Source organism: Pagrus pagrus (genome assembly GCF_965226575.1).
Source record: "Pagrus pagrus genome assembly, chromosome: 19".
Lineage (NCBI taxonomy): Eukaryota > Metazoa > Chordata > Actinopteri > Spariformes > Sparidae > Pagrus > Pagrus pagrus.
In genome coordinates, this window is record NC_140203.1 from 9,789,119 (window position 1) to 10,039,487 (window position 250,369).

The window sequence follows — 250,369 nt, forward strand, 5'->3', positions numbered from 1 at the left end:
CTGTGTATAATAAGGTGCTAGACAAATAAATGTGCCTTGCCTTTACTTAAAGTATATTAATAATTATTAAATAATCATAAAAAATAAATAAAAATATTTTATTTTGAAATTTTAGGTGGTTTTAATTCATCTGTTTTGAATTTCAAGGAGGTAGTTTCAAGTTTTTAAAACTTTCTTAATTCTTTTAAATTTTTGTATAGTAAAATTCTTTTATATTTTAATTTTTTCCTAAAATTCAGATAAAAAAATTCTCCAATGCCAAAAAACAGTATTTCTCAAGTTTCTCAATTGTTTTCAGATCTGAAAATAAAATAATCAAGTTTCACACATTGGATTTGTCTAATTTAGACATTTTTTTGTCTAATCTACAGCTTGTAGATCTTCACAGAAATTAACAAATATTTATAAAACAAGTTAATTTATATTGGCACCACGAAGATTGAAAAGTTGACACCCCACGTGTTGAAACAGGTTACAGCGGTATATTAATTTCACAGTACGATAACCATCCAGGTTCCGGTTCCACAGTATCGCAGTGTACAGTATTACACAATTCTTATCATTATTATCACTCATAATACATTTCAATTGGATGAAAAACAATAGAATTATAATTTCAATAAACACTATGTCCTGACAGAAACTTAAAATATTTTTTGATAACACTAATATTGTGGAATAATACCATAGATAAGCAAATATACACAGTATGATAATCATCATGTTACATACCACCTTGAAACCGGTATATTGCTGCAACCCTCATTGGAACAGACTCCAAAAAAACAAAACATTAACATTAACTAATTTACATTTTAATCTGAAGTCTTGTTCTCTAGACTCATTTATATTTCTGAGTGTCACAGGCGTTTGTAACCTTGGATGGATGGATGGCAGGTTAACCGACGGACAGGAAAACTCTCCCACTCACACCTATTGATAACCTCCAGCACACAGGAATGACCACGAGCTATATTTAAATCTTCAACCTCTCCGCTTGAAATGTTTAAACAAATGAGTTTTCACTATGTGTGCCTCACAGCACCTTTCTTATCTGTGCTATTGCTACAAAACAGCCTCCCCACTGTAGCGGTTTCCCCTTCTACTCGTGTAATTTTGCCCTTGTCCTCGGCTGAGGCTGCCTGCCTGCCTGCCTGCCTGCCCCAGTCCGATTTGTCACTCTCAAACCTGCAATTGTATTCAAGGCCAAATATAGGGGTGGGAATGCTAGGGTGGGCTGTCTATGTGTCACACAACAAAGCTTCGCACAAGGGTGTAGCCCTCTCCCTTACATCCTCCCACCTAACCGCCCGGCATGGCCAAGTTGTTTGCATGGAAACGCGTCTGTGTGTGTGTGTGTGTGTGCATGTGACTGTGTGTGTGTGTGTGTGTGTGTGTGCAGTCAGGTCCAAGCTCTCCCCACCCTCCTCTCCTCTGGTGAGGCAGAGATTACTCCCTCCTCCCTCCCCTCTTGCTGCTTTATTTGGAGTGTTTCTCAGAGATTCGTGTCCTGTCACTCCTCCTGTCTGCAGCACTGACCTTCATCGTCTCTGTCTTCATCTGTCCCTCTCTTCCTCTCCATTTCAGTTTCTCTTACCTTTCAAATCCACACCTTTCACTGACTTAACAAATCAAAATGTACAGACAGTTTTTTTTTTGTAGCCGCCAGGGCAAGTAAATAAACACCAGCGGGGAAGCGGCAGCATTTTGATGGCTATGTGATTTGTACAAAGTTACAAGCCGTTGTAAGACATGAATTGGAACTTCCCTTTTATTACATGGTAGAAAAATGAGTGGCCTTTAATGTCGAGAGATGGAAAGGGAGATGATTATGGTTTCTGTGCTAGGGCATCCCGATTATACGACCACAAAAACCCATGCTGAGTCACGTAGGTCAAGATAGGATGTGAATGGGAACAAACACACACAGACAAACACACACGGCTAGAGGGCAGAGCAAAACATTCCCACTGAGCATTTTATCACATGAATGTGCAATATTTTACTTATTATTCAGCTACATTCGACCTGTTAGCTACGAACAATGAAGGGGATTAGTCTGATTAACAATTTGTTAAATATTTGGTGACATTGTGGATTTGGGAATTGGGAACTTTTTGCTCAAAATAATTTTCAGGCATATTTGGTGATATTAAAAAGGCTCAGCAACCTAGTACATACATACATGACCCCAAGGATGTTGGCAAAGACAGTATTGTTTATTTCATTGCACATAAAATATATTGAACACATTTGTTTTTGCTTTCTTTTCAGTGTGTCTAAAAATATCGCAATAATTTTGCCGTTTGAGTTCTTTATACCGGGGTTAACCATTTTAAAACCATAAAGCAACTTCGTCTGGCAGTGCTGCACTATAATAATAATTATCAATATACTGACTTAAAACCCAGTTTTTTGCTCAAAACTATATACAAATCTGTATCCTCTGTGTTTTTGTGTTCTGTGTAGGCTACAGCTATTGCATGTCTGGCCATCCAGTGAGAGGGATCCCTCCTCCGTGGCTCCTCCTGAGGGTTTCTTCCATTTTTGTCCCTGCTAAAAGGCCACAGTGCACTGTACAGATAGTTAGGCCCACTGACATGCGTTACAAGAGAGGTGCACGTATCAGGCGCACCCTACCGTAGGAAGATAATGGTTTTGATTCCAAAGCGTTTCTAGCAATCAGTCTTTGTGTGATCGCCTTATGAGCCTTGTGTATGCATAACCACCCACACACCAACATGCATTACATACATGACATAGTTTCCCGAACATCCTCAAACATACTGTATGTAATTTAAAGTTTCCCCTAAACTCATCTGTCCTTTTACATGTTGCTTGCCTTCTTCAACTTCCTCCAAACACATTACTTCCTGATCACAAGCCCCCACAATCAACCATAAACCCCCATGATATTATTATATAACCAGACAAAATAAAACCATGAACAAAAATCCAATTAAATGGCACCATCGTCATGTCTTGAAGAAACATAATATGTGCGGCTTCAAAAGCTCCATATTGCATACTGCTGCTGCAACCTACAGCTTATTTTTAAATGCCTCCATGAAGACACCAGGACTCCAGTAGAGTCGACACATGGGCCTCAATAAATGGTGACTGTTCAAATGAGGTTTTGCACACTGCGATATGACAATCAGTCTTTTCTGTTAAAGGAGCAAAACTCTGGAACCGTCTGCCCACTGAATTGAAAATGTAACACAGCACAGCTCATAACACCAGCAACATTTGTCCCTTTATAGTCTGGTTTTGTATTTTTAGTCTCCTTTTTGTTTTTCTTTTCTTTTCTTCCATCAACTTGGACAGGTGTTGTAAATTATCATCTTGCAGTGCATCTGGTGCTTTTGCATGTTTATATGTTGCAGCACCAATGTCACTGCTATGTCCATGTCAAACTAAACTAAAAAGAAAACACACACATCAAATTGGCATCATTTTCACGTGGGTGTAAACATGGCTGCTGAACAATTGTCCGTCCCTCTTCTTTTAAAGCACAGTTGCAATTTCCTCTTTCTTTCTTTCTTTCTTTCTTTCTTTCTTTCCCACACGTGTCTTTCAACACAACCAACAGGTCTCACTTCTCTGCTTAATTCCAGTCCACACTCCCTGCTCCACACAATGAGACATCAGAATAATTTGTCTGACGAGCAGGGAGGCACATGGCGCGCCCCACGCTCAAGTGCCCCTCCGCCCCGTGATGATACTCCTGAAATATGCAGCGTGTGTGACAGCGGCTACACCTGTGACTCACCTGTGCACACCCCTGAGATATCCCTCACCCGTCACTCTCCCCCCCCCAACCCATCCCACACACACACAGGTCACCAACACCACTGAGGGGCAAGGGAGGGGGTTCAGTCTGGGTTGAGGTGCAAGACGCCGCCTGCGTGCTTTAATTTTCACCTCCCCCACCATGACCCTTCGCAACTGGTGACACGAGCGGCCTCCCACTGCTCGTCTCTCCTGTTTTTCCTCCTCTCCTGTCCGTCTCATCTCCAGCCATTCTTTACTTTTCACAGCTATAGATTTTCTCACAAAAGACAAGACACAACAAGTCCTCACTAAAGCAATATGACAAACGGTAAGCAAACATTCAGAGTATTACAAGACACAAAGAAGGGATCTTTGGCTCATGTCTTTCTCCGCCTCCTCCTTCCTCTCCTCCCAACTCATCCACTGGCGAGGTTACTGCTGCGAATATGCAGATAGTTGTATCATCATTTTTTAACATTCGTGTACACCTGCATGTACTCGTTCTTAATTCCCATCTCAAATGCATTTCATATTTACATGCACACATTTAAGCGTGCCTACACACATGCACCGTATAGTCGGGCGTGTGTTTTTGTGTCTCTCACAATACTCATACTATGAGGATCTTCAGCCCTGTGTGTGTGTGTGTGTGTGTGTGTGTGTGTCTCATCAGCTGATGAGGTGTTTACTAGGTTCTGTCTCTAGCCTGGAGGGAGCCCAAGCACACTCTAGTCCCAGCCACCACACACTAGAGTAATTGGCCTTTTCACACCGCATAAGCTTCATTACCTGCACCCTTATTTGCAATGCAGAATGTAGTGTGCCACCGAGTGTATGGCGTGAATACATAAACAGTTTTGGTTCAATTCACTTTTTTTGGGGGGGGGGGGGGCTCACAATGAATGATTTAAGGGGCCTCGCTGCTAACTGCTGCAAAAAATTTCCCTCCTGCGTTCGTCATTAGTTACTAATGGTTCGGTTTCAAATGTGTCAGTAGGTGTTTGCTATATTTCACTGTAACTGCCTCGACTATGTCTGTTGAGGCGGGTATTCAGTCAATTATTTATTCAGTTATTAAAGAGGTAACAGTGAGTTTTTCTTTGTCGGAGCTAAAACTGTCGCAGAAATGTTTAGCAAAATCTGCTATGCAAATTCAAAGTAAAACTGGTGAATGAAGCACAGAATGACACAATTTAAACCTGACATCTTCAACCCTCAGCCTAAAAAACAAAGCGCACTGCTTGCATGAGTGAAAGGAAAGATTTGATACAATCATTTTCCTTTTAATGCTTCCTTCCGCTCTCTCTGCTCTTTTTAACAACTAGGTTCTTATTTAGTTTGCTCTAAAATAAACTGCTGTTTTGCTACTGAGAGCACACAAACTATAAAACAGCAAGAGGTCAGAACCATATCAATTTTCAATCCATTTAAAAAACATTTTTTTCTATATTCATCTTTGTAGTGTCTGTTGTATATCACTCAAGAGATGTTTTCATACACTCTGTCATTTCCTGCATATTTTCCAACATAACACAACAGTCTGGGATATTGAAAACGTGTTGCCAAAATCAGTAAGACATTGGTGTCTCTCAGTGTTTATTTTTTAACATCTTAGATCTGACCTTTTTCAATCGATGTTGCCAGAGAAAATATACATCGAGTTGTGCATTAAACATAAATACAATTAAGAGATACTAATTACATTCGCAGATACTTGTACTCTGCTTGACAGTTACATTTTATGCTACCTTTTTACTTCTACTCCACTTCATTTATAGTAATATTATACAATATACAGTACATAATATACAGTATAGTAATATTATCATATTTCTGCCAAGTTGTTAACGGCTTTCCCTCTCAGCTGCTCAGATGTTTTAATTACTTTAAAACATTTAATTACTGTTTAATTCTCAGAAAGATAAAAACTCTCCAATATAAAAGATTTGAGAAGTCTTTTATAAAATGATAATATAATACAAAATTCAGTTTGTCTGACCAGCAGACTGAATTCTAACTGTATATTAAGCAGATACATTAGCTCCACCTCACTCAAACAAATTGCAGCTCATGCGTTGATTCATCATCATCCTATAATAACAGTAACGATATTATTATTGTTGTTTTTTTGTGTCTTCACTCCTCCTTCCTTTCCTCTCATGTTGCCTTATGCATAAAGTTGAAGGAGTTGACTTGACAATATAATAATATCACATTAACTAAAGTAACACTCCCAAACCTGTTGCTACCTTAAGTACATTTTATTGACAACACTTACTGTGTTTTAACTTCTCTGAAGGATCTGAAGACTTTTCCCATCGCGGTCTGTGTTGTATCACGTACCCTGCTCTGCCCCCATAAGACTACTCAAACGCTTAAACAACAATGCCAGTGCATCCCCTTCTTGATGCCAAAGATCTTTATCTCCTTTACAACATTTAACAAGCATTTCTTTGTCTCTTGGACTTTATTCTCAAAGGGTTTCCTGCTTCCTGTGGTCAGCTAGGTGTCCCAACACCTGGAGAATAACTCACTTTTTGCCAATTATTGAGCTTACACTCAGGAAATGTCGGACACTGTAGTCATATCCTTACATACAGAGACATATACAGAAATACTTAGCTGGAGACTTTCTATGTCAACACTTGCTTCTTGTGCCACCTCCTCCCATGTCATCCTGCTCTCCAGTTATGTCAAACATAATCCAGCATCCAGAATCAGAGGTGATCTCATTCTACTATGTCACTGCTGAAGATGTAAAAGATTTGCACCATTTTATGTGTTAAAACTAGTCTGTTTACTCAAGGACAATTTTTAGGTACTGTTTTTTTGCTACGTTATACTTCTACTCTTCTTCATTTCAGAGGGAAACATAATGTAGTACATTTTACCCCAATACATTTATCTGACAGCTGTTCCTTTTCAGGTTATGATTTTACATAAAAACAAATGAAAACATACTAAAATTGAATACGCTGTGAAAGATTAAACCCGAAACACAACAGCGTTGGTGTGACATGTCAGGCAGTGCTTTCTAATCAACCACATAAAATGACAATCACTTACCTTACATCACGGTTGATCTTATCCTCTGTAACAAGCTCCCCGACCTCACGCTGTCTTCCAAATTTGCATTTTTCGGTTGCTGTTCTCATTTTTTGAGTTAGCTGCTAACTGAATTTTCAAATTTCCTGCTTGTGAGTTGCACTCATAACACGTCGTCAAAATGTAACACCAACAACGTTGGGTTGCCAAAAAGGCAAAGATGAGAGAAAAGTCCTCTGTTTCTCCCCCAGTAATCATCTCAGATCCTGTCAAATTTGTCTTTTCGTCCTATGTAGGGGTGCCAGGCCTGGGGTTGGAACCACTTCAATTGACTACTTAAGTGTACATATACAAAGTTGTTAAAATTACCTCTACCTTGACCTGCTACAACTGAAAACTTAAATTGTCAAAAAAATGTAAAGTTAGCATGCTAACCAGCTAGCCTCGGCCTGTCCTGGTCCAACGCTCACATGCTAGTGGCCTAAACACAGAGACTCCTAGTCTGGACCGCTAGCTGCATGGTTAACTGAGCTAAGTAGCTAACGGCAGCTACAGTTAGCAGCAGTTAGTGGCTAGTGGCTAGTTATATGCCCGCCCCCCCTTTTCTTGTGAGTATGAATTCGACATGTGGCCAATACTTACATGTTGCATCTTTAATACAATCTAAAACAATCTAATCATTGCAAATATATTAATTTATCACTCACTGACTTGAAACAGAAAATAAATCCATGTGAGCAACATTGTACAAGAGAATTAATGTGCTTACCCAGAGAGAGTTCAGTGCCACCACATCTCTCTTTCCTCTTCCTGTTTGGCTTTCACTGAATACTTTTCGTAAAGCCTGTGCTGTACCATTAACACTCAACAACCATCCTCCTATAAAACAATGACAGGGACAGTGGTGAGGGCATATGTGACTGCTAATAGGCAGAGAGGATGTGAGGGTGAGTAGCCGATGCTATTTTAGTCTGAGCAGGGATAACTGGCTGGACTGTGAGACAGCCGGGAGGCGCAGTAATGGTCAGCGTCTCCTGGGGGTCTAAGGGTGAGGTCAACGCCACCGGGCTGAGCCTCTGCTTCTCAGGCGGGCAGGAAAGGCATCAGAAGGGGAGGGGTGGACAGCCGGGCGGAGGGATGAGGACATGGAAAGAGTGAAGGGAAACTGGTGAGAGTGTGTGAGAGTGCCGGTCGCTGCGCACACACTTGGATACACCTGCATGTGGACACACTGTAACACACGTGCGCACACACATATCAAGTGGCCTGCAGCGAAGTTTCACCCTACATGACACCATTTTAGTCGTCAGACTTTCTTAATCAATTACCCCATGCAGGCCTGTGTAATGTTCAGAGTGGTGGACAGTGGGTAGGACATGCTGTAGCAAACAAAATACTGAACATACACTGAAATTTGAATTATCCTCAGTTTTTGTAAGGAAATCTAAACTACAATGATACTGTACATGTCATGCAAGAAGAAGATAAAACCATTTTCTGACCTCCAATTTGAACTGTCATGAGTGTTATGTTTTTCAGTCAGCGTCATGGGTGAGATTGTATTGAATGCTGAGCTGAAGTCAATAAGCAGCATTATAATGTAGCTGTTCTTATTTTCAAGGTTTGTGAAGACTGAGTGGAGGGCAGTGGATATGGCATCATCTGTGGATTTCTTTTTGTTTGCTCAATTTCCGGTGTTGTCTCTAAATGTCCGGTTGCTTTTGCTGGCTAGAAAACATAGGCTCAAGTCTCTGTCCTTACTGGCTCATAGCCATTATTCATTTCTCAAAGATGGGAAAACACGTCCACATTTTACTAATCGGATTTTAAAGGTGATCATTTGGTGCCAACTGGCAAAGTTTGCTAACAACTGGCTCACAAATAGCTCAACAAGATTACTTTAGGATCGTAGCAGTAGCATGACATGCTTCTTTTTTCAGTGTGAAGATGATGATGATGCCGGTTATTGAAGTTTGTCCAAAAATGGAAATTCAGCCGACCCAACCTACAGTCCCAAAGCGTTCGTACTTTTCTTACAAATAGGACCTTATAAGTGCAAAAAAGATTGAATTTCAGTTTGACCTCAAAATTCATGATCAGAGAATCAAGATATAAGGAAAGTACGCATACACACAATGAATACTAGCTCTGTCCTAATCTAAAAGGGTCATCGTCATACACACATCGTTCTCATCTTTACCATCAGTGTGTGACTCAGACACGAAGTGGAAAGGCCGACCTAATGATGGCCTGACACGGCCTACCCGCAGTGCTAACCCAGAAACTCCAGTTGTTCTTCAGACGTCTACAAAAATCCAACAGATAACAAAACTCACTCGGTGTGTTCGATTGATCTGCTCAGAATTTTCATGAAAAAATCAAAGTCGTCAGGCGGTTATCGGACTTCTTGACGAAAGCTTCATCAGCAGGACAAAACGTACGACGTCTATCAGAACTTGTCTCTTTTCTCATTGTTTGAACAACGATAATCATGCCTTACATTGTTCAAGTTTAGACGAGGTAAAGAAAGAGTAAAAAAGAGCAAAACTGAAGCTTCAGAAGGAAGGAAGCCTCTCATATACAGCCCTTATGTGTTTGAGTCCTGGAGACCGCCATCAACAACACATCAAACTGACGTGACATATCTCTCCTCTCCAACAGCAACCATCCTTCTCAGAGGAGTGGATTTGGAGGATCAATGCAGTGCAGATAAGGAACTACATTTTCCTCCAGTTTCCACCATGCAGTTGTGTCTAACACAGACATGGTACTAACACTATATCGTAAAAATACTCTACTACAATTGAAAGCTTTGCTTAGTTAAGTAAAAGTGTGTATTATCAGGAAAATGTACTTACTCAATGAAAAAAGTAATATGAGATTACAATTAGTAGGAGCAAAGCAGGATTTTATTGTTGTAGTTGGTTAAAGTGGAGCTAATATTCTGTATAGTTCTGCAATTTACAAATTTTAATTATGGATTAATTTGCTGATTATTTTCTCTATTAATCAGAATGTTATTTCTACATTCTGAAAAAAAGTGCGAAATGCCATCACCAGAGCCAAAAGCAAAGGTAGAATGTAACTAAGTACATACACTGAAGTACTGTACAAACATACATCTCTATTTAACAAACAGCGTGACCTGACCTGTCAAAATAAATGCAAACCTCCCCCTCCACAATCTTAACCCAGCAGTGTTCTACCTCAAAATGTGTGTGTGAAGATGCTTGCATGCGTGTGAGAGCATGCATTCGTGTGTGTCAGTTGATGTGTTTGTGAGAGGCCAAGGAAGGATTGTGGTGGTCCCAGTGTGGCTTCTTGTGCCGTCGGCCAGAGGCTGATGCCCAAGGAAGTGATCTGATTAGAGTTTGTTACAGCAGCTACTGTATGACCAGAGCAGGCAAAGAGAAACTGTGTGCGTAAGTATGGAGTAACCAGGATACGGCATGTAAAATACACGCGAGTCAACACTGGGAGAACATTTTTAACCATAATCTAATGGTTATTTTTAGGAAACAGTCTTTAAGCCTTTTCAAATCCTGCGTATCGCAGTAGGAGCTTTCATTTCCAGGAGAACATGCTCATCAACTTCTTTGTTCTTGTCGTTTGATTTCACATTCATTTCTGACCAGCTGAAGAAGACCCTCTCACCTGTCACTCATTCAGTATACACTGGCTGAGTGGGTAGAAAATGGGGGAATGTAATCTTTTCTTAAAGCTACCTTTTGTGTGACATTTGTGTCATGATTAAACAAGCACAAGACACACAGGCATGTCGGTAACTTGAATAAAAAGCGAGTTACTGTATGTCAACATAAAGCTGCTAGTCCAAAATCCAGAAATAGAAGCAACAAAAGGCAGATGACAAAACCAAGAGCAAAAGCAAACAAAGTACAAAGCAAAAAGGCAAAATACGAAACAGAAATAACGCGAGGAGTCTACGTATATAAATCTCATGTGTAGGCTGTATAAGCAGCCCAGTATATAAGACTCATATAAACAGTAATAATTTCAGTGTCAAAGAAATAAAAGCTGTGTATTCCAAAACTGTACTTAAATAAAAGTACAGAAATATTATCAGCAAAATGTAATTAGAGCATCAAAAGTACTCAGAGCATGACTATAGTTAGTTTTTACTTCTGTGTAATGTCATATACAATGTCATGTCATGTCATGTCAAAATATTTCTCCTTCTCACGGCTGATGTAGATAATATATATGGATAATCAATTTCTTGATGAAGTTTTTAATCTTTAGTTTATGCACACATGAGGGCACGAAAGGTGATGTAGTAAGCAAACATGGCTGAATATTCCATATTTTTCTCCTCCTCCTCCTCCTCCTTCTTCTTCTTCTTGTCTTTATTTATTGATGGACTGCAACCCAACTTCTAAGGTGCAAACAGTCACTTACTGTATCAGAGTTTTTTAAATGCTGTGCTGGTTAAGTTAATGAAATCAACTTGGCTTTAGATTATTGCGTTTATTCATTGGCTAGAATTTCCTAGATACTGTTAAATAGAGGATAATTTATCGTTACGATATGTATTGTCCATCCCTTAAAAAAACACAACAACTTATGCATCTGCTGGTAACAAAACAAAAAACAAACACAAAATTTCACTAAATAACAAAAGAAAATAAAAGTCTTTTTTTATCTGTATCACTTTTGTGTTTAATATCTGAAGAATGAACTCAGTCTCGTGTGTATCATACATATATGTATTGTAATATCGGCTTATGGTTATGACTGCATTACTGTGTAAACTGCATTTTAATGTTATGGCTGGTTGTTATGGCAATTAAACCCTGCTGGCAAGTAATGAATCATATTTTATAAATATATCATATATTTTTAACTAAATGTGAAATCAAAGTTCTGTTTCCCTATAAATGTAATGTAGCTGAGGGAAAAATGGAAATATAACTACAAGCTCCGATGCTGTGACCGCTGTCCTTCAGGTGCTTCAACTTCCATTTCAGCTGATTTCAAATCACAACAGCCTCAGCGGTCCTGGTCCATGTTGCACTTGTTGTCTTTATTACGACAGAGTCGGACACTTCTGCTTCAGTTTTCCCATTAACTTGTTTCTGTTTGACTCATCAGCTGTTTACACTGGCCGCAGCTCTTTCCCATGAAGCCCCTTCCTTCCTTCCCTCTTTCCTTTGTCCTCCTGCTTATACATCAGTGCTTATTTTTCCTCACATCTTCAAAAAGCACCGATGCTTATTTGTGCGACTGAATGTTAATAACTTGTTTTTTGCTTTAATACTCCCTCTGAACAGTACACTCGGTTCCCAATTTATGAGCTACATCTAGTTAAAACTAATGCAGTCTAAAACTAAAAATGTAGTGGAAAACACATGGAACAAAGACCGTCACTGTCCTTTCTTCTATCTTGCACCCTAATCAGAGGAAATACTCTTTCATGCACAGTGAGCACGTATTGTCTAGGTCATTGCGATAATGACTCAAAGTCAAGGAAAGCGCATCATTGACCTCACTCTTTTTAAGTTTGTTATTCAAGATGTTGACACCTGATATGAATGACCTCAGGTCCTGTAGGGGAAGTACTAATTTATCTCTGAGACTTCATCAAAAATGTTAACAGATGATGGCTCACTTAGCGTGCAAAAAATATCAGTGTCAGCCTTTACGTAAATGAAGGAGAATAGAAAGGATGATAACTCTCTACCCTCTAAAGCAAATGGAGTCAAAGGTATAAATTTGTCTCTTGTAAATGATGAGCCGTCAAAATCAAAAATTGTACTTGCGTAAAAAAGATGAGGCCCTGAACCTCTTTATCCTTTAAATCCCAATCATTCCAATCGAATTATAGGGTTATTAAATAAATTACACATTGTTATAACAAGGCTGCTTTCCATTAGCGAGGGATTAAACGCACAGTTTGACATTTCTGCCACGAGGGGGCGCTCCATCAAAGCATGGGATCATGGGAGTAGCTGTCTTCATTGTCAAACAACCACCATGACCGATGAAAATCTATCTACGTGACACCGGCAGCTAGCTCACGGGCAAGAAAACATTTTAAAGCAGAGGTCACTAATATGTGTACCTGGAACCGATAAATTATGAAGAGTCATTATATTTTGATGGAGCGTTTCTATTTGAACTGCCGCAGCTTTTTTGCTAGCCGTTACGGCACTGGTTTAGGAAAAGCTAGAGCTCACTTCTCTCACTGAACAAGAGAAAGTGAGGGAACAGGATATAAGAAGGAAATAGATTGTTAAGACGAGAGTTACAAAAGAAAAAAGGAAACTCAAGATATACTTTTTTTTTTTTTTTCATTTTTCTCTTGGTTTGAACTTTGTTGGAAACATTTGGGTCAACAAATTATTATTTTTTTTTTTTAAAACATGTTAATGCAGAAATGTTACATACAGTATTACATCTTTAAAACATGTTTCACAAAATGTGCAGTAAAGTGGTATATAGCAAACACATTTCCTTGAACCCAAGTCTGAGAGAAGCAGTGAAAGCACCTGCTGATTCTCATCAGTCCCCTGTGACTTACGTGTCAGATTTCTGAGTATTTCTTATCTATGTGTACATCAAGAGCACCTCTGGGTCCAACGCCACCAAACTTACAGGAAAAAACTCTGAGCTGAGGGAGTTAACGTGCAGATGATGCAGTCTACATGGTGAAAATAATTTTTTTTTCTTGCCCTCTTCCAGATATAATCTCTTCAGACTCTACAGAGCAGCACCACTGAAGCTTCTTGAACTGCTTCGGCTGAAGGATCATCTCTACAAACACTGAGCCACCCTGCTGAGTGCGAGTTTTGTGATTAGCAAGAGTGAAATACCAGCACCATCTGTCGAACTGCCAAGCTACCTGTCAGCACATGACGTCTGTGATCGTGGGCCGACATCTACAGGCATCTCAGTCGAGCATGTTACTCGTGTATTTGAAACTTATGATTGTGTTTTCCTGCCTCGTGTCTGCTGCATGCTGGGAGAGGATCTAGCTCCTCGTGACCTCTGACAGGGAAAGATGGATGTTTGATCGTTTAGTTAACCTCTTTGGGGGTTGATGCAGTGCAGCTGAGGTTTCACTTCACTCTGCTTTGACAGAGCAACAAGCATGACTTTTCACTGCACTTACTCCATGTTGTTTTCACCTATATTCTACTGTAAATAAATATAAAGCACATTATTTGAGTTAAAACTGGGCTGACACACAAATTCGAATAGTGAAAAACATTAGCAAGTCAACTGATAATTACAGATTAAAAAGAAGTTATGTGTCTGATTAATTGGAAAATACGCAAAGTATTGTAGTTTGCAAATACAGTATTTACACAACCACAGTTTGCAGATAAAGTGCATTAGAGTAAACAATAGAAGTAATTACTTTATGCTTGAAGTGTTGCTGAAGCTCACTGATGACCTGGACCCGATGATGTCATTAAACCAGACTATCATTACCGTCCTTTATATCAAGAGCCATCTCATTTGGATGATGTGTGGGCAACACACTCGTACTTAATAAGCTGCTGAATGTTAAAACTGAATTCTAATGTGAAGCCCACCAGGTTAAATAATAACAAAACACTGCCTGATTCAAATGCAGAAATGTGCTTTTCAGACGCCGTCAATCGCGTTAACCATAAGGTTAAATATGATGTACACTAACAAGCCATAAGCTCGTGTCCTCTCGCTCACAAAAATCATCATGTAAAACTGATAACAAGCCCAGAAGGTGAGTAAACTGTTGAGTGTTCAAGAAACACAACAACCATCTGCGATGCAGTTTCCTTTCCACCTCCCCCAGTTCACACACGTCTTGCAACTTCCTTCTGTATATGTGAAAATGAGGGCGATCGATTGAGCTGGAGCCGAGTGCAGGGAGATGTTGATGCTGGGCCCTAAGCGAGTTGTTGATAGGTCGTCAGGTCACACACCCACCCACTCCTCATTTCCCATACTGCACTGCTGACACGGTAGAACTCAAACCAGTGGTAGGCGTTGCGTTTCAAGGTGAGGTTTGGGGTTAAGACTTATCTTTATTATCTGCAGCTTATTGGTTTCAGTTTTATATATACATATATGTGTACGTGCGTGTTGATGTACTTTTGCTGTTGCTGCTTCACATTTTGGCCACAGCAGCGGGTCCTTATCCAGACAGGTTTAGGGACAACGTTTATGTGGCTATACTGTATGTTCAAAGATAAATCCCTCTTTCATATCTCGCACACATCTCCTTGCAGTTCCTCTAACCTCTTTCTTTCACTGAATTACTGTTAGACGAACACACGCGAGGTGCAGTGAAAGGTTACGAATGACTTCAAAGCATCTCTGCAATGCCACACAGTTTATAAGCCACTGAATGAATAGTCCTATATTGCCCTGACATTCATTTAAGAAACACATCGTTTTTTTTAGCTTTAAATCATAAAATTCCTGTTCTTTCAATTAAATAATTCAAGGCCAAGGTAAATGAGAGAAAAATATGCATAGATGTGCGAGGCAGAACTTCTAGTCTACTTTCTAGTCTTTCTAAGTACATTTATCATCTCACAAAGCCTCATCTTTATCTTGTGACTGTAGGAGGGGGCCCGACCTCTAGGTTTGGAAGCACTGGACTAAACTACATTAACATACTACAAGGATTTAATCGATCAGTTTCATATTAATGCGTACACAAGCAAACAAGACCATCAGACCATTGGCTATTTCTATATAGGTATTTTATTCATTCTTAATGCCTGTCATCAGGTTACATTCCACCGTATCCAGGTCGGAAAGTCATAAAATTGTATTTTTTATGGCTTTTTATGGAGAGCTGAGGATGAACTGAGGAGTCTCACAACCTGATCCTCTGTTTTCTGGCCAGATCAAGCTCTTCTCTAAAGAGAGTGGTCATACTCATACCGCTTTTGTCCACAGGGGCTGCCAAAATAAACAAAAAAATGACTGTGGCTTTAACTGAGTACAAAGAAGTTGAAAGCAGCTCCACCTCAACCAGCTACAGCATGAAAATGCTGCTTACACATTGTTGCATTCATATTAATTATCAAATCATATCATATATAATAAAATTGGGAGCATTGTTGCCTGTTGATACCTTAAGTGCTGTTAATACTTCTAATATTTTACTTTTGAATGGAGTATTTTTTTTTTACTTTTACTTTTTGATGAGTCAAACACTGGACTTTCCTCCTTATTATATATCAGCTGAAACTTTACAGTGCAGTTCTGTCTTTGTTTTAAAAAATGCCTAACCCTTCTGCACCTACAGCACAAAATGTTCCTGTTTACCGAGTGCAAAACACAGAACCATTAGAAACCACGTAAACCTTTAATCCGCCTTGCTTTGTCTGCATGTGTGTGTTTGAGTGTGTGGATGTGTTGGTGTATCTGTGTGTTTGCAGGTTGAAGGGGAGTGAGGTCTATTTTTAAATGACGAAAATTGCTCTAAGGGCACACAACAAAATTGGCACCAACCACTATCACCACAATTGTTCTTGCCATATTCAAAAAGAGCCAATTTTATCAATTTTGTTTGGCAGCTTCAGGAGGACAGCCGCTCCTTCATGGACATTTATTATAAAGCTGCGGAAGCTGCGTCAGCAGATCGACTTCGGGGCGTCTCAGAGAAATGTACGAATTTGTTGCTTTCCTTCAGTAGATTTTTTAGGTTTCTGTACCTGAGTATTAATTTTCTTACTTTTTATTTTTACCCCCTACATTTTATCACACATATCTGTACTTTCTACTCTTCACAAAACAGGTTTGTTACTTTAGTTTCAAGGCATTTTCCCAACATCGCGAGACTGACTTTAACCTACAGCGCATATCACACACTGCAGATGTAGCGAGAGGAAACAACGTAAAACACATAACAAGACGGAAACATCCAGAGAGAGATTTGAATTGGGAGAAAAGGCGTGTTAGTGTCTCATATTTGCAGACCCTGCAGCCCTCTGCCTGAATTTTCTTATTTTCTCACTTTGTCGCTGTGCTTTACCACTAAAATGTCGGTATTGGACGTCCTGGGAATGAGACTCAACAATCAGCTATCTTTGCGTTTACGAACAGCTCAGACGAATCTAACTGATTCTACCTTTAAGTGTAATAGTCTCTGAATTACATCAACATGACAGGAGGTTCAGTTAGCTTTGCACAGAACTGGACAGTGGAAATCTCCTTCAGAGGGCTACTACAGAGCCTGTACTGTCTTACTATTGCTTGACTGAAGAAGTTGAATCAGTTCTTCTACTTTTACCACAAGTATCCGTGCTTCCACTTGAGTGAAGAAAGTGAGTACTTCTGCCACCTCTGCACGACTGTAAGAAAGTAGTTCCTCTTTTCGTCAATGAAAGGCTGATCACGATAACGCTATGCGACGTCTGGTTAATTAATCCCTGGTAAACAGAGCACAAACACTGAGTCGAGTATGCGCTGTTGTTGTGTGAGTCAACTCCTCTGTTCTTGTGGATGACTTTGTCTTTTTCATCGCTGAGTCATCTCTTCGTACTAATGGCTGATGGATTATTTATACAGTAATTGAATGAACACGAGAGTACTGCTAAATATGTATTCTTCTCTTCAAAATACTGCAACTCTTGACTCTTACTGAGACAGTGGATTCTGAATGTACACAAATGATTATTCGAAGTTAAGTCCGGTGCCAAACCTTTACTCCCTCCAACTCTATTCTGTGACCCCTCTCCATCTTCAGATCATCTCACGATCGAAGCAGACCCTCAAATTGTAGCTTCATGCATATGTGAAATAGTTCTTCCCACGCCGTGACCGTGTACGGGGATAGGTTGTGTCAAAAGTCCAAAAGTTTGAAATAGTAAGCAAAAGACTTGCCAGTGGTAAGAGATTGCATAAAAATGAACACAGCGAAAGAGGTGGGTAGAGGGTAGCAACTGAGAAAAATAGAGACAGATGGAGGGATGGAGAAGGAAATATTAGATGTAGAGAGGAGAGTAAATTAAGAAGAGATGGATGGATGGATAGATGGAGGGGTGAGGGAGGGAGGGAAGGAGGGAGGGAGCGATGGAGAGAAGCACAAAGAGAAAAAGAGAGAGGGATGAGGATGAAGTGTGAGTTTGGCTCAGTGAGAGCAGCTGTATAGAGGACACTGTGGGTGGAAGTGGTAGAGTCGTGGGTGAGCTCAGAGTTTAACTGCCAACCCTCCCTGGTTTCACAAACTGTCCGTCACACACATACACACACTCGCACACTCACACACACGCTTACTCGCACATACATACACACTCGTGTGCAGAGTTTTAGCTTGACAACCTGGAGAACTTTCCATTTCGCTTAGTATATGCGAGACACGAGAGGAATCTATCCCTGTAATGATGCTTTCTGTGTCACCCTGCTCGTACTGGCTGTTACATCGCCGGAGAAAAGTGCGTTGTAGCTACAGTTTTGGTAATGTTGGCGCATGAGAATGAGGGAATTGCTGTTGTGTGCTTGTTTGATGTTTTGAGCAGTTAGTAGACGGCGACGGCGGCGGCGGCGGCGGACATGGCTCGGGTGCGAGGGCGTGGGTAGGGTGGGGGTTCGCCCGGCTTTTGCTCAGTCAATTGTAGGTTGCTTCTTCTTGCCGAGACTCCGACGATGATAAATAATGAGAGCAGCAGATCCTGAAATAGAGTACTTCCCCCCCACCCCACCACCACCACCCTCCTCCCTTGTCCCTGTGGTCCGCTCTTGTGAAGCTCCCGTCCAGCCATGACTTTTCCAAGCGATCCCCTCCCTGCTGCCTCCTCCGTTATGGTTAGCATGCCGGCTAAATCTGTAGCCGTGCGTCTGTAATTAGGCTTCGCCTTTGCTGGATTGAGTGCTACACACTGGCAGCTGGCAGGCCAGGGCAATGCACAACACACACACACACACACACACACATGCACAGGGACATGCATGAACACATGCACGCAGGCAGACATTTTATCTCATGTGAAATAAGTGGATAGAGGGTACACCAGGACAGCGCTGTCTGGGAGTTAAAAGGGGGTGAAGTGCTGGGGTTAAAGAGCAAAAGAAGCTAATGTGGAACAAAAACATTCTCATCATCATCCATCTAACCTTCGCCTTCATCATCCTCTATCTCGTCCTCATCATCATAAAGCTCCTTAACTTATCAGTCCTCCTCTTTGGTAATTTCCCTCTAAGTGTCTTTCCTCTATTCCCCAACTCCCTCACTCGCTCTTCGACCACCTGCCCGCCATCATTCTTCCCTCCCCAAATTCTTTCTTTTATCATTCCCACCTCTCCTCCCTCACCTCTTCCCCTGCTCAACCCATCCCATCCCAGCGTTGTTGAGTGTAGAGTGGGCAGGTTGACCTGGCAACACTAAAAACCGCAGTAGTTATGAGAGCTTTTTACTTCCAGCTATATATATTATCGGGAAAAAAAAGAAAGAAAAGACAGAAACGTGTGATGTTACCTCAGCCCTGTTGCCGCCCAGTGAGGGGGCTCCAGTGCAAGGCAGCATGCACATGCAAACGCACGTGCTCACACACAGAAGCACAAACACCTGCAGGTGTGCACACTTAAAAAAAAAAACAGTCAAACAACATCGGTGCACAAAACAATCAGCTCTTTATCAATCGCTAGTCCTGTTAACTCAGCACTTAAACCAATCGTACAACAAACATTGGCATCCATTGTGAATGACAGACACTATGTGTCACATGCCGTGGAAAGTTTAGATGAAAAGAATTGTATATTCACAGGGACCCTATTTCTTAATTGAGTATTTTGCTTTTGAAACGTCAAGGGATGTCTTATACTTCAAGACATCTTATTCAGTGTAATTCAAGTCTTCACTGTAGCTGCTAAGCTAAAAGCATTAGGGTGAGTAGATAATCACTGAATTCTCATTTTTGGATGAACTTATCCTTGAAGCAACCTCATCTTTGGAGACATCATCAATCTGTAAGCAAGAAATCTAGGCCAAATTCACAATGTCAAACTACTTATTTTATTAACAGCCTTAATTCTCAGTACATCTAACTCGTCAATCGATCAATCAATCAGTCTACATTCTAAAAACCATCTGAAAAGGACTTTATTTCCCAAAGACTTATAACTGTTCACTTGTAATCATGAACCTTTATGTAAATGCAGGGTTCCCAAAAGTCATACTTGAGTAAAAGTAAAGATATTGCATTAAAATATGACTTTAGTAAAAGTGAAAGTCACCCATAGAAAGTAATTTAATTTTGATCTTAAGTACAGTGCTTGAATTCCTCTCAATCCCAGTAATCAAAGTTCGTTTGACATTACTGACATTTGTCACGTTGTAACAGATGAAACGTGTCTTTCCCGTTTCGGTTGCTTATTAGTCCCGTATTCTGTTTTTCTTTCAATGTGTCGCGACATTTTGAAAGTGTGCTTCCATTGTTTTTGTATTTTTTGTTTTTTGTGTCTTTATCTGATCGAACAGCTCAAAGAGTGACAGGAAATGTGACGAGGGAGGACAGCAGTGAGGACACTCTGTACAAAGGGCACACGCTCCACCAACTGAACTACTGTATAGCTGTATATCGCTGTATATTACAGTATAGCTATTTATAATAATTCAATTTTGGCTTCTCCTCTCTCCTGGACAGCCGCCTAAAATTAAAAGTCTTTTATCTTATATAACGTATGTGCACTAAACTGAATTAAACTAATAATTAAAATACAGCGAGTAGAATCCCAGTCCCATTTGACTGATGATAAAATAAGGCACTCCACTGTACTGCTCAGTAAAAGTCAAGTATCTTCCTCCATCAAACTACCGTGAAGATGTTTAAATAAAACATTTCCTGTCCTTTCAGCGCTGTGTGTTTTTCCTTCTCACTAGCATGGCTTGACACCCGTAACTTGTGCTTTTGTGGCCTATAACTGCCTGCTTGTTTCTGACCAGGGCCTCTGATTCCCTGTTGAGATGAAAGGCATCCAGGCCAGTCATTTGTGTCAGCGTGTGGTTTCATCGACCCTGCCAGGACGCTCTCGAGCTGCTCTGGTCCCTGTAGTCACATGCTCCACCAGTGGCATGGCTATTTTAGCTGCTCTGAACTGCAAAACCCACAATCCTCTACTGACCAGCGCCCTATCCTCTCTGCTGGCCATAATGATTATGTGGATATTGATAGACCAGGGGGATTATTATCATTCACTGAGTATACTTTTATATTGTCCCGCATGTGACTGGCTCAATCTGACAAACAGTAAATAAGTAATCATGAAGGACAGCTGTGTCTGTCTTTTAATCTCCGTTACATTCCCATGGGACCTGAACTTACCCTTCAGGAGTGTTTTAGATGAAGAATATCTAGTTCTTCTATAAAAGCATTCAAAACAAACACAAATTATCCAAATAATAGTGAAAAAAAATGAATTTATAGTCAGAAAACAGAGATAAATTTATGTAGAAACAAAGAAAAGTCATCCTTCTTTCCATTTGTTTTGCTCTCACTAACAAATTCATCTACGTTCATAAGATCAGCCACCCAAACCGACAGCTGCGTGGATCTGAGGTCAACACCCCGCACTTTTGTTTGAGAGCAAACCATCATATTTTGTAATCTAACTAAAACATTTTTGATACAGACACTGCTGACTTTAGTTGTGGGCCAGCAGTTAATTAGACGGCTGTGAGTTGGAGTCTGACCTCTAATGAACCAGCACTGTATGCTGCATTATATGAAAATATTCTGCAAGATGTTTCAATCTCATTAAGCTTCGATACTGAAACACATCTTTTAGTTGAGAGAGTTGGAAAAAAACACAAAGTGATTCTTTACGTGACGAAGTGAGATTTGGGAATTTACCAAAAAAAGGCTGAATTTTTTTGTGTCGTGAGATAGAAACACAACAAGTGCAACAATTGTGGCACAGATTAGCTCAGTTGGGAGAGCAGGCGCTCTGTGTACAGAGGCCTTGGCCTCGCTGCAGCGGCACCAGGTTAGAGTCTTGTCCAATAATTTGATTTATGAACAAATTACCTGCAAAAGGAGTCCGCCGTACTTCACTTTTAGTGGTAATACGCAAATGTTAGCAAGCATGCTAACATGCTAAACTGAGATGGTCGACATAATGAACTTTAAACCTGCAAAACATTAGCATGCAAAGGATCAGTTCACCAAAAAATGAAAATACAGTCATTATCTACTCACCCCCATGTCGATGGAGAGGGTGAAGTTTCTTAGTTCACAAAACATTTCTGGAGCTTCACAGCAAAACAGCTATCAGCATACAGTTAGTTATATTTATGGCCCCCAAAATCTAACTAACCGTATTCTTCTTCCAATGGGAAGAGAGCAGCATCGTGGAAATCAACTTTCCCCTCTTACTTTCATTCTCAGGAGTTATTATCTCATCTCCACCAGGGGGGTGTATCTGCTGAGACCCACAGATGAACACTGTTTCTGTTTAAGGCCCCTACTGAGAAAACCACAACAGACTGATGGCAGGTATCGAGACCTGCTGATAACAGACACCTTAACCTTTAAAGCTGTCTCTCTCTCTGTGTGTGGAGAGGAATGAATCCTGCACCACATCCTGTCAGCCCCACATCATCAGACTGCTGCAAAAAAACAGCACGCAATCAGCAGAGCAAAAAAATGTGGGCCAGGAGAAGGATCAAAACCTCAGAAAGATGCTTCGTGAAAGCCCACAATTTTTTTTTTTATTCATTGAAAACAAAGAGGATGAGCATGGATCGCATTTCTTACTGATTAAAGTCGTGTTTTCAGTGAAACAGCCACACTGCCTGTCCCTCAGTTATGGCGTTATTGCCCACCCAAAGCTCTCCCACCTCCTCTCTCAGTGGGTCAGCTGGGCCCAGGGTGTGTGGGATGTTGCTGTATGTTGAGGGAGAGGGAAACTGTGTGAAAACTGTGTAGGAGAGGCTAAGAAAAACATTACGGCCTGGCAGCAGTGTTGTAGGGAGTGGAGGACGAGGAGGAGATCAGGGGGAGCAAGGGAAGGGGGAGTGGAGTGCATGGGTATGGGTATGACAGAGGGGAAGGTAGGAGTGTATGTTTGTGTGCGTGCATGTGTGTGTAGGGGGTGGGGGTGGCTGCTGAGGTAATATCTCTGGGAGTGTGGTTAGATCATATTCCTCTCCCTGTCTTCTCATGCTGTGGGTGGGGCTTTGTGGTGGGGCTGGCTGGAAGAAAGGGAGGGGATGGAGCGACGGAGAAAGAAAGAGAGCAGAAAGAGGAAGAGAGGTGGGGGAAGTAGGAATGGATATGGCGAAAGACGGGTGGAGGGGGTTGAGAGACGGGCAGTGCCGACAGTTCTCACTAAAGCAGCACCAGCGCTACGCCCCTGAAGTGGCAGGACTGGTTCACACGAACTCTTCTCCACCTTTCCCCTCTCTCTCATTGTCTGTCTCTTTCTCTCTCCCACATGTTAACTAATTAGATGCTTTTTGTAGATTAACATAAGTTGGATAATTTACAGGCAAAAAAAATATATCTGACAATAACTAAATGAAAACTATCAAGCAGACAGGCACTTACAAGTTGACAGAGATCACTCACTAATTACTCAGGTACGTCAGTAGGCTTACATGCAGGGGCTTTTTGCAGATGACTAAACACATGTGGTAACTTTGTTTGAAGGTATTTTTAGCCATGCTATGCTAGCACTGTGGCTATATGTTGGTCATTTGGCCCACCAGTTTGGTCTCAACAACTATGAATGGATTGCCAAAATACTTGATACAGATATTTATGGCTCTCAAACAATGAATCCTGATTCATGACTCTGATCCTCTGACTACCTTGAAGTTGACTTTGGATGTTCAATGTGAAATGGTAGAGCAACTATTATATGGAGTACAATGAAATTTCATTTTCATTTCATTCATGTTCTCCTATGAGGACAGCCTAATAACTCTGGTGATCCCTTCAGTTTTCATCCAGCATCATCATGAGGTCAAAATCTTGTGTCCAGTACTTCAGTTTGGGACTAAATAACTGCAAAACTTTAAACATTAGCATCAGGTATACTTTTTGCTTGGAGCTAAATGTCAAATGTTAGCATGCTAATGGTGACCATGGTAAATATCACCTGTTAAATGCATGCTAATATGCTCATAATGACAACATGCTGTTGTTAGCATTTAGCTAAGTACAGCCCCATGGAACCATAGCTGATTGTAGACTCTTCAGCCTCATTCAAACTAGGTTCTGGGTCAGGCTGCAATCATCAGAAAAACGACCATATAGGTCGACTATGAAGCAGCTTATTACGATCCATTACGTTTGTCGTTAGGCAGCAACCTCCAATTTATTATGACAGCAAAGGAGGAAGTTAGGTGAAGTTGTATAAAGGCCGAAAAAGTCCACATAAGGAGGAGGTTGGGATAAACAAGCGGAGGACTTTAATTAAAGAGACCGCTGTTCATGTCCAACAGTTACGTACGTAACGTTGGTACAGTCATAACCGAATTTAGGTAAGTAACAGTTATTTCAATCCAAACCACAATGTTTTCCTAAACCTAACCAAAATGCGAAAGTATGATGAACGCAGGCTGCAAAGGTTATGTTGTTTTGGTAACAGCAATATATGTCATTTTGGGAGGCAGTCGCAATCAACCTATTCAGTCGTTAGGTATGAGCGTGTGTTGTTCCTGGTAAAGTACTGGAATAACCTTTAAGGCACTGTGAATTTCACTATTCAAACATGCATCTACCTGCTGGGGAAATATATGTGGTAATAAAACGCAATAAAAGAAAATGATGGGGCAAGGCCGGATGTACGTGCATGGGTTAGACATCTCTAGTTATTTTCAGGAACATGTTTTTCATGTTGCTCTTGCAATGCATTTCATATTATACAAGTTTGGGACAAGCACAAGTCATGGATTTAAATACGTCATTAGCAGAGTTTTGATTGGCTCGCTCGCTCAATTTGAAAGCGTCTTTTGTCAGATTGGCCTACCAGCATTTTCCCTAAAGTGTTATTAGGTCTTGAGGTGGGAAATTGGCAGTACAGATTCATATCGATCCCTGCTCCCAATCATAAATGACTAAATGCAGGAAGGACAGACTTTATGTGTGAAAAAGGGCTATCTTTTTTACACGCTGCTATATTTTTATTAAAAGGCCAAGACATTTCTAAAACGAGAACATTTTTGCCTGAGACGAGGGTGACTTATATAAATAAATGTCTAAGCTTCAACGTAAGCCTGCAGTAAATACTGCTGCATTTTGTTGTGAAATATATCTGCAGTTCTTACATTTGGTGTACTTGGCAGGATAGATGCAGTCAGTATGTGGAGGGTTGCCAGTGTAGTGTCAGATTTAATATGAAGGCCTTGGTACAGCAAATGGTAATCCACAGCGAAGATAAAGGAGGCCCACCACTCTCAGTCCATGAGCTGAAAGACAAGGAAGATATTTCACCGTCATTAATTTTGTTACGGACATGCTAATGTAATGTACACTGGCTTTGCTCTGAGGGTTGTTTGATTTTGTGTTACCCGATTGGAAATTGAACAAATAGAAGTGTTAAGAGACCAGATACAGTCCCTGTGATCTGAATAGTATCCATCACCAGGGTTTACAGGAATCTATATGACCTGATGGAGGTAAAGTCCCTTTTTATTTATCTTTTTTTACTGATACTGACTGATACTGATACTGATTACATTTGAGAACCTGATGCATGCCTGTAGGGTTGAAACTGAGTTTCACCTACCCTGTAGCTGTACAGTGCAGGGACAAAAGAAACTACCTGGACATCTTCTAATAAAGATTATTATCTCCCTGTCTTGGCCACCTACAACTCCATCCAGATTTCTGCCTACCTCACTGTTATGATCCCTCCAACTGGTTTAAAAGCTAACTGTAAAATGTTCCAGCAGTTGACATACAATGAGATTGTTTGTATTCAATGTTGAGCTAAATTCCCAAGAGTAGATGACAATCCTTTGGATGGTCGCAGACAAACCGACCTGAGGTCTTCAAAAAAAGTCCAGTCCAGCCATCCACAGGCTTGTGTAGACAACCAAGAGAGAGGAGGGAGGTCTCATTTTTCATGTCACCATGAACACCACACTGATATGATTATACAGTAGGTGTAGTGTAACAGGTATGTTCGGGCAGTAAAGTACTCCACAGTCTCCATGGTGACCTACCTGTATCCAGGAAAAGGTTCCAGTACTTCCTTTAAAACTGAATTTTCCTTGAACACGTGAGTTCCCGGAGTTAATGATGAGTTTATCTCAATTGTAGTTAATTCTGCTTTGAGGTCTGGAGACCCTAAATTCAGACTTGAAACTCAAAGTTTTGAATTGTGCCATTCTTGGCAGAGTTGGGGACCTTAGTCTCTGCCACATTGGCACATTGGCAAAATGTAAGACAAAGAATCTGTCCCACCTTCTACAACGTTCTGATGGTCTGAGTCAATCAGACCAATAAAGACTGTGTTGAGACGACGTTCCTCAGCTGAGGTCGTCACCTTTTTATTTTAAGGCAATGTTGGCATCCTCCCCATTTCTGTTTTGGTAAGTCATGTTAAACTGGTTTTATGATGATCATACTGGCTCATTTATGGTTGCACCTATGGGAAGATTTCTTGGAAACACGTTTTAGACCAACCTTTACCAACCTATACCTGCTTGAGCTAATCCCACCTTGTCACGCACACCCCTGGGTGTGCTCTCAGGTTTCACTGTGTGTCTACCATCTGGTTATACCAAAAATAGGTTAAGACTTGAATGGCAGGTCCTGGCCTAGTTTTAATATTTAGCACAGTGTCAAGCCCAAATATTAATCACACTAAAATTACACATGTGAAGGAAGTTCTGAGAAAGAAACTATTGACGATTGTTTGTTTTCCACACCTCCAAGAGGACGTGAAAGAGGACAAAGAGGTTATAAATATTTGTATCTCAGTTTGGGTGTCAGGCAGAGGTGGCCTGGTTTGAACCTCTGGAAGTGAAGAGAGCTGCTGATATGTTGGAGATGTTGTTGCAAACTGACACCACCCACACACACCTACACACCTCTGACCCATGCTGCTGCCTCTAGTTCTAGTTAGATTGATGGACCAAAATTTTACTGTTTACAGTAAAAGAGAGAAGGGAGGACGTATATTTGGCATTCAACAGATACGGACAAACCTAACAACAGACAGAGAATTTATCACAGAAAATAACTTTTTCATTCCACGGGACTTAAAATAATTAGTAGAATTAGTCAGTTTTTTGGTAGCTATGATCAGCTTGATTTGTTGTTTTGTATATTTTTGTATTGTTCAAATAACCATTGAATATATGCCCTCAATTAATCTGTGATTTATATGAAAAACCAGGATGAAGTGGGTAAACACAGGCAGGAACGCAGAAAATACAAGGCGCAAACACAGCGATAGGAGTGATACGAGGACCAAAACAGACGAACAAACAAGCAAGTGAAGGTCTTATGCTGCATTCAAGTGTCGAATGGTCCCGTTACCCAAGTTGGGAAGTCGTTCCTCTGACGTCGGTGTCTTCATGTGTGTCATGTCGCAATGTGAGAGGAACATGGGTGACGTTTTGCATTTTATCGCTTAGAGCGTTCAAACAACACATTGACAGTTATTTCCAGTATTTGAGTGACAAGAACGAGCCAAGGAAATGGATCATGTGAAATATATTTCACAAATATGCATTTTAGTATTTACTTTCATCCGCTGTGTTTCAGCGCCATATGACGTAAACTCAAATACATATCTTGTACAGTGACTAATAAACTAACGAAACACAGCTGAACAGTTAAAAAGGTGGGAAGATTCACCCTCATTATGGATAACATTATACAATTTGTGTCAGTTTCTTTGTTTCTCTGTGTTCTTTATCTATTTCTCTCCCTTTTGTTGACTTTTTCATCACCATATTTATACTTTCCTTCATCGCATCCAGCTGATCTCTGCACAACTCTGCAAATCATCTTGAAAGAGCTGTGACTTATGCTATTAAATATGATAAGCCTTCCGTTGGATGCCAGAAAAACTGACTATTTTATTACAAGAAAGGAAAAGGAAAGAAATTTCTCACCAGAAACCAGGACAGAACTTCACCTAGCTCCTTCTTGCACAATAAAAAAAGAATAATTATACCATTTGACTTGTCTCTTGCAAAGTACAGTCAGTACTAAATGACCACCAGTTAATGATTGTCTGTATAACTACATTTACTGTTCTTATCACTGTGTGGGAAGAGGAGAGGAGCCCACAGTATAAAATCTCACAGCACAACAAAAGCTATTCATAAAATAGATTCCATCACCCAAAACATGGCCTGTGAGCAGAAACAGGTCTATCTGACAGATTTGGTGGATGGGATGGTCACACCCACTCCACAGGTGGCAGGATGAAAGCAACAGCAGCATGTGGGTGTAACTTAGAGTTGTTGCTTTGTGTACTGCAAGCTGTTTTCTCTACAGCATTCAAAGAGGGGTAGTTCTATACCCCAGACCCCGGCTTCATGTACAGTACAACAACAAAAGAAACAGCAGGTTGGTAAACATGAGACGTAATAAAAAAAAAATCCTGATTCTAATCAGTGTTGGAGGTTATATGTATGCATGCCGGAGAGAGAGCTTGTTTATACAAAAACAGAATTTGCACAAAATTATACACTTTTAATTTAGTGAGAAATTCAGAATTCTCAAAACTCTGCCTTTGCTCTGCTGTTCTGCCCTTGATGTGTCTCCTCTTGCTTAGTTTTTTTTAAGAAGCCCCAGTAATTAACAGGGTGGTAAACCTTGCCAACGGATTAATGCTAATGATTGTGAATCACCCCCATCATGTGCTTCTAAGGAGGTCTGAGAAGAAGTTTTGGACAATCTCAAAGATTCAGGATTGGACTTTGTTTGAACTTCATATTGATTTAAACCTTGAGTGTTCAGGCCTTGAATTTGTGTGTTTCCCTAAGAGATCTTATAGATTATTCTCTCTGGGTTTCTGCAGTTTGCCAAAAAAAAAGAAGTAATTTTGGATAACAAAATAGACTTGTAGAATAGCATAGTAACTGTACAGCTGTGTTACTCGGTTCAAACAATATTTTGACTGAGCAAATATGCCCAAGTAAATAAAGCAGCGACATGAGAAGACACCGCATGAGACCGGGCACAAAATAATCAGACCTCTGCTGGGTGTGTATATCTGTAAACAAATGCGGTGTAGTTCAGGCTGGGAGCTGAGATCCCTGAAAGACAAATCTAGAAAAGATTATTCTACACTCACATTGGTATGTTCTAAGGCCTAAATTAAGCTCATTCAAACCCTAATCTATCTGCTCATTGCTTGGAAAACTTGGATTATCCGCAGACTCAAAGCTCAAGGTACTAGTACAAACCTGCCAAATGAATTCTTGTATTCATATCCTGCATTGTATCCAGTAATTTTTATGAAATTTTGGAAACCCCCATGGGATGTCTTGATGGCATGGTTTGCATAGGAAGGAATGCCACATCGCAACAGCCTATTGATATGCAATTTTTACCTCTCAGTAACAAACGTGTGATCCGGCTCCTTGTTCTACCCGTTGAGTCTTCTTCATCTCCCCGTGTTTGTGTTGATTTCCTCCAACAAGCCACTCACAAAGTTCACTGCAGACATTGTGACTTGTCAAGGCAGGAGAAGCACAGGTGTGACCAGTAACGCTAACGATGCCTCCATTCTATTTAGTATGCCAGTAAGTGAGTAAGTAAGTGAGTGAGCACCAGAGCCCTGGGACAAGCTCATCTAAATGGAATGCAGCCATCATTAATGTTATAAATTCCATCTGTGCTTGTTCTGCTTTGACAAATCAAATATCTGCCATGAGAAGGGTTTATAGATACCTGAAATGGTAACACTATCCAGTATTATAGGCTATAGCTAGTGGTTGAGACACCATTTTCACTGAAATTTCAACAATTGGATTGATTGATTGACGCCACTGAACTATTGAATGATTTGTCATTGAATCTGGTGCACATATTGAAGTTCTTTTCAGGATGAAGTGGATTATTGGCTTATTACTTTGGTGATTTTTAATCAAGCTAAATGTAACAAAATACTTGCAAAACTAACGGCATTCCCTTAGGCCTCAGCGGTACGTGGTGTTTAGTCAGAGACCTTCTGAGAGAGCAGACAAACCTCTTAATTAATTTTGAATAGAAAAGTCTGTAATGATGTTATTTTGAGGCAAAGTGGCTTATATCAGATTTGGCTGGTGAATCTATACATGTGGTTTCTTTGTCCTCCTCTTTGTGACCACTGAAAGTGAAGTTATGGCCTTCTGTCCATTCATTTAGATGGGGTCCCTGTCTTGTTAGCCCGAGAAAAACATATAACTTGGGATTGCTAAAATGGCTGCTGAGTGGCAAGACTTGCCTAAGAGGACTTTGGTTTAGTGCTGCTAATTAGCAAATGTTAGCATGCTAACGCACGACACTGCTGTGGCCTGAAATGCAGCTGTATGGATGAAAAATAAGCTAAAACTCACCCTAAAGCGTAGTAAAGTCGAGGGGAGCTGCAGATACAGGTGATTATCACCACAAACCCCTTTTACATTGTCACATTTGATACATTGTTATTATAAAAAAAAATTATCATAGCCACTTTCAATCAGTCGTTCAATTGTTTTTCACAAGCAGTACAAGTAATACAGTCGATATATTTACTATTATGTATTGTTACACAAGCCAAATCTCTCAAAATCTTTTCTCTGGAGCGTGTTTGAGAGTCATTAGACCCCGTGATGTCTGCTGCTCTTGTATCACCTAATAAGGCTTTCAGCAGGTTTACATCAGTGATTACACCCTCTTATTATATTCCCATTATGCTGCATTATGGGCTTCAGAGCAGCACAATGGTTCTTAGGTCTTGCCAGGTACGAGCTGGTACACTGAAGCACACACCCAAATACACTCAGATACTGTCACCGACTCTCTATCACACGACTCTTTTCATTTCTCCCCTGATATGTCTTTTGTTCAATACCTGATATGAACCCCTCTAGCTCCTGTTTGGCAAAGGCAAAGACCCACCCACTGGTTCAACCCTGCATTATTCTGCAACAACCTCTTCCCTCTACCCTGTTTGAAATCTCAGCGTAGTCGTCCAGCTGCACATCAGGCCTCAGTTTGGCTGTTTTATTACCAGCTTCAGTCTCAGTGCTTCGGTTTTCCAGCTCTCGCTCCTGGCTTGGCCTTTGCCCCAGATCTCCAGCCTCATCTCTGGCTCCAGACCTGCAGGCTTTGGTCTGCAGTCCACCACCTCTGTCCTCCAGCACCAAGGTTTAGCTCTGTCTATTCTCCAGTCATAACCATACCACCCAGTCCAAGCTCGCAAGCAGGTTTTTAGGCTTGGCCCAGTGAGTGTGAGTGTGTGTGTCACTCCCCTCCCCTAAGCACAGGTGGACTTGTAGGGGAACGCTGCCAAATACTTTTGGTTTAAGGGGAGGGAGGGGTGTTGGCTGAGGCTGGTGGGTGTAGCAGTTTTTGTTTTGTTGTGTTTCTTAGATAACCGTTTCGTGGAATGGTACCTTTTCACTCCTCCAAATCACTGACACACCTTCAAGAGCAAATTCAAGTCTCTATCTCGGCCGCTCTCACTTTCACAAGTCTGCCAGAGCTGAGACGCTGTGAGTTTCCTGACGGGGACGAGAGTGCAAGAGAGGGGAACTGAAATCAAAACTTCTCTTCTTTAAAGGTCAGTATCATCCAACTGTCTCTTTCACTCTCTTGTCTTTTCAGTTAAGTGTACTACCACTTTGCATATCCTAAAAAAGTCATAATGAGAGATTCATATTTTCTGTGTGTTGTGGCAAAATTTCAAGAGCTGTCGGCTACCCACTGAGCACCAGAATCAGAGTAAAGGATGGCTGACCTTTCGTAGAATAAGGTTCCTCAGTGTTCCCATTTTAAGTTGCAAATTTGCTCCATGTCTCTAACTTTTTGTAACAAATTGTACTGTAAAAAAAGGGATGTCCAGTTATTCTCAGTGCTTCCAGAAACTCTCTGTGACTTGCAACAGATGTGCACACAATGAAAGCCTCCCCCTTAACAACTACATAGTGAGGAGGAAGCAAGTGAAACCATGACAAAGCTAGAACAAACTGACAGACTGATATCCTTTTTACTTTTGTTATTTTAGCAGCAGCTTGTGTAACTTCATGATGATTAATTGTGCATGATTTAGATCTCTGTTGTTTGTCATACTCAAGAATCTGCCAAGAAGTCGTGACATCAAACATAAGACAGTCTGAGACTTCTCTTAATTGAGACGGCGGTAATAAACTAGTAATCTGACAAACAGGATGACATCTCTCCTCCTGGAATCTATTCTGAACGTCACATTCACTCACAGATGAGACGTTTATAATCAGATTGAGATCTATGTCAATACAGATGTGGGGGCAGAGGTGTGACATTTTCAAAATAATTTCACTCTTCCTGTGACCCCCACCTTCCCCTAACCCATCAAGACGCATGAGTAACTGTTAACCTTTAAGATATAAATATGCATTACAGGCTGATCTATCAGATATTGATATCACAGTATGTTTTTTCAAATCTGAGGCACTATAATTAGATGATTAGAAGAGTTATTGTCGTATTCTCAGAATTTGCTCTCCGTCAAGTTTCCTACATTTTCCTGTTTGTGAGATTGCCATCTGGGCTTTAGTGGTTAATTTCAAAGAAATGGTGATAAGTATATTTAACATTTTACATAAACTTGTTGCAGTAATTCACAAATATGTCTGCAAGTAATGACTATTACCTCCGCCAAGGGGGTTATGTTTCAACTTGTCAGTTTGTTGGTTGGTTGGTTTGTTACCAGGGTTACACAAAAACTACCAATCGGATTTCCGATTGGTGCAGATCCGGAAAAAGGGATGGACCCAGGACTTTTTTCTCACTTTCTTTGACATGCTGGATATGCCGTTTTTTTAGATTTTCGTTAAATTCTTAGGGAATAATGCATGGATCTTGATTTTAAAAAATCTGTCGTATTTAGTTGGCTGGTAACTATAAGTGTTAAAATTTGATGCCGATCCAAGATTTGGTGAGATCAGTTATGGGTGGCTCAGAATTAACAATGAAACACGGCTCACAATTTTGATTTTGGATTAGGCTTGATCGAATCAAAGGGGACTACTGGGCCTTCACAATTAAACATTTAGTCTATAAAGTGTCAGAAATTGGGAAAAAATTCTTCACAATTTCTTGCAGCCCAGAGTGACATCTATAAATTGACTCTTTTGTCCTTCCAACAGTCCAAAACCCAAAATCTCTTAATATCAGTTCAGCTCCCAGTCGTGGTTTAAAAACAGGTGAAAATGTAATTAATGCAGCTTCTCAGCAGGTGAACCGTATTACTAACAACTTGTTCATACAGGTGCACTGTTTGCTTCTTTTGTTTCCTCAAAGTGTAATAAAGCAGAAGGAAACTGATTGAAATCCTGCACTTAAGCTGGGTGACAAAAACAAGTTTCAGCGTGAAACATTTGTCAACCCTCATCATTAACAAGGAAATTACCAGCAGAACATATAGAGCGCTCTTCCTGCCACAGTGGGGGGTTAGACGGGGATAAAGTCTAGTACTGCCACACCTACTGTCGTCACACACCCTGACTACAGCCCTCCATCTGCCTGTATATCTCTCTCCTGGATTATGTGAATTGAATCTGATTCTTTTGGTCTTTTGTTACAAGCCCTCAGTGAGTTTAACAAATATTACCTGAGGCAGATTTCATTCATGTTTGCACCCTCTCACCTATAGCGTACTGTATATGATAAGCCAAGTAACTCTGTAAAGGAACTGAGCTTGTGTTTGTACAAAAAAATGTGTGTGTAAAAGTGTGTGAGAGCGCCAAAGTGCTACTTGATTGAGAGAAAGAGAGACTTGAGTGTCGCGGATGAATGTGTCAAGTGAATGAGGTCGGAGTTTCATAATTGCAAAACGATGCAATGTGTTCATTATGAGCCTGACAGAGTGAATGAGTCCGCACGCCTTCTTCCCACCTGACAGCGTGTGGGCATGCCCATGAAACAGCGTTTGCACAGGGATGCACAATCAGATTTTAACCTCCTGTGACACAGATGTCATCTTGTCGCAGTTGTCTAAACTCTGTTGAGGTGTTTTCAAATCCTAAAACTGATTGTTATCAGTGCCAAATTAGCCATCCTCAAAAACGTATTACAACTATTCAGGTTATTAAATGTCTCATGTATGTCCACAATGGCCCGAGTAGCCTTTTGTGTGTTCATGCGTGCGTGTCCGCCCTCCTCCGTAGGATCGAGCTCCAGGTTTTGTTTGTGTGTGTGTGTGTGTGTGTGTGTGTGTGGAGTTGGGCTGGGTGAGTAAGCCGCCCCTCACAGATGAATAGAGGATGGGAGGAGGCTTGAAGAGGCTGCCGTGGGTGGGAGGCCCGAGCCCTGCCAAAAAAGCTCCTTCTGTGGGATTTGTGTACTTTTGCGTTCCTCACGAAACGCAGCGCCTGGCTCGAACGACAAAGCAGCCAGGGAGGCAGGCACTCGCACTCCCAGAGGTCGGCTCGATCGCACCCTCGCTGCTTTTCAAGCTATATTCTTTCTTTCCGTTTACAATTTCTACATTTCCACCGTGCTCCTCTTTTTTTTTCCTTTTCCCTCTGTCCCTGCTGCTACTCGTTATCACTTTTCAGCATTTTTTTCCTGAATAATGTGGCTGATTAAGACACAAATATTGACACAAAGTACAGAATTATGAGAAAGTACAGCATGTATTTTGTACTGTTGGAATTTTTTGGGAGTTTTGAGGTATATTTGAGGAGTTTATTTCCAAAACCAGATTTCTTTCTTTCAGCTGCTGAGAATAACTTCTCCGTTTATCAAATATTTTTAGCTTTAATTAAATCTTTATTTTTTTATTTCCTTAAAGTGCTATAGTGTTATAGGCATAAATCACAGTGGAAATGTGTCTCTTGAAATGTGTTTTCTTGTCATTCCTTTTTTTTATTTTTGTCTGAAGTGGCTGCCGCAATTTGTAATGTGGTTGTGCAATGAAGCATTTTTCATACAAATTGTAGGTGTTTCCAGAATGTTACCTAGATAATAGAAAATGGGCCCCTGTAACCACTGGCTTCCCACGTGACAAGGGCAAAGACGTTATTCTCAGCTTGGCAATCAGGCAAAATTATCACCTAGCTAATGAGAAAAATTAAAGCTCTACTTTATATATAAAAAAGTAGAGATAAAAAACAGAGCTGCAAAGACGTTGCAGGAAACATCGAGTCGAATGTCATTCAGCATCAGGGAGTTAGGTGAAAAAAAAGAAGAAAGGGAGGGAAAAAAAAAAAACGAGCACGATTTCATAATGTCTAAAAGAAAGATCTGGGTTGAATAAGTGGGTCCACCCACCTGTGTGTGAGAGGCAGCGAGAGAGAGAAAGCAGGGCTGGATGGCAGTTTTAGAGACATGAGTGTGTGGGTTAGGCTAGCTGGCCTGCTTATGCTATCTAATCACTGGGAGAGAAAGGAGAGCAGCATGCCTTGATCCACCCACCCACCCCAGACAAACAGCAGTTAGCCTGCTAAGTACTATATGTGGTCGCCTGTGGCTCTGGGCCCGAACATGGGGGAACAGAGATAAAATGTGACAGAGTCTACAGGTAACAGATATTCTGCACAATTATGTCTCATTCTGTGCCGGGGAGAAAGAGAGATGTGTCAATCTGGAAGCTACTACGGGTCACGACTGCATGCGAGAGAGTGTGTGTGAGTGCGAGGCACGTTTGGTGAACACAATCCAGCAGGTTTCAGGTAGAAATAAAACTAATGAGAGTTAATATACTGATTTTCAAAAGCAAATTAGACAAATTTGTTTTAACCTAAGGCTAGCCACTGAAAACAAGTAATGGAATCACTCATGAAACCAGCATATACACAAAAACATTCACGTATGTTAAAATGTTCTTTGTCTTTAATTATGAGCAGCCTTGTTAGCATGATTTGTGTTGCCGCTGTGTTCTTCTCTTTCGGGTCACATACAGATTAGTTACCTGTGTGATACCTGAGTGGGTGGGATGAGATTGGTCCAAAAATAGCTGACCTATGCATCACATTCGTGTATTTGCGAGTGTGCATGCGGTTGAATGCGGTCCGACGCCTCGTGCATGTGTGTGTGTGTGCGTATGTATGTGTGTGTCATGACAGGCATCTGTCTCCCCTGCCCTGCAGCCTGACTGGTTTTAATTAGGAGGTGCCATAGTGCCCGAGGGCTCTCCTGCTGACACACACACACACACGCACACACACATGCGAGCACACACGCAAACACACATACACACACACTCGCACACACACTACCCGAGGGCAGACAGAGGCTGTCCCGCCAAGGCTGGCCTCCTTCTCGTTATCACCATAAGGAGTTGTCCTCATTCACCCCACGACCCTCCCAACACGCACACACAAAAATATTCACACCAAGCAAATCAAATGAGCACTGAAAAGCATTCAGATGCAGCAGCGTAGAGGTGGAAGTTGGAGGTTTGACTCCTTGTACATTTTGTTTGCGTTTACGGGTCCAGAATACATTTCCATATTTTAAAATAAAAGTGGCCTTCAACATAAAGAATAATCATATTTGTCTTCAACAAACACCAGTACAGACATTCAAGTTATCCTCACACACACAGCAGTGAGTTCATTGCGGCCACCTGTGAAACACTGTAACTCTGTCTCCGTCAGTGTTCGCAGTTCTAAATATGCAGCTTGTGTACTTTGCCTCCCTTCTGGCAAAGCGTCCAATACTGATTAGGATGTTTGAAAATAAGACAAAACAGGAGAAAGTAGAAAGCACAAACAGACGGATCAGCAGAAAGTAAACGCCCTCACCTCACTCACCCGAATGGCATGCTCCAAGGTGAGTCCTAATGACCTTAGTGCAATGACAGATAGGTGTGTGTCTCTGTGAGCATTTGTCTGTGATTGAGCGAGGCAGCGACCGCACAGTAGGTTTGCACACATGCCTGCATATTGCATCTTTGTGTGTGTATGTGTGTGTGTGAGAGTCTGTCCTTGGAGACAGGGGGTGTAGACCTGGGAGGCTGCTGCGATGCTATATCTCTAGGCTGTGGGGGGATGATTGCCTCCCTTTCCTGCTTCTCTCCCACACTAGGCCACACCTGGTGTCCAAGGCACCGGGGTAAAGGGCATAAGTCAGCCTGGTTGTCTTTGTCTGTCACTGTATTAATCCAGGGAAGGTCTGTTAAACACTTCCCTGAACTCCTTTTCCATGTTATTTTGCCTGGTTTCTATTGCCACATACTTCTAAACCTTGTGTGTACAGTTAGTCAGCGCTAGTTCACAGCAATTTGGGATTAAAGCTGCCAGTATGCTTTATCGTAAGTGTTTGTGGGATGGTCGAACTTCTTTCCAACATCAGAATTAAGAGGGCTGTGGTCAAGTTTGAACTGTAGGTCTCCTTTTTTCAGTGTTGACACTACTACTTCTGCCACTTTAAATGTGTCCAAATGAGTGGAACAATATGGATGCCTTCCAGGAGAGACTGTGTGGGCCCTTATCCCAACAAGTCCTCTGGATTAAACCTCAAAATACAATATTTGTCCTTTTGAAGGTTTGGTTTAGGCCATTGACTGTATATAGAGATGGACAATGAAACTCCATTGCCTCCCACAATCCCAACTCGTCAAAGATGCTTTGAGACGGTAGGTTAGGCCCTCGACCGACCCAAAGCATCAGTATTTGGGTTGACGTTATAATCACACATTCACTGTTAGTTTGAGCTGTTGCTTGTGTTTGAGTCAATTGTTTTATTGAGGCATCCATCCACCTCGACATCCTACAAATGCTGACTTTGCTTACATGGACAACTGACCTGACTTCCTCCTTTGCTCCTGATGGACGAGAGTCTAATTACTAACTACTATGGCCGCTAGAGGGCTTAGTCACTGGAACGTAAACATACTGTACGTAGTTTTAGGACACTTCCTGAAAAATCTGATCCTGTTGATATTTTTCGGAAGACAGTCTTGATCATCCCCATATTTACAACAATCTCCGCTCTTGGCCTGCTTTTCATTGCTCATTCGAGTGTTGCTGTTTGCGACAACATTAATCAGTCCAATGTGGTCAGAAGACACATCATACAACTATTGTTTGCTTTGTTTTTGTAGTACAGTACAGAGTAAAGGTCTGTTTTTTGTCAGAATAAACGGTGGCAGATCACAAGAAAATGAATGATTTTGAATTGGGGGTTCTGGTTTTGTGTGTGCGATAAGGTTGTAGAGTTTCATGGCCATCATGTAATAAAGCTTTCTAGAGTGAGTAGTAAAGGGGAACCTCTTTTTTTAATCGAAGATTTTCTTTTATGACTGATTATATTAACATCATTAAGTGATCAGAATCCAGGGGCTAGTAGCTCTTAACCTTCGAGCTCCTTAATTCATCATAGTGACAAGCCTTTAAGTGAGTGTGTCCTTTTGTTGTATCTGTTTTAGATTTAAGATATTTTTTCTCTCAGAAGTCTGTTTGCTGTGTTTGTGATACTGTACAGTAAGCCGAGTTGAGTACAGCATCAAAGCCTTCATGAGATCAACTTTATGTAATGATCTTCACACCCCATCCCCCCTCCAAAGTGCCAATCTGGTGCCCTGCTACGTGCATCTTGCAGGGCGCAGCAGGTGGCAGTAAACAGGTACGTTGAGACGCCAGACAGACAAAACAGGCAGAACAGATGACTCTTACTCAGCCCCTCGAATCCATCCTAGCACTCAGAGACTAACCACTTCATGGTGTAGCCTCCCGAAGGACGGAGGGGATCAATATTTTGCCTGATCATTACACTACAGAAATATAAAACACTGGACATAATTTTTCATGCTCTTTAGGCAATCCTATCATTGATTTCATGCTTGTATTACAATATAGAAAACTTTTCCAAGCATAATCACACTGTAAATCTGCCTTTTAGCCATGTTATACTGCAACCAGGCTCGTAAAAATGAGCTGCAGAGCAAATGAGTGCAGTTCCAACCCTTATTTTGCACCATTAGACCACTGGTTCGTGTCAATCACGACCTGTGACAATTGCAGTACAACTGCCTGCAGTTTCAGAACAAAGCAGTCCACACAGGTACCACTTACAGTGTGTTGCTATGACGGCAGTGGCGTGTTTAGAATAGATAGCCGATCTTATATGCTGGCAAATGTTGTTTTTCTGGCCGTCTGGCTGGCCTGCTTGCAGTTAGTGGCTAACCCTGTTTATATATACTAGATGCCAATGTGAGCTGGCCTCAGCACTCACCCCGCACAAAACAGTGTAAACCACCGGGGCATGGGCTGCGGTTTGCTTTGGTCCGTGTTTTCCCCAGGGGGAAGTGGGCAAAGCAGTCTGATGTACACTCTGATGTCTACTTGTTTGTGGAGGCACTCGACACAATTTGACTGCTTTCACAGTCTGATTGTCGGTTATGATTTATGCATGTTTGGAGATCTTTTAGTAGATTTGAAGGTCCAGTAACCACTAAGATAACAATGTCTCACTGCATTTTCTACCTTCATGAAAGTGTTAGGATTCTTTCTTAAGTGTTTGTGTGATTACTAGACCAACTGTTTGGGGAAAAAAGCAGTCCTCTTTGAGTGCACAATATATCAATCAGGCGGGAAAGTCTTCCTGTTGTCAGCGAAAAAATTAAGTATTACAAAGGGCGTGGTTTAATGATGTCATACAGGAAAGCCCAATGGTTGTTTCAGATCCTGTGAATGTGCTATGTCATAACACTTGGCCTGTCTGTGAAAGCAAAGGAAAGGAAACACTTTTTTCTACCTTTGTCTTTCCCTTTTTCTGTTTCTCACTGTCATAAAGAAACAATCTGAGGAAGCAGTATTGGAAGTCAATACAAAATTGCTTATTTCTACAGTTTTCTACATGAACTTCCTCCTCCCCACCACAAAATGAGGTGGTGGCGTGCTCATCAACAGTTATCTTGCTTTGGCGCTCTCTGACTCAAATCATGATTCTAACGTTGGTTTTCTGCTCTCCTCAGCCTGGTGTCTGAAACCTCGCGTTTCGACTCAAAGGAACGTCTGCACAAAGTTGCTTGTGGTGCTTTTCAGCGTTTGTGGTTGAATTGTGTCTCAGAAGTTCTTGGCTTTTAAGTAATATTTCCGTTAAAATTGACACCATTGGCTGAATCAGACAGTTTAAAGGATGTCAGTATTTTCCAGTAATTAGTCTCTTGTGACTATTTATGGGACCCTATATTAGTTTCATTATTGATAAGACAGAGTAAAAGGACTCCATTTTAAACAGGTGTAATACTGAAACTAACCGCTTTAATTTGCAGTTGTGTTTCTGCTTCTGCGTTTCTTCTTTTAGTCCTGTACATCCCAGCTTGAGACTAACCAACAGAGGTGCACAAAATAGTTTTCCAACTTTTCTCTCTCTTTCTCCTTTCCTTTTTTTACCCTCCCTCAGTCTCCCCAAACAACCCCTTCGAGTTTCTTTGCCCCGGTCCCTTTATACCAAAATCCACTCTAACACAACTAAAAATTCATTTTGTCTGACCTAAATCAGAGGGTGTCTGCGCCATGGGCTTATTACACAGTGCGCTTAAACTTGTGTTGTGGAGGAGGATGGGGTATTATTATCTTCCAGCTACCCACCCTGCTATAAAAACTAGTGGTGCGACATCTCCACAGCGCAGTGCTGCTGCCCTCCCTCCCTTCCTCTCACTCTCTCGCTCGTCCTACATGAGCCACACACAACAGTGAGCCTGACTCTTAACTCCACACCAGCCACTCTGCTACACAGACAGACCCAAGAATCACACTCTGCTCTCCTCTGTTGCGCTGCTTTTGCTTCTCTCCATTGGATATTCCACCCTGGGTGTTTCTTTTTTTTCTCCTTTTTGTGAATGGGCATCCGTGGCCGGTGTGGGGAGCTTGTGAATGGACTGACTGCCTGGCTGACTGATTGACAGACTGGCAAAGAGAGAGGCAGCTGTGTTTCAATTAAAAAGGGCAATGCTGAGAGGTCAAGCAAGGAGCAACGGAGCCTCTTCGTAGTCTGGAAATACAAAGACACGTGAGGCGAATCCTGAAACTGAAGGTACGGTAGGTGATGGGTGCTGAAAGCTGTGGAATGCTGGGGGACGTATCAAGACATGTGTGAATTTATGTGGATGCCAGAGTTTCGAAGCATGCACATGGGTGTGTGTCTGAGCGTATGTGTCCATAATAATTCGTCACATTGATCAGAGTGTGTGCATGTGTGTGAACAAGCTTGCACTTGTGCGTTGTGTTACAGGGCGCACACGTGCATCACTTTGCGTTCCTATTTGCAGAGTGTTTATATGAGCCTACTGCTTTGGATCATAAAGGCCTGACAAGGTGCAAACAGGTCAATAAAGTCACTTAATGAGTTGTGTAATTATTCAGGCTGTAGTGTAAATATTGTGCTATAAGATTCTGGAAATAGCACGGGCGTTTATAGCATCACAGCACGTCGAACATGGTAGTTTTAGTGGACTTAAGTATGTGTTTTGTTTCCAACGGTAATTACACATTCCTATTTTAGATATTCCATATCTATACGACTTTCTCCTTACCATCCAAAATAAATACTCAGGTAATTCATAAAGTTAAAGGGGATGTTTGTGAGCGAGGACAAAATAAAAACATGTTATGGATTTGAGGCTGAGCTGTAAATTACTATTTACAACAGGCTTGTTGTCAGCTGGCTTATCTCTTACCTCACGTAGTTACAAAATGCCATGACTAGTAAAACCATTAAATTTGCTTACGAGCTGTTGTTTTTCATGCACGTATAAAGATTTGTTTGTCTGTATTGAAACCATGTGCATAAAAAAAAAAATTTAAATAGAAAAATGTCTGACAAAATCGGTGTAATTTGGAAATAAATACAGAAAATCACATATAAAAATGTAAAATAAGGATATACTTCAAGTTTAATCGTGTCACTGGTCACTTTAAAAGAGTACCTGTAGGTAAACACCTACTCGACAGGCTCAAACTGTGACAGGAAAGGTTATACAGATCGTCAAACCAATGGCATGTTTGCTTAATCACATAATGTAAATCTGAATCTCATTAGCTGCAGCCAGTTTTTAACCTACACATGCGAATGTGTAATAAAGGTTTTGGGCTTCAGTTCTTTAATATTTTTTATTTTAAATTTCAGTAAGTTACAGTAATGTTTGTAAAGCTGACATATTTTTCAGGGACCTATTTTTTGAATATCAGAAACAATACAAATAAAGACGCTAAATGCTAAAATATAAAAGTAGACATTTTATTTTATATTTTACCGGTCTCGCTTCGGTACTCACCCTTCCTCTGTTGATTTGGGGGTCTTTATTCTGGCCAAACAACGAAGTAGTGAAACATTAGGTGATGTAGAATAAGAAATAATCTGTCCTTCGTTTCAAGGAAGCTACTTCTTAATCACTGAGCCGATATTCAGCAGTGAAACCATAAACTTTTGTTTACTTTGGGGCCGAGAGAGATAATGGTGTGTAGCTGTGAGCCCCCCTGAAGGCTTGAGAGATGACACTTAGTGCACACAGGCTCTTTATGGTGCAGAGCGAGTTGATGTTGGCCTCCTGATCTCTTGAGACCAAATCCAGTGTTTACTTCAAATTATCCCATTTTATAATTCTTCTAATACATAGGAATTAAGTATTAATTAAAGGCATAAATTGTTGATTATTTGCTGGAATGACTGTAGTGAACAATGAAATATAATTAATTGGTCCATCTGTTGAAACTTTTTAATTAGAATCTCTGTTGTTTGGTGAGGTTTATGCTGCTAGATTTTAGGAAATGTGTAGAACCCGCAGGCCGATTTTCTGCTTAAATGTAATATTAAATAAATCAGTCTATACTTACATTAATAATGTGTAAAGCAGCAGAATAATCTTCTTAAAGCCAACTTGTTTTGTAACAGTAATGTACACCGAACTCCACATAAACAAGCGACTTTTCAACTTTTAAGCAAAACTTGTGCTGCTTAAATGCTCAAATTTGACCCCAAAATTTCATCATTATTGTAAAGACGAATACCCGTGTTTTGTAACTGGCATTATATACAGGTCACCTGGTCAAACTGACAGCAATTAAGACACAATTTAAAAACTCTCCCCTGTGCGGCCTATAGGCTCCAGACAATTGTCATTTAAAACACGGCCCAAGGAAGTGTGTCCTCGAGGAACAGGTGCACTGCTTTTTTACCGGTGATAATGGACTACCTTACACAGTAGGTCAAATGAATGTCTCCTCCTAATAAGGGGGTGACTTTTGGCTGTCAATACTATAAATTATTGGCTGTGCAATTGTCCGTCTGTGACAGTTGTTTAGCAGGTGTTTGCTATGGGCAGTTGGTGACAGGGGTAAACTTTGGCTGCTGGTGATTTAGCATGTGGGTCAGGTGGATGCACCGGCCTGACAGGGATAAACTAGGCTTTGGGTGTTGTAGCTTACAGGCCAAATGAGTGTCTGCCCGTGACAAGGGTTGAGATGGACATTAGCTGCTGATTTGTGGCCTGAGCGGTCAGGGCTGGGGACAAGTTAGCCGCTCTACTCTGGGCATAATGATGATACAGCTGCAATAGGGAAAGAGGGAGGAGGAGGAGGAGGAGGAGGAGGAGAGGAGGAAGAGGAGGATGATTAGGAAGAGGAGGAGGTGGTGGTGGTGGTGGTCAGAGCCCGGAAAGCAGATGAAGTTCTTGGGAGAAAGACGACACTGAATGGAGGTGACACATAATTTGGGGTGGGAGTGCTGAGTTGAAAGTGTTAGTGACTAAGTGAGGCATGAGAGGAGACGTGGCCGGTACAGGCCGGCGGAAAGAGAGACAGACAGAAAGGCAAGTCTGTCCACTGGAGGTCAGCTTAATAAACAAGATGAGCACGATATGAATAGTTTTCAAAAATTCCTGTTAAGTAAATTAATTCAGTGTTGTGTGTGGGATAAAGAGAAATCAGAGCCACAGCCGATGATAGCAACAAAAAATGACTTTCACTAATTATTCATTCAGAAATGGTGTCACCTAATAGCAGGTTGTTTTATTCAACCATTAAAAGTTGGGTTGTCCTTCCATGACTCTGCTAGAAGAGTCAGACAGATCAAGAGCCAAATGACTTAAACAGTAATTATCAGAGGCCTTTCACAAGGCGTCCCCACCCTGGCTGCTCTGACGGGTGGAGGGGTGTGTGCGTAAAGGGTTAAGGATGTTTGGCTGATGTCGCTCCAGGACCTTGTGGTGGGAAAGCTGTGCCCTCCTCCCCTCCCTGTCTATGTGGCACATCCTCCTTAGATCCTCTCCACATTGTAATTAGGGGCCGGCCGCTAAGAGCTAGCGCTAGCTAGTGGCAGGCAAACAGTGGGAACCGAGGGGAGTGGTGCTCGCTGGGGCACCAGGCGAACAAACAGCAACAGCAGCACGTGTCCCATAGTTCCAGGAGTGGGTGGGATGGGTCGAGAGCAAACGAATGACAGTGGGTTCGTCGAGCCCTCCCAGTCAGACTCTTTTTCTCTCCCTCTTATCCACTCGCTGTTGTTCCAAGCTCCGCACTATTGTTTGCCTTGGCAGGCTGTTACAGGGAGGGGCCCCTCCGCTGGTGTTTGTGCAACCTGTTAGGGAACTTTTAGGGCCATCTGATCTCTCCCTCGCTCACTCACTGGAGATTCTCTCACCTTTTACCCAGGCTATTACTTTTATGGACGTTGGACATGATAAAGGAACGATTAATCTAAATAACAGAATCAGCAAAAGAAGTTTTAATGCGGTGTGTGTTACCAGAGCTTACTGCACTGTTCATTATTTTTTAAATTTTGAATTTCATCAGCTGGCCCGGCCTCTGCAAGTTTCTCCCACAGTCTTTTGTTCCAGTTTTCCCATCGAGTTAGTTCTCTGTAGTAGGCCTGTGGGTGTATATCCTATACCACCACCTCCTCTATAGACATTTTAATTATGTCCACACTCTATCAATGGCATGAACATCGCAACAGTAACCTAGCAACAAGATCGACAAGAATAAAGTACATGTATGATTGGTTTCCAAGTTGTATACTGTACCCGCAGGTGAGCTCAGGGATTTTCTGAAACTGTTTTTTTTATTTTTTTTCCTCCCATGGTGAGATCGGCTTTGGCACAAAAGAGAAAGCAGGACTCTCATGAGTGTGTGTGCGTGTGTGTGTGTGTGTGTGTGTGTGTGTGTGCCTGTGTGGCTTCAGCCCTGGCCCATTTAGAGCCAGTCAACAATGCAGCTGCGGTAAGCGGCCCGCTTCAAAGTATTTATCTACACATGCCTCCGGTGACCACCAAGTGTGGACGGCTAAGTTTAAGCTCTATTCATAGATGTGAATGAATGAGCAAGATGCCAGAGGAGGTTGTTTTTTTTATCACCGTAACTGTAAACAACAGCAGTGAATCAACAGGTAGGAACTCAGGCAGCTGTGGAATGAAGGTTTTAAGAAAATTGAATGGAGATTTAACTCCGTGCATCGAGGCAATATCTGCCAAATCAAGCTTTTAGTCACTGCACTGTACATCAAGTGAGTGCGCAGAGGACAGGCTGCAAAGCAAGCATTTTGACAGGATACAGTATCTAGAGTGCAATCTGACCTCTTTTGTCGTTCTCTATATTTCTCACCACATCCCAATCACACACTTTATTGTTCAAATAAGGGTGTCAGCTTGCTTCGTCGTGCTCATATCTGGCAGAGACAGGCGACGAGGATGGACATCACGCACATTTCCCCACAGAAACTCTTGCGCACTCATCATCAAACCTCATTGCATGTTTAAGTGTCAAACAGGAAAAGAGTAACGTTGAATATCTTATCAAGATGATGGGCTTCCCTAACTTGCTCAGTTGCAACACGTTTCCTACAAGAAATCGTAATAGCACAGTCGAGAATAAATATTACCCGATGAGATGTTTGCTCAAAATGAGACATGCTGTATTTACCACTTGTTGCCTTTGCTGCACAGATGGCACACAAACAAGCATTGCCTACAGTATATTTTAATAAAATGAGACTGTCACTCATTGTATTCACAGTAACGAGAGTCTATTCAAATATCAAATGCTTTTTGAAAAATCGGATGCTCCTTCGCATCAGATACACTCTATTTTCAAACTGAGGTGCAGGTGTGAGTTTAGCTGTGAACCGCTAACTTTGCACTCTTTAAATCAGTGTTTTAGATCCTCTTTCCTTATCTACTTTAACATGCCCTTATCACCTTCCTGTTGGCACGTCCTCCGCAGGAGAGGTCCCTGCTGCAAAATCAAGTGCTGCTTCATCTCAGTGATAACTAAAATGTTTAAGATGCTGACATTTGTTGGCAAAAAGAACAAGGTACTAACAACGTAGATCTAAGAGAATATTAGCTCATTTATTTGTGTCATTTTGACACAATGTAATGCCAACAGGTAATCAAAGAGAACATCTTCTAATTAATCACTATATTGATAGTCCCCAGGAATTTGTACTTTTCTCAAAGAATCTTTGATCCGCGTGGAACAAAAGAAAATTCTGTCAGCTGCAAATTCAGACATATTTTTTACTTTTCTTATCCAAACTGAGATGGTACCCTTGTGTCATATCTCCTTGTTAATTAGTTTGTTATTTTAATTAGTTTGTCCCGTATTTATACAGGAACTCTCATCGAAATCAAAATCCCTTTTGCAAGAAAGACCTGAGAATAAATTGTACAAAATGAACACCAATAATTAAAAGTTTAATTATCGAGTATTATCTAAATTGTTATTTTTCATTATTTTATTTTCTTGTATAATAATGCTGCCATTTTTTTTGTATTGTACAAAATTAGCAAGGAGATAGGACACTCTCATCTTTATTTGTATTCTGAAATATTAGGAGTTGCAACTGAAATGTGTTAAAACGTTTTATATCGTGTGGCAGACTGAATATTCTTGAAGGATTTTTAAAATACCCTCAACAATGTTTTATATGTTAAAGTTCCTTACCAGGGGTTTATCTTTCAGAACAACGGATACTTAGCTCTCTGACTCGAACATAATGACATTACTTGAAGGCACAACACAAGAGACAAGAGTAAAAATAAAATTTGCAAATTTGCAATCCACAGAATAATGCCTTTTTTCAGTTTGAACTTCTTGTTTGAGTGTCACTAAACAGCTTGTTGTTACTGCCTTCTTTTTAGATATTCAGCAGAGACAGAGAAGAGAATGGTTCATCACAGAGAAGAGGATCTGATCGGGATCCCCTTCCCAAATCACAGCAGCGATGTCCTCTGCAGTCTCAACGAGCAGCGCCGTGATGGGCTGCTCTGCGATGTCATTCTCATCGTCCGTGACCAGGAATACCGAACCCATCGCTCCGTTCTGGCCGCCTGTAGCCAGTACTTCAAAAAGCTCTTCACAGTTGCCACCACTGATGGCGGGGACCACCATCACGCAGCGGCCATTTATGAAATTGACTTTGTGGCTCCGGAGTCTCTCACAGCCATCCTGGAGTTTGCTTACACTTCAACTCTGACAGTGACGGCGTCCAACGTCAAAGAGATCCTGAATGCAGCTCAGATGCTGGAGATTCCCTGCATCATCAATGTTTGCCTGGAGATCATGGACAGCGGGGGTGGAGGCGGCGGAGGAGGAGGGAGAGCGGAGGAGGGAGAAGAGGACGAAGAGGAAGAGGAGGATGCAGAGGAAGACGAGGAGGAGGAAGAAGAGGAGGAGGACGAAGAGGAGGATGTTAGGTCGAGGAAGGACGAGCAAGAGGAGGACGAGGACAATGTGAGCGAAAGGTCGCTGCAGTCGTCGGAGAGCAGGGGGGTGCAGACGCCGCCGGGGACAGAGGACTCGCCGCCTCCCAGCACCTCCACGTACCACCAGCAGTTTGACCTGTCATCCCAGTCGCAGTCGCCAGACACCATGAGAGGAAAACAGGTAGAGTTCTGTTACTATTCCTGTATTTTCAAAGCCAAAAATAAGACTTTAAATGTCTACTCCCAAGCTCAAAAGAATGATAACATTGTCTTGTGTTGCAGGAGAGTATGGAGAGTCGGGCTTTGAAGGATTTCTCAATCGAGTCTCTCCTCCAGGAGGGGCTGTACCCTCGTATGTCATCACTGGACAGGAGGGCCAACTTCTCCCCTCTCCTCCCAGGCTTCTACCCCTCCATGTGGGCTGCTGAGTTCCCGGCCTTCCCCAAGCAGCTCCTAGACCCAAACCACCACCAGCATCCCCACACAGGAGCCTCACCACAAACCAGGCTCCCCCATGCCTTCCCCACCTCCGCACCACTTGAGGCCTCCAGGCCACTCGATCTAGCTGTGAAAAGAGAGATCATAAAGGAGGAGATGAAGGAGGAGGTCCCGCTCAGTCTGCTCCAGGGCAACTTCCTGAAAGATTTTGTCAGCTCAGGCCTGGGCAGCACTATGAATTCCGGGTCAGGGCCATCAGAAAGTCACACACTGGGTCAGATAAAGGATGAAGGCGACTTCCGATCGTACCTGAGCTTCCTGAGCTCCGCATCCCACCTGGGGGCGCTGTTCCCTCCCTGGCAGCTGGAGGAGGAGAGGAAGATGAAGCCCAAAGCTTCGCAACAGTGTCCAATCTGCAACAAGGTCATCCAAGGAGCAGGGAAGCTGCCACGACACATGAGGACGCATACGGGAGAGAAACCGTATATGTGCACTATCTGTGAAGTGCGATTCACCAGGTATGTAAAGCAGAACTTCGATTTGATGTTGCCATATAGGTGTTGTTCCTACAATATTACAATTGGTGCTCCAGGACCATCATTGTAACTGACCAAACATGTTTTTGTAATGTCATAGTTTCGTGACTCTGTAAAAAGGCCGGTTAACCTTCCTAGCACGTAGTTAACTTGAGAAAGGGTCAATTTTAACCAAAACCATGAACATTTCCGAAACCTAACCAAGTAGTTTCGTTGTCCAAACCAAACCAAACTCCGACAGAGAACTGAAAAAAACAATGAAGTCTAAAAATCATAAATGATAACAATATAACAATATGTTCCAAACAGGACATAAATCCCGATCCGCTAGGCGAAAGTCCTGTCCTATTCAACCACCACAACCTGCTCCTTATGCAGACTTTGTCACATTTGGATCAGTTGCAATGCTGCCCTGGAGCAACCTTAATAAATGATGTTAAAGGAACAACACCAACACGGTGATATCAGATAAATGTTGTCACATCGTCATTACTTCAGGGTAGAAGTTTCATATTCACATGCCATACACAGATCATCTTGAGACCTTCATGTTCCTTTGCGCTTTGACTACAAAGCACCTGGTTATGTAAAACTGCTGGGTTAGTGGAAAAGTACCCCATGCTCTTTTGACTGAGGTTAATCTGTTTGCACCTATCTGAATATCAAAGAGCTTGAAGTGGAAAGCCCCCTCCGCTGGTTTCTTTGCATTAGTGATATCTTCCTCACCTACATCCTCCTGCTTTGGCATATTTTCCACCTGCATTTTAGAGCAAACCTTTAATGTTGTCAGTGAAGACAAATCATTTTTACTGGCTTTTAAACGTTTACTAGACCAGATGTAAAAGGCAAAAGAATTGCAGTGTAGTAATTCATGGTTAAACCTTTCAGCCCACGACATACTGTCTGAAAACATGTGGTTTTGTTCTTTTCTCAGACAAGACAAACTCAAGATCCACATGAGGAAGCACACAGGTGAGCGCCCCTACATCTGCCTCCACTGCAACTCCAAGTTTGTCCACAACTATGACCTGAAGAACCACCTGCGTATCCACACGGGCGTCCGTCCATACCAGTGCGAGCACTGCTACAAAAGTTTCACACGGTCCGACCACCTACATCGACACATCAAGAGGCAGAGCTGCCGCATCTCCCGCCCTCGGCGAGGAAGAAAACCAGCTGCTTGGCGGTCCACACCCACCAGCAACTTCCTGTGCCCCCCCACTGCTGCCACCAACCGGTTTGAGGAGAACGGGTTAAGCTCCGCATACCAGGGAGTCAAGAATCACGGACTTGGGGAGATGCTCGGCCTCGGCAACAGAGGTCTGGGATTTAAGAGCGGGGACGGTGCGGGCAGGGAGAGCAGGGAGGAACGGCGAGCAGAGGGGAAGCACGTCGCAGAGGAGGAGAAGGCAGCAGCAGGGAGGCAGAGGGGAGTGTTTGCCTTTGCCCTCGCTGGAGAAGAAGTACTTACCCACTCTCCATTTTATGCTTCGACCTCTGACCCCTGGACCATGAGACTGGAGCGTGCTCCACCCATCTCTGAGCCAGCCAAATGAACTGTGGTCGTCAGAAAAAAAAAAGACAAGAAAGGAAGGCTCTTCAAACTCTGTGTCTGTTCTGCTCCTGGAAAGCTAAAGCACCTTTTTAAAAAGTGAAAGAGTGAGACCGATGAACCTTTTGAAGCCTGCTGATGTGGCTGTATAAAACAAACTTTTTTTTTTTTTTTGAAAACACAGTCTAACTAAATAATTTCACAGATGTCATGTTGAATAATTGTTTCAGCCCTGTGAATGTTTACAAATACTTTGATAGCATTTAAGAAGAGGCAAACAGTTTGACACTGCTAATGAGGAAAACATATCGGAATGCTGTTATATATATTATTTGCATTATTTATCTACAAGGTTGTCTAAAAGGCTATTACTTAAAAAACTACATAACTCTACAGTATCCTCTAAAACAAGATGAGGTAAGGCTTATATACTGGAAAGTATTCATATGCAAGAAAATATAAATGGACACCCAGAGCAGGTCCTATTCAAATCGTTATGTTGAATTAGTGACTATGATGAATGTAAAAGTAATGATTACATGTACAAAAACAATCAAACTTTTTTTGTAGAAAAAGGTTATTATAGATAACATAGGTAGACCGAAATAATTTAAATAAAATTTAAATAAATAAGCCTTCATCCAAACAAATCACAGTGCTTTTTATTTTAGACTATTGTGTTTAAGTGTTAAAAAAGGACCAGTGCTTTCAAAAAAACAAACCAAAAGCCATTTAAAATGGTTTATTACAGCAGGGCCATTGTCTGGCACATGTCCTGCAAGTACGTTTGATTCAAACATGGTTATTTAATGATATTACGAAACAAAGGGAACCCACTTGAAGTCTATTAAATCAGGATGTTTGATAATGTGTTATTATCCTTCCACTGCCTTGTTCTCATTTTAGCTCCTTGTCTGCACTATTGTACATAAACAAAAACTTTTTGGCCATGGTGGTGTTAATTACGGTCCCGTTGCTGATGATGTAAAATAATAAATATATATATTGCTCTTAAAAGACTTTGAGGCATCCATCCAAAGATGTGTACTTTGATATTTCACACACTTGAATAAGACTTTGTTTTAATGTTTATGAGTATGTGTCTTAAGAGGATGTATATTTCTGACTAATCAACTGCCGCTTCAGCTATACAGTATGCTTGTGTTTTTTTCTGCTGCAGCGAACCAAGAGGGTTTCAGTCCCTTTTTTCATATGATGTTCATCTCTGATTTGTGTATAAAGAAGTTAAAAAATGATTTGAATTGAAATGGGAAAGTATTTTCTTGCTATTTATGCGTATTTAAATGAATGAGCCTTGGCTATATTTTGCAAATCTGTTTTATAAAGACACTAAATGTTGAACTTTGCACTTGTTTGGGAGTATTATTTTCATAAAATCATCAAGTTGCGTGTGTGTGCGTGCGTGTGTGTGTGCATGCTTGCTTTTGCACTTATCTCTTTTTATCTTCTTCATATCTCTGTGAGGACCAACTTGAGAGTAAGACCTTGATAGTGGCGATATTTTTGGAAAGTGTGGACATTTTGGCCGCGCTACCCTTCCTTAAGCCGTCAAGGTGAAGACTTGGTTTTAAGGTTAAGGTTAGGGTTACGGTTGGGGTTGGGGTTAGGTAAGTGCTTGTGATGGTTATGGTTAGGAGCAAAAGAATACATTGTCATTGAGGATGAAACTGTTTGCACATGAAGTTTAGACGTGCTACACGGAGCTTTTAACTGGTTATGAAACGGTCTTAATTTAATAGTGATGCCTCTGTATGACCTAGATGAGAAAACAAGACCATCAGCTCTTTCTGAATAGTTATTATAGTTATTCTTAATGCCTGTCACCGGGTTTGATTCTAACTCTTCCAGGTTGGATAAGTCATAAATTAAACAGGGCACTTCGGCACTAAAACAAAGCTTACTGTAAACTATACCATATCTTATTTGGGGTCAATAACCCAATAACATAATAAAAGTAACGCCAACACAAGGTCAAAACGACCAATTTTCTTTGTATTAATTGGTGACTAAATGGTTTTCTCCCAATTGGTACTGGGTGAAGTTAACCCAGAACTGAGTCAGTGCTTTATTGAACCAAAATGGGTCAATTTTTATGGACGTGATTTTCACGTCATTATTTCATTATTTTTCATAAATGTCTGGAATTAAAACTATGCATCTTCTGCAAAGTGATTCCGTTGTGAATTAACTGGTAAGAAATAGTATTTTCTGTATTTTCTTGAGACATAGTTGGTCATAGGTCACATCAATCTGAGCGTCATTAAAATGAATTTATTTATTTAATGTTTATTTTTATAGGGACAAGCACATAGCGTAGAACAGTAGCACATACCACAGCATTTTTACAAGCTAGTTTGCAAATGGGTGTTTAAAATCAACAAAACTCACAAGAAAATAACAAACCAGCACAAAACAGACACAATTACACAATATAATTACAACAAGCACCAGATTCATTCATGACTACATGACTGATCCCTCTTTCCAAAGTAAGTTTAAAATGAAAAAATCCATTTTGATCTGTGGGTCAGAAGTTCCACATATTAATCCCCTGGTTATATTGCCGTATATGGATGAGTTTAATATTAGAAAATGAGGTTAAATTAACATATTGAGAATATTAAGAACATGGCAGTAACAGAGTCTTATTGTCTTCCAGTTTTAATTTTTAATTCGATGATTATTTATCATTTGAAGAGGTTTAAATGTCTATTTTACCATAATAGAAGGAATAAAATTAGCTGCATACAGTAAATCAAGAGTAGGTTTGTTAAAGTGGGTACTCCTCACTATACTTCCTGTCTGAAATGAACCTGTATATTGTTCACATACGCGCGCGCACACACACACACGCACAGGCATGACAAGGGGAGCCAGCTCCTTAGCTGGAGGCTAATATCTAGGTGGCATTTACTGTGATGTTAGGTCCCCGCTGAGGTAAATTACACATTTGCATCATAAAAATACACATTTGTCATCAATAACTAATTAATGAGAATGTAGAAAGACTGCAGAGGACAGACAGGAAGATAACAGGAAGTTGTGATGGGTGGGACAACTCTGATAAATGTGTCAGAGAATCAAATAAAATACAACCAATAATAATCAAAAATGAATCTTAAAAGCAAATGTGCATATTGGAGTATTCCAGCAATATATCTGAACTATGTATGTCGGATTTCAGTGACAAAATGGTCTAAAGAAGACTAATACAATTAAGTTATTCACAATAAAGCTGAAGGATAGAAGACTTAGTGTAAAATATGCTCATCAAATCATGCATCACATACATAATACTCTTTAAATGTGTTTTACAGAGGTGGATTAATGGATCAATAAATAATTCAACTAAACTGATAATCATGCTTCTGAGACTCGTTCAGTCCTGTCTGATTTTACTGACCCTGTGATTATAATGTTTTATTTAAATCACATTTTTATAGTCAGATCATTCAGTGGTGCAGGTGTGTTATTAACTGAGAGTTTGTCTTTCAATTGCACCACAAATCAAGTTGAAAAAGCTTTTGTCCTCTCAGCATTTGGTTACAACACTCAACTTGTTTCTCACAAAAGCCTTTTCATGACTTTAAAAGTGCTAATTTCATTGGCTGTGCTTCAGTACTCGTCTGTATCTCTGCACTGACCTCTAGTGGAAAATAAATGGTACTGGAATGAATCCTGCCTATGTTTCCTAATATTAAAATAACTTCCAAGATTATATATTTGTCTGGCATTGAATAACTTAAAAGAATGAATAAGACTGATGTTTACCCAAATACATGTGAGAATGCAAGAGTGGACAAATAAAAACAACTGTTCATGACTCTTTAACTGTTTTAAATGACTTTCCCCCCCAGTGGCTCATTAAAGGAACAAAATCTCATTGGCTGTTTGAGACGTCTCTTCCATCTTGTTACGGCTCTATCCCTCTGGAGGGCGCTAAAGATTTAAATTTGACTCCTGCAGAATGGCAAGTCAAACATTAATTTGATTTTGGACCCTCAAAGTACAATACAGTGGAAGTTTATTCAAAGATGTAGAAAAATGTTTAAAAAGTGTCAAAAAAATATGACTTTCAGCTTCGTTCTGTCCTTTTTTTTTTAAATATTCTGGTAAAGTAATAGAAAGAAGAAGGAGACATAAAAGAAAGAGAGTGAGGTCAAAGCTTTTTCAGGACACACTTTCACCACAAACCACATCCTTTCATGTGGGGTAGAGACGGTCTGCAGCAGCCGCTTCCTGATGGTTTCATTTATTTCTTTGCACAAGGTTTATTGATGTTAAGAATGGTTGTGATAAACTGTGCACCTCCAGTAATGGACTAAGCAGTGACTCACTCAAATGTTAGGGGAAGTAGAAGCTTACATTTGAAATGAGATTAAACTCTTGCAGCAGAGTTTAATTCTGCGATAAGTTGTTAGGCTGTTTACATTTAAGTATCAGTAAACTGGGCTGAAGGCATAAGATCGGATGGAACAATTTGAAAGCGACTTTATGCAATTTGATCTGATTTAATCAAGTGACCTTTCACTTAAACGTGAACTGTAAATGCTTCAATAAACTACCTACATGAAAACAAATTCAAAAGCACTGATTTGTGGTTCAGGTGGGCATGAGATGCTCAACAGATGGTTTAGGTAAATATTTTTAGTAGTGGATACGTGTGTACATCTATTAATATTTCTAATAAGATGTGGTACAAGAGGAATGATATTTGGCGCAAATGTACTCTTACCTGTATTGAAGGTTTAGATGATGACACTGATATTGAACCTGTTTGGAGCAATTGTAGTGTGTTTTTGTTTGCTTTTGTTTTATTTTATTTTTGGCTTGGCCTTTATTGTTTTGTTTTCTTCTCGTCAAGCCAATAGGATATGCAGAATAAGAAAGAGTAATATGAAAGTATTTACTTTGTTTCAACAAAAAAAAAAAAGCTATTAATAACAGCTTGGATGCAGGTGATTTTTTCTTAATGCAGCTGTATTATCTAGGAAAATATTAGTTAGGGCTAAGTATTGGATCGGGACTCGGTATCGGCAGATACTAAATATTAAATGACTCGGATCGGGATCAGGGTAAAAAAAACCTGATCGGGACATCCCTAGTAAAAATGTCTTATCAAAAACACATGTGAACAGAAAAATATTAAGATAACAACTGAAGCAAAGTCAGGTCATACTCAGCCTTATTTGTCTAGTCTCTACACCTCACTGTGATTAAAGAAAGAATTAAAAAATGTCTCTCTATGAATTGTGTCTGGCGGTCTTAGTCATGTGTAACTGAAGTGTGAGTCAAGGACAGACAGTTAGCTTTGGAAAGGTTTACACCCTCAAGACAAAGTATAAAACGTCTGTCTGTGTGTACATGACTTCCTCAATCGCAACCCTCCTGAGGTGTGAATTCCTGACCCATTAACCTGCAGTCCTTTCTGGGTTCCTCTCTCTGTTATTACAAAGTCACCACCCTGACAATCCTCTAAGGCCCGTGTTGGTACACACAGCGGCTCGACTGTGTCTTGTTGTGTGTGTGTGTTATGCTTGCATGCACAAAGCATTTCTAATGGGACATCCTCTGAGGAAGTTGTGTGACAATGCAGCTACACAATGCAGCTACAAGTTAGACCACAGGGACTGTTGAAGGTAACACGGTCTGATGTTCTCTGTGGGGTTTCTGGGGGGGCCAACGAGGAAACACCTTCAAAACAAAGGACCTTGAAAAAGCAACAGTTTGGCCTGTGACTAGATCTAAAACACAAGCAACAATACATATGACATAATCACAAAGCGGCTCGCTGACATCCACTGCGGTTGCTCCAAATACTTCAGTGTTGATGATCTAATAATTATTATATTAAAAAAGTTATTTGTAATGAACTGTACAGTGGTTATACAGTATAAAAATAGGTCATGGATTCCCTTGGGAGTGTACACTGACTTCATTTCAAATTAGGGGTCGATCGATATGGCTTTTTCAGGGCCGATACTGATGCAGATTATTAGAAATCAAGGAGACTGAAAACCAATATTTGAGACTGAGAACTACTGAGTTCAGTGAGCGGTTGACCTGAATTAAAATACATAAACACACACCCTGGGTGCGCACCATTGCTTGCTAGTTTATGGCTAATGTATAACAAAGTAATCTGGATTTTTTTGGGAGGCGAATTAATACTCGAACGTGTAACAACAATAAACACAATGATCCTGTGGTCAAACTGGTGAATACACCATTAAACAAAAAAAAAAAAATCTATCTGATGTGATTCAGACACAAGTGTTCACAGACAAGGTAATGTTTTAAAGTTTTATTAACGTTGCGCCCACCAAATGAAACACATTGTTATTTTGACTAAAATATACTGTTCAGAAGGTTATATAAAAGGTCGGTCATAGATTTATATGATTAAATTTGTGCTCTTTCAAAGATAGTGCATTGAAGGGCTGACTAAACAGCTCTATCTATTTTTTAATATTTTTCAAAAAAAAAATAAACAACAACAAAAAGCATCAGTAATCTGCATCTGCAATCGTATTGGCTAATGACCAAATTGTTATTTTAAACATTGGTATTGGCCCAGAATTTCACAAGTGGTGCATCCATTTGACACCACACAGGAAGTATTCATAGAGGTTAGTTTTGACTGGTCAAAAACAAGCCATAACTTTGTTTTCACATATTTAATAACTATTAAAAACACTGATAGGAAAGTGAAGTAGCTTAATTGTTTAATAACTGTTGACTATGAGATTATTGTTGGAATTACATACTACTACTACATCAGCAGTTGTCTGTAAGTTTAAATGAAATACGCTCTTGCAACAGAGAGCAGTAACATGTCAAGTTCTCACAAATGAATTCTGTTTAAACTTCCTGTCTCTTGTGGCTTTTTGACTTCACAGTACCATCCTACGCTACTTTAACAGACATTACAGTTTACTTGTGCTCTGTGTAAGACCATCCCTCCCTTAACATATCGAAAACATTATGAGAGTCTCACTTCAGGAACAGCATTTTCTTTCGTTCGTCGGCACCAGACAATCACGCTGACTCTGAGACAATCCTTCTACAGTCGCCAGTGTCCGACTGAACTAAAGTGTGTGTGTGTATGTGTGGGTGTGTGTGTGTGTGTGTGTGTGTGTGTGCGCTCGTGCTCTGAGAGGGCCAGGGTCAGCAAGGCACCAGCCAGAGAGCCTCTAATGAAATATGTATACAGTTTAGGAGAATAGCTGGAAGGTTTAACTACACAAATCATTTTCACCTGTAAAGTCAAATCCCCATTAAACTCAGGACATCAACTACAATATGTAGACATCTACAAAAAAAATATCACAATGAAGTGCATGTGTCCACAAGGACTGAGTCTGCTTTTATTGTATATTAACATCTATTTTTAACAATGAAGTGATGGAGCAACAATAAGTGACCATACTGTGTGAGGTATTGTACTGTATATCAAGGCCAGCATTTTAAACCTCCTTCTGATCTACCTCTTCCTGGAAACAACACACACTCACAAACCACTGAAAGCAAACTAAAGACCTCCGAGAAACACCTGACTGTCAGTTAAGAGAGTTTATTGTGGTCTAAATACGTGTTCACAAGGCCTCTCCTTGAGTCAAAACATGCAAGCTGCACTAACATACTCTCACTTGTTTTCCAACCTATTGGCCTGCAGCTAACACTTACAATAACACAGATTTCTATTTGAAATACGTCTGCATGTAATGAGCTGAGCTAAAACATGAGCAATAACTATTTTTTTATGAACTTTTTTAATTTTTTAAGAAATAGCAGTTAGGTTCGCTTAAGAGCATTTGATAATTGTGCTGTAATGTGGACTCTTGTGGTACATAGTCAATGTGTTAGTAATGTCACAAATAACTTTACACAGCTGGGTCGATGCACTGTTGAAAAAAGCTAATCTTGAAAAAGTAATTTCCACAAATAGGCTCTCCAGATTAGTATAGTCTCGCATAGCTAGACCATTGTCTTAGGCTGTGCAAAGCCCAGGAACAAAACAAAAGAAAAGGTAGCAACTGCTAGCTTGTTTAGGCTGGTACTGTTAGAGACCAGGTTAGTCTTCGGGTAACTTGCCATTTCCACCGTGTGGGTTGCTTGCTCCGAGTTTGATGTTGTTGTTTCTTGTAAATTGGTATTTTTGAAAAGGTAGCACGCAGATGCTACTACCTGAAATATGGCAACCAATGAGTAGCTTATGCCAATAGCCTGCATTTGTTGAGTCAGACTAATATATGTATAACTCAGTGTGGTTGCCCTTCTTAGCAACTTCGACAACAACAACATGGAATAATAGCTACAGTAAGGCAGCTCACTGGTTGTTTGTATGAGGGACAAACTACTGATGTTCTGTCTTATTTACCTTTGTCAATAAAGAAGAGAAGAACCATACCGTAAGAATATATATACTTTTTATCAAGGCTAAGCAAATTTTCATAATTTTTTTCTTTAACTGGAGCTTCTATACACCTGCTTCACTGATGTACAAAAGTTAAAGCCTTAATTGTGTATGTATGTAATTCTTTTGTACACTTTGTGCCAACTTTGAGCATCAGGAGCTCTGTGCTTTGTTTCAGATCTTTGTCACATCCATGTAGCGCTTTCCTGTAAAAAGGCTTTCATCTGTCAGGAGCAACTATAGAGCTCAACTCACTGCTCAACTCAGCTGCTGTAAAATCGGCGGATGTGAGGTCACATACTGGCATGAATGCTGTGCATCCATCACCTGGCTACACAGGAGTTCGTAGTAAAGCCTAATGTGCACCTACATTTAATCATGCATGCTATAATGGTTTCCTGTACACTTACTATGCATCATGGCAATTTCCTAGAGAGCAGTTTTATTGATTTTGAACAACAGGAAGCAAGAAAGAGGCAACGAAGAGTCAGCCCTTTGATTTCAAATGAAACACATGTTTCATGCTGAGTTTAACTGCGTCCCTGTGAGACGTGAACAAAGACTGAAACATGAAAATAAAAAAGTTGCATAATATTTGTACAGCAACACCTACCGTGCTGTTACAACACCTCTGTGTCCAGTGGATGTAAATGGAAATACGGCACATTGATCCAACAGAACATCTACTTTAGATAATCTTATTATATAAAACTAATGGTGCCTGACTTGTGCAGATAAGCAACATGAACAAGTTAACGGAGGCTTCTGATGGTATATTTTAGACATAACTGCATTTAAATATGCTCTTACGGTTATGAAATGAATGAAAAATGAACAGCAGTGATGACATAACATTGATTTGTGATGCATTTAAAGCTAAGTAAACAATTTCATGTGGCTCCCACCTGCAGCGTGAGAGCTAAACTCTTTAAATATTGGTCTTGGTTGGTTTCATAAGTAGTTAATGATTCATAAGCTTTTGTTATCTATAATAAGGAACTGCTTAAAGGTTTTATTTTGGTTTATGTTTACTGGTTTTGAGCACAGTTTCTGAAGCTATTTTGTGGCGATGACACCCACAGACAACATTAGCTTTTTAGTGGGTCAAAATAACAATAGAGTTTTTCTGTGTCAGCAGAGACTGCAGAGGAGTTGAGTTGAAAGTGCAGGTGTAGGTTTACCACCTACTGCCACCAATTTAGATTACTGGCTGCTTAAATCACTGCCAAAACTATAAAAAACAGAACCCAGGTTTAAAAGAATTGCATTTTTTTTTTACATTTTGTTATTATAGTCAGTGCTTCATCTATTTCTGTATTATAAATCAGATTATCTTTGGTTTGAGCGACGCAATAAGGAAAAGGATGAGAAGAGTTGTCGGGAATAAGACCAAAGTGAAAGATCAATAAATATAATGCAAGTAAGAACTTAATATTTGAGGTTTTATATGAACACAGACTCCAGGCTCCTCTCTATGTTGACGACAATGGAATAGCCATCCATTGAGCAGTAACGGGGAATGACCAATGACTGCTGGACATCGATACAACAAGCTCTCAGTACTGTAGACCTAATGGGACTGAGAGAGAAAAGCCTTGCCTGACCTCGTGATAAATGGACTATCGCTGTAGACTCACATTAACTGTCTGGAAGGCTGATGCACTTGCACTCAACAAAAAGGAAAGAAAATGGCTCGCTACCTGGCGCAGATGCAGCGTGTAGCCTGGATTAACAATTTAAATATAAGCCAAAATATAGTCTCAACATAAGGTCAAGACAAGACAGTGTTAGATAAATACCCAGAACTGCATTTACAATATGAAGCACTCATAAGAAAAGTAGTTTTAGAAAAGTCTGACACCAAGGGACTAAACACACTTCCCCTTTTTGTACAATACATAGAAAGCTTACGCATGTCGCACTTCAGTCTTTCTGAGAACTGATCATTTCCCTATTAACTCAAGATAATAATAGGATTTTGATACAAGGGGGATTTTCAAAAAAAAAGTGAAGTGGCCTTTGAACACACACTGCTCACAAACCTCAGATCAGACTGTCAAACTGGGCAGTACTGATCAAACATGAATCAATACTTTGTTACTAAATTGACGAGCCTGACTGATACTGGATTTTTGGGGCTGATGCTGATTCCATTTTTTCCGATGATCCCTCGAATGTGGTTTTCAAAAACTTGCGACAAAGACAGGTAATAGAGGCATGATATGGCAGAAAATCATGTTCATATGGGAACATATACCAAACGCCAATGAAAATATATCTGTGATAGGCCAATATCAGCCAATAATATCTGGCGAACGATATATCGGCCGATTTCTCACCTCAAATGTCTTCAGAAAGAAGTGTAATGTTTAGCTGTAAAAAAAAAACCCAAAAAGCATGTTTCTTACCGGCTGCCATGTTGAAAAGGCACACAGGGATGAGAAGACAGGGACTCACATGCACTAACATGCACGATCACATGCACTAACATGCACACACGGCCAGCTCAGCTGCCTAAACAGAGAACAGAAAAGCTCAGTTTACACACTGAGGGAATGTGACTTCATTCTCTCCGAGCACTACAGCAAAAAAATTAACCACTTTCAAACAAGTCATACATAAACAAGTCAAACTGTTTATATAGGTTTTAAGCTTTAACTAAAGGCTTCAGTAATGATTAATAAACATAAACACGTAACATTTGCACGTACGTACGTGGAGGTGAGGAGAATATACTGTGTGCTCACATGCAGCAGTAACCTCGTCTTGAACCATGCAATTATCACGGAAATTCTCAAAATGAGTCGACTACAGAAAAACTGTGGCTTCAGGGTTATTTTCCCTGTTCGGTGTTAAGTGATTTCAGTCCATTAAAGTTAAGCTTGTATTATAACGACAGCCAGTTTGACACTAGATAGTCTGTTGAGGAGCAACTGAAGGACCCATTGGCAGAACCTCAATAAAACAATCCGATTAATCTCTCAGCTGGAAGCGAGTGAAACGGAAAATTAAAAGCGGGGCACTTAATGGGTGAAAGAAGTTAAGGTAAGAGTGCTAAATATCCCTGCAGAGAAAGGAAGTGACAGAACTAAAAGACTTATTTCTGTTTGTGTGGGCCTCTGAAGTTGGCAGATCCCAGACTAAACTGTGCCACGGCTGAAATTATGCCTCAGCAACGACTGCCGAGGCCTCGTTCTGTTAAGTTGCATGCGAGAGACCGCCGTGCCTCGAAATACTGCCGCCACAGAAGCCACAGGGCAGGAGGGGGACTGTCCGCCTCAGATTTGTAGCCCAGACTCACGGGGTGTGTTTTTGCCTCAAAATGGCGAGGGTGAAATTAAAGGCACGGTTGTCATGTAATTGCACATGGATGTGCCCACTGCCCACGGCTCTGACCCCAGCTCCTGCACTCTAATGAAGGGTTGAGAGCTCGAACAGGGCAAACCCCGGCACAGTAATGGCTGCAGTGATGCCGGCCAAATAGATTTTGTAATGTGCTTATGGTACTAAAACACAGGGCCCTTATCTTTATGCTATCCGGCCATTCTCATTTAACCATTAGTTCTCTGCTTTGAACGAGAGCCTTTTATGTTACCAGTCACATAAACTGCTTTATAATAAATTATGAATGTCCTGAGAATACTTAATATGTGTAGGAATTGTGAGTGTGCACTACTTTTATATTGCATTATGATTAATAATGGATGACCTCATATGTTAATGCCCTGAATCAAGAGTTTAGTTAAATGCTTCAAATGTAAATCTACAGACAGGAAACAGATCGAGTACACGTCTCTTTAAATTAGAAAAAAAAGGTATATTTCTACACATAATATCTTTAATATCTATTGTATTATTTTTATTTTTCATTGTCAAACAGCTGCAAGAGTTTAAATGTGACTAAGTACATTTTTATGTGCTGTACTTAAATACAACTTTGAGGTACTTATACTTAAAATACATTTTAGTGTTTTACTACACTACATTTACTCTACAGCTGTAAATATTATGATCATCCGATAAAATGTGACACATTGTTATCGAATAAAATATCAAACTGTACATAAAGAAGCTCCACCTTGTTCGGCTGCAGCATTAAACTGCCGCTCATATGTTAATGTAAAAGTAATAACTAGCGTCCCCAAAAGTTTATGTCGGCGGCAGCAGAACTGGCTCATAGCGTGAAATTTTAAATTGGCCTTGTTCAGCCTATATCTTGCTGTTGACATAACATTATAAATAAATTACAGTTACTGTAACAAGCAACAGAAGCTGTTAGCTGCAGGTGTACGAAGGCTAACGTTACTAAAACTAGTTTAAATTGTTTCATTGTCATATTACAGTTATTAATCTTACACAGCCACAAAAAGATACATGACCTCATTGCTAGCATCTTGCAAACAGCTGTGTTCGAAAAAGAAAAGTATTAAATTTGTTGCATCTTTCTTTTATTTGCTTCCAAAATAAATGCGCGAACAAGCCGGATCAAAATCTTTCTCACACGAGGCGGTAAAGTGGAGCTTGTATCGCTTTTCTCCACAGGGGGCGCCAGAATAAACAAAAAAATTAAAGTTCCTTGTAGCGGCTTTAAATCGTGTAATATATAATAATATACCACCTCGGGGGACATTCTGATGCATGACTTTTAACTTTGTTTGTAAAATTTGCAGAAACTTCTGTAGTTTTACTGAAGCAGAATGTAAACGCAGGTCACTTTTTTACTGCAGTTTTACAGTGTGGCATTAACTTAAATTGAGGATGTGAACACTTCTAGCCTCTCGCAGTGTCACACATCCTGCATAACTGAACTGTATAAGGTCCACAGTGGAAACTTTCCCTGAGGAATGGTTTTACCAGCTGTGAGGCCAGATACTCTGGAGGGAAGGAAGGTTATATAGTGCAGTACTTTCAAATGAAGGGGTTGAAGGTTTATACTCAAATGATATAGCTTTATAATAGCAGGAAATCACACATATGGTGTATTGATGATATCAGGGGGGGAAATGCAGCTCCTGGTGCTGGAAAATGGCAGCTATAGAGAACTTTAATTACTGTCCCGCTGTCAGAGATGACAGGAAAATTCAGTCTCACTTTAAACCATAGAAGTGGCTGCCAACAAAGTAGTGAGGGTGGTCCTGCAAAAAGTGAAAAACCCTCCACCCATGCTCCTCTTCAGTAGTCTATGAATACACATAGACATAGACTCACTCTAACCACATATTATGGGTTTGTACTTGCTGATGGTTTCATATTTGGCTCAGAGTTTATGTAAATGCAGATGTGCGCCCAACATCACTGCAGTTTGCTGAAAAACCCAAGGATTTTCCAACCATGTTCCCGGTCTGTTAATCCAGCTGCCTTTACGTAGACCCGCTCTGTGATTGGTCCCAGATTTGCTGCGGGTCCAGAGAGTAACTATTTGGCTTTTTCCCCCCTGAGATTTTCCCCCATTGCTCCTGGCACAGTGCGACCTGCAGGAAATGACTGAGAATTGTGACTGTAACAATGCTAATGGACCGATGCCAGACCACAGCTGTTTATTCGACCACACAAAACATTCCTCTGGGTTAATAACCACAGACACTGGAAGAGATCTACTATTTAATGATTTGGTCTGTGACAAAGTACAGTATGTGCTTCGTTTGGGGAAAATTGCAAGCAGCTTACATGTCTGGCAACGTGTAAAGTAACTTTCTCCGCATTTGAGTCATACTCACATCGTGCACAAATCCACAGCACGAAGCTCATGACTTGTCTGTTCATGGTGTAATTTCTGGATTTAGTTTGGACATAAAGTTTATTGTTTCAGTCACATTCTGGTCCTTTTGTGTTTAGTCTTAGTCAGGAAAGTCTTCAGATTCCCACTTCACCGCATCGTCATCATCTGTCTTTCTGCCTCCCAGACTCCTTTCTGCCAGCCCTGCCCATCCTTCCTGGATATGAGGTCACAACAGAAGGACTAGAACAAAGGATGGGCTGCAGTCATCTTAACTTAAACGCTTACAGCATGTTATATCCTCACCCTTTCTCTTTTTTGTTCATGTCGAGCAGAAACACACCAGGGAAAATCAGACACTACCACACTTTGGTATTTTTGTAAAGTGAGAGACAAATCTTTTGTTGCATTGTATAAATATACGTAACCTTTGTACATTGCTGTGCACTCAACACAATATAGTCCTCAAAGTTGTTGTTATTCATGATTTTTTTTTATTGTATTTTTTTTCTTACCTACCTAATTTGTTTGTGTAACCTGCCTGCTGCAATACTACAATTTCCTAATAGGATTGATAAAGTAGTCAGATTTATCTATCTACTGTATCTATTTCATCTGTCTAGTCTAGCCAGCTACAATAATTTAAGCGAACCAGCAATCTTAAATTATTTAGCTAGCTATGTAAAATTAATTTGAGCTTTTTAAGAGCTATTAAACATTAAAGCAAGCCAGTCTGCTTGAATGTATGGACCTTTTGTCTCCCATTTGTGGTAGAAACTCCTCTCTTCAGGTCTAGAAATTTGAAAAAGGCCGCTCCAAGTGTCACCACAGACAGATTATTTACTTTATTTAAGATAAACCCTGATAAACTGATTATTCTGGAGGGTAAAATCCATGAATTTTTTAATGATTTAGCCAGCTAGCTTCAGCTGATATAGTTGACTATTTCACATTAATTAGGCTACATTCAAGCAAGATTAAATAGCCAGTTACATTAAATTGATATAGCTAGCCTACTATTTTACATCAATTAGCTAGCCTTTACTTTCAAATAATCTAGCTCGCTATCTTATATTGCTTAGCTAGCTATCTAAAAAGAGTGTTAACTGATTTTACATTAATGTGGCTTCACATTTAAGCCAGCTAGCAATCAATTTGAGCTATTTTTACATCAGCAAGCCAGTCATCCATCTTAAATAATTTAGCTTGCTAGCTAGCTTCAGTTAAGATAGCTTGGCGCTTCCTTGAACGCTGGCTAGCTATCTTATATTGTTTAGCCAAAGTAAGATTGCTAACTATTTTTACATTGATGTGGCTTAACATTCAAGCAAGCTAGCAATCATGTTATTACATCAGCAAGCCAGTCAGCCATCTTAAATTACTGTAGCTAACTTTAGCTGACATTTAGCTGTTTAGGCTAAACATTCAATAGCCATTTTAAATGAAGGCTATCCTCAGTAACCAATTTCTGACTTATAAAGGGCAAATGTGAGGATATACATTGGTAATATACCTAAATATGATAATAAATGTTTGACCAGGCTTGTGTATTATTTCCACAAAACAAAGTTAACCATGTTACTGAAGGGTATGTGACTTTTCCCCCCCACACACACGTACCTCCTGGCTCTGACATGCTTCACGGATGAACTGACCTCCTCAGCCTGTCCCAGCCTCTCCGCGCTGCTCTCCCTGCCCGGGCTGCAGGAGGGGAGGAGGGGGGAGGTGTGACTTCCAGCCAACCGTCGACAAACTCCGGAGTTGAGAGAGCGGCGAAAGATGAGGAGCTGCCTCTCTTCCACCGAGCCAGAGGAGAAGGGATTAAAGTTGGACTTTAAATCGAGGAAACAGCCGAGAAAACTACAACTGAAAGCAATGAAATGTTTCTCTCTCGGCGCGCGTTTGACTTTCAACTGAAGCCAGGCTGCGGGCATCCCCACGGTGAGTTGTGTTAAAACTTGACTTCAGTCGACACAAGAAGACCCAACAACTGTTACTGTTACTGTGAGGTTAAATCAAGGCGTGATTGTGGTTAGAAATAAAGCTAAGTAAATGATTAGAGATGATGATTCAATTAGTTTCGTTTTTTTAAATGAGCCCATGATTGTTTGGGCAGTGGTCCAAGAGTCCTGTAAACAAACAAACAAACAAACAAACAAACAAACAGCGTCATCATATATCTGAAGGTGTATTTCCTATAATAATAATAATGTTGTCTGTGGGTGTTTGTTTGTGTTGAAGCTCATTATCTTAACAGAAAGCTGGATTATTCAGCCCGGTGTTGTGTGTCTGCAGTTGAACACGGTGGATCTGCTGACACTGGACTCCTCGCACTCTCCTGACATCCGGTGTCAGCAGCTGAAGATGATCAACCCTCAGATATACCTCCACTACAACTACACGGGCAAGCTGGACCACCGGCCCAGCATCGGCACCAGCTCCGGCACCGTGGACGCCAAGACCATCGTGTTCCTGGTCGTGTGCAGCTTCATCGTCCTGGAGAACCTCACCGTGCTGGTGGCCATATGGAGGAACCACCGGTTCCACAACCGCATGTACTACTTCATCGGCAACCTGGCGCTGTGCGACATGCTGGCCGGGGTCGCCTACCTGGTGAACCTGCTCCTGTCTGGAGAGAAGACCCTGCAGCTCTCGCCGGCTCTGTGGTTCGTCAGAGAGGGGAGCATGTTCGTTGCCCTCGGTGCCTCCATCTTCAGTCTCCTGGCTATCGCGATTGAGAGACACCTGACTATGATCAAGATGAGGCCTTACGATGCCAACAAGAACTACAGAGTGTTCCTGCTCATAGGAACCTGCTGGCTGATCGCCATATCTCTTGGAGCTTTGCCCATCCTAGGCTGGAACTGCCTGGAGAACCTCCCCGATTGCTCCACAGTCCTCCCTCTCTACACCAAGAAGTATGTAGCTTTCTGCATCATAGTCTTCATGATCTTGCTCTTGGCCATATCGGTCCTCTACGCCCGCATCTACATCCTGGTGAAGTCCAGCAGCCGGAAGGTGAGCAAGCACAGAAACTCTGAGCACGCCATGTCGCTGCTGCGCACCGTCATCATCGTGGTCGGGGTCTTCATCGCCTGCTGGACGCCCATCTTCGTCCTGCTCCTGCTGGACGTGGCCTGCGAGCAGCGCTGCCCCATCCTCTACAAGGCCGACTGGTTCATCGCCGTGGCCGTGCTCAACTCGGCCATGAACCCGGTCATCTACACTCTGGCCAGCCGGGAGATGAGACGGGCCTTCCTGGGTCTGGTGTGTGTCTGCTGCTACAGGGGCAAGACCTCCGTCAACGGCAGCGGGCACAAGCAGGCCCTGGAGCCCAGCCGCAGCAGGAGCAAGTCGTGGAGCAGCCAGAACAACCCCAACCAGAGCCAGAGGAGCTCCAAGCAGGCGGAGCAGGAGAAGGAGAGGGGGCAGGAGGCGGACACGGCCCCTGGAGAGGTGTCGGTGGTGGCAGGAGGGGCCACGCAGGCCGTCCTTGAGAAGATATAGAAGCAGGAAGTGGAGGGGTGGTCCACAGAAACTCATCGAGATGTGACTGATTAAGAATGAAGGATGTGAACTTTTTGGCAGAAGCTGCAGGGCAGCGGTTTCTCTTCAGTGCTTCATATTGCTACGTCTGCATCACCCATTATGTGAGAAGCTTAAAAATGTCCACAGTTGGCATCAGACTGGTTAGTTTACAAGGTCGATGTGCTCAATTACGCAATCAATTTCACTTCTTTTGCCAAGTGCAGGTCATATTTTATCCCCAGCGAGTGACACGAAGCTCCAAGTTTGGTTATTTTTGCAGAAAATTGCGATTCTGGAGAAAAGATAGCCGATGTTTGAGTTTCACTCCCAGGTCGTGAAGCCGTCCACCAACCCACATCTGACACATCTTACATATTGCACTTTTAACTAAGAAAGCCCTGTTTATTATTATTTGAAGGTGGTTTCTTGCAGGTGCTCCTTAAGGTGCTCTTAACCCTCGTCAGATAAAAAAAAACAATTACCTCTGTGGTTCCAGATTGGACCATCTGACACAAATAAGAAGTGAAAAGTCACCTGCAAATGAATTAAAGTGCAATTATAGCTCTGCAAAGTAATGTAATGAAGAATGATTGTAGACAAACCATTAGTGTAACTGCAAAAAAAGAAAAATGGAAGTTATTTATTATTCAATGCCGTCCAGTCTGTAATTTCTGTATTTACTCAGTAATACTACAGTATACGGTGCAGTTTCTGTAATGAAAACTGCAGTATTAATTGTGTATGTGATGTAAGAATGACATGCTGGAGAGTCAAACATGTGACCTTTTTTCATTATAGCTCATCAGCAGCATCATGTTCAAACTGCATTAAGTGTTGTAGCTGATGTAGTTCAGTAGTTTTCAGTGATGCTGCGGCTCCATCTGCTGGCTCATAATCATTTCTAATATCCTCAGTGCTGAAACGTCAAGCTGCATGTTGAGCAGAGACAGGATCTTGGTAACACTTGATATGAATCGTCCGTCTGCAGAGTTCAGAGTCTTTGTAACATATTTTTTAACAGATTATCTACCAGTGACAGTAAGATAACTGTTTTTTTTTTTTTTACATTTTTCAATTTGAATAGTTCCTGTCCTGTTAATGCACAAAGCAAATGCATTATATTATAATAAACCCTCCACATTTGGCTCGCTAGTCGTCTTCTTCTTTGTGTTTATTGGCAGATCACAAACAAACTCGGTGGCTTACAACCACCTGCTGTATCAGAGTGTACCGAGGATGTGCTTCAGATTATCGGCTCTATTTAATCACATGGTCTTTATCTGATAACATACATTTTTCCCACTATGGAGCCGTTATATACAGTGTTTCTAACACACCTGTAAGCTCGCGCTGGCCAAGTAAACGTTTTCATGTGAATGTCGTCAAATATTCTCATAAGTCTTAACAAGTTGATCTTATCATTCAAAACTGTTTACACTGGTCAGTGTTGTGAAAAAGTCCCCAACAGTCGTACTTGAATAAAAGTAATATATCATGTTAAAATATTACTTTGGTAAAAGGGACCCGTATGAATAGTACCTGAGTAGAAGTGAGTTTTGGCAATACACACTGTAGGTATAAAAGTACAAGTAAAATAATACATATATTTACATTATGGCCCATTATTAGATCAGATATTCAGCATTTTTCTGACTATATGTTAATTTAAAAATGTGCTACTTTGACTCTGATGCCACATGCAATCTGCAAATTAACTAGTAAAGCTGTAAGATAAATGTAATGAAGCAAAAAGTACAATATTTGTGGAGTGGAAGTACAAAGTAGCAGAAAAAGGAAATTAATTGCTTTTAACTCGTTATACCAACCACAGGTGGACTGTTGCCTCGTCCATACAGCTCATCAGCTTTACCCGATTTGTTGATCACTTGCGCAGGCGGACTTTTCAAATGATGTGTTACCAAAAATCTCCTCGATTCTTTTCTCATTTTATACTGAATCAAACTAGTTGCAAGTTTCTTTTTGTCTGTTATCTGATTGTTCCAGAAGTGTTTTTGTATCAACTTACTGTAACAAAAAAAAAGCATGAAGCCGATCAACTGAAGGAAGAGGAACGTGTATGCAGCATGTGAAATGTGCAGCTATTTAGTATATGATGCAAAAATATTAGCTTTGACACAATAAAGAGTGAACGTGCTGTTTAAGGATGCTTCACCTGGTGTAGTCCTACGTTACTTTGAGAAAAATGAACTTACAAAAAAAGAAAAACTGATATTTTCTTGTTTATTTGTTGTGTATGCAGCCATGCAGATAGCTTTGATTTGGTTTGTCGAGGTTTAGAGATGTGAGGTCTCTGTAGACAGCACAATGCAGTTTTTGTTTGTTGAGATCATTCATCATCAACAGCATCATGTATATCTTTTTTTATATATAAAACAGCTTCCCTATTATTCTGGATTATCTAAAAATCTCACTTTGAACCCATTTATTGTGAATTTCTCCACCTTTCGTGTACAAAAGAGGTCCCTACTAAAACTTTCTGCTGTGTGTTTTATGGATAATCAAGAATAACAACAACAAATCTCAAAATCGAGGCTAAAACAAAGAAAAACTGAAACATGTTACTGATTATTACAGCAGGGATAACAAGAGAGATTCTACACATTCACGGTTTTATTGCCAACAGTCATACAGAATAATGATAAACCCAGACAACCAAAAGATTAAGTTTGTAAACATCATTTGGACTTCTTTGTTTTTATTTCCTTTTTTTTTTTCTTTTTTTTTTAACTATACCTGTTCCAAAATAGTGAGTTTTCTGTGTGATTCCCTCCGACAAATATTTATATTTAGAATCTGGAAATGATACATTTATAATATATAATAGAGAGGGAGGGAGGGGGGGAGACAGATAAGAGAGAGAGAAAACAGTAGTCTCAAGCAGCAACACGCAGCAGGGCAAAACACAACCTCTAGTGAACAGGCATGCCCCATTGAAGATCAGCTATTGCACTTTGAAGAGAGAGAGAGAACGAGAAATAAAAATACCATTTGTACAAATAAAAGGCACATTTTCATCAACAGAAATCTGGAAAGAAGCCATGTTTCTTTTTGTGTCCCAGCGTGTTTTGGTTTGTTTTAATTTCATTATGCCACACAGCTAATTGTTATCAGAGAGATTCAAGTATGGAGTTGTACCTGCTGTATATGCTTTGTCCAACACTTTTTTTCCCCAGGTGGTTACTACAAATTTTGCTCTTCAGAAATAAAGACTAATCCCAAAAGAATTGAACATTAGCATAGTGCTTTTTTTATTATTATTATTATTAGAAATTTAGCGCATTATTCCTTCTCCCAAGATACTAGATGTACGGAAGCCCTGAGGGACAAGTGAGAAAAAAGTCTGATCCTCATGTGTTTATGACTTAAGAACAGGAGAAAACAAAGGTTTGGCCAAGATAATCTTACATGATTTTTTTAATCTGTGAAAAGACAGATTTAATTTAATTTAATTCAATTTATTTATTTTTGCCAGGATAATTTTTCTAAGTCACTGTTTTTTAATCTGTGAAAGCATTTTTGTCAGAAGTCAGGATCATTTTTCTTAGTGTTTGTTGTTGTAATACTCCGTTCAGCCACAAGAGGGTGAAGTGCACTCACTGGTTTTCTGGCTTTCTCTCACTCCGATTATCTTAACCTTGACACTCTTACTCTAACCATGACAAAGCTCACTTCCCAGAGCCTAAATATAATTAGTAAGCATGAAAACACTGGATATTTATAAGGAGAACTTGGAACAATTTCCAGGCGTGTTTGTGGTGACCAAAAAAACCCCAATATTTTTTGACAGGAATGCCAAAACATGATCTTTTCCTCAACCTGACCAAGTGGTTTTTGTGCCTAAACCTAACCAAAGTACAATGTTGTCACAAGATAAAAGTAAAGTTTCTACATATCTCATTTCTGCAGGAAAATAAATTGCCAAAAGTTATTCTGTCAATTGGGAAAAATGATCCTGGCAAAACTTCCTTTTTTTACCTGTCAAAAAATGTTTTCTATCTGTTTCTCAGATTAAATAAAATGTCTGAGGAACTTAGAAAGATTATCATGGCAAACCTCTTTATTTCACTTGTTCTTAAGTCATAAACACAGGAGAGAAAATTAAATTTAGATCAGACTTTTCGTCAGAAAATTCATCACCACAAATTGTTCTTCTCGTTTGCCTCCCAGGGCTTCCGTATAGATTTGATGAAATTATGTCACAAAGAATTGGATTAAGGAAAAGTTAATGTCCAAAAAAAAGAAAACCTTAAATGATTCTTCGTGCCCCTTTTTTCCTCACACTTTTGTCAAAAATCCACATATCTTCCTTTCAAAAAGGGACACAAGGAGTCAAGGAAGCCTGAACCAAAATAATCTGGTGCTGGATAATTATCTAATGATCCCGATACTGCTCTTCTTTTGCTAAAATATGTGTTGTTGTGAGATGCATGTACTGTACACTCCCTTCTTGCAGCAAAATACAGGCACGTTATATTACATTGCATCTGTCTTGTCAAACTCATTGAACACATGCTGATTTTGGTTCAATTGAAGTGGTCCAGTGCATATCAAATACAATGCCCCATTCATTTGGTTTCCATCAGAGTACTGACAATAGTAAGGATGAGAGCATTTTTAAAAAGTCTGTTGCAATAACTGCTGTGAGCTATTTCTAGAAGCTGTTTTTATTTATTTTTTCATTTTGATTCCCACTCTACAAAAACAGTCCGTTCAAACCTAAAGACAGCAAACTGTTCTGAGGAGCGATTGTGTACAGTGGACTGCAAAATGCAAATTAACTCTGACCTGTAGAGTTGAATTTTCCCCTGTAAAGCAAAAACACAGCCGGCATCCTTTGCTACTTACAAGTGATAACACAAGAGAGTCGAAGTGAGTGTGACTGACAGTAAACAAGCATTTCTGTGATGACATCTAGTGGCAATAAAGCAGTCTTGCCATGAGATATCCACACACGTTAATAAGTGAATGTGATCTAACATCAACCGTTCTGCATTGAGTGCTCAACATTTTGTCTAATTCGTAAGTAAAAATGTGTAAAGTACGTCTCAACACATCAATAATTCGTCTTGGTACAACTGACACAGAGGATCTAACTGATCTAACTCTCTGATTGTGCTATTCGTTTGTGATCATTCCAATGATAACGACAACTTTTACGGAAGAAAAGAAAAAGCCGAAAATGTCAGTCAAGAATGTGAGAATATCCATTGCGTGACTCAAGCCCCGAAAACTAATCATCGACTACACACCTAAAAGAAGAATCCAGAGGAAACCAATTCAGAAATAATCACTGGTTGAAAAGCATAAATATTTTACAGTGTCAGCATACACAAGCACCTCTTTCAAATAAAGGGGTATCAAGGTCTACGAACAATGTCCACAAGAACAGTTGATTTTAAGTCATGCGACTGCAGTGACACGAGAAAATACTTCATAAAAAAGGTTGATCTTTAAAGCCATTGACAGCACTATGAAGGATGTCTGTTTGCACCCCGACACTTTGTGACTACTGCAAAGCAAAAACACATTCAGTTCTAATCCCCAATAAAAGCAGATTTCATATAGTGACTAATTGAGTGAGCTGTCACGCTATTGGTGGAGATTAAAGGACATTTATCTAAAGTAATTCATTACAAACAGCATTTTTTGTCCGAACTGTTTTGTTTCCTCGACCTCTCAGCCAACGGTTCCTGTAGAAATGTGGTTGTGCTTGACAGACAAAACTAAAATTTCAGGTTTCTTTATTCTAAAATACTCTTGTTAACACCTCTCTGAGGTTCGATTTGCACTTCATCTAAACTACAAGAACAATTGTCTCTGTTTTTTTTTTTTATCTTTTTAAACACCAAATCAAGATATTATGTCCAAATGCACCTATGTCTTCTCAAAAATATAGCATTTCAGTCATCACAACAAAATAATAACAGTTCTATAAATAATTTTTTTGATCTTAAACAAATCTTGCGTCTTTCAGTGCCTCCACAAAAGTAACCACGGGCCAGTTTCCCCAAAACACTGTCAGCGCCTTGACCCTTTAAGCATCTTCTCTTCGTGTTTCGTCTTCAAGTTTCAGGATGGTAGGAGAGACTGTCCAGAGCTTCCTATTTCCCATCAGGCATTGCAAGCATCACTGTTTCCTTCCAACGGGCTGTAGGAGACACAGTTCGCTCCCAGCTGACACAATCGGCAGATTGTTGTCACGGTGATGGCCAATTAGATGGCTAATGCTGTCAAATATGTGATCTTTTGTCCGTACCTTTGAAAAGAGAAAGAAATGTTAAATGTCTGTTGTGGACAAATAAGTCATAACTATCTACAGTATCTCCCACAAACACACATTTCTTCTTACCGTGCCCTCAGGGTCCACCAACAGCAGGTGTTTGGCAAGTCCATTGTGCATGCCCGTCAGTACGTAGGACCCTGGGTTGGTAGTGCTCTTACGAACCAGGAAGTCCCCGTCGTCTTTCAGCAGTTTTTCAGCGTCACGGCGACTCATTTTGCCGTGGTACCACGTCTGGCCCTCCAGCTCTTCCTGTGCCCGGAAGGCCAGCGAGCGCACGAGAAGAGGGCTCGAGTTGTCCACGGACGCTGCCTTGTGGAGAGCAGAAGTCTGGGACTGGGGCTGCCCCTGGGACGACGGATGGGACTGCGACTGAATGGCGTCCTCGAAGGGCTCTGGTATAGATGAGGGCAGTGCCAAAGTGAAAAATTAAGAGAGGAAGGATACTTGTGGCAGAATTTTTAACTTGACCTCCTGCAGGTACAGCTCAACTATACTAATCCATGAAATCAGCTTCAGAAAATGGTATTACTGAGGCATCTTCTTGTAAAAAAGATGTTTTAACGCTGTGCAGCGGACAACATGTACACCAATATCCATATATCTATAATATATCTGTGATAGGCCAATGTACCAGTCGGGTTCTACAAGACATACACTTAAATCTCATACCAACACTGTGAATTTTAAAAGTTGACTTTTCTTTATAAAAGTCAAGAAACTGTCAACCTCAGAACTACCAAGTAAAGTAGACTGTTACATTTCCTGTAAGTCTTACAAGCTAAACAAGTTTGAACCACTTAAAATGATTAGTCTACTAATTGGTTTCCTTGTTACTTTTGTCAGATTTTACAGTGTACGGACAATTTAGAGTTACCAATTAACTTGACGGGCATTTATTTGGATCGTGAGAGGACCTGGACGGAGTGAAAAAAGACGACTGTACACAGAAAGGAGCAGGACATTTTATATATTCTGTAATGCTGATGATACATAAAAATGTTATTCTAAAATATCCAGTTATTGTATCATTTTTGACACAATAGCATTATGTTGGGGATCCTTTGCAAATCCTAACTTTTATGTCTGACTAGCACAAGTCAATTAACATTTCAGCACTATATAATGATCAATTATACTGTATAGTACTGCATTAATTACTTTACTTAAGTTTCCATCAAGCAAGTGCTGGAGGAAGTAAAATGCAGAACTACAGAAAGTGGATGATGACGCTTGAGTTTAAAACTCATATAAGAACAGTTCACAGTATAGTTCACTGCTCACATGTAATTTGTGTCATGGATTCTTCATACTTAGTTACACACATCCTTATGTAACTGATCTGCCATGTATGATAATAGCAAGGCAAAGGAAAGAATAGAGCTGAGCGCTGACATTAACACTGTTGTCCTATTGTCTTCACTCTGATGAGGTGTTATTATAATGCCACGCTGAAGTCACGGGGAAACAAAAGGGAGGAAACCCCTATAATTAAGATCCGTAATTAGAAAGTCATCTTACAATTTTATTATGAATGCAGGGCAGAGATGCTGCTCAGAGACTGTGACAGGTGAGTCTTAACGAGCACTTCCAAATCCACTGTTCAAATCACGTGACCAGAAACCGAAACTACCTGCCCACCGACACTTACTCATGTCAAACAGGTCCTTCTGCGGGCTCTCTTTGGCTGCTGCTGCCATACCCTTTGTCACATTTTCCGCCTCTGCCTGGAGTGCTGCGAGCACCTGGGCGTCGATCTGCTGGGTGTTCACATATGCGGGCATCTCTGCTGTTTTTGGTGCCTGACCTTTGCTCTCAGGCAGACTGCTGATATCAAATGATCCTACATGAAGACATCCAGACAGACAATCACAGCCACGGTGTTGAATTCATTAAATTCTGCAAAATTAAACATGTCTTATGTGTTGAAATATGGATTTTCTTACCCTGTTGTATGAATATGGGCTTTCTTTCATCTCCCCAGTTTTCTCCACAGTGCCGCCCCTGGTAATATGTCTGATCTACCGAACCTGGGCCCATCTGGTGACATACAGACACACAGTGCTCAGTTAGGACACATTATTCAATTAAAAAATGGAGGGTTGATATTCAAAAAAAGACTCAAAGTTAATTGTGCTACTCTGATTATGTCACATGAGAACAAAAGTTCAAATAAATCCACATAAATTAAGTGGTACATGTACCTGGCATCCATCCGCTGCATTCTGATTGGTCAGCCGGGCGTCGATGAAGCCTCCAGGAGGTGGCATCTTACCAGGAATGTTGTTATAGTAGGGATGTTCTGCTGACTCCTCCTCCTCCTCTGTCCATGGTAACTCCTCCATGTTTAATACCCTGAAGGAAAAACACATTTTGAGGGTGAACTCAATACTGTCTGTGAGTGTGCTTGTGTTGTGACACGCACTACAGGATAGTTGGGCAGACTTTGAGTCATATTCGTCCCTGCTGACAACTGTGGGATCGGGGCTACTGTCGTGTCGTCCTGTGGGACATTAACAACTTCCAGTTTAAGGCCCGCCCAATCCAAATACAGATATAGACACAGATTATTTAGCTGGTTGAATAGATGCAGATAGAGATAATGGTGTACTCACTCACCCCTGGTGAATATGCACTTTTGTGAGTGTTACGTGAACACCTCACCTGTCGTGTGTGGAGGACAGTTTGCTCGAGGGACACTGCAGGTACTGCTGGAAGCGAAGGTCAAAGGCCTGGCCGATGGTGCTGATGACGTCCTGGGCCAGACCGTCAGAGCACTCCAGGATGTGACACGCTGACGAGGGTCAGAGAAACAACTTCTTATAAGCAAGTTGCATGTTAGATATCAGACACTTTATAAAGTATTAAAGGAATTAACACCTACCTCTTCTGTTAACAGGGTCCTTTGCTACATAGGCAACATAATCTGTCGTTTCCTGAAAAAAACACATTGTTGTAAAATTTCCAACTACAGTATAAAATATTTGACAACCTTTATTTTCTGACTAAGTCACTTTAACCCTGATGAAAATTTGAAAACGTATTAATAATGCAAAATCATTATTATTATTTTGTTGATGCCATGTTTAAAGAGGGATAAACACCTTTTTTAACAGGTTTTTCATAAAAATATACAGCATCAGTCAATCAATGAATCATGTTTTATGCAACATTCAGTTACATAAAACCCCTAAAATTTTGTAGGTACAGTATGCCAGTTAATCTAATAGATTGAATATAATAATTGGAGAAAAGGTTTTATTTGATCACAAGACACAGGCCCTCGAGTTACTTACAGGGTCTCCACCTGATGCAAAGGAGATGGACTGCATGTGATGGTTGGCTATGATCTGTCAAGAGCAAAATCAGACAGTAATTAGAAGTTAGTGAATGCCTCTTTATGCACACAGATACAGTCAGAATTTGGTTAATTTTATTTGCCTTGATCCGCTAATTTAACGACAAAAAACTGTCTGGTATCAAACACAATGTGAGGCAGCCATATTGGAAGTATTCAGCTCAGTGGCCTTTAAAGAAAAAGTGCTTTTTTTTCCTTGCCAAGAGGCAGGTGAGAAGATTGATATCAATGACTGCCTGTTAAATATGGTGCTGGAACCAATTTTCTTATTATTGCATATAATTAACTTTCAGTTTAGGTGTTTTTTACAGGCTCTAATCCAGCAAAAGTATAGTATTTAGTCAGCTAATCATCACTGCCTGGTTGAAAACACATCTAATAGGCAGCTACAGTGGGAGGTTGCATGTTTACTTCCTGCTGCCTCATTAGAAACTTGTTGAATTAACATTTCTTGAGCTACAACCTGGAGATGTGGACCAGAGAGAGAAGGCGTTGGGCGATTTAGGGTAAGTCCCCAGATGTGGTGCTTTCTCATTGGGAGAACTGTTTGTCTGTCTTGACTGATTTATGTGTGGGATTGTAACTTTTTTTTTTTACTTTGGCACCATCTGCTGGCAGTATCGAGAAGGACACAGTGATAAAAGTGAAACCACTGACCACCACTACCACAAAGAAAACTATTTTATTAGCCATATAACTGGCTAAATATAGTGATGTGCATTCTGAAAGCCAAGTTGCCAACCTCCTGTGGTAATTCTAGAAACATCTGGAGGGTCACGTGCTCTTTCTTTCCTCCTCTATTCCCTCTAATGCTGATAAAAATGTCAACTGATCACAGTTCTCATCTTTTTAAATGAAAGGTGAAGATTCATTCTTGACCTTAGGGACACATATTGTATGTGTAGTAAATGTAAGGTCCGCTTACTTAGCTATTCACTGAGCCATCAAGCATATCTCATGGCCTTCTTCAGTGAAATCTTTTCGGCATTTTTTTTTCTGACCAAGAATTAAGGAGGTTTATCCAGATCCTTTTCTTAGACGTGCTTACGTGGCTCACAGCATCCTATAACTGTTTACAAAGGCTGCACACTTACCTGTTTGCCATCAGGGGTCATCAGGTTGAGGCTACTGGTGGAGATATTTAGGTTGATGGACATGCCAGCAAACTGCAGGTTGCTCTTCCCCAGGATACTGGACAGAGCTTTGGACGGTGGCTGAAAGGATCAAAAAGGGACACAGACAGACACAAACACACAAATTACAGCAACAACGTCTATGATTATTGAGCTTTAGATGCACTGGGTAAACAGTACCTCTGGACAGAGCCAGGAGCCCTGTATCCAGTCTTTATGCTAAGCTAAGTAAGCCAGGTGCTAGCTGTAGCCTCATATCTAGTAAGTCTCAGCATATAAATCACTAAATATACCTCCCAAAGATAGCCCACATCTCAAATTTCATTTTATAATAACAATAAGAATATTAATAATAATAATAATCCCCAGTATCGATGATGTCACCCAGTCAAAATAAGATTATCTTATATCTTACATGTATTCTGAGAGAGAAACTAGCCTGCACTGATTTTGTGTTATATACTCTTCCCTGACATTTGAACAAGCTCTAGAGAGCAGAGTAATGCTTCATTTCACACCCCACATTCAGACAGTCTCCTCACACATTGTGGACACACCATGTACATGCACGCACACATGGAAGACATGAGCACACACACACACACACACACACACACACACACACACACACACACCCAAGCTCAGCCTCCTGATCACAGATATTGTGCACTACATGAGTCACTAAGCACTGTGCGCGGTGTGCAATGCATCGTGGGCTGGAGCTACGCCCACGCACATACAGTGCCATACCTCTTCATCTCTCTTCTCTCTCCTCAGCCTCTCTCTTCTCTAAGTACAATCTCTCTCTCTCTCATTCTCATCGTTTCTTCCTTCCTCTATCTGTCTCCGTTTTCCCTCTCTTTTTACATGAAGGAAGGAAAAGAGAAGAGGAACTTACAGAGGCGATTCTATATATAGAAACGTGGAAGGGTAAATGAATATCTAATGCTGTTTCCTCTTATTCTCTCTACTGTATTTTTCACCAACATTGCAGTTTCTCATCACTACGTCTCCCTCCCTTCCTCCCTCCCTCTTCTCTCTCTGTCCATCCATGTACCTTTCTCTTCCGCAGAGCTCCTTTGGTCCCTGGAACAGCCTCACACACCAGGCTGATGGCTTCCCTGGAGGGAGGGCGAGAGGAGGATGAAGCCAAGATGGTGACCACAGACACCCACAGAATCACAGTTATTTTGACATGGAGTTAGACTGTATTTACAGTTAAGATTCATGCCAAGAAAACAAAATGAATATTCTGTCATCTTGGAAGGAACAAGAGTGAGCTCAGGAGCTCTGCGAGGCTGTACGTAGTAGGGCTGAAACTAAAGATTATTTTCATTGTCAATCTGACATTTTTCACCGTTTTCAGACATTTTAGAGACCGATCAACTAATCAATTAAAAAGGGGGAAGAAAATCTACAATCAGTGCTTCCCAAAGCTTAAGTAGATGTCTTCAAATGTCTTGTTTTGTCCACAACCTAAATATATTCAGTCAGCTGTCATAGAGGAGTAAAGACGACAGAAAATATTCACTTTTAAGTAAATCCAGAGAATTTTAACTTTTTTTCTTGAAAAATTACTCAAATGAATTAATCAATTCTCAAAATAGTTGCCAATTAATTTAATAGTTAGACACCTTATTGATTAATCGTTGTATCTTTGGTAGACAGGCCCAGCAGTGCTCTAAGCTAAATGCTAACGTCATCATGCTAACACGCTCTCATTGACAATGCGAACATGATGTTACTACATTTAGTATTCTAACATTAGTTAATCAGCACTAAATACAAATTACAGCTGACTTTGATGGGAATATCATTACTTTTCTCGTTATTTAGTCACAAACCAAAGTACTGAACACATTTTTTTATCTAAGAGTTGGGAAATAAAATGTTGCCTCGATGTACAGGAAGTGCAACTGCCTTCTTATTTTATCTTATTTCCTTTTTTCCCCTTTTTTTTAATATCATTATTGTCTTAATTCTGTATTAATTACAATAGATAAATGTAGAAAAACAGTAGCTAAAAACACTAAAAGAAAAAGATTGTATTTATAGTCTCTCTGAACTCTACAGGTTGTTACACATAAAATGAAATCACCTTGGCCACAGGAGACCTGAGTCAAGATTCAATATGCAGTGTAGAGTGTTTTATATTGAGCCATAGGGAATATTGTAAATGCACTGCACCTCCTGAAACCACGCAACTGTATCTGTTGTACAGTGCTACACATCACAGAGTGAAATCTAAAACTGTCTTTAAGATGTGAAGTGAACCGTTTCATCTGCAGCGGCCATCACCGTGCTGTCATATTTATGTAAAAGACAACAATGTTTGAATTGAATAGCGCCTAAAGATAGAGCCGCTTTGAAGCAGAAAAAGTCAAATTCCCCTCTGAGATGAAGGGAATATTGGTTTCATGACAGAAACAGAGACGTTAATTTCTGTATCCTTTCTACCTGGATAATTCACGCACAGCAGTAGGTTCTTTTAGAAAAGGAGAAATCTAATAATAGCAGTGGCATGAGACATAGCTTTATCTCTCTGTTTGTCTATCTCTCTTTATTAGAGGGAAACAGAAACACACACACACACACACAGTGAGAGAGCCCACTGCTGTGTGGCCTTGCAAGCTAACGTTAGTCTGGACTGACTTCAGGAAGTCAAGCATAAAAGTGGACATGACACAAACCGATTCACTGTTGGCCTTTGCCTCACTGCACATTGGTCAGTGATTTCAAAGATACACATGGACTCACAGAAGACTCCATGCAAACAAATTGTGATAACAGGAAATGTACTCCAAATACATACGATATCGAAGTCTTGTTACATTTTAAACACCCCACAAGAGTGGGATCGCAGATATAAACGTATGACTTCTGAGGACCGATGTTCTACTTGTAATTATATGTTTATATCTGATAAGGCATGAGGACTAGTATTACCTGGGGACCTCTACTTATTTGGAAATTTGCAAAACGTAATTTTTGAACAAAACAACTGTAAACTATCATATTAATGTGGCTTTTGAAGAACAAGATCAAAAATGTCACCAGTCTTGCACGTGTGTTGTTTGGGGTTGTCTGGGATTTGTTTCATAGGAAATCTTAGTGAATCCTGAAAAGTCAGAAAACCAGGTGTGGACGTACCTCGTAATCTGTGATCTTGTGGTGAAATCCAGTGATCTCATCGATCGAAGGACTTCTATACAGCCCAGATACTGGAAATCAAAAAACATAAAATAGCATGTAAAATGCAGCACATTCAATAAGATGTCAAAAGTAGCATTCAGACGTTCAGGACTAGGACATTGTCGTGTGCAGAAAAATACAACTGATTTGTTTATGCTACCAATCTGAACTCACTAAATCCACATAAGTACAGTCTTTCAATGTTTACCGAATCACTGCAACATTAACTTAACATTCAGAAACATTTCCAGAAAGAAAAAAACATGAAGAACTGAACTTATTGTTTAACATCCATCTTGAGGTAGTTGTAAAATCTTGCTAACATTGTTTGTTGTTTCAAATGAGAACAACTGGTGGAGTGGATCTTTTGGAGAGTGGCTTTACATTACATCTAATATTATCTCTATAAGCTTCGGTTACACAACAATTTTAACTTTACTAAAATACTTAAATACAGCAATATAATTTATTGTACTTTAAATTCAAAATTAGTTGCCTAAAATTCTTTGCAATGACTTAACTTGGCACCAGAGGTTAAGATCAATCCAACCTGCCTTAAAGCAGGTTGGTGCCAGGACTTCAGTTGCCATAGTAACAGATACTGATTTTTAGTTTTTTGAAACAGAAGCAGAAGTTTTTTGAAACAGAAGCAACAAAAACATCTCAGATTTAAAAGATATCTGGTGGATTTGTTGACCACTGGTAGCGCTATGGAGCAGTGTTTTTTGTTTCCATTGACACACATACAGGCCCAAGCACAATTCCTAAGCACGGCGGCACAATTCACTTTCCTGCCGCTAGTTTCAGGCTAATCCACTGATCTACAAAGACACTTGTGATGAGAAAGGGTGGTAAATAAAAACACTGTAAATACCTTTTACAAAAATTGGCTTTGCAAATGTTTTATGAGGAGGAAAATACCTACATTGTTTCTTCACTGCTGCGATTAGGCCTCATTGACACATTCAATGCATTTTTATAAGAAACACATTTTACACACAACGCATTTCACAAGAAAAGGAACTTAAACAGCTACCATTTAGCTGCGAAAGAAAGGCCGAAGATATCATTGCTTTTAACAACGACTTTGCATGCACATTCTTGCTGCGTCGTGCATCCTGCATCCATTTGGAGCATCGGCTGTGCACATCCTCAGAAATTAACACTACACAACATGCAATGTGCACATTAACAGTAGAGGCAGTGTAGGGCCAGTACTGAAATGGGACAGGGTCAACAATGGGACTACAAGCTAACGTGTGCATGTAAATAAGGGTTGCAAGCAGACCTACACCTGTACTACGTTTGGTATCATGTTTGTCTACTTTCCAGTTGAAAATGGAAACATCCAACACAAAGTTAGAATAAAACATAAAGTCAATGCTTTTTAGATTGATTTGAAAAACTGTTACTACAGTGTGCCTCATAGGGTGACAGCAGTCATCCCATCCCATAAAACCATCTTCAGCAGCAGCAGCAGCCACCTACTCACATTACAACACCTCTTCTGATAAATATTGCACAGACCGGGAACATTTTGTGCTGACGAGTTCCTATCGTTATTACAATCACATTCATAATCTGGCTGTAAACAAAGCAGACATCCAGACACACTAACGTTTCTATTTCCACTCCTTCTCGCAGAGTTATTAGAATCGTAACTTTCACATTATGAGACCCCTTCTCTCCGGTGAGTGTTTTTGCAAGTACCAGCAAACAAATAACATTTTGTCAACATGACGTTTGCACATTTTTTTAATGTTACCTATTTTTAGAAGCGTGTGTTTGAAGTGCACTATTCAGCAGGTCCAAAAATAAATCAAACACTTCTAAAATTGGTAGAAAACTATTCTGAGCACATCATGAAGACATTTCTCTGCCACGATGAACAATAAACAAGTGCATCGTTTATACAGTCATAACTGAACTTCACATTAATTATGAAAATCAATGGGAAGCCACAAATGATCTCAGTGAACCACAGAACTGCTAAGTGATCATGGGGAACATGCACTCACACAACTACAGATACAGTACTGGCTTTACTACAGGTATAAATTAAGTCATATATCATACTGACTATAGCTGTTGCTAACTGGGGTTTGGATGTGCTTATAAATTTTAACATTATTTGTTTCCAAATATAAAAAGTAGCTTTAATATAATTTAGTTGCATCCAGGTTACAGATGTCACACAACTTGCTAAACCATGATGTTAATTTTGAGATGTTACGCATACACAGGTAGTCTTGTAAATATCTCTTTCCTCATGATCATTTTTGCATCGTTTCAAAAATAATCTACGTTCACACAACACAATGGAAACGCATATCTCATGGCCATTCATATACACTGGGCATGTGCACAGAAAATACAATGAACAAGGCAGGGAAATGCTCTTGACAGAATCTTCTTGAATAATTTGTGAGCAAAACATTGTAATCAGTTGTTTCGGTCTCTCTTTTCCATCATTGTATTATCAATGTCCATTTGTGTCTTTCAAAATAAAACATTAAACAGTGTAGCTACATCTATTCCGTAACTGTACAAACTCATATTCCAATATCATAGCACATACTCTGAGTTTACATTTGCATATAAAGATGTGTGTCTGCGTCGTTTCCAAAAAATCGCAGTTTCCGCCCATCCAGACTTAAACACTGACAACAAAGCTCTGTTTTCAGTGACGTAAAACATTGTTGATGTGTATACCAAAGGCGAAAATGCACAGAAAAGGCTTTGTTTTGAGAAATTTCTGTGTACATGTGGACAGGGCCTCTGATCTGATTGGTTACGCGTCACAAGTAACAGCCAATCAACACTGAATAATCTGAATCTGATAACTAGAAACTAAAGTTATCAGATAAATGTATTCGATAGGATGTATGAAGTGGCAGAAAATGGACATACTCAAGTAAAGTACCTCAAAATTGTACTTAAAGGGTAACTCCACCAACTTTACACATGAAAGTGTGTTTGCAGGTCTTGGGGAGTACTACTGAATATATGAAAAAAGTGGTATCAAGCCTTCTGTGGTTCCAGAGGAAGCTGCATGTAATCTGATAAATTTCCTCCAGTGATGCCACTCATTTGCTACACTGCATTGTGGGTAATGTAGATGCCAGGTTTTAAAAAGGAAGACAAATGTTGGAATAAATGCTGTATTGATTTTGATCATTTGCATTCCAACTGTCCATCATGAGTCCAAGAGTGTTATAGGTGTGCAATCTTAGCCAGTGGACTCATTTTCAAAACCTCGTGCCTACATTACCCAAAATGCAATTAAGCCACAGAGTGAAATCACTGAAGGCAATTTATTAGATTACATGCAGCTTCCTCTGGAGCCAAAAAAAAGCTTTAAACTACTTTTACACATACGCAGTCGTACTGCCCGAGAACTGTAAACACACTTTAATGTGTAAAACTGGTGGGATTACCATTTACGTAGAGTATTTGAGCAAATTGTATTTAGTTAGATTTCATCAACGGTTATTCTAAATTTTGACAACAAGATTTTTATTACTGTAATTGTTCATCTGTTCCAAAAAGTGGTTATTGGTCTACTTGATTAATCTGCATTGTGAGCAGTTAATAATTACAACATCAATGCAATAACCAATGCAAAAAGGGTGGTGATCTCTATAATTAAATAATGAGGAACATGACAAACAGTCATGTGATCACATGACTGTTTGTCATGTTCCTAATTATTTAATTAGGGGTGGCTCTGCAGTTCCCCTCATCTCTTCTGAACTTCATTGTTGTGGTTTTTAAGTTAATTTTTGCTCTTCTTTCTAGGACAAAATCCAGACTGAATGTGACAAACACATAGCTACCATGGGCTAAAAGTGTGAGTGTAAACAGTGTCACTGTCAATCAATGTCCCTTTAGAGTAATGGTGCATGATGGGCGAGGAGTGACCGCATGACGTTAATTAAAAGTGCTGTGAGCATAACACCACGTTGAACTCAATACACACAGGACTCAAACCACAGGAAAAGCAGAGGGTGGGGGGCGGGCGGAGGGGAGCACAGACCGGACCCATTCCCCCTCTCACAGTGTGGATGCTTTCAGCAGCATTGACTGGACAAACAAGCGCTCCCCGTCCTTAATGCAGTTAATGGAATGCCACGCTGGTCACAGACACTGTAGGCTTTGTTCAGACAAGTTGGAGTAGGTGTCATATGATGGCAATCGCACTGTGTAACTTCATTTGGGATATTACACTTTTGCACTTATGCTCAAAAAATAAATGATGCTTTCAGGCAACTGCACACTTCACTGTGAGGTTTCAATGAAAATGGTTTGCTCCGTTTTTTCCATTCACTTGATACCTTGTCGAGCCAGGGCTCAGCATCATCACTCCTCATGCTAGTGACTCATTGCCGGCATGATGACATTCACAGCTCTCGTAGTTGTGCGCCAACTTGTGCTCCTCTAAATGATGTATGATGGCTGAGCGACGGTTGATTAACGTGAGATATGATGAGACAAACATGCGCTGCGTGTCTGTTTTTTTTTTTTCCTGCTCCACCATTTCACTATCTGTGAGCTAAAACAGCCATACAGCTCATAGGGACGCACAATGTACAGAAATAACACATCACCATGGTTACAAAAGCAAAACGCTGCGGCTCCACATACACAAGACGGACAAAAATACTGTATTGATTGAAATGTTTACAGCACTGATTAATGCTGTTTTTGTTTTCCCATCACTGTACTTTTCCATAATGTTGACCTTCTCCATTTCCTGAATTATTCAATGTCTTTTTTCTGGTCGCTGCTCCTTCACTCAGCCTTCTGCTGTAGCCAACCTACATACACCCACTCAAGGGCATGTTGTGATGTGCCATTGAAACTATATTATCTCCTGTACCCCCCCTCCCTCCCTCCACAAGCTTGAGTCATTGAAAGAAAAGCGAGAATGGTGTAAAGAGGAAGAGGGAGAAAAAAACAGAAAAGAGACAAACCTTCACAATGTATGTCACTCCTGGACCGGAGATCTTCTCGCTCGAGTGTAGCCATCCTCTGGAGGGTTTGCTCACCAGTCCACCACCTCCTCCACCTGGATTCCAGTCCACTCTGCCGGGCTGGAGCTCATCCAGCCTGCTCTTCTTGCTCATGCTGACGGCTGGCTCCAGCTGCGAGCAGGGGGTTGAATGGGAGGCCGAGCTGCACAGAGAGCCGCCCACACCAGAGGCTGCTGCTGCCGCCGCTGCTGCTGTCGCTGCACCAGGGCTCGGGCCACTGGAGCTGCCTGAGCCCGATCCCCCACCCACCTGCAGCTTAGACACAGCCAGGTCCTTGACGGCCGAGGGCAGACCCTTGATGCCCAGCAAGCTGCCTGAGTTGCTGAATTTCAGGCTGGACACCTTGTTGATGAGGGTACAGAGGGTGGTGCCTCCATCTTCCAGGTGGTCAGAGCCGTGGCTGGTGGGGGTGCTGGAAGCAGTGGTGGTGGAGGAGGATTGTACCTCAGTCGGGGGTGTGTAAGATGTCTCGGCTGCAGACTGGGGGGTGGCCGAGACCTTGGGGTTCATGGACAGGCCGTGGAGAAGCTCATCGACGGATGTTACTGACTCATTCCTGAAGCGGTTGTATTTGGTACGGTGAAGCATACCCTTCTCTCTCTTGCTCTCTCCCCTCTCTCCACCAACCGACACGCACAGCCTGCCTCTTTCACAAGTGTGCTGGCAGACGTGGCTGAGCCGTGCTGATTACCCTCTCCTGTAACATAGCAGCAGCGGTACAGGCAGCAAACGCCTTTTAGCAATCACAGGCCACCTGACTGTAATTTTCTCTATTGAGGTTACAGTGGTGGTTGTGTTGGGCTGCTGCTGCTGCTGCTGCTGCTGCTGTCGCCAAAGTCCAATCTGCTCTCAATGAAATCCAGAGCTGCAATCCAATCCGTCAGAGAGAAATATACAGACACAATCCATGGAAACGCAGCATTGAGGCAGAGGAAGATGAGGATGGAGAGAAAAGGTCTCTCAAAGGCTGCCAGTGTTGTGGTGCAGCTTGTTTGGTTTCCAGCGGTGATGCTGCTGCTGCTGATGATGATTTCTAGCTTCAAAAATCCAAAAAGTAAGAGAACAGAGAAAGGTCTATGTTGTCGATGATCACGGATACTGCGAAGGAAGAGCAAATACTCTCTACTGACTGCTGCCTGCCTGCCTGCCGGCTCAGAGCTAAAGCATGACTCACTGATCTGAGAAAACCTTCTCAACAAAAGGCTTGCTGAACACTGCAAATCACTTCCTGTCGGAGGGAGAAAAAAAAACCTCCCACTTACAGCACACTAGAACCAATCAATTTTTAAATTCCCCAGTCTGATATTTAGTCCCTGTAATTCTTTCTGTCTTATTTGTTTTTTCCGAGAAAGGGAAATGAAAAAGAGAGGAACCTTGATTACTTAACTTAGTAACATAATTATCGGTAATAATTTGCTTGAATTCATGTTAAACACAATTAATATCTTACAAAATGGATGGTACCAGTGGACACACACAATAAACTAACCAAAGAAATTATAATAAATGAAATATGTAATGAAAACTCGCATCTAGTTTGACAGATACAATCAGAGAGCCTGCCAAAACAAAAACGTCTGTGATTCAAGAGTAAAAAATCTAAATGTTCCCTAAAGACGTCATTTTTTTTAAAGGATGTAAAAGAAAGATCTATAAATCATTGAAAGATACGCTACAGTATGCAAGAATATGCAACATCATTAATATATTGTCAGTGTTAATTTATAACAGCTGCAGAATATGGGCAGACATCCCTCCTGATTCTCAGTTATGTACTTTCAAAAGCCTGACTGGTTAATTCACTTGTTTCTGCGCAAAAATATTTATAATCAGATATTAATAAAGCTATTCCTTTCATAAAATTCTTTTGAGAACATTTGTCTAATGTGCAGCACTAAATCTCCATCATCATTCTGCAACTAAGGATTAAAACATTAAGTTCACAGATAGGAAGCAGAGAAAATCTTAAACAGCTTGTCTAAAATCTCCAGCAATCAGTCCAGGTTGAACAACATGAATGATACTCAAACAAACACAATATGAATGGCATGTTTCTCAGGCAGATGAGTCAATGAAACGACCAAAAGGATAACAGAGAGAAAAAAAAGCCCATGAGTCTCCTTAAAACCAGCAGCAATGAAGCATCTTTGTCTCCCCGGTAGCGGAAAGCACACAGCCAGACACCATTCATGTAAAATGTCCACAGGAGCATCTAGCAAAGCCGAAAGACTGACACTCATTCATAAGCAGCTTCCGCTCTCACTCTGCTGCAGATTTCGCACTGCAGTCCCTCCCAACATCTCTCTTTCCTGCCTGGCAAATATAGAAAAAAAAAAAAAAAAAAAAAAAAAGACAGCACGTCTGCCTCCTCTCCTCAGAAAAAAAAGGGCAAACACAAAAGCAGGGAAGAAAAGGCAGCCCCTCGCAAATCAAAAGAGGTGGCAAAAAGACAAAGGAGAATAAGAGCGGAGGACAAAAAAGCATGCAATATTTAGTCTTTTATGTGAATGAAATAGCAGGCTGGCATACCAATGTTTCTGTGAATGGAAGCAAGGCCTTTCTGCCTCTGCAAGGCAATCCCTTGGGATGGCATGGTCTTATCCAATGAGGAGCCAGCTGGATGACTCATTCAGGGGAGGCTTGCAGAATAGTGGAAGAGACCATTCTAGACGCAGGTGTACATTTTGTTTTCTCTCGACTGCCCTTTAAAAATAATACGAACATCATCGGATATGAAACGTTTGCATAATTTATGAAGACAATGGTCTGTTAGCAAATGAAGAAATAAGAAAAACATCCAGGCAAGAAATAGGAATAAAAAATGTCACCCCCCTGATTTTGATTGTCACCATTATCAGCTTTTTTTTTTTCTACATTCATGTGAACAGTTACCACCTACACATTTAATTAGTAATTTACTGATAATATGTATGAGTGCAGATAGTACAAATACACTAGAACAACAAATGAATTATGGGTTCACAGATGTGGTTATTTATATATTAGGACAACATTTGTCTTTTGAAAATAGATAATTAGCATCTTATTGATTTTACCATTAGAGAGACATCCTGTATGCTAATATTTTATATTTTTGTTGGGAATTTAATCATATATTATATTGTCCTAAATGTCACCCTTTTAAATTATATTACCCTTTGCAATTTTAGTACTGATCATTAATGTTCATATCTCTTCATCCTTTGTTTTTCCCTGCTAGCGTACAGCTGACTGGTGTCATGTGCTTGTATTTCATATTAGTCTCACCTTGCTAGTAGACCGACTGAAAATTACTTAAACAATGAAAGACTTTGTCAAATGTGTATTTGCTGCTGGGTTAAAGGTTTGCTATTGTACAAAAAATTGTAAAACCATCAATATCTTCCATTTTTATGCTCTTGTCTTGCAGTTCTTCATCATTTCAACTAAAATATGAGCCACAATCTGGCGTTCAGCGTTAAAAAAACAGAAATAATGCATGACTGCATGAAAAGCCGTGATGAGAGCAAGCTGAGTCAGTGCTGTATGGAAGCTCAGGGATGTTAATATTAAAATGAAATAATTTAATTAAATTTAACTTTAATTTGCTTGTATTCATTTTCACTTTCAATTTTTGGAAGTATCAATGGTACCAAAAATAAAATTAGAGATACTAATTACACTGTTTCCTAATTTTCAGGGCTTTATAACCCTGACATATTTATAATCTTTTAATTTCAAATGCAAACTAGCCTTTTTCATTTGAAGTTGACTGATTTATGATGACGATTTTAAAAATGTGAAATTATAGTACCTTTATGGGAGCAGTCCATACCCGTTTTTTGACGTTAAATGGCGGTTGGCAACCAGGGTTAAGGTGCATTATGACAATGCGAGACTGAAAAGAAACAAAAATAATTAGGGAGCAATGGATTACTTTAGACGATAATATCAAATGTGTATCATTAACATGATATCAATATTTCACCTTAAAATATTTCAATTATAGCGTCCAAATATTCACATAACCTTTTTTTGGAGGACTGTATCCATGGGAACAGAGGTGCGAAAAAGTTCTACTCACCTCATTGTCATGTTGTGTACGCAGGCGTCCAATAAAGCTGAGATCCTGAGGCACTGAAGGCCCACCCACCATTTCTCTTCCTCTGTGGAGGGAACCAAAAGGTGACAGAGTTAAAAAGAAAAAGGCGGGAATATCTGGAACATCAACCACAGCTGTTGGTTGGTCACTGTGGGCATTTCCTGCTTATTGACTGGTGCCGTGAAGAGACCCAGTCAGCCTCTCAGCAGGTGTTGGTGGTGCAGCAGGGTGCATAGGCCCCAGCCTGGAGCTTCCTGTATGATGAAGTCCATCTGTGGACAGTTAACAAAGCGTCTCATAAATAATAAATAAGATGGCACAAACATTAATAGGAGTCTGACCTGTCTGCACTATCTTGGTGTTGTCTTTCAAAATAAGAGTGCGCTGACAACATAAACATAAATGTGTCTTTCACCAAATCCAGAAACAAAATATATAGGGTTAGTCTTCACCCAAAGTTCATAGCATTTAATAGATACTACTTGTGGTGAGTAAGAACATATGTTCTATTGTAAGTAAACATGATTTAATCTAAATTTTGATCTCATTTTTCAGACATACATTAAGAGCGAATGAAAAAGAAGAGACAGAGGAAAAGAGCATCCATTGGCAAGGAAAGCAGCAGACACTTCTCCACTTGACTACTGTTGCCAGGTTACCAAAAACATTCAAAAAAGCAAGAGTTATTTTCAGACGAGCTAGAAGCAAAATAACCAACGTTAGAGAAAGGGCAGACACAGGCAACTGGTAAAATGTGACCAGTTTTTTTGTTATCATTTTTGGGAAAAGTGCATTATTTACAAACATCATCGAAAGCTCCGGAGATGAAGCTCCTGACTTAATGTTTGAAGAGACGTTTAGCATTCGCATTAACACATGAAGATAAAGGAGGTCGGTCAAGATTTCACTTCTACAACTGCAGCAGCATTTTTACCACCAGAACTCAAAAATCACCAGCGCCAAACAACAACTGGAAGACTGTTGAGCACAAGTCTTCATTTCACTGGGTTGCTGCCATGAAAAAACAAACAACCACCTCTTGGCACAGGTTACGGTGAATACATACCTGCCTTCACAAGGTCTAGCCCTACACTGCCCCTACAGTTCATGTGCGTACTGCATCTTGAGGATGTGTAGCGTTAATTTCTGAGGACGCGCACACGCGACGCTCCAACCGAACCCAGGATACAAACATGTTGTTAAAAGCAAGTATCCTCTATATTAAATGTCAGGCTATCACCGAAGTGACTACAATTAATCCTGAGATACATGAATGACCACATTTGATTGCAATCCAGCACTTTATATTATATTTCACAAAAAAGCTGTGAATCTCACTGTGGTGCTAGAGGAAAAGTCAAGTGATCATGAAAATCTTACGGATTCATCCTTGGAGGAGCACAAATATCTGTATTAAATTTCATGTTTCATATCCAAAGGTTTTTGACAAATTTTTAGCCTGGACTTAAGTGGTGGACCAACCCACTGACTGACACTGACAACCTTTGAGTCATGCCAATAGTACAGGTGGAAATCCAACGTTAGGTACCAAATATACGGAAGATATTAAAGTTTTATTAAAATACAATTGTGTTTATTGGCTAACACATTCAAAGTGACTTGTTTGTAATGAGTTAAAAAGCTAAAAAAAAAAGTGCACGCTCAGTTTTGATGAAATAATACATGGGGGCAAAATACTGTACGTCTGTTGCTCCTGTTAGCCGCCACTCATTTTCTCCGTTGCTGCAACAACGACATGATCTCAGACAACCATCTACTTCCTTCACTCTGGGAGACTACAATTTTATTGCAAGTTATGGAATGATGGCAACAAATCGTTGACCTACATATATCATTTACGTCATGTGGACCAGACGGACCTCTAGATTGGATGAAAATATAAATAAAAGTTACACAACACCATTACGTTCACACTGAATGGAATTTCTAGTCAGTGTAATTTTCCTGTCCTACATTCATGACCTAATATTAGTCGGTGTGTGACCACATTTCAATAGCGTTATTGCCTGCGGTTATACAATCGTGCATCATGTTTCTTAAAAGCTCAATGAAACACAATCAAATGAATGGCGAAGGTGGAACAATATTGATAGCCTACTTGAAGAGAGCGGAGTGATGTAAGAACTTCCTGTGTGGACAGTAATATCCGCAGCCTCATGTCTGGGGCATCATTTGAGCTTTCTGTGAATGGTTCATTAAAAAGGTAGCAGAAGCAGCGGAGGCACAAGAGGATCATGCAGTATATGCATGAGTGTATGTGTGTGTGTGTGTGTGTGTGTGTGTGTAGCCTGTGACACACAGTGACCTTATTCTGTATACGCCATTTATGTAAACCCGCTAGCCAAATGCTTATGTATATATGTATGTATGTAGGTATGTATATATTAGGTAGTGTAATTAATAATATATTATTAAAAACACTAATATTGTCTATGTAAGGAAGCCCTAAAGGGCCATGCATTCATACATTTTATTTCCTCCGTTTTCCTGTGATAACTAGTTAATTTCATTTGTTTTCTCGAGATCTCGAGTTATTATCTCGAAATAACAACTGCCGTTTTCCTGAGATAATGATATAATTAATTTGAGATCTCGAGATAATGACTGTGATATGATAGGCCTGAGATTATGGAGACGCCCAGGACCTTGTAGCTGGTCAGCTATGTAGTTAACGACGACATCAGGCTCACTTAGACTGCGCCGCCGAAATAGCTGAAGCCTTGCTAACCGTCTTTTTAGATTACGCACACTAATGTGTATATTACCTGTAATAGCAAGACATAATGCTATTTCAGCCTGTGTCAGGCCTTGATTGAAAAGATATGTGACAGGGTGATCGATATGCTCCTGCTCCTCTGACATTGCTACACTGAATGTTTCCTGCAATGAATTAATATACTACACTATCATTTTGTTTTCTTAAGATCTCAAATTAATTATATCGTTATCTCAAGAAAACAAAGTTTCGTTATCTCGAGATCTCGAGAAAATTATCCCATTATCTCGGGAAAACAGAGGAAATGAAATGTTTGAATCTGTGGCCGTTTAGTACGGAAGCCCTAAAGTAAATCATATCACAGTCATTATCTCGAGATCTCGAATTAATTATATCGTTATCTCAGGAAAACAAAGTTTCGTTATCTCGAGATAACTCAAGATCTCGAGAAAACAAATGAAATTAACTCGTTATCACGGGAAAACGGAGGAAATAAGCATTTCATTTACGTCTCCATAATCTCAGGCCTATCATATCACAGTCATTATCTCGAGATCTCAAATTAATTATACCGTTATCTCGGAAAAACAAAGTTTCGTTATCTTGAGATCTCGAGAAAATTATCCTGTTATCTTGGGAAAACGGAGGAAATAAAATGTATGAATCCGTGGCCCTTTAGGGCTTCCGTACCACATTACTTCTGTACTTTCACACTAAAACCTGAGGAAATACATATTTCACAAATGAGATTAACATGACATGACATGGTGAAACGAGACCATTGTTAACATGATCACTCACCTGTGATTTTATGCCTGGAGGGTAAAACAACATGAGCTGCTGTCACTTTAAAGACATTAGTCTGTTGTAAACGTTTTCAGAATAACTGGAGTTTATGTGAAAATATGTCTCATAACCATATAAACTATTCGGACAGGTAGAACGACGACAACTATGATTACAGGTGAAGAAATAGCTAATAAAGTCTAGCTAATATGCTTAAGGCAATGATGGAAGCTAGCTAACAGTCATCCTGTTTGAGTTTTGCTGTCGTTTTCGTCCTTTTCTTTTGCAAAACAGAAAAATACTCTTTTGAAAAGACTTCAGATTAAGTAAAAATCTCACCTTAGTTTCGTTGGTCAATGTTTGTTGAGGTACTTGTAGTTAATTTTAGAGGAAAATCACCCAACAGACAGTGACGTACAGTCAGTTGGTGCTCCCCGCCTCTGGACAGCAGGGGGCAGTGATGAGCCATTAACGGGCTGAAGCGACACAATCACACGAAGTAAAAGTCTCACACGGTAATGTTTCCGACAAGCGACAGCAAGATCACATTTATCTTTCATCAGAAGTGATTTCAAACATAATGTTTCGGTTTTCCCAGAGAAAAGACTTTAATGCTGACGGCTAGCTGATTGTTGCTAACCGCCCCACGCTGGACTCGAACCCGTGGCAAGAACCATGAGTCCACATCTTGAAGATAAAAAAGATTTAAAGCAGTGACCAGTGATTGAAGGTAACAAAGTATGTTTACTCAAGTTAAAATTTGAGTTATTGAGCACCTATTCTTTGCCAAGACAATCCATCCACCTGACAGGTGTGGGATTTCAAGATATTGATTAAGCAGCATCACCAATAACAATGGATAATCTTTTATTTATTTATCTAATTCATTTATCTGATCTATTATTTATTTATTAAACCGCCAGACATGTTGATCCAGGTACAGTCTGTTGTATTAACTCTCACTGGGGTCCATTAAAAACACATTAACATCAGGATGCTCACTTGCCCTCAAAATGCAAAATGCACTGCTCATTTGTACTTAAAGCCTCATTGTGCCAAAATTAAGAAATGATGCCCATGTTCCTAAACGAGGCGATGGAGTAATTTGTATTGCATTGCATTGTCCTCTCTTCAGAAGACCTCTACTGAAGCATTGACACAATCCGAGTGTCATCAGCTGTATTTTCTCTGCCAGAGCTCAATTTATATGAAGATTTGTCTGCACTGCATGTGCCGTTGTCAAACACGACTACATCCAATGTGCCTGAAATCAATCAATGGGATATTTCTGTTACTAATCTATGTTTAACCAATATGTAACAAGGGTTTGCGTAAGTTTGACTTCACCACACACATTTCAAAGTTGTGTGACTTCATGCCAAATTCAGCAACTTGAGCTGATGCTCTGGATGATGTCTTGTGTTTATTGTTACTGTGTGGGGAAAGACTTTCAAATAAGTATCAGAGAATGAAAACTGAAAAAAATGCTTGATTTATGTCACAGTGTTTAGATGACTTTGTTGCTGTGGCACCTGAGTCATGTTTTCTTCCTGTTTTTCGCTTGTGATCCCTTACTGGGTCACAAGAGGGTGCTATCGCTCCAGTTGTGGTAGATGCACCATGAATAATATGAAAGCATTTCAGTGGAGAGTTGATGTTTTTTCTTCAGTTGCTACACATTAAATGTCTAATCCTTTTCTCCTAGATATGTTGTTATCAAATGCCCATCTGTCTGAATCTGTGAGGTGTAAGTATTCTCAACATTTGGTCTACAACCTTAAGAAAACAGCATTCAGTCAAGGATATTGACGTATCCTCTGAAAATGTCAGAACTGGCTTCTGAGGAGAAATGCACGGTGAAGGTCGGTTAATAATTCAGATGGTAGAAAGTGTTCCTGTGGAAAAAAGGCTGACATGTCACCGAGGCACTGTAGTAGTTCGATTCTGCAGGAGTGAGAAACTGCTTATATATATGGGTCAATCATCTGATATCAAAAGTGACAAACATGTTTAATTCAAACATTGCAGAAAAACAAAGTGATGCATTGAAGTGTGAGCAACAGATAAAACAAGCTCCATTTATTTCTGCTACAAAGGCAAATATGTCGTCACAGGTTTTATGTGAACACAAATGAACAATGATCTAACCTGAGCCATCTTTGGCATTTTGAATGCTGGGGTTTTTATTTAAATCTCACTTTTAGCGATTAAATCTTGCTTAATGTCAGGCCTAAGAGGTATACTGTGGCTGAAAAGAATCCTACTTCCCAGAGAAACATACTCCATTGAAAAAGCGTTGGGATTTGACTCTCTAGAAGGAAAAAAATAAACATTAAAGACGCTGTAATCTCAAGTGAAAATGTCAAACTGCAAGATAGCTTTGAGGGACTGTACTGAGGCTTTGGAAAAGGCACTGAGGGTGCAAATAAACCAAACTATAAACAGGCCTGAGCTGCCGCAGATTCTCCATCCCTTACAAAAACTAAACAGTGCTCCTCATATACCATCAGTTTTATTGTTCCATACAAGCACTGCTCTCAGGACGTTCATTCTCATCAGTAAAAATAGAAACGAGCTTCATCTCCTCGCCGGTTCTGGAAGGAGTCCCAACACCGTCGTCACAACCAGGTGAGCCCCTGCAGAAGGCAGGTGTTGTGAATTCTTGGCTGCATGGTCCATCAAACTCCTGTGAGAAGAAGTAACGCTGCCACATTGTATCCCATCTGTCTATGATTCAGTTTCAGTGCCAAAGGTGCGCTCCACCTGGGCTGAGGACCATGTTCACAACCAGACTCAGTCGCCACAATGAAGCTCATGACATCTTCACAGAGCTCAGTGGCCGTCACAGCTTTCCTGTGGAGGGAAATGTAGAGTTGTACTGTGCAAGTAGAGGAGGACGTTCAGGGAAATGCTAATGCTTTAAACGTTAATAATAGAGATTAAACCACTGTGATAAAACTAAAAACTAATGATAAACTACTAAAGTTGAGCTAGTTAAAAGGTGCAAAGCTCCTGTGCTGGTGGTCTTAACACCAACACTCCCTGCAAGCTGCACGGCTAACTGGGCTAACAGTCGCTACAGTCGTGGATGTATAAAAACAATAGAGCTAGCAGCAGTTAGCAATTACTCTAGGGGTGATATGCTGCCCCCTACTTGTTGTGGATTTAAATTCAAGGTGTCTAGTTAAGTATTGCACCTTTAACCATTTGGAAACTGTTTTGCAGTAAGGAGGCTCGCGTGTTTTTCTTGGCAAATATTGCATACAGGTAATAAATATGCATTCAAGCTGAAGAAAGAGACTTTGTCTTAGCTTTTATGTAACTTTTATTCAAACTTAGGCCACAGGTAGATGATCCTTTAATGATGGAGTCCCCTTCAGTGTTACTGCTGGGAAAAAGGCCTCCATAAAAGCAGACGTAACTAGTGAACAGGATAATATGCCGACTCACAAAATGATCAGACGGCCGCATTTGGCTCACCGACTGTCATTTGCGCATGGGTCTGATTTAAAGTGTTTCGTTATCTGCAACACCATCAGCTGAATGTGGTTAATAGTTCATGTGGAACAGAAAATGAAGTTAAATGTAATGAAGTTAAATGTGAGGGCTAAAATTAGTTTAAAAAGCTGCAGGAGCAGATGGTAATTTAGTTAAATAAACCAAAATTAGATATTTGGATTAAACTACAACTGTTTATTTCATGGAACATCAATCAGCTAGTTCAGCTTTCTGTCCCCGATTGTTTCTCATTGCCCCAATAAATCTGGACTTTGCACTTCTTTACAGCTCCTCAGAAGAAAAAACCCAAACCAGCAGAGTTCAAACCACTCACCTAAAGCCAAACATGCAGATCAGGTTCAAACGGGTGCACATGATGCGAGTCCACCCTGGCTACTGCACAGCACCTTTAATTGGACAACATACACTCGCATGCAAGAACACAGACCTACCCAGGCCTTTTCCCATCTTTTGAGCAGCTGCTCATGCTCTGTGAGCGCACCTCTCCATTGGTTCAAATCCCTGGATGGAATGCTCTCCTCATCTGTCAAATAACAACAGCTTTTATGGATAGAAAGCACCACCAAGGCTCATCTCTGGACTAATAAAGTGATGGCAGTGTCAGTCCCTAACCAGCCCAACAACGCCGGGTCCTAGTACCTCCGATAGTGAGGCGGACGTCCACCTCAGACATGTCATTTCCCGTGCTGGCCTCAGCGACACAGTGGTAACGGGCGTCCTTGATCAGAGGCCCCTCTTTGAGCCAGCTGCTCACTAGTACCTCCCTCTGACCCAGCGGCCGGCGGTACTCCATTATGGGGGTGTCCAGAGTGTGCCCGTTTATTAGCCAGTGAATGTGGACATCACTGGGACCTGAGGGACAGAATTCAGGTTTGACCTCGGACGGTCAACACACGGACACGCCACACGGACACGCCACACAGACACACTGGACATGAAATGGGCTATTTGACTACAAAAATGTGTTAAGTAATCTGAATACTTTCGATTACATCACAGTCACACTGAAAATATTGCACCTTATGTTAAACACATGCACAAAAATGTGAGTTTCTTCTCTTTAAACACCTCAAATAAAAGCATTTTGCATGCAAGTTCATTTACTTAAGTACTAAAGTACAATTTTATTGTTCCATTCCACAACAATTTGGAGGCAAATGTTGTACTTTTACTCCATTACTTTAGTTACTCATTACTCTGAAGATTGCAGGCTGTGTCAGACCCGAAGTAACACATTTTAAAATCCATTTATTTTATTGACAGTCAGATAAAACAATGATTCTGATAATCATTAAAATGCTAATATCAGATCCAGCACTCGGTGAACCTTTAGTATACAGTATATTCATACATGTAAATACATATACTGTATATGACCTACTTTTTCTTGTACTTTAATATAGATTTCCAGACAATTATTTTTGATACTTTATTATATTTAATATAACATGCTTTAGACTTTAACCCAAGTGTCAGTGAAATTGTTGTTTTAAGTAATATCTTTTGAGAGCCGTGAGAGCCTTACTTTTTACTCAAGTATGACTTTGGGGTACTTTTTACAACACTGCATTTGGTTAAATCAAATCAAATCATAAACAGTAATAGCAACAAATACAGGTGTACTGTGTGTATTCCTAAACATGTGGGATGATGTGACAAAAAAGTTGCCGTATTTTTAAGACAACAGGAACCTCATCTGTCAACCACATACGGTAGTTTTCTGTTGCACTATTTGCCCATTAGCCTCACTCATGAGTCGACATTGTTGGAAAATACAAGAGTAAAAAAACTTAAGAAAACAAACCAGTGTTGAAAACATTTGAACAAGATTTATTTAGCCTCCCTACCAAGAGCAGTAGTCCCAAAACTTCCCCCTAGATTTATGTACATCTTCAAAAGGTCTTCTTCCAGTTATATACAAATATATTTACACTTGTTTACAGGCACAAAAAAGATCCAGATAACGTGTTGAGATGTAAGACGTGAGCATACTATAATTTGTTCTAAGGAGAGATTCTCAACACCCTGGATGAAAAAAAGGATCCACTTCTACATTTTTACATGTTTCACATCGGACTGCTGTTACACAATAATATACACAGAGCTGTACCTTTCATTGACACAGAATTGAGAGCTGTGAAAGATCACCGACAGTTTTTTTTCTTTTTAAACATTCACTCTTTCATTCTGCGAGTATCTTACGAGACACCTAAGAATGGAGATGAGCAGTTATCCACGAGTCAGACACCTTAAAGCAAAGGGCAGGCTTGTTTTAAACAAATCCAGAAGTACACGCGCACACTCCTGGTTAGTTCATGTTTAGGGAACGGTAACATGCAAGACAGGCGAGAGAATGAGGAGGGTTAAAAAAAAAAAGGAGAGGAATAAGATGGCCAAGCCAAGCAAGAGGAAAGGTTTGGTTCAGAGGGGCGTGAGCTGATTCAATGTCACAGGCACCACTCACCCAAGGCCAGGCAGAAGAGCAGGAAGGCCTCCTGGGCGTGAACCCCCCAGGCCTGGTCCTTCAGGAGAGGAGGCAGCAGTCTAACCTCTGCCTCCCGGTTCTCCACATTGTGGGGCTTGGTGGAAGTGGAAGAGGAGGTGGAAGAAGAGGAGGAAGAGGAAGAGGAGGAAGGGAAAGCAGAGGGAGTGCTACTTCCAGAGGAGGACAGGGAAGATGAAGTGTCGACAGGAGAGGAGGCTGTGAGGGAGAGGGAGTGATGAGAAAGAGAGAGTATTGAGGAAAACATGAAGTCTAACCCAGGGGTTGACATGCAGAAGAGAGTAAATGAGTGAGAGTTTGGATCTTAAAAAAAAAAATCAGCTGCAATAAATAAAATAAAAAGAAATGAAGATCAAAACTACTTACACCATCGACAAAATGATAATACCACAGATGTGACTCGTTTTAAATAATAACTCTAAAACTGAAGGTTTAATTAAAAATAATTACTAAAAAAAACAAAACTTCAGATTGTTTCCAGGGCTCAAGTGATGATTGATATCAAGCATCATGTCATACTGAACACATTTAAGTTATTAACAGACTAGTAGAGGTTAATACACAGGACCGTGTAGGAATGTCGACTTCACAGGGAGCAAAAAACATAAAATACAGACAAACTCAACACTGTCACTCGTGACGACGCTTCACAAGACGGTGGTTTGAATTAATCCAGCATTTTTCTAACACACAAGTCGTCTCTTGTCCACTTGTTTTTCTTTTTTTTTCCCGACCTTCAAACCCTGGGTGAGATTAAAGGCCCACATACCAGGCGCTGCAGATGGCAACGCTGTACAACAAAGCCAGGCTATGATGCACAGAGCAAATCTTCCCTGAGAAATTACTGAATAACGTTGAAGCATTTACCCAAGTCCGACAATAGCCTACACATCGCTTCGAGAGAGAGGAAAAAAAAAAAAAGAGAAAAGGAAAAAGCTTCAGGAGATTATTTCTCATCCAGTCTGTACAAAAACATGACTCCAATTTGGAAAACATCACGGTAACTTACCAATTTGGTAAACTATGTTTCCAATTTGGAATTTAAGACATAGCTTTTCTTGCTGGAGGGTGCAGCTTCCATGAATACAGTTTTTGCTTAATCACAAGTCCTAAATCAGACAGGAGTCAGATCTTAACAGGCCAGCGGGGCGCCTGACTTAAGCCTCATTATCATTAAACTTCATGTGATGCTGTACAGGAAAATACTTCGACTTGTCAGGAAGATGCAGCAAGAGCGTGATCCCCTAAAAAAAAAAAACAGTCTCTATGCTCAAGAACAGAAGCTTCTGGCTAGCAGTAAGGTTCATCTGCATCAGCAAACTGGATGGACTGAGAGTCGCAGTCCACATCGAAGGGTTTCTCCTTGGAGGGGCTGTCGTCTCCAAAGCTGTGCGACGGGATCTGACCGTTGCCGCACTCCGGCTCGGTCTCGTACCCCGTGTCACGGAGCGCCCGCAGGTTCTGAGTGGTTTGGCTGCCGTTCTGCGTGGGTTGCTCAGTCATGTTTATTTTATCGGTTGCAGATGCTTCCATCAGACCTGCCTCACAGGCCCGGTACTCAGGCTGATGGGTGCTCTTGTGACTGCCAACCAGAGCAGCTCGCAGCCTCAGGCAGGGTGCCGGGAGATACTGCATGTAGCAGTTGTACGCCAGCGCAGCCAGAAAGAGGAGGAAAAACAGGAGGAAGAGGAAGAGGAGGGCGATGCTGTTGTTGTGCTGTAAATACTCGGCCGCTGGGTCCCGGCTGTCCGGGTGGGGAGCTTTGGAGCTGGAGGGGAGCTGCTTTGGCTGGAACTTGACTGTGCTGCTGGGGGGCAGGGTTAGTGATGAGTCAGTCTGGGGTGGGGAGGTGAGTTGGACTGTGGCTGTGAAGCTGGGAGGGGCCAGGGCCGAAGTTAGTGGGGCTCTGTCTGTCTTACCATTACCTTCAACTGCGTTTGTGCTAGATGTGTCCTGGCTGCCGAGGGTGGCGGTGGTCACGTGTCCTGCCTGCTGCGGGGGTCTGGGCGGGAGATCCAGAGTCAGGATGTAAGCAGCCAGCAAGCGGGTGAAGTTCTTCCCAGCGGCAGGGGCCCATTCCACTGACCAGCACTCGTAGTGACCTTGATCCTCCGGAGCCACGCTGTAAATCAGGAGACCACTTTCTCCGATGAGGTGGAAGCGGGAGGCCTCGGTGAGAACCGAGCCGTTGGATTTCCACATCACCTGGGCGAGGTTGGAGTGAACCAGGCATGGCAGCTCAGCAGAGCTCCCTGGTTTCACTGTCACACTCTGGTAGTCTTTCAGAGAGCGGGCTGACACTGAGAGGCAAGACAGAGAGAGAATAATGACTTTTGGGCAGTTTTCAAATAATAATTGAAATAATTGAAATAATCATTGAATTTGAAATATTGTAATAGTTAGTTTGGTTTTCTTCGATATGTTTTTCATTGTTTTTGCCTTGTTTTACCGGCACCATTATAAAATAGCGTTATTATTACCAGGCTCCGGTAAAACGTGTGTAGCACAGTCTTTTCCACATGAGGTCAGTAAAAGCCTGTGCTGCTATATGCTACAGTAGATCATCAAATATTGCAATGAATGTCGAATGGTTCCCAGAGTCAATTAAATAGGATTTTTGCTTGAAATGCCGTTCCTTATTACAGTGTAGCATCTCTGTATCATCCAGCTCAATTCACCATTTCTGTTATAATGTTGGGATGATTTATTACAGGTGAACAAAAAATGTAATTTCCAGTAGTGCTGCAGCAATGAAAATGAAATGAATGGAAATAATCGTTGGTTGCAGCCCTTATCTCCAGACAGTCAGAAAGAGAGTAAACACTTTTTACTCTCACTACCTTTGCTCAGGCTGTGTGCGAGCATGTTTCACCCTACCTGAAGGACACTTGTCTGCGTCACCATTCAGGCTCTGGATCAGCCTCCTGAAAAAACAACAACGAGTTATTTTCACGAGGATCTAAAATACACGCACACTGTGTAGTGAAGAAATATACCATCTGAGACAGTAAAGCAGGTCAGACTGGATGGACTATCAGTAAAAATGTCTCTAGATATCTTTTGTTAATCAGTGTAATAATGCATGACCGGAGTACCGGTATGTAGAATAAAGATTAGAGGGATAGAGCGTGAACAGCGTGATGGTAAGTTACCTGTGTCGCTGACTGGGGACATCAAAGATATTGACACAGGCCGCGGCGTGAGGGTCCCAGGCGCAGTACGGGTCTCGAGCCAAGACACAGTCATCACAGGACAGATACCTGCCACAGAAGGCTGTGGGTGACTGGACCACACCCGAGTCTGAACCAGCGTACAGGGATCGAGTCTGGAAGCACAAAGAAAGACAAACTTTTACATAAACATATCACTATCACTTTGGGATTTTACCAGGTTCAAAAGTCACAAAGATGAACCCTCAACTACAAACCGGAAAAGTCTGCAAATCACAATACAGCAACATTTGCTGCCTGCAAAAGTTGTAAGTGTATGACTGCAGACAAACACAAACACACACCACAGTAAAGATGAACGTGCAGCCTCTTCCGATTCAGAGAAGCGGTGGTTTTGCTGTGTGTACCATCTTCTTGGCAACTTCCTTTTGTGAGCTTTTCACAGCACTTCAGAGAAACGTGCAAACACGCACACAATACTGGCAAGTTTTTCGGTTTCACACAGCTGTATAAACAGAAAATGAGTGTAGTATAACAGTCACTGACCTCAGAGGACAACAGCAGGTTCTTGATGGACTCAGAGTTCTTCAGGAGCTGAATCTCCTCCACAATGTGCACATCTCCTTCAAACACCACTGACTTGTGCAGGACTCCCTTATCTAAAGGCAAGAAAACATCAACCATTCAGTCAAAGAAGAAGCCAGATATTAAACTTTTTTTTTCTTCACTTTAATAGTCATTTTTTTATCGATCGGCTTTTCCTTGTTACAATATTTTACAGATTGTCAACTTTCATAATTTCTTAAAATAAAATGAAACGCATTATATAATAGTTTTAATGCAGGAAGCTTCATCCTAATGCAGAGCTATTGAATGAAATATATATCAATAAATACTGGACAAAACTTAAGATTAGCATCAGGAGCTAATAAACTTGATAAAAACATCCTTATAAGAACGGTTTCAACTGCTCTCTTAAGATCTTGCCTGTTCCAGTGAAGATGACGTCGTAAATGTTCTTATCGAGCGCTCTGACCCTCTCCACAACAATTTGAGTGTAGTTGACGTCTTTGGTGATGAGGCGAGGCCCGTTGCCGATGGGCAGGACGGGATCTTCCAGCAGGGGGTGATCCTTGACAAACTGTAGGGTCTTGTCTGGCAGGTGGAGAGAGCTGCTGATGTTCTGCTTTCGCATCTGGTTGTTGATACACTGGTGGAGGAAAAAGACAAGAAATACTGTTGTTTAGTATGTTCACTTCCACTGTATGTGCAGTGTAACATAAACATATTATTCTAATTACCAAAAAATGATTTCCAAACTCAGTCTTGATGATTCGAGCCATGTTAAAGGTACTTACTGCTCCAGGACGTGGAGAAGGAGTGATGCCGTTGTAGCGGACCCACTTGGTGTGGGACTGCTCCACTGTGGCCTTCTGCATGTACTTCCCCTTGGAGAACACCTCTTCCACAGCAGTCATGTTGTAGGCACACACTGCTGACAAACCCACATTGCCCCTGGGAGACGAGGATGATGAAGGAGTTGGGAGGGAAGAGAAGTCAATTTAAGGACCTGTATTATATCACAATATTCCACTTATTTCCCCCCATTACTCAAAATCTTCAAACACTGACCACTGGGAGGTGAAGACCCCGTAGATGACCGTGTCCCTCCAGTCTACCCCCTTCAGGATAAAGACATCATGAACTACATTGAAGACGAAGTTGAGCTCGGGCATGGAGCAGACCAGCTTGGCTTTCAGGAAGGACGTCCATTTCTTCTGCAGAGTGCGCTGCCCACCGAGATCACCCTGCGGAGGAGAGGTTCATCCGTGTGTTAGGTGGTGGCATGAGGAGAGGCAGAGGCTCAGGTTAATGTTCTTATCAGTCTTACTGTCCCGTCTCAATGGACAGTTGTTGACAAAAATAGTTGATACACTCATCTAAACCAACTTCCATTTCCATTGGCCTCAAAGCAATAAGCTTTTGGTGCCACACGTGTTTACTGCCCTGAGTTTCGCTTCTCAGGCTACATAAAGGAGGCACTACCTTATTGGTGAAGGCTGCTGGGAGTGTATGCAGCCTGAGGGAATAACTGCAATTTATGCAAGCTGCAATTTTTTAATAAAGTTAAAATATGTGAGAAACCAGTATTTTAATAGATTAGTGTTCTCGCTTTGCCGGGCACATATAAATTGTATCGCAGGTTATTACAGAGCTATTTATATGTTTCTAGGAGTTCACAACAGTCTTGCTTGTGCGGGATGGACAGATTTGCATATTTCTCAACAGCTGCTCACTAAAACAAGTTTAAGATCTTTAACTGGGACATTTTACATAGAATAAATAGTAAGGCGAAATCTTTCTCTAGTACTTTATTTCTAAAAACTGGTGGCAGTTATGTTTTGGTACACTACTAATATAAAAAAGTAGACTAGATGCTTTGTTTGTTATGCAATTTAAGTGAGACTAAGGAAATCCGTTTAATCCATTTTAATGTTTTAATGTTAATTACGTAACGAATCAAAGGCTTACTTTACTTTAAATGTCACTTCGCTTCCTGTTCTGTTGAAGCATGATAAAAAAAAGTCCTGGTTATGTTTTGAGTAGCGTTTCATTTCTAAACCTCGGGACAGGACACAAGTTCTTCATTTGACAAATGTTTCAGTGTTGGAGCATAACTGACAAACTGTAGTTGATTTGTACCGTGATATGAGGCTCGGGTTAGAACAAGAAAAGAGATACAAGTACATGGAAGGAGGGATTTACACTGAGAAAGACTCACAGACAACAGGAACATAAGGGCTAAAGAGGGATGCTGCTGGTATGTGCAGATGGTATGTGACGTGTACTGACCTTACAGACGCGCGCCACCCTGGGGATGAGCAGCTTGCCAAAGAATTCGTACTCCACTGACACCTCAGTGAAGAAGTAGTAGATTTTATCGTCCTCACCGTCGACTCTGTTCGTCCCTTCTCTAATCACGTCGGCAAAGACAAAACTGGGCTCTGCAAGGACAGAAGAGAAAAGGCTAAGAGACCAGATCTGCAAAAATCTCTCCTGACAATTTAACAACCTTTAAATTACTGCTAGATCACACGTGACATGTCGTTTTAACTCACCATTGAGCCATGACGTGGAGTACTCTGTCCTCAGCAGGGACTGGGATGGAGAGTATCTGGAAATAATCGGTTCACTGCCTAAGAAGTTATAAGCCGTCCCTGAGTACAGCTCTCCATCTGATAGAAGAGAGGGGAATAAAAATATAAAGCAATTTATTGTCCAGCGCTTGCCTCCAAAAAAATCTGAGATTATTGGGGATTATTAAGCATTTTACTGCAGGGCGGACAACCAAAAGAGCTCTTTGGGAAATTGCATTAAACTGGCCTCCACTCACCAACCATGACGGTAGTAAAGCTTTGCGAAGGGTCAAAGGAGCACTTTCCTCTGCCGTCCTCAGGCTGACCTACAAATGAGAAGTCCGCAAGGTTCTGAAAGAGGAGGTCAAGATTCAGTTTCAGTTAAAGCACATGTCTATTTGTGCAATGTGATGTTAAGCTAAGAAGCGGTTGAGCATTAACCTACCAAGTAGTTACACTGAGGTTGAAAGGCGTGTGTGCCGCATACATACAGCCGCTCATCGTCTACGACTTGCAGCACTCGAATGTAGTTTAAACAGTCTTTCTGGAAAGCAAAATTCGATTGAGTAATTTTCTTTCACTGAAGAGAAATTCTGACAGGATATAAGTGGAGACAAATAAAACATTAGCCTACTGTATGAATTAGTGAACTAACCTCTTTTGATTTTCCTTTTAATGCACACATCATCATGGGGTTCTCTGCAACTGTCCACTGAACCTTAAAATGGTTTAAAAAAATATCATCATGATTGAAATGTTACATATTTTTATGGTATTTTCATCGCATCTTTTTCTGCAGTTGTCAAGAATCTTATCCGTATTTTCTTACCTTGTTGTTTTTGACCGTCACATTCTTCCTGCTCAGCTCAAAGATGGCCTCCCTGGCTCCCACATACAGTGCATCCTTCTTCTCACTCAACAACAACGTGGTGTAGTTGAAGATGTCAGGCTCCGAAAACTCCATCAGATCTAAATCTGAGCACAAAACAATTGGATCCCATTAACTATAAGTTTTACTAATCAACATGTACTGAACAGTAGTGAGAATTCAGCAACAACATTATGTAGAAATTGGCATTTTGTGCAGTTGGGCCGAGTAGATGTTTGAGAAACCTTTCTGCCTCTCTACATGAGACACATTAGTATTGTGTTGAGTTTCTCTCTCGTTCATGTGCTGTGCTGTGATTGATGGCGAACCTAGTGTAGAGTTCATGTCTGGCTGGCTTTGGTCGTGCCAGGTGCAATTGGGTTCGGGTTGCAGGTGCCTGGACATAAACACCACAATGATGAAAGCAAACACCCTCACTGATTGACTGAACCAGTGACTGTGCTGCAGCAAGTGGAGAAAGTTGACTTTGTTAAAGGGTGAGCAGTGCCGGTTCTCACAGTGAAACTGGGTTACTGGATTTATGTAAATGGCAGTATGCAAACAGAACTTCCGCTGTGGTGAGAAAGAGAGATGCTCCACCAGATACATGAAGAAAAGGTGACAGTGAACTACATGTTGAGAAGCTTGAGTGTGATAAAAATCTACCTATACAGCATGAAGTCTTAGTGTGTGAAGTCTTAGCTTCTGATGCAATGCTCGTGGAGCAACTGAACTTTTGAACTGAAGATTGTGTAAGTACATTTTTACCAACTCATACCAAGAAGTATTACTTCCCAAATTGAGTACTTTTAGACTCTGTGTTTCATGACTCAAGCAAAGTTTCAATTTAAATCAGCAGAGGAGTTTCAGAAGTGAATTCACCTGAAAAGGTGTAGATTTCTGAGGATGTGAAATGTTGAAGCGATGCTGCTAACAAAAACCTTTATTGACAACTATTGTATGTTGCTGTTTATAGTTTATTTTTATTTACAGTTAAAATGCTTAAAATTCTGGTTAAACATTTGAGTTTTCGTATCTGTGTTCAGTTTTGATGCCCTTGTTTTTATCTGCATTTCAATAAGGGTTTTGACGTTATATCAAAGACGTCTATGTATTGTGTTGAAAAGATATCTATTTAGCAAGTTAGCATGCTAACCAGCTAGCTAGGGCCTGAAAACCTCTTTAACTCAGCTGTCCAAAGTTCCTGTGTTAGTGGTGTAAACAAAAACACTCCACTGTAGTCCAGCTAGTTGCTGGGCTAACTAAGCTAACAAGCCAACAGTGGCTAAAGTCATGGATGTCTGAAAACAATGCCTAACTGAGCTAACAGTAGCTACATTCATGGGTGTATAAAAAGAATACCTGGTAGTCCGGCTAGCTGTATGGCTAACTGAGCTAAAAAGCTAACAGTAGCAACACTCATGAATGTATAAAAAGAATGCCTTGTAGTCCGGCTCACTGTGCGGCTAATTAAGCTAACAGTGGCTACAGTCATGGCTGTATAAAGATAATATCGATAGCCTGGCTAGCTGTATTATATATTGCTCTTGGAGCTGTGTGTACGTAAATTCAGAGCAATGAAAAGCCAGAGTCACATTTTATTGTATGCGTTTACAACGATTGTAATTATAATATATTAAATATTTGATTTGAGTCCATAAATTTGTAAATTGATTTGAGAAGCAGAAAAATAGCGGCAATTTAAAAGTTACCAAAGACATAAAGCTTTTCTTTGTGTATTATATGTTTAGTATGGCAACGCTTGATATAACCATTAATAATAAATGGTAAATTTATGGTTAATTAATTAAACTATAACTAATAGCTTTTTCACAAACAACCTACACGGTTCATAAAGATAACAGTGAAAAGTTTGAATAACTACATTTAATTTAGGTGAACTTTTTCTGGTTGAATTATCATTAAATGTTTAGTATTTTTATCTAACGGAAGATAACTTTACCAAAGGAATGATTAGTTATTAAAACTGCAACAATTTTCTTGGCACCCAATCAATTAATCACATATTAAACTTATATGATGTCTCATAAACTCAGCCTTACCTTGGTGTCTCCAGGAGGTCCGAGGCACAGCGTGGGGTCCATGGGTGGAGACCTCCAGGAGCAGCCCCAGAAAAACTCCCAGCACGCCAAATCCCATATTAGACTCTGATAACTTCGGAACGGTGAAGTTTCCTCTGCAAGAAAAAAGTAAAGCAATACACTATAAAAAAAGTATTAACGCGGATGTAGAAATGAACAAGTTCCTCAGAGGCTGATCTTATCATGCAGCACAGACGCCAACAGGGGACAGGCATCAAATCCACTTCCCTCATACTGAGAGCTGGCAGGACTGATTCATCCTCTTTTGTATCGCTTAGGAGGTTAGAGCAGCACGTCACATGCATTTAAATAAAATCAATGAAAGAAGACCCATTCTGGACAGAAATAACAATTTAATACACCACCTCTCTAACTAAAAACCACATGGGTGAAATTCATGTTCTCGCATGTAAAATACAAGCATTTCTTTTGTTTTGTTAAGACCTCTTATTACATCAATGTGAAAGAAACAAGTAAAAACAGCTTAAAGTTTATATTTCTTATTAAAAAGGTGGTGTCTTCAGTCTGTAATGACTATAACTATATATCATTTAAGCACTTTAGTTATTATGACAAGCAATTAAATATTTTTGGTTTTTTTTACTTTTCACTGACACAAATTCCTGACATTCGATGGACGAGATTTTAAACTAAGTTAAAAGATAAATGAAACGATTACTAGAGAGAATAAGCTGTCGATCAATTGATAATGTAAAAAATGCTACTTGCAGCCCTTTGTCACACTTAGAATACTGTTTTGAAATATCAGAAAACCCTGTGTAGACACATCTGTTGTCCAGTCGTAAAAAAATTAGCATTTCCTATTTTTAAGCAAATGGGGTACTCATTAGTCAGTTCGGTTCTGTGAATGTCAGCTTTAAATCAGGAACTAAAGCCTCTCATGTCCGTTTAATCTATTGTTCATGAATCAGAAGACACATTGTTCACAACACCGTGAAAACAAAGGAAGTAAACTCTCGCTGCTGTTCGAAGACAACTCTCAATTGCAAATTTCCTTCTTCCGTGTCATCATCTAAAGGCTCTCTTTTGACAAGGAACCATTTCAGATATGAGAGGTTGAACATCAAAGAAGGCACACAGACGGATGTGGAGAGACGGAGGGGGTGCAGCACATGATGAGGACCTGAACTAACATCGTTGACAGTGGCAGAAAAAAAAAAAAAACACCCGTTCTTGTTTGTAATAAACACAAGAGCCAGCCACACACACACACACACACACACAGCTGACACTCATAACAAACTGCGTGTTTCACCGCTATTAGTGACGTTAAAGTGTCTTATGACCCCAGTATGACACTTTAGTTTATTGTTGGTGTGTGTGTTATGTAACAACTGAGCACCTCAGGCTCAAGAACATCCCTCTTTTATTGAAAACATGTCACTCTGCAGATAGGTGTGTCCGTTTGCCCGGGATGATGATGACGGCAATGGCCACGATGATGGCAGCGCTTCTGGAAGCTATTGGCTCTTATCAGATGCGCGTGTTGTTTTTCCACTCGCCAGTTTGTCGAGCATTGTGATCTGTCTGCCTTTTAACAGCTCGCTCTCTCACGGGATGTGCTTGATAAGGACTCCATTAGGCTGCTTAGAGTTTAAACTTATTGAGCCTCGATGATGTCAACTTATTCACTTAAACCTCGCCATATGTAATGCATGTTGTTAACTTCTTTACGCAAGAAAAAGTAAAAGTACAGGCTCTGAAATGTACTTAAAGTATAAAAGTATTCCTCTGAAGGACATTTCTGTGCAAAGCTACATGAACCTCTCGTCATTAATATAATTCAAAGACTATTAAACTTAAAGGTAGAGTCATTAGGATTAGTCCGAGCAAATAAATGAGATTAAATTACTATAACTAAGGACATTTTTGTGCTCTCAGTACTCATTTTTCTCTAAAACTGATAATATCTTCTGGTTGAACTGGTCGCCTGTTTTAGGTCAGCAGAAAAGCTGCGGGGGGAGTAAAAAGAAAGCTCATGCTTTAAAGCTTAAGTAAAATATTAAAATAAATCTCTAAATCTGTTCTCAATCCTGCTTGTAAAACATGCAATGTTTGCCAAATTTACTGCAATGCAGGGCACATGCAAATTATCTTGGAGGTCAATTTTCATGAGTGTCAACCAAATTTATTCAGACATGGATGGAAGATTGATTACCTTCTTTTACTCTGTAAATATTATTATCTGTGAAATGAAAGTGATTAACGGACATAATTCAATTGTAAGGCTCAAGCGCTTCCTCTCTCTTGGTCCAGTCATGTGAAAGGAGCAGTGTTCGGCGTGTCAGCTCTGCACCCTGGCTTTTCTCTTGTTAACACAGACGAAGCTGGCTTTTACTATACTGAAGATTACTCTGGATGGCTGATGGAGTTGTCGCAGTAGGCAGAAGGCAGGTGGGTCAGGGTGGAAGGTAAGGTGATCTGGTGGAAAGCAGGTTTTTCTGGTTATTCTCCACAACGCCCTCTAAAGAAGCTGAAGTACCCGTAGCACACCTCCGCAAAATGGGCGGGAGCGTCACGCCAGGATGGGGATAAGAGGTTATCGGATGTCGTGTAAGACGAAGATTAAGATAACAGGTTTTCTATCACAGGGATTCAGAAGCAGTCTCACCAGGTCCCAGTATAAGGTGGACTGTTGGTCGGACAAAAGCTATTTGAAAATGTAAGTATGGGCTCTGGGAGTGGTATTTATCACTATGTTTTTGGACATTTTATAGACTTTCATTGGCTTACTTGTAAAGGGTGTTTTCACACCAACAGAGCACCGCTTACTTTATCTAAAAAGCTGCAAAATGTACGACTCAAAGTGAGCAAATCAACTCTAAACATCATTAATGTGGCTTCGGCTGAACAGACGCTTTGCTTCTGAACGTTGATGTTACACGGAGCTTTGATATCAAATCCAGGAGATGTCAGTAAATACAAGTAAAATACAGACTTTGCTTATCCGTGCAAATGCGCCACATGAAACACAAACATGAGGAGGTAATTTCTAAACCACATTAGTTCCCCTTATAATATTAATCCTGTGTGAATAGGGCTTTACAAGGAAAATGTGAAGTGTCTTTACTATTTTTGTAGGTCATTTATCCTCATTTTAGATTTTTTTAACCAAAATTACAGAACAGCTGATAAGGTCATGGGACAAATAAATCATTGTTAACCATGTTTTAATGACCTAGTAGCACCATTGTGGCTCAGTCCACTCAAATATAGGTTAGTCATCTGTTACCCAGCCATGGGGGGAGATAGATCATGTGGCACAGCACGTATAGAGGATCAATGAGGGCCACCACAGCTAGAGAAAAAGGGAGAGAATGATAATTGTTTATTGATGTGGTTGTAAACAAGATTGAACGGTCCCAGAGGTATAACCCTCCTAATACTGGGATCGTTGTGGGGGTTTCTAGGAGGGTTTCCACCGACTAAATCTGGCAAAGATGGAATTCCATCCCGGCTTCAGCCCGAGCCATGGACTCCACTCTGCTAGAGAGGGGGTCAAATACACAAGGACCTATTGTTTACTGAAGATGAGGGTAGCCTCCACTCCACTCCACTCCACCCCCATCACATCCACATCATCACTGCAGAGTGTTCAACAATGAACAGAGCGAGAGAGGGAGAGAGAGAAGGGGGGAGAGAGAGAAGGAGGGAGAGAAAGCATCACTTCTCCCTCTCTTTCAGTTCTTTTACAGTCTTGCCAATTTAAATGCCAGGACAGCTTAACCCTGAGCCAAGCCAGTGTTTCAAAGATCACACAGGCCCATGAGATCTGGATCTGGGAGCATCCCGTAAAAGATGCTCCATAAACTGATGACGGCGGCAGAAATGAGAGAGAAAGAGAGTGACGTGAGCACAGTGTGAATGGATGAGATAAAAATACTGAAAACCCCTCAAGGACAAAATTTATCTATGTTTTTGGCCTTTGAAAAACCCTCTATGCATAAATTAAAGCCTCAAACTAGACTCATCCCTCTATCTGTTCACTCCTGACGCCCTCCATCAATCTTTCCACTCTGAACCCCGTTAAGGGCAAAGCTTAAAAACAGCTTTGAACCCCTTTGAGTCGTTGTTACAGTAGCAGAAAGAGGCACACTGGCAGCTACCCTCTGCTGCTGAGAGATTTAGAGGAGTGGCCACACTGGCCTGGGATATTTAAGACGGTTACCATGCTGGCAGGTCTCTTTGAGCCCTTTGTGTTCCCCTCTCAGCTCCTTTGGCTGGGCAGGGAGGTTGACACCTGCTTGGGGCCTTGGGGTTCCCAGCACTGTGCTGTTAACTGGGCACACATATTGGCAGGCTGCCCACTGAGGACAGAGGACAGAGAGGGGGAAACTGGAGCTCGGCCTATCTTAAAACAACCATTTTATTTTGACTGAAGTCGGTCATCATAATAAATCACGGTAAAACGAGATTTAGCTGCAGCTATGTACTTTTTGATTGCTGTTTATCCCTTTGGCACACGCTGTTAGCTAATTAGCCATGACCACAATGACTGGGGCAGCTTACTGTAACCACACTCTTCCTTATTTGACCAGTTTCAGCGCAAAAAAAGGAAGTTTGTTTCCTCTTTTTACTCAAAAGGAAAGGACAAAATGATAACAGATACAGAGTGGCATTTTCACAGGAAACAATCTTTGATTAAAGGCCAACAGGTGTGCAAGACAGATCCGGAGGATTGAAAACCGAAAGACAAACCACTTCCCTCTGGAGGGTGGAGATAAAATGCTAAACCAAATTTAGAGGCAACATGAAATGTCAACAGACTACAGTGCACGATGCAGATTTCTACCAGCAATAACTGTAGTGAAGAAACAAATTCACTCCATGAATGTTATGTCAGTGTCGATACACCATCTGTTTAACAATCTTCAGCGTATACTCGACAGACGGTTGGTGCGTGTTGACACAGAAAACATCTAAACTACTAATCGGTAAACTCATCTACTGTCTATTTGTGTCCAATACATTTTTAAGAATGAAGCGTTAGAAAATGTTGCATTGCGTCACTCCTGTAGGTACCTGGATTACACATCAGGGCAACAACAGCTACGAATACACCATGTGGTGATCACAAGAACTGTACCAACTCATAGTTGTATGCCTCCACACATCGATATCACCACTTCCTCATCTTATCCAGTTAGACATTTGTGTTAAATGTTGTTGTCATCATATGAATTGTTGGCTGACGACCAAAACAGTGTTTTGTGAGGTCACAGTGACCTTTGACCACAAAAATCGAATCAGCTCATACTTGACTCCAAGTGGACATAAGCAATACTCTGCGTTTCCGAGACATCGCATTCACAAGACGGACACAGCTACTGCTGCCGTGGAGGTGTTACTCTTCAGTAACACACATCTAACATCTAATTATTCCAGCCTCCGCTCTCTATCAGAGTGAATTAAATCTAAACGCAGTGACATGTATGCATGCATTCAGTGTTGCTACTGGGGATTCAGATCGAAAGTTATCACAGCGACAAGCATATTTTCTTTTGTCACACCCAGTGCGAGGTAAACAGTAGAATACAATGCTCACATTGTAAAGAAATCCACCAGGAATGTACGCTTGCATGTATTCGTTTGGCTGAGGTAACACCTTACAGGTGCCGTCGCACTGCTGCAAAAGTTGAGCCTGGTTCAACGTTTCAGCCTGGATTCATTCAAATAAATGTCATTTGATTTTGTTTGTGGCGATGGGCTTCTATTAAGAAATGCGTTAAAATTGACTGAAGCTGTATTGACTAAACCAACTGCATCCGAGTAAAAGAGCATTTAATTCCCTGATGAAATGGGAATGACTCGTCACGTAGGACTGCATGGTGTCCACTTCAGCTCCAATGCAGAGAGAAAAGCAGCTTCACATCCTGTGAGCAGAGAGTATGTGAGGATACAGAGTGTGATGGAGGCTGATGTGAGGGAGTTGGACATTCAGTGCCTGCCAACAACTCCAACCCCTCACTTCTCTGCCCTCACTGGCTCCCTTTTCCATGTACTCACTCATCATCAGCATCAATGCACAGAGATGCTCTTCTTCCTTTTGCTACCGCTCGCCAAGAGGCTGCTTCTCATTTCTTTTCCTGCTCCATCTGTTGCTATTATACCAATGAGCCTAGCCGCGCACAAACACACACTGTAATGGGAAATGTGTTTTAAGTTGCTCATTTTATGGAAAGAATGTCTCCTCTGGCAGTTCAGTGTATTTCCATGCTGTACTGCACACTAAGTTGTTCCTCTCACTGAAAATTACTCCTGCTGGTGTCCATTTGCTGCTTTACATGTAAAATCTATTTTCTATTTTCAAATAAAGACTACAGCTGCTTTTTAGACAGCAGACCAATCTGTAACCATCACGTATGCCCTCTTTCCTCTGTCTGTCTCTTCTGTTGCACAGTGTTGTTCATATGATTCATTCATTTATATCGGGTGTCACAACTGATCAACTCGTTACAGGCCAACACATCCCTAGGAGCAATGACAAAACATAACTCAGTTGCTAGTTTATTAGATACACTTCAATCTGTGATTTAGCCTCTGGCGACACCGTCAATGTTTGAGGGCTTCCTGTATAGCCGGTAGACAAGGATAATACATTTAGACCAAGACTTCTTCCTTGTGCAAGTCTATTTTTAGGGGCCCAGTCACACCAAACTGAGGTCAAAGACCTAGTGGTGATGAACGCAGACTGTTGTGTCTCCTCACATCGCCTGTGTCTCATCAAAAACACTGCACACAACCGCAGACACTACAGCCAACGGCCAGCTAACTTGCACATTCTGCTCCTGCGTGAGAGGAAATACCTCTCCATACCACGAGGTGGCTGTAATATATCTAATATAGCCACTTCTAATCGCGAATATGTCTGAAAAAAAGTTGCAATTGTCACTGCCTAAAAATAAGGAGAGACCACACTAAATGGGCAATGTCAATTCCCTTTTTTAAATTTCTCTTGTCATGCACTGATTCGCTTAGCTGAGCTGCCAATCCGAGTTATTTCTCTCACCAACGGGCTCCACTGCCGAGTCTACTTGCTCAATTGCCCCAGAAGCCGCTGTCAAGAGCAAGAATGTGGAACACACTGCAGAAACTAGGGCCATGGACGCTGACTGTCGGCCCTGACATCGGGCACCTGTTGGCCTGGTGTGTCAGCAACTTGAGAGTTGGAGTTGAGAGCTGATATCTACGACCACGTTGTTTCACAAGTAGCCAGTTCACAAAATAGTCTCTTTTGCCAACGGCCACTCAAATGTGATTGGCCAAAACTACTTGGACAACAAACAACTACAGTGACAGAAAGGCGAATGCTTTTGATACCAAAGAGGTGCTGGTTCATCTTTTAAGATCATTTTGGAGGAGCGCCACAAAGTTTATCCTCCAAAATAGCCGTACAGAATCTGAATGATTTCAACAAAAGCTGAGCATTATGACCTTAATGAAAGAAAGGACAGATAGGATTAGACTGCATTAGTTTACGTTAAGTGCAGACTACCTAATGAACTGGGAAATGGGAGCACAAACTGCATTTTCTTAGTAGTATGACTGCTGACTTAATCCTCCGGACCATCTGTATGGTACCCACCCAGCTGTGGGAGTGGTGATAACACAGCACTGGCAGTTTATGCTAATAAGGGTGCTTTGCTGAAGGTTTTTTTGAATAAACCTATCATATAGCCTGACATCATATCTGCTTTTAATGTAATGATTGCATTACTGTTGGAGGATATTGCTGCATAATTTAATCGAGAGCTGGGTGAAACCACATGATTGAGTTTGCACTGTTGCTGTCAAACAAAACAAAACATTTTAAACATCTGTGTGAGTTTAGGGAACTTGTGAGGGGCATTTTGTTCTGATTATATTCTACTGACCGAATGATTAATCAACTGAGAAAAAAAACTGTATATAAGTTGTAGATAAAATTAAAAAAAAACTCTAGCAAATGGCCTTGGTGCTTCTTTCTCCAACAGCCCTACAGTTTGCTCGCATGGTCTCCAGGGGTATTGTGGGTTATTTGGAGCCTGGCCCGTTTGACAAAGTTAGTGAGCGAGGGAGCCGTCACTGGAAACAAAATACTGGGACCACAGAGGATGACACACTGATGGGGACAGATGTCTGCTCCAATGTCATTTGCAGATTAATGGAGTTTGGCTATAGATGTGGCAACTACATGACGATGCCAACTGTGGGCATCAAATTCCTCTTATAAGACCAGACAGGGACCAAGAGCACATCTTTAAATACTGCCAGCTGCATCAGAGTTTTGGGTTGCGTTTCCCCACAGGCTGATGAACTGTTTTTGACATTTCGAGTGTAGACAACCGAGGCTTTACAGTCTCCCAGCATGGGAGAAGCAACTAGTATGACATCTCCAGCTGACTATTACACTTCCATCTGATAAACAAGGCTACAGTCTCATGGGCGACATCTCAAAAGAGTATTCAGATTACACCGATTGAGCAATGCACTATCAGGCCAAAAAATGATACAACGATGCTTTTAATCGCAATCAGGACCCAAAATCTAAACCGCATTCTTTTCTCTTGGCATGATTTTTCTCGCAAAATTGAAGGTTGCATTATGTTTCCCCTTACCTTTGGGATTTGAGATGGTTCAAAACAATCATTTTTCCAACTAGATCAGTAACTAACAAAACCTGCCAACTTATTAATACAACCGATGTTTTACTCTGTCTTTTTATAGCATTGAGATCAGGGTTTCTAGGTCAATTGGGATTCTTACAGTTGTTTTTTTGGTTTGGAGAGTAGCCAGGCTGTGAGCAGTAGCCATGAGTGGCAACAGTAATACCACAGGGAAATACTACAAGGGGGGATTTGAAAAGTTGTCCGTTTCTGCTTTAAAACATAATTTCACACTAAAGATAGCTCTTTTTTGGCACAGTCTCCTGATCGCCATGAAGCGTGATGTATTTTTTGATGTATCAAGTGTGGAAACAGAAGAGGACATTTAATACTGTGAGCAGATTGTGGATGATCAAGATCAATTACGAACTAAAAATCAGATCGCCCACCTCTCCGATCTTGTAACATTGTCGGACTCATGATGCACAAAATACTAACACGGCTGCAGAAGAACCAGCGACATCGTCTGTTTATTACACATAGTCTTCCTCGGAAAGAACTGGTCGCCTACATTACCCACAATGCTGCACAAGTGCAGACAGTTCTGTTGGACATTCTGAAGTGTAGCGGCTAGCAGTCTGGTAACCAGCCACTCATTTACAAACTTGTAGCCTTCAGCCCAACCCAACGCTGAGTCAAGTGACATCACTTGAGGCAATTTATCAGAAGTGCATGCAGTTCCTGTAAAGACACCAAAGGCTTTATTTACCGGTACTTCCCAAAACCTGTAAACAGAAACTGTGGACTGTGCCAGGAACAATGAGTCGATTGTTGAAATTATCTCGATGAATCAACACACAATAGTTCAACCTACAGCTTTGGCCTGTATCCACACTGTGTGGAATTTACTGGAGATAGATATCTGCCTTCACTTGTGAAGTGCAAAGCCACCGTGTCATGCTGACATACAATCATCTGAAAGCCAGTGAACAGCTGTGGGACATCCACCGCACAGCTGACTATTGCTCATATGGAGAAAATCATCCAAAAACTGCAACAGATGAGGCAGCAGTCATCGTACATTATCCACTGGAGCTCAGCGGATGACAGATGGGAGGAAAACTTCAACTTTTAAAAAGCCAGATTAGGGATTAACAGCATGATCTGCTGCATTCACAGCGTTAATTCACATTTAAGGCTGCGTGATGACAAGGAGCACGTGATGCTCATTTCTGATGCGTAACAGGCTTTTGAAAACTGGTGCAGAAAATGAAGTTGGTAAAATTAAAATGTAGGTAAACCATCAATGACAACCCAAATGTCTAAATTGAGGAAAACAGCTTGTGTGAAGCCAACACTATACAGGGGATGTTAAATGGAAACCCTCCTATATAATTACTGGTTGTCGGGCCCCTGCTGAGCTAGCATGTCGACCTAAAGTGGCCACAGCAAAGGCAAATGAGGGGTCAGGTCCAGTAAAGGGTATATTTAGTCTGCCGATGGCGAGCTTTTTAAAAACAACACGCCCTTTTCTGAGTCACATGGCTCTGAAGGATCTGAAAAACTTCTCTATAAAACATACAGGCAAGTGCAGCAAGCTAACTAGAGGAACAAGGACTGATGTGTGGTGTTCCCCGTCTAAGTACCGAATGTGCCTCTGTAGTCTAACATGAAAACATAATCACCATGCGCTTTTTCTTTTAATTAAAAGGGGAGAATAAGTGGAGGAGTTTTACTATTGACATCTGCAATGGCAAAAATAACAATGAAGGGACTTTTGAGGATCATTTATGAAAGAAACTTTGGCATTTACACATCCCAAAATGGACTTTTTGTTGTTTTCAGACAGCAATGAAGTTTCCTGAAGTCAATTAAGGCCTTGCACCTGCACAAAACACTTTTCTTATACTGACAACAGGAATAATGCACAGATAATAGTAAATAATTATTAAATTAATTGAAAAAAAGAGCCATTTCCGGGAAGAAGAAAATCTAAATTTCCAAAACTAAGCTGAGCTGCTGTAAGGAGAATACATAGGTGATACTTCTCTTCAATGTGGCATTAAAAATCCTTCGAAAAACTTCACTTCCTGGGGTCACAGTAGAGTCATAAACCTCTCACTTGATGTAATTTCCTTGAGGCTACTGTGATGCCAGCCAGGCCTTGGGGCGTATAATGTGGGACTATTTTGGGAAGCTGCGAAAGCCCAGCTGAAGGCCTTGTGGTCCCCAGCTGAAGGCCTCGCGGTCCCGAGTCGGTGAATGGTAGTCACATTGGTGGTGGCTTTTTCAAACGGCAATATCCAAGGGCAGGTGACTTCAGCTCCCAGAGTGGAATGAATCTCAAGGTCTGGGTTGTGAATCAACTCAAGTGGAACAAAAAGATCTAAATATGATTACCCTTAGCTGCATCGCAAACATTTTACAGATGTTTTGGAGCAGTGATGAATAATAATAAAAAAGAAAGAACAAACTATCCTTCAAATTACAGTTACCAGGCTTTCCCACCAGTCTGGGGACATTTGAAGGGGCTGCTATATTTTCTACTCTCCTTTCTGTCTTTAGGAAGGACTCTTTTCTCTTCTGCTTTTCTCTCGGGGCAGTTTTCAGCAGGCACCGATTTCATGGTGGTAATTTTGGCCGACAGAGACAAAAACCTCCTTTGGAGTGCTGTGTGAAAACTCACCCCATCACCCACAGGCTACCACAACACTAACAGTGTGTCCTCCTGAACTTGGCATACCAGGAGATAAAACGCTAATTTCACCGTTTCCTTCACAGCACAGAGGGAGATAAACAACACAAAGCCAAGCCCCAAGCTTTAAACTCTTAGCACACACACATTTCTCGTGACCTGACGGGTACATTTAGGGCACACTTCCGTCATCGTGGAAATGAAAATAATTGAAGGCATTTAAGAAAATTAGATCAAGCAGCTGAATAAGCAAAAATAACTTAAAAATATAAATCCCATCATAGAAGTAAGTTAAGAAAAATGCACTTGTTAAAGTACTGCTCCCTGGGAAACAGATGTTGGCATCAGTCGACCCTTCGTTAAGCCTCCGCCCACAGTTAGCCCTGTATAGCACTTGTACAGTTTAAAACTACAATGGCACTCAGTAGAGCGCATACCTCAGCCAAGAACTCAGAATACTAGCCACCTAAATTCGACTTTTTTCATCCAGATCCATGCATTATTCCCTGAGAAATGAACGAGAATGTTGAAAAAAAGGCCTAAAGAACTCCTGGATTCGCACCAAAAGTTAATGGTGACTATTCTGGGCTGAGACTCGTCCTCCTCCATCCAAGTTTCATAGAAATCTGTTCAGGAGTTTTTGTGTAATCCTGCTGACAAACCAACACTTGAACCAGTGCTTTGGAAGGTCATCTCTGCGATTATGGCCAATATCTCCACTTTGAGAGATGAGATGTTTCTTTACTGATCGTCTGTAGGGAAAATTCAATTTGGCACCCTCCAAACTGCGTTTAGAGCCTTATTTACACTGCTTCAGCATTTGGAAAAAATTCAAAGAGTGACAGGCCTGCCGTGCCTTGTTACAGTTGCTAAGCTACGATTGGACAATCCCTGTTTGGAGGAGGGGTTCGGCAAATTGAAGAGCAAATGTGCAAAGCTGGCTGTCCAAAAGACCACTAGAAGCAAGCAGCTGCATATGTGAACACCATGTAGGTCACTTTAAACATCATTCGACGTAAAAAAAGACAACATAGACCATCAGCTCGTTTCCAAGCAGATACGAAACAAGAGAATCATAACTTAAAGATGAAAGGAAAACAAAATCATAAGGTGAAGGCAAATGACAAAATGATTGGGTCAATAAGGAAAGTATCGTTGCAAAAAGACTCAAAGTGTGCACCAAAGCCAAGCGGGATCAAATCAAAGCTGGATTGCCCAGGTGTGGACATGCAGGGGGGATAAAAACAGGAGCAAAGCCCTGAGGTGGTAACAAAAGGGGGGGTTGGAGAAGCATGCAGCGTTCATGTTGAAGCATGCAGGCCTGTGCGCAGCTCAGTGACGGCCTGCACAGCAACAAAAGGGGGGAGGGAGGGAGAGGAGTAGAGTTTCTGACCTGTGGCTCCTTAAAAGATGCGACGCTCTTCGTCCGGAGAGAATTATAAAATCCTCAAGCTAGGGAGGGGGAGAAGACAGAAAGATCAGACAAGACAGTTATGGAGCGTGTGTGTGTGCGTGTGTGTGCCTGTGTGTGTGTGTGCGTGTGTGTGTGTGTCTCTACATGAGGGAAGAAGCAGTTTCTGTGTGCATGTTGAACATGTATTTGTGGTTAGTTGTCTAGACCATGGTCAGACGTTTATGATGATGAATCAATTACACAACACATGTTGCACAATACACTGGTGTTAAATGACATTTACATAAAGTAACAGACAAATATCACCTATTTAAACAAACAGACACACACAGACACACACATACATACACAAGTGAGGTAGAAAAGCATTCTGAGAAGGACAAAACAATTACACAGTGACTTAAATATCCTCTGACCACTAAGCCGGTGATATCATATGATGTCTGTGTTAACTTTTTATAACCAAGGACAAATGAATGGTGAGCAGCCAAATGATAAACATTATCTTGTGTGAATACCATGACAGGAACCTGACGTCTGTGACTGCTATATTCATTTCCTCTTCTTTATCTACTACAGAGGTCTGGCTGTCAGCTGTGAGCTGTGACAAATGTAACGCTGTGGATCAACCAGATGTAAATAAAGTGAAAGCCCCCCCCTCCCCTTCAACACTGTTGATTTATAACTGCTCTATGTGGGCTAATCCCAAGAGAGGTCAGCCAAGGCCAAGCCTCAAATCTGCACAACTTCATTCTCAGAAAAGGTTGCACAATTTATAAGATGATCCAGTGCTGCGGACTGACTTTTTTCACACTGTTTGCACATAATTTCGGTGCACCCAAAAGTACTTATGTTGATGATTTTTAAACAGGAATAAAAGGTGCAAATACATGTTTTAACCTCAACTGTTTCAAATTATTAGCTACATTTCAGGCGTTTAGTCTGAAGTTTTGTCTCACCCGACAGATTTTTGGGTGCATGTGCGAACAAAATAGTCGCACGTAGGAGCTCTGTGATCAATTTGAGAGAGGTGTTGCATTGTGCATCGGCTAAAATACAGTTAATTTCACACTTAGTTTTTTACTTTTTTTACATGAGCTTTAATGGTTTTAATATTTTTCTCTCCAAAATGTTGCATACCTTTCCCCCCCCATTTCAGGTGGGGTCCTCTATGATGGTAAACTGACATTTCAGGAGACCATCTTTGGTTTTGAGACACTCTGATCTACATTTTTCACCATTTTCAAGCAAATGTTTGACATTCCTGCTTAAATATTACTGAGGATTATCAAAATAGTTGAATGTAATTTTTTTTAATGTTGATCTGAGCTTTCACTGCAGCTCCAAAATTCCTGGCCTGACGATTGCACCAGAATTATATCATCATAGTCATTACTATTCATCCAGAGGGAAACGTGAATGTGTGCACCAATTAGCTGTCGAGACATTTAACCCAAAACCCTCAATTATAATATCACAAGAGGAAAAGCCGGTAGATCATCAGAGTCATTAGTGTCTGGGAACCATGAACGTCTGCACCAAATGTTGTGCCAATTGATCCCTGTAGTACACGGTGAGATATTTCACTGGATGAGTGAAAACTTTAATCTTGATGAGATGTCAGGGGATCACCAAATCTGACAAACTGACCGTCTGACCTCAACAGAGCATTTACAACTATCCTGGCTTAAAACATCTCTAGAAATGTTGCGATTACAGAAGTCTCGTGCTGTGCCTTCATTTGAGATGAAGGATGAGATCCTTCATATGGAGAAGCTTGAGATTCAGGATTACATAAGGATGAGAGTGTTTAATAAGGCATGGAGACTAATGTTGCAACATTTAAGAGGTCTGAGGGAGCCTGAAAGCTTGGAATAAATGATAAAAACATGTTAACTTATTTTTTTGAAAACTTTTTTCATGATTTGTTTTGTTTTACCCACTCAATGTGTATAAAATCTGCCAAATAATAGTTGTACATTCTTTGACGTCGCTACAATGTTGTCTAGAGCTGCAATGAGTGATCGATTAAAAGATAAATTAGTTGCCAACTAGTTTGGTAATCGATTAAAGGTGCAATATGTATGAATGGTGATATGCTGCCCCTTATTGTTTTGAGTATGAATGTGACAGGTGGCCAATACTTATGTTCCTTTAATTACTTGAGTCATTTTTTCCCTACATAAAATGTCAAACATTTTCTTGTTCCAGCTACTTAAATGTGAGGATTTTTGCTTTTCTTTGTCATTTCTTTGGGTTTTGGACTGTTGGATGGACAAAGTACGTAATTAAAAGACGTCACTTTAGGCTCTGGGAAATGGTAATGAGCATTTTTCAAATTTTTTTGACGTTTTATCGACCAAACAATTAATCATGAATATAATTTAGATTCATCTGTAGTAAAAATAATCATTAGTTGCAGCCTTAAAGGAAAAACAGGAGTCCTTTTATCGTCCAATGTCGACTGTTCCCAACAATAACCTGCCATAAAAAGTTCTTAAAGCCAATCCCGAGCTATCATTTAGCTAGCGAGTTTTTAACACTAAAAAAACTCATCTAATCTGCTTCATCAGGACTGCATGGGTGTGGTTTAATTACATTAGACTGACAGCGCTGAAAACATAAGCAAACAACCCAACAACCGTCATCAGATTGTGATTCAAAATTAGTTTAGTAAATCCTGGTTGGTGTTCTATGAATTAAAACAACAAAAACTGCTTTATTTTATTATTTTCTGTCTCCATGTAAGACCACAAAGAATATGGTTGAGAAAATAGTTTTCTTCAGGGCCTCAATTTTTTTACAGCGTCAGCACCGGAGTCGTGCATCGCTAATGAATCAAAACGAGAACAAAGACTTGAGGGAATAATCTGCATCAGCAGTAACAGAACAGTCAGCTGGAAAAATTCTTCTGCTTCTCTTTTCAGTGCTTGAAAACAAGATTTCATAAGTCACAGGGAGAGAAAGTAGAAATCTTCTTATTGCCGTCGTGACAGATGGTTGGGCCTCCATTCACGACACTTTCCAGTCTGTTCCCTTAGACTGCTTCCCTGAGCAAAATGAAAACCTTTACAACAAAGCTGAATACATTCTCCCTGCACAAGCTCACCAGCTTTATTCCCACAGTCCACTACAATCCAGCTCTGTCTGAGTGGAAAACATGGACTTACATATTTACTTTGGCTTGACTGTGGTTCAGCTTATGTTTTCTACTAGCACTATTTAACAGAGAATCAATGGCTAATTATCTCTACTTCCTGAAAAACATTTGATTTATTTTTAAACAAATAAAAGATAAACAAAAAGTCAGTTAAATCCCAAGATAACAGACGAAGGCTGTCAGAATGGATGGGAAAAGCAACAGATTGTTCTGTCCCAGAGCAAGGAGACAAATCTTCCAGACAACTGAATTCAGGTCACCCAAATCAGCCCAAATATGCAGATTCATTAGCATTTGCTTGGTGGGGTAAGCTACTGTAATGCACGCCCCCTGCTACTGTATAAAAGAATAATCAGATTATGTTAAGCAGAGATGATACACACCAGACTACAACTGTAGGCAGGTCACTTACAACGGATCATATTCAGACAAAAAAAGCTTCGGATGAGCATGAACATTAACTGTCCGTCCTCGGGTGTCACGTTAATAAACTGTGACCATAGTATCCCGTAATGTGCTGGCTGTGGTGGAGAATATTTATCCATGTAAGGACATCTTATTCCTTATTAATTCCCTTTTACCCACAGCAATTCATGCACTTCACTTGTACTGCACTGTAACTTATTTTTGGCAGCACTAAAACACTTTGTACGTAGAGCTCGACCGATACTGGATTTTTGGGGCCAATGATGATACCAATATTAGCGAGTAAAAGAATTCTGATATAGATATATCGGCTGATATATTTATCAGTCCGTCTAATATTGATGCTTTGGATTGGTGTCCAACCCGATGAGCCAAACCAAAGCATCAGTATTCGACAGACTGGGGATGAAACTCAACTATCAACCATCTCTCTCCAAGAGGTTACATTTTGTTGCTTTGAGTATTTTCCAAACTTCCAGACTTAGAACGAAGCATTTCTGTTTCAATTCAGTACAGATTTTAGCTGACCCTGAATAATAGCACATTACTTTAGATCAGTTTCATGGTTGGATTCGTGCTGATCAAGGTCAAGAGCAATGCTCGACAGCTGCAGTGTACAGTGATCTTAAGACAGTGCAAAGCTTCAATATGCACATGTATCACCTTGTGTTCTGTCTCTTTCCTCCAGACTTTCCAACTCTTGGGTCACTTCTTCACTCAGACACAGAAATAAACAAAGAAAACAAGCACGTATGGAAGTGAGCACAAATACACGATGCAACGGGTCCCTGCATCTCACTCTCCTCTGACAGCATCAATGGACCGTTGGGAGAAGATGACAGTTGCGTAAGATTGATGAGCCGAAGGTCAAAGGGTACATCCCCCTCGACATCCTTAGGAAGCACTTTGACTTGGCTTCCCTCGGCTCCCACAAAACCCCATGACAGCTGATACAGAGTTTTTACCATACACCCACGAATCCCAATGACACCAATGACATTGCGCCTTCACATGTCTCAATTCAGAATTGTCCTGAGTGGGTGTCGGGCCCAGCAGTGCCCCAGACCCCGCCCTTGGTGACACCGTGGACTGGAGAGGGCACAGAGAGGAAGTGAAGTGTCACGGGTCTGGGTTTTTTTAATTGATGAGTGGACTTGAATGACGACTGGGCAAAGCTGGCCTTTTGAAGACTCTTCAAGCCAGAACAAATTTATTAATAGGCCCTACTTCAGAAATCCAGCCTATGGTAAACATACTGACAGGATGGGCTACTGAGTTCACTCCACTGTGACACCTGATTTTCCCCCGGGCTGACAAAAGGCCCCAGCTCAAGCTTCGGTCGGTATCTCATGACGACCACAACTCCATTTCTTCATTTTTCTCTCAGCACCCTGTATGTCTTACAGCAGACATCAGCTTAGATTCAGATCAGATTTGTAAGATCTTTATTTTACCCCAAACTAACAAAGAAAACAGCTTTTCTTTCAGCACAGTGTTCCAGTCATTGTCAACATTTGGCTTTTTTGTTTACTCTTGCCTCAGGAATGGGCTAAATGTCTACGCGCGGCTAATCGATCTTGCTTAACTTGAACTTCTGCATCCCGTTTGCGCTCACTTACTTGACATGTTCCTGCCCTACTAGCCAACAGCCATGGTAGCAGCTCTAAGAGGCTGGACTCAGGAACAGTAGCACTTCACGCTAATTGCTGCCAACAGCATGGTGATATTTCACAATGATAATGCTAACATGCTGTTGTTTAGCACCGTGTTCATCATCTTAGTTTAGCTTGATAGCATGCTAACATTTGCTGGTTAGAACTAAACACAAAGTACAGTTGAGGTTGATGGGAATGCTATTAGTTGTGCAGGTATTGGGTCATAAACCAAACAAAATTTAGATAACTCAGTCCAAACCAGAAGTGGTGGACCAACCAATATTGTCATCCCAACAAAATCCCTAAAAATCAGCTTTGTGCATTATTGTAGCATGGCTATGCATCAACAACACAAACAATATTTAAAAAAAACAGCTGCATCCAGGCGCTTAATGGGAAGTAATGAAAATGCAATCATGAATTTATAAATATACTGTGAGAGAAGTGAGAAAAGAGAAAGATATTTCAATCTGAACCAGAAGTGGTGGACCAACCAACATTGTCAACACTGGAAAATCCCTAAAAATCAGTGCTGTGGAGTTATTGTTGAATGGTGATGCAGTTGAGAGCATTTAAAAAAAAACAGTTTTGTTCAGGTGCTTGGTAGAAAGTAGTGAAAATGCAATCAATTACTTATAAAACGGATTGCAGAAGAAAGTCTGTTAAACATTCAAAACAAATCTCTCTTCAGACTTCAAATGTCTTTTGAACTTCCAATCAAACATTCAGGAGTTCAGCAGGTTTCTAACTACATGTTGCAGTTTTGTGCAAGTGACAGTTAGAGACGCTCTTAAATCAGCTTCTGGTTGGATCCTTCCTCCCCTGAGGCTGACATGAATACACACACAGACACACACACACACACACACACACACACACACACACACACGTGGGACTGACTGATACAGATACACAAAGCAAACAGATACACAGTAGGCTGGGAAAGGCCTCTCATCTCTATGACAGTGTGGTCATTCCAGTAAAAGCCCCCAACCAAACCCTGCCCCACCACACACACACATCTGTGCAGCCACCCTTACTGTCCATCTATAAACATCCCAAGTCTCTGACAGAGCTGTCAGCGTGCACCACCACAGGTGGGGGAGGGACGGAAAACGAGAGGGACAGAGGAAGAGAGAGAAAACAGGGTTTGCTATGAGAGAGGATATTCGAGCGTGCAAATTCATACAGCGGTTGAAGAGAGAGGACAAAGAAGAACGAGGAGAAATGAGTAGGAGGAGGATGGAACCATTGAAACATGAACGTATGGTTTGAGGGCTGCTGGAAAAATGTATTCTTGCATCTCGCTTTTGTGTTTTTCCCCCCAAAGACTGGAGGGACAATTCAGAGATTAGATTTTTACACTCAGACATGTGTTTAAGGCAAAATAACATTATTTTTCTTGGCAAGTGTCATAACTTAATACGACTACATTCGCTCCGCTCATTTGGGGCTTTGTCTTCCTGTCCTACTTTCACACATGATGCAATACAGTGAACCCTGGTGCTAATCATTCTGAAAGAAAAACAACAGAACAAGTAGGTGAAATTCCTGCTCATTCAAATCCTCATTGGAGCGCGCATGGACTCTGTACTTTTGCACACAAACACGCACGCATGTACACACACACACACACACTACACAAAGCAGCGCGTTGAAGAGGATTATGCAGGCTTGAATTTCAACAGAAGGAATCCCAGTCTACGAGCACTACGGAGCAAATCTGGCTTTAGAAACTTTCCTCATCCCAGAGCATCCTGGTACAAAAGGAGGCCGAACTTAAAACTCCTGCAATTGAAACATGTTCATTTTTGAGGAGGCAGGAGCACATCTGCTGGTGGATAATCAGCTCTGGCATCGAAGGCATGGAAAACAGATGCAAAGCTCATATACCATACAAATGTGAAGATTGCATAAGATCCTTAAGTGCACAATTTGTTGGAAAATGTCAGAAAACGACATGTCTGCGGGCTAGCGTGAGTCTGGGAATGCACATATCTGGAGGAACGTCCACTGATATCCCGCTATGTGTAAATGTTTGCTCATGTGCGAGCTAGAAAAAAAAAAGGGGGGTGTTTGTGAGTGTGTGTGTGTGTGTTAGAGAGAAATTAAGTGGCCGTCTTCTTCTGCCTTTGTATGAATCTTAAGTAGTCCCATGTCGAGGGAGGCTTTGTTCGCCATCACTGTCGGGGGGCACGTCCTCCAACTTCTCCCCTCACTTCCTTTCGGCGTAACATTCATCATTCTTCCCCGACGACGAACAATCATCCTACAACATGGACTAGCATCCAGTGCACAATAAACTTACCGCCCTCCCCCCTTTTTCGCCCCTTTTCTGGTTGCTCGGATACCTTTCATCCGACGGGACAGCTTGTCAACAACATCATCACTTACTTAGAAACTCCCCAACCTTCACTTGACTTTGCTTTCATTTGGACCAGCAGAGCCTTATTAAAAAATACCGCTGCAGCTTGTTTTTCAAAATAAAAGGCTTCTAAGAGCATCTTTTTCTTGTTTTCCTTTTATTTTGCTTCCAAACACACTTGCATGTCTGGCTCTGCGAAAGAAGTGGTGCAACCTTCTAATTTGCAAGAGAAATTCCCCTTTGGGTAAATATAGCATTATTCGGCTCTACTAACCAATTAGATGCACGATATATTTTATGCTGACATTATAGCGTACTGGTGTTATCCAGAGGAGCTGCCCTGGGGGACCGTTTCATAGAAAGACTAAATGACTAAGACCTCCCTCTTTCTCGCTCTCTCTCTCTCAAAGGGTTCAACAGGTGCATTAGTAATACTGAATCAGATCAACCTCATTTCATCCACCAGCACTACCTTGGAAACCTCTGCCTGCTAAAGAATCCATCCAGAACCATTCATCTTTCTGAAAACAACCTGTTTCTTCTGAACTTTTTTTAACTGCCCCTTTAATTTTCTGTAACTCAAGCACATAATAGGCCCGGCCTTGTTTGGCCTTCACCCTGTTTTGCGCCTATCCCTTTCAGCTGACTGGCCTGTACCACTTATTCCGCTTATTATGAACGCTGACAGCAGATTATTTTGCTTACTGCACCCAAATTCTCCATCGTCTATAGATAAAATCCAACCAACACCGGACTGGGAGACAAAGGCAAAGTTGACAAAAGAGACAAAAAGAGAAAAGAGATAGGGAGTATAGAGAACGGGTCCAAAATGAAAAGGGGGAAGGGAAATGATAAAGAAGGAGGAACAGCAAAGAAAAAGGGGCAGAATACAGACGGTAGTATGGCAAAGGCTCAAAACCCTTTAAATGACTGTGTTTTGTCAGGGAAATAAAGCCCAACTAACAGCAGCGGCAACATACCAGCACAGTGAGCGAGAATGCAAATCAGCCCTGATGCAAATGACACACGTCTTCAGGGGCAAAACAGACTGTCTTTATGCCCACCCCCCCTAACACAACACACTTCTCTCTGTGCCATCAGAGCCCCCCGACCCTCCTCCAATCCTGTACTGAAACACACTCACACAAACACTTCCAGGAGACCATCTTGTGCAGAGCAAGAGAAGTGTAATCACAAGAGACAACATCATCTTCTTACTTCACACTAAACAAAAGGCCAGAGTACAGTGGGCTCTTTACACAAACACACACAAACACACTTTTGAAAAAAAAGATAATCCACTTACTTGTCGGTCATGGCGTCGGCTAGCGAATACTGATTCATTAAAACTTCTTTTCACTCGTCTTCACACAGTTGGAAATGGTTGAGGGAGAGGCCCAGGGGTGAATGTCACAACTCCGAACTACAAGAGAGAGAAACAGCAGCGTGAAGGGCAATGTACTGTGAGTCATACCGTATCTTGAGTTACACTGTGATACCCACCTCTAGTAACCAATAATAATAATACCATATGGAAAAGGGCTTCATTGTAACTTAAGGCAACAACTGACAACCATTTGTATCGTCAATTAATTGTCTTGTCTTTAAAATGTCAGAAAATAATGACAAATGTCTGTCACAGCCTAAGGGGATGTATTCAAAGAGCATGTTTTATTCGACCAACAGTCTAAAATCTGAAGATGTTCAGTTTACTAATCTAAATGACAAAGAAAAAAACAATATAATCCCCAAATCTGAGATACAGAAGGGGAATGTTTGGCCTGAAAAAGGAATTGAATAACAAACTGATTATTAAAACAGCGTAGTTTCACTTCCAAATTATCGATGAATTATAAACATCTGGATACTGGACACAAAGATGGCACCTATTAAGTCCAATCCAAGTTCAAACACTCCATAAGAACACACACACACTACATAAGAATATAGAAAGTACGCTGATAAATACTGGTAATTAATGCACAAAATAATATGCCCAATATCATCAAAAAGCATTTGAAATGGGGATCTAGTCCCAAAAAAGCCTTTCTTATTATTAATAATGTCCATTATTTTTGTCCTATATGTATGGTTCAGTGCTCTCTAATAGGAAACAAATACTTCTGGTCAGAGCAGATCACCTCTATTGTGACGGCTACTGAGTCATGTCAATCAGGGTGTACAAAGAAATGCACTGTGCAGGCCATCGTCCAGGCTGAGACTACACAGCTAACTTTGCAGACATGCTTCACTTGCTCACAATTAGCCTAGCAAAGCCCTGCTCTCTCCAACTTTCTGGGGGATACTGTCACCATAGTTACCAAGGCAGCCAACCAGCCAGCCAGCATAAATAGAGAAATCCTCTGGGTAGCAAGCAGACAGAATCCAATCACAGATGAAGATTGCATTGTGTGACTAAGACACAATGATGACAATTCTGGATGAGAGCGGCTGGTTATTGTCCAGCATCACATTTGCATATAAAAGATCATAAATATTCCTAATTATCAACCGGGTGTGACAAATTTGTACAAACACGCACACCTCTGCTAATGATGCATATTTGGGGATGCACATAAATCAGCAGATGTTCCCTGCCAGCATTCTGATTTTGAAATTTTAATGAGGCGATGAGACGTGGCACATCATGTGTCCTGCTGCCTGATGAGCAACCTCTAAACCTGGCATTAGCTCTTCAGCTCATCTGCCTTTAAAAGATTACGATAGCAGCACATTAGATCCATAGATTATACCGGGTTATGCGTTAACACACAGTCGTCAGGCAGATTGTGACCTGCCAGAGTGGGATTTAGGATCTATAAGCAGATAAAGGTTAGATACCAATTCACAAAGTATACATAACAGACCCAAAGCAGAAAGGGAAAGCTTTTAAAAATCATATGTTTTACCCAAAAAATAACCTAAGACTGATTAACCAAAGAAGACTTAATGGTTTTATTGCCGTCAGGGAGAAAGAGCAGTGGAGGTAGGGTCTCGACCCCACCCAATCGTATCAGCCCCAAACCCAGACAGACAGACAGCTGCCTCAGAGCCAGCCAGCGGCAGTCCGTCTGTGTGGTGACGGTGGCTCAGCAGGCTGACGTGCCTCATTTTCCCTGTTCCCTTTTACCTATTCCACATGACATCACCCCCGACTCCTTAACTGATGTTCAAGTGCATTTTATACCTGTGGGTCGGTCTCTATTTTCCCGTCTAATAGCACCTCATTGAACTTCTGTCCATGTGTGTCTGTCAGCAGGCATTAGCTGTATACACCCATGTAATCTGCAGTAATCAATTTAGTTCCATTTCCTCTCGTCTATCAGCTGCTGTGTTTATGGGAAATATTCTCAAAAGGAGGAGATACTCAAGCAGTTACCAGCAGAGAAATTTTAATGATTCGGAGACACGCATTTGAATGAATCATGTACAAAGACACAAGAAGCACCATAAATTAAACCAAACCAAATTGTTTAAATAAGCCAGAGTCTATGCTTTTGCACAATGTGGCAATCCACCCAAGTATGAGAGCTTCATATGAAAAATGCCTCATGCTCGCTGTAGTGATGATGTATGTAGTGTTTTCCTCCAAAGCGAGGAGTTCCTTCCCCAAAACCCTAAATTAAACTCCTGCCTTCTCACGCAAACAATCATACAGTGCCTGGATGGTGGCCTTCAATGCAATACCCAATGCAGCAAGCAATAAAGAGCAGTCGAACTGTGCTTCAAGAAATTTGCAGCTGGGGGTTTAAAAGAGGTCATGTGAATGACAACAGATGGGGGTTTTCTACCAGTGCGCGGCAGAAATGGAGACCTACTCATGGCCTCAAGACCAGTGCTCTTTGAAGTGGAGCGATAGCACTTGAACAGACATGTTAGCCTGCTTTGATCTACCTGAGGGCCAACGCTCAACAATAATCAAACCAAGCATCTTTTTCAGATTGTTTAAATGTACAGTTAAGGAGAGCAACTTGACAACAGCCAGCCAGGGCTGACATTGTGTGATTGTATTGATCTTGTATTTGTTTCTGCACAGCAAGACATTGTTGTAGGCAAGACCATGACTAGAGAGGTTGAGACCAACTCAAGACAAAGGCAGGGCAAGACAGAGTCAAGACTAAGACCAGGGTGTATCAAGACCAAGACAAGACCAAGGCGGGACTAGGCCAAGGCAGGACAAGACCAAGTCATGACCAAGACCAGAGTGTATCGACACCAAGACAAGACCAAGACTTTAAGACGTTGAGACCAAGTCAAACCAAGACCAAGCATCAGGTTTTCTGGCTCTTTTTCTTGACTGGGCTTGAAATATATTGCAGAGTGCTCTTTGTCTGAGACCAAACAAGACCAATTAAAAATGCTGTTGATTCCAAGACCAAGAACTTCAAAAAGTGGTTGAGACCAGTCTTGAGATCAAGACCGATCTTAAGTACTACAGCACCAAAGCCAGAACCTGCAACTCTTACGCTTGCATCTTACGGATCAATTGACCAGCCTTGACGTGGCTGATGACACTAGATGCAAGCACTGAATCTCTGTTTGGTGATGCGTAGTAGCGATTCCAATAAAGTTTATTAAAACAAGATGGCTGCGTCCTCAATGTTGACAAAAGACAGAGAGCGTTGCTTTGTGCAAAAAGAAAAATGAGGAGTTGCAGATGTCTGGAAGATGCAGACAGTCTGATCCATCTGTTCTGCAGCCAAGTTCAGTTTTATATAACAGCAGTCTCAAGACACAGTTTCATATGTAAAATAAACACTTCAGAGCTATTATCACGGCTTCCATGAAAGAAATCGGACCATGGAAGTGCTCAAACTGCAAGATTTGAGCAAAATATTCAATATGCCTAAAATCAATTTGCTCGTCCGTAAACCGGATTGTTGATTCAATTAATCAGGCGTCGTCAGCCTCATCACACTGCCCCTCCAAACACCAATTGATAAGGCAAAAATGATATGGGGGGCAAATTGGCTGAATCCATACAGTGTCTGCCTGGCTTTACCAAAAACAATACAGACAATAATGAAATGTAACAATTTTAAAAAATGCTCTTTTCTCCTCTTTAAACATTTCAAATCTTTGTTTATGCAGCCAAAGTCAAGCAAAAAGCAGCTAATCTAAGTGAGGGTGTTTCCTCAAATACAGACACAGCAGAGTCCCACTCACTGCATCATGAAAACACTGAATTATTTACCTCCCAGATGAGATTTAGGTAAAAATAGCATGCACCATACTGGACACTTCTCTCCACTGCACTAAGTAAACATGAACACATATCTGATTGCCACTGCAGAGGAAAAAAGGTGTTGACATTGTCAGATGCCAGCAGTCAACACGCTCTGCACAAGCTGTTTTGCGACGTGGATCTTACCATAATCTGTGTGAGTGGGAAGATCCTGCAGGTTGAGTGAGAGAAACGCTGAAAGAGACGCTCTTCCAACCCAGCTCAGTCACACTGTTATTACTGGGAAAGTCACCACAGGTTTGCATGACAGATGAAAAAGAAAATAGAGTATGATCATCCAGCACGACTAGTCTGTCACCTCCTCCCTCTTCTGCTCCCCTGTCATGCTCCTTCTCTCTCACTCTCCCTCCTTCAGTCTCTCTCTACCTTGCACGATAAACACTAAGAAAAAAAAAGCACAAGAGCCGCAAAGGGTGGAGAGACAGTGCCTGCGCTAAAGGCTCGCTTTACTTGAACGCATGTCAGCGTGCAGACTGTCTCAATCTGAGTGTCTAACAAAACGGCCGGGGTTGCCTTTCCCCCTGTCGCAGCAGTGAAACGCCGCTCGCCAGTGGGGAGCGACAGCGCGGAGATCGCGCCTCTGGAAAGCGTCAATGTACACAATTGCTGAGGAGGGGGAGGGGGAATTTGGGGTGGCTGGTGAGGGGGAGGGGGTTGAGGTTAGGGTAGTGTGTATGTGCATCTGTGGGAGTGTGTCTATTGTTGTGGGGACCTTTTTTTTTCTATCCTTTAAGGAGTGAAAGGGGACTGCAGGTCCAGCTGCTGCCCTCTCTCAGCACTGTATTTAGCCCTCAGTGATGGACACCCAGTTGCCAGTTCATTAGGTACACCTAGCTAAAACCAACACAGTCTAATGCAAGAGTCCTGCAGTAAATCCTACCTTCAAAGAAATTTGTGAGACTAAGTTTTTGTTGAAACTGTTTTTGAGTGGTGTATTAATAACTGAATGGTTATTTTGGGGGCTGTAGTTTGTGGTTATGCCGCATCAGACTGAGAGACGTTTAAAATATTATGTCTAAACCATTTATATCAATGAATAAATAATAGATCCCCTATCAGCACGTCTCTTAAAGAGTATCAAGTAAAATGGAACATTATAATCTTCATAAAGGCATGATTTATTGCAGGACTGTCGCAATAGACTGCATTAGTTTTATCTATCTGTGCCCACAGGGTTCGAGCGTCCCGTCGCTCTGGAGACGATAAATGTGTTCGGGTCAAACAGAAATCTTCCCCTGGGACACTTTCCAAATGAAAAGGGTTTCTATATGTATATGTAACTATTGCTTAGCAAATGACAACCTGAACAGAGCAGAGCTAAAACGGAGCGTGTGTTCTTGAGCTTGTTAACATAATTACTATTACAGAAAATATGATAAGTTAAAATCCAAAAGGACACAATGAACTAACTGTCAACAAGGACGCACTGTATTTTTTCCCTGATGCTGCATTCAAATCCATGTTGAAATCGGCAGGAGGAGAGCTTGTTAGCCTTTTCCAGCCGTTATTTATTTTGGCTTAGGGAGCTAACAGAGCTAATAAAACTAACAAAGGTTGTAGAGTTATAGTTATAGAGTATCTGTTCAAAGAAACATGAAGTGTTAAACAGTGAACTTCAGTTTAAGGTGACAAAACAACAAGTTTACAGTAAATAAATGAGTACAGTGTGGAGGTAAACGTACTTTGAATGCTAACACTTTTAACAGTTTACATTCACTTTGGGATGGTTAAAACTGTTATCCAGGAGCTCTGTGTACCTAATAAACTGGCAACACAAACACACAGTCTAACTATAAAGACAGTTTGCCTCCTCAGGCAATGGTTTGTTGATGTTGGGACCGTTTCTCCCTATGCAAACACCAGACAAAGTAAGCGACAACAAGCTGATAAGAGACATTTGATTAATATCTGCTGACTGCAAATTAAGTTTCTGTCATGCAACATTCTCCATCTTCTCTATGCAAAACTTTCACCTATAAACAAATTATACTGAGCATTTAACCGACGAGCGGCTTCATTACAGATAAAAGTTGCACAAAGACAGAGAGCACCTTCTCCATTCAGCTGTGTCACACACAGATATCCTCCACAGTAACAGAATGTACTGTATGTAGGCTAGCTTCCCGCTCCATTCCCTTCCAGCTCCCTGCTCTCAGCCACACAACGCCTGGGAACCTTTTCAAAACATCAAGTAGGCTGTCAATAACTCTGCAGCGATGCATCAGCAAGCTTGCTGCACTCTCAGCAAAAATCACTCAGGGCTATGGGTGCAGCATCTTGGGATTTCCTGTACAGTTTCTAGTTATACAATTCCCTGCATCAAACAAATAAAAGGCTTCTTTCCTGTCGACGCTAAGACTATAACTACCTTTTTGCCAATGAGAAGCATTTCAGCGACTGAACTATGCAGGGTGTGGACTGTTCTTCACCTTTGTTGTTACCTAACATACCAAACAACAAACTGGAAACCGAGCTTAACATCCAGTATTTATTGATTCCGAACCTCCGTTCAAACATAAGACAATTTTGCAGAGCCATCTCTGGAATGCGGCCCTGCATTATGCATGGCCAGTAACACACAAGCACACATAAAGTGCCTGCACACATGCCACTGTCTGCTGCTGATATAGAGCCAGATGCTTCTTTCATTGCCAATAGGAAATTATTCCAGCCTGAGGGGTGTTGGGGTACTTGGGTGTGGCAGGGAGGGGAGGTTTGCGTCTGTGTTTCAAAAGGAGGTTGGGGGTTGCCCCAGATGTCTGGTCCACAGAGCCAGCCCAGCACACCTCAACATCAGAGCGCCACAGACTGGCCCCTGACCTCTACCCTTTAACTCCTGCAGGACCACAACAATGAGGCTGCTGCAGGTCATTCATCAACCTTGCCTACATCGTTTCCTCAAACCACGACGTCCGATAAGTTCCTACGAAAGGTCTTGGGCTCATCTTTAAGCATGCGGTACGTATGATTTTAAAGTAAGAGTCTTGTTTGCTGACTCAGCTGCCTGGAACATCCTGATGATTGGGTTGCTAATGAGCAAGAGGGAACAATGAGGGGTCGTACGTGTCAAAGACATAGCACCTTTTACAGTGACCTCCACAGCAGGAGGCGGAGTGCTACAGCTCGGACCATTTGCAGGTATTCCAGCCCTTTTCTACCAGAGGAGCTGGCTGACGGCCGAACCCAACAGAGGGGATGAGAAGAAAGCCTCTGAAGGCTCATGAATGGTCGCCCTCAAACCCATTAAGAGTTCATTCAATTACCTGACAGTCGCTCTCTGTAGGCATGTGAAGGAACGTGACGTCTCCTAAAGCGGGGGGTCTCCTTTGAGGTGGAGGAATCATTGCATTCGAATTTAAAGACTGACACACAAACGCGGCATGCCAGCTCCTATATGCAACCCTGGATACGCTCCAGTAGGAACCAATTTCCAACTTTTTTACAAGCGAGGAATTTGACAACCGGCCAAGGTTTGTGCGGAAACCTAAACAAGGCATCCAAGTAAATAACCCCCGTCATCCAAAACAAGTGCCATTTCTGCACAAAGTTCAAGTTTCAAACAAAGCTCTCTTTCAGCCTCACTAAATTCCTCATTTTCCACCCATTTTAAATTGATTATCGATAAAAAAGGACTCGAAAACGGGCTTGCGTGCTTGTGTGTAGTTGTCATTGACAAGCAAGAGCGTTCTGCGTAATTTAATTTAGCACATGTGAATCCTGTGCTTCCAATGAATGTGGGAAAAGGAGCAACTTAAAAGATAGCCCTGTGCCTCTAATAAAATTTGAACTAATCAAATACAGATAAACATGTCAAAAATAGACTAATTTGCTTTCCTAAAATGGGAACGGCGTCATGTGTGCCAAGAGTTCCTCTAGGGCTACAACTAATGTTTATTTCCAAATTTAACAGACTAATCATTTAGTCCATAAAATTTCCGAAAAACTGGGCTTATCGAAAATTTCCAAGAGCACAAGAGTCGTCTTTGAATTGCTTGTTTAGTCCAACCAACAGTCCAAAAAACCCCATGACATAGAATGACATAGTAAAAACAGCAAAACCCTTTAATCTAGGTAGCTGAATCCAGCAAGTGTTGGACATTTTTGCTTAAAAAAATGATTTATCAATTATCAAAATAGTCAGCTACTAACTTTATTTTGATCAACTAATCGTGGCAGTTGTAATTCCCTCCATAAAAAAACAGGTAGTGGAAAGTAAGATGCGCAAACTTAACGTTTAGAACAGCTGAGAAAAGAGATGAATAAACAAAAACTTATCACTGCTTCCCATCTACTTTGACACAAAATAACAAATCGAACCATATTACCCTCGTTTCCAATGTCATTTCAAAAACCTACAAGAACGAGCGACAACCTTACAAGTCACACACGCAACATGTAACCTGAGGCAAAGTCAGACTGACAAACAGAAAAAATGCCTGAACCTCTCAGCAGCAAGCAGCCACTGGTTTAATGATTTGTCTGCTGCTGGTGAATGATCACACTGCAATATCCTGTTCTGGCCAGTTCTCCGGGCCCCCCTGAGGGGTCTGGCTGACATGATTCTGGCTTGCCCGGTTTGCCACTGAAGCGCCAGCCAGCCTATCATATTGACAAGATCCGGGCGGCCGCCCTCATGCCTGAAATGACCCAGCAGAGGACCTGTGGAATCAGAGTCGATGAGGCAGAAGAATTACTTATTGAGGCCGCGAGGGAAGGGATGTCACAGCTAATGCATTTTGGTGAGATGCTGGGAGGAGGCGGGGAGGGTAATGTCACTAACGAAGCTGCGGAAAACAGATTTAGAAAACACAACAGCTGTATTTAGGGACGGACTAAATGGCTGGCATGGTCTAAAATTCCACCGAGCCTGTGCAATGTAAACCAAGCCTGCAAATAACATGAGGGGCGTTTCTTCACAGACTTTCATTCATTCATTCATTCATTCATGCACTTCATATGAGCCTGTGGGAAAGACGAATGCCGCAATTTCACAAATTCCTATGTTTATCCGGTATACAACTGCAACTAACGACATCTTTTATTCAGTGTTGCTTAATCGGTTGATTATTGTCGTGATTAATCAGTTAGTTGTTGGTCTTTAAATGCAAGAAAATGGTGAAAAATGCCTCAGGCTTTACAAAATCATAATGGCCATATTTCTCTGTTATCTGACATTTTATAGACCGAATGCTTCATTGACTGGCAGATTCATGAAAATAATTGTTGGTTGCAGCCCAACTTTAGTTTATCATAATGAAACATAAGTAAAAGCAGCTGACCAACAGTCCAAAAGCCCAAAATATTCAGTTAGACAAGGAAAAGCAGCAAATCTTCACATTTGAGAAGCTGAAACCATCCGACATCTGGTGTTTATTGCTTGCACAAATATGCACAGATTATTATTTTTATTGATCAACTAATTAATAATTTCAGATCCAATCTGAAGCAATCCTCAGGAGAATCAGGACTTGTGATGGCATCTCTCTACTTGATGTTAGGGTTGAAGTAGGCCAAGAGTAAGGTCACTGTGATGATGGCGTAGTTTGAATTATACTGCAAAAGAGCCAAGAGAGTCACTCAGAGACACGGGACTTCAGTTAGCCAAAGCCAGAGGGCAAATAGTGGGACAGAGAACAGCTCTATAACTTCTTATTACTCCCTCCGGTGCACACATCTCCACACCGGCTAAGACTAGACATGCATGCAGGTGAAAGGTTTATGAGCATCCACTGATGAGCCCCAGCTGCACAGGACCGCCTGCCCTCCTCCTGACTGGGCACAAGCACTACAACAAACACATCTTGAGAGGCAGAGCTGTGACTTGTGCAGGTATTTCTCTGCTGGATGCTCCAACCACTCTCTCTTGGATATGTGCTCCTGTGCTGCCCAATAAAAAAGGCTTTTGTTGCTGCAGAGAAAAGAGCACCCTTTATTTATGCATGCCAAGGGGTAGAAACCCCCGGATGACCTCTGGGTTTGCCAGAATGGCATTTTGAAAGTGCAAGGGGAGTTTAATCTTTAAAAAGATTTGTGTGTGTGTGTGTGTGAGAGCTCGGCTGCTGGACACGTAATATTATATTCAGCAGTTATTTTGCGCTTCAAGGACAGTTGACTGCGACAAGTCCTCTCTACTAGCATCTTTACGCATTTCTTTACGCATTTCGCTTTCTGAAACATCGCGGGGGAAGTCGTTTTATACGTTTAATACGACGTCAAAACATAACAGAGCTCCAAAAAAAGTTGATTTACAACGGTTTTCCTCTTTTGTGTCTCAGTTGGGGGTTTCGGCTACAGTGCAACAAGTGCAGCTGAGCTTGAAAGTCCGCGACAGCACGCATGAATACGACCAGCAGGCTGAAAATAACGATAAAGAAACGTCCCGGCGTTTCACTTTTTTAAAAGGCTTTAACTCTGCACAAGAAGTGAAAGCGTCTAATGCAACTCACCGTGGGGAAGTGTTTCCTCTTTGTGTGTACGGAGATGAGTCTGGGTGCAGCAGCAGCAGCAGCAAACGTGACAAAGTGAAGTGTGTCGCTCCGTCTCTCTCAGCTCAGCATGGCGGCCGACTGGATTCAAACCTCTCCGGGCTGCGATATCAACAGACAGGGGGGAGGGTGCACGGTGGAGGGGGAGGAGGTGGTGGTGGTGCTGCTGGTGGTGGGAAACTGTGGGTGGAAGAAGTACAACAAATTAAAAACCCAAACATTCAGAAAGTTATCAGCAGAATGTGAAGAAAACACAGTGTTGAAGTTACCTCAGAGACCTCTATGTGTCCTGTTACAGAGATGTCAACTGAAGTTAGCATGCTAACCGGCTAGCCCCAGGCCTGGAAAATCGTTGGAGATTAATTTGATAGTTGACAACTAATCAATTAGGCTTAATGGTAACAGAGGTATTAATTAGTAGATTATTTCCTTGATAAGTCAATGAGCTGTTTGACCTATGAATATTTTAAAAAATCAAAAAAATTCCTGGAGAACAAGGTGACGTCTTCAATACGTTTTTTTCTCTGACCGAAAGTACAAAACCACAAAATATTCAGTTTACTGTAACATAAGTCACATTAGCCTTATAAATTAATTAAATAACTAATTGATACAGAGTTGAAACAATAAATCAATTACCGGGACCTTAATTAAAAGTAGTGTAAACGCCAACACTCTCCTAGTAGTTGGGCTAGCTGCATGGCTAATTAAGCTAACGAGCTAACAGTAACTACAGTCAGGGATGTCAGGGGATAGCTGTCTCTATTTCGTCGGAGTTTAAATTAAAGGGGACTAATTCTTATGTATCGCACCTTTAAAAAATAATTTAAGATGTTTTATTAAATTAAGTTATCGACATATCTCAAATGCGAGTAGCCATTTTTTATAGGCCCGCTGAAACCCAGACAAGTAAAGTATTTACCAAAATATTACCATCCCCAGCTACAGAATTACAATTTCTTTTATTTTCTTTCATTTTGAATGCAAGACTTTCACTTGTAATGGACTATTTTTACTTGTAATGGAGTACTGCTACTTTAATTTAAGTAAACAAGCTGAATACTTCTGCCACCGCTGCTCATTCAATAATAGATAACTGCTAAAGGGCTACAGCAATACATACACTTGCTATATTGCAGTATGGTGCTTTATTAGTATTTTTTTTAGTGATCTGTCTTTGTATGACTCTGTGAAAATGTCTGGGTATTTTAAAAAAAGGCGAACCCACATCTTGGACACATTTATTTAAGCCCGGAAGTGAAACGCACTGGATGTAATCAAACATGCTAACATTAGCTAAGGGATTATCAAATATGTTGTTTCACCTTGAAATGTGGCCTGATTTCCCTCCAGATTTTCACTATCCATTGTCTTATTTGTTGCTAATCAATCAGGAAGTAGTGAAATTGTTGCTAATCAATCAGGAAGTAGTGAAATGATAATTTGTGAGATTTCCCACGTTTATACGAGAGCAGTATAACATTCTTGCATTTGAGCTTCCTGGCCTGAGGGGAAAATGGCTGCCGTGTGACTATTGATTATTGATTTAGTCTGGTGAAGAAAACAAAATCCTTTTTATTTTATTTTCTTATTCAGTAATTTTAGTTTTAACAAATATCCAATCAGCATCAAACTCCCTGTAATATCATAAAACCGTACAGATTTCCAAAAATATGACCGACAACGTGACCTCCATGTCCTCTGTGGCAGCTATAGCTACGACCCTGGTGAAGAGTCAGTTACCTTAAACCTTTGGCAGAGGGGGACTCTGTAGGTCGGGCCAGAGGGTTTAAAAGGTCACTGTTGGAGGTCAAAGTTTACACAACATTTTCCTAAAGGAGGAGTGAATCAAAAACACAGTGGAGGAAAGACAGGCTGACCCTTGTCTCATTGTGCAGGGCAGAGGAGGAGGGAGAGGGGCTTTCCATGGCACTGCAGGGCCGAATACAATACCATCTTTGAGTAAAGACAGATTGCTGCTGGTAGTAGATAGAACGGCGTCGCAGTCTACCTCTGTGGCTGCTTTGTGGGTTGACTGAATAATAAATGTTGAGAGTTTTACCTGTTGAGCTGCAGTAAATCTATAACGTCCTTTTGCTTCAACAAGGAGGAATTAGGGCTGCATCCGTAAATATGCTAACACTCCCAGGCATCATCAGCTATACTACAAATTGTTTATTTTCATATCAGTCCCTGGTGATTTGAGAGCTTAGAGTTGAAGGCTGGCTGGAGTTAAAAGGGGACGGTAAGTGCTGCCTGAAATGAATACAGAAAAGCAGCTGGGTTTATCTTCACTCGCTTCGTGACATGTGCTGCTAAGAGAAAACAGGTGACCGAGGAATGTGTGCTGAAACCCAAACGTAATACTGGAGCTCAAATGATTTGTTGCCACTTAGGCAGATCTGCATTTTTAAAGACATATTTTCTGTTCTTATCTAATTTTTTAAACTATAGGTCTTTCCTGTTTGTCTGTGGACACATCAGTGGTTCATTTACTTTCACTCGGCATAAGAATGACATTTTTAAGCTTTAATTGTGGTTGTTAGAAGAAGAGGAACAGACTGACAGAAAGAAACCAGACAGGGGAGCTCATTTGAATGCTGCTCTAGATAAAAATATCCGATAAACGCCCAGCATGTAAATGCGACAGACATGCACACACACACACACAATAGATGAGAAAGTAAAAGAGTTAGGTGTAGATTTCCAGTGTAAGTATATGATCTTCATGCCTGAGCCCTTCAGACACACCAGTTGGATATATTTAGAGTCCCTAGCTGGTGTATCCATGCTACAAGGCAGACCACAATCATTCACAACACTGGAAGGGGCCAGCGCTGGTCTGAGATCAGTCAAGAGGGGAGTGTGCATGGTGTGTGTGTCGACTGGTACGGGACAGGATTGACACCACGAGACTCAGAGGTCAGGGCCACTCAATACAAAAGTACTCGACTGAGGGGTTTTAAATAGAAGATTACTCTGTGTTTTTACTTTTAATACAAGAGTCTTGATGCACAGTTGACTGTTATGGATGATAATTTAAAAATACTTTCAATAGCCTGCATATATACACACTCAGATTCAGATGAATACAAAAACACAACTTACGTTCAACAACAATAAACAAGTAAATGATGATTTATTATAGATTAAGTTGGTCTGCCTTTGTTACAACCAGCTCCACCTTTACAAGCTGCAACTTTAAAGTGATTTACATGTTATAAATGCATCTGAAATGGTTTTTTTCTCCATAATGAGTACTTTTTTGGTATTGTGAGTATATTTAGATGTAATTACACCTATACTTAAATACTACTTAAAATGAAATTTTGAATTCAGGGATTTACTTGTACCGGAGTATTTCTAAAAGATCTGAGTAGGTCTTCCCTCCACCACTGCTTGCATTATGTTATTTGCTCTCCAACTTTCCTTGTATGCATAACATATTTTTTATATTCAAGCTTAATTATTAACCTACAAAAATGGTGCTGTGTTTACACTCTTGTCAGGCTGGTTATTTCATTTCTTTCACATCATTATTGTGCAGGAGAGCTTTACAGGTTGAGAAACACCTGTGTTGCACAGTATCACCATCTAGTGGCACAATACTGAACCTGCCATCCTCAGGCCTATTTTCAAAGAACCATTACCCTGCTTCCTGCGCATGTGCAGACCACACAGGTGTTACTTGTTGCGCAGTTTCTGCTTGCAACATGTATTTATATTGTTCTGCCAAGGACTATGAAAGGAGGTATTATATTTCAGAGATTGTGCATGAGGGGACTTTGGGCCCGCCTCACATCTCTTATCAATCAGTGAATTGCGCCCCCTGGCGACGAGTTAGAGCATAATTCTTACAATTGCGTGTGTATTACAGTGTACAATGTTTGCGAATCGACTGTGAGGACATTATCAGTGTGATGTAATGCCCTTCAGTGCCATCAGAGTGGTTTTAAAATAGCCTACCTGACTTGCACCACAAAGTCAACATGAGGTCTCCTGCTGCAACAGAATTGTGAAGCTGTTTTTCTTAGACAGATAAATGGTCTTTGACTTGCTCAGTTGATTTGGCTGTAATAAGTTCAAAGTGGTGTGCATTATCTTAAAATAATAAATAAATAAAATACAAACACATCCAGTTCATCTGAGCAAAAGTTCTCAGTTCATATCAATATGGTTTTCATTATTTTGCTTCACTTCACAAAAATTTGTTTTAAGTTATGGAGTACAGTTGCAAAATAAGTGTCACGTTGTCAACAGTATCAGTAACATCAGTGCATTAATACGATAAAGGTAGTACTTCTGGACAGGTCCAGGCAGGGCCGTAGCCAGGATTTTAGAGAAACTGAGCGTCCTCAATGGTAGCTTCGGCCCTAGGTCCAGATCAAGAGTAGCAGTGACCCAGTGGTGTCCAGTCAGATCATGTGTCCTGACACCTGAATTATTTTTGTCTTATACGAAAAAAAGTATAGAAATGTACTGCATCAATATAATACAGGACATTTATACAATGAAAATGTCCTCTGGCAGTCTCAGTCATTTTAATTCAAATATAAGCTAAGGTTGTTATTTCTACGGAAGCCCTAAAGGGTCATGCATTCATACATTTTATTTCCTCGGTTTTCCCGTGATAACGAGTTAATTTCATTTGTTTTCTCGAGATCTCGAGTTATTATCTCGAAATAACAACTGCTGTTTTCCAGAGATAACGGGATAATTTTCTCGAGATCTCGAGATGACGCAACTTTGTTTTCCAGAGATAACGATATATATTTGGTGATTTAAGGGATAAAGCAGAAGAAAGATATTTGAAGAACCTCATGGGTAAAGCATGCATATTTGAAGCCACAAAGAAAACACAATTAACCATCGCATGTTATAAAATGTTGATGAAACATCAGCGGCTTCTTGAGGAGGATGTAAGCAGAATTTCATTTTTGAACGTGGATGGGACAATTTGAGTTACGATGAGGGCTGGAATCAGAATTGATCATTTGAGGTTGAGAAGGTCGAATGGATGTAAACAGTTATTTTGTTTGTGATACTCTTCCTTTTATTTGTTTAAATCAATATCCATATATATATAATTGTACAAGGTAGATGTAGGGTTGTGTAGATTTATGCATTTATTCATTTGGATATGTGAGTACATGCAGTTTGGGTATGTGTTGGTGTATGTGATAAGTATGACCTAATAGGTATGTTTGTTTCCTCTTTCCTAAAATGTACTGTATTCATTTTCTGTAGATATTTATGTAATAGATAAACAATAATAAAAGAGAGCATTTTTACAGTGTGTATTAGTACTTTTACTTTAGTATCTGAGTACTTCCTCCAGCAGTACTAGGCTGTACTCCTATCAGCTCCATGGCTTTAGCATTAAAGTAATAACTGAACATCTCGACCTGAACGCCCCCTTCCTGCGGGGCGGGCAAAGAGCGTGTCCTCCAATCAGATTCCCCCGCTGCTGTCACGTGCCTCTCACCAGCCAATAGCGAGCCACGGATTAACAACTTTGCCGCACCCAAGTGAGATGATGGCGGAGGGGCGGAGCGACGGAGGGACGACAAGCGCAGAGAGATAAACCCACTCTGAAATCACCAGGGTCGGGGATAAAAATAGTGAAACCCGCCGTCCCGCTTTCACCGAGCACTGTTTATATCTCATCACTTCATCAAAGAGAGGGTAAGCTCGGAAATAATCGACGTGTTTTGCTTTTCAGCGGGAGTGTTTGTCCGGTGACCCATGTGTGTTTTTTGTTAATGTTTGTAGTCTCGTTGTTTCAGTGTGGCGAGCTCTCACTGTTTTGGCTAATGTGTTGGTCGGTGTAGTCTGCAGAGAGGTGGCGGTGCACGTTTTACACTGTGAAACGTGTATTTCTACAGTTTATTGTGATTTAGTTAATTCGTCTGCTCTGCACACGGCTTCCTGTATTGAACAATAACAGCCCAGGGCCACACACACTTTCCCCGGGTGGGTTTTTAACCCCAGTGTGGTTAGCATACAGTCCGAGCAGGCCCGTGCTTGTATTATTCTGCATTTCACATGCGCACAGGTTTGCTGTTGCTCTTTTAATATGGACTCTGGTGCTGCTCAGGTCGATGTTTCTTGTTGTGTAGGATTGTTTTGTAGTCTGGGCGTGTTGTGAAGCAGAGGATATTGAGCTACATCCACTGATGGAGCAGTTTCCTGTTGATCAGATGGCACAATGTCCTGTGCTAATTCATGTCTTTCAATCAAAAGCACATCACTTCTCATCCTGTCCTTTCTCAGTGTAGGGGGAGACCTTGTGCCACACTGCACCAGAAAAATGTCCTCATTAATCCCAATGGGACATTTTTTTTTTTTTTTACACAAACTTAAGAATTTCCCCAAATCTAAAGGGACGTCTTCCAGTTGCTTCATTTGTACAACCAATAGTCCAAAATCCAAAAAGTCTTTATTTACTTTAATAAATGACAAAGAAAAGCCTCAGATCCTCACATTTCAGAAGCTAGAACCTGCAAATGTTTGACATTTTTGCTTGCAAGATGACTGAAACGATTAATTAGTTGTCAAAATAGTGGACTACTCATCACAGCTCTTCTTATAAGTGAAATGCAACGAACAAAACATATAATAGAAACCAAGAACTACAACAAAAGATGGATGTAAAACTTGAACCAACTCAGTATACAACACACTATATTAGAATTGGAAAAATACAAAAAATGCAAAACAGATGCATCATGATTAGAGCTGCAATGATTAATCGATCAACTATTAAATAAATCACCAACTATTTTGATAATCGATTATTTGGTTTGAGTAATTTTTTAAAGAAAAATACTAAAGATTCAGATTCCAGCTTCCTCAATGTAAATATTTTCTGCTTTCTTTAGTCCTTCTATGACAGTAAACAGAATATCTTTGGCTTGAGAAAAAAACAAGACATTTGAGGATGTTCTCTGGGGCTTTTGGAAACACTGATCAACTTTTTCCACCATTTTCTGCTATTTTATAGACCAAACAGCTGATCACTGAAGCAAGAAAATAATTGACTGACTAATCGGCAATGAAATTAACCGTTTAGTTGCTGACCTTATCACGATGATACTATTATTATTATTATTATTATTATTATTATATTAACAATTCATCATCATTCAGCAAGTAATTTTCCACATATATGTGGCTTCAAACTTCCCAGATGTGAGAATTTGCTGCCTTTCTCTATTTTATATGATTGTTAATTGATTGCCTTCAAGTTCTGGGCTTTTGGTCAGACTACAAGTATCTGAAATATAACAAACTATTTTCTCACATTTTAGAGGCCGAAAGGTTAGTAGAGTCATTTAGGACATAAATAGAATGGCGCTCAGTAGAGTGCATACCTCCGCCAAGGCCCAACAGTCCCCTTTATCCGCATCAAATTGTTTTCACTCATAGATACCAGCCACCTAAATACTCCGGATCCAACCAACCATCAAATTGACCCGGGTGAAAACATAACCTCCTTGGCGGAGGTAATTAACAGATTAATAAACAATAAAAACAATTGTTAGCCCTAAATGTCCAACTCTAATAAGAGTGTCAGTAGGAGGATGTAGAGGTGATAATAATCTGATAGTTTGTTTTTAGGCCCAAAACGAGACCACTAAGTCGTTGCTGTGTCTGGCTTCTTTCTGAAGTCCACTGTGAAGTCCCTTCCCCCTCGTACAGTATGAGGATTAGCAGAGCCAAACTGCCAAGATAAATTGTCTGCGAGTGTGTGTGTTAAGGGACGGTAACTCCCTGGATTTGGTAATTCTGTTAGAATGAGTGAAATTCCCAATGGAGGGAGGAAGCTTAGCTCTGTCAGTCTGGCTCCATGTTGCCACCCTCCACACTCACACACACACACACTACACTACTGCACACTGACATACACACTCACTCTAGATACAGAGTGTTTGTTTTACTCCCACTCCCCACGCCCACACCCTTGACTGCAGTGCAGCTGAAAATGTGTTCTTCATTTCTAGTCTGTTCTCTCTATTTCACTCTTTCCTTCCTTCCTCCCCATATGTGGTCACTTAGCAGGGCTTTGTTTAAGCTAGAGATGTGAAAACCACCATTCTTGAACTTTCATTCACACCACAGAGGTCACTAAAAGATCTTGTCAATCTACGTAGCTGTGTTTGGGTCAAATATTTATCCAGCAGAATGCTGCACAGATGCACACATGATAAAGGTCTGAGTGTGAGGCTATAGGGAAACTGTCCAGGGAGGGGTGTTTTGTTACAGAGAGCAATCTTCCACCACTCGGTCCCATATGACGTGCAACAGCCAGATAAACCCCCAGCCACTGTACTTATATGCTAGCACAACACAGCGTCTGGACTGGCCTTGGTAGTCGGCAACAGATAATACCTTTCCAATGCTGCTTGTCTCACTGATGGTGAAGTTTACATACAGAACATTTCAAAAATGCATGTTGTAGGCTGTGTCTGCATAGCTATTTTTCTTGTCTCTCATTTGAGATATATTTTATATATATTTTCTGATATTTAGTAATTCAAACAATGAATCACTTACCTTTTAATAATCCTCACTTTGATTAGGGCTCGGCAATATGGTCGTAAAACAACATCCAGACATTTTTATTCCACATTGTGCCACATGATATTTATCTATCTATCCATCTAAAAGTCAAACATCACATTATTTTTGACCAAACACCTTGATATCGACCTTATTTAATGTAATGACCAATTGGGTAACGGCAGCACTTAAGACAAGGTAAAGACAACACTTCCAATAACATTATTAGGGTTGGAAAGATTATCGGCCTGGCTGATTATTGGGTCTGAGATTCAGCATTTTTCTGATAATCAGTATTGGTGCTTATAGGTCCGATTGCTGTGAAATAAATACATTAAAAAATGTTATACTTTGGCACTGATGCAGGATCCTCCCTCTCGCTGTAGTGACCACTCTGTGGTCTCATTCAATGTCCTGCCCACAACACTCTCATCTCATTGTTTACAGGTCACCAGTAACACAGAATAATCTGAATCTGCAAAGTAACTAGTAACTTAAGTTGTCAAATAAATGTCATGAAGAGGAAATATAAAGTGGCAGAAAATGGAAATAGTCAATTAAATGCAATTTTAAAGTACTTTACTTGAGTAAATTGTAGCTATCTACATCCCATCTCTGGTTATTCTAAATGTACGTCAGTTCTAAATATCTATCGATCTCCTTGATCACTAATAATCAGTATAGGCCATAAAAAAACACATTTGTTAATCCCAGATAATAATATCCAAAATATAAGACGATAGGTGTCATATTAAGATATCTATGTCTCGCCTTTTTTCCTTAATTGTTGTAGTGTGAGCAGTGAGGTCAGTAAATACGCATTTGCTGTTGCCTCCTCATTTTCTTCAACGCTGTATTTAAGTTACTGCGCTGTTAGCTCATGTTGTGAAGAACAGCACGACTTCTGTGTGTCAATTACTGTCTGCTGTACAAGACCATACACTGGGCAGTGCTAAAATGTCACCTAATGCATTCCTACCAGTCATAGTAGTTAGGTGTGTGTAACACACACACACACACACACACACACACACACACACACACACACACACACACACACACTAAAGAGCAGTTGCTAGTGGAGTCTTCGTCCCCAGTAATGACAGTAATGACTGGCATCCAGCTCAGAGATATAAAGAGCCACGCCTGAGTGCTTCTCTCAAATGTCTGAAAACTGCTTGAAACGCCAACTGTACACAGACGCACACACAAATACACACACAGCCGTTACATAAAGAGAGTTTGAGGCCATTTTTTTAAACACCATAATGATCTTTTCACTGGCGATTGTTTGATTGGCATATTTTTGGAACAAACTTAATGGATCCTTTTTCAGAGTGCTTTCCTTTCTCAGAGAGCTTAGTCACGCTGAAAAGAAGTCTTTAGTGCAAGCTTCCGCCTCTCAAAGGAGCGCTACGGTAAAAATCGAAATATGTATAATGAACGCCACCGTGGGAGAGTGGGCAGCCGGGTGCTCCTCTTCATATAGCATCTCTGTTTTTCTCTTCCCACTGTTGGGTCACAGCAGCCTCTTTGGAGAGTGGAAACATCTGCATTCAGTGGTGTCAAGTTCAAAACATCAGTTTGCGTCAGTCATCTAAAGGAAATTCGATCGCATGTTTAACGCAACGGCATCCTGTTCATTTCCCCATCAAGTGTGCAGATGTACGTTGTCCAAACACGTAACCAAGAGGGGCTGTTTGCCGTCTGAGCAGTTTGATGATATATACTGCAAAATACTAATTTGTGCCTAACGACCCTTCTGGAGTATAGGTTGTAGAAAAGGGACATCCAGAGTTCTTGGTCATTAGCTTTCCTTTTATCTGATACCAGATGCGTCTCTTGATCTGCCTGTTGTTGCTGTTGCCAGGTGTTCTTTGGCTTGCCTCTTTTTCCATTTCCCATGTCAAAGCTTGTCTGGTGTTGACACTGGTTTTTCGTAGTAATCCTCTAGTACTTGTTGTCTCCTTGTCCGCAGATTGTTATTGCTGATCTTATCTGGCCAGTGGATATGGAAATTTAATTAGGATTGCTTTGGATTTGTATGATTATTGCATCACTACCTTTTTATTTCGGATATTTAAGAAAATGTACTTCATTATAAAATGTACATTGATATTACAATGCATATCCCTACTTTCTAGTATGAATCTGAATATTTCATAGACAGTGGGCCTGCATGGTATGAGTAAAACCTGTGATGTAACTCTTTTCAATATCAGAATGACAATCTGGCCTGCGGTAAAGAAACAAATATTAAGTGCCTTAAGTGTAGCTCTTCTGTCCTTCCTCAGGCATTGTGCTAGCTCACCTCGTAGTCACCGCCAAATTTACACCATTTAATCTGAGGGTAGCTGATGGCTAGCTGGGGTTTCATTTGATTGGCCAAATAATGTGAATGCTTGGACTATGTATCCAGGGCTCCATCTGATCCAGGTCAAATTTGATCATCTTTGTTCATATCGCAATGACAATGAAAATACAAATTATCATTTAGCACTAATAGATGGGTGAAATGGCTTTAAGACCCCACCAGAAGTCTTGTTCATGATGTTAGTGCAGAGATGGTTTTACAAATGAAAAGGATAAAAAAGATGCACACAGTCAGCTCAGTGAAAGCGATTTATTTGAAGCTAGTGGTTTCTTGTAAATGCAACCTTTGGACTAAATAAAGAGATTTAACCAGCTGTCTGTGACCACCAAATTAACAACAATCAGCATGTATAGTAGGGTCCAATGTTTCCATACTTAGGCTGCTGTTTCCTTTGCTAACTTCTGTGCCAGCAAGTCAGAAAGCCTTGATTATTGCACTGACAAATCACATCGTCTTTCACTTCTCCCTCAATAGTAGGTGGCATATACTCAACTGTATGAATGTGATGCTTGATTCATCATCACAACATGTTCCTGTTGCTTAGAGACAAGAAACCCCTTGGATGCATACAGTCAAGAGGTTTTCCACATCCACAATAAAATGGAGGCAGAAGTAGCAGCTTTTGGTGTGCATAAGATGTTAAATGCTATGTTTTGGTCGCCCTCGGCAAATAACAGAATATAAGGGAGAGTCCGACACTTGCCTTTAGTCTGGGATGGCCCAAAGCAGGTTTGTCTGACTGGTTTTGCTGTATGCCTAAGTGTCAGTGTTGTGTCTCTTTCTTCCAGACCTGCTGAACTCTGAGAGGTGGTCAGGCTACAGTCTATAGACGTAGGACCAGATACTGTCAGTCAGGGGCTGCTATAAATTCTCCAACATCTGCAGGGTGGTGCATGAGTTGCAGCTTTAGACACACCCCTGGTTCCACTCAATAAGGGCAGGGTGCTTTCCGATACACATCATTGAATGGGTGCGGTTATGGAAACCAGGGTGAACCTGCCCTCAGGGACCCAGGTCATCACAAGATGTTCGATTTCTACCATTACTACATATCTTTAATGTTCAGTCTGATTGTGTCTCTACTAAAGAAGGTTCAAGTTGAAGAGTTGATTTTCTGGTTGTCAATCTAAAACAAATGTGCTGTTTTTAATTCGGTTTATTTTAATTTCTAGAAGTGCACACAAACCTCTGAACTTGTCAAGCCTTTCAGTCAAATGTAACACGAGTAACACATTAGTTTGAATGTGTGCGCCTTGTGACACAGACTGGCTTGCAGCGTGATGTTGGCCTACAGCTGTTCTTGCATAACAGTAATCTTTAAAGGCTGTCCCGTGTTTCCATGGTAATGTATTTGGTTTCCATAGCGATTGCACTCTCAACAGGAGTGGAGGCTAGCCGAGCCCCCTGCACCTACATATCCGAGGAGAGATGAGATGTAAGGGGTTCTGGTGAGGCGGGGGCGCCTGTGGTTGTGAGGTGACAACATTCAGCACAGATGGAGACAGTTCCTGCATCTATGGCCAATGTTGTTGCTACATTATCCACGAAAAAAACAACAACTTTGAGATGTGGACATTTGTTTTAGCGTAGTTTTAAAAACATGCTCTTGAGATGTTAGTGCTGGATGTTGCACAGCTGGAGTGATTCAGTTAACATTTGTGGCAAGCCAAAGTGCAGCAGGAAATGAGTTTACTCAAGCAAATGCTCCTTGAAATGTAGGTGGCCTAATTTAACTCCATTACTAACATTTGTTAATGCACAATACAGCATAATGTTTTCCCTTTTAACCTCCTTGTTTTGTTTACTCTGATACTGAGGTGATTATACTGACAGAGAGCAGAAAATGCTGCACCACCACTGTCTGCAAATCTTCCGATACAGTCCTCCTCCCTCCTGCTGCTCCTCTTTTATTTTTCTCCTTCCTGCAGCTTTAACAAATACTTATGGTCCATTCGAGCTGTATTTGCAGATGTTAGCAGATTTTTTTGGTGGCGTGCACTGCAGTGTTGGACTCTGTCTGAACTGACAGCAGCCTTGAGACACACAAAGGATCCTGTTACACAATCCCTGCAGTGCTTTAATGCATAGAGATGAGGGTCATTGTGAGCGAGTTAGCATTAATATCAAGTTCTTATTTCTGGTTTGTGGGGAGCTATTTTTTTTGTCAATATTGTGAGGGGCATTTTTTCTCTCGTATTTCATGACTAGTGCCATTAATCAGCACAGGTGAACTGTGTTACAGTATTTATAATTGCTTCCATTTACTTAACAAGTGCAGTATCTGCATACTCCGACGAGTAGGTGGCAGTATGCAACTGTCAGTTTGCAATCTTATTATTTTAATCAGAGTTATGGAATATTAAATCCTCTTTGCTCACTACATCTTAGCCTTTTATCCTCTGGTGTGCATAAACCACAGGTCATGAACTTCATTTTAAAATATTAAAATTTAAAGTCGTTTATCGTTATCTGCTGAAAACAATAAACACCATAGTCTACTACATGCCTATAAATCTTGTTTGTTTGGTACAGACAACACAAACAAATGTGACATCAGTTTTCGCCTCTCCGGTGGATTTCCAAACAAGTATATTCTCCTCTCCGAACTAAAAAGGTCACCCTGAAGAATATCATGAATGTTTTATCCTTTAGGCTCTGGTCACTTTTTCAGGCGTCCTGTTTGTCAGCAGCAGACATGTTAGATGTGCCTCGTTGCCACTCGCAGTCAACATCAACATGAACAACAGGCAGCAAACGCAGCAGACCAGAGGGAATGAGGTCAGACCAGCAGTCTAGAAGCATTAAGACCGTCTTCCTGTTAACCAGGCTGACACAGGCCGGTCTTGGAAGGGGATGCAGAGACTTCAGCGTTGTCATGTACCTTTCTTTAAAGCGTTAGACATGCCAGCCCTGTCTGTCTCTATCAGAATAAACCTATGTATTTGTTTGCAAGTTATTTTGAAGTGTTTATAAGGCAGGTTTTTATGCGTATCCCACTGTTGCTCATTTTCTAGCCGCAAACCAGTCTGAGCTGTTTTTTCGCAGTGCATTGAGATTCATTTGCATTAATAACAGGCCAGAGACACACTCTTTCTCCCTAATGAGAGTATTTGGCAGCAGGGCTAATTGCTGATGTCCTTATTCTTCTGTCAATAACTGATGTCCTAATCACACCAGTCAGACAGAACAACAGAGTTTTCCTTGTTGAACGTTTGCAGAGACAGTAAGCCGCTTGTTTTCTTTCTCATATTCTTTATTTTGTAACTGCAATTTAAGGCCGTATTTATGATTTAAGATAAAACAGCATAGAGGAGATACAAAAGAGACAAATGTGAGAGGAATTGGTTTTAGGACGTCAGGGGCAGATGTTGGTAAAAAGCCATGGGTCTCAACCCCAGCTACCGCTACCTCATCTGTGGACCGAGTTTGGAGTTTCTTCACACGTGGAAGGCGTAGGAATTTAAGAAAGAGTTTTTTATTATAATATTTATCTCAATAAATTTAGTCCAGGATAACCCTTTAAAACGCTATACAAAATCCAGACAGGATGCTGCAAATATATTATATAAAATAGGGCTTGAAATATTTGGCGTCCTCTCATCCCGGATGTCTCGGCCGTGAAAGGGATTTTTGTGTATGTCAATGTACAGTTTATCTATTGCTTAGCAAATGTAAACTGAACCGAGCACCTACTACTTGTCCATCTGTTGCTGTTTGCCCATTCAGCCTGAAAACTTTAAACTGTTATTTTTTTCTCAACGTCTCAGTCCTTTCTGCCTTGCCATGTTTTGATAATTTATTTTCCCTTCATTCAATTTAATGGACAAAACATTGTTGACGGATCGCATTAAAACACACAAAAAGGCCTTGATTGGAGCAGGTGACCTGAGATTTTGTGAAAATGTTGGGTTTGATTTTCGTGGAAAATCTCAGAACAGCGATCAAAGCGGACAGAAACAGAAAGAGGCTCTGTCAGCGCTCAGTGTGATACTGGATGCTTTGGGTTTGGTCTGCAGTTGTCATGGTAGTTTTGGCTGAACATTTGTATTGATGTGGACTAATGGGCTGCATCACTTTCTGCCAGATCACCCCCTCTATTACCCGTACATGCTTGCACACACACATTTCCCTATGCTCAAAAGTGTGTCTGTGTCCTTCAGAGTCAGGGCTTGAGCTGTCTGTACTGTGACAGACAGGCAGAGCCCATTTATCCTCACATACACCCAGCCAGCAGATTGACATGGATCAATAGGAAATCTGTCACTCTCTTCTCTTCATGTCTCTAAATCCTCCCTGTTGTCAGTTGAAGGAGACACATGATAATGTTTGAGCTAAATGTTGACTATTGATCCCTGATATTACAATGACCATAACATACATTAGAAATTCCTGCGTGCTGATTAAGACTTTTAGCTCTTATGTTTTTCAGGCTGAATGTCAGAAACCTTTGGCTCCATTTCCAGTTTTTGTTTTACTTTCCTTTGCCCAGCCTTGACAGCTGAGTGCTGTTGTGATTCCAGGAAACACATTGTGGAAATCAATGAAAGCCCATTTGGGCTGGGAAGAGTGGTCACATGATTTGGAAGCAGAAGGCAGTGTGGTCTGTGATTGGCTATCTGGTCTAATGACTTGCACAGCTCATTTCCTTATTTCAAACACCTCTGTGTTTCTCTGTCAGCATCTTATTGTCTCAGACTTGATCATTGTTACTTATTTAAAATTAATTCAAGAAATATTTAGACATCTGTGTCCATCCAGCCATTATTATCCAACCACACAGCCATTTAGTTTTGATTATTATCAACCGTTACATTGTGGGACTGTTCAGGTAAAATATTTTAAGTTAACTTGTGAGAAAGGTTGATCAAAAGGCTTTTTCTGACCCTGTCATCTATAATACCTTGCACCAATGGTTGAAAAGTGTGATTGTGACAAATTCTGTGCCATAGACTTAAACTTCGATATAACACGCAGATCTGGGGACAAATTTAGAAACGGGTGTCTGAGCAAACAATGTTTGTCATCAATTTCTACAGGAGGCCAGCCCAGGATGAACGGCGATTCAGGTGCCGGGGTGGTGACGGCCCCACCTCCCACCACAGCCCCCCACAAGGAGCGGTACTTCGACCGGGTGGACGAGAGCAGTCCAGAGTACCAGAGAGAGAGAAACATGGCACCCGACCTGCGGCAGGACTTTAACATGATGGAGCAGAGGAAGAGGGTCTCCATGATACTACAGAGCCCGGTCAGTGGAACAGACGCATTAAATCATTCATATTCACATTCAGTTTCATACATTTGCTGTATGTTAACTCACAGAATACTGAGGTCACAGTTGATAAATGCACGCTGCCATAACCAGCATATTAAATCGTGAATAGGCTCTTATAGTATAAAGGCAGCAGCCTTGCCAACATCACATGATGGATCCAGTTTATTCCTGATCAACAGTGTGTCTGTGAGCAGCTGAATACCAGAGAGCAGTACTGTTTAAAGGCCTATTGTATGTATGAAAAGCACTGATGTATTCGGTTCCTGAAAAGGAGGTGGTGCTTATATGATGTTTTTGAGTTCAGATCATTGCTGAGAGACATCAAGCTGGTAACTGTGTCCAAGCCTGTCGTGATAATTACATTATTGACTTATCGATAAATGTACATGACCTGAACTTTTTTGGCTGACCTCGATATTGCCTGTTGTGTTTACATGCACGTTTGTTGAGAATGTCACCAACAATTAAGCCAATATGGCTTGAATAACCCATGCGATGGTTACTGACATTAATAAAAGCAAGTTTCTTCAAGTTAATTTTATGCATATTGTAAGAAATTTTAAGCAGTGACTGACTGAAGGGTCAGTAAACACTGCAGCATGCTGTCAAAGAATTGTGAGTTTGTTGTAAATAGGGGAAAATATGCAAAAAACTATGGTATGTTCATTCAGAGCGTGTAAACATGGTGTCAGTATATTTAAATTCCTCAATATGAAGTTTGTCCTAAAATCGCCCTTACCTGTCAATCTTCTTTTAAAGTCTTTTACCTGTTTGTGCCCTATTCTGCTTTGTTTTTGGGTCATTCTGTCTTTATATGTTTTTCTTCCTTGGCCCTTACATTTTTCTGTGTTTCTGTCTGCGTTGATGACCGGCAGGCATTCTGCGATGAGCTGGAAACAATGATCCAGGATCAGCTGAAGAAGGGCAAGACGCCCACGAGCCTGTTGGCTCTGCAGCAGATCGCAGACTTCATGACCACCAGCATGCCCTCCATGTATCCCGCGGCACCACAAGGAGGCATGGCGGCGCTCAACATGAGTAAGCAGAGAGCAGAATGAGTGTGTGTGTGTGTCTGTGTGTGACTTTTTGACCTCAACTCTACGATGTCTGTGCTCACAGTGAGTAATGCACCGTATGTCAAAGTTAATTTCTGGACAAAGAGTCTTGTTGGAGTGGATGGGTCTTATTTTATTCCATACAGAGCACTGGATGTTTCCATTTCTGCCCACTTAGTGTCTCGTTCTGCTCACTATTATTTGTCAACTTCTTTCATATAAGTAAACCTTGTCTGACCCTGTCTCTCTCTCTCAGGTTTGGGTATGGTGACTCCAGTGAATGATCTGCGTGGCTCAGACTCCATTTCCTATGACAAAGGCGAGAAGCTGCTTCGCTGCAAGCTGGCTGCCTTTTATCGACTTGCTGACTTGTTTGGCTGGTCGGAGCTCATCTACAACCACCTCACAGTAAGATTGGCTTCGTTCTTGATAATACAGCGGCCGTGTTGACTGAATTTGTCATCCAGCAGTTCAGTGAGGATATGATTCACAGTGAGGCTTTTAGTATAACCATTAATAGCGGAGCTGGAGAGACAGGAGCTTGCAGGTTTCAAAACAACAGGAAGTTAATAATTGTAGTCTGACCGGCTGATTTGGTCCGCTCACCAACATCGTCAACAGCAGCAGTTGCTGTGACACACAGCTCATTGAAGAGCTGTGCCTGATGGCCACAATCTGTGTCACACATGATGCACATAATTTCAGATTTAGTGTGACTTACACTTTCTAAGGAGTCCTCAGAATAACCAACCATGAATCTGGTTACAAATCAGAGAAGACAGGCACTCTGTATAACTCCAGAACTTGACTGAGAATTATCACCTTCTTCATTATCAAACTAATGCAGTGATAGTTGTCTTTAAATCTGTGGCTACACTGCAAACAAGAACTGGTAATGGATAATACGGCACACTTTTTTAATAGTGCTAGTTTGCCAAAATATAAGCAAATATACGCTTAAAAACAGGGCTCAAGTTGTAGCCTTCAAGTGACTCCATGGCAATATTATTCCTCCTGTTTACATCACTCAAAGCAAGAAAGGTTTTTGCAGAGGGCGTAGTTGTCTACATTTTGTCTTAATTGAAGATCACAGTGCCAAATTCGGGATGTTCAAATTTCCCTGGTGTTTAAAGGGACATTAAAACTTAAGACTAGTTGAATAGTCTAAAAATCAGACAGTGTGAAAAAATTAAATCTTTGATTGCTGATGTTAAAACTAGTAAAATATGCTAATTATTTTGAAAGTGTCAGTACAATAAACATAACAATGTGTCTTTAATAAAAATAAGGTGTTATGTGGGTAGATATCTGATTTTGAAGGTTACAGAATAGTTTAAGAAGATATGTTTTGTTGTATGTAAAATGAATAATTTTGTTCACTGATGCCTTCACTGTTTTTAGTTTTTTAGTTCATAAATTCCTGGGTAATTCTTTATGTACTTAAAAGAAATGCTACTGTGTCGGCCAACGGCCTTTTCGTTATCAATTACTTCAATTATAGTTGGAGCCAATTGCACTATATATATACTATACACTATATACTATATATAGATTATACACTATAATCTAATGTGACTGTTCTCTTGTCTTCTAGGTCAGGGTGAACTCAGACGATGAACGCTTCCTAATTGTCCCTTTTGGGCTCCTGTACAGTGAAGTCACTGCCTCCAGTCTGGTGAGAATCTTCTTGATCTCTAATAGAGCTGCATGTCTTCTCTTTTGTTTTCACTGACTCAAACAATTAGCTCACTTCTCATCCATTAAAATACGTTGAAACAAGACAGTTCTTGACAAATATGAATAGCTTGTTGTCTGAATGAGTTTCATAGCTAAAGTCATTTAACTTACTTCTTGTTATATGCCCTGCTCTTCAGGTGAAGATAAACCTTCAAGGGGAGATAGTGGACCGGGGCAGCACTAATCTCGGGGTCAACCAGGCCGGCTTCACCCTCCACGCTGCCATCTATGCTGCACGGCCCGACGTCAAGTGTATCGTACATGTACACACAGCTGCAGGTGCTGCGGTAAGGGGACGCTGTATGCATAGTAATTGTACTAAACACAGACAATGAGACATTATATTCTTATGTCATATGTTGTTTGTATGGTTGCAGGTGTCAGCCATGAAATGCGGCCTGTTGCCCATCTCACCTGAGGCGCTGTCTCTGGGTGAGGTGGCCTATCATGACTACCACGGCATTCTGGTGGATGAGGAAGAAAGCACTCTCATACAGAGGAACCTCGGGCCTAACAGCAAGGTAACAGCTGAGTTTCATTATAAATCCTGCTTAACTTAAATTCACGTCGAAAGCACAGGAGAGAAATGTGCTTTTTTATGTGGTTAAGTTTTTATTTATTTCCTCTGTCGCAGGTGCTCATCCTGAGAAATCATGGCTTGGTGACTGTTGGCGAAACAGTGGAGGAAGCTTTCTATTACATCCACAATCTGGTCACTGCCTGTGAGATCCAGGTAGGACACACACTGAGCTCTGTACAGAAGACATTAATGTCATGTCAGATAATCTTAAGGATGATCAGTTTGCTATCGTTGTGCTGATATAAAGAACCATGTATTTTCATTTGGCTTGTTATATTGGCACCATGTGTTTGTCTGCATTTTTCATAACAATTGTCTTTGTCCCTTGTCTCTCCACATTTTTATATCCTCCTTCATGTTGATGTCTGTTTTTGTGTCTGTCCTCATGTCCACATTTTATTTTCCTTCTCTATTCTGGATCCTGTCTCTGGTTTGTTTGTTTGTCTGTCTGTCTCCATGTTCCCCCCACGCCACACCCTGATTTCTTTCAGGTGCGAACACTGGCCAGCGCTGGAGGGCCAGATAATCTGGTGATGCTGGACCCGGGGAAATACAAGGCACGCCCACGGGTCCCGGAGCCAGCCGGCGACGGGTCCTCTACACACCCCAAGTGGCAAGTCGGGGAGCAGGAGTTTGAGGCTCTCATGAGAATGCTCGACAACTTGGTGAGTTCAAAAGAAAGACGGTGAAGTTGAAGTTTTGCTGGGGAGTGGGAGTGTACACAATGGATCAGAAAACACAAATAATTTCAAGCTTTCAAACACGGTCATATCATACATATAGTCTGGCTTTAAACAACAATTTGCTAATCCCTGTTGTTGCTTGTCTTCCTGTGTCCCAGGGCTACAGGACGGGCTACCCTTACCGCTGCCCGTCATTGCGAGACAAAGCTAAAAAGTACAGTGATGCGGAGATCTCTTCCTCCGCCCACGGTGGTTATTCATACGGCGAGGACAGTGACTCAGGTGCTCGCTCCCCGCTGAAACACAGCTTCCAGCGCGGCCAGCGCGACAAGACCCGCTGGGTCAATGCCGGTGGCCGGCCCGACGAGCCCTATGAGGACGGGCCCGACGGCAGCAGCCCCAAGTCGAAGCCTAAGGTGTGGACGAACATAACACACGATCACGTCAAACCCTTGCTGCAGTCTCTCTCGTCTGGTGTCTGCGTGCCAAGCTGTATAACCAACTGCTTGGTCTGTGCCTACCTTATTGTTCATAGTATAGATTTTACAGCTACCTTGTTGGTGGAAACGGGTAGGTGGTCGGCATCCTGAGGCTCTGGGGACAGTTAGGAGTAAAAGTATAGCACAAAGGTCCAGATCATCTTTTTTATGTAACTTCAAGCCTAAAAACCTGAGTATGTATAATCTTGCTTCTCACTACTTTTAGGCTTTTTTTGGTGCACTAACACTGTAATTTCAGATGTCCTATTAACCCACCTTTCAAATGCAGTTACCTCTGCTCTATTAATTACCTTGTAGCACAGCTGTGATTATCCCTTGACCCTCTTCTGCTGTTTTTTCCCTTCTGGTCTCCTAACGCTTCACGATGCCAGGCCAACTGCCCCCAGCATGCCCCACTGCATGAGTAGTAGTGAAATGCATTGTTGATGTTTTTCCCAGAGGAGCGAGCAGCAGGGGTGTGGCATGAGTCCTCGAGTGGGCAGGAGAATGTGGCGAGACACGGTGACCACCGCCCCGTAGTACAGGCTCTTAGTTTTTTTTTGTTTTTTTTTGCATCTTGAAATTAGCTTAGTTGCTCAAACATGATTAGTAATAAGGATAAAGAAAGTACAGTAAGGTTTGAGGGTATAGCAATGAAAATCTAAGGGTGAGTTTGCTTTAAGGCCTGCTCACAAAGCCTATTTATGAGATTGCCTGCATAAATGAGGGAGGTGGCATGTCTCCGAGTCCAGAATAATGCCAGGTATATTATAAAAATAACTATTTTTATACAGCAAAGCAAATTTCCTTGGCAAAAGAGTTATGCAGCCTGCTTTTCTAATTCTTACTTTTCTAAAAGCACAACTTCTATGTTTCTGTTTCCTCTATTATTTTATTCTCTCTAGTTTCGTTTCAGTTTATTCTGAAAGCTCAGAGCCTGCATGAGTGAATTTGTTTGGAAACAAAAAACAGAAAAAAAGAGGAATGGAATTTGATCTGACTTTTAAATCAATTATCTCCTGTTGGGAAAGTAGGAAATGTTGTGTTGTGAGACTCTTTCTCAGTGAGTATATCGTGTTTACATGTTCATCTCATACTCAACCAACCCAACCCAGCTACTTCCATCCAGAAAAAACCCTTCCTCATCGAGCTAGCCCTCCTGGTTTGGCAGCTAACCAGCCAAGCTTAAAGTAAACGCAGGAATGAAGTCATGAGCTTACGCTTTCCACTGCGGATTACATGCCTAGTTTAAAACGGTCAAACAGAATATTTTGCATGAAAAGCTGAAGATTTGATTTGTATATTCACCCGCTGCTCATTCAGTTTGGTGCAAGAAGTGGGTATTTTTTCCTTCAATCATGCTGAGCATTACCAGGTTTACAAAAACACAGTGAAAAGTAAATGGGGTACTTTTTTAAAGAGGAAAATGGCAGCTAACAAGACAATAAAAGGTTTCATCCCCTGCAGGAAAGATACACTCTTGTCTTAGTTTGTTGCGTTGTGACTCTTTTTGTCCCAACGTGGGCGAGTGTCTTCGGGTGTGTTTCTCTCTTATCTCTGTCGTCCTTGTTGTCGTGTATCAGCCTGGGAAATGACTTTGGTGATGCCAGCTCACCCCTCACTGCCACTCTCGCTTCGTAAGCCAGACTCATCATCTCAGTCACCAACCCAGCCATCCCTCACACCCCCTCACCTCCTGCCACCACCCCACCCCTCACTTCTCCCTCCCTCCTTTACCCCGTCACCTTTTTTCTCATCCTGTGATGTTTTCAGTTGATCTCCAGTGTGCTCCTTCTGTCTCTTTGTATTCTTATAGTACATCAATGATGATGACAAATGGATTTCAGTAGTGCAGATACACTGTTAGCATTTAGTTGTCGTCATGGATGATGTCTTTTCATCAGTTTCCGACTGAGCATCACCAACACCGATCTCCTCAGAAGTATTGAGCCAAAAACGATGTAAACCGCGTGAAGGATTATAAAACACAGTGTTTCCTCTCTGTGTGCTCCCAAAACAGTCAGACAAGCTTTACTTCTAAGCAGCTTAAAAAATCATGAACTCCTCGTATCCAATATGCTCATGAAACATTTTGCAGCTCCTTTGCACAAAAAATATCCTAAAAATGCCAGATGGCATTAAGAAGCACACATTTTAAACATCTGTTTCTGTTTAACTTCCACCAGCCTTGTCCAGGTTTGTGTGGGAGCTTCTAGGTTTTTAGCCTACGTTGGGCGATATAACAGTATATACCTTGCAAGGGTAGAAATGTGTCCCTCAGTAGAGCTTTAGCAATACATGTCTTGAGTGAGAGCTCTGCCTTATAGTCTCTGCGATGTATTCGGGGCATAATGCAGTGTTAAAACACCACTTTACTGTAATGCAGCCTTAAAAACCAGGAAAAGACATCACTTCTGCCTTTACATGATATAACAATATCCAAAATCTAAGATGATGTGTTATCTCATATTATGATAATGATATTACATTGATATAGTGACATTCGGTGGCGGTAATGCACCTCTAAACTGGTTTGCCAACCGCAGCAGAAGGAGATAAGAAAACGGGGAGGAGGAGAGTGAAACTGTAAACACCGGGTAGGAGGTATTTAAGCTTACTTAGAGCGCCCATTCTGTGTTTTGTTGATTTTAAGTGTTGTCTCATGTGAAGCAGTATGTATGTTCTTAAAAAAAGAAGAAGAAAATAATCAAATGTAATGAAGCACAGTATGATGTGCTAGTTTTAAACCATTTCTTAAAGGGGAATTCCTCCAAACTAAACACACTAGACTGAGTTAGGTGATAGCATCCCACATATAATGGGGAAATCTAATATCATGGGTTGATAAGTAAGCATCAGATAGGTAATGATGTAGGACAGCCCTCAACCAAATTTATATAAAATATCAATGAATCTTGCACATATTTTCCTAGTTGTGCCTCATCATCATTGGTTCACTTTCTACATTCAAACCTTTTTACAGCCATCCAACTTTGTCCTTTTCAGTTCAGCATGACTCTTGTATTGTGAAGCCTGCATTTGTCTAATTTCTATTTTTGTGCTTGGGTTATCATGTCATTCACCATATCTGGCTTTAGTTGTTTTTTTAACACTTCATGTGGTGTTTACAGTGGACAAAGGAAGAGGGACTCCGCCAGGCTGCCGTAGCCAATCAGTTCATCCCGATGAACACCAACCCAAAAGACGTCCTGGAAATGAGGAATAAGGTATCACGTTTTTATCCTTTTACTGCCTACAAAGACTATCTGCGGTTTATTATTCTTTAATGACTTGAAATGTTGTTGTTTGTAGATCCGGGAGCAGAACCTTCAGGACATAAAGACAGCAGGGCCCCAGTCTCAGGTTCTGTGTGCCAGTACCGTGGAACGCTCCTTTAACCAGGTCAGTCTGTGAACTTGGCACATAAAAACCTCGCTGCCTCAGCTATCCTGACCTGGAGATGAATATGTCTCATGCTGATGAAACACTTGAGAGTTTGGTTTTTAATTCAGTTTAAATACAACCAAAAACGTAAAAACAATCATAATATATTCTGTCCAGGTCTGGAGTCAAACCAAAATGCTGCAAAGTGTTAATATTGTTCCCCAAGTTGTCCTGGACAAAACCATTGATTATAATCTGATCTGACATCAGTTTCTGAAGTAGTACCTTCACCACTAATAATAACAGCGAGCTAAACATGTCCTCCATGTTGTGTCCCAGAGCAGTGGAGTGACTTTGTAACTGTCACATTATTCTTTAACTACAGAGATTGTCAATCTGGCAGGTGAGTAGTGTTTGGGAGAGGTAACCTCACTCTGCTCTCCAAACCTGCCAGCTCCGGTTGTGTCCATATTCATACATTGTTCTTTTTTATTCATTTCTTTGTGGTTTATATTTATTTGGCCTTCTCTTATTGGTCATTCAGAGTTGAGGATTTTAAAATGTCTCAGCACTTGCAGGCTGGTCATTTTGGACTCTTGCAATGTTTAACAAAATCCCCAATACAGTCTCATATACTTGACATCTTGTGCATGCGCTCAAATCCAAAAAAGCAAAACTGCCGCTGCAGTTTGCATGGTTTTCCCTCCTTTCGCTTGGCTCAGTCTTTCCACTTCCTGGACATTTAACCCAAACATGATGAGGAGCAAAACAGAGCTGAGTTAACCAAGTTTAGGAGTACCTATAACTTGACCCAGCATGTTGTAATAATCCCAGAGGAGTCCCTGATGTGCTTTTATATTGTCAAGACTCAGCTCATACTGTATAGCACCCCCCTGTGTGGATAGTTTGTCTCTACAAAGCATGATCCTGGCTGTATGTTGCATCACTGCTAAGCTTTTCACAGCAACACATCTCCTTCTGGGACCATCTCTCTTTGCATGCGTTTCCAATGTTCGTGTATGTCTGTATGGTGTATGTGTGTGTGTTTGTGTGTGTGTGTGTTTGTGTGTATGCAGAGGTGGAAAGTAACTAATCTGAGACACAAAATCACATTTAACCCTGCTTTTACCAAGATCTCGCACAGCTTTTTAACAGAGAAAAGAATACAACTACTAAGGCAGGACTATGGATGAAACCTGTAGTTGTGTTCTTCTTTCATAACCAGAAGGACTTCCCCACTTCAAGCCTCCTTTCTGAAAGGCAATATCTTAAAATGTTACTCTCCAGACATTGGACTGACCTGATTTTTTTAAATTTGAAATATATATTCTTATTGAAATAGTTATGGTCAGGTGACCATAAATATCTGTTACCCAGAGCAGCTATTTGAGAAGTTTTCAACACAAGTAGCCTCATGTCCACTTGAGGATTACATAGATAATAGCACTTGTACCTGTGTGAGATATCGTAGTATTTTTTTCCACCTTTGTGTGTATGTGAGAGGTGATTTGCTCCTGAGTGATTGAACACATTCATGCTGATTTGAATGTGCTGGTGTTTTAAGAGCTGGGTTGTGCCCTTCCCCCCCTCACTGGGTTTACTATTGCAGGACGCCCCTCTGTCTGACTGTACAGACACTATTGATGGCCTCGATGTGTCCGAGGGTTCCTATAGTCCTGCTAAATCAATTAGAAAGGTACTTACAGCTCCAGTCACAAATATATTCACCTTTACTTCACATCATCCTCTGAGCCTGCAGATAGGCATTACGTCTGGGCCTGATAAGTAAATAATGCTAGAATGAGGCAATTTTTTTTTCTTGTTAAATTTGTTTGGGGGCATGTTCAGACTTTTTCCCCCCCACTTTAAGCTGTTGTGGTGATACAGTGGTAATGTCTAAGCCTGGTATTACAGCCATTGATGAAGTAATCTGTGTGTGTGAAGTAGTCTGCTAGGTTTGTTGTAGGAAGTGAGTCTCTCCCAGTGTGCGACCAGGATAGTGTCGCAGCCACAGAAAACTTCATGCCATTAGGGATAGATCAGTTCGTGTAGTCAGCTGTAAAGTGTCAAGATAAGCTGAGGTTGCAGCATAATAGTTAGTGCCAGGCTATGTGTTGTGTTCACTGCCACAGAAGAGAAAATAAAGTCCCTGTTGACTGTCAAAAGCTAGTTACCAGCTATGAGCCGGGCTGAAGTAAAGTAAAATAGCCTAAAACCAGAGGTCTACCAACTACGGTTTAGACACACAGGTCATGTTAATCATGGCATCAGGCTTCACGGGAAGTGTAACAGAAATGTTGTGCAGCAACAACAATCACACATGGGTCATTCCATGCAAACTTGCAAACCAGATGTAAAAACAGGCTCAATAGGTATCGCACTGATAGAAAACCTTGAAGTCAACACAGTTCAAATATCTACCAATGAAGTTAAACCACTGAATGTAATATTACAGTTAGTGCAAAACTATTTTTTTAGATCTATGTAATGGATATCAACACTTTCACATATGTTTCAAGGAAATTAAAATAATCCTTGTTGGAGAAAATCTACCATCAATTTAACCCAAAAATGAAAGTTTCTTTGTTCGGGTAAAGAATGACTTCCTGATATTAATTTGATTACTGTTAACACTCAGCAACTGACTATTAAAATGAATACATGTCGCCAAGTTTCCGTAGGGTCTCTTGAATGTTCAGGACAAATTTCAACCCAATCCAGTGAAAAATAAGCGATAAGTGAGGCTTATAATACACATGCACAGAATCACAGAAATGCTGAAATTTAGCTCAGAGGGCCAAACTTAAAAAAATCATAACTTAATCGTATTCAGAGCACAGCTATAGATTTTTACAAGATCTCATGAATTTAATTGAAGTTTCAACATGAAAGTTGTCAATAAAATCCATGACGTGGACTGGGAGGCCCATGGTGAGTTGGTATGGAATGACCCATATGTATTGATGAAGTGGATCAGATGATCGATAGCAGAATAGTATTTTGCTTGCAACAGAAACACTGGAACTGTTTCCTGCAGCTGCAGGCTTTCGTAGCGATGAATCCCCAAAACAGCCCAAACTCAGCTGGGGCATGCCGGGTCTCCTTGTGACATGACATTAAACATCACCTATGTTTTCTGTACCCCCAATGCTTAACACAAGGACACAGTTAAATGAATGTTTTTAATTGATCCTTGAGGTGAAAGATTGATATCATGAGTTTGTCTGTAGGAGAGATTTTCACCATTGTTTCAAAACTTCTTGTTGCAAGTTGAAGTGGGCAGTAAAAGGGGCAGGTTGTTAGTTCCAGTGATGGTGCTGTAGTCAAAAGTGAAGTTGAACTAATGAAAGAACTATTGCTGTTTATGTTAGTCAGCTTTTTTTTTGCTTCAGCTTGACTACATCCTGTGCGCCTGGTGATATACTGTTGGCTTTCTCACATCTGTCAGTGCTTGGCTGAATGTAGCAATATTGTATGGAATTAATAAAAGGACAAATTTTGCTTTTAGCTCTTGAAACGAGTGCTTCCTGGATTTTAAAATGGCCTGTTAGCTACAACTGATGCTCCTAAAGATATATTATAATTCATCTATGGCTGAACTTCTGCTCATGCTGCATAATAGTCGTGTGTAGAATGCCTTTGAGCTGAGAGCCTTCAAGTTTTAAAACAGTACAATATTTTATGACACTGCTACTATTTTTCAACATATTAAATCCTTCAATGCTTAACCTTTTTAGTAACTTTTTACTGAGACGTCTCATCTCTTTCTGCCTTCCTTCTGTGTGTCCTGAAGGGGGAGCTAGTGACCGCGTCCAAGGCCATCATCGAGAAGGAGTACCAGCCCAAGGTCATCGTCAGCAAGCAGGGTCCCAACCCCTTCACCAAACTCACCGACCAGGAGCTGGAGGAATACCGCAAGGAGGTGGAGCAGAAACAGAAAGGGCCTGAAGGTAAAAGATGACGTTAACCTCATCATGATGTGAAAAGAAGAACATACTTTACACACTGTTTACTTCTTCACTTTACTTCGTTTTTGTCTTTTTTTTACCACAATCCTACTTTATCAAATTGGCAGATAAAGCTTATTTTCTCTTGGCCATTGGTTGTGATTATTTTCCACTCAGATTTGATAATGATACGTCTACATAATGATGAGCGTAGGCAGCATTTAAATCATTGCAAATGAGGGTTTAATCTCTTAAGTGTTTCAGTCCTTCTCAGGGTAAAGTTGCTTTGCATATACGACAGGGAACTATGTTGTGTGAGTCACAGCTCGCTCCTTCTGTAATCACTCTCCCTTGACCTCCTGCAAGACAGAAAATTACACTTGTTAATGGTACTTAGATAAGTCTACAGTTGGCATAGATACAGGTTAATATTGAGCAGCGATCACTTGAGCTCATATAGTATAACATCAAAATAAGCATGGTGTTTTAGTTAAGTAATTTGCAGCTGTTTTAAACATACACCTTTTATAAAATTTGAAAAATAAGACCTTCCTGCAGGGTTTTGCTAAAACCTAATGGACTCTCTACACACACACTCACACACACATGAATCCACAGTGCAGGAACGAGATGATGGTAGGGAGGGATCGGCCTCCGGCGTACCCTGTCCCGAGCCTGAAACGCCACTGAGGTGTCAGGCCTCAGTCTCCACACCTCTACAGTCTACAGCTGACTCACCCAGCTTAGAGAGAGCCCCAGCTCCAGCTGCCACACCCGCCACGCCAGCGTCCGAGCAGGACCCTCCTTCCATCGGCCCCTCGAGTGGCGGGCCTGAACCTCCTCAGAGCCTCGAAGAAGCTGCAGAGGCGATTGTAGATGACGTTTTTTCTACCGTGCAGGAGATTCTTTCAGCTCCAGATTCCCCTCACAAGGAGTTCCACTGCGCCGTGCTGCGAGCCCTCAGCAAGGAGCCGTTAGTGACGGAGGTGGCAAAGGCAGATCAGGCTCCAGGTACACCAGATGAAGCGGAGTCCTGCCTAAAATCCAGCCTTCCGCTTCCCTCCCCCCCTGCTCAGCCTTGGCCCATCTCACTCCATACCGCTGCACTGGGAATTGTGGGGAACCCCTGCCTGCTGTGTCCTCTCCTTTCTCTGGGGGCTCGGAGTCCGCTGCCATTGTTTTACCTCCCTACCCACAATCTTCAGAGCCTTTTGCTTGATTATTTTTCCCCCCTCATCCCTTCTCTCTGATGTCTTGTGCCAAGGCATCAGAGTTGTGGCAGATCAGATTATCTCTCTGCAGTTTGATTGGACGAGGAGCTGAGCAGAGAGGATGTGAGGAGTGAGAGCGAGCTCATTTGTAAAAGCACCCTCTCGCTTTGAGGGTTCTCGCTCCTCAAGTCTAAAAGTGCTTTTTGCAGTGGAGTGCTGTGCTAACGTTTGAGGGAGCTGTGTCTGAGCTCAGTCATCCAATCAGAACATCCCATGTGTGGACATGAATAATGGTGTCCTCCTTCTTTTCCTTCTAACCTGTCCTGGATATATCTTTGTTGGTGTCCACTCTCCCTATTGTGCCTCTGACTGGTTTCCAATAAAACTAATGATAGTTTAGGTGCGTTTGGGATATTCTAAGGTTGATTTTTGTGGGATTTGTTTGAAAGCTTTTGCAGTGTTCTCCTGATTTAGGCTTCTTCCCCAGTTTGGTTCTTTGTGTTTTCCTCCTTGTTTGTTTGGCGATGTTGTTGGTGTTGATCTCTTCAGATTCTTAAAAAAAAAGTCAATCAAACTTCTAGCCCAAAATTAATATTTTTATCAGTGATTTCTTGATGTATATTCCTTATTTTAAACCCTTTCTAATCATTTAATTTCTGCTGATTTTCATTCAGACACAGCAGAGCTTGTAGAGCCTGAGGAGGAGCCCAAAGGCCAGAAACCCACCTCCACGCCACCCAGCACCCCGGTCATAGTAGACGAAGGTAGGTTGTGCCTGAAGTACTTGACATACCCGGCTCGCCTGGCTCAGCATGGGTTTCTCCAGTCCTCTGGCTGGGTTTTTGAGGCTTTTCTAGGGTCTACAGAGGGAATGCAGCGGCTCCTGCCCGTCCACCTGCCTGTCTGTCTTGGGGTCTGTTCATGTCGTGGTCTTTAATACTACTACTACTAAGGGTGCTGTGCTGTGTTTTCTGTAATAAGAGGCCAAGAGGTTTTCATCATCTAATCAGGTTTATACTATGATAGATGGGGAATAGGCTTCAATACACAGTCACCAGATGTAATATCAGGAAATAGTCTATATTTGAATAAAAAAATATTTTTAGCATTGACTTATGGACCCCAGTGCAGACATCTCAGCCTATTTTTGTTCTTTTATTTTTATTTTTCTCCCTCTTGGTCTTTATTACTATTGGATTACACCTATATGAACAGTATCATCCATGATGATACCAGACCTGACCCTAAAAATACCAGGAAGTTGTAATCTTAGTTACTTTAATTTGGCATTATTCCAATTATATCTTATTGTAGTCACTTAACAGTTATAGTCAGTGTAAGGGAGGAAGGGATAAGTAGCTTTGATCGCAGGTGTAATCTAATAACAATGAAATGTTGTTATATAACATATGTCTCTGTGTACAGTATCTCCTTTACCCCTTCACTTTCATTCTCATCTTTTTGGGGTTACTAAGAATGGTTCCCACCATTCTTTTTAAATTTTTCCTCTGGTGTTTTTTTTGTTTTTATCTATTTCACTTTTTAATTTCTTTTTAATTTAACACGGTGCCTGTGGTTTGATCTGCATAGACATTTGTTTCTACTTGTGCTTTTTCTTCTTTGTGGCTGCGATTACAATCAGGAGATGGAAATACAAAAGAGTACCTGTTGCCATAGTAAGTACGTACTGTTCCACCTCCTCGCCACCCTCCTAATTACCCTCCACCCTCCATGCCTTGTGTTTGTTCATATACCCTTTTTCTTTGCATGGCTTCACTAGTAGAGCTGTTCTTGGTTTGAACTAACCCGTTATCTGGGGTTTGAGACTGTTCTGCCGGCTTTAACTCGGTTCTCTGAGCTCCTCTGAATCTCTTTCTTGGAGTAGATGGGGGTTATTTCAGAGAGCTCCTCCCTCTCTTGTCATTTGCCATGATTCACTGTCTCTGTTTTTAAAAAAGATTAAATGAATAGTTAAATAACTTGTTCGCACACATTTTAAAGTTATGTTTCTGGGGCATCAGAAAATGGTTTGAATTCAATAATGTTACTGTAATGTATTTCTGGTGTGATCCTTCGATCTGTAATATTCATTAAAGTCCCATTTACCCAGCTGACAGTGAACTGGTCTGAACAAAAGTGGAGGATGTTCCTGAAGTAACCCTCACAGCCCACCAAACCTTTATGTTAGATAATCTCTCTTTTCTTCCTGCCAATGATCCACTATCAAAATAACCAAACCTCTCTTGCACATGTGCACATTCTATCAATGTTTATGACACTGTCTTTGTTTCATGAAAAAATTCAGGTAATGTTTTGAAAATGTGTTGAATGTTGTTTGTCTTACAGACGAGTTCTTTACCAGGTACACCAGTTCTTTATTTGAGTGTGGCTTTTGAACCAAACTTGCTGCTGTTGGGCTTTGCTGAGACTCACTGTTGGTTTAGCTTGAAAGATGGTTGAGGTCCAGCGCTTGGCTGTGTGGTGGTGTTGGTCTCCCATTTTTATCTGTCTGTGTGTTCGGCCTCATCTCTGTTCTGACGGATATTAAAGATGTAAGACTGGTTTTCTCGGGCCTTGGCAAAGGGTTTTTTTCCTGCAAGTCTCTGTAGCATGTGGGCAATATTAAAAATGAACAAAGCTGTGGTTTTGCATCTGACTGCACTGTGTGAGCTTCTACCAGAGCTTGAAGGCTAGTTGTTTGGATGCTGTTTGGGACTGATCCACCTTCTGGATCCAGCACCAGCACTTGTCTTTGCTGTTCTTGCTGAGAGTATTTTTTAAGGATGACATGGTCAGATAGTTAAAAGAAAAGCCTTACTGAATGAACTGAAGCAGCCAGCTTCTGCAGTTTCACTGTACTTAAAGCTTTTTTATTTACTGATGCAAAAAAGAAAAAAAAAATGCTGTCATAGTGGTGGGGATTTTCTAAATATTTGGTGTATGATTTCAGGCAGAATCGGTCAAAAGCAGCGTCTGGTTATCAGCTTAGCGACCACTATGTTTGCAGCTGAAATGGTAACTGCTGCTCGCAGATTTCAGCAGTTCTACTGAGCTAGCTAGCTTTTATTGCTGGCCTTGTGAATTGGTTTAAAATTTCATCTCTGTCTGACTTTTTGATATCTCAAGTTGACTCCAGTTAAAATGATTGAAAATCTGCAAACAGGTCCTCTCAATATAAATTGTGCTAAGGGTAAAATGCTCCAGGTGTTAGCCTTGAAATGACAAAATAGTGCAATAAGGAAAATATAACATCAGCACTTTGATTCTGACATAAGCTCTCTTCAGATGTTTACTGCAACACACAAACACAAAGACTAGATTAATGCTTTATGGTTCATAATTTAAAAAATGATGTGTCACTTTAAGGACAGACTTTGAGATCGATCGACTTGGAGAATATATGTGTTCGACAAACCTAGCTATTACGTTTTTTAGGCGGTGCCCCCGATCCAATAAAGAGCAGAGCCACAAAATACTGCAGCTTTAATTAGCTCATGATATGCTAACTCTTAGCCATGGAACTGATTGCTAGTGTTACTAGTTTGTAAATTAGCCACGTATGCTAACATTTGTAGCTTACCTAGCTAGAGCAGATAAACATGCTGGTAAAAAAAAAAAAAAGAGACAAAGTGTGAGAAATATATTGAAAGTGGTTTATTTATAGAACAAAATATAGATTAAAAACTGTCATTATTAAGCCCAGAGGGAACATCTCTAACTCGTGTCTGCACTCCCAGCAACTGGATTCAGTGGATATCAGATATAATACTGCACTCACACTTTCTAACTCTCGTTAATAATTCAAGGCCTAATTTTAACATATTATCCTTGCGAGCTTTGCCAGTTTTGATTTGATTTAACGTGTTATGTAACCTCACTTATGCGGATATGTTATCTGAATCCTTGAACACATTACAATACCTTTTGTGTTGCAGACAGTCACTGTTTCTTTGTTTGTACACAGGGTGCAAATGAGCCAGGGAACTGCACTCATTAAGATTTCCCTGTTGAAATGAAGGTAAAATGAAAGCGCTGTGAACCAGCTTGGGCATGTCAAAATAAGATCAAATACAAGGAGTCGGAGAGATTAATCAGAGCAAAGTCATTTTTAAAGGTAATAAGTAAACAAAGGGAGTCCTGGATAGATGCTTTTCTGTTATGTAACGTGAGCAAGACGACGCATCTTGGTTTGGCTTTTTGTTCTTTGTCAGGTGAATTATTTAATTAGAGTATTTGTTAAGTGCTCTTTTGGCTTTCAGTGGGAATGTTGCCTGTGGGAAGTGTAAGACTTTTGTGCTTCAAGGCTGTTAAACTGTTCTTTAACTATTTATCTTTATTTTGTCACAATAAATTGGTCTGATTTTAAATACATAGATCTTCTAGATGACATTAACTACAGAGGCCTAGCCATGTGAACTCGAGCAGTGAGTGGGTGCTATTTTAAGTATGAGTGTTGATTTAGCGGCTTATCCAGAGGTCGATTTGTAGTCTCCTGGTGTGGAAGCTCAGCCGCGCAGATCCATCAGTCTGTCGTCTGCGATCAATAACTCTCTCCCTTCTCCTCCCACCAGAATCCTTGCCAGAACAAACCTATAAGGATGAGAGCGATGCAGCCACCCTGAGACAGACCCTTCCCGATTTAACGCCCGATGACCCCTCCGACGCCCCAGCACTTCCTGCCGAAGACACCGCCCCTGCCCCTGCCCCTGCTGCTGCCGCCGCTGCCACCGCGGACGCAGATGCAGCCGAGGGGGAGGAAGCCGCTGACGCTGGCGACCAGGAGGGTGACGAGTCTCCCAGCAAATCGCCCTCCAAAAAGAAAAAGAAGTTCCGCACTCCTTCCTTCCTGAAGAAAAACAAAAAAAAGACAGATTCCTAGATTGGAGAATGTCGGATCGGTCCTCAAGGCTGGCCTCTGCCTCTTTTCATTACCGCTTTTTGTCTGCTGTCATTGCACCCTTCGAGCAAGCCACAGTTACACACAGTTATGCTTTTTGTTGTTTTGATATCATTTGTCGCTGGCTTATTAACCTATTTTTCCTTGTTAGTGTGTGCCAATTTTGTATACAGTGTAAAAATGATTGATTGCATAAAGGTTTTTAATTATTAGAGGCTTTTAGTTGTGGGTGAGTGATGCATTCTGTCTTGTCCACTCCATCTGGCCTTTAATGCATGTCTATTACTACAGGCCCACACGCTCAATGTGAGGTTTTAGGGTTTCATCGCCCGCATTTTTTTAAAGCAAAATAGTATTACTAAACTGTTGTAACCACTAGAATGTATTGGGATTGTATCAAAAAATATGTCCACGTGTCTTTTAAAAACAGTGAATGCAGAAAGAAAAAGCTAATCTCTCATTTGGCTGGTGGTAAATTTTGACTTGAGAATTATAAATTCGCACAGTGCTAATTTTACCTCGAAAGCCGCACTGATGTGATTACGTTAGTGGGCCAGGAAAATGCAGTCAAACAAAGTCCATGTTAATGTTTCCGTAACTGAAATCATCCAGAAGAAGCTCAATGACATCTGGGTGTTGGTTGACTTTTTTTTAATATATATATAAAACCTCAAAATCTTCATTTGTCACAGCCTTAACTTACAGGTATGTTGTATAGTGCTTCAGATCTTTAAATGATGTGGACGTTTGGTTTAATATTACTCAAACTGGATTAATCTGCAGATGAACATGATCGAGTCATCCCAGAAAGTGTCGGCGAGCATCGTCTTGATGGGTTGATGATGAATTTGTTCTTGAGTATGAAGGAACGTGTTTGAACAATTTCTCAGTTTATGTTTTTCATTTATTCTAATTACATGAGCTTTGTTTTGCATTTGCCCCTGGGTTTCTCTCTGTCTCTGAGAGTCAGAAACAGGCAGAAGAGCTCTATATTTTCTGAGTTTACATATTGCATTTTGTTCTCGATTATGTCATTTTTCTTTTTTTTTTTTAATCTTCTTGCGCTTTTTCTTGCAAAGTAGATTGAGCCATGATTGCTTGCTGTGAGAGAGCACTGTGAACCTCCTCTTTTATAAACCACTGTCTGGGAACTCATACCACACACTGCTTTTTAGGTAGTCTATCATAATGAATACAGTTGTTACAGAACATGTAAATGACGACGTCACTGTTAAGAAGCTGCATGATCAATCATATTTCCCATCTTGGACTTTTCCCTGTGTGAAACTCCCCTCTGAGCAGACCGACTTTGCCACTGAATACTTGTGTGTTTCCAGCTGCAGTAAAGACACAATGTACACTGGAGAAGCAATTCTTTTATTTTTCTCTCATGTCACTGATGTGTAATCATCGGTGTGATTGCGAATGAGCTGTGCTTAAGGTTGCAGGGCAAAACTACCAAGGCCGTCTCCTCGCATTGCTTCCTAACTCCTGTTTATTCATCCAGTTTTAGTCTCATGGTGAATGGAAAGGCAACGCTAACAGGAAACTAATCTGAGATGCTGGTGTATCTACATCTTTACATACGAGCACAGAATGTCTAACTCATGAAGGACTGCATGTGAAGAGTGCTTAGAGTGTGTACTGTCCTTTGAATGACTAACTACCCCTTTTTATTTGAATTATATTTTATTTTAGCTTTAGCGTGCTGATAACAGTACTAGAGTCCTTGTAACCATGGTTATCATTTGAGTCAACCAGAGATTTTTTTTTTTTTTTTTTTTAAATCTCACAGCTATGCTGATTTGTATTCTCTGTCTGATCTACTTCCAATTTAAATTGTCTCATCATTATACCATCTACAGACTTAATACTTCCACCTATCTTTTCTCATGGTTCTGCCTCTTTCACAGCCATGAATAAAAACACTACCATGAAAGTCAGTATTGTGTGATTGTAGTCATTTTAACAGGGCTGCACTGCAAATAACGTTGAATTATAATGTAAACTGGATTGCACATGCAGTGAATCACATCGCCTCATTGGGCTTCACAATTTGTACGGTGAAAGACCTCCTCTGTCCTTAGACTGTCGATTTGAGTGAGGAAAAACTTGCCATGTTGGATATTGCAGCAGTGAAATAACATGCAAGTTTAATCTGGAATATCTGGGGAAAAGGTTTACAAATATGGTGCTGAAATTCATAGAACTGGATGTGCATAATTCATCATGAAATTCATAACGGAGTATATGGGGAGTATCTTTGTACACATTGCTTTATAAAATAAAGACAAGTGCAAAACGCACATAAGGCAGAGGCATGACTTTACTAAGTCATATGTCAAAATACAGTACAATTAGACAGTCGAGATAAAAAAACAACTTATCTGAAAGCCAGGCAAAAGGACAGAATCAGAGACTTATAATAAAACCACCAAACCTACAGACAGACTCAGAGATGATCACTCATAAGCCACAACCTGGCAAACAATGACTGATAACATACAGGTATGGAAAATTTAAAACTAGCTGGGAGTTGATAGCCAGAAACGGACAATTGATGATTTGGGCTGGATGTACTACATGTGGACACTCAGGTAGAGGAAAAAACAAGGACATAAATGAGTAATGAGCAAAAACTGGGAAATAAAAACAGATATGTTGTGAAATTATAATTTGCTGAATTAAAATGTTTCAAATGTTTTTTAATGGGATTTTATAAATCTGAAAAATGGGATTTTTTAATTATTTAAGCATCAAATTTATTTTAAAAATGCTCCAGTGAGAAAGAAAGTATGGCGGCCCCCTTGATGTGACCGGCCATGTTGTTGTGAGCTTCTCTTCCAGCCGCTAGAGGCGCTGTGAGGGAGAAACCAAACCGGAAGTTGTGAACTTTGACCTCCGTCTGCGCCTCTGTGCATGCTGGACATGGAAACAACGTGGAAAGCAAAAGATTAAAGTATTATTCGTTAAATTTAGCGTTGGCAGAGAGTTAGTGTCACATGTTTTCTTCCGCCTGGATTTAATAACTCGACTCCCAAACGCGGCTAAAAGGTAAACTCTTCTTCTGTGGTGATTTTAGTTTGTTTACAAACTGTTGACGGCTCGTAGAGAAGCTAGTTAGCTTCCCTTCTTACATGCATGGCTATAAAGTAGCTCACTTTTTACTCTAATAATCATCGTTTTTATTACATTTGATATATTAGCTTTGATAGGTACACTGGAGTCAACGCATACATGCGAGTGTCGACTTAAAACTGCCCTAAATGCTACCTGTTAGCTTATGTTAGCCACCTGAGAGAGTAGTATTCAAAATCAATTTTCTTACTATAGCAAGTCAAACCAATCACAAGAACAGAGATAGTTTTCAGTACACATTGATCTGTGTAATCCAGCCTTATTTGCAAGTCTTTCTGTAACGTCGGTGTTAGCTCATCAGTCCACTGCTCTGCTTCAGATGGGGAAGGTGCCGAAGAAGAGGAGCCTTGCTGACAAGGTCCGCAAATCCAAGACCTCTACTGAGATCAAAAACAACCCCTTTGAGGTGAAAATCAACAGGAAGAAATTTGATATTCTGGGGAGGAAAAGTAAGCACGATGTGGGTCTGCCTGGTGTGTCTCGATCCAAAGCCATAATTAAGGTAAGACAGCATCACATGTTACCCCTCACCTTCACCATACCAACTGTATGTATGCATGTAAGAGAATAATATGAATTTTAACCCTCACGTTGGACTTGCAGGCTATCTAAATTAGATAAATAGATTTCACTTACACATATTTTATAGTGTATTAGATAAACTACAGATTTCATACATACCCTAAAGTAAAATATTGATTTGTTTATAGACTCTGTAGCTGTTTTCAGCATCAAACACCATCTGCACGTTGCCAACGTGAAAACTTCCAGTTGACATAACAAATCTTCATCTTTTGATTATATGATTATCTACAAATATCACCAGTTTTGGTGGCAAATTTAATTTAATGTGGGCACAAGGTTTTGAAAATCAGTCAATCAGTCCAGCATTACAGTCCAAGAACAATGTCGGTCACATTATGGACAATTTAAAAGCCACTGATCAAAATCGATACAGCAGAATCAGAGATATAACTTTTTTTTTTTTATTCCACGCATTCTTCTTTCTTTTCAAAACCTGGTGTCTACATCATCCACAATGCAACTTAGCAACTGAGTGACATCACTGTAGGCTATTTATCAGATTACATGCAGCTTCCTCTGGAGCAACAAAAGACTTCATACTACTTTTTCACATATGCAGTAGTACTCCCCAATACCTGTAAACACACTTTAACATGTAAAATGAACACCCCGGGAACTACAGCTGCAACAAGAAGTGTAAAATGTCAGCGTGAAACAAATCTGGTTAAAATAAAGAAAAGGAAGCCACACACTCTTCTTCTGATTCTTCTGTCAGATGAAATAAAAGTAAAGTAAAAGACAGTTTTACAGTAGCACTGTATCTGGCAGCCATTGGTCACAGCTCATCATCCATTTAACACTATCTGTGCTGTGAAGCCTCACAGTAACACGCTGGGAGAGGGGGTTTCTGCAGGATAGTGCATGAAGAGAACTGAGCTAAAGTTGAAATGAGGATAAAAGTTGAATCTGCAAACTAAAATGTATTTCTAATTTGTGGTCTTGTATGTTCTGTATGTGTATAATGTGTGTTTTTTTCTGCTTATCAGATCAGATTGATTGATCATTGAGTTAGCTTTGACTTAAGTTGTTGTTAAATTAAAAGGGAACATATTGGTGACTCTAATAAAGAATCAGGGTTTTTGTATTGTGTTGGAGCTTCATGTGTGTGTGTGTGTGTGTGTGTGTGTGTGTGTGTTTGCGTGAGAGGAAGTGGACAGAAATCAAATGCATTTCTCATTTTATTATATATTTTAATCTGCAGAGAAAAGAAACCCTCCTGAAGGAATACAAACAGAAGAACAAGTCCAACAAATTAATAGACAGACGTATTGGCGAGTATGACACCAAGATGGCACCAGAAGACAAAATCCTGCAGAGGTATGCGATGGAGAGACAGGTCAGTGTTGTAATCATTTGTTTTACCTGCAAACAAAGCGCTTATAAAAGTATTTGAAACTAAATTCTCAGCCAGACTTTGCTTTATCTCTCAGCGTGTCCACGATAAGAAGGATGTGTACAACCTGAACGAGGACGAGGAGCTGACTCATTATGGCCAGTCGCTGGCTGAGATGGAGAAATTCAATGACCTCATGAACAGCGACGATGAATCGGAAGAGAAGGGTCTTCTGTCAGGTGAGTGTTTCAGTATTTGCTTTTTGTGTGTGTATGAAAATTATAATCAGATTTCTCAAAATGCAAAAGCCATGAACTTTTTTATTTGGGTGTTTAACATTCAAAACCCACAGCTTGATTTGAGAAGTCATGTTAAAGATGTCTGAGCGGATATATTATAGTGTTATCTTTCTCATCCAGCCGAGCTGACCGCCTCCCACTTCGGAGGAGGAGGGGGCCTCCTGAAGAAGAAGACACCTGGGGATCAAGAACAGGAAGAAGGAAGCCACAGAGCCAAGTCCAGACAGGAGCTTATTGAAGAGCTCATCCAGAAGTCCAAGCAGGAGAAGGTGAGCAAGTAACACGATCCTGTTGATTGATTTGTTTCCACACAGACCTGTTTACTTTGTGGTCCAGATGATTAACCATCTTGATTTTTTTCCTGCTATTTCAGCGGGAGCGACAGGTGCAGAAAGAGGAGGCGCAGGAGCTGACGGAGCAGCTGGATAAAGAGTGGAAGAACATCCAGGCTCTGATGGTGAAGAAGACACCCAAAGCTGAAAGTGATGACAAACCGGAGGAGAAACCCAAGGTAGGGTCGCACTGATCCTTCAACACAGTCTGCTTTCATCGATCTGTGGCAGAGCCTGATATTTCTCTGTGTTCCAGCTGGAACAGTATGACATGATGGTCAGAGAGCTCGGCTTTGAGATGAAGGCTCAGCCCTCAGAGAAGATGAAAACCCCGGAGGAGCTTGCACGGGAGGCGAAGGAGAAGCTGCAGAAACTGGAGGTATGCTCATAGCGCAGGGTGGTGTTAGCGTCATTACCATATAAAGTTTTTGTCTTCAGACGTTGAAATGCTCTGTGCTTTCTTCAGACTGACCGTCTGAGGAGGATGATGGGAGATGAAGTCGGGGACAGCGCACAGAGTCAGGTCCACATGTCTGCCGATGACCTCAATGATGGCTTCATCCTGGACAAGGACGACAAGAAGACCCTGTCTTACCAGGTACGAGAGAACTCGTTTATTTCTGGAATATTCTCACTTGTATATGTGAAGCAGAGTGTGTTTAACTCTTTTGTCTTTCCAGGATGGAAAATGGAACATTGGAGAGGCGTCTGAGGAAGATGAGGGTGAGGACGAAGACGAGGGAGAGAGTGGTGAGGAGGAGGAATCAGAGGCAGAGGATGGAGATGAAGAAGAAGAAGAAGAAGAGGAGGAGGGGGAGGAGGAGGAGGAGGAAGAAGAAGAGGAGGAAGACGGTCATTCAGACCTGGAATCGGAGCAAGAAAGCGAGGATGAGGAGAGTAAACAGGAGGATGAAGATGCCAGTGCCAAACCGAACAAGACTCTCAGCCTAGAGGAGTTGAAGGCCCAGCAGGAGGCGGCTAAAGCTGAGCTCCCGTACACATTCACTGGTAACGGCAAACTCATGACACGTCATTAAAATCAGACCTTAATCTGACTCAGAGCCTGATTTTAGAAAAGAAAGCTGCTTTAACTTTTAATCAGTTTCACTTCTCCTCCTTGTTTCCGTCTCTCGCAGCTCCAGAGAGCTACAACGACCTGAAGGATTTGCTCCATGGCCACACTCCGGACAACCAGCGCATCATCATCGCCAGGACTCAGAAATGCAACCATCCCAGTCTAGCTGCGGGCAATAAGCTCAAACTGCAGGTACAACATGAAGTATAGTGGTGTAAATTAGTTTGGTACTTCTGTCGCTGTAGACAGTTTTAGGTTGTGTCCAATGTTGTACGAACTCAGAATGACCACTTTTACAGTCAGATTTATATTCCACTATTTTTCCAATTGTGATATTTTCCTACAAAACAATGTTGCAGGAGATGATATTCGAGTTTTAGGAGCTTGTATACAGCACATTCAGTTTGTGTTGATGCCGTAGGTTGCGATGCACGTCCTCGCCAACAGTTTGGAAGGCTGGGTAGAGATGCGTGCCCAAAGGAAAATAACACATTTGTGGTCCAAAGGAGAAACACGACTACTTTTAAACATTGTGAAAGACTTCAACAGGTTTTTAAAATATGCACAAATATTGCAACGCCGACCTTTTCAAGAAAGCGGATAGACGAATGAAAGAGCTGTTTGTTAATAGGAGTTTGCATGGCTGCATTTTAACAGAAATATTAGTGGAAATTTTATTTTCATCAGCCATATAAACAGCTTCATAGGAATATTGTCTTTTTTTGTCTCTGTTTCTCTCAGAAAATGTTTGGCTTTCTGTTGGAGTACATCGGAGAAGTGGCCACCAGGAGTCCACCTGAACTCACCACCGTAGATAAGCTCATACCGTGAGTTAAAAAAGTGGCTTCAATTCTCAATTTTACCTCCTGATTCAAATATTTAACCCTCAAAACTAAACTTCCTGCTCTGATTTGTATTTTTTCCTCTCGGCAGAGAGTTGTACACCTTGTGCCAGATGTTTCCAGATGCAGCCTGTAAGGTCATGCAGAGCATCCTTGGAGACGCTGGTCATAGCATGGAGGAGGTGCTTGAGGACAAAGGACACGTTGCTTTCCCAGCACTAGACATGGTATGGGATTATTTTCTCTGATAGACATAAACATGTTGAACATTCACCAGGGTTGATAGAGACTTTAGGATTTAGAGTCACCCTCCTGTCAAAATGTGATTTTCTTCTTCTTCTACTTTTAAGTGTTTATGAAACAGTCTTGTTTCTTTTGTCTTTTGCTAGCTTTACACTATTCAACTAGTTTAAAAGTAAGAAACCCCTAGAAAGGTAGGGCAACCTGTATGTATGCCTTTGTTTTTGGTATTAAATAAGAATATTTTCTGTTTATGATATACAGCCACAGCATGTTTGTTTTTGTGTTTCAAGCTCGTCTACCTGAAGGTGACGGCCCTGCTGTTCCCCACCTCCGACTTCAGACACCCTGTTACCACTCCAGCGCTGCTTTACATCAGCCAGGCTCTCACCAAGGTACACACAGTGTGTTTGTTATCGTCTGTGTTGCTGGAGCTGTCTCGACTGTTCTTGCCCTCTATCGGGATTTCGCCATCTCTCATTCTGTTTGAACCCCGCACTCGTTCTCTCATTAGTCATCCTGTTTTTCTTGTGCGTATTCTCTGGATAAGAAGAAGCTTTTTTATGCGTGCGCCTCAAACATTTTCACTTATTCATCGAAAGTTTTCAGATCACAACAACTGTATGAAGTTACACGGCTGTTTTCTTCCCCAAGCTGCAACTGAAACATTCATTGTTAACACGGCAGTTATGTTCAACATTTCATCATACCCGTGTTTTTCTGTCTGATTTGTGCGTCCTCAGTGTCCAGTGAGGTCATTACAGGACGTGACATCAGGTTTAGTGCTGTGCTGTCTGGCAGTGGAGTACGTCTCTTTCTCAAAGCGCTTTCTGCCCGAGCTCGTCAACTTCCTGGCTGGAACGCTGCATCTGGCCGTGCAGGACAAGACATCGCTAGGTAGCTGCTCACTCGTGATTCACAACACATTTTCACAAGTCTGTCGTGCATGTTATCGGTGCCGGCATTTGGAAGGTGAAACCAAGCAGATAGACCTTGCAGGGTTCCTACAAAGTTTGGAAAAGGCTGTTTAAAAAAGAATAGGAATATACTTATTGAAAAATGCTTGATTTTTCAACATAGTCTGGTGTTTCATCCACACAATCATTCACATAATCGAATATCTTTTGATATTTAAATGAAACAATCTCATTGTCATTTTCTTTTGTGTGTCCTGCTTTTAGAGTCTAGAAATTGTTGGTTTCATCTTCTTAAAAGTGCTTGAATTCTACTTTTAAAAAGCTTTACAAAACCCCAGCTTTGGCTTTGTGTTGCAGGTTACGCTGTGGTGCCGCCCTTCAGGCAGGCAGGGAAGTGCAGCGATCTGCTGGTTTTGTCGAACTCGGAGTCCTGCAAGAACTGGAGCAAGAAAAGCCTTCCACTGTCGTCTACGCAACAGCTGGACCTCAAAAATGACCTCGACAGGGATCACCACAGGTAGGAAGGGAGAGGGAGGAGCATGATATCTTCACAGGGTTGCAAGTCTATCTTACGTTTTACTCGACCTTCACTGTGATACTTGTTATTTTCTGTTCGAATATTATTTCAAATTTTAAGCCACAACCCTCCACATCTGTCCCCAGACATACTTTGTTTACTCCTCTGTATATTCAGCTGCCCTTCCAGAGACTTTCAGAAACAACAGATAACAGATAAAAACGCCTTAATTGGACGTTGAGAACTGAGTCAGTAACAATACCATGTATTAACAGCAGTGAACACTTGCCTGGTGAAAATTATAGGCACTTAGTAGGAAGAGAGGAAGTGTGAGAAAACCATTTGTCTTCTCACAGCTTCTCATGTTCGGTTTGGACCGATGGGACCACCAAAAAGAAATGAAATGGCAACACAGGATGAGATGAAGTGAGGCTGATTAATTACCTTTTTATAGAAAAAACGATTTGTTCTTTTGCCAAAAAAATAACTGAAGACCAACTGGAAGCACACAAACACGCACTCATAGAGATCTCTCCTCTAACCAGTTGCTTCACGGCATTTCATTTAAACGACAAAGGCTGAATGCATTAATAATGAATATGAAAGACAAGACATCAGACTGTGTTTACCTGTACAGACTGTGTGGCTCTGAGCTGATACATCCACTCGTGTGATTCTGATGAGTCGCCAGCGTGGTTTCGCACAGCAGCTGGTGTGTGGGCACGCAGCAAAGCTTGCAAACAGGCTGCGACGGACCGTGATTGTGCACAGTTTGTGAGAGTATACATTTTTATTTGCGCTCAACTAAAAATTGATACTCACAACACGCCATGAAAGACTCTGACTCAGACTCTGTGATGTTGGAGAGAATTTGATTGAATTTATTGGCGAAAGGAAAATTACGTAAACTCCACTTGATCATTTCTGTATCTAATATCAGTGGCTTCGACTGATGCCTGCTGTAACCCTGATCAGTAAATAATCTTTATAATACCTTGCCCGGAGGTCTGATCCAGCCCAGTCGCCTCCACCGCTAAGAACAACAGCGCTGACTCCTGCTCATCACACCCTGGTGCCTGGTCGTATTCTAATTTCTGCATCCCTTCAGGCCTCACAGTGACACATGGACACCAGCAGCTGTGTGTGAAGAGTCTAGTTGCTCTGGTAATTACTGTCAGGATGATATTATTGGTAGAGGATAGAGTGAGTGTACGCAGCGTGACACCCTGTGTCTAAATGTGTAGAGAATACATGTATTTGCGTACATAAAGACGACCTTTGTTCTCCCACAAAGTGGTCGAGTCCCCCGAGGTCTGTACAACAAAAAGACGAAGGTACAAAATCACACGATGTCAACAAAACGGGATCAGAAAACAGTGAACCTACTCCACAGTATGTTTGACTGTTATGGCAGAAAGGATTAAACTCTCGCCAAAATGCCAAATTATTTACCTCCATACTTGGTGCATATTGTCATTATTAGTCAAATGAGAGACGAGGACAGGAGGGGAGACATCAGCCACTGTCCGCGTCTTAAAAGTCTCAAGTCAACCTGACCTCTTTTTGCGTGTAGTCGACACAACATCTCCTCGCTCTGAATACTGATCAGGATGTTGATTACCATGGCAACGGTTCAAAGCTTAAAATCATTTTGGGTTAGCCCTAAATTGTAGATATGTTTATGTATCCCTCTGCAGGTTGGCGTGTCTGTCTACTTGCCTGGACCTGGTGAAGAGATGCTGCCTGCTCTACAAAGACCTCGTGTCCTTCGCGTGCATCTTCCAGCCAATCAGAACGCTGCTTTCCAAGCATCTCCCGGCCCAAACATTACCAGAGCTGTTCCAGGTTGGTGCCAAAGAGGATTTGGATACAGTGAGGTTCCTCCTCTTATTTTCAGTTTCTCCTTCATGATGTTTGTTTTGTTGCAGGAGCTTCACGGTGAGATCCTGGAGACCATCAGCAGCGCGCCTGTGTCTCACAGTCGGCTGGTGTTGGACAAGAAGAAACCCATTCCTCTGAAGCTGCTCACACCCAAGATCGTTGAAGTGTAAGTAAAAAGATTGAAAATGTGAGGTGAAGCGTGCAGGTGTGCAGGTACGGCGTCTGTTAAAAATCTCGTATTTCCTCGTGTAATCAGGTTGGACTATGGAAAGAAGCGCGGCAGCACCAGAGAGGAGAGAGAGAAGGAGCGACTGCAGCACAAGTACAAGAAGGAGTTCAAGGGCGCTCTGAGGGAGATCAGGAAGGACTCGCGCTTCCTGGCCAGAGAGAAGCTCAACGAGGTCATGAACAGGTGTGGATGGCATACAGCGTCAAACTACAATAAGAAACAAAAAGGTTTCTGGGAAAAGCCTCTAATGTTTTACTCGTTCTGTTTTTCAGAGATGCCGAGAGAAAGAGGAAGGTGAGGGAACTCTTTGGCAGTTTGGCCACTCAGGAGGGAGAGTGGAAAGCCCTGAAGAAGAGGAAGAGGAAGGGGAAGTGAGTCAGAATCTCCGTCTTCGTCGAATGGACACGTCAGATAACAACCTGCACGAGGTTGAAATTTGTGGAACTGCGAACGTCGTGGATTATTATTTTTTTTATCACGAGGATGAATTCAAATTCCTCGTCTCAACACACGTTTTGAGAGAACAGACATGCGAGTTGTCAAATATTCTGATGTAGGCGTCTGATGTGGCGATCAGATCTGTTGTTGGAGGTGTCAGTCAACACATCGGTGAATTTTTTTTCCACCAGGAACCATCACTATAACCTACTGAAATATGAAAAAGTATCTGTCGGTTCTCTCATTTTCCATCAGCAGTAAATGTTTTTCCACTCAGCTCGGGAACATAAAGTCAGATTTCTGTCTGTACATCCATGAGGTTTCATTAAACAGTCATTTCTACATGTATGTGTGATCGTCGGCTCTATTACATAAAACATATGTATTGTTGAGTGGGAGTCTTTAGAGGGAGTGAAACCACAGACACACATCTTGTTGAAAGATGGCAGGGAAGATTAGTGAGGGTCAGCTTCAACATTTTGTGGGAGAGAAAGTTTAAACCTGCCTTAAACAAAGAATGATGGTTGTAGATTCACATATTTTCAAGGGAGTACAACTGAGTGGGTGTAGTCAGGCAGGAGACAGTGAATCGAGACGAGGCTTTAAGAGTTGGAGTGATGTAGTGTGTCGTGATCACACCGACAGAGATGAATTGGTATCATATTTTATTATATATTTTTTCAACTCGATATCCTTCTGCTTCCATAACTTGTTTGTTGGCTCTTAGTGAGGTTATTATAGATTATTTAAGATAAAAAACTAACTCTAGGTTTAAAAAAGACACCTGCTCTACTGAAATAAAAACAAAAAGTAGACCTAAGAAAAAAACTATTGCATGTTTACTGAGACTGCGCTGACAAAGAGAAAGCCTAAAATTTAAACTAATAAAAACAAAACAAAAACATAACATTTTGCTATGTTCTCATAACAAAATATCTTAAAGTGTTTACGTTCCTGATCAGATCCTACTGTAAGATTTCAGGTCAGAGGCTTCACCACATGACAGAGAAACATTCAAAGCTTCCAGGGTGGTAAGTTCACGTTCGACTAGTCCGTCAGGAAGAGCTGGTTAATGTTTGGTTGATTGGGTCTGACGGATCTGTGGTTCCCTACTGATGAAACAGAAACATAGCAATAAACTCTGTTGATGTCTTATTGTAAGATCCCAAGGCTTCACTCAGCACTTAAGTCGTGTTTGGATTTAAAGGTCTCTGCAGCCTGAAGTGACGTAAAGACAGCTGCTTTAACACAAGATGACGTGCGGGCTGCTATTAAATGTTGGCTGTCTCGGCTCAGCAGTTTTCTTTTAACACATCTCATCTGTTAGAGGCTCGATGGTTGATGTGCTCACCTCATCCGTGTGGGTCGTTTTCATGTCCTGCTGCTGCTCTAATGCCACGTTGCAAGCTCTCTGACATCATAGTGATTTTGCAGGTTAGTCACATGGTTTTACTCGGGGCTGAACACATTTTCCCACATCTTATTGTATCCTCATCTTCTCTCAGGATCATCTCCGCTGTCTCTTGAGATGCTAAGTAAAGCAAAGTGGAAAGTTTAAAGGGGCACTATGTAGTTTTGGAGAAGAAATCCTGATAATTTCATCTATTTATGAGCCACTTTTGCCTTCATGCTCTACGATGGGGGAAAACTGAATCGGTAAATAAGCAAATATACAAAACATCAACATGTTGTTGTCTCAGTACCTGAGTCTCTGCACAGAGCGGTGATGAACAACAACAACAAAGAGTCATCGCCTCCCTCGAGTCTGCAGAGATCGTTGAGGAAGCAGCCGTTGACAGGTGTACGGATAATAACAAGTGAGGAAGTCCAAGGCTTCTCTGCTGGATTCATTATTGAGAAAGGGAAGGGAAGAGTGGTGGATGACTCACTGTTGTAGTAATCTTTATGTAAACTGTGATTCAAGCTTCACTAAGGCCATGTTTACATCCTCAACAGACTTTTCAAATGGGCTTTTTTTCTTTAAACCCTTGAAAACCATTTTATTTCTTCATCATCTCAATCTTTCTTCCTCAACACACATAACAGAGTCTGCAGCTGGACAGATGTTTACAGCATGTTGTCAAGGCCGACGTGCTTCATTGTAATGACACACTGCTGTTACAGGCAGGATTATTGTTCCCTTTGAATCAAATGCCTTAAGACATATTTTCTGATGAAAGCGTACAAAAAATCAAATCTCATCATGAATCCTGACATCGCTAAATCCTTAAAACAGCAACATGTTATTGGTGCATGGACACATTTTGTCCTCTGCTGACCTAAAAAATGATTGTTTGCACGTGGGGAGGTAAGTCCCCGCGAAAGAAAAGGTGACAGCTGCTTTGCTTGTTAACATTTGTAGCGGTAGCGAACAGGTTAGCCACTTTCAGCGTGTAGGTTGCTAACTTGTAGGTTGTTGTTGTCGTTTCATGTAATGTTAGCGATGGGGGTTTTGATAAACAGTACATGGAGACAGAAGAAGGAAGTGGGGGGGATTAGGCGCCTAATGTCAGGCTTTATGCCAACATGCGGTAAGTCAGACTGTAGCATGGCTACTGTTAGGCTAACGTTAGCGTCACTGTCAAATTCTCTGATGGTTTTGAGGGGGTCATGCCTATGTTCCCACAGCCCAATGGTCCCACAGCCCTATGTTCCCACACCTAGGGAAGGGGAAGAGGTTAGGGTTAGGGAAAGGGAAGGGTTGGGTTTAGGGAAGGGGAAGAGGTTAGGGTTAGGGAAGAGGAAGTGGTTAGGGCTAGGGAAGGGGAAGTGGTTGGGGTAGGAACATAGGGCTGTGGGAACATAGGCATGCTCCCGTTTTGAGATGGAGGGTTAATTATGTTAAAAATGTTGTCAGGTGCAAAATTATTGGTTTGTTTTTCTCTAAGAGAAAATCACTTCCAACCAGGTTTGTGGGCCAATAGTATAACATCGTTGGTATGTTTCATCAGTGATCTTCGTTGTTGCCAGTTTGTGGGGGAAAAAAAGTAAAAATAGCTGATTTTTACATTATGCGGCCAGTATTGCCCTAACATTAGCACGCTAGCGTTAGCAATGTGAACGTTTGCTAGCTAGTGTTAGCAAAGTTAGCACCTTCCAACTGTTTTATTTTTGTTTTAACAAACTAATTTATAGTAAAACTTCACTGTAAACTTTACAATTTTAACAACTTTCGAAACATTATCAAACATTTTTACAGCCACCCTGCAGTAATAAGGGAGCTGTGGACCTTTAAACCATCAATTATGTTTATTGCTTGTATATTTTTTCAGTGTTAGATAGTCACATACAAGAGTGTATCCTATCCTATCCTGGCCTATCCTATCCTATCCTAGCCTATCCTATCCTATCCTAGCCTATCCTATCCTGGCCTATCCTATCCTATCCTATTCCTGTGTAGTGGATGCATGTTTCTCCTGTTCTTATATGGCTAGAAAAGAAAGTGTGAAACATGACTGACCCTAAATGTTAACACACAGATAAATGAAGGAAACATCAGCACACTTTTTGCATATTTTATTCAACACTTAACTCCAAATAAATTCCTACCGCAGCATTTGAGCTGAGTGGATTTTACATGCTCTTGGTTTTCAAAAGTCCATTCAATATGAGATATATCAGAGATAACTTAAAAAATACAATATGAATGCACAAATAGCTCAGCACTTTATAGTCCACCGCAAAAAACAGCGACAGTATACACACAAAAATAGAGAGTATCATTATGCTTCCATTTCAAACAGATCACTGTCAGTTGTTCATTTATATAGAGACACTTAGGTGCTTGAAGTGGGAAATGGTAGTATATTTCCATGTTTGAGTCATTGACATAGCCACACTGTTAGACAGAAAATGTACACATATACACACACACTCACACACACACATACACAGTGACTAGGTGGCATCCTCAGTGGTAGGGAATCACTGTAAATGACAGCTGGTCACAGGTGACACACACCTGAGGCCCCTTTCAGGACTGAAACAGACCACACACACATACACACACACATAATTAAACAACATCTGTCTTTCTCCACAACATTTACACATATACCGCTGCACACACATACGCAACAACACAAACACACACACACACACACACAGACGTTGGGCACAGACTCCGTAGAAGGACCATAAACGAGGCACAACGGGACTTGGCAGAGCGACATGGAATGTTTTCGGTCATTGATCTTTGATTGCGATGCTCTCGATCAGTTTAGTCGTCGGTGTCCTCCTGAGAGAGAAGAGGGACGAGAGAGAGGCGGTGAGTTTACAGTCTCAATAAAACACCCCCCTGCCAAAAGTGAACTCAATGCGTGATGTTTCCTTCACCCGAACCCGAAGTGTTTTTGAGCCAAAACCTAACCAGAATCTTAACCACAGCGCTGTTCAACCCAGTCGCAGGATATGATGTTAGCAGTTTGTTTCTGGAAACCACAGATACACTAAAAAGATGTTTTCGACGAGGGATGATGGCGAACTTGGGACAATTTCCAGCTGTTTGTGACGACCAAAACTGGATATTTTTCACCGTAAGTACGGGCAACGGTATTTTAAGCCAAAACTTTTCCGAACCCTAACAAAGTGGCATTTGTGCCTAAACCTAACCAGAACATAAACAGAACTGAACAAACATAGAAGTTGCAATATAAAGCTTTAACTTATCTGTGGTTTTTGCAGAAATACACTTAGCTAAGCATTTATTCTGGACACTGGGTTACACTGTCACATGATAAACATAATTAGTTTAAACAAAAACTGTCCCGTTGCACTCAAAGTCACAGATTTCACCTTACAAGGGCTGATTTTTGAGAGATTACTGAACAGGTTTGAGAGACAATCCAAGTGAAAATGCGTGAAATTTATTCAATTTTAAAGATGAGAGCCTCCACCAAACACCGCATTAAAGATATATAAACCCATACATTGAAAATATCTGAATACTGCACCTTAACATTCCAGCTGTTAACAAGTTTTGCCCTGATGACACGACAAAAAGAGGGATTTAACAAGAATACACTTCTCACTTTTGAATTTAGGGCTTCATTAAATCCACCTCTGGCTGAAAATATCGATTTCTTCCACTTTTGTCTCATTGACTGTAGATTTTGTGTTTTATTTCAGTGGCGTCTCACCTCTGTAGCATCAGCAGGGTCGGTATCAATCGGTGACTCTGGCATGTTCTGTACTGGTGAGGCGTCGTCACCCTGGAAAGATAGAAAAAAGAAAAAATATATTTTGTTGTTATAAATCCACCTTTTCCTGCTTTGACAAGTCAAAGTGCTTTCTGTTACCTTCCGACGGCCGGCGTTCGTTTCCTTTAACCACGACACTACACTTGAGCAAAGTCGTCTTTAAACGGCCTTAAACAGCTTTTTCAGATCAGAAAACGGTTTCATATTTTGTAGATGTGACTTGTGACTGTTTTGGACGGCACTGTCAGATGACATTGTACTGAAACACCCGTGTCACTTTACAAACGCTGCGTTTTGTCTTTCAAACGAGGCATGAAGCGCTAATGAAGAAGGGAGGGCTGACGTCTCTTCTGTCTCTTCTGTCCAGCTGAATTGTGCCTTGATTGCACCGTGCCATTGAAGTGACCTTCCTTAATGGGGAAGCGGTCACAGCGTGCAGACGTGTGCACGCGTGTGTGCGCGGCGCCTGACATAACCTTAAACGAGTTACTGCACCTTCTCCTCCTGCTGTTGCGTTTAACACCACCCATCAAGCCTCCATCTGTTCACCCGGCAGAGCCAGACAGACACACAGATGCGTAAACACACACTCGGACTTCAGTATGCCAACAAACGCCGAGGCCAGATTCAACTTCGGCCCACAAGTTAAAGCTTTACCCGGCTTCTGAAGCAAAATCAAAGCCGCGCCTCACCTACAGTGTTGTTTCAAGCAGAAATCCTTTCTTCCCAGGGACGTGAAGTACAGCCGCTTCTTTTATTGCAAATATGTGAGCAATAACACGTGTTTGCCTCCTCTACCTTCCACTTTGCCTTCTCCTCTGTCTCGTTGTCATTTTCCTCTCCTTCATGTCCTGATATGAGTCACCAGCAGCTGATGAATTGGTTCAACAGCTAGATGAGGAGATTAATCAGACTCAGCATCCCACCAGCATCCTGGTGGCGTGTCTGTGTGTGTGTGTGTCAGACACAGGAGACGATCTTTGATGGGCGCTCTCTCAACCTGGCATCAATTTTTTAAACCGAATCAATATTAATGACGTTTAATGGCTGTGCCGCCTGGGAATGATGGTTTGAATTAGAACAATCTGCTGCTGTCTGCGTGTCGATCCCTCGCTGGGAATACCACAAGTTATTTTATTTTATTTTATTCATGTGTTTATTCCTCCGTCAGTCAAGTCCAGTGGGTGCCCATCAATCAGTCCACTCTGCGTCTGTTTGTCCATCTGTTTGTCTGCTCTGCCTGCCAGTTTGGCTTGTCGGGGCTCCTCATAATGACGCTGATCACATCCCAGGTGGAGCTCCATCAGTGTTTTCATCCCTCAGGGTGAATACGGCGATTAGCTATCTTAGCTGCCTTAATAACACGAAGATGAAAGCAGTGGATTTGGATGTTTGCGGGGGAGCATCTTTTTCGATAGTGAGATGAAAGCAGCGCAGTTTTGATTCCCTTCTGCTCAGGTATCAGTCGGAAAGAAAATCTTTGGTATCTTTTTTTTTTTTTTTACAGGTACTTTTCAGTGATCACAGCCAATTAAAGCAAGCGTGTGTGCCGTTATCTCTCGGCGTCGCAGTCCTTGTTATGGATTCCCCTGTGTTTCATCGCTAATTAAGGGATGGGAGATTGAGCATCACAACAAACAATCAACAAAGTGTTGCCCAGGGAAATATTTGATTGGCTTATCATTTCCTGCTACTCGCAGTGATGTTGTGAGTGAGGAGGGTAATCACAGGCAAATTTAGCCTTCCCGTCAGAATTGTATTAAATTTTTTACACTTTATTAATCCAGATATAAATCACGGGGAAGCGTAGCTGCTTTGTTGACAACAAAAGAAGAACAGTGATAGGATTGTTTTGTTTTTTTTACACTGAGTATGAACACGAGGACCATCTGTTCTTGTAGAGTTTGTCTTGTTTGACGAATGACTTTCTGTGCCAATAATAGACGGTGTCAAGAAAAACTGTAGAGATTTATGTTGGGGATTAAAGCTGCCATGTGGACAAACAAGATATGTTTCCAATCAGTGTTTCTAACTAAGAAATATTGTTTTTTTTCTCATAAAACATTTTGAAATCCTTTTGTTTTAAGATTTTAAACTGTGCCTGCGAAAAACGTCGTTGTTTTCGGTGAATTAAAGCAACATTATGTAACTTTTTTTTAACCCTAAAATAACAGCTTCAAAGTAATTTTGATGATACAGTGTTCAGGACATGGTTATGACGTAATGAGTTTAATTTCTAGTTCTGACAAATCGGGATTTGTATTCACGAAAGTGGTGTCGCGCTCAGAAACTGATGGGGGGGCGCCAAATCACACTAAATGCCCAATTTCTACATAATGTTGCTTTAATATGGTGTGTAGGAGTGTGTATCACAGATAAAACAGGGACCCAATTGTGAAAATGTTGCTCAATAACGCCACTAATGGTAAAAAAAAACGCTATACGTGCCTTTAAAGTTAATTCTGACTATATCAGATAAAACCGGATGTACAGTTGAAAACAGTTGCACAGGATGTTAAATATGAATGTCATTTTATTTTTGTTATTTATTTAAAAAAAAAAGTTTTTAAATCTTCAGTATTCTGTTATATTTGTTTAGTTGAGTCCTTTATTATTGTTTATTTGCTTCTGTTGGTTGAAAAGTGGATACATTTACCAAAAAGTACACAAACAAAATTCATGAATTAAAGTCCAAAACCACAAATACCCCATAAATGAGATGCTTTAAGTCTAACAATACTGTCATCATCCTAATCTGTAACCATTATGTTTATAAATGTATGAGTGTAATTCTCCCTTCATTGTTAAAAACCCTCAAAAGACACATTAGACACGACCTCAGAGTCCTCAATACGGCCCTGACTGTTTCTGCTAAATTTCACGTGGACAGCTGTTAAAAGGACAACAAGGTGAAACATAAAGAAAAAAAAATAGAACATGAAACGGAAAAAATGGAAATAGAAAATAATTCTTTGCTACGGTAAACAACCTCCTCCTCCTCCTCCTCCTCCTCCTTGTTTGCACGAACGACGGCCAGACTGACTGATGAGCGATGCGGGAAAAGCTAACAATATGTAACGGCTTTCATTTCAGAGAGAAAAGACACACGGCAGACATGAGAAGCGATGACAAATGACTCAAGGTCAGGAGGCCATTTTGACACAGTGAAGAGTTATAGCTGGCAGCCGGTTCATGAAATGGAGGGATGTGCAGTGCTGCGATCGTTCCTACAGGTGTGTTTAACAGTAGATTCAGCCAGACGAATTAAAGCATTCAAGTCAAACTGAAATTTGAATTCTTCTGCCTTTTTCTGCAAGGAAGTATAAGATACTGGTCTTCAAGTTGTCGTGCATATTTTTAATTTTTCAAATGCAGATTTTTTTAGAAACGGTCTGAACTCGCAGCCTCTGGTGGTAATATTTCACGTACTTTACGTAGGAAGTATCTTACCTGTTTGGCTTGATCCTTTTTAACCAATCCGGTGGCAGCGGCGATGGTGCCCGCCCCCTCCACAGTTTTATGGGCCACGGCGGTGACTCCGGTAACCACGGCCCCGCTCACATGAGACACTCCAGACACAGTTTTTCCTGCAACTGTAGGGACAAAAGAAGGAAAGGGGAAGCCGACATTTGAGGAGGGTGTAGGTCTTTATAGAGCCACGTTACCTGTTAGGATTAGCTTGTGGAAAAATGCATAAACATGACACAGATCTCACAATACTGGATTTCAAAGCAGGAAGTGTAATTTGAGTGGTGCTGCCCTTTAGTTGCTTTTCTCCACTCGAGTTTTCAAGTGTGGTGGCAGCTCCTGCCTGCATTGTTGGGTAAAGGAGTAGCTTCTACCAGGAACACCCTCCCTTGTTATTTAAATGGGATCATCACCTGTAGTGTAACTTGTTTTACTGGAAAACCTCAGAACGAGCCTGCAGGCACTTTCTATTGAAGCCTCCCTAAAGCCTCCACTGAGTTTCATCCCGCCTTTTATTGTCTGAGCAATGCATCGTTGTGTAATTTATTATTTAGCATATTGTTGCATCTGCATTTAGTTTTCTTTTATATACACTTGTTTAACTGTGTTGGTGAGGTATGCTGTAAGTGAGTTTTGAATTCAGTGAGTCCATAGCGATCAATATAGACATTTTTGGTATGTAACTAATGCTACGTGTTAGATTAATTCGGTGCTAAATGCTAACTGTATTTGGATGTCTTGCTTTGGCTTCCTCTCCACTAGAGCAACAATTAATGGTTTGTTTAAGCCCCAGTCTACACCAGTGACTCAGCCTGGGGATCAGGGCCCAGCGTTAAAATGGAGGGAATGTAAGATTGTTAGCAGGAAAAAAAAAATGTATGGTAATATTTTATCTTTTTTTGTTGTTGAGCTGCTCACAATTGGCGCCTATACAGTTAGTGATATGGAGATAAGAGCCAACAAACCAAAAACATTGGGGACCAATGTACACCTTAATGGAGAGATGGAGTCCACAAGTGTTTCATGTAGTTATTAATCGGATGTCGCCTGAGATTTAAGCAACATTATATGTTTATTGCAAACCAATAAAATCAGTTTCAGTTTCAGTTTCTGTTATGGAAAAAATAAATATTCTGAGTTCAAAATTTCTTCTCAATTTCTTCTATAACTTCAGTTTTAAACATACCTACATTACTTAAGTAATTTACGTTAAATTACAGACTTTTCCCTCTTTATACTACTGCACCTGACTTCCTCCTTTGCAGCCGTAATAATGACTACAGCCACTAGAGGTCGCTGCCTAGCAAAAAAGTCAAAATGGGTCGTAATAAGCTGCTTTCATAGTCTACCTATGTGGTTGTTTTTCTGATGAGGACGGGCTGACTGAACCGTAGGCTACAGCATAAGTCAAGAATAAAACGTTATTAGCATGCAAACTACAGCCATCTGAAACTCTCTCACAGTACTATGAACGATATCGCCACATTTCTTTAACATCAGTCATCTCCAGTGTGTACCGGCCTGAAGTCGCTTCATTGTTGGACAACTCAGAGAGAAAAAGATATCCTCCCTGCTCACTCATTTAGTTTCTGTCCTCATATATTTCTCCTACAATCCCAGCTTCCAACACGGCGACTTCCCTTAACAACAATAACGCCAAGTCCCTGGAGGCCAGTAGCTTGTTATGTGTGAGAAATGGCCCAGCCTGGCCCGTGGGGAGTTAGACAGGTTGTGTTGTGTAGGGCGGTGAAATATGACACTTGCTCTCTCTTATAAACCACCTGAGAATCCAGTAATCCTTTTTTATACATACTTATACGTCAGAGTGTATAAAAAATGAGGCTCTGACGTTATTAGGAGGTCTGACAATATACACACTATTGATTTTTTGGAGGTAAAAGGCGCCTTTAAGCTTTAATTACCTGTTGTGACTCCATCCTTTGTTTTGGTACCTGAAAGGAAAAAGCAGGTGAAGGTGAATTAGTGACTCACACCAGACTAGAAATGATCAAAAAAGCTCTGTTTCATTCAGGCTCACATGCCTGTTGGTGCGTAAAATAACGAGAATAATACGAATTTATACATTTATTACATTTTCTTCTACACCAATGAAATTAATTCCCAGCACCCACCGACAAACATAACCCCATCTTTCGTCATCTCAGCCGCTCCAGTCACTCCCTGCTTGGTTTTCTCCGCCGCTGCCACGACCCCCTCCTTGGCTTTAGAGAAACCCTTCATTATCGATTCCATGGCTGGCTTGATTGGCTCCCAAATTACGCGCACACGCAGCTGTGAGGATGTCAAAACGGGCGCAATGAGGAAAAGGCACGATATTAAAACACACGTCTACACACAGACACACACGGAGACACACACAAAACCCCGTTGCCACCGCCCTACTTTCCTCTCTGACAGCTTTGTCAGGCAGCGTCTGAAATATGTGCTGAAAATCCCACCTGTAGGAATTGGTTACAGCCCAACCGAGAAAGCATGAATGGATTTACTATAAATCCGAATTAATCCGAGAAAAAAAGGAGGAAACAGACGTGTGATGTGGATATGTGACAGGGAAATGAAAGAATGAAGCAGGTGATAGCGTAAAAATAGAGGATTTACATGTTTTTAAGAGGAATAGAGAGAGAAAAACGAGCTTTACGCACCTGTTCAACTTCCTTCAAGCCGAGAATGTGGCGAGTCTTCCGGGATGACAGCAGACGCTTAACCCCCCAAAGAGCAGTGAAACCGGTTTTATCTGTTCGCAAACTACAACTTCTCCAAAAGGCGAGGTGTGTCCTCCAAACAAGACAGACGGACACAGACGGAGAGAGACAGACAGACGCTCCACAGGTTTGACAGACGCCTCCTCGGTGATGGAGAAGAAGAAGGAGAAGAAGGAGAGGAGCGATCAGACCGCGTGATGCTGATGCGAGAGAGGAGATGCTCCGCTGCCTGTCTGTCTGTCTCCAACACACACACACACACACACACACACACACACACACACACACACACACACACACACACACACAGAGATTACGTAGCTCCTCTCTGTACGTGGGTTGTCCACAGCGTGTAGGTGCAGCACGCTCTTTAAAACCATCGGCTGAATGCATCTGCGGCCAATTAGTGGCAGTATAATTATTCAAGGCAACACTACGGACTATTCAGTGTACCCACATGTGAACCAGATGTTAACTCCAGCTCAGCAGGTCTGTGATGATTATAGTAAACTCAAAAGGCCATGTTGGGAACTTTTAATGTTGGATAAACCAAACTTTTTGATTAAAAAACTACTACATCTTTTCACAAAGGCACAGTTGTAAATAAAAGCTTTATTCATTGCATATAAATCATCTGGGCATGCTTCACACAGCAGTTATAAAACATGTTGGGTTGCCAGGTTAGGTTCATTTATGCAGAGAATAGATATATCCATCTCAAGTGATGTAAACATGACTGCCCACATACTTTCCATGCATCCTTTACGTTGGCGTGAATGTTGAGCGATACATCCACCAGAGGGCAGCTCAGAGCCAAGAGGCCAGGGTGGGAGAAGTTGTGATTATTCGCCTGTTAAAGGAGATTAAAGTGTGCATTCAGGGTCACCATTTTACTTTGGGTTACTACTAGAATAGGTTTACATGCTTTAATGCTAAAAAAACACATCAGTTTTTCCTCATACCGTCTGTCTGAAATGCAAGTTTTGGCTCCTGTCTCTTTAAAGCCTTAGAAGGTATTTATTAAGCACGATGAGCAGCTGGTGGTAGAGGAGGGCTGATGAGGGGACTGGTGGCTCCGCCGGGGAGGTGAAGCGACTCACGCTGAAGATCCTCGGGTGAAGCGGGCTGGAGGCTGGAGGCCAGAGAGTGTCCAGGATTTGAGCGATCACTGGAGGAGACGAAGAAAAGCAGAATTAGATTTAAAAAAAAATGCTAGAAGCTCTAGAAAAACAAATATGCACAAGGAGACCAAGGTGTGTGACGACTCCACAGCACTTCTGAAACACACACAAGCACAAGAACACCACCGACAGGCCACAAATACAGTCCAAATGTAGCACAACCCTCCCGAATACCCGGTCTGCTCTGATTGGTCCACTCACACATGCCTGAGCCAGCACCGCTCAACGTGTCTCATGTCGTCTCTGTCCTGTTTTCAGCTTCCAGTTAGCTTCACTTCGACCACAAATATACGCATAAGTAATGCAAATGTGTGACATGGTGACATAGTGTGAAGTCATGAAGTGACGTCATTAAAGGCAGGACTACTGATGAGGCGTTCAGGGTCGGTGTTTTCTGTGGGAGAGAGGAGCTCCTGTTGGATCGGACTTTGGGCTTTTTGACTTTCAAGACCTTTTACATGCACAAGAACCTAAACAACACACTGAAGGAAAGGAACCACCGGAAAACGCATATTAGGTCTCCTTTGAGAAAGAGGAAAAAGTGGAGGCAGCGTTGTAGACGCCGTTGGCATCTACAACGCTGCCTTAATCTGTGAGGAGATTAAATACATCCTCCAATCTAGCATGGTGGCCACTCGCGATATTGCAGCGATATGGGCCGAGCGGGAAGGGGAAACTCTACTGTGCATATTCAATGGGTCGCATAACCAGGAAGTAAAAGCAGAAGCCAGAGTTCTTCTATATAAATCTATGGATGTTCGTCATCGATCAAACTTCCTGTCCTTTTGTCTTCTGGCTTGTACTACTGGCTGCATGGTCTCCAATGGTACTGCTCAGTTTCATTCGCTTCTAACTTGGCTATGAATACTACTGTTTACTTTGTCTGATGAAATGAAACATGAGTCCATACATATGGGGCTTATTTGGTTGTCAGTGATGTGTAACAAAGCTTTAACCATCTACTGTGTATGTAAATGGAAGAAAAGAAACAAAGTAGAGTTTTATTGAAATGTATCAACAGTGGTGGTAGAAAAATGGGCGAAGCAAGTTTATTTGTATCGCAAATGTGTACCGCAAAACATACACATACTCAAAGTGCTTTGCATTATGTATTGGAAACATGCAAATGATAATGCAGTACAGTGTTTATCAATTTGTTCTCAACCAAACCAGTCTCATGTTCAGCATTTGTGTAATACACACACAACAACCAATATACATATTAGTAGCATTCATCCTCTTCTTGCAACTCAACCATGAAACATTACACTTCCCCTTTTAAATGGCTCTATAATAGCCTCTATTACTGCACTAACATGCAGCTTACATTCATTTCATTCAGAATAAATATCAGTGTCCAAGATCTGATATGTGTGTGATTTTTACATAACATTATATTTATGTGTACTGTATGATTCAACAGTGGCTCTGAATCTTGCATTTCTTCCTCTTTTGGATGGATACGAGTGTAGTATGAAAGGTGTATAGCATACAACAAAGGAAACTGGTCGAACTGGAGCTGTTGCAGGAACCTGGTAGGCTAACGGTGCACTGCTCCCTCGCATTTTGACAGGAAATTGTTTGCAGCCATTTTCCTTAGTTAACGCTAAGTGGCTATGGCTTGCTATAGTGTCATTATGTCCGGGCGCTGCACTGTTGTAGCAAACATAATTCCTGTGAAGCCTCAAACTCAAAGTGATATCACACACACCAGAAAATGAATGAAATCAAGTATGAGATCAAAAAGAAATGCTACCTGCTGAGTACTGAATGAAAAATACATTGCCTATATCTATGAGGACAAGAATAATATGAGAATTTAGTGGCGAGTCTATAAGTTACACAACTATAATGGAGAAGGTTTCCTGAATGTTATCCACTGAGCAAGTGCTGAAGTTGGCATCTCCTTCTTGAGGAACCAGATGGCCTCGACACCTTCTCTCCACTACCGTTCTGTAAGTTTCTAGTAATGTTGCCTCCCCACTCAGAGCCCCTCTCCCTGCCAAAGTCTGTTGCTATGTTTTCTGCCTGTGAATCATCATCTGCCGTGAATATCAGTAGAAATACTTATGGCAACCTGGGGAGTAGTTGGTTGGACAAACAGGTCAAGCCTTGACTGACTGAGTGACGTTATTATCTGTTGGATCCAAAGCAGGGCAGAAAAATCTATCAAGCTTAGGTGGATTAGGCGTATTCAAAGAGGAAAGTGCATAAAACTACTTGAACTTGCATAATTTCCAAGTTTAGGGCTTGAAAAACTGATATAAACTATATATTTCTTGATTTGAAATCTAATTGGCTACATGATGCATCAATAATACGGTGGCTGGCGTGTAAGTGGCTCAGGAGAGGGGAAAGAAGAAAGTGTGGGTCACTGGTGTACATGATCACTCATTGGCTGTTGTAGACTCTAGGGCGGGCATAGACATTCCTATATGCTCAAATGAGCTGTCAATTAATGGCTACCATCTCACACCGCTCTCCGGTGTAAAGGGATAATGGCGTCTGCTGTGATATTAGTCTTTTACAGATAAAAGCATGAAAAAGGATCAGCACAGGTTGCTAATGCTAGCCTAAAAAGGATCGCTAGCCACCAGGGAACGAAGCAGTGAAGCAACTGATAACGTATGAGGGTCTTGAAGGGTCGTCCCATCTCATTGGGGGAGAGTTCAGTTTCGAGGGTCAAGGGGGCACTTGAAATTGAAGGTAGGGGCAAAAATTGTAAATGGAGGGACGGAGCCTGAGAAGGAAAACCAGTGTTGTTTAAACAATAATTATGATTTGCATGAAGACACATGTTATGTATTTAAACGCTCACAGTATCACAGTCACTGCTTCACTGTGCTGTCAATCACATGCTAGAAAGCAGAGCCATTATGACCCCATGTCATTTATCACTAGCTACAGGGGACAAGCCAGGCTCATTACTGTCTGTGCCGGTGAGCTCCGGGCTCAGTGCGATGCACCAGCAGCACAGCAGCCCACGAGCTCAATTAAAGGACCTGATGGATTCAACACTAACAGCAACGTAACATCGAATTTCCTTCACACTAACGTCTGTAGAAACACTGTAATCCGCTCTTGGACTGGATAAGTGATCAAATGACACACGCAGGATATTTTACACTGGCCTTTCGTGTTTACATGGTTGTCACTGGTGGTACTGGGCGGATGGTTAACTCTTGTTTTTGTTGCTATCGATCACATGTCTTTGAGGCAGGATTAAAATAAACTCTCTCAGCGCCATCCTTTAATTTGACCACAAGAGAAAAGAGAGGAGACAGAAAGAGACAAATATACAGACAAATAGCATTTGGAAATGGCTTAAATAAGGTCAAACGTCTTTAAGATCAATATGGAGTTCTGCTACAGCAAAGTGAATGTTGTAGGATATAAATCTTAAATGTCCATAACTCACACATGACACACACAATCGAGCAAGTGCACAATCTCTCCTTGGACTTCCTGGCGAACACCTTAGTGCCCCTGGTGTCTAAAGTATTCAACCAGACAGTCAGATCTTAGCTTTGGTCTCCCTTCATGCATATTTGCTGTCATTGAACTACGCACATATAGAATAAAAGCTAGTTTTCACTGAGAGTAATGACTCGGTATCGGTGACTTTTTCTCTTTCACTTCATGTAGAAAATAAGGGATGAACATATTTTCTGATAGCAGTTGGCAGTTCATACATATTGTTTTTTTTCCATTTTGCATTAATCATTGGAATTTTTTTCACAGATACCATTTTGTTTCTCCATTTCTAGGTCAGAAAGGTTCAGGGGGTGCCGGTGTAGCAATATCTCACTGTCAAGCTGGACTGGACCGCTCGAGATCATTAGGGTCGCCTAATTCCCTCCAACATGCTCGTACGCCATACATCATTCTGATGATGACAAATGATTGTTTGTTTCACTGGAATCATTAAACAGTGCTGGAAGACAGATGAAAGCAGTAAGTGATGAGAGGTGTGCATGTAAATGCAGTTTCTTTCATCAGCGGTGTCAATCGATAATGAGCAATTCAAAGTAACATGCTGCTTGTTCTCGTCACAACCAGCGCACTTGAAAAATCAATTTAAAGTGTATTTGTTGACAGTCCTCCTTCAGCTTTAATCAAAAGACAAAAAAGATTATAAACAGCAGAAAATGACTCATTTATTTATTTCTCTGTGTAATTTTCTTTACCACCACCCTCATGAATCATCACTGAGGCACATATTTTGTTTTTGGGGGAATTCAGAATGATGCTTTAAAGAAGGCCTCTCCGTACTTTATAAATCTTTGACACAGACTCGGGTTTTTCAAATCTTCTCCTTCATCTGTAATAACTGAACACAGCGCTATCGGGTCATTGCAAGCGTGTGCACGAGGACAGGAAGACACAGTCTGGAGCTGCACGGTGACCAGCGATGTATGAAGAGGCTTATACAGATAAAGACACATCAATACCTCGGTGTGACTGTGCAGCTCTGCCCCGCTGTCACCAGTGGTCACCCAGTAATTGGTGTGTCTCTATCTATCTTCTTTCCTTTTCGTTTTTCCATGCATGTGTGTGGGTGTTTTAAAACCGATGCAAAGATCAGTGCTGATGAATTGATAGTTTAGGACTTATTATATGTCAGTCTGGCCTCATTAAACGTGGACTTACGGTGAATATGAGATGAAAATGATACTAACAATAATTAATAAAATAATATCTACTGCTCCTATTAATATAACAATAATAATGACACAATTTCAGCACCAGACTACCATTATCATTTAATGCATCTTGTTGAAAAAGATGTCATGAATTTATTTCATGTGGTGCAGTGCCACCCAGTGCGAGATGTGTGCTATAGCTAGTATGAACCCGTTGACCTGGACAGGAGAAAAAAGGAGAGATATTAAAAGCCATCAATCACTCAGACACAGAAAGATGTAGCTGCGTTCGAATTGCCTGAGAAGTTACATTCATGACGCTGTCAGAGAGGTGAACGGAGGCTCAAGAGTACACACATAAAACACGTCTATTTTCCTCAGGACGTTTAGAAATCGATTCCTGTATCACTCTAGTTTCCTCTGTTTTCTCTGGGTCTACACGCTCTGTGGAGGAATAAACACTCGGATCATCAGGGTGGTGAATTCCTCAGATGTTTAGAGTTTTTTTTAATGACGAAATCTCGAGGATTTGCGACTGCCAAGAGAGAAAAACACCAACAGCTGCTCAGGAAATATCCTCTGCAGCTTCAACATTTAGAGCTTTTTGGCGTCCCAACATGCAAAATCAAACAAAACATCATAATTTCAGTCGTATCATCAGGTTTAACTTAAAAAAAAAGCACTCAAACATAAACACACACCACTAAATATGCATTTTCCTGTATAACACAGATACTGTTTGCATGTTTAATATGAAACATTTTAGGCTTTTCAGATCAACAACATGCCGTGTTTTCTTCTTGTGGTCTGTTCATCCCAGTAATGGCTCACAGAGGCTCACTCTCACTGCACTTGCCTGGACATTGTCCATTATTTGAATCATAAGACACTTGGCAGACCGCGGAGGAGAGATGACTGGTTAGTTAGTCACTCCCTGGGCGTTGGTAGATGTTCCAATTTGAAAGTGGGTGCAGCAGCAAGAGGTGAAAAGGTGATCATCTGGATTTCCTCTGTGCTGTTTGTTTAGATCAAAGGTGCCTAAATACACGCCAGAGTACGTAATTGTGATAATCACTATATGGATGAGTGATGATTTCAGGTTTTGACAAATTCTGCCATGTATCTGGAGCCCTCTGTTGCAATTAAGTACGGTTTTGTGCTTCACACAGCAAATATTTTAACACTTTGAATTTAATTCTAACCCTGACACCCTTCCCCCCCATACTTACATACATCTGTTTTCCAGTACTGTAGCCTCTATCCAGTATTTATAAAAATACTAAGAGTATAATTTATTTCTCCTTTCCTTCAAATTAGGAATACACCAATAGGAACTAGTAAATATTAAACTGTAAATGGCAGCCTGCACTATAAAACTGACATTTTTCCATATCTGAATCAAGGGTCTGGGTACACAGAGAGGTGAAGTCACGCACCTTCTGTTGGACTAACATGGGACCTTATTTCAGACAATATATGTATAGAAGTGAATGGCAAGAGACAAATAATGTTTTGATCCTGTTTGAACTGTGCCATGAATTACACACATGATTTGTTTAAGTATGTGATCAGAAAGACGACGCGGCCAAAAGTCATGTAGTGATGTAGTCTCGTTTTACGCTCACCAAACCAGTAACCGAAACCTTGTAGAGCCGGTCCTGCATATTCGCTGGCTCACAAAACTGATCAGCTCTCCTTTCTCGTAACTGCAGCTGTCGATATGTTTTTCCCCTTTTTTCAAAATGCTTTTTCTGTAACAAGGTGACGGCCATGTTGGTGATGATGACGTATATTGAGACGATGTAGTTCACTGAGCAGTTTCACACAAATGTTTTTTTAACTCTATTTACGGAGAAATCTGTGACTTTCTCGACTTGCAAAATTATCTTTTAAATTGACAAACATCATATTAGAGTTTTTCGGGAAACAAGGTCCCACAGACCAAAGTGGCCATTTTCCTCTGACATCACGCTCAGGGTGGGAAACTCACATGTCGTACTGATGCGTTCCAGGTTTCCAGTCGCGTAAACACTGACTTTAACCGCTTCCTGAACGATCAGCGTCTACAGTAACACAAATCCAATCCAGAGAGACGTCGGGCCACATTTCAAGGTGTGTATTAACTAAAAATATCAACATCTTGCACACATTCACTTAAGCCTTGAGGTAAAACACACTGGATGTAATCAAACAGGTTAGCTAGAAAGTTTTTGAATGCTAAACAGACACTAATCGGTTATAAAAAATGCAGTTTTTGTCTTGAAATATGGCCTCAAGATCAAACTGTAATGTCAACTAGGAAGCTGTTGAATGCTGTTTAGTAATGGAAGGTAATGGTTTATTGTTGGCTCGATATCCCTCCAGATTTTCACCATCCATCATCTTTTCAGTCGTTGATCAATCGGCAGGTGATAAATTGACAACAAATTGTCAGATGCCATACCTTTATACAACATTAAACCTGGAGCACAGCAGCGTAACAGTATCCTAGTGTCCAGAGTGTGATGTCAGAGGAAAATGGCCGCCGTGTGATGTGGTCAATTGGGGGCACTGGAAGGTCCAGCACTTTGCCTCTCTTTGAGATATTATTAGGATTTTGATCTATAAAGATAAAATCGCTTTGACTGGATCTTCACTGAAGCGGACTATAATTTCCTCACATATCTGGAGTGAATCACACAGGAAACAATTAGTCGGCTGGACAACTTTCCCTCATTATTTGATCGTTTTTAGGGAGTGACCCCCGTGACTATGACTAAGTTAATTACCTTGGTGGGGTGATACCTCACAGATCAACCCTCACCTTACGCAACACTTCCTCCAATCCGTTTTTTTCCTCTGCCATCTCACATTGTGGTTTCACAAGTGAGAATCTCATGCAGTTATTTGTTGACCCAGATGGTATTGCTTTACCAGTTTTTATTGTAACAATTCCCAGGAATATCCCTGATGTTTCCCACCTGGATGTTCTCACAGCCTCGCAGACTTTCGCTGGCTCTGGATACTGTAGGTGCAGGATGCCTGTGGTTTTATGGCTCTGACCCACTTTTCCTGTTGAGCCTGAAAACTGAATTCTGTCTCACACACAACTGACATTCATACCATTATGCATTAAACTTTCATAGTAACATGGTAAGACCTGAGCCTGCCTGCCTGCACAGAGAAGTCGACACTAGATGGCACCACAAGATGCTAAAACGGCAGACGGTGTCACATATCTGAGCAGTGCATGTGCATTTAACAGGGATCTGTCAGATGCCTGGGATTATTGTTTGACTTGCACTGACATTTGATGAATTTAATGGATAATTCAGAGTGAATATTATTAAATGCAACGGCACATTTTGGCTGAAAAACTCCTTTGTATGTAGCGTTTTCATAAATTATTTGAAAACTGTTTTCAAAAACAGCCCAAATAAAAAAGGAAAATCCAAAAAAACCTTGAAAAGGCAACATTACTCACATTTCCAGGTCAAGGAGGACAAAATACTCACATTTCACTTGTTTATCTGTTTATTTAAAAGGGAAAATTCACATATGAGAGCAGGAGGTAGTGTAATTAAAGTGTGGTATTCCTTTAAAAGATCTTGGGAGGGATGAGTGAATTGTGCAGCTGTGATATCGACCTGACACAACAGATTGTTGTCCACAATCACCATGAGATTGTTAGCAGTCTTGGGCAGGTGGTGTGGTCATTGAGTCCGCTGTACGTGGCAGGCGTCTAACTTGATATATAATTGATTTGTTAAGCAGATTTAATAAGATGTGATGATATGAATCAGAGAAGAAAGGAACAACTGACTCACGGCGGAGACGAGGCTATTCTACGAATTCAGACAGCTCCACAATCTTCGAGGATCGTTGGAAAGGTGGAAATTTGCAGGTTCACATTTGACGCATGTGGAAAAAAACAAAAGGGATCTTATGGTCAAATTGAGGTGGAGATATTCACCCTTTTGCCAGAAAGTCATGACGTAGTGTCAGAAAGATTCACAGGATTTTGTTACCTGTGCAGAAACAAAAAAAATTGCCTGTATAATTATTATCTTACATGTACCCAGTTTCCCCAAATGATAGCTCTTAGATAACACTACTGTGCGTTCAGTGAAAGCATTCACAGTATCACCACCATTACCGAAAACATCTTCATACTCCTTGATGAGATGTTTTGGTCTTTGATAAAGCTTTGGTATGTATAGTTCTTCCGTATCAACAACTGACATCGCTCATCAGATAAGACTCCTCCAGAGGTCGTATCAGGTGTGTGGTACATGCTGGTGGCAATTTAGTGCATCTGTTAAAATCCAAACACAAAACTAGAAGAACCTGCAAAACCTCTGGGTGACTCATCAAGAATACCCACCTGGAAAAACAGAAGTGAAGGTCAGATGGAAGTGATAGCTCGAACTCACAGTCAGGTTTAATCTAATCTTGTGTTTCACTCTGAGCATGAAAGCATGAAATACCTTATGGTTTGTGATACCAGTTTCTCACTCACAGAGGAGATCTCACCTCTGTGTCAAAGCTGCACTAATTACTATCTTTAGTTTTGCTGGCAGCATGAATGACAGTGTCAGTCAGACGTCCATCACTTTGGTCCAGACTGACATATCTCAACAAATACTGGATGGATTGCCGTGACAGTTTGAGCGGGCATATACGGACACTATAGCCACCACAAAGTAGACAGGTTTGTTTTTTAGTGAAATATCTTGTATAGACTGCCATGAAATTCAGTGCACATATCAATAGTGTCTGTAAAATATCTCAACATATACTATAATCATCTAGTGCCACCACGGGATAAAAATGTTACTCTGTTTATGACCAAATTCCTGCAAAACCAATGACATTACCATCAGCCTCAGCTGTACTTTGTATTTTGTGCTAATTAGCAAATGCTGACATTACAGCAAACATTACCATTACTAAATGTCAGCACATTAACATATTATTAAAGCACAAAAGAACAGCTAGCATGGCTGTAAACTTCTACGTCTAACGTCTAACATTAGCTTTTTTTACTTGCGACTGCATTTATGCTTTAAAAATCATAAAAATGGTGTTTGTGAAGATTATCTTGCTGAGCAAAACTGAGCGTTGAGTGAGTATCACACATTTTTGTTTGCCATCTTATTTTTCTGCAATAATCCAAAATCCAATGGAAAAATCCCACCAGCTCTTTGTCGAGGGAAGCAGGGCAATGCTAACTGTTGGGTTAGCCTCCCAGCCGCACTCTAAATGCTACGTGCTGAGTGCTAAACAGCTGGAAGACAAAGTTAGCAACTAGCTGGTGAAAAGCCAAATATTTCCCTCAGGAATTGGTGTAGACCAAAATCAGAGCTAGAAGGAAATCCATAAATTAGCTAGGTGGACAGATACACAACTTCAAATTCAATGTCTGCTGGATGTGTTTGCTAACATGTCAGCCGTGTCAGTGTTAAGTTTACAGCTTATTCTGTTGCTCCAAGAGGCGAAAGAGTGTCGAAAGATTTTGGGAACGATATCAATCAAGTTCCCAAAATCTGTTGTGTTGTAATTCAGAATTACAAGAGCGTCCAGTGTCACAAAACAAAACACCACCTTTTATTTTTTCTTGTTTGCGGAGTCCATAAACTCGCTTAAATTAAAAAGAAAAGACCAACTTTGCCGCAAATGAGCTTCTGGTAAACAAAGATCTCCACTAAATAACAGTCTGTGCTGCAGCTCAAGAGGCTCCGGCACAATCTGGACACTCGGTGACTAATAATCCACATGTATTAGCCGTCTGCATGTCTGATAGCACACAACAGACTGTCTTGAGTCATGACGATAATTCCCTCGCACACTGAGACTATCAAATATGTTTTTCTTTTCCCTGTCCGCAGTGATAGGTTCAAAGGGAAGTCGTGGCGTTTCAGAGTAAAGGGGACCCGCTTGATGGATGGTTGACTGTACAGTATATACAGCTGGGAACGCGGTGCAGTTGTTTGGCGCACGGAGCTCGGCAACGTGGATCAAGAGGACGACCTCGAAAAGGCTTAATTAGTTAAGTATGTCTTCCTTCAAAACATTTCCACTAAAGATGAGAGAACACAGGGAAAAGAAAAACAGATAGAAAAAGGAGATAACAAGTTCAAGTTACTGTTTCGGGGGATGAGTCCTCGAAAACATCTTGAAATGTGAAATGTGAGGATTTCACGGACTTTAGGTATGCGAGGGGGGGGAAGAAATCCAACTTTTTCTTGGGTTGACCAGTTGAATTACCTTCACCTGGAGTTTTGTTTGTCTGCCAAGCGGCTCGCTCACAAACTTTAACACAACATTCATCAGATGTTCATTAACCTGTTGCAGGTCGTTTATCTTCCTTGTGAGTTCTGTCCGTGAAATCGACAAGACACTCGCTTACAGTTAAGATTGAAACCAAATGAAACCTTTTAAAACCCATCAGCGCGCACACACACACACATGCATGCGAGAACACACACATACACACATTTTCCTGTGGAACTGGATCTGTGCAGTGCTAGAGGAAGGCCTAGATGGTTCTGTGCCACGGATTTGTGGTTTCCAATACAAGTTTCTGGCAGCAAAGGAGGCATTTTCACTTTGGCCTGCTGCTCTACAGCATCAGTCACTGTTTCATAACAACATGCTTCGCTTGTTTTCTCAACACAAGACAGCAACAGTGAAACCAGGACCTAAGGTGAGACATATCTACCTCGCAATCTGTGTGATGTAAAACCATTTCAAACACTCCGGGAGCTTAATTTAAACCGTCGTCGTCTAATTTGCATTGTTAATTCTGAGGTTTGTTGCCAAAAGCTCCTATAAGTTATCACAATATGCAGAACATCTGCCTTGGCTGCGGACTGTATACATTTACGTCGAAAGATGAGGTGCTACAGCCGCTGACACCCAATTCATGATATCATGTAAAGTGTGTGTGGATGTGTTTTTGTGTGTGTGTGTGTGTGTGTGTGCTAGTGTTGCTGTTGGAGGGGATCCAGGCTTGCAGATGGCCCTGGTTTGTGTTTGCACTGAACGGCTGCAAGCCTCTCGCCTCCCTGGTGACCATGACAAACCATGTGCGCACACACATACACACACACACTCAGGACGTACGTACACTGACTTCTTCAAGGGTCACAAAACTCTCCTAAGTGCTGCTGCGACGCCGAGAATTGTTCTTTTTAAGACGTGCGGTAATCTTCTAGCTGATTTAAAGGGGCTCTGTGTAGTTTTGGAGAAGAAAGTCAAACGTGGCAGGGTCCGCCACATATAAACAAAGTGACGGTATGAAATTGTGTTGTCCCTCAGTCATGAAAACAAAGACAGTTTGTTTATCGAGTTTGTTTAGACATAAAAACATTAGTCAATGAAAATCTTTCTCTTGCACCTTGACGATGATTTCACTTTCCATTCGTCATGAATGATCAAACTAACGCAGATACCGTGTTTTTATACTGTTTATATCTACAATGCGAACGTGCACGGTCGTAACCTTTCGTCTCCAGCGTGTTAATCAGTGGTGACGTCTTTGAGGAGTGTTCCCCGTCTGTATATAAAGATCTTGTTCTATTTCTATCTCCAGTCTTCGTGGAAGGTGACAGGTAGTACAGTAGGTGTACCTGTTTTCACCTGTACACACTCGCTGGCTGGCAGCCACTACTATAGCAACAACAATAACAACACGGTAGGAAAGCCTTTAGGACTTCCTGGGAGATCCTCTGGTATGCCTCTGGTGAGTCTGGGCCAATGTTTGTCTCTCAGGAATGTTGCCTGGGCGACCGGAGGCCGAGCACAGGGAAACCCCTTATCTGCTGACGTTGTCGTTCAAACGTTGTGACGGTTCAAAGGCCGCTTAGGTAGAGACGAAAGAAAGAAAAAGGAGACACACAGACGCACACCTTAAAGGTTGGTCTTTATACAGTATGTGTGTCACCATGGAGATACTGTTTGGGTGGAGCGTACACTCCAGCTCCAGGGCATGAATGAGACAGAGAAAAGAGAGAAAAGAGAGGGCGTCCCTTTGGCTCCGAGTCAGAACTGGTAGACTTACACTTTCTAGCAGGAACTCCAAAGACGCAAGATTCATGAATGAGCTGCAAAACCATAAGGCTTGTTTATGTTTGTGAAAGACAAGGGAGGGTTGGGTTTTAAAAAAAACCTCGCTGCGATCGTGGAATGTGATTGCGACACAGCGTTTCTCCCCGCTGTGTTGCAAGTGTTGTTGAGCGCTTTGTGAATCTGTTGATGAATCCAGGCCACTGTTGTAAAATAGATATCTGGTGTGTGACGCAAAACAAATACATTTCAGCCTTTATAGACATATTATTTTTTATTATCCATTTTATATGGATGTTACTGTATAAACTCAGTGATGTTATCTTCGTTATTTATGTGATTCTGCATCTGTGACCTGTGACTTTATAATGCCCTTCGGGGGATAAGTAGATTTGTTTCATGTATGAAGACAATGAATACTCTTTTTGACAAACTGAGCACAGAATGCCAATTTCTACATAATGTTGCTTGTTCGTTTCTGTGTTTGAGACCTTTGGAGAGCTTTGAGTTTACACTGATGTTGCTTAAAATTGAGCAGATCAGTGTCTTCGCTCTTAGAAAGTAGCTTGTGGCCAGACTTGGAGAACCCACTCAGAGAAGATGGACAAAGTTTTGGAAATGAAAGGTTGGGAGTCCTAATGAGCCTCTTGAAAGGGTAACTCCACCACTTTCACACATTTAAGTGTGTTTACAAGTCTTGGTGAGTACTACAGTATGTTTCACTGAGTGGCAACTTAGCATTGTGGGTAATGTAGGCTCCAGGTCTAGTATCGCACTATTACAAACCTGCTGAACTCATCATGGGCAGTTTAGAAACAAATGATCAAAAGCAGCATTCTTCTTCCTTTCGCAAAACCTGGTGCCTACATTACCCACAATGCAACTCAGCCACTGAGACAGATTACATGCAGCTTCCTCTGGAGCCACAAAAGGCTTTAAATTACTTTTTTTCGCATATGCAGTAGTACTACCCGAGACCTGTAAACACACTTGAATGTGTAAAATCTTTATGTTTCTATGTCTTTTACCTTCTACTTGCCTGTCAAAGTAACATAAATGTACATGGTGTTATGTGCATAGCAACATCGATATTAAATCTATAGATATAAAAATAACAATATTAAATCTATAGATATCAAAGGTCTTTAGGCTGAGATGCTGTATGCTGTATTTCCATCATACTGCCCGAGAACAGACGGCGATGAGACAACTTGAAAGTGTCGTGGCTACGTATCAAAATACATGAAATGTCTTTATTCACACATGCAAGCTGACACAACCTGCACAGATGGTGCAGATCGTGTCAGTGCTCTGATGGCGCTTCAGTCAGTCCCTTTTTAAAAAATGATCACAAGTGTCTGAGTCCTCAGTTGACCACGTTGGCTCGATGGATCACAAACTGGAAGGTTTTTCCTCGCATTAAGAGCAAGCGTGTGTAGCTTGTGGGAATTCTCAGAGAAATATGCTTGTTCATTTGGTTTGATCTTCTACATCTGAGACATTTCAGGACGGGAATTTCCAGACAAGAGTGCACCAAGGACACATTTTTCATCTGAGGATAAAGGGGGCAAAGCAGCCTCAGATTAGCAAGAAAACTGCTTGCGCTTCAGCATGTTGGTTCATGCACATATAATTAAAGCTGAAACAATGTTTTTCGCTGTATTCCTGCTCTGCCTTTTCTCAAATCTTTCCTTCTCTTCCTGCCCAGAGATACCTTTGTCGACATAGAGGCAGAATGACTGAGGAGATAAGCCCTAAACAACTCCTCTGTTCTCCGTCGTCTTGTAAAATAATAGAAAATCTTTAATGCTTGTGTTTCACCCTGTAACATCATCTTACTTCCTCCTTAATGGAGCATTACAAAGGCATCATACAGCAGTATGTGTTCATTAAAAAGCATTATCCCTGCCAGGATTAATAATTTAATGCTCTGTTCTCAAATTGAATCAAATGTTATATCAGCTGGACTCAGTCAGACTCGGTGAGTGAACTTACATCAGCCTGCAGTCTGAGAAGAAAAGAGGTGCAGAGGACAAGAAGTACTTGATTTCACTGTTTGGCTGCAACTACTGTTTTCATTATCAACGCGAGCATATTTCTGCTATCAGTGCATCAAAAAACGAATTCCCACTCGATCAGATAAAAGGCCCGTTTAGTGTTTGCCATGTGTTACAATAGTAGGCTGAACATTATGTTGCAAGCTCATGTTCGAACATCGCTTGCGTCATGTTTCTCTGAGCTCATCTTACAAAATTCAGTGCCCGTTCAAAACATGCTGTTCTGCACGGATCATCTGGTAATGTGAGGGGTTTACAGATCCAGTGTTAAGCCCCCTGAACTGCTCACAGACTCATCGGGGGCCGCCCCGATAGCATCAAACATGTTTGATATTTACGATTCAAAATCTGGGTGATTATATCAGTACTCTCCAACATTCTAGCCCTGGAAGCTAATATAAGCTAGCATGCTACTGTTAACAGAAACCTAAAATCTCATCTCCAGTTCTTGCTGATGAAGACACAACTTGTACTGACCACGTCTCCTTACTCATCCAGACTCTTTTAACCCTCTGCTTTTGTTTTTTCCTCACTTTGACAAGTTGTTGCACAACGCTAATCTCCATATTGTTTATGTCTGCTTCCCCATGAGATCACGTCAGAGGGATTACATGTGAGCCCAGCTTCAGCCATGAAGCCACCCCCCCCGCTGCTATACACAGCAGTATTCGCTGTTTATTCAAAATGTTTTGATGTTAAACGCGTCGCATATCCAAAACTGGCGCTGCACTTCTTTGGGTGCTCAGGAACAAATCTGCCAAGTGTGAAGTAGATTGGATGAACGGTCCTTGAGATATCTGAACGACAGACAGACAGACAGACAGACAGAGATTCCTTGCTTTATAGTTATAAAATCACAAGTGGGTGAAATGTCTACATCCGATAAGATAGACAATGACCAAAAAGAAAATAAAAGCTACCAAAAACAGGAATAACTGAACTAACATCTTCGTGAGACTTGTATATTTTTGTTTTAGTGACTTTCTGAAACAAAACTGTCGTTCTGTTTGATGTTGGAGGGTCCAGGCAGAAGAAGCTCTATAAAGATTTGAGTCCGTTTAATAACTGCGCTGCCTGAAACCCTAAAACTCAGCACACCAACACAGGCAGAGCAGCGGATTAACACAGCTGCAGGGGTGAGACATTTCGCAGAGTGTGAACTATGAGTCATCTCTGAACATAAATTTGCTGATTTTCCACCGATGTGATGTTTGATTTGCATGCAGAAGCTGCGAAGATTTAATTGCCTTTATTTACTTTCATTTTCCTATTTTCTCTTGTTTGTAAAACACACACAAACACACACACGCACACACACACACACACACACACACACACACACACTGGTGTTATCTGTATTGTCTCCCTGAAGGGATGTGTACACATTTACTTATGAATCATTAGTGATGATAAACCATTGATCAATATTACACCGTGTCCTCCTATGGAGTCCTCAGGAAGATACCCCTGTTGGACAGCCAAATACATCGAGTGACCTTTCCTTTGATAAACAACATTTAAGGATGCCGAGGCACTTCATCAATTTGGATAATGTTAATATATGCGTTGAAATATTGATTAGGGATGATCCACCTCCTATGAGGAGAAGCTCGTTAAAAAACATAATCCCCTGAGCATCCAGCCAGCAGAAAAAGATCAGACGGGGGTGTTTATGCTGAGGTTGACCTGCTGAATTAAAGATCAACAAAAATCAGATTTACCCTTAAATGAGCATCAATGATTTATGCACAAGTCCTGCATTTAAAAACAAGGATTTGTTTAATCTATTTATTTTTAAATGGACACTCTCAGAGGTGACTCAGGGTGAAAATGTTGAGCACTTTCTCCCATAACATTTTTTTTTGCTTTAAACCCGGTGACTCATATCGTCAGATGTATTAGTTTACATGGCGTTTGTACAACTAACAAAAACTAGACTATCAGAAATCATTTCCAGATTGAGAAAACAGACAGAAGAAATAAAGAAGACATTTCATTTTGAAGTCATGTGCAGTTTCTAGGCACAAAGGAGGATCACAACGGTTTGGATCAGTCACGACCAATTGTATCAAGTGCTCTCTGATCTCGCCTGCAGTGCAACATAAACGTCAAGGTGTGCTATAAAAGATGTCCATTACGTTGCGATTTATCGAGAGGGAACTCCGAACAAACACGTCCGAACGGGTCGAGCTGGTTCTTCAAAGCAGCATTGGACAACGAAACCTGGGAACACCGGCGTAAATCCTTTTCTCTAACCGCTTCCACGCCCTTGTATGCAGCCGTTGTTTCTGTAAAGACACATTAAGTGACACACGCAATTTCACTTGCATGCGTGTGCTCTATTTTCCATGATGACAGCGAGGGAATCCTGTGATGCAGGATGCAGATTTTCTATGATTCATACGATGATTCACACCGTAGAGTTTTAAATCCATCCAGGCTGTAACGCTCCAACGGTAACTTATGCAATGTTGTCTTTGGCAAAGAAGCATGAGAGTCGATATTCTCGTCTAATTCAGCAAGAAAGCAAATAAGTGTATTTTCCCAAAAGTCTAACTCTTCCTTTAAATGTCTAGTGTGCAGGATTAAGTGGCATCTTAAGGTGATGTTGCAGATTGCAAACAACTGAACACCCCTCGTCCTCATCCTAAAAACAAGAAATTCTCTTAATGCCCACTCGGTGTTTGGTTTGTGCGCTCTGGGCTACCGTAGAAACATGCTGGACTTGGCTACCGCAGTTTGCAAACTCCTACATTTTAAGCATTGTCTGTAATTAATAGAGAACTGCGACTTCAGTGTGACATCTTACTGAAAAGATTGAATAAGTCACAAGACATTTTTGTGGTGGAAGCTATTGTTCGGCTATTGTCAGAAGCTAATATTTTGAGACACACAACTCACTGTTGTCTCCCTTCATTAACCACCACTGTACTAGTGAAGCCGAGGGCGAGACACATGACGACGTTTGCGTAATTTCTTGTCACTGTTTTGGTTGTCTGTGCTTTGTTAACGATGCGAACCATGCCTCCTTCATTTAGCGTCATCCATCTTTGGGAACCGCTGATCTAAGGTAATGAAAATACAATAATTCGTAACTACAGGTGATTATACGCCATTAAAAACATAATCATAAACGACTTCTTCCATTTCCAGTGTTGTAAAAAGTCATATATGAGTCAAAGTAAAGATATGTGTTAAAATGTTACTTTGGTAAAAGTAAAAGTCATGCACACAAATAGTTCTTGAGTAAAAGTCTTGATACATCTGATATTAAATGTACTAAAGTATTTTCCTTACTTGTTAAGCCCAATGAGGCAATGAGATTGTGATTTTGGACTGTGTAAATAAAAGTAACTGTTTGGTCAACACTCCCAGTTTGTAAGCTTCTGTTTTGACGTCACCACAGATGCTCAGATGACGTTTTACAGGCGTTTCATTCCTCCCAAAATGGAGGACTGTCCCTTTAACATAAACTAACTTGAACTCCAGCTTTACTCACCTTGACCTAACTTTGTCTCCCTGATGACCCCACTCATGTTCTCTCTTCGTCCTCCTCGTCTTACAGGACTGACTCCGGCGGATGCTCTGCCGGCCTCAGGTCACAGATGGCCGACAATTACAGCTCTCATTGTGTTTCCTACACTTTTTGTATACTATCTCCCCCCCGGCCTCGTCCCTTCTCTTCCAGCTTCCCAGCCGCCTTCTGCCCCCTTAATCAAAGCAGAGTAAGATTTAGAGAGGAGGTAAACACTCTGGTTTTATGATTGGGCCCCTTCTTACAGCGTGGCCTGTATAATTGAAAAGCCCTCGTTGACTATTTTAAGACACTAGTGGGAACAGACTCCCATGTGTGTGCAACGGCTGGGAACGGGGCTCTCTCTTTTTCAGTGATTGCTATACAAGTATGGTGTCTTTGGCTTGTTCTCTTCTATGATTACCATATTGTACTGGATACACAGAAGTCAAACAAAAAGCTTAAAACAAATATCAGAGACAATGATCTGTCACACAAAATGAGAACAGTGAATTTCACAATTAAGAGGAGAAAGAAAAAAAAGCTGCACCGTCACAACCGGTTGTGTGTTTCCGAACAGGTTTTTTACTCAGACCATCTGTTCTTCACACCGCTCTGCAATCCCCGACCGCCAACATCCCGCAAACCAAAATTAACGTTGTTTCACTGTGAGTAAAAAGTTTAAACAAACAGAAATATCAGCAGTCAGCGTCTTGTCTCTGCCCCCGAATCGTCCATAATAGACTCTTTGTTCAGCTGAAAATTATAAACTCTTATTTTGGACGTGGTATGCATGTGTCAACTGGTGCCATGTGCGTCATGATGATAAATGCTTTGTACCCAAGATTTCAAACCTCTGTGCAGAGAAAGGCATGTTGTCAAAAAATGTCAGAATTCATGAGATATATCTGTCGGGGAGGGCAAAGAAAAAAGAAAGCACGAGTGGGGCGTACTTTTACAAAACGCATTACGCCGACAAATTACTCCTAAACAAGGTGAAGTGAAGAAGTCTAACCACACGTAGTGACAGATTTACGGGCCTTGTGAGTTTCCTAACCTTGAGTGCACTGAACTCATTTACTTAGGATGTTGAAGGAGGGATATCGGGAGTCTACAACATGAGTTGGCAGAGTTGTGACATACAGTCACCGAAAACAGAAGTGACATCATTGTCTGACTTAAACATTGTGAATCACACAGAAAGGAAGCACCTGCTGCTACATTACTTAAGTTTCCACCAAGTTTTTTAAAATAAAAAACAAGTCTCTGAGTCTACAGGCAGAGGTTTCATTTCACCCTTTATCCTTGGACTTAAATGTTGGCCTGATGGTCGACAGGTAAGAGATCGTCAAAGTTATTAACATTCATCCTGAGGGTGACATGAAATTTCATGCCAATCCATTAGTCGGTTAGACATTTTTAATTAAACCAGTTAATCTCACGGTGGTGCAAAGGAAAATCAACAGTATCATTAGGATTCATCCTCTGGGAACCATGAAGGTGTGTACAAACTCATCTGATAGATGTTGAGATATTCATCAGGTTAGATGAAAGGTTTGACCTACTGGTGGCACAAGAGGACAAGTCAGGGAGGCGACATTATCATCCTGAGAGTATAATATCTGTATATATTCACTCACTTTTAAATACGACCGTAGAGAGAAACCGAGAACTATACGCTACAAAATGCACAGTCACATGAAAAAACCCTCCGTGCTGCTTGTGGTAAAGAGATCTTTTTATATATAGAAATACAGTCCCATAAAGCCATTTAAGTAACATGAAGGCACGGTCCCCCAACTCCAACAAATAGTCCCATTACCACATAAAAGACGCGCTCTGCCCTAATTCCATTTACCATCATAGACTAACATGCTTCGACTCTCGGCTTGACTCCTCAGACGAGAGGCTGATTTTATCAGTGTTTCACCACAGACTGGTATTTTGATCATGTTTGATGATCAAGAAAAACACCAACAACAAAAACAAAAACAACAAAAGTGAAATTATTTAGTGAAAAGTGAAATAAATAAATAAATAACTGTTCCATCACCAAATCGAGTCCAGAAGAAGATGAGAATAGATGAGAGAGGGAGGTTGTAATTAACATCAAGCGTAGCAGATTCGATCAATATACATTACTCATTCAACAGCAATCAAATCAAACTGTTAAACATTGGTGGACATGAGAGGTACACGAGCTTTCCAGGAACTGGTAATTCCACACTGCTTACACTGTGGTCCATTAATTCATTACGCCCAATCATGACTGATTAATTCCTGCGATGTTGTAGCGTCAGTGTTCGGTCACACAAGCAGTTGGGACGGTTACATTTTGGACTTCAATCAATAGCTGTAATAAATCATGTGGTGCTTTCACCTTGAATTTGGTGAATTTTGGCATAATAATTCGTGAGGTTTGGCAGCCGCAAACTGTTAACAACGTCGACCTTTGAGGGATTGGAGAAAACCAGAGACTCCACAATAAAGGAAGCAAAACTAGATTCAACCAATGGTTGTCACAACACAGCTGGAAAACAGTTACTACATCACCGAGCTGCCATCATCGCCTATTTCAGGACGACGTGTCACTTTATGGCTCTTAAAAGAATTGTTTGACCTTTTGGAATAAGCTCATCTACTTTCTTGCAGAGAGTTACTTAAGTCTAAGGTTGGTTAATTAATCTAGAAGTATTTGTGTTGTATTTGTAAAAAGTCTCAACATCCTGACAGAAATCGATAAATCAAATGCTCCTACAAATAAAAAGCAAACAAACTTATAAGCCCGTCCAATCATAGAACAATTGAGGAATGGAGCATGCTAACTTCTGTTAGCAACATGCTAGCTTGACGGCAGCTGTTACTAACAAAAGCCATGATGGTCGTTTATGTTAATTAATGTGAGCTGTTACTTACATGCAATAAGACATGAGGTGGTTGAATTTTATTAGTGATGACAACGATGTGCTGTGTTCACAGTACACAGCCCGTGAGCCTACAACTGTGTGTGTTAGCTAACTAACACACACACACCCACAGAGTTGTTTACATATACATGTGTATGTGTTTTGTCTTTTTTATATCAGATTTTTTTTTTCGATATGTTTTATAAATAATAAATAAAAAATATGTTTTTCCTCACTGGAATTGAGGGTCGAGGGACAGAGGGTGTTGCTCTCTTTGATTTTGGGTTATATAAAGAAAATTAATTTGATTTGTATGTATTTATTAGCCAAGAGCCAAGCTAACCCAATTAGCACAAAGCACACACCAACAGAATTGTTTATTTATGTATTTATTAGCATGAGAGCCAAGCTAACCCAGTTAGCACAAAGCACACACCTACAGAATTGTTTATTTATGTATTTATTAGCATGAGAGCCAAGCTAACCCAATTAGCACAAAGCACACACCAACAGAATTGTTTATTTATGTATTTATTCAACTAAAAAAAGCTAAGAGAGCTTATTGAACGTTTCTTCATGTGGATACTTTCAAAATATGAGGCTGGTTTCTATTAATTCATCAACCCCAGAAGATTGAAAACTTAGCTCATATTAGCGCATCGTGCTGTGTTCCTTTTATGTTGGAGTCGTTGTAAAAGCCAGTTTCTGACTTGTGAATATCGTTCATGGTAACATCGAAGTTGTAATTATGACTTTTTCTGACATTTTTTAAAAGATCCGATATATCTGAATTGGCTATTTAAAGAAGAGCCTAAAAAACCAAGGAAAACATGGATGACTAACGTCTGTCAAAGCCCATAATTAAAGGTAATTAAACCCAGCTCTAATGTATGTTGTGCTATAATGTCAATTCACAGTATTTTTAACCCCTCACACAGCCAAACACTGCAATCACACAATTGCCTTGACTTGTTGAGACGATGATGTCACTGCTCACGACTGCAAACTGGAAGCTCTTTCTATCTCTACTACTGTCGATGAGGTAAAAATATTGTGTTTTCAATTAAGCGCATGACGACAAGGATTAGAAAATGATTCCAATCTGCTTCTTCAGTGTCACAACTCTCTCAAAATCGTGGGTTGTAAATAAAACAAGCAGCAAACAAGCAGCTTTAAATGTGCCAGTGAGAACCGTGCAAAGCAGCTCTTCAGCGAGACACAAGCAAGTGTGTTTCCAGATTTCAAAGTCAGCCACAATCATTACATTTGATTCCAGAAAAAGATCAAAGAGGGTAGTAGGGAAGCCGCACACTGCAGACATCAGGAAAAACTCCTCACCAGAGCTCTGTAAAAATAGACGCTTCTTAACATTTCAACCGTGCTCGAAACTCAGTCTGCGTTTCCATCAATGGATCTTTCGCTACACTACGTCGCATACAATGAAAAGACTGAAAGAGTGCAAGAGATGTTGCCACATTTGTTACATGCAGTAAATAACAAACAAAATTAGAGAATGACTTGTTTTATGGGTGTCCGCTGTGGCAACAACCTGCACCGCCACACTGTCTCTACACAATAAAACACAGCGGCAGTAACTGACTTGACAGAGGTTGCAGTCACATTCATTGTTATAAACATAGATACACATATTTTTCCAAAGAAGATGATGTTCATGTAGCTCATATTGTTTTCTCTTAATATCTAACTCTGTGTATTGGGTATAAAAGTGTCATCTTTCACTCCTGCAATCTGCTTTTTACTTTGAATTTGCTTCTTACTTTTTTTTTAAAGGCGACAACGCTTTATGAGCGTAACAAAAACACTTTGTGGTAAGTCTTTAAAAGAGGGAGTAAATTGTTCTGTTAAGGGGCCATTATTATATTTGACAGTTTCCAGATACAGGTACGACATGTAATTGCCATTAAAGGAATATATCAACATTTTGACAAATACAGTTGTTAGCTTTCTTCCTGTGAGTTGGTTTGATAGTCAGACACACAACTCCCCGTTAAACACCAGAATTTACTTATCTTTATTTTTTTTAACCTTTGGACAGAGCCAGGCAAGATGTTTAAGCTAACTGGCTGCTAGCTTCAGCTACATATTTACTGCAGATGATTTGTATATTTCAACATTTTGAGAAGTTACATTACTAGCCTTTTTCCTGTGAGTTGTTGGCCAAGAAGTTGTAAGGCACGTAACTCCCTGTAAAACAAAATAATTGTATAATAATAATTTTTCCCACCTTTGGACAGAGCCAAGCAAGATGTTTAAGCTAACTGGCTGTTAGCTTCAGCTACATATTTACTGGACATGTATTTGTACTTAAAGGAATGTTTCAATACTTTGAGAAATATAGTTAGCTTTCTCTCCAATAGTTAGTTTGAAATTATCTAAGAAATAGTCTTATTATTGCTTTTCACCTTTGGACAGAGCCAGGCAAGATGTTTAAGCTAAGCTAGCTTCAGCTACATATTTAGCCTGCTGGACATGTTACTGTTAAAGGAATATCAACATTTTGAGAAATGTGTTTGTTAGCTTTCTTCCTGAGAGTTTAGAAAATAGTCCGTCACATAACTCCCAGGCTACTGGGCTTGTTATTGTTGAAAGAGCTCCTGCTGTTTTCAGCCTTCATGCTAAATTGAGCTAATCAGCTGCTAGCTTTGGCCTCATATTTACTCATTTTCTCATCTAGCTCTCTATAAAAAGGGAGAAGAAAAACATAGTTCCCAATATAGTGAACTATACACTTAAGCTGTGATGTGTGTAAAAGCAAAAACAAAATGGTGCCTTTAAACAATTACTGCAAGCACAGAGGCACTCTGCGAGAGTTACTGTTGAAGACTATACCATGACCCCCTAAATCTACTGGCTCCGCATTATAGTTAGCTTAAATTAACTGCCACTTCAATAACAATAAAGCAAGCTAATGAAACACTGAGCTGTTTCCAGCGTGCGAGCCTGACCCAGACTCTACTCACACCCACCAGCATACTTTCCCCTTACATCAGCAAACAAGAAAACTGCAAAGCTTTTTTATTATTCATAAAACAAGATAATATAAACTGTCACTGGCATTGCAGACAACATTGGGGAGGTTTTTTTTTTAAACGGTTCATTACGCTCTCATAAAATCCCCACTTTTTATTCAATACAGCATGTCTAGACTATATTTTTATTATCATTATCGCCAGTAGCTAATTAGAATTTTATTGTGCAAGTCAATTGGGGTTTTGGTGTGCCTTTGTTTTTCTAAGTTTTTGTCATTCCTTGTGTCTCTGGGGGGAATGCCAGTGGACCAGTTAGTCAGCCACCCACTCAGATTCAGAAGAACCACAAGGAACCAGGAACCGTCTGCATGTCTTCCTGCGCATCACACTGAAATGAAAAAAAAAAAAGGAAACCGTGCCGCCAAGATGGTGGCTGATACGACACCCACACACTGTGACGCATACCTTAATTGCAGGTACATCACTCCAACAAACGCCTACAAAAAACTTCTATGACGCTGGAAGTGAGAACACCAGTTCTGTGTGGCTGACATTAAGGATTACAACAGACAGGAGCCTTTTCCCAGCAATGGGCAAAGCTCAGCCAGGAAAGGTAGCCAGTCCATCAAAGGGCTGAAACTCAGTCAAAGCAGCAATTATGTTTCTTCCTAAAAGGAAAAAGTATCTATCTATCTATCTATCTACATTGGTACAGGTGGGGCAGCAACCTAGCGCCCCCTATTGACAAGCCACCACTGATGCGGACTTTGTCACTTTTATACTACGTCACTAGATTCCTTCCTTTGCTCTCAGTCACAATTACGACGGCCACTAGAGGTCATCGCCTCGCGATGAACGTAGATACGAGCCGCGATAAGCTGCTCGAACAGACGACCTCTTTACAGCAGGTTTTTGTTTTTCTGTGAGGACGGGCTCGACTCCTCACCCCTCACATGATTCAGTGAATGTCGTGTATAGCTAAAATGTATTTCGTGGATAATTAATACCTGCTAATGGTAGCTCCTTTCATCGCCACTGTAACTAATGTCCTTCCCTGCCGGTGATGGATGGAGCGGATTTTTTGCTTTGGCAGCAAAGTGCACGTAAGACTTTGATTTAATGTTTTTAATGCTATTTCATGAATTGAGGTTACTGCGCAGTTATCCAAAATCTTTAAGCTGAAACACTTCTTATGATGTATGAACTATTAAGACAGTGTATATTAAAGCAGAAGCGCCCTCTCTGCTAATCTGCACTTGAAGTTTGCTGCCGGATTCTGTGACAAAGGACCATCTTTCAAAAATGCCTGCAATGTGCATTGAACCGTGACTCATGAGCTGCATGTAAGTAGGCCTGCATACATCTTCTGACGCCGCTCTGTGACTGACAGGTAGTCGGGGTGGTACGAGGGGGGGGGAGGCCGCCAGAGGATGTGGAGAACAGAAGAGTGAGAGTCGCACAGACACAAAGAAAGAGAAGGAAGACTGAAACTGAAAGCAGCCCACAAGCTATATATAGGGCAGATGTGGTGCTGCTGATGCTCCTTATAATAGAGGTAGTGGTTGGTGTCAGGTTACACCCTTTTTTTTTACCCCCCCTCCTCCTCTGTGTCTTACTCTCTCCCTCTGTTACCCAGGCTACTCTGGTTCCTGGCTCACAGCTCTTTATTTACCCCCTCAGACCTCACATTTACAGCGCAATTACCCCTGAGGACGTCATCAGCTCGCTCTCCACTCCACAGCTGTCGGAGGTGGCGTCCAAAGGCAAGAGTCGGACGGTGGGGGGAGCAGGAGGAGGAAGAGGAGGAAGGGAGGAAGGGCAGCAGAGTGAAGATGTTACCCCTCCATGTGCTTCCTCGAGATTCCCCAGAGAACGACCTGTCAGGCGTTGGCGGAGGCTGTTTGTGTCTGGATGACTGAGAGGTAAACAACAGGTGTTACATATGGGATGCCCGGGGTGATAATCTAAGAAGGGATTAGCTAAAATAGCATACAGTAGATTGGGTGACACAACAAGAAACTTGAGGCATTGTCTGCTTGTGTGCACTTTAACACCTGAAGCTCATGCACCCTGCACGAGTCAGTGGACGCTCAGGTGAGACACAAGGCTGCAGTAAACACATATCTCATCATCACATTGAAAATACTGCAAACATCTGGAAGAATTAGATAAAAATACAGAAGTATCCACTGCCGTACCGACAAGACTACCGAGCAGTTTCACTCCCTGGGCTGTGAGACTCCTGAACTCATCCTCATCAATCCATTGTCTAAAATACATGTAGCAGGACTCCATCATTAAATCTACCTTATACCTCAAGACAGGTGCCAATAATCCACTGCAGAAGAAGAGGGTACAACAAGATGACGTAATTAAAAGTTGTATATTTGTTTTTGTTTTCGTTTGAGTTTCAGCATTTACATCCAGCTGTTTTCACGCACAAACACTGAAAAAGGTGAATGGAAACGCTCACCTACAGTGATAAACTCCTGACTTTTTTCATCACTGACCCTAACAACCACAGGTGTGAGCCGACTGTTTAGAAACAGTGGTTATGTCGTAGCCTAAATAAAATACATTTAATGCTGTAAAATGCACCTGAATCATGTAAGAAAAGGTTGTGTGTAAATCAAGATGAATCTACATGACGTTGACGTGCACACGTGTTGTTGTCCCAGATAAATAACTGAATAAAGCAAAGTCTTATAAGGTTAAAACCCTGAGAGACTTGATAGAGAGATTACAGTTGATCATCCACTTAGAGATGATCTCTGCTTTTCATTTTTTGACTTTCTCCTCTTATGCTCTCATATATCAGTCTGTCTGTGTCTCAATCACACACACACACACACACAGCAGCATGCCAAGCAGTAATCTGATGGGCAGAGCTGTACCCAGATGGTTTAATTCATATTCCTGCTGTAGCTGCTGATGTTAAACAGGTGCTACCTGACCTTCATACCGCTGCTCTGCCTCCCTGCGCTCCGCACACAAAAAAAATCACACTGTAATTTCTCTTTCCAGCCTTTCTATTTTCACTCACAGCGGTGTTAACAATGCTGTAATTGCTGGACGGCAAATTGACTTTTAGTGACATAATGACGCCTTTTTATTTCGCCAATATTTCAATCAGAAGCCAATCACTGTTTTGTGTAAACTGGGCCCGAAGCCATTGTCTCCCAGGCTGCATTTTCTGGTGCCTGCAGTTATTATGTTGTGTTAGAGAGAGCTTCTTTCCACTGTAGTGAGCAGCAACAGTTTTTTTGTATGTGCCATTGTAGCTGTTGGCTTGCTGGGCACTGGCATATCAAGACGTGTGCCCATTTTGCTTAATGATCCGTGGTATGGTAGATTGTTTGTCTTTCTCTCTTAGGGGAATGATTGATAAGGCGAATACTTTTACTGGAAACAGATCTGATTACAATTCAAAGGCAGAGGCTATGTACTGTACTGACATTTGTAAAAAAAAAGGTACCAGATCATGTTCACATTACATGTTTATTAACTGACTTTAACATCGTTAGGCGGAGGGGATGGTGGTGGAGTTACAAATGACGAGGCGACCGTAGCTCGAGTCTGCGTTGTGGCATTTGTAAGCTTGGCATTACTCGATATTTTTAAGGAGAGCTGTCGACCAAAACCGGGAAGTCGGGCCTTTTCCAGCCATGTTTGTGGTGACCAAAACAGGTATTTTAAGCCAAACCATGATGCTTTCCTAACCCTAACCACAGCATTGTGACAACGGAGAAATAAAAAAATTGAACCTAGACAAAGTGAAGAAACATGCAGCTTTAGCTTACCTGTGGTTTTGCAGAAACGTACTTAGCTAACACGTATTCTGGATTGGAGTTCTGTATTTTCTTCATACTATTCAAATTAAGCTGTAGCCTTATCTAACCGATGCCGCTGCACTTAAAACGCCTCCTCATTTAATTACTGGGCTTGCGGGAAGCCTGATACCCTCTATTTATTCGGCCAAACATTACAGTTCCGGTCGGGACGGATGAAACACGCTCCTGCCATCGGTCCCCTTTTTGGTGATGCACTGCAAAGTGTTTAATTATGTCAGAAATTTATGTCCTGAGAAAGTGTATCATGTCGATTAAGTTTGTTTCCCAGGCCCGAGTAAACATCCATGCTCAACCACCCCCACTCCACTCCTCACACACACCAGCATGCAAATAGACCTCTGGTGCTTCCCACATGTGAGCACAGAGGATGTCACGTGGGAATTAACTGCCAACTAACTTTTTTTTAAGTGTTTTGAGAACAACATTTAAAAATGTTGACAATTAAAGTCTTAAAAGCCCTTCCTGTTTAATTCATAGACACTCCTGACGATGACAACAAGCCGTTAATCCCACCTCAGGGCCTGAAGCAGCTCCAGTTATCTTTCTCTCTGCTGAATGGAGTGATGCACAAAGAGAAGAGGGCAAGGTGGTAACCCAACCTCCGGGCCTGTGTCGCAGGGTAGCGTGCTGACTGTGAGAGGCCTAGATTGCGTCCTGTGTTTCCCGTGGCTCGGAGAAATGAGTCAATGCTCCTTGGCGGGTGTCCGATGTCACTGAATCCATTGCTGCTCTGGTTACCTGCGTATTCTACCGGGGGAAAGGGAATATAAGTTGTGCTACAATAAAATCAACATGACATATTTCCTGCGTTTCGAAGCCACCTGCAGCAACTCGACCTCTGCTGTGAGTCACGTTGTTTATTTTTGCAAGCATATCTAACCTATAGTAAATATTCTAACATAAAAACACATCTTAATTATCATTTTCTATAAGATGCCTGATATTTTCAAGCACTTGGCAACATCCTGCTAGTTATCCTACACTTGTCTCTGGGAAGGCCGGGATAAGGTGACGAGAGAGGATGTTCTGGGATAAAGTGACACAAAGCAGCAGGTGTGGGAAGAAATGGCTGAGCCCTATTCTGCACAAACTCTGGCATTTCCCAAGGTGGCCATCAATAGCTTGGATTTCCAACCGTCTATTTGACCTGTGCGAGCTGTGACATTGTATGTGTGTGTGAGAAAGAGAAAGAAGAGGAGAAAACAGAAAATGGGGGGAGGTTGGAGGATACGAGGTGAGAAGCATGCAGACGTGCTACACCTCTGATGGTGCAAAACATTCCTGAGAAATAGCATTTCGTATGCAAACTCCTGCTGCCAAACATTGTTCAAACCCACAAAACTCTATTTTAAATTCTAGCCGAGATGCTAAAGTTTCCAAAGATACCAAATATGTCAGGTTGAGTTTTGGGCAAATGTGTATAAAATGATGCACAAGACATCCAGAGTGCTTTTTTGACGGAGCAGTGAAGATATAAAAACATGCACTCCTGGGATTGAATGTTTCGCTCAGTGTAAAAGCTTCAATGAACAGCTGGAACGAGCTGTTATTGTGGAATAAGATGGTTTTGAATGTATTTACAGGGGGAGGGAATTTCTACGACTGCATCTACGAGGTGTTTTTCACGACTGCATATGTGAAAAAAGTTGATTGAAGGGGTCATTTGTGAAATAAGAGATGTTAGGAGACAGGAATGGCCGAGGCTAGCTGGTTAGCACGCTAACTTCAGGAGACATCTCTGTAGCACAGTACAAAGAAGTCTTTGACATAACGTCACTACTGTTGTTTCTTCACACTCTTTTTTACATTAGCCACTACTAGCATATCACACCTGAATATCCATTCAAACTGTTGGTATTTGAGTTGCATTTTGGGTAATGTAGGCATCAGTCTGACAAATTGTGTTGCAGTGCTACAGCCCCTGGAGGACTCTTTTAGAGTAGTAAGACATTTTGGGAAATACATTTTGCTCTTTTGGAAAGCACATGAGATTGATACCACTCTGTGCTATGGGACTACAGAAAGGAGTTAGCTTAGCATAAAGACTGGGAACAGGGGAATCAGCTAGCCTAGCAATGTCCAAAGGTAACAGAAAATTGTGTACAGGCACCTCCAAAACACGTTACATCCTACTTGTCGAATCCATACAACATTAAAAGAAATATTTAGGGGTTTGCTGTTTCCCCTGATTCCAGGCTTTCATGCTAAGCTAAGCTAACAGTCCCCTATTTCTCCTCCTATAAAACAAACATAGAGTGGTAGTGTCAAACCATTCCTTGAAGAGGGAACAAAAGAACAAACCTGTATGTTCAGGGATTATGTGTGCCTGCCGTGTATATACTCTTCCTCAGTTATTACAGAGGCATTCAGGTATATCTATAAGAGAGATGGGTATTAGGCAGATAAAGCATCAACATGTGGAGGCCTGCATACTGTCGAAGTAGTCTGACAGTCATTATACGCCTGGTATTTCACTTAATATAGCTCTCTTTACAGTAATATTAGCAGCTTGTGGTTTGAGGATGCATACGTTCACGAGGCTTTGAAGGGCAGAAACGTTCTTCTCTCTGATGTGTGTTAAGCTGCTCGGTTCAGCTTGTACCCCCTCCGGCCTGTAATTAGTAGAAATCTGGTAGAGTCCTCACTACAAAACACGGGGTTGTTTCGTTCGCCGTGAGAAATCTGCTCTCATTTCTCACACTGCTAATGAACCATCCTCTGTATCTGTCGAAGACGGAGAAGAACATGAGACAGATGAGTTGTCAGACACAAGTTTGAACTCAAACCTTGATAATACATAGCAGGCTTATCTCCAGTCCACTGCAATACGTGCTGAAGACACTCCAGAGAGTAAAGCAAATGTGCTTACTCAGTTTCCCAAAATTCCCTCTGAAGTGTTCCTCATCGCTCGCTGCCAAACGAACAGCATGATTTTGTCATTATTCCTTATCCTTGTTTTCCCCTTCTCCCTTTTTTCGCTTCGCTTTATGGCAGACTGAAGCCCTGGTTGCTGTGGTATGTTGCTTTGTTTATGTGTCATCTAAACTTACTTAAGTAAATGCATCATCAGTGTGCGTTCGGCGAAACCTCATGGGAAAGCCTTGTAAATGTCCCAGAAGGTGCGCTGACATCAAAGAAAGAGTTTATTTGAGGGTAAAGTACACACAGCGTATGGAGGAGAAGTAGAATGAGGCAAGAGGGGGGAGAGAGAGAGAATTTGGATGCAAAATGTCACAAACATCTGCTCCTCGATGATGCAATTGCATCAAGCTTGCAGCTCGATGAAGCAGGAGCTTTACGGCGTTAAGAAACGGACCAAACCCTTCACCTTGAGGTTGCACACGAAGGTCGAGTCCGAACTCGTCGTAGGGAAACCTGAAAAAGAACTCATCCCTCTTAACGCACACATGAATCATCAACAATACAAGAAGCATGTTGCCTTCACACACCCTTTCCTTCGCGGCGAGGAAAGCCCTTTTGTGTAGCGATGTAAAGCACGCAGCTATACACGTACAAAACAAGTGTGACACCGTCGTCGTTGGCACGTTGCCCAGTAATTCCAGATCCTCGCTCCTGCCCTGGTGCCAAAAACAGAAGACTCCCCACGCCTTGATCTGGTCTGAGTCAGCAGAGAGAGGATGGTGCCCTGCAGATTTAGTCCGTGTTTGTGTGAGCGGGGCCGAGCAGACATGGAAGGGGGGGTTGGAGACAAAATTGAATACACAAGAAACGCAAGAACTAAGCTATGGTTTAAGCAACTTTAATGACATAGTGTGTGAAAAGGAAGGCATTTAAGAGGTAATTACATAATCATAGAAAAGCATGGGGTTCAGTGCTATTGTACGACAAAACAATAGAAGCGACTTAAACTCCTGTCCATATTATTAAAAACTAAAATAACCTGTCCTTTGTCATGCTAAGCAGGAATATGAAATCATCCCCCCCCCCCCGATTATTTACAGGTAAAAACCTGACATCAAGAGACTGAAATAGTATCCGTAGTTTCAGGGTTTTGGCAGAAGAGGTAGCAGTGACGAAAAGCAGAGCTGAATTTTATTAGTTAAAGGATAAATTTGCCCGCGAAAGAAAACTCAGTCATTATCTGCTGGCCCCCATGCTGATGGAAAGTCAGGTGAAGTTTCCACAAAACATTTCTGGAGCTTCACAGCAAAACGCAGCTGCAGCATTCTCCTCGACAACTGAAGTAGATGGGGACTTCTTTTAAAATGTAAACAAACAACAGACAAAAACCATAAAATGGCTCCATACAGCTTGTCCGGCGTAATCCAAGTCTCATGAGTTTGATTACAAGTTGGACAAGCTGTATGGAGCTTTTTTTTGGGGGGGGGGGGGGACCTAAAACAAGTCCTGATCTACTTCAGCTGTTTAGGAGAACGCTGCAATGCTGTTTTGCTGTGAAGCTCCAAAAATGGTTTATGGACTCCAACCGTCATCCGTCTTTCCATCGCCATAGTGGCTAAATGACTGAATTTTCAAAGTCGGGTGAACTTTTCCTTTAAGTACCCTCTGGTTAAATATCACTTATTCAAATTTATATGTCACGTAACAAAAGAGCTTGTCTCTGACATAAGTGCTTGGACCTGGCTTCACTTCTCTCCCTTCGTGGAGGTTGGAAACACTGACACTATCGTAATTTTATTGCAGTATTTATTGCGCCCGCTGAGGCATACATTACATGTCGCCTGTGTTTTAAGGGCCCAAATTTGTTACTCTGCTCACTTTAAACAGCTGCTCAGTCTCTCATGGGCAACACGAGGCTGATGTATTTCATGGGGGATGTTTCAAAGCATCGTTTGGAGATATGACATTTTATATCAGTCATATTCTGGAATAGCTCATGGAAAATGACTTCTCGGGGTGTGTTATTAGGCTCATTGGTAATTTATTGATGTATTTAGTGGATAACACTTCTGCTGCTCTCCGTGTTTATTGACGGATGTGTGGAAAGCGTAGAGTCGATCAGTAAAGATGTGTGTTTACACAGTGAGACAGCATTCAGATCAGAAATTACGTTAATATGAATAGCCAAACAAAAGATACTTTAACAAGCTGTAAGCAGCTATAGAGTCAAAGTCGTCATTTCCTAGTTTCAGTGTGAGATTGGCCCAAATACAAGACTAAGAAGTGACGACATTAAGGCCTGGCTGTTAAAGAAAGTTAAGATTATGTTTCCAAAACTCCGTGTAAGTATGCATGTATTTAATCCTGCAGAAATAGTCATTAAAGGAATCGTTCAACACTTTGGGGGAAATATTTACTCACTTTATTGCCAAGAGTTAGATTACACCGCATATCTATCTGTGAGATGATTAGCTTAGCTTAGCATAAAGACTGGAAGCAGAAGGAAAGGTGTGTCTGGCTGGATTTCTAAGTAACAAATGACAGAGCCCGGCGAGTCGTTTCTTCCCCTGCGTCCAGTCTAAGCTAAGCTAACCATCTCCTGGCCCTAGCTTCATGTTGAACAAACTGATATCAAAGTGGTATCGCAGATACATAGTATATAAACCAACTCTTATCACATAACCAGCTTGATGACCTGAACACTCACAAGTCATCTCTCCGTCTCTACCATCCTTCCAATATGACGTGAGCACGGCATTAGGTAATATCCAATATCCCAGCATGCACTGGACAGAAGGCAGGGAAACTTTCCAACACATTCACACTTACGTTCACCTCTAGGGATAGAGCTGAGCCACCATGATGTGATATTACCATGTTGTTTACTTGCAGTCCTTTGGTTGTTGTGTGTGTGGCGACCTTCTACTGCCCTGCTTGATGCTACATAACTGTTTGTTTCTTTATAATCCAGCTGAAGTTTGGTCCAGAGTGACGGTTGGTGGACCTTAACCCATCGAACTCAACCCTCAGACAACAATATAAAGAAAACCAAGGAATTAACATGACAATTAAAACGACCTGTGCCGCCTCGTTCAAGTGTGAAATGAGGAGGTACTGTCGGATGTGGCCTTAGACGACTTATACATTTGTGATTTTCTCAGCACTTCAAGTTCAAGTGCAGACGGAAACTGTAAATATTTCCCTCTCCAAAATCCGGACACACGCTAACACAATGCACTTTACTTCAAGTCCCCCGATTCATCATTTAAATACAGAATGTAAACATCTAATAGATGGTTTTGGTTGTAAGCAGATATAAGTCAACAATAGTAACTCCTCCGCGCGGGGAACCATTAATGGAGGCTGAGGTATAAACATAATGAATGACAACATAGACACAATAAAGATTTTGTCTTCATAATAGAAGTTATGATTTCTGACAAATAATGTATATTAATAGTCTTTAAATGTCCTTACAGCTATGAGCAACTACATTAAAGTGTGTTATTAACCATTTATCACTTCCTTCTTTAAAATTCTTTATAATTAATCAATTATACATGTAAAAAAACACATTACTCATGCACATTTAGTGTCTATCATTGTTGGACATTTAACAATTTGTGGTAAGATGTTCTTTGGTTTGAATTGTTTTGCAGAAACCTTCTTTACCGACAGCATGTTTCCATTATCAGCTGCACGGCTATAATATAAATAACATAGCAGCTGAACTTAAACATTGTGTAGGGTGTTGTATAGAAAGCATCTGGAGCACATGACCTTTCATTTTTTATGTTGAAAAACACAATATTAAAAAAGCTGAAAAGGTGTTTTTGTCAGATTACAACACATGAGATTAATAGCTATTTCAACGATCTGCAAATGTTTGCAGCGTTCTGGAGTTCGGCCACATCTCTAACCTGATTTGTCATTTGGCTACATAGCTTTTGTTTTATATCATGTTGCTCCTCTGCAATGCATCCAACTGTCTGAGGTCAGAGCTGTTTGTTAGTCCGCAGAGGAAGAGAGAGGAAGAGAGAGACAGAGAGAGAGAGAGAGAGAGAGAGAGAGAGAGAAAGGGAGATGATTGTGAACAAGAGGAAAGAGAGAAGCAGATGCTCCCTCAGGAGGAGGGTTGAGCTGCCCACCTCCTCTCTCCCTCCATCTTCCCCCTTTTTAATTCTAAGAGCATATGGACACTAAAGAAAAGACCACAGGACAGGACGCATGCTGGAGAGGACAAACAAAGAGAAAGCACAAGGGGGGAGGAAAAACGGAGAAAAAGACAAGAACGTAGGTAGAGGCGAGGAGAAAGAAAGAAAGAGAGGGAGAAAACAGAGAGAAAGAGGTGTGAGAGGGGCCGCATGTTTTAAATAAACATGTTTTTTCTGAAATTAGATCCGGAATGAGAGCGAACGATGGAAAATAGTGAGCATAGCATTGTGCACAAGGCAGCAGGCAGCTCGCCTGCTGAGGCAGGGTGCGGTGAGGATATCCTTGACTTAGTTTGCACCCCTTTCTGGCTCGAATCAAACTGAAAAAGCCTCTGAGGCTTATCAGTTTAATAAAACCATGTGCTTTGATTGGGTGACTGGACATTTAGTTTACAGTGACAGTTGTGCTGCGCTGAGAGGTTTAGAGGCTTCAAGTTTAAATTTGTGGACAAAGAGATGTCCCGAATCATTCTAGATTACATTTGCTGTGGTTTGAAATTGTGTTCGGCAGGAAAATAAAATGTGTTAAGACTTTGCCTTTAGGAGACATCTTATGACATAAAGGAATAGACAGTTCAGATGAATTACAGAAACTTTCTGTCCAATCCAACATGTGTTTTGCTCAGGGGTTTGAAATATTTCAAAAAATATTCTTTGACTTGTCAAAGTAGCGCCTGTGCAAGTCATTTCTCATATGCTTCAGTTAGCTTCTAACTGTTTCACAACATCTCCTCTAACACGCCGACCACATTGCCTGCATGAACAGCGTGCGTGTCTGCAGCAGCTCATCATCTGGAGCAGGGGCGCTCAAACCTTTTTCCCTTTGGAGGGCCAACACGTAAAGTTAACGGTGGACCGGGGGCTGACAGCAGACACCTATTGTTATTGTACTGTATTTGCTGCTAAGATGCAAAATGGTGGCTGCCGGTTGATTGCTGACTTCCTGTGCAAAGAGTCGTTTTACTTAAAATAAAACGGCAAATATATTATTATTATTTCATTTTTGCCACTACAAACACTGGGTGAGCCATACTGAACCTTAAAGCGAGCCATCTTTGGTGCATGGGCCTCACTTTGGGCAGCCGTGATCAAGAGTTATGGAGTCTTACCCATTTTCTCTGTATCGTGCACATGGTTTTCGGCGAAAATACACCTGAAAACAGCCTCTGGACAGTCAGAACACAGTTTCACAGTCTATATCTGTAGAATATATCACAGACATGAGAAGAATATAAATAGGTGAGGGGTAGTTTTTTTTTTCTGGTGAGCTCCCCCTTTCTCGCTTTGGCTGAGAGTAAGGAAAATCACTTCATCATCATTATTGATCATTATCAAAGGCAAATTCCATGAAGAAAGATAGGCCTGGCAGTATCTGCAGCAGCAACACTGTCTGTGTGGACACACACACACACACACACACACTCGTGTGAGCTGCAGCTTTTCAGCGACGCAGTTGTCACGCATGCACATTTATAGAGATAAGTTGCTGAGTCGACGTCCTAATTGCCAGAATAATGTTTGAAATGTCAGTTTCTGCAAACCACAGATATGTTGAAAGTTTACATTTCTTTTTGCCTCAACTTTACATGTTTTAAGGTTCAATTTTTAATTTCATGTTGTGACGAAACATGATGGAAACTGTGACTTAATTTTAAAAAATCAATGAAACCTAACACCTCAAAATTACCAAGTATAGGAGGTCATTTTAAGTTGATTAAACTTTTTAGCTCATCTACTTTGCCTGGTAATTCTGAGGTAACCGGTTTCCTGACTTTTTTAACTTTTAAAATTTGCTGTGTGGAATATGTCCCGGCATATCCAGTAGTTTCACCTTTGCAAATGTTGAAACATTGTCTTTGGACAGTGGTCTCGGGCTCTATCATCCATCCCCTCCACATCCCGACATGAAAGTAAGCTCATGTGCATGTAATGTGAATGTGATATGACATGTAGTGTAGAAATGTTGATATATGAGTCCTAGTCTGAGTCACATGAAACACAATAGACCTATACCTTCTATAATGTAGCCTTTAATGACATGACAAGACAAAAATCATGTTATATTACTCTGTTACCGCTAAAATAAATATATTACTGTAACTGTATTACTGTGATAATAGGTCAGTGAGACAGCTGGATTCATTGATGCAAATAGCTGTTTCCCATTGTTTCCAGTCCTTATGCCAAGCTATTCAAACACATCCTGAAGGTATCACTTCAGGCATGAAACTGTTATTGATTACCGAGCGACTCTGGGCAAGATAGAAAACACAATTTATCCAATGTTCCATTAAATCCTAAATATCTTACTGTTACGCTTAATGAAATAACCATGGTCATAAAAAAATGGCAGCACTAAAGTCGACCACTGACGTGAGGTCATCCTCTGAGTGTGATACTCGATGTGCTGCCCTGATAGTCACCCTCAGTGTTCATATAAACTCTGCAGGAAGTTTGGAGCCATAAAATCCAGCTTAAGGTTTATTTAATTTTATCACAATAATCAATTAGGCTTTTATTACCTGGCTGGGGAATAAAAAGGAATATGTATTTTTTATTTTTTTTAGCACCGGGGTGTAATGAGAAGCATATTACAGCTTAGAAACATATGTTTGTTTTCCTCTTTTCGTGACACCTTGTGAAAATGTCTTTTAGTTTCCCATTATCTCACTTCGTCCATCTTCCACAACATTTGCACACACATAAAATCTGTCAGGTGTTTGTTGAAATAACGTTTTTCTTGTCAGCGAGTTGTCAGGTTGTAGTGTTTTGTGTCAGGTAGGAGGTACGGGGCTATTTTTTAGTGTTCATGTTTGCGTCTCACTGATGGCTTGCTTGAATGTTGCAATTTGGCATTTGGGGCATTTATAGCATTGGACATCATTCAGATTTTAATGATCTTACCAATTTTCTACTTTAAGACCTCTTCAGAAAGATGGAAATGTAGTTTTTGCTTTGTTTTACCTCCCGAGGACACACATTTAAAAAGCAAGTCAAGCAAATCAAATCAGAATGATCTGGATTCAATCTAACAGGCCCTGAAAGCTTGAAAATACTCCCAGTAAATTATTCTTAATATAAGCACAGGGATCCCACATCAACACAAAATGTTCTGGTAGAGTTGGATCATTTAGAAGATTTATATAATTTTGTTTGTCTGTGCTCATCTCGCTGGTTTGAAGCGAGCTCAGATAGTGACATCACATGCTTACGCGCACCAATCAGGATTTAGAGATATTTGAATCAAAACGTCATGACAGCTGTCAGGGTGTTTACTTACGCTACAAGGCCACTGTCAGTCAAATCTGATCAAACCACACTCACATAGTCCAGATGAAGCAGATTAGCTGAGTTTTTGAGTGTGTCTGACGTTGAATAGTTTAGTTTTTTCATGTGAGAAATTTTTATCCTTCTGGTTTTGACTGGTTTGTCTAGTGGGTGGGACTCAGCAGGAAGTAAATGCCAAGTGCATCAAAGACGGCAGCCTGGTCAGTGGCCCGACGCTTCAGGGTGGTTGGATGGGTCATTCGCATGACTTTCCCCCAGACCAGGGTTTGCATCCTGTGCGTGACCAAGTGTGAAGACTGAATTGTTTTTAAATTATGTTACGTAAGTAAGTCAACTTACCAAAATATGTAACGTAAGTTGTGTAACTATGACCGAACATAGTTGTTTGAACCCAAAGTATTATCTTTTCCTAAACCTAACCAAGAAGTTTTGGTGCCTAAACCTAACCAGAATGTTAATAACAGCCCAAAAGTCATAATGTGTCATAATATATGATATCTTTGTCAATAAACTCTATTTTTAAAAGTCTTACTGGATGTTGTACATGCATTATGGGGGAATTGACCACCGAGGCCTTCGCATGCAAAACTGACGCTTGAGCAGTAGGTAGGGCATCACCGTTTGAAGCTTAAGGCAACTGACCAAGCTGCCGTATTTGACGAGTAAGGAGTGAGAGGGTTGAAAAAACCAATCATACAGCCACACAGTCCTGATGAAGCAGATACATTTTGACCTAAATTGACTTCACTGCACATTTACTCATAAATATTTAATGTTAAGGATAAACAATTTGGGTTTTAAAGCAAGTTTCTGGAGCTTTAAGTCGTGTGTTTGTAAAAAGGTGAAAGTACTTTCTCAATCACAGCGTTCGCTGTTGCTCATTACACCCCAGTTGTTGCCTCATGTGGTACTGATGAGCTCATTTCATTGGCCAAATGACAATTTCAACTCCTTTACACTCACAACAGTATCTCAAGTGATTGCCTCGGGTCAGTGTAAGTATTATTTGTCAGATGAGACTTTTTAACCTTTGACCTTGGCGGGGAATATCACAAGAGGAGCATGCCTTCATTTCACAAGAGGTACGGCTCCTCTGAGCTGCCTCAAGGTGACGCGTGGAGCCAAGAATGTGCTGATTTCAGATGTGGCGAATGGCAACCATGATGATTGTCAAATCGTTACAGTGCTGTTATTGAAACCATGTTTCACTCGGCAGGAGAGATTTGATCCATTTTTGCAAAGGCCAGTGAACCACAGCAAAAGTAACAGCGAATAATTAGTAGATCTGAAGGCTGATTTAAAAGCTTGTGATGAGTTAGATCAACACTTGGATGAGGCAGCAGTGGCATATGATCACAGAATGATTGGGTTCATGGATGATTAGCTTCGCAATTTCAGCTTTTGATTCCTTGTTTTGGATCGAACCGCTGCATTTCATACTGTAAATCTTTCACACGGCGCTGGGTGTGATGTGCTCTGGAATTCAGCTTCCTGTTGAAATCCTGATGTTTGTCTGACGCAACTCCCGAGAAATCCAGTGAAACGTCACTGCGTATACTGCGCTACGTCAAAATATAAATCAGCTTAGATCTTTAAAGCGTGTAGACAATGGAGGATTGAGCAATGTAAACAGCAATGACGCTGCACATTAAGATAATGCAACGGTCAAACAATGCAACCGTGAACCCAGCTGAGACTTTATATTGGCTTACAATTATATTTGTGCTGTCTGGAGTTTGTTATTTAGCCAGGATTAATAGCAGGAGTTTGTCAAATTCCTGTGGTCGAATCCCCCAGAGAAAATCATTGTTTGCAGAGGCTAATTCATTTAGAAAGTAACAGACATTACATCCATTGTAGTATTACTGGTTTAGATGAGGCAGATTGCTCTGAAATTATTGCAACTTATTAGGAATAAGGAATGTTCCCCCTCGAAAGGCAATAAATCATTTTCACAATCTTATTGGACAACTTATCTTATAAAAGTCATAATGAATCTTTGTTATATCAACATTGTTGCAGGGTTTCAAAGGATTCCTCGGGGAACGGTCTAACTGGCCACCATCAATCTTTCTGTGTCGAGGGGGAAAAATTGGAGGTGGTTAGCACATTATATCATTATAGTAATCATAACGTCTCTTAGGCAGAGTGTTTGTGGGTAAACTCGGTGATCCTATAAAAGTGTTCTCAACAGCAAACCTAAACATAATGTGAGATAATGCTGAGTAAAGTATTACTCAATCTATAATGTTCTGCTATTATTAATTCTGCCATAATTATATTGTTATATCTGGCTGAACATCTACCGCCGCAGCTAACTGCTTCAGAGCCGGTCTTATTTAATAAAAGTAAACATCAGTTACACAACTTATGCATGTGTCCGTGTTTGTGTGTAGTCTATAGATGGTTGAACTGCAGCAGACACATGAAGCGGTCCTGATCTCATTGTGAGCCATCATCAGTGTGTGAAATATGTGTTTACTCCAAACATTAAGCCGCGTTTCTTTCCTGGCTTGAAACCATCGAATCATCTTAGACTTTTCTGAGGTTTTGACGCCATTTTCCCGCTAGAAAGCAACATACGCCACAGGAAAGTGGAGGTTGTGTGTAAGGGTTTGTACAACAACAAAGTGTTGTGATTCCCTCCATAGAAGCCAAACATGTAGTTTTCTAGCTGCAGTTCAACCATTAAAACTACTTTTTTCTTGTGTTTGGCCAAAAAATGCTCTTGTAGCCTCATTAATTTTACTAAATGAAGCCATATTTAGTAAATGTGTGTACACCGCCAATTTTTAATGTCTGTGCAGTTGACTTTCTGGACATATGCCGACATGGGTAAATTTAGTTTTCTGTGTTCTTTTCCGGCTTACTGACTGTGGACACCGAACAGAGATTACAGCTTCCACTCCTCGCGCCCAGATTTTACTTTATGGTGATTAAATGAACTACACTGAGAGTCTATAGTCAGCTCTCAGCCTTGAAAAGCTGTGCTTTGAGCTAAATGCTAACTTTGAGATGCTAACGTGCTGACCGTGTCAGCATGTTGATGTTTAGTAGGTAAGAGGTTAACCACAGGGTGTTGGCATGCTAACATTTGTATGTCACTTACACCAATTTTATGCTCCAATTTGTTATATATCTGTATACAATTTTTTTTAAACAAGGGTGAACCAGCAAAAAATAGGTAACTGACTCCTTTCACTTTGCCAAACAAAAGCCAGATGTTTGTGGGTGTTTGTGGGTTGTTTGTTCAGTGTGAACGGGGTAATAGTCTGACTCACTGGATGCAGACTGTTGGTATAAGCCTGCCATTGGCCGCCAAGCTTAGGTGACATTTTCTGTCTGTCCGCTATGTGCGTGTTACTGTTCTCAAAATCCCCATCGGGACGGGAAACAACAGCAATAACCTCCGAGTTAGCAACCTACACGCTCGCCCTAACCCTAACCTAGTGACTAATGCTACGAACTTTAACAAGCTAGCAGCTCTCACCTTTTCTTTTGCAGGGGTTTAACCATTTTAATACCAGGGCTCGCGTCCTGGCGTGAAAAACAAGTTCCCCCAACACTATTATACACGGGGACCCTTGCTGCATCCATCCAAGACGATTGTGATCGAGAAGAAAAGATAAAAACAGGCTAGAGCTTTTTCCCCCCTACATCAGAATGAGCCCAGTACTAGTTGAGGCTGGTGGGAATGCCTTATATTCTGTGGATCTTTGGTCATAAAACAAAGTATTGGACTAAGTTAAAAGTTAAACAATCAAACTTGTTACAATTCATCCTGAGGGGAACATGAATGTGTACCAAATTTCATGACAATCCATGCAACAGTTATCAAGACATTTCTCTCAAAAACGTCAACCTGCTGTCTGTGTTAGATGAAAAGTCAGCATGAGCTTGAGCGTCTGTACCAAATTTTGCGTCAATTCATCCTGTACCTGGACCAAAGTAGTGTAAATGAACCGGCTGAGTGAAAAACAACAACACTGAAACCGACAAACCAACATCCACACAGCCACGGTGCTAAAAACAAAGTTCTTGAAACCAAAGAAATGTCTCTCTCTTCTTTCTTTTTAAGCTTACCTAAAACCTGGTTTCACAAGTTCATTAAAACTAAAGACTTTTGTAACAGAGCTGGATCAAGGTTTAGCGAAAAGTGTTACTTAAGACGATCATTTTATCAGAATCATACAGCTTCTAATTATTTTCAGCTGTATAACATAATACAATCAAAAAATACAACTTATTTTGTTTAATACGTTGTCATCGTACCCGGGGTTTGTAATTGGAGACATACATACGGCAAAGTTGGCCGTGGCTCTCTCCTAACTAGTGGATGTACTCTACTAATGACATGCACATGATCCAACAAAGTGAAATGAGCACAGCTCTAAAATGCAGATTGCATGTTGTCGACATAAATCACGCGAAGATCACTTTTCCAAAAACTAGATATAGTGTCATGCTTAAGAAAAGGATCATGGTTTGGCATGTCAGCTACAACAATTTGGTTCAGATTATGGTTAAAACTGACAAACTAAAGTTAGGACATGGTTTCTTAATGCGTTGCGTTTCCTAAAAAGTGAAACTTTCCTCACAGTAGAAAACTCCTCGGTATGAGCTGGGAATTAAAGCCAGGTCACGAGAGTTTAAGGCCACATCCACCCATCCACCAACCTGACCACAACACCCTCCACTTTCCACCGCGTTAGTTCGATGTGAAAACCACCGGCTGTTTCCTTCACATTATCCTCATCTGGTGGGAAGAAAGCCTCGCTCTTCATGAATATATTTGCATTTTAAAGCTTTAGAGAGAGCATTGATGACACTACATGCATACGGACACACAAAGAGTTTTATGGCTGATGAAAATGAAGAAAATTCAACTTAAGACTATGTTGGATTGCAAAATTAACCCCCCGTTTCTCAACTTTTCTCCACGTCTCTCTGTTCCAAGCAGCGCTGACAGAGGTCCTAATTAGAGCCAGACATGAGCTGCCAAATTCTTCTCAATGGTTTACTGAGCGCTGATGTCAGAGATGCAGCGGAGGTGAAAGTTGGAGCCAATAATTCAGTTTGCCTGTTAAGACTATGAAAAAGTTAACGGGATAATATGGCTTTAACTCTTGTTCCTTATTTGTTTTTGACAGTCTGCTGCAGTCTGCATGGAGTCTGAAAAAGTCAGAGTAAATCAACACAGCTACTCATTCATTTAGATTCATCGTTTAGACCAGAAACTTAATAAAAATCCAATTAACATGTAGCCTTTTAGTGTTTAAACACTTTTAGCCCGACTGGAATCCATCAACTTGGGTTTACATTGAGGACTCGCCAAGACTTTTTACAACGTGTTCCTTCAATTTAAACACAGCGTTTCTACACCGGTCTTTTTATCAGCATCTTTGAATACAGTTATATGGTTTGTTTATAATGACATTTAACACTCTGAAAAGAAAAAATCTTGAACTTGAAGCTTCCATGAAGAGAAAAAACATAGGCAGAGATATACAACTTGAAGTGATTAGCCTTCGTACAAATACAGGATTGTATTAACGCTCGTCAGACTTCTATTAGCGTCGTCTTTTGGCCACACATGGTTTGGATTATGGAGAGGTCAGGGGTCATCATACGTCTTAATCAGCCAATAATAAGTATCAGCATGAACTCTCACCTCCATCATCTTCGGCCTATCGCTCCAGACGCACGGATTGAATCTCAAAAGTCTTTCTCATTAAATTATGCTCCATGGAAGTTCGTTTTCACGTTTGCACCATCGTCCTCTTTCCTTCAGTCTGTTTTCTTTACTCTACTAATCCCAAATGTGTCCCTTTAACTAACCCTTTTTCCTTTTTCAACAGTACCTACATTAAAGTTTTATACATGAAGCTGTGGAAATATCAAAAAGGAAGATTCGAGGTGAAGAACAGAGGCTCACAGAAAACATCTCGGACTGTATGATGCTGTGAGACCCGACGGAAAGGACCGAGCAAACATGACACCCTCAGGAGACACGAGCCCGACGGACCCCCCAGACGTCTGTGTGCTCAGCAAATGTGATTAGGGGTCAATTAGGGGGGGGGGACATTTTGACACATGTCTTATATTTGGAGTGAGAAGAATGAGATATCAGCGGTGGACGATGGTGAAGATTGTTTGGTTGATATTCAATACACTGCTGATGTTAAAGAATCTAACATCTCTTAATGTTAGCCTCAGTTTCCAGCTAAAATATATCTCCTTTTTATGGATAGCATGAATTTAAAGAAACAATTCACCCCCAAATCAGAAATAATAACGCAAAAGTCTTTTCTACATAACCACTAGTCGACTGATGTTATGAAAAAATTGGCGACAAGTAAAAATTAGTAGTCGAGACACCCCTGATGAGCGCTTCTCTCAGCGTAGTGATACAAAAAAACAATAGTTCCTACATGAAACTGCTCAGCACAAGGTCTGTGCATTATCTTGAGTAACCCGGTCTTAATTTCAGGAAAGAGACCGTGCTGTTGAGTTCTTCAAATGTATTTTTTCGAGAACCATCTAGTTCTATTATACTGGAGAGAAGGCAGACATCTCCAAAACTCAGAAACTCACACCAAAACAAATCTAGACGGATAACTTGCACCACAGGAAAGAAAACTATGCATTTCTGATTTTACAGTGAACTGTCCCTTTAAGTGCATAAAAAAAAAAACTGTGCTCAATGCATTAAAGCTTTTTAGTCGACTTTTCACACTCTTATTGTTTGGAGCAAGTTTATGTCAGAACAACTGTGCTTTTGATCCTTTGCAGGACCGGGCTTTCATTTTCTCTGGGAATGGGTCCACAACATAGCACGTCGTGGTGAGAAAGTACACTTACAAGACTGCCATGACCTCACATTTCTACATGCGTACATAAAGTCAGTAATATGTCGATGTTTCCTACGTCACTGGATAGCTCTGTGAAACCACTTAGGCAGAGCTGGAAGTCTTGTTTTGGTAAACACTCCTCTAGAAACCACCCCGATCAGAATGTGGCTCGGCGGCTGCTGCCAGAATTAATATGCGGTTAATGACAGGGTTTGGCAAGCTGCCCCGCGCTATTGATCCAACGTGGATTCTTCCAGTCCACTTTATTACCCTAATGTAAAACATTCGTCACTGATGAATTCGGCTGTCCAACTCAGCTGGACGAGGTACAGTGTAGGCAGTATTTTCCCTTTGGCAGCCTCAGGGTTCTCTCGCAGAAACAGCATATTTGAGATCATCAGATTTACATACTTTTGTCCTCTACACCCTTAAGTGGGTTAAAGGCCACTGACTAAGAGCTCGCTGCTGCTGTGGATGCTGCTTCGTTTATACAGTAAGATATGCAGCATGTTCACAAACGACAAGGTTTTTTAGATTCCTGCTCAGCCAGGTCAGCAAAAGGAAGAACTCAACGTGCAGAGGAAGAATTCAGATTATGTACCTGCAGAGATGGAATGTAACTAAGTACTTTTACTCAAGTACTCTACTTAAGTTCAAGTTTTGAGGTACTTAAAAATGCTGAATATTGGATCCGATAATCTTTCAGGCCAATAATCGATTGACTCAAACTATTTAGAGTATTCATACATGTAAATATATGTATACTTACTTTTAACTAGTAGTTTTGATACTTAAGTATATTTGATATCAGATACTTTAAGACTTTTACTCAGGTACTATTTCTATAGATGACTTTAACACCATGTTACTTTTACTCGTGTGACTTTTGTGTACTTTTAACAATACTGTGAACCTGGCTAAAGAATACTTTGCTTTAGTCAGCGGGGGAATGTAACTAATTACATATACTCAAATACTGTACTTAATTACAAATTACAGGTACCTGTACTTTAATGCAACTTTTTACTCCACTACATCTATCTGACAGCGTTAGTTACTAGTTCCTTTTCTGATTACATTTTTTCAAACCCCTCCTTTCCAGTAAAAACCATGTATTTTTATGTCTGATAAACCAAAGGACTAAAGTGTTCCTTCATGTTTTGACACAATTCTCCTACTTATTAAGACAGATAAACTAAATAAGCCTTTTTTCTTATGAAAAGTTGAGTTCTTAGAGACATGTGGAGATGTGTACATATGATCAGTGGTGGAAAGAGTACTAAAGATTTGTACTCAAGTACGAGTACAGTTACGTTACTGAAATGACTCAAATAGAAAGTAAAACTACGGGTATAAAATAATACTTAAGTAAAATTACTACAAAGCGTTTTTCTCAAGCACAACTCAGAGTATTAGTTACTTTTTAACTGTTGATATTTAATGCATTATCAATAGCAGGCATTCAATCGCAGCAGTTTCTGAAAACAGACCTAAAAACAACTTGATTACAGTAATTTGAGTAACTGCGATGACTTACATGACTTACTTAAATGATGCTTTGCTGTAGATTTAACTATCCAGTAGTATATTAAGTAGTTAAAATGAGCTCAGCCTTAAACATCTACAGCAGTAGAGTATTTACTACACATTAATGTAGCAGTAATAATAATCTAAAAACACAAGATGTAATAGTAAACACTGAAAATATTTTACTTACACATTTACATTTACTTTTGATACTGTCAGTACATTTTCCTGATAAAACTCACATTGTTTACTTGAGTAAGGCTTTAAACACAGGAATTTTATTTGCAGTGGGATATTTTCATATTTTCTTTAAGTAAATGATCTGAATAATTCTTCCATGCCTGTGTTTCGTGAATGTGAGCTATACATGACAACATCTGGAGGCGATCTATGCAGAATGGCAGAATGATGTTTGCATTAATGCCTGACAGTGAGCGGGATGGAGAGAGGGTCCCTAAAAGCAGCGCAGGCTGCTCCAAATGAAGCAGTTAATCTAGATGTAGAGAGCTCGGTTTGCTGTCACAAGCTTTGAGGTTAGGGGCTCATCCATCCGTCTCTGTCTGTCTGTCTGTCTGCCTCTCATTCTCTGTCTCTCTGGGATTGGCTCCAGGTGTGTTGTAACTCTGTGGTTGTTCCAGGGTATACACTCACTGCTCAGGCGCCAGAGTGCTGCGGCGCCTCACGATAAGTTTTCACGAACAGTTGGTTTGGATGAGCCCCTGACACAAACTCACAGAGTTAATAAGTCTTAGTAAACATCATTAAATGAGCTATTTGTAAGATATGGCCAGAATCTTGGTTTAAAACATTAAACAAAACGTTTAACAGAATGTGGAGAAACAACGGTGTAGATGTAATGTCAGAGTCATCTATGTACCGTGTCTACTGAAGTTCGCATGCTAACCAGCTAGCCACGTCCCGTCTCGTAATACCACTTTGTACTGAAAGAGGCTAGTTTCATCGGGGAGATATATGCCAGTGACCGTCGCCATGTTTCACATGCCATGTTTTGCTTTTAAGCCAACTAAACAAACTCACAAAAATGTCAATAAAGGAAATACGCTTGCATCTATTGTACATACCAAACAAAAAAATACAACCAGTCCCAGTCCATATCCTTAGCCTGACATGCACATCCCCAGAAAGCATCATATTTTGTGGTGCTAGTACAGGGGATTGTGACTTTTAGTTTCCCCAGTAAACACACTGCTCTCTTCGGCTGTTAAAGTCCCTCCTGACTGGCCAGCTGCTGCTCTCCTTGGGTTAAACTTCTCCTCAGGAGTCACGCTTCACTGCCGGAGTGTCTCTGGGCTAGAGAGAGCAGACAGGCCGGCTGTCTGCAGGGCAAGCTGCCCCTCCCAGGGCAGCCTTGTGGCAAATGCTGCCTTGCTGAAACAAAGTAACATACAAGCTTGGAGTGTACGGAGGGGAAGCTGTCTTTGCCTACACTCTGCCTGTCCACTCTCTCTAGCCCAGAGACACAGGGAAGGGGAGGAGTCGGTGTGTTTAAAGGTGAAAGTACTGCTTGCAATCCGATCAACATAGACACGCCAGCAGACATGTACGAATGCTCACGACAGTGCAGGCCATGTCTTTTAGATTTGACTTATTGTCAACAAATCCCCTGGCATAAAACAATAAATTGAACATAATGTCTGTAGCCTGACGAAGCCTTTCCTCTCTGCCATAGAGCTCTGTTGTTGTCAAAAAAACCACATAAAAACACACCGATGAGCCGCACCGTTGCACTGGGTCACATATTCCTTATTTAAAATTAAGATGAACTCTGTAGTTTATTATTCCTGTTGCTGTAACTACTGACAAAGTCCTCACATCAAATCTATGACTAAGAATTTTTTCCCAACAAATTCACAATATGCGTCTTCAGTGGGAACAAATGGTCTGAGTGCAACAGACAGGAAGACGGAAAGTATTGAGAGACAGCTCATTGAGTTGGTTGACAAAAACACAAATAAAGACTCGGCAGCCTTTTCCTTCAAGTCTTTTCCTAAGTTCCTCACTTTGGGAAATCATCTTTGTAAGTACAATGAAGTGCTGCTCTCGGTAGCAACCATTACCACATTTGTCACAGAATATCTAAGAAGATAAATGCCAAAATCCTCATCTCCAACTTTCATTTCCTCCCTTTCTGTCATGTTAAACTTTTTTTTTTTTTTTAAATCACCTATCGAATCTCCTTTTTGCACCTGTCATCATATTTTTGCATCACTTTTCCTGTCTTGCCCCACCATGTGATGCCTCGCCCTCCTGTACCATTCCCTGTCCTGTCCCATCCCATCCTGCCTTGTCACGCCTCGCCTTTCCCTGTCATCCCACCCTATCCTGTCCTGTCCCTCCTGTGCCATCTAAACCCCTTTAATTCAAACATCTGCCTCTCTTGCCACATATGTGTCTGTTCTCCCTTTGCCTCTTCTCCTCTGCCTCACATACCTCTTTCTGTGGCCTCTTCGATAAGCACTGTCACTGTAATATTGACCCTGTGGTTGAAATATTGACAAACACGATGTGAATCTGCCCAGAAAGCACTTTATAAACAGGACAAAGTAGCCAAAGAAAGCTGAGCTCCGTCTGGCTTAGATTGTTTGAATTAGAGCAGTTGCGTCTTTTAGCCTCCCCTCTGCTCCCTCTGCACACAAACACACACACTAACACACACACACACACACACACGCATATGGACATGTGCAAAGGGTGAAGGAATTGTTACAATCCAGCTGCCTCCCATCCGAGGCTCGTCCACCACTGCCAAGGGATGATGATGCTGATGATGAAGTTGCACTGGACAGCATGCCAGTATTGGTCCCATGATGACATCACAGGCTGATGTCATGCAGACGGGTGTGGTGATTGGACAGGCAGCTGAGAAGGGTTATGTGTGCGTGTGTGTGCACATGTTAGGGCAGGGTGAAAGTATGCAGTGTCCTCTGGGGTTTTCTGCAGTCAGTCAGAGATTTGGATGGACACTCGAGATTGCGTTTTTCACTGGAAGAGGGAAAAGATTGAGGAAGAGAAGTAGAAGGAGGAGGTTGATGAGCAGGAGGAAAAGAAGAGGAAAGAAGCAAAAGGAAGGAAAAGGATAGAAATGTAAAGTGATGAAGAGGTGGATATGGTGGAAAAGCCATGCCTGCGGTTTTGTGTGAGCTTTTGTTTGAGCTAAATGCTAATGCCAGTGTGCTAACATGCTCATGTTTAGCAGGTATAATATTTACCATGTTCATCTCCATAGTTTTTAGCAATTTTTAACAACAAGGGGAACACTAATGTGTCACACTTTATGCAGTC

At 41.1% G+C, this 250,369-nt stretch overlaps 7 protein-coding genes and 2 long non-coding RNA genes across 31 annotated transcripts; 4 read left to right on the forward strand and 5 right to left on the reverse strand.

Annotated features, from left to right (window-relative positions):
- Nucleotides 1-7,481: 7,481 nt before the first annotated feature.
- Nucleotides 7,482-66,178, reverse strand: LOC311274804. 4 transcript variants are annotated; one of them, XR_014624790.1, is made up of 4 exons: nucleotides 65,862-66,178; nucleotides 60,934-61,039; nucleotides 25,049-25,189; nucleotides 7,482-8,050 (listed from the first exon to the last, which is right to left on the reverse strand). It is a non-coding gene; the product is annotated as an uncharacterized lncRNA (long non-coding RNA). The 4 variants fall into 4 exon arrangements; XR_014624791.1 differs by having other exon boundaries at nucleotides 7,483-7,898; XR_014624792.1 differs by lacking the exon at nucleotides 7,482-8,050 and adding an exon at nucleotides 15,496-15,735.
- zbtb7c (zinc finger and BTB domain containing 7C) lies at nucleotides 40,508-51,454 on the forward strand. 2 transcript variants are annotated; one of them, XM_084382789.1, is made up of 4 exons: nucleotides 40,508-40,898; nucleotides 46,999-47,743; nucleotides 47,845-48,518; nucleotides 49,471-51,454. In XM_084382789.1, exons 2-4 carry the CDS (start codon nucleotides 47,024-47,026, stop codon nucleotides 50,090-50,092), a joined length of 2,016 nt encoding a protein of 671 aa, XP_084238915.1. In that variant the 5' UTR covers nucleotides 40,508-40,898; nucleotides 46,999-47,023; the 3' UTR covers nucleotides 50,093-51,454. The 2 variants fall into 2 exon arrangements, with proteins under 2 accessions (XP_084238915.1, XP_084238916.1); XM_084382790.1 differs by having other exon boundaries at nucleotides 47,007-47,743.
- s1pr3b (sphingosine-1-phosphate receptor 3b) lies at nucleotides 66,092-69,936 on the forward strand. 3 transcript variants are annotated; one of them, XM_084382792.1, is made up of 2 exons: nucleotides 66,092-66,182; nucleotides 66,516-69,936. In XM_084382792.1, the coding sequence occupies exon 2, from the start codon at nucleotides 66,606-66,608 to the stop codon at nucleotides 67,746-67,748; it is 1,143 nt and encodes a 380-aa protein (XP_084238918.1). In that variant the 5' UTR covers nucleotides 66,092-66,182; nucleotides 66,516-66,605; the 3' UTR covers nucleotides 67,749-69,936. The 3 variants fall into 3 exon arrangements, with proteins under 3 accessions (XP_084238918.1, XP_084238917.1, XP_084238919.1); XM_084382791.1 differs by having other exon boundaries at nucleotides 66,094-66,182; nucleotides 66,483-69,936; XM_084382793.1 differs by having other exon boundaries at nucleotides 66,108-66,182; nucleotides 66,537-69,936.
- Nucleotides 69,937-71,301: 1,365 nt separating this feature from the next.
- shc3 (SHC (Src homology 2 domain containing) transforming protein 3) lies at nucleotides 71,302-94,842 on the reverse strand. Of its 7 annotated transcripts, none has more exons than XM_084382785.1 (15): nucleotides 94,730-94,842; nucleotides 90,850-91,139; nucleotides 89,316-89,489; nucleotides 86,727-87,483; nucleotides 81,712-81,782; nucleotides 79,619-79,682; nucleotides 78,523-78,642; nucleotides 77,367-77,420; nucleotides 76,955-77,006; nucleotides 76,735-76,864; nucleotides 76,275-76,425; nucleotides 76,017-76,110; nucleotides 75,722-75,913; nucleotides 74,140-74,465; nucleotides 71,302-74,046 (listed from the first exon to the last, which is right to left on the reverse strand). In XM_084382785.1, exons 4-15 carry the CDS (start codon nucleotides 87,372-87,374, stop codon nucleotides 73,918-73,920), a joined length of 2,031 nt encoding a protein of 676 aa, XP_084238911.1. In that variant the 5' UTR covers nucleotides 87,375-87,483; nucleotides 89,316-89,489; nucleotides 90,850-91,139; nucleotides 94,730-94,842; the 3' UTR covers nucleotides 71,302-73,917. The 7 variants fall into 7 exon arrangements, with proteins under 7 accessions (XP_084238911.1, XP_084238910.1, XP_084238908.1 ...); XM_084382784.1 differs by having other exon boundaries at nucleotides 86,727-87,823; XM_084382782.1 differs by having other exon boundaries at nucleotides 86,727-87,884.
- A 1,539-nt stretch (nucleotides 94,843-96,381) lies between these two features.
- sema4d (sema domain, immunoglobulin domain (Ig), transmembrane domain (TM) and short cytoplasmic domain, (semaphorin) 4D) lies at nucleotides 96,382-141,877 on the reverse strand. Of its 5 annotated transcripts, XM_084382778.1 has the most exons (20): nucleotides 141,702-141,877; nucleotides 131,317-131,433; nucleotides 109,651-109,784; nucleotides 107,549-107,694; nucleotides 107,375-107,437; nucleotides 107,165-107,263; nucleotides 106,977-107,070; nucleotides 106,702-106,818; nucleotides 106,436-106,587; nucleotides 105,215-105,390; nucleotides 104,941-105,097; nucleotides 104,570-104,792; nucleotides 104,129-104,241; nucleotides 103,565-103,737; nucleotides 103,290-103,336; nucleotides 102,332-102,712; nucleotides 100,374-100,610; nucleotides 98,549-98,761; nucleotides 98,341-98,432; nucleotides 96,382-97,243 (listed from the first exon to the last, which is right to left on the reverse strand). In XM_084382778.1, the coding sequence occupies exons 2-20, from the start codon at nucleotides 131,352-131,354 to the stop codon at nucleotides 97,223-97,225; spliced, it is 2,676 nt and encodes an 891-aa protein (XP_084238904.1). In that variant the 5' UTR covers nucleotides 131,355-131,433; nucleotides 141,702-141,877; the 3' UTR covers nucleotides 96,382-97,222. The 5 variants fall into 5 exon arrangements, with proteins under 5 accessions (XP_084238904.1, XP_084238906.1, XP_084238905.1 ...); XM_084382780.1 differs by lacking the exons at nucleotides 98,341-98,432; nucleotides 98,549-98,761 and having other exon boundaries at nucleotides 141,702-141,875; XM_084382779.1 differs by lacking the exons at nucleotides 96,382-97,243; nucleotides 98,341-98,432; nucleotides 98,549-98,761; nucleotides 141,702-141,877 and adding exons at nucleotides 122,384-122,442; nucleotides 135,382-135,748 and having other exon boundaries at nucleotides 100,556-102,712.
- Nucleotides 141,878-147,296: 5,419 nt separating this feature from the next.
- Nucleotides 147,297-177,864, forward strand: add1 (adducin 1 (alpha)). Of its 7 annotated transcripts, none has more exons than XM_084383738.1 (18): nucleotides 147,332-147,425; nucleotides 157,713-157,921; nucleotides 158,824-158,986; nucleotides 159,260-159,411; nucleotides 160,598-160,678; nucleotides 160,878-161,027; nucleotides 161,118-161,261; nucleotides 161,375-161,473; nucleotides 161,812-161,985; nucleotides 162,162-162,419; nucleotides 165,614-165,709; nucleotides 165,795-165,884; nucleotides 166,252-166,269; nucleotides 167,476-167,562; nucleotides 169,660-169,816; nucleotides 170,432-170,824; nucleotides 171,699-171,788; nucleotides 175,596-177,864. In XM_084383738.1, the coding sequence occupies exons 2-18, from the start codon at nucleotides 157,727-157,729 to the stop codon at nucleotides 175,901-175,903; spliced, it is 2,655 nt and encodes an 884-aa protein (XP_084239864.1). In that variant the 5' UTR covers nucleotides 147,332-147,425; nucleotides 157,713-157,726; the 3' UTR covers nucleotides 175,904-177,864. The 7 variants fall into 7 exon arrangements, with proteins under 7 accessions (XP_084239862.1, XP_084239863.1, XP_084239864.1 ...); XM_084383735.1 differs by lacking the exon at nucleotides 170,432-170,824 and adding an exon at nucleotides 172,667-172,704 and having other exon boundaries at nucleotides 162,162-162,512; nucleotides 175,596-175,730; XM_084383734.1 differs by lacking the exon at nucleotides 170,432-170,824 and adding an exon at nucleotides 172,667-172,700 and having other exon boundaries at nucleotides 162,162-162,512; nucleotides 175,596-175,725.
- Nucleotides 177,865-178,805: 941 nt separating this feature from the next.
- On the forward strand, nucleotides 178,806-188,091 carry nop14 (NOP14 nucleolar protein homolog (yeast)). Its single transcript, XM_084383327.1, has 19 exons — nucleotides 178,806-178,975; nucleotides 179,379-179,561; nucleotides 180,846-180,980; nucleotides 181,075-181,216; nucleotides 181,397-181,545; nucleotides 181,650-181,787; nucleotides 181,865-181,987; nucleotides 182,075-182,206; nucleotides 182,289-182,616; nucleotides 182,745-182,875; nucleotides 183,425-183,510; nucleotides 183,617-183,752; nucleotides 184,059-184,160; nucleotides 184,509-184,662; nucleotides 185,040-185,199; nucleotides 186,897-187,044; nucleotides 187,128-187,246; nucleotides 187,337-187,492; nucleotides 187,582-188,091. Exons 2-19 carry the CDS (start codon nucleotides 179,379-179,381, stop codon nucleotides 187,682-187,684), a joined length of 2,625 nt encoding a protein of 874 aa, XP_084239453.1. The 5' UTR covers nucleotides 178,806-178,975; the 3' UTR covers nucleotides 187,685-188,091.
- Nucleotides 188,092-191,246: 3,155 nt separating this feature from the next.
- Nucleotides 191,247-199,380, reverse strand: LOC311274871 (uncharacterized protein). The gene is made up of 6 exons (XM_084382869.1): nucleotides 199,077-199,380; nucleotides 198,546-198,705; nucleotides 198,336-198,365; nucleotides 196,396-196,538; nucleotides 192,886-192,957; nucleotides 191,247-191,984 (listed from the first exon to the last, which is right to left on the reverse strand). Exons 2-6 carry the CDS (start codon nucleotides 198,664-198,666, stop codon nucleotides 191,967-191,969), a joined length of 384 nt encoding a protein of 127 aa, XP_084238995.1. The 5' UTR covers nucleotides 198,667-198,705; nucleotides 199,077-199,380; the 3' UTR covers nucleotides 191,247-191,966.
- Nucleotides 199,381-228,845: 29,465 nt separating this feature from the next.
- On the reverse strand, nucleotides 228,846-231,004 carry LOC311274602. Its single transcript, XR_014624770.1, has 3 exons — nucleotides 230,855-231,004; nucleotides 230,626-230,700; nucleotides 228,846-229,071 (listed from the first exon to the last, which is right to left on the reverse strand). It is a non-coding gene; the product is annotated as an uncharacterized lncRNA (long non-coding RNA).
- Nucleotides 231,005-250,369: the final 19,365 nt, after the last annotated feature.

Coding starts and splice junctions, on each gene's coding strand:
- zbtb7c (XM_084382789.1), top strand. CDS start 47,024: ATGGTTCATCACAGAGAAGAGGATCTGATCGGGATCCCCTTCCCAAAT. Junction 47,744..47,844: donor ACACCATGAGAGGAAAACAG/GTAGAGTTCTGT, acceptor CTTGTGTTGCAG/GAGAGTATGGAGAGTCGGGC. Junction 48,519..49,470: donor TGTGAAGTGCGATTCACCAG/GTATGTAAAGCA, acceptor TTCTTTTCTCAG/ACAAGACAAACTCAAGATCC.
- s1pr3b (XM_084382792.1), top strand. CDS start 66,606: ATGATCAACCCTCAGATATACCTCCACTACAACTACACGGGCAAGCTG.
- shc3 (XM_084382785.1), bottom strand. CDS start 87,374: ATGCTTCACCGTACCAAATACAACCGCTTCAGGAATGAGTCAGTAACA. Junction 77,421..78,522: donor TGACCCCTGATGGCAAACAG/GTAAGTGTGCAG, acceptor TGCTCTTGACAG/ATCATAGCCAACCATCACAT. Junction 74,466..75,721: donor GAAGGACCTGTTTGACATGA/GTAAGTGTCGGT, acceptor CATCTATACCAG/AGCCCTTCGAGGACGCCATT.
- sema4d (XM_084382776.1), bottom strand. CDS start 131,354: ATGAATCAGTATTCGCTAGCCGACGCCATGACCGACAA. Junction 107,438..107,548: donor TGACGGTCAAAAACAACAAG/GTAAGAAAATAC, acceptor AACCATTTTAAG/GTTCAGTGGACAGTTGCAGA. Junction 104,242..104,569: donor CGTCATCTTCACTGGAACAG/GCAAGATCTTAA, acceptor TCTTGCCTTTAG/ATAAGGGAGTCCTGCACAAG.
- add1 (XM_084383738.1), top strand. CDS start 157,727: ATGAACGGCGATTCAGGTGCCGGGGTGGTGACGGCCCCACCTCCCACC. Junction 161,028..161,117: donor ACACAGCTGCAGGTGCTGCG/GTAAGGGGACGC, acceptor GTATGGTTGCAG/GTGTCAGCCATGAAATGCGG. Junction 169,817..170,431: donor GAAACAGAAAGGGCCTGAAG/GTAAAAGATGAC, acceptor ATGAATCCACAG/TGCAGGAACGAGATGATGGT.
- nop14 (XM_084383327.1), top strand. CDS start 179,379: ATGGGGAAGGTGCCGAAGAAGAGGAGCCTTGCTGACAAGGTCCGCAAA. Junction 181,988..182,074: donor AGAAGCTGCAGAAACTGGAG/GTATGCTCATAG, acceptor TGCTTTCTTCAG/ACTGACCGTCTGAGGAGGAT. Junction 182,876..183,424: donor GCAATAAGCTCAAACTGCAG/GTACAACATGAA, acceptor TGTTTCTCTCAG/AAAATGTTTGGCTTTCTGTT.
- LOC311274871 (XM_084382869.1), bottom strand. CDS start 198,666: ATGGAATCGATAATGAAGGGTTTCTCTAAAGCCAAGGAGGGGGTCGTG. Junction 198,366..198,545: donor AGATGGGGTTATGTTTGTCG/GTGGGTGCTGGG, acceptor TTTTCCTTTCAG/GTACCAAAACAAAGGATGGA. Junction 192,958..196,395: donor AAAAGGATCAAGCCAAACAG/GTAAGATACTTC, acceptor CTATCTTTCCAG/GGTGACGACGCCTCACCAGT.